Here is a 288,358-nt window from a genome sequence, read left to right as displayed (position 1 = left end):
GCAGAGCGGGGGTGCAGCGCTTGGTCTGAAGTGGCTCTCGTGTGGCTGCTCCAGGAGTGCGGGGTTTGGGCGCGGTGGGAGCGGGCTCCTGAGGGCCCCTGTGTGTGTGCCACGAGACCTCATTAAGCGTGGCGTCTCCATGGCAGCTCGGGAGCGGGGAGAGAGAGGCGCTCTCACCGAGGCCCACGCTCTGTCCTGGAGCAGGAGGCTCTCTGAGCGCTGATTGGATGCGGAGGCTTGTGGGCGTAAACCGATGAGCCAGCTCATAGGTCCTGAGGGTCATCAGTATGCAAATGAACCCTGGGACTCTTACCCCCGCACCAGCGGATAGTAATGAGCAAATGCTTTGAATAACAAGTATTACACTGTGTGCTCATTTTCAAGTAGAGTGTTAATAACTGGGCATTTGGAACCATTATTATCTAATATACCCAGTTATGAACATTCTACACAAAAGTGCTATACAGATCAACTAGAGGTTGGTGGAATGATTTTAACACCGGGGGAAGTAACATCTGTCCTTACCAGTAAATATTATGTTTTCTGACTCTCTAAGATTCTCATTGTGGAGCAAATGTTGTGTGTGTGCGTGTGTGTGCATGTCTAACCTCTGCCGATGCATGGGATGCGTGCGTGAAGCGCGGGCGCGGCGTGTGCACGCGGGGGTTTTTAACACGCGCCGGTGTAGCGCATGCCTGCTAAAGTGTCCGTGTGGCGTGTGTCCCTCTCTGCTCAGAACGTGCTGTCTCGGTCCTATAACCCCTATTACGCCGCGGCTAGCGGCTCGCGCTACGGCAGCTGTAGGGACGTGCATGCCAGCCACGGCTCCCTGGCCTTTAGTGCCGGGGACGGGAGGCCTCACGGAGCCCGCTACCTCTGTGTGAGTACAGCTCCTCCCACTAGGCTAGCCCCCTGAGCCCCTCCCACTGCCTGACCACACCCCTCTGCTCCACTGTGTGTAATTCCAAACTTCTACTGATTATGCTGATTCTACGCAATAATTTAATACTGTCGCAGCTTTTATTTATGTTATTTTTTTAAATATACCTAACAGGAACTAGCAGACCCCTAAAGATTTTTGACAGCACAATTGTTTGTCATTTTAGCTGGTTAGGGGGAGTCAGTATATTGGTATAGTCATTAGATATATAACAATGGCAATCATGAAAATGGCATTTGTCTTATTTTCCAACAGCCAAGAGCTAAACATGCTCAATAAATGTAGTTGCCAAATTGGCTGTGCATTTTTCTATTGTGAATTTCAAATCGCCCAATCTGACCTGATTGCCAGAGTGAAGATGAAAGCAGCATGTTTAGATTTGCTGTGTGCAGCCAGGGGAGCACTGACCAGCCTGAGGGATTAGGGATGTGGCACACCAGACAGAGAGCGTCAGGGCGGAAGAGGGTTGGAGGAAGTGTCCTTCTTTAAACAGGCTGTCCGTCCTTTTAAGAGAGATTCCAGTCTCCCTGCTTTCCCCTTCCCTCTGCTCTTCCAAGCTCAGGATTGAGTGCACGCTTGGCCACTAAAGTTCCGCTCAACGCAACGAAATCACCTCCCCTCTCTGCGGTGTCTTCAGTACTAATGGGGCTTTCTCAAAGGGGCTTTCTCTCTCATCTCACTGCCAATCACACTAACTTCTAACTCTGCATTCAGACGCATACGGTCTGTGTGCCAGCGGTAAGTATTAGAGTAGGTGAGCGCATCTTTATGACATGTACATAACCTACTCATGAGGACTACACAAGAGCAGCATAACCGCTTCAGTAAAAACCTCTCACGCTCTATGAATTGCTTCAAAGATCGCGTAAATTGTTTGTTAAACATACCATATTAAATACTAATTACGATGCTCTGTACAATGAACAATTTTGTAGAGCTGTGTCGTGCTCACGTAGCATGTATGAACAGGTTATGCATGTTGTGAAGGTGCGTTTGGTGTGAAATGCCACCCGAATGTCTGGCGGCTTGTGTGGAGCTGATGAGGTAGGTTCGTATCAGCTGAAGCAGGGGAGATGCAGGCTGCAGGACTGACAGGCTGTGCGCACACAGTGTGCTTGTGTAAATTATACTGTGTTTACTCAGCGTCTGACCTCTGCGTGTGAGCCAAGTGCAGCTCAGCCAGTGAGAAGCAGGCCGGGGAATTAGAGAACGAGCAGCGGAGCGGCAGAAGGGCTGCGAACGGCACGTGATCCGTAGCGTAGCGCTGCTCCTCAGGATAACGAAACGCTCCCCCTCAACACGGCACGGCCTTCACACGCCCCCACTTAACTGCGCTTTGTTGCCTGTGCAAGCTGATAGAATTGCGTATTTTAATGAGTGTGGATGTTGCCTTGTGGAGATGTTAGTCATTGGAAGCGCCGTGTGGGGGTTGGATGTGTGTTCTGAGGGGGAGGGTCAAAATGGCTATCAGAGCTTTCTGCTTTAGGCCAGCGCTAAGACACCTGATTCTACTTATCAAGGTCATGACTGAAGGTCATGATTAGTTAATTAGCCGAATCGGGTGTCGTCGCGCTGGGCTAGAACCAAAAACCTGCACCCGCACCAGCTCAGGTAGGATTGAGCACGTCTGGTTTGGAGTTCGCCTCCTGTCACATTGATGACCCTCCTCTCCTTTCCCTCTCCCTCCTGATCCAGGACGAGGTTTTCGGGCCCCCCGGACCACAGGGCTACCCCATGGACTCCCTGAGAAAAGTAAGTCAACGTGAACGGCGTTCAGTGGTGCGATTCTTAGGGTAGTGTTTGCACACATTATATCAACGTGAATTCAATTCGGTTTAAATGCAGAGCGATTTCCGTCGCTTCCTTTATTCTTTAATAAAGAAGCGTTTCATTCTGGGCCCCATGTCGCCCTCGGCGTTTCCGTGGTTACGGCCCACGCAGCCATTAGCCGGCTCTTGCGGGTCACGTTCGAGCTCCCTGCCCTGTGCTCCGAGCCGATTTGGCGGTGGGCTTGGGGGGTCTGTTTTACTGGGAAATAAGGAAACGTTGCGATGATGAGCTTTAGCGCTAGCCCTGTTAGCGGCGCTCTCCCGCGTCCGGAGAGCGGAGGACCGGGGCCTCGCGCGCCGAGCCGCTCTGAAGCTGATTAATTCTTCCTCGTTAACGAGCGGCGCTCTCTCGGGGGCGGGGCTTTTGAGGCAGGCCCGCTGTGTTCTGCCGTCGTTTGAAGGTCGGCGCAGCTCACCCCACTAACGGCCCTCGTTCTCTTGTGAAGTCCTAATTCCCCGAAAGCCCAGAGCATTTTCATCAGTTGTGTTAGATATGCAGCGGTGTCATTCCCCTCTGTGGTACAAAAACACAATCCAGCAGCTCTATAACAAAAATGTCACATTGGTATTTCATTGAGCAGCCTACAGATCCAGCAACGTGTGAGTGCTGTTCTAGAATGTTCTGTTTGTCAGTTCTTGCCGATATGGTACAAAATGCCTTAGTGAAGAAAAAAGCATTTGGGTGCGTAGCGAAGGTGGGGGAGATAGGGGAGTAAGCGTTGGGCGTGTGAAGGAGCTCGTGTCTGGCTGTGTAATGGAGGCACAGGTTTTGCTCGTGGAGGTCCATAGTGGAGACACACCGGTGGAGTAAGAGAACAGCCCTCCCAGGAGGCCACTCTCGAAGGCAGCCCAAGCCGTCGTCGGTCTCCTCAGCGTCTGACTCCTGCTTTAGCCGTGGGCCCGTGCCGGGAAGCCGTTTTTGTGTAAACCAGGCTGGCTGTTTCGGACATCTCCCAAAGCTTCTTCAGCTGACGGACATCTTCTGACACGTCCTTTTGACATTGCTCTCCGTGGACGCCGTTTTGCTTCCTCCTGTCCAATAAATTCTGGCTGCCCGCCCGCACCGGCGCGTTAGCGCGCGATGACCCTCAGACGCCTGGGGACTGCTCCTGCCGCACCGCGCAGAGCGACTGCGCGCCAGAGCGACCGCGCCGGAGCGACCACGCCGCGCCTCGCCCCGTAACACCGCCCGCCGCGAACGCTCGCGCGGAGCCGCCAGCGCCAGGGCGCCCCGACGAGCGCAGAGCGAATACTGATGAAGGAGGGGGGAAACGGGCTCGGGGGAGGGGCCCGGGTTACCATGGCGATGGCCCCCCTCCCCCCTCGCCGGCGGCCTGGCTTTCAGGGATCCGGATCTCAGGCTCCGTACAGCGCCCCCCCCCCCCCCATCGCCGCCTCGCTGCATTTGAGATCTATTCAACCAAAAATGAATGAAATGTGTATGTTTTATTTTCTTACAACAGCCATGCTGGAAATGTTTACATACTGTGAGCCTGTACATGCAGGGATGTACCGGTGTAATGCAGTCAGGGGCTGTTCTGGTGAGCTGTTGCCCTCTCGCCCATTTAGGGCTGATACAGAGAGCACGCCAGGCGTGGGCGTGCGCCTTGGAGGACTGACCAATGGCAAAGGAGGCCTCCGAGTAGTTCAGCCTCTCATCTTTTTCTGTCAGTTTTCTCTCCCCATACAAGCATTTCAAAACTAATTGATTTCTGAAGGTGCGTTTCCATGTGAGCGCAGGGGCGGAATTTTAAAATGTGATCTTGTTTTCGGTTGTATGTGGAACGTTATTTTTTTGGTTGTTTTTACGAGGAGTTTGCACACCCCCTGGTGCTAACTGTGTGTAACAGCAGATCGGTTGTTTCAATGCATTGATGGTGCCACAGCCTAATAACTAGTCAACCCTGCTTGAGCTGGCTTAGAGTGTGAGGACAGCACTTGTGTGTTTTAATTGACGGCTGGTAAGGTCACACTCACGCACGCACACACATGCACATACACTCAGAGATGCACACACGCGTTCACACAGGAGCTGCATTGTTGTGGTAAAATGCCTTAGTCATGTGGTGGATGATGACGAGGCAGGGCCCAGTGCCAGCGTTTTTGCATAATTAAACAGAGCTGCCAATAACACCCCAGTCTAATGAAGTAATACAGTTATCCGCTGAGTTTATCCTGCGTTCACAGCAGCTTGTTTTCACGACACTGCGTCTTGCTGAGTGAGTCAGAGACGGGACGTGCCCCCCCCCCCCGTAAATCTGGAGCCTGCACTCAAAGGAGAACACTGCATTCCTCTTCCTGTTTTTTGGCCAGCCTGTCTTCCTGCAGATGAAGATGCCGTTGATCCTTGTTTTGATTTATTGTGGAGTTTTGAGTGACTTCACTCTGCTTTTCTGGAAGCAGGCATATTTCCCTTCACACTCGGTCACAATGCCGATCGATCGTTTCATTTGCGTTTCACTTGTTTACTTTACAAATGAGCAGGAGTAGCATCCCCTCTCTCACCTCAGCGTCAGTGATCAGGCCCCAGCGGCAGGCTGAGTCACAGGCTGCTGCAGAAGCGCTGACCCCGCCCCCGTGTTCTTAATCCCGCCCCTGTCAGGTGCCTTTGTCCAATGGCCAGATGTGTCCCGTGAGCCGCGGCCCGGCCCCCATGGCCCGCCACCCGTCCAGAGAGCAGCTGATCGACTACCTGATGCTGAAGGTGTCCCAGCAGCCCCAGGGCCCGCCACGCCCGCCACACGAGGTCCTGCAAGAGGTAGGTCCTGTAGCAGGAGGTGGGTCCTGTTGGTCCTCTAGCAGGACCAGCAGGGTAGCTTCTGTGGGTTCTGTAGCAGAAGTAAGAAGTACTCACGTGCACTTAGGTCACACATTTTCAAGCATTTTCCCCAATATTAGCATTAGGCCCATCTGATACGAGTAGCACAGCTGTGTTCATGCGTTGTGTCTGGAATGTTGAGTGTCATCCATTTAGAGCATCTAACAGTGTCTGCTTGAATTTGAATGAAACCCCAGTCCCCACAATAAAAGACTGAGTGGTTGTGTTAGCCGGGTCATCACTGAAAACATTTATAGTCGGAGCGGTTTATCAGACGGGCCAGTTGTATCCATTAGACTGCAGGAAGCGCTGATGCTGTGCTCCCCATTGCTGAGTAAGTTGGGTGGGGGAAAAGGCAGCAACAGAAGCCCCACTCAATTGACCCAGGAACTTTGGAGCAGTTAAGAACAGCATCTTAGCTGGCTTTGGTCATGTGACCTCCCCTGACTCACACTGGAGGGGAGAAAGCTCTCAGCAGGCTGGGGCTCACGCAGGTGCAGCCGCAGGTGTGTGGGTGCGTGTGGGGCGAGATGACTGACGTGCCTGCTCTCCTGCAGCTCCGGGTGAAGATCGAGAAGAACCCCGAGCTGGGCTTCAGCATATCCGGAGGACTGGGCGGCAGGGGAAATCCTTTTCGTCCAGAAGACAACGTACGTCTGTTTGTTTTTTCCTCTCTTTGTCTTTCTCAGACTCCTTCCGTTCCTCTCTACAGGTTCTCTGTGCGATGCCGGACGCGCTTCGCGATTCAGCCGTTTCCATTTTTGAGCCGTTTCTGCTCTGTTCATTTCACTGATTGTGGATGTGACCGTGCGCTGTAAGCTGCTGTTACTGTGTAATGAAATGGCTGGCCATGTGATTGGGTTATGGAGCGGTGGTCTGATCAGTAAGGTTATTTATTGTTTTAATGTTCCTCCAGGGTATATTTGTGACCAGGGTCCAGCCCGAGGGACCTGCCTCAAAGCTCCTGCAGCCGGGAGATAAGATCCTCAAGGTAAAGAGGCGAGCGTTTGAATCATTACCTCGCTGCTGCTTCCTCCTCACGCAGTACCGTTAAAGCAGTGATGTAACTAATGATGATTAATGACATCTTTCCCTTGTGCGTCTCTGTTGTTATGTTGTGTCTTGGCAGGCAAACGGACACAACTTTGTTAACATTGACCACGGATACGCGGTATCTCTGCTGAAGATGTTCCCCAGCACAGTGGACCTGGTCATCGTCAGAGAAGTGTCCGCTTAGAGGAAGAGGACTTCTCAGGACGCGGGGAGACACAAAACTGAATGTTCACTTCGTTATTTTTCTACACAGAGGAGCCAGTTCTACGATTATACCTTTGAACTGAATATGGTGAAGGACATCAGAGATTTGTCAAACGGGACAGAACCACTGTACCGAGTGGTGCGGGTGGGGGGGGTGGGGGGAGGGGGTTAGGGTGTTGTGGGAACTGTCTGAAAGCAAGCACCTGAAACGGTCTTCACTGTGGGATCCCCTGGTATTTTTTTACTCTGAACGGAGAAGAGATGGTGTATTCCTGCTCAAAACAACCTGTGTGCTTTCTGTACAGACTTTTAGGTTTTAATGTGTTTTATTTTTTTTGTTTTGTTCTGTTTAATTTTAAATGGTTCAACCACATCACTGAGTAACAGACTTCTGGTAGTTGCGCATACATTGTAGCTGGCCAGTAGGGGGCAGGGCTCCTTGTTTGCCGAAAGATCCATATGCCTTTATTTTAAATCATTTTTTAACTTATAAAGATGATGAAACCACTTGATAGATGTACAGGCGATGAGATGAAGAGGACAACGTTATGTGCATATTGTTGAGACGAATGTAGTGCTGGATTGAGCTTACAGGGCGGTCTTTCGCGTAGCCAACGTGTTCCGAATCGGCCGCGTCTAATTGGAATGGCCATTTTCCCTGTTACCAGCAGGGGGCACGCTTGAGTCTTTCAGACACACTGGCATTTTTGCGGCACAGTAAATGGAAAAGGGGGGGGGAAATGTGTCGCGGTTTAATTTCCGCCACAGGCGTCCTGCCAGGTTGGGTGCTGTGTAAATGTTGCTACCGTACACCCTCCAAAGCATCTTCACAAAAAAAAATTTTTGAATTGTATTTTTTTTTTTTAGTTAAATCCATCACAAGGCCTTCTGTTTGGAATTCCACATCGTGGAATGAGCAAGCGCTGCCTGCACTGATTCAGGCCCCTGCCTGGAGCCCATCGCAGCCACAAGGCCCTGTTCCAGCCCCGTGTTTGTGCCCCCTGTGAAACCCACGCCCCACTCACAGCAACCCACAGCCTTAACGGGCTTTCACCTCCACTGACCAGACTGCCTCTGTTCACAGCCTGCAGGATGCAGTAAATGCTCTCTGTATGTGAAAGTTGTAAGGATCGGAACATGCGAAGGAAGATACTGGGGGCAATTATGGGAGAAAACGAGTAATTTGCTTGGCCTTAATTAGCCTTGCCGGGAGTTTGCGAAGAGGAAGTTGGGCATGCTAGGTAACCAAAGCAAGTGTCTATAAAACTGTGGTAAGGTATTTGAAACTGCAGAAGAGATTGGGGGTGTGTCAGGGCAGTTTTGCCCACCCCTGTGACTCCTCCCACTGCTGTTTGGCATGTTATAAAGGGCTTCACCATCAGGCAGCCATAGCCAACTAAAACCTTTGAAAGGGCAGAGGTTTTAAAGGGTTTTGGATGCCATTCTTCATCTGGGTGAAAAGACCACTTTGCCTTTCTATAGAGAGAACATCATTTTGGAAATCATGCTCAGATTTTGACTTTATTTTATGCGTTTCATGTTTGTATCTTTATTTTACGGTACATGATATGAATAAGACAGAACCATATTGAAATGTGCCATAGACCTGGAACTGTTTGAAACGGGGCAGACCAGTCTCCACCCCGTTACCCTAGCAATATTCTCTGGTGAACACTGCGAACAAGATGTCCTAGTGAGAATAAGTGAGTAGTACATTGGTCAGATAGCAATAGCCAGAGGTTGTGTTCTTGTGCAAAATATCAGATTCCTTCTTTTTTAAATCGAAAGGAAACCCTTTAAGTACTCCCTTGTTGTTATACAGGATTTTATATTATTAAAACTTTTTTAATGAAAACTTAGAAGATGAAATTTCTGAATTGTTTATTTGAAAACATTTAAAAAGACTTCATAGCGTGACATTTGGCTGAGATTTTTATAAATACCCATGCTACAGGTGTTCTGCAGCTCTGTCTTCAGTGTTCCCCTGGTGTGTCTCTCTTGTGCTTAGAGTCTGAATGGAAATTTCAAAGGCCTCACTTGCTGGCCTACTAATGGTGTCCACACAGAGCAGTCTGTGATTTGCCCTGGTGCAAATGCAGAGTTGGCACAAAGCATTCAAAAGTGAATTTGATGAAGGCCACAAATCTTTAAAACTGACCATTTTGATGTGTAGTTTATTTTTATTTTTTTAAAGCTATGTTTACGTACAACTAGTTTAATCACACATGACAGGCACCAATGTATTGTTGGCACGAAAACATTTTAAAAATGTCATTGTTTTTGCGAAAGTGCATTATATGTTTAAGTGCGTTAACTGTATGGAGTCAGGGCTGACTGTTTCACGGTTATGTAATGAATTTAACAAGGTGAATTACATTTTAGCCACAGTACCCTGGAAATTGTGTCCAGAGCAGATATTTCATGAAAATATAGCTAAGTGTGCCTGTTCTTGTTTAAAATATAAGTACAAAATTATGCCAATACTTCTGATAACTGGGATAGATTTAAGTGAAAGTCTTGGAGGTCTTTTACCTTCCAAATGTAATTTGATGCTTACCTGCTTGTTCATGGTTGGGTCAAGTTTGTATTGTGCACACAACAGATAATGGTACTGCCCTTCTCTTGTTAAATTACCTTTAAAACTACTTTTTGTCTCCTATTTGTGGATTAGCATCAAGTGAAAAATATTCTCTGTATTATGACTTCACCACTTGTTTTTTAATTATTCAATATTTTGATTGGAGATATCCCAAATTTAATTGTAGCTTTATTAGAATACTTGAACAATCAACTTAGAATGGTCATATCATGGGGTCAATTTGGCTTCTCTCTGTAAAAGCTGTAACCTTTGGCTTAAATATGTGACCCATGCATAGACTTACATTCATTCAATTAAAAAAAAAAAAACCAATGAAAACCAGAACACTTTCATATTGTAGGCTATTGTGCTGTATGCTCTATGCTTTCTGTCTCTCACTAGGAATATTCAGATGAAGTTCCCGGGGTGAAAGTGGTCTGTTTTATATTGATAGTAAAAGGAGCTATTCAGCATACAGTGTAGACAATCTTGGAACGGAGTCTGGGGTCGCATCTCTCTTACCATATCGTTAAAGAACATTTTAATATTTCCCTGATGTCCCCACACATATTTTTTTATTTATTTAGCACATTCTGTTTCTATGATTTTAGATTACTAATCAAAATGTAAATACTTTTAAAATGTTAAAAAATGAAATAATCATGGCATTAGTTTATAAAAACCAGCAATAAATTGCAATGCTGAAAACAGCCCTTTTAATGTATAACAATTTCAAAGGTTTATTTGGAAGTGGTTACAATGAGAGATGATTGATATGCATTTATTCAACATTCCAGATTTTGTACATATTTACTGTTTCTGAGGTAACCTGTGGAAAATAAACAGACTAATGCTCTTTAAAGTTTTGTGAATTTTTATTCTTTGTCTTACAGGAATATTACATATGATTTTTTGTGAAATAAATTCATTTGCCTGAATTTATATGTCCTGTAAGTTGGGTGTCCACCATGGGTTCATGAATCAGGCTGACTGTTTGATCATGAAGATTTTCTGTCCATTTCACACACATGAATTATAACTAGCCTAAATAACATTAATATTCCACATACACAATACTGCACATGAAAGGTAGTATGAGGCCAACCAAATACTGTAAATACAGGATGGAGAGATTCAAGACTGTACATTTCGTGATGCAATGCCACATTTCACACGGGTAGAAAAAGTGCCATTGCTTTTGTCGTTGCGGATTTTACTCTGAATTCCTGGATTTTTACCCATTTTTCAATCAATTCATTCCATTCTGTGAGTTTTACAATAGAGGCCTGTTAATAGGCCTGTCAATAGCGGAAGTATCATTTTAATCTACAGGAATGGCCTTTACATCACAGGCGGCGCGGTATCCATTGTCATAAGGAATTAAAGACATGCATTCAATGTCTTATTTTCCAAGACATGAGTGTATTATCATGATATGTTCGTCACTCTAATGAGCATCAATTTTATCTTCGCTCAACTAAATTCGTGACTTAATGGCGTCATATGGGTATAGGACTTCCTTCTCGAAAGGTGGCGCTGTGGTTCTAGGTAGGGAATGCGGCATCATGGCCTGTCGTCGTTGAACTGGTGTCAGTGGCATAATTTTGAACACGAAAAGTGAAAAGAATCTGGATAAACAAACGCCGTACCGGTGTTAAAGTTTATATTTTACACGTTTCTTCCTTTAGAGACGATTATGATGAGTGGAATTCCGGGCACCGCCGTGATTCAGATTACAAATCTGTCCTCGGCGGTGAGCAGCGAACAGATGCGGACTCTCTTCGGTTTTCTCGGTGATATCGAGGAGCTACGGCTCTACCCGCCTGAGTAAGTACAGTAAAGGCCCCCCTAAAACAAAGGAAAACACCGAGGATGTTAGTGGGCCTTACTGGTTTGTGAGCTGAAGGGGACAGTTTTTTTCCAGGAAAGGTCATTTGCGTGTGCAGAAAGTTTGCTTACGCATTTGCACCCCCTGTATTACGGAAAACGTGGTCTTGTTAAACGTAGTTTACTGGAAAATGTCGCCTAGCTTCGCTAGTTGTCGAACTAGCAGCAGTTGCTGCGGCCTTAATGTGAATTAGATAGCTAGTACCTAGCATCACAGTAATGCCTTTTTATTTTGGCCACTGCATAATTATCACCCATTGCTGCAGCTAAATAAGTTGTCGAAGGTGCTAGTTAACCACTGTGGCAAGGCTAGCTAGTTACCGAACAACTAACCTAGAACATTTGCCCAAGAATATTAACGTAAACGCATGCTAACTAGCTGGCTTTAGACTGTGGAGTAGCTTGCTAATATCCGACCTATCCATTGCCCATTCTCTCGCGCGCTTCGGTACGTTGCGAATAACTAGCGAAATTGGGAGAACGGAAAGTGGTTTTCTGGCAATGCATCTACCTTCTGACAAGTTCATGGCGTAATGAGCATGTTTTATGAATGCTATCGATACGTTATTATTTGACCGAACTCCCTTGACTTAAACCGACCCAACATTGGCTAAATGGATAGTAGATTTAGCTATCATCGTAACGGGTTACTTGGCTATCTAGCTAATTGTAGTAGGCTACTATTACTTGGAAATATATTTGCACGATGCATGTTCACAGGGCACTTAATGCTGCGTTCTAATGAACTTTTCTGTTCTTTCAGCAATGCTCCACTGTCCTTCTCATCAAAAGTATGCTACATAAAATATCGAGAACCTTCCAGTGTTGGGGTGGCGCAACATTTAACCAACACAGTATTTATTGACAGAGCTTTGATAGTTGTACCATGCGCTGAGGGTGAGTATGGCTGTCGCTTGTGATCAAGTGCTCATCTGACAGATATTCATGTTAGCCAGGCTAATCCTTGTGAAGTCACCGTCTGTCTCTGAAAATATTCTAATTTTGAAAACCCTTTCTCAGAACCACAGGTGTTTCATGAACAAATAGACACCTAATACCCATCATGATGTTTATATCCGTTGTTTGTATTTTGTCATTTTTGATACATTGTAAGGTACACTCGGAGAACGAGGAGTTGATTTAAACCATCAGCGTCATATCACTATGTCTAATATATTCGTTAGCACAGGAATCCATGCTAAGTTAGCCACCCTAGATAGTATAAATGTTACCTTTCTCAAGAAAAAAGTGTTTGGAATTGGAGGGGATGTATATGAAATTAAATGTAACATATAGTCAGCAGTCAAACATAAAGGATATTGTGTGATTGTCTTCCAGAATTTTACTGTAGAAATGTTGCATTTCATTTGACTTGAAAGACAGATACAGCATCACTGTAGTTGCTTAGATGATATGACCAAAAAAGGCAAGGGAACTGCTTGTTTTCAAGGGAAATTTGAAAATGGCAAACGTCTTTTCATTTATCAGTTTAACTGATGGCTGTATGCAGGGCAAAATAGTCAGAAAAGTTAACAAGCAATAAAGATAAATTTTCCACTGCACAAAGTGTACACTATCACACTGGACTTTTACTTATGTCCAGCACTCATACACTAGCATGCCATAGTGCTTGACATTTTCTGGTCCAGGAATGTATTAAATCAATGATGGAGTAGGCAGAGACACAATGTGAAGTATAATTTGGTGTTAAAGGCTATAGTAGAAATGACATAGTACATACCTGTAGCTAACTTCGTCTCTTTCTCTCTTTTTTATTTTTTATTTCTTTTTATTTTTTTATTTCCCTCTCTCCTGGAACAGCTGTTCCATTTTTCCTTAAAAGAGTGGTGTTCTTGCATCCCCTCTTCCTTTTGATTTCTCATTTCTGAAAATGCTTGTCCTGGTGACTTGGTGCTGGATGGATACTGAGTTTATTAATTTGGTTTTGTATGTTTTTTTCTGTGTGATTATGTGTGCATATCAGATGACTAGACTGGCCCAGCTGGTACACTACACTAGCCTGAGTAAGGCATTGTTTGCCAACCCACTTTTCCCGCTGGGGCCGCAGACTTCAATGGGGGAATGTGACCAGGAGAATAGCAGCTGAATCCTTCCAAGATGGACACCTTGTCTCTTTTTATTTTGTTTTCATTTCTTTTCTTATTTTATTTGTTGTCCCTTGTTTTCCTCTAGAGAAAAACAATATTGCATTTTCATAGCATTGTTTTATATTTTAATTTAGTTTTTTAAAAAAATATATTTTTTTTTATCCGAAGTTTCATTACTCCAATAATTGGTTCCTCACGTGTTTGTCTTGAGTATTGTCCAGGTTTACATGACCGCCAGTATTCAAGGGGAGGGGAGGGTGCTGTTTATTCTGTGTGGGCTGCAATGAAGGGAACTAACATTTTTCTCTCTCTTCCCCTTCACTCGTTTTTTATTAATATGATCAGGGTTTCACCTGTGTTAACTTTAGTAATGGGGAGTTATATCCCAACATTGCTCTATAATTAACATTTTTAATCTTTCCTAGTGGGGAAAAATATCTTTTTCTGTACACCTTCCTTTAACAAAAGTTAAACCCTAGTTAAACCCTGATCAGCTTTAGGTAAGGAGTTGGAAATTCCCAGATCATCACATTTTAAGGAACGTGTTGAAGTGGTGGCACCTATTAGAGTTAGTTTGCTTGCATGACTCTATGCTGCTAGTTCTTCATTGAGGCTCATTGAATTGGATAAACAAGTGTATTCATTCTTAAGTATGAGCCATTTCCACCGTGTGATTAAGAACAGCACACATTGGGTCTAGACAGGCTTTTAGTAGCAAATCATTTAGTTTTAAATACATTTTTGTAGCTCAGGCTTTAATTCTTAAACCTCACTGATCCTTTACCTTAGGCCAATCTTGTTGCCTTTCTAAGATTTTCAGCTCAGAATGCATAAAGTGGCTTGCATGTGTTTGGGGGTTTGGCTCTGACTGCACGGACCAGACATAACGCAAACTCTATTCTTCCATCCCCACTCCCCTACCCCCAAACTGCAGGAGGGCAGTAAACCACACAACCTGTGAAGAAAGTTCCATATTTTTTTATTTTTCATTTGGTTTTTTTGTTTGTTTTGGTTTACATATGGGGGTATTTCAACGATTCTTAAAAAATGTTCTTCTTTTCTGTATCCGATGTTCTGTGTGCTATTAGTGATGCAGCCAACATGAACGCTTGTCTTGTGTTGCACACCTTTCCAACACTGCGAAACGATCGCCCCACGGAAAAAGCGCCCATGCTTGATATCGTATGGTTCATGACCAATATGTTTCCAGTACAGGTGACCCATACCTCAAAGCGTTAACTCATTCTCTGCATTACTTTGATCTTTAGAAGAGGAAAAAAAAACAATCTGATTCTCTGTGCAAAAAAAAAAAAAACATGTTTAGCTATTTTTTTTGTTTGTTTTCTTTTTATTTATTTATTTTTTTTAGCTTGATAACTCTTTTCAGAAAGTGCTAGAAATGTAAAGTTGCGTGTAGCATTGAGAGCACTTCGGCGAAGGAGTCTCGGCTTTTTCGTAGAAGCAGCTCTTTTCTCCTGCCGTTCCTCAGAAGGTAGAATGCTAGGGATTTATGTGGATTTTTTTCTTTTCTAGAGTACTGGGCTATTTGTGAGATCATAGTGGAGGATTGATAGTATCCCTCCATTGCCAGCACTAAAACCTGGGCTCTACCCTGCAGGCAAAATCCCTGAGGAGGCCAAGGCCTTGTCGCTCTTGGCTCCGGCCGCTCCTGTTGCCAATTTGATGCCTGGAGGGGGGCTCTTGCCCATCCCCACCCCGGCTCCACTCCCGAATGTGAGTACCAGCGTTTGCTCCTGAAAATGGATGTGTCCTTAGTGGGGGAAAAAAAAAATTTAGGAACACATCTACTAATTGCTCCTAAATTTTTAAACTTGGGTACACATGTGCTTCTTGGAAAAAATGTTAGCCTAGAGCCCAGAGAGCACAAATATAGAAAAGACATTTTGCACAAAATGATTTGAAAAAATTATGTTTGGGGTTATCTTGGTTTTATCAGTGTGTTTTTTAGTGTGTCCGATCTGTCAGAAATATACAAATAAAGATAACCTGCATTAAATGGGTTCGTGGGTTATCCTATTCTCATGTTTTTATCAGTGCTGCATTTCAATTCTTGGTATGCGATATTAGTTCCAGAAAGGAATAGCCAAGCACACAAGATTTGTTCGCCATGTTCTTCTGAGCCATAGTGTGCTGATAGTGGGCTGCTGTGCAATTAGCCGGAACCTGGCTGCCTGAGAGCTCTGGCAGTTGGATTGGTTTGTGTGGCGTGAGGTCATTAATCAGTTGGCTTTTGGGAAATGTAGTGTTTGTTGCATCTACAGATCCACAGCAGGTCTCCTCAGTTTGAATGGCTCCATTCTGTTTCAGCTGAATATCCCGATCAACAACCTGACGCCAATATCGGCAAGCATCGACCCCGCTGCGACAGCCCTGGGGGGGGTTTCTGCTCAGCCCCCACTCATGGGCAATGTGGACCCCTCTAAAATCGATGAAATCAGAAGGACCGTTTACGTTGGCAACTTGAATTCACAGGTAATCTACAAGGCTTTCTGAAGCGCATGGATTTGTCCATGCGTCATACTGCAAGTAATATAAAAACGGCAGTGAATGCACAAAGTTAAAGTATTCCTCAAGTCTTACGTTTTAAGAGTAAAGTAAGCATCCTCAAAATTGTTTACCAGAAGTAGTATTTTTTTAATTTATTTTTTTATTTGTTTAATAGTAGTATTTTAATAATTTGCCGGAATGTCTTGCCTTGTGCAGACCACCACGGCGGAGCAGCTGCTGGAGTACTTCAAGCAGGTGGGGGACGTGAAGTTTGTGCGCATGGCGGGGGACGAGACGCAGCCCACGCGCTTCGCCTTCGTGGAGTTCGCCGACCAGGAGTCCGTGGCGCGGGCCCTGACCTTCAACGGGGTCATGTTCGGAGACAGGCCCCTAAAGTAAGCGCGCCAATCGCTGCTGACCGCTCGCCCGCCCAGCTCCTTCCCCTTCGCGTGCGTCCGTTACTGACCCCCGCCATTCCTTTTTCCGGGTGTCATGTCGGTTTTCCTGACACGCCAGGGCCATTTTATTTGCGCACGTTTTCTGTTAAAGATGTAAACGAGAGCGTTACTCCTGCGGTTTGGCTGCAGCTTCAGCGCGAGTGTGGGAGGGTAAAACGCGCTGCAGCTCGGGGCGCTGCAGGTGACATGTCCCACGCTGCAGCTGGGTGGTGAGCGAGTCTGAGGGGAAGGGAAACCGCTCTGGTCTCCCACAGAGAGACCGCTCGGCAGAGCCAGGGTCGGTAGTACACCGCAGCATAGTGGCGCTGGATCGGGTTCGTGGTTCACACTTCCCATTCTGCCTGTACTTCTGCAGGGAAGGCTGTCGGGGGCTCTACGTAGCGTGTGATTAATGACACAGAGAAGTGTCGCGAGGCCTGGCAGGCGTATCTGTGAGACGTGTTTTGTGGCTGATGGATTAGTGTGAGGGCCAGAGTGATCGCGGTGCCGTGTTTTAAAAAGCTGAGAGTCGCTCTGCTCCCCCTGGCTGCAGGATTAATCATTCCAACAACGCCATCGTCAAGCCGCCGGAGCTGACGCCGCAGGCCGCCGCCAAAGAGCTGGAGGACGTGATGAAGAGGGTCCGGGAGGCGCAGTCCACCATCGCCGCCGCCATCGAGCCGGGTACCGTCACACCTCCTGAACGGACGCACTTCTGCCACGATCCCATATGACCATGCTGCCCCCCACCTCCTGTCTGACCCACCATCTTCTGGTGGTAGAAGCCCAGGCCGTGACACACAGATGTGTGGCCTCACTTTCTGAACTGCATGTTGAAATACATTTGTATTTTACCAGCTAGTTTAATTCCTCAGGCTATAATCTGCCCTACCAGTAGGATTATTTGCTCCAAAAATTCATGCTCTTCTGTTGTTTGTGGTCCATGATTGCTGTCCTGATGCGGTATTGTGTTATTCGCAGTGATTCTGTCGCTGAACCGGTCTGTTCCTGTTGCAGAAGACGTTGCACCGAAGCGTTCCATGAGCAGTTCCAGGAGGAGTCGGCGGTCCCGCTCCCGGTCCCGGTCCCGCTCGCGCTCACGGCGAAAGCGCTCGCACTCCAGACACAGGTACGAGTCCAGTGGGCCCAGAGTCCGAGGACGCGCAGGACGCTTGGGCTGACCTGCCCCAGCCCTGTGTGTGCTGTGCTCTGCTAGCACAGTCCAGCGCGATGGCTTCACATTACAGCCGCCAGAGCCGCCAAGTAATGGTCACATCAGCTGTCAGCCTGGATCAGTTTGCTCTGGCTCTCCCGCGGCGCTGTGGAGCTGCCTGCTGTCAACGCCGCTGCCAAACTGGGAATAACAACCCAGCAGGGAGGGGGCTTGTTTGTCAGAACGTGATCTTTGTCATTTAATTATGTGGACTGTATCTTTCTTAAAAGGAAAACGTTCTTAAAGTTTCACTTCCTGGGAAGGAGCAGAATGGAAGTGTAGCCATGAGAAGCGTTTCCGCGGTAGTCGGGAGGCACAGTGTTGGGGTTTTTCGTTGGGTGGGGATTCAGCCCCACACTCTTACGGAAGCCCCCCTCTCTTTTGTGGCCCTCAGGAGCCGGCCGACTCGGCCGAAAGCCAGCGACTCCCACGGCTCCCGGAGCTCTCACAAGAAACGGTCCCGCTCCAGAGAGCGCAGGCACTCCCGCAGCCGCTCCAGGTACCCCTGCCCCCCCCCGCTCCTTACACACTGCCCTACTGGGGCCACACACTGAGGGGACCCCTCCACACTGCCCTACTGGGGCCACACACTGAGGGGACCCCTCCACACTGCCCTACTGGGGCCACACACTGAGGGGACCCCTCCACACTGCCCTACTGGGGCCACACACTGAGGGGACCCCTCCACACTGCCCTCCTGGGGCCACACACTGAGGGGACCCCTCCACACTGCCCTACTGGGGCCACACACTGAGGGGACCCCTCCACACTGCCCTACTGGGGCCACACACTGAGGGGACCCCTCCACACTGCCCTACTGGGGCCACACACTGAGGGGACCCCTCCACACTGCCCTACTGGGGTCACACACTGAGGGGGACCCCTCCACACTGCCCTACTGGGGCCACACACTGAGGGGGACCCCTCCACACTGCCCTACTGGGGCCACACACTGAGGGGACCCCTCCACACTGCCCTACTGGGGCCACACACTGAGGGGACCCCTCCACACTGCCCTACTGGGGTCACACACTGAGGGGACCCCTCCACACTCCCCTACTGGGGCCACACACTGAGGGGACCCCTCCACACTGCCCTACTGGGGCCACACACTGAGGGGACCCCTCCACACTGCCCTACTGGGGCCACACACTGAGGGGGACCTCTCCACACTCCCCTACTGGGGCCACACACTGAGGGGACCCCTCCACACTCCCTTACCGGGGCCACACACTGAGGGAGACCCCTCCACACTCCCTTACCGGGGCCACACACTGAGGGAGACCCCTCCACACTGCCCTACCGGGGTCACACACTGAGGGGACCCCTCCACACTGCCCTACCGGGGTCACACACTGAGGGGGACCCCTCCACACTGCCCTGCTGGGGTCACACACTGAGGGGGACCCCTCCACACTGCCCTCCTGGGGCCACACACTGAGGGGACCCCTCCACACTCCCCTACTGGGGCCACACACTGAGGGGACCCCTCCACACTGCCCTACTGGGGCCACACACTGAGGGGACCCCTCCACACTGCCCTACTGGGGCCACACACTGAGGGGACCCCTCCACACTGCCCTACTGGGGCCACACACTGAGGGGACCCCTCCACACTGCCCTACTGGGGCCACACACTGAGGGGACCCCTCCACACTGCCCTACTGGGGCCACACACTGAGGGAACCCCTCCACACTGCCCTACTGGGGCCACACACTGAGGGGACCCCTCCACACTGCCCTACTGGGGCCACACACTGAGGGGACCCCTCCACACTGCCCTACTGGGGCCACACACTGAGGGGACCCCTCCACACTGCCCTACTGGGGCCACACACTGAGGGGGACCTCTCCACACTCCCCTACTGGGGCCACACACTGAGGGGACCCCTCCACACTCCCTTACCGGGGCCACACACTGAGGGAGACCCCTCCACACTGCCCTACTGGGGTCACACACTGAGGGGACCCCTCCACACTGCCCTACTGGGGTCACACACTGAGGGGATCCCTCCACACTGGCCTGCTGGGGTCACACACTGAGGGGACCCCTCCACACTGCCCTACTGGGGCCACACACTGAGGGGGACCCCTCCACACTGCCCTGCTGGGGCCACACACTGAGGGGACCCCTCCACACTCCCCTACTGGGGCCACACACTGAGGGGACCCCTCCACACTGCCCTACTGGGGCCACACACTGAGGGGACCCCTCCACACTGCCCTACTGGGGCCACACACTGAGGGGACCCCTCCACACTGCCCTACTGGGGCCACACACTGAGGGGGACCCCTCCACACTGCCCTACTGGGGCCACACACTGAGGGGGACCCCTCCACACTGCCCTACTGGGGCCACACACTGAGGGGGACCCCTCCACACTGCCCTCCTGGGGCCACACACTGAGGGGACCCCTCCACACTGCCCTCCTGGGGCCACACACTGAGGGGGACCCCTCCACACTGCCCTCCTGGGGCCACACACTGAGGGGGACCCCTCCACACTGCCCTACTGGGGCCACACACTGAGGGGACCCCTCCACACTGCCCTACTGGGGCCACACACTGAGGGGACCCCTCCACACTGCCCTACTGGGGCCACACACTGAGGGGACCCCTCCACACTGCCCTACTGGGGCCACACACTGAGGGGGACCCCTCCACACTGCCCTACTGGGGCCACACACTGACCCAGCAGTTCTGAGGGAGTTGCGTTACACACGCGTTTTCTCCTGTGGCTGGCAGGGACAGGCGGAAAGATAAGGACGTAAAGGCGAGGGGAAAGGAGGAGAGCTCCAGGGACAAGGAGGAGAGGAGGCCGAGGGACAAGAGGGGCAGGACCCCGCCGAAGAGCTACAGCTCGTCCCGCCGGTCCCACAGCCCCGGCAGGTCAGAGCGCGTCCCCGCTCGGCGCCGCCCGTGTTCGTGTGCGCAGCTCCGCAGGCCGCGGCAGCCTCAGCTCAGAGCCGAATGTCCTTCTCTCTCCGCAGAGCGCATAAGAAGAGGAGCAGAACTCGGTCCAGGTCTCCCAGGAGGAAAGTGAGGTCTCCTTCCCCGAGGAGGTGAGGCCTCATCACGGTCCCTGCCAGCCCTGCCCTGCCAGCCCTGCCTGGGGTCTTTTGGCTCGTGGTGTTGCCTGTGCTCTGCCTGAGCTGTCCTTTGAGTGAAAGGAGAAGGGCAGGTTTTGAGCACTCAGCATGTCATGGATGTGGGGGCCTGTCCACACAGACTGTGCTACATGAGCAGCAGTGTTGTATAATGGGGTCTCATGCTCACACGTGAAGCATGAAGGAAGTGAGGGTTGGCATATGCACAGGAGACATGGTGGTGGTGCTCCTTCACCGTCTCTTCCTCTCTTCCAGGGGGAAGAAGGACAAGAAGCGGGAGAAGACCAGGGGCAGTAGTCGGGACAGGTCAGAAAGGGAGCGCTCCACGTCCAAGAAGACCAACAGAGACAAGGACAAGCAGGACAGGAAAGCCAAACTCATGAAGGTGAGGCCTGCCATGAATGTTCCTCAGGTTCTTCTCCCATTCCCCTTAGTGATACTACCACACGTTGTCATAGGGACCTACATTACCCACCTTAAGCACTGCATAGCACATTGTCAGGGTTCTACATTAACCAGTTTAAGCATTGCATGATCAGTTGCCGTCGGTAACACTATCGCATTCCTGTTAGTGATACCGCGGCACGTTGTCATAGGGACCTACGTTAACCACCTTAAGCACTGCATGGCGGTTTCCATTTCACTCAGATATTGCCCTGCTGAAAATGCTCTAGCATTTTTCAGAGATTCATCAGGGCATCCATGACAACGGTTGCCGTATCATAAGGATGCAGGACGGACACGTTTTCCCATTGCCCTCGGCATGCTGTGAACTGCTTCCCTGTGACCGCCCTGTAGGGCTTTCGCTGTGATGTGGTTATGGAAGCACGTCTTCGTGTCCATGTCCCCTGGCAGCGTACAGACCCCATCTGTCACCTTGGCCCCAGGCTCCATTAATGCTGAACTTGCCCCCAAAGGACCACCATTTACAGGGGCTAGAAAAGAAGGTGGCCTAGTTTGTAACCTTGTACTTGGAAAAATGATTGTACCAGTTGCATGCGATTTAAGATGGAACATGACACATTTCAGTTTAAGATGGTATCTTCACTGACCTTGTTCCTTTACCGTCTGTTCGGCATATGGCATAAATATTTACTGTCTAGGCGCGATAAAATCACAATTGAGTGAGCCTTGGTGCACATATGGTTGTGGTTTTAAGCAGATGTCCTACATTCCCTGCCAGTAAATGACTTGCGGTATCCCTTGTGGTATTGCGGGAGGTTGTAGAAAAACAGGCGTTGCTGTGCGAAAAGATTGTGAAGAGCGAGTTTTCTGGCCAAAGTGCGGGGCGGTCGGCTGAAAGAGACGGCAGTGGAACTGCGGCAAACCGCGACGGCTCCTCTTCCCCGCAGGTGGAGAGGGACTACGACAGGGAGGAGAAGGAGTACGAGAGCGAGCGGGGGGACTCGGCCAGCGCCGGGGAGGAGCCCGAGCCCACGGCCCGGCACAACGGCAACTACAGCAGGCACGGGGAGGACGCGCCCGTCACCTCCGTGGCGGCCGAGTGACAGGGCGGCGAGCCCCGCCCACTCCAGCCCCCGCCATGGGGGAGGGGCAACCCTTGCCCTCGTCTGTACAAGCTGACATTCAAAGAAGAAGAAATGCAGAACCGTAGAGAAAGCCAACTGAATTTTCTTTTTTAAACTACTGTGAAACGGCTGGCCATATGATATTCATATGGTGAAACGGGCATAAACGTACACAGGCTTTTTTTGTCAATCGATAGAACATGCGAGCTTATCTCAGTAAGAGCTGTACTGACTACTTAAAAAAAAAAAAAAAAAAAAAACATGCTTGTACTGCTTCGTTGTTTTTGGTATTTGTGCTACCTTTGTCCATGAAACCTTTTTTTTTTTTTTTGTCATTTTCTTTTTGCCGTGCTGGGACTGCTCTTTTGTGTTGTTTTTGTTTTAAGGTCGCCCATTTTATTCAGGCGTAACGCTTGTCCCTTTCTGCCACTCCAGGTTATCAGAACTGGGATGGTTTTACTCTTTTTAATCAGAATTTGAGAAGCTACTTCTAGGGAGAGACTTGTGGTTTCATTTTTACCCCTCACTCAAAATACAAGTTCTTTCCAGCTTTGGTGTTGGAGAAAAAAATACCTTCTGCCCTGTTGTTCCCTGTGCATTTATTGTACCACCTACCAAATATTTATTATAAAACAATCAAGAAAGTTTGGGGAACTGTACACGCGTGTGCGCGCACACCACATGCGCACACGCACACACCACACACGCGCACACCACACACACACAGGAATGAGTCGTTGGAACTGCTTGCAAGCACATGAAACACAAGTGCCTAGACGGAGATTGTACACAAATCTACTGTAATGAAATACACTTGGTAATCTATTACATAAATAAAGCAAAACAATATTGTACAGTAAAGCTGGGCGAGGGTGAAAGAACTGTGCTCTAACAATCTTTAAACGTAAGTGATGAGTGCTCTGTTCTGTGCGTAGAACAGTGTGGTCAGGGTCTGTGTACAGGTGGTTGGTGTACAGACGCTGTTCTGGTTTTTTTACCCTATGTATTTATGCTATAGGAGGTCATTCATTGTAAATCAGGGTTTTAAAATGACTCATTCAGTCTTGTAATTTTTTTCATTTTTAACCGACTTCAGTGTTTTGTTTCTTCCGGTGGCCACTCAAAACGCCCATAGTGAGCACCATCAGTGGTGAACCCCCCCTTAACCCAAGTTGCGTTTATCTTGCGTCTGATTGACGTTTTCCCTGGATTACTGAAACACTGCTCTAAGCCTCAGTGAACTCTCTAAGGCTCTCTGGTCGCGTCCTGTGTGAATCCCTCTCTCTCGGCTTTGAGAACGCGAGCCGCTCACTGTCTGAAGCGTGTTAGACAACACTACGTTTGTACAATACAAGTAGCTCACTTCTGTTGTCATCCAAAAACCCCTCCCCCGCCCTCCTATCAATATGTTTGAAGCTGTCTGAAATATCAGCCGGGGCGTTGTGTTGGCTTACATAATTCATAATTCATAATTATGTGCTCGTGAAGTGTGGGTTAGACGTAGGGAGGCATATGTGTGGCGGCAGTGTGAGATGAGAAGGGATGACTTAGACGCTGTGCTGAAGAGTCCTCTCTGACTCATGTATTTGGTTTTGTAGTGAATGAAAGTGTTGGGTATCAGTAGTTTGTGCACCTCCTAACCTGTAATTTTGACATAAGTGTCTATCTTTGGTTGCAATATGGATTTTCCTAACTGAAATGTACATTAAAGAAGCTTTGCTTCACGGTTCTAGTGTGTTGGTGTCATTTTTAAAGCATTACCCCCACCCATTGCCCCCCACTCTTTTGAAAAAATTTTATAGACTGCATAATAGAAATTAGATCATGATTAATATTTTTCATTTACATTTTTAAAAATGTCTAAATGCAATATGCCTAGTTCATTAGAAGACAATGAGGATGCTCACCATTTTGATAAAAAGATAAAACATTAAAAAATAAAATACATTAACACTTGACACTGAATGGTATTGCTTTAAGTAGGTAGGTAAGGTGGCTTTTACATTACATTACATTACAGGCATTTGGCAGACGCTCTTATCCAGAGCGATGTACAGCAAAGTGTATAACCATAACCAGGAACAAGTATGACGAAAACCCTAGAGAGAAGTATCGGTCCAAGTGCAGGGAACAACCGCATAGTTCAACCTGGACCCTGAAGGTTAAACTGATTAAAACTAACACAACGAGAACAGCAACAACGCAGTCTATGAAAAAAATACAAGCAGTAGTTAAGATAGGTGCATTAACTAAGTCACCTACGAAACAGCTACCTAGTTACAACCCTAAGCTTACAATCATTTAAGAGATTATAAGGAGGGATGGGGAGAGGTGCAGCCTGAAGAGGTGAGTCTTCAGTCGTCGCTTGAAATTGGTCAGTGTCTCAGCTGTTCTGACCTCCACGGGGAGGTCATTCCACCATCGTGGGGCCAGAACAGACAGGAGACGTGTTCTGGAAGTGCAGGTGCAAAGAGGGGGAGGTGCCAGGCATCCTGAGGTAGCAGAACGGAGGGATCTGGCTGGCATGTAGGGTTTGAATATCTTGTGGAGGTATGCTGGGGCTGACCCTTTGACTGCCTGGTAAGCTAGGACCAATGTTTTAAATTTTATGCGAGCTATAACAGGCAGCCAGTGGAGGGTAGTGAGCAGGGGAGTGACGTGGGAGTGTCTGGGGAGGTTGAAGACCAGACGAGCTGCAGCATTCTGAATGAGTTGCAGGGGTCTGGTGGCAGATGCCGGTAGTCCAGCCAGCAGAGAGTTGCAGTAGTCCAGGCGGGAGAGAACCATTGCTTGGACCAGGAGCTGGGTTGAGTAGGTGGTGAGAAAGGGGCAGATTCTCTGGATGTTATACAGGAAAAATCTCCATGCCCGGCTTACTGCTGCGATGTTCTTGGAGTGGGACAACCTGTTGTCTATCACCACTCCGAGATTCTTGGCACAGGCTTTGAGTAGGCATTGTCCTTTAACCAATTAAAACAACTTCCTGTCTGTCAGCAGTAAACACACCCGGCGAATGAATACTGCAGTAATTTCATACAGTAACCTGGAGGACAGGGTGTGGCTCAGAGAGCAGAGGAACACCGCTTGCCGGTTAGCCCGTCGCTGCTGCTGAGATGGGGAGGCACATGCACTGCCTGATGTAGTCCTGCTCAGGCCTGACCAGAGTGCTGCTGGCCAGCTGGGCCTGCACGGCCTGCACCACGAGGCCCGGTGCCTGGGGCTGCGCCATGGTCTGCTGGGTCTGCTGGGCCTGCATCCCGGGGCCTGGTGCCTGGGGCTGAGCCATGGTCTGCTGGGCCTGCACCCCAGGGCCCAGTGCCTGGGGCTGAGCCGTGGTCTGCTGGGTCTGCTGGGCCTGCACCCCGGGGCCTGGTGCCTGGGGCTGAGCCATGGTCTGCTGGGCCTGCATCCCAGGGCCCGGTGCCTGGGGCTGAGCCATGGTCTGCTGGGCCTGCATCCCGGGGCCCGGTGCCTGGGGCTGAGCCATGGTCTGCTAGGCCTGCACCTCGGGGCCCGGTGCCTGGGGCTGAGCCGTGGTCTGCTGGGCCTGCACCCCAGGGTCTGGTGCCTGGGGCTGAGCCATGGTCTGCTGGGCCTGCACCCCAGGGCCCGGTGCCTGGGGCTGAGCCATAGTCTGCTGGGCCTGCATCCCAGGGCCCGGTGCCTGGGGCTGAGCCATGGTCTGCTAGGCCTGCACCTCGGGGCCCGGTGCCTGGGGCTGAGCCGTGGTCTGCTGGGTCTGCTGGGCCTGCACCCCAGGGCCCGGTGCCTGGGGCTGAGCCATGGTCTGCTGGGCCTGCATCCCGGGGCCCGGTGCCTGGGGCTGAGCCATGGTCTGCTGGGCCTGCATCCCGGGGCCCAGTGCCTGGGGCTGAGCCATGGTCTGCTGGAAGAGCTCCATGGTGGTGTAATCGCTCACTGCTGCCGGCGGTGCTGCCCGCCTCTCGGCGGTCTCTGTGGGAGTGGGAGAGGGTTCCCGCCACTGGCTGGGAGACGGGCTCTCCTGGTCCGCCGCGGAGCTGGCCGGAGACGGCTCGTCCGGGTCCGGGACGCTCAGGTGGCTGGCGGGGGCCGGGAGCGTTTCGGCTATTCCCTCAATGATGAGCAGGCTGCTGGTGTCACTCTCCTCTAACGGGGCCAGCATCTCCCTGCTGAGGGGCTGCAGTACTTCCTGAGGAAACGCGTGAGTGAATTACATACCAGCTCAGTCTTGTATGTACTGTGGGATTCATAAACAGTACTTTTTTCATTTGCACTGTACTGTATTATGCTACAGACATAGTATCATTTTCTTCTATTGTACTTACCAGCTCAAAGACAACATCTATTTTTTGGATGGCATTGCTGTTGCCTGGGTTTGGTATGTTTGGCCAGAACACTTTCTTGGCCCTGAAATCACAGGCACATGAATTAACAAACATTTCATGAAAACAGAATATGGGACAGGGCCTGACACATTGAACCACAAATTAACTTGGATTAATGCCATTTAAAGATGACTAATACGCTATTTGTGTACAAAGTATAGATGTTAAAATCATAAGAATGCCTTGATGTATATCAGCATACTGTTTTCCAGCCAATGGTCCTTCAGATCTGAATACTAGGACCAATGAGAAGCAAGTCCATTGAGGAAAGCGTTGAAGTACCTTTGACACAACAGGAAGGAGAGATTGGCCATCAATATGAGAAGCACCACTCCTCCAACAATCCCTGCTGCAGCACCCTCTACAGCCTTGTACCCTGCAGAGGTAAAGGACAATGGAATTCAGCACAGACTATTGGTTAATAATGTGGTGATATGCTCCTGAGGCTGCTAACTGATGCACTATTGGTGAATTCCTCTTTAATGCAGTGATTAGCATAGCCACCTCTCCCCCTGGAGACCCTAGGTTAAGCATTGTCAGATGCTCATTATTTCAGCATCACATAATCAATCTTGATCTCAATGCATGTTAAAGACTATGCAGCTCCCTGCATTGCAATCCTAATCGCAATTGCTTTTATCAGTTCACTGCTGCTTTCAAAGCGTTCAGCGTTCATGAATTCGATGCAGCTTTCAACACCACTTCAATCAATTTCAAATCTTAAATCTTTCACCAGGTATTTAGGAGTGGTTTGTAAACTGTGGTTATTCAGTTGAAAATCGAGTGTTTTGGTGTACACCAAGGTATCTGGTGATGTATTTTAACTCGGTCTCCCTACATGACCAAGTCTTTCGTCCTGCAAAGATAACAGGTTCCTCATCATAGTTCACTTGAAACAGTTCATATGTAGCTTCTGCCACTAAGCAATTCACCTTAGGGTTTGTTGATAAAAGCTCCACCACAAGATCACTGTCTGTGGTTGTGTGGGCCATTAGTAGAGATTGAGATGGTGATTATCCAGCTAGCTAATTGCTGCACATATGACAGACCTAAGTGTCAGACTCAAGTGCACTCAATCTTTAAGTGCACAGATGTAGGCTCCGTCAGTGGGCGGGACAATTTGATTGACATATGGTGATACTGTCAAACTTCCCTTGCATTGATAAAAGTGGTGATGAAAGCAGCAGTGAACTGATAAATGCAGAATTACATTGCATCAAATTGGTTTAACTGCCAATGAATAAACAAATGTCAAGACGATTAAATGCAATGATGAAATTATTTGTAAATAATTTTATCACCGAGGGATTCGTTTAGTAGCGCTTTAACACTTCAATATTTAATTGCATTTTATTTGATGCAATAATTAATTTGATTGCAATTTAATTGATTCAGTCTTTTGTCATTTTCCTACTTCAGATCCTCATACATTTCACAGTATACACAATTGAGTATAATATTCTTGCATTCTCAACTTTAGTTGTCACGTTGGGATTGTGTTGGTGTATGTTGACTGCACTGAACTGAGTAAGAATTTTTTGCAGGGATTATTGTGCTTCCTCCCTCCCAGAATTACCGGGATTTGCGGTTTCGAAGTAGAAGGAGGCGCTCCGCGCACCCTCCCCCGCTGCAGTGAAAGCTGACAGCTGGACCTCGTAGGCAGTTTGACTTTTCAGGTCAGACAAAGTGTAGCCATTTGCACCAGCGTCGTCTATAACCACTGTTAACACAGGAACACAAAAACACGCCCGCACACGCTCAGTTTTGTGTTCATTCCTGAGCGATTTTAGAGAATTCACTATGGTGTAATGAAGACTCAGAACAGACGTGCTTGAATGCACCTTCAGTACACCTTTAAAGACACCTGCCAATTGTCTCAGCAGTTTCATTTTGGTCCGTTTGTGGATAAGCCACTACACACTTTAATGAAAATTATGAAAAGAGATCACTGCGCAATGAAAAGAGATTATGGAAAACATACAAATATACCACTATGTATAAGAACACATTTACACCCCAGTGAGCACATGCCTGTTTTGCTAGATTTGGCTAGATTTGGTTGAAATGTGAAAATTTTCTAGCTGGCTAGGACATAGCCAGGCTATACTCAGGTAAATTAGGGCTAAATTGAGAACCCTAGTTTGCTTATGTCAAAACATCTCTCAGCCTAGATTTACACCCCTCTAGACGTCTAAATTCTGTCCATATTCAGTCGTGTGCTCACTGGGACAGAATGACATTACCAAGAACTCAAACCTTGTTTATTGTAAAGCCTTGGAAAGTTATACATGCAGTGATAACTCATACATATGTGCCTTTGTGTTTAAAATCATTGTATTCACTGATCTTACCCTACCGCTGGTCTAAAGGGAGGCAAAAGCACATTCACCATAAACAAGCATTTCAGTCAAATCAATGATAGACAAGATAGGGGCCCATTTAAATTTAAATTCCATTTGAATTCATGAAATTATTTGAAATTAATTTTATCAGTTAAAGATTCTGAAAGCGCTGGCATTTTCAATGAATTAACTGAATTCTAATTCAATTTTAACTGACTTAAAATGGAATTAACACAAACTCTGCTGACAACAGCTGGGTTTTTTGTTGTTGTTGTGGACAGTTACAGGGCATATTCAAGAGCACCAAAATGGTACATGAACATTTTAAAACAGAAATCGTTGTACTTACATTGTGCAACTCCTTACAATATGTTAACCCACCAACATACTAACAGAGCCAAAGATCTTGCCCCACAATGATCTCAAATCATCTCCTGTCAGACACCCTGCCAGTGGGCCAGTTTACACACTGGCACCCCTAGTGGCGAAACACTAGGATTGCTGTACCTGAGGAATTCTGCCCTTTGCCATTCTCCGCGTAGTATAAGTTGTAGCCTAAAATGAATCCACAGGCATCCTCCTCTGGGACAGGCTCCCATGCTAATGCTAATGAGGTGCTGCTCACCAAGCAGGTGATGTTTCCAGGGGAGCTAGCTGGAGCTGAAAGGGTTGATGGGAAATTTGTTAAAAACATGGAAGCAAACTTTCATGCCTTATCACTGTCAGCTGACACAACTTACAGTTGTCTGTTAGTCAGTCTGCCAAGCATGTAACACTAATTCAGAAAAGCAGAAAGTAGAGCAGTTTTAGCTATATTAGTTAGGCACATTTTCTTCTATGCCTTTGAGATTTGTAGATTTGTAGTTCTGCATGGAACTTTTGGTTGGTACTGCACCTGTTTTGGTGAAGAAAAGTTTTGCAGAAAAATTGATCTTATTTAAATTTGCCATGACCGGCTATACAACAAAGTGACTGTAATCAGCAAACCACAGCATTTACTCTTGAAGTAGCATAATATATCAATGAGCCAATGAAGTAAAATGATAATACACAAAAAACGAATTGCAGCAAAATGTCAGGGAAGGTCAAAAACCACAGAAACCATGTAATGATTCCTATTTGCACAACAAGCTGTCCATAAAATCAAGCCCCACCCTCTACCCTGCGTCATTGCCATCAACCCTGTGGTCAGACTCACTTCCTTCCTTGGCGTAGGCCTCGGTCCTGCCGTTGGTGCTCTCACTGTTGTTGATACTCTTGAGATTACAGGTGTCTTTGTCAGGTCTTGTGTGTAAAAGGAACACATACCTTTTGTAGGGCTGCAGTGGGGCTAAAATATAAGATGACCGGCTGAGGTGAAATGGTAAATAAGTATTGTGTCCATGTTAGAACAGGGAGGGAGCACCTTCATACCTTTCAGAGAGATAACATCGCGGTTGCTGCTTTTTCGATGTAGTGGGCGGGATGACATCTTCTCTCCCTTCAGACCCCACTCCACAGAGTAACACCAGTAAGTTCTAGTCAAAGTGTGGTTCCAGGAAATCTCAAACGTGTTGTTGCTTCTGAAGGTGATGTTCAGATTCCCATTCAAACCTGAGGAGAAACAGTAGTTACATAACTCAAAAGATGAAAAATGAGTCCACGCTCTGATTGATTCATACATCATATTACATTCTTTGTGAATCATAATGAATTGCGATACTGTATATGTGTACACAAGGTTTCATAAACGCACATCGACAGTAATCAGATTCTAGAAATTGATGCGTCACATTGTTTTACACCAAGTGCCTTTGTTCAGACAAATGCACATAGCTCAACATTTTATGTTTTTGCAGTTGGATATTTAACAATCAAGAGAAAGGTTATTTGTAACTATGAGGGTGTGTTATAACTGCTGAACGAGCAAAATCATAGATCAGATCCATGTTATCTCGTCTCCCCCCGTGATATTGCATAACATTAGGTAATAGCTGGAGATGAACTTACCCCAGTCCTGTGCATTGGTAATAGCAGGTACCACTCTGTGAGCTGAGGGTGAGGTCCCAGCACTATTAAAGGCTGAAATGTTGATGTAATAGGCCGACCCCGAGAGGATCAGACTCAACATAGGTTTGGTGACACTTAGTGTCTGACTGAACTCCCCAGATTCCTTCCCCACCTCCACGTCGTAGCCAGACACAGCCTCACTGTTTGCGAGCTGAAATACAGACAAAAAAATGACCATCCAGCTTTCACAACATGTGTTTCTTCAACTGACAGGCTCTACATGCAGCGAGTTCAAAAGAAACACTTCAGCACATTTTCATGCATACGTTTCAGTTTTTAAGTTATGCTGTTTGCATGGTCACCTTCCAGTGTGCGACTATCAATCTCTTCCCCATTTTCTGTGAAATGACATCAAATTTTTCTATAACAGGTGTACTGGTTAGCTCTGTGGAAAAGAAAAAAAGACACACACTAATCACAACATGATACTTAGTCCTTGCGTGTCTGGACTTGGTCCAAGCTGCCGCAGACATTGACAAGTATGTCGCATTTTATGGAAACAAGACTTGCTATAGGTCTATATTGGTTTACATTTTTTTTTTGTCACGCTTTGTATTACATTCACCATACACTACTGTAACAATAAACTTGTAACAAAACACATGCAATAAGAAGCAAGGGAAAGAGCTGTGTGGTATGTATAATTTTGCAGATTCATTTTAAGAGCATTAATGGGTGGATTCCAGGGACATTTCAGTGGGCCAGGGTTAATGATAATTAAGCTTCAGTGAAGTGATAACTGAACTCACCAGGTGGAACGATGGCAACATTGCTCCAGGGGCACTGGTGGCATTTCAAGTTTATGACACACTGCACTTTAACTTCATAAGACAGTGACGAGGTCAGATTATCCACAATGCACTCCTTTTTCTCACAGGAGTCCACCTGTGGTTTGATTACACGGGAGCAGAGAACGCACAGGGAAAATATTTGGTTAAATTTCAGTTTGTTGATTTCAGGAGTGCAGAAGAACATTTTCCATGAAAAAAACAGATGTTTCATATCTGTCTTCAACTGTGTGTATTCATCAGCTGATAAAGGCGTAAGGTTTATGTGTTTTGTGTTATAATTGTATTGATTTACTCAATATATTCAGTGGGTGCTATCAATTTCTCCACAATCTCAACAGTTTGGATTAGCCTTAGTCTTAAAGCATCTGTATAAATGGAAAGTTCAGTTGAAGTTGAACATTCAGCATTTTTAATTTCTACAACTGCACCTTTAAAAGCACCCACAGGACAGAAGCGGGCATTTAAACAGTAATATGAGCTAAGTTTGAGCTGAAAGTGCTTACTTACAAACTCATTGATTGTCTTCCAAATAAAAGCATTCGTAACATGACGTGTTCTCTCATCATTTGTAGCTACGTGTTTTTAATGTGCACCCTACCTCTTTCCAAGGGAGGCTGTTCAACTCTCGGTATTTAACAAGGAATTTCTTTACATTTTTGTCCATCCAAAAGACCTGTATCACCAATTGTCTTGAGTTTCGTTTAAAGGTAGTCCGTACTGGGGGCCCACATCGCACTGAAATGTTTAAGAAATATCATGTGCTATTCAGCATGTCAGGAAATAAACCCGAATTGTAGTATCAGCCATTAACTAATATCCCAGGTTATTCAAAATCATAATGATAACTGATACACTTGTTTGAAAAGAATAATGTGTTACATATGTTAGTTGCTTAACAGATGCTCTTCTCCAGAGTGAATAACATGACTTACATCTTTTAAATACCCCCTTACACTTTCCGTTTACTACACAGGGAGTTTCCCTTGTCTCTGTCAAAGCGGCTTTGAGACAATGCCCTCGTATAGTGTCAAAAGCACTATACAAATAAAATTGAATTTAATTGAATAAGCATGTTTTTAATAAGTAACATACCAAGATATTTTGGTGTCCCATTGAACATTGCCATCGTGCAATTCGTCTCATCACTGCTAGCATCGACAACGTATGCAGTCATTTCATGATCTGTGTATGGCTCGAACAGATGTGTCGTCTTGGATATATTTTCATACCCTTCGCAGAAATCTCTCTCTTTCCTGGTCGAACGCGGAACCATAGATAGTTAATAAATCACTTCCATTATTTGTTGAAATTTGAATTAGAAACATTAACACCTGGATTGACCTACACCTAGTGTTTTAAGCATCTAAAAATATATAATAAATATATTTGCCTCTAGTTCACACACAGCAGTTTATATCACGGCACTGGACATTAAAATGATGATGAAAGACCAGTGAATAGTTCTGACACTTACTGTTCTATGACGAGACTGTAGGTTGTTTTATTTGAGGACCGTTGTCCCGGTTTCCACACACACCGTGTCTTTTTCTCTGGTCGCCGTTGATAACAATCTAAATCATGAACACCTTCTGCAAGACAGACACGTCTATTTGTAAAGGATGCAACATAACAACAAGCTAAACTTAAAATGTAATATTTGGAAAATGTTCTTTCATGAAACGTTAATACATAAAGTGCCTTTATACGGTGTTGATATCACATTTTTAAACACTATTGATTTCACTACTGACCCAAGCGGTCAATAATAATGTTCTAATCTTGATCTTTTTTTATTTTTATTTTTATTACTATTTTCTCACCCCATTTTGAAAAAGGCCAATTGTTTCCATGGTCTGTAGTCCACCTGGCACAGACAGCCAAGCCCACTATCAACCAGGAGGAGTCAGTCTCGCATGAAGGCACAGAGTGAAACCTGACCACCTGAAACCCTCCCTCCTGGACAACACTATGGGCGAAGTAGTCAAACCTCACCTGGGGTTAAGTGACAGTGGTCATAATTAAAACTCTTGAGGCAGCTGCTTATTACTGAAAGGAGAAAATAGGGCTTCAGTATATATCTGCATGGTCATGGACAGTTTGGATGCATGGACACAATTTTATGCCAGTAATCTTGTAGAAAGAAAGCCGTTGCTAAATGTTCTTGAAATTGGGGAACCATGTGATGAATCCCTTCTTATATAGAAACATGATATAACTACTTTAAAACAACATTAAAAACAAATTGTGTTAGCTTCTGGCAATGAATTACAATTATGTTTTCATCATCCTAACCTTTTACCCAACAATTGCTGAAATCCCCAGATCACAATTCTGTCCTGTAGCATGCCAAGGAATTCATCACATGACCTTAAGGTGTACATAACAGTAAGGTATTGCAGTGCATTATTAGTGAAATTCTACTGTTTATGAGGTAAGATCTATAGTAAAAATACGTAAAGTCAGAGATACTCCAGGGCTCAAATTATTATTAATATTATTATTATTTAGATGCTGAATCATAGAAATGAAACAAAATGGAACATGAGCAGCCTTAACACATTTCTCATTAGCTCACACTGGATCTTAATAGTGTCCTAAATAATGTTAATTAACAATAATGCATTGGTTCATTTTTTGTCTTTTGATCGGGTCTTCCAGAGATGTTGCACACAGATAGCGGTACAGTATGTGCTGATAATGGAATAAACTGCCATTTCATTTGTAAACTGTATACTGTTGTACACCATGTACAGTGCCTTGAAAAATAATTCAGCCCCCAAAACTATTTTCACACTTTACTGTCTCAGATGCTAAATTTCAAATATATTAAAGTAGCTGATCTACAAATTTGATTGGGAATTTTTATTTGTGAATTACTCTTTTTCACTGTGCAGCCAAAAAGAAAGAAAATTGCAAACCATTAAAAAAATAAAAAGACTGAAATGTCAACAGTTCATAAGCATTCATCCCGCTTGTTTAGTACTTGAACCACCTCTCTCAGCTATTACAGCCAGTAATCTTTTTGGATTACTTTCAATGAATTTTCCACAACGTGATGGTGGAATTCCTCCTTGCAAAATTGCTCAAGCTGTGTCAGGTTAGCTGGGGAATGGGGGTAGACAGCAATTTTGAGTCTTGCCACAGGGGTTAAGATCAGTACTCTGCCTGGCCCACTTAAGGACATCAGTCTTGCTTAGTGTTGCTCTGGCAGTGCGCTTTGTCTTGTTGCCCTTCTGAAAGATGAACTTCCTCCCCACTTCAACTTTTGTGTGGGAGCAGAGGGGTTTTTATCTAAGATCTCTCTGGATTGTGCACCGTTCCTCTTCCCATGAACCCTGACCAGACACCAGTCGTTGGCACTGAAACGCCACCCCCATAACATAATGCTACAGCACCACCACCTCACTGTACAGTGGGGATGGTGTTACCTGGCTCATGTGTAGTGTTAAACCGCTTGGTGTTTAAGCCAAAATATTCCACTCTCATCAGATCACAAGACTATCTGCCAAATCTTCCAAGCGATGTTTTGATAATTCTTTACAGGCAAGGATCTATTTTTTTTTCTTTTTGTTTTTGTTTTTTCAGCCATGGTTTCTTCCTGGACACTCTTTCATAAAGGCTGTTTCTGCGCAATGCTGCGGAGATTGTTGATCCATGAACATTATCTTCAAACATAGCAACTCTGCAAAAGTGACAGATGTCTCAATAGCCTCTCTAGCCAAGGCCATTCTTGTTTGGCAACAAAGGGGGGGGTGGCCTGACCTTGTGGATGGCAGTGTGGCTGTAGTTTCATAATTTTTTGCCACTTCTGCATGATGGACTGCACTGAGCTCAGTTACGTTTAATGCCTACGTTTAAGTTATGTTCAGTGCCTTTGAAATGTCTTGTGCCCTTCCCCAGATCTGTGGTTATCTATAAATTATATATCCCTGATGGTCAAATTGGATTAGTTGGGAAGATAATACCTTTACTCCAGAGCAAACCGAGCCTTATAATTAAAAAGGGTATGAATGCTTTTTAAATCTCACTTTCGGGTTTTCATTTTTAGTAAATTGTTGAAAGGCTTTGTACATGATATACAATGTTTTGCAGATCAGCTGAAAAAAATGCTACTTCAATGTATTTGAAATATAGTATCTGAGACTATAGAATGTGAAAAAGTTTGGGTGCTGAAAACATTTTCAAGACTCTTGAACTATACATAACATTTAATACCGGGCTATTACTATTATTAGTTCAATTCTACAAAATATTTGAGTGCAAAGAGCTTTTTTAAGTAATTGAAAAAACTTTGATTACCTGAAGATTTCTCAGGATGGCTCCAACAATTGCCAGAGAGAGCGCCTAAAAAGAGAAACAGGGATTGTGGGAATTATTTCTCAATGTGAGAATGGTTAAATAAATAAATAAATAAATAAATAATGGTTAGCCATGGTTTCTAAAAAGAACATGACCCAATCCAGTTAAACAGATGAAGCGAGGCCACTGCAATTACCCTGGGAAAAAAGCGCATGCTGCGAACGCTGTCAAGATCACTATCGAGAATAATGAGCGTAAATAAATAAATAAATGAACCGCGATGATTGGCATAACGTTACTTTCATTCTTCAGTAAACGAAATGCAATCTTCATAAACCTACCGATGATAAACAGAGCAACGCGAGCCAATTGCCACATTATTTTATTCTGCCTTCATCGAGCCAAAGTCGCAACTGCGCGAGCCATAGTTGTCTTGCACGGGCACCTTCTGGAAAGAGTTTGAACTGGAAAGTGCGTCTTGAACTGTGTTCCGCGCTCTACATGTAGTAAATTAGCATACTGAGAGCTGCGAGGAAAACGTGGGCTTTCGTTCACTAGTTAGATGACTTGGGTTACACTCGTCATGTCCTTCCTCAATCCCTTCCCCCATCACATATGTATAAATGCATCACACGTATACAAGAATGCATCTGCTAAATACTCCTGCCAGTGTGCATGTCCTTCAAAAAACAAGTACACACCACACACACATACACACACCATTTAGTTGTCAATCACTCACTCACTGAAATTCTCATACAGTCACAGATGTGTGCTTAGACAAAAAACATTCTTCCTGGTGTACAATACATGTTTACGAACAGGATATACATCGTAGCCAGAGAAACAAAGTTTCACTTCTCTTATCTAAAAATAGTTGATTATATGCGCTGCAATTTCTATGTATTTTTACCCTGAAAATTTAAGTATGAAGGCAATATAAGTTCCTGTTAATTCACAGATAGTCATCCATTTTCTCTAAAGCTCTTAAAAGCTTTTGATTATAATCTGAAACGATACCAATATTCTGTGGTGCTTAAACTGGTGCATAATTTGATGTGCTCAGAAAAACACAAACATGAAAAATTGCACATTTATTCCCAGCACTTAATTGTTAAAAGGGGAAAAACGTGTACGGAAACCTTCTCTGTGAGTTGCTGGCTATTTCAGGCCTAAATTGCTCTTGAAGTACTGCAGCATTTTCTAGAAATTACAAAAGAATCTAGAGAGCTGACACATTTCAGAACATGTATATATGTTTGCATGTTCACTTTCAGGCCAACCTGTCTGGTTTCTGTGCTTTCAAGGAAGTCATTGCTCAGAATGAAATTCTCTTTCCAATTCAAGTTCAAATGATCTGAAAAGTTAACATTTTTAAAGATTATTATACTGGCTTGTCTTTATGTTGAATTTACACTGTTCTAAAGCATTTACAAGATTAGAAAGTGTACCTATTTGAACTACAATTTTAGGAAACCATGAATAATCTTCTGGCCAGCAGCCAACAGATTCCATGTCAAATCATTGCAGTATTCATTTTGAAACCTTCCCACGGAAGACAAAATAGGTTAAATACCCACTGCTCATTGATGACTGCATTACAAAATTACACATCATGTTAAAGTGAGCGCTGGAAGCTTTGGTTAAAAAGTAAACTAGCGCAGTTACAAAGACGAGTTGTGCCAGCAAGTCTGGCTCATAACAATGCAACAGGCATTAAAAGGTGTGAAGGCTACTATGCGAATACCAAAAAAAAAAACACAATGGCACTTTCATTGCTCTCCTGTAAAGTATGTCATAGGGATGACATTATCATTTTTACTGAAACAATTACATTAATGGCCACCATTATGTATATATTGAGCAAATTAATTTGACCGTGATCGATTGACTGCCATTTCCTTTGTCGCTTAAGCTTTGTGTGACGAGGAACGGATGTTTCAGCTGGGCCAGCTGATATGCACTGTGGTTTACTGTAGTATGTATATATTCCTCTGGGGTAGAGTGGCCTCATACAGAGGAGCTGTAGACAGGAAGAGCTATTTTCACACCTCACTGACTGCAATGAGAGCAAAGAGGCCCTTTGCAGTTAAAGTGTAAAACAATAAAATCTTTATTCTCCTAATTCACTCCTATGAAGTGTTAAAAATGAAGACTATGTAAGCCTCCAAATACAGGTTTTAAAATGCAACAAATATTTATGAATTGTTATTATTAAAAGACCAGTGGTTGCAGTATTTATTGTAACCGTTGATTTCAGTATGTTTGTACGGTACTGTATGTTTTGGTATATCTGTGTCTGTTTGCAAAATTCTTGTTTGTTTTTGTTGGCTGTCTAACTACATAATTCCATTTCTGTATATTTAAATGTAAAGATGAGCATCTGAGATAAGAAATACATTTTTATTTGTCATTGTTTTAAAACACTTTCCAGGAATTCTGTGACAGCAACATTGTGTCTCCAAATTCCGAATTCTGAACTCATAGGGTTCAGAGGTTCAGAGGATTTGAGGTCATGTCCTATGTGGAAACCTCATCATGATTTATATTGCATGACCAGGCATACAAATAGTTCTCATAGGTTTTGGGGCAATCAGTTAAAGATTTGTATAATCTGAATTCATTCATGATTGTGACAAAATATTTTTTCTCCTAATCTGCAATGTCATTCGCAGATTAGATCACATTTTTTTCAATAATTGAAAAAGACCAACAAATATGAGCACACAATTCAGTACACATGGCTTGCATACACATGCCTTTTTGGCAACTTGTATTGGTCCTAATATTGTAGCTTGTTCTTCTGCCTAGTTGGCTTGGCAGAGGTTAGGTCAGAATAATGTTCACTGTGTGAACTAAACTGTGTTCTTGGCTAGAAATAGCTGTACAAAATAAATACTGTATCTTATTGAACCTGTGTTTTGTAGTTGTCCATGACCATGAAATGCACTTTTGTATGTTGCTTTGGATAAAAGCATCTGCCAAATAAATGTAATATAATGTAATGTAATGCATATATGAATGAACAGAATTAATCTTGATAAGTAGCTCTCTGCTTCCAAAAAGGTTTTTGCTACATGTTTTGCAGTCAAGACTTTCTGTGATTCAAAATAATTTTTCTTGTGTCTCTGAGTAGAGATTCTGATGGAGATAAGATTCTGAGAAGAACAGTCATGTTCTTTTGATACCTTCCTGTGTGGGGTACACTCTATTCTCTTTGGAAACATGTTCACCGAAAATAACAGGTTTCTACTTGCATGGGTGTTATATTATAACGTGTATTATAAGTCAAAATGGCTTATTTTTTATCACTGACTCATCAACGAGCTATTGCTGAAACCGTCACAGAGTTACAAAATGTTGAAAGTCAACAAAACATGCAAACTGTCAGAGTGCTGGGAACCCAGAAGACCACACATAATTTATTATTGACCAAAGTGTTACTGTTCTAAGCAGTGCAGAATTTCCCCACCCAGGCTGACGTTAACTCCGCAGTTATCTTTTGTGATCTGCAACATGGACTTCTTCTACGTGGGTTCTTACGGAACTGACAAAATAAGACTTGTAGTATATTCTGTGTACGCGTGTTTTATATGAAGTTGTTTGAAGCCAATCTTTTGATGCGTTTGCCTGTTCCGACTGGGGAATCCACAAAGCCAGTGTGTTAATGTACGTGCCACTGCTTCAAACATAATTTCCCTATGGGGAGACAAAAACAACAACGCCTGTGTTTCAAAACCTGAAAAGACAGTCCGACACACTAGTTCTGTACATTTTAAGGTCCGTACATTCTGTGCATGCTTTCCAATATCCACTTCTGGACACCTGTTTCAGGCTTATTCAGTTGATTATGCATGTGAATCTTTATACAGAAGTCAATGAATCATCTGGAAAAGTGTCAGTATTTCTTGTATTTTCTTTAATCCCTGCTTGTACATTCAATGGCATCATGAAAATATTCACGGTGTGATGCATGCTCATATTGTCTTGTTAAATCTCATTTTTACAATACGCCAAAGAATCTTTTGAGATCAGAACTGAACATGTCATTTGAACGTTTGCTCAATGTTTCACAATGGGAAGAAAATTTAAGATGAGTAATTTAATGCATAACTAATTGTCTCCATGATCGATTCTGGTAACTTACTGGATTTCCATATTGTTTCTCTTTGAAATGAGGGATCAAATATTAAAGGCCTTAAAGATCTTTGTTTATATTCATATGTAGAGTTTTATGGGAGACAGCTGCAGATGTGAGGGTCTGCAAACAGACATCCTATAAAATTAAGAGCCACCCATTTCTCCAAAGCTGACTAGTATTTCCCTCTAGTGGAGAAACATATATTGCAGGTGTCTACGCTTATTTGGTGATTGAAAAAGTACAGGTAGTCAGCAAAAAGGAAATTACACTATTTCAACAGCGAAAGGGTACGATGTTTCTGTGATGGCATGGGTAAAGTTCCTGGCAGGGTTTGGGTACAACCATTACAGTGATCTAGGTATTGATTAGGGATCCAAGCAACTATTTTTGTTATTTTAATGCTTCTTTATGTACTATTTTTTCTTTTTAATAATTGCTATTACTTCGAAATTATACCATAAGAAAATAAATGGCTAGTACTTTAGAAATAGCAAGCTAAATGAATATGCCACAATTTAGACACATGATGGCGTTAAACAACCAAATTAATTTATGAACTTTTAGCAACAACGGTTAGCCACTGCATCCTCCTTGAAATGTGGTACACGCGTTTTTCTCACAAAGAGCAAATTTGCTTCAAGTATTCATAATCTCCATGTTTTTACTTAAAACTATTCGTATCCGGACCCATGCATGATATTGACATGAATTGTGATGTATCCAACATTCCCCATAGACTCTCGCTAAATTGCAAATAAGTCCAACATCAACAAATATTATTTTATCGTCTATAGTGAAAATACTGATAATTTAAATCGCAATAAATCTGTTTTGTTGATATGAGTTGTGAGTCATGTATAAATAGTTAAACAAGTAAGCTTGTAATGCCTCTATCTGTGTCATTTATTTTCAGTGCTGTTTGTAAACTTAGAATCTGTTCCTCAACCATTATTATCTCTCTGGATTCCTTGGCTTATTTAGTAAATCTCCCTGTTGTGTGACAAGCAACAGAAAGTCGCTGTGCCAGTAATCACATGGTTGTGGTCTGGGTTCTAGACATGGTACACTGTGTCAAGTCAAAGTGTGAACATGATCAGATAACATCATAGTCTACAATTTAAAGCATGAACGTACAGTTTATTAATTGGGACTACAGCAGTGACGGATGGCATCTCAGGAATCGCTGAAATGCATATATACTGACTTTGCTTTTCTTTATGAAGAATGTTCATGGAATTAGATTTCATTCATTGCCCTGATTTGTTTGAAAAATGTCCTATGCGATTTACATTATGTCCTCAAACTTATTTTAACACAATCTGCTAATTGCTCTGCACTGAACTCAAATTTCCTCAAATGGCCCAGTTTCAGTGACCAAGTGTCCATATTTCAGAAATGAAGACCCTACTGACTTCACTTACCAGTCTCTCATTGACTGAAAGTTATGATAAAGTAGTAACAATATAGGTTATTAATAGATACATTATGTAAAATGTTGCTCTAACACATGGAATGCTCTTGCCAATAAATGATTAGTGCTAATCTCAAAGACTTCTATCTACTTTCTATCTAATAACAGGCAATTGTAATCATGCTCAGCTCAATAAATTTTAACCCAGTCAAAATAACTGTTGATTTTACTGCTGAAGCCTGTGGTGGACTTCAGACCTTCTTTAGCCAATGAATTTCAGATAAACACGCGTGTGATTCTTTACTCAGAGTTCCAGTGGCTATTCATTACATTCAACTCTGCTTTTATGCATTTTCCCCTAAGGGTCTCTGTTATTCAGCCCTTTTTTCTCATTTGGTCTAACATGGCACATAAAAAATGAAGAAAAAAAAAATCTTTTTATGCAGACTGATTTTATATGAGTCATAACTCTGACTGCTCTGTAATTAGACTGTTGAATTTATTTGGATCCAGTAGCAAATCTGCCTAAAAATGAAAAAACTTTATGGCCAAGTTTCCATGGCATATTCTGCAACAGAAGAAAAGCAAATCCATGTGCAAATTCCTTGAGAATACATTGTGGCACAGTGAGATTCTAAATATGACTAAGGAAAAAATCTTTAGAGTATCAGATAATTAATAGAAGATAAATATTGGTGAGGCACAGTTCTAAACAATAGTGATTGGTGATACATTGGTGAACACTCTATTCTGTGGCTTTCATTGTGTTTAATATTTCTGCAGATAGAATCAGAATGCACCTTTGCTACACTCATTGCTGAAAGATCCATCAAATGTCTTAATTTACTTCCTTTAGTGCAAAATGTGAATGAACACCAAAGGAAATGCTAATGTATTAAATCTTTGAAAATGCTTTTTATAGTTATTCTTCTGAGTTTACCAATTAATTTTGGAGAAGAGCATGTGGTTGTTTGTGCTCTCCTGAATCAACAACAAAGGCTGTGATGAATCTTGAAACGTGAGCATAATTGGGCATTCCAAATTAGAGACAAAAGGAGGAAAGTGCTATAGAACTGCAATGCAATATAAGCTGTTTTGGTGTTGGCTAGCCATTCTGTGGTGCACAGCGGCTGACCTTGGGACAGGCGTAGCATGTCAGTATCTTAAGCACTTACTGCATAATGACAATAAAAATGACCCCACAATGAACAAATACTAAGCTAATCATAATATGCATAATGCATTTTAGTCAAGACATATGACAAATGGACAAATGAAACATCACATGGACAGAGGAGGTGTATAACTGATGTGGTACTGATACAGGTTGTTGGCGGCAATGTATTATAATGGATAAGGAACTGTGCGTGTAACCTAAATGTTGCAGATTTGATTCCCGGTTCATTTGTATCCATACGCAGGCTACTTAATTTGAATTTCTTCAGTATATATCTAGCTGTAAAAATGGACTAGTATGTTAAAAATGCAAAAGTTGCGCAGATTGCGCTGGAAGACAGTGTCTGTTAAAATGCCTGTAATATACTGTAATGTAATGTACATGCAAGTTCACCCCTGTGTGTGCCATGAAAGAGCCATCCATGCACTGTGCCTTCTGAATGAGCCCCAGATCTCACGACTACAATGATAATGTCCCGAAACAAGTGTGTGTGTTGCTGGCAGCCGAGCAGAGGATACTGAACTGGATGACAGTAAAAGGCTAACAGAAAGCAAACACATGGGGACTCGATGGGAGGCCGCGCGAGGCTTACGCGGGGGTGAAGGGCCAGCTGGAGCCTCATGTTTACGCACAGAAAAAAAAAAAACAGGAGCCAGGCCAACTCAGTCAGACAGTCAGAGATTTACTCATATTGCTTTCTTTGCAAAGATCATGTATCTCATCATGCGATGAGAAATAAATGATGGAACGAATCTGATGCTTAAAGTTGATTGGTTAGCATTATGAGGCTGCCCGGCTGCATTTTCAAATTATTTGATTTGTGATTTGTGCAGATGGGTCACACCATATTAAAGACACAAAGCCAGTGATTCATACATAGGATAAATATATAGGAAGGGAAAGCAAAGCTCTAATATAGATATTTCCACAAGCAAACAAATAGTTTTGAACAGCACAAAATTTCACAAGAAATACTAGCTTCTCATGTGAAGCCATGAAATGTCCTCAGACCTATGGTTGTGTAAACTGATCTGAGCCATCACTGGAGCTGAAAGGAGCTTCGTCAATGCCAAGCTACTTACCTGGAGGGTTTGTGAGAATGGGAGTGGGAGGTGTGCATACTTTGTCACAGGAAATATTGGACAGTTTGTCCTCAAAGGTGGTTTTACAGCCTCCATGCTGCACCAAATGAACTTAAGTGGGGCTCATTAAACATCTGAAGATTTGAAGCCCGGATTGCCTTCCAGCATATTACCTCCTCTTTTGGGATTTTACTAAACTCAATAACAAGCTACAACTCCCCCCCTCCCCCCCCCCCCAATTTCATGCTGTGCTAACATTTTAAAATCTGCGTTTTAAAATGACCGTGCAGTCAGTCTTGCTCAGATACTTTAGTATTATTCAGCTAAGGATGACATGGTCAAGACAGTAATAATGCTGTTTATTTGGTTAATGTCACCATTATCAGTGTCGGTCAGCCTTTGAGGAGCCTGGGTTACTGTGGAAATCATTCCCTCTGTGCAGGATTCCGTGTCTCTTGCATAATCACCATGCTACACACATTAGCCACTTTTTCTTAAACAAAAATAAAACAAACATAAATCCAAATGGGATAAATTTGCCAGCCATTAAATAATGAGTCCATTAACCAATGGACAACGGGGGGAAAAAAAAACAAAAACAAAAAAACAAAAACATATTATACTTTATTATAGATACATTACGGTTTCATTTTAATGTTTATATTTTTTAATATATTAAAATGTATATTCAATATTTATGTTTGTTAATACATTCTAATTTAATATTTATCATAGTGAGAACACTTACGCATGAAACCATGAATATAATTTTCCTGGTCAGATAAGAATGAGGTGGGGCTGAAAAATCCTATGAATATTTTAACAGACCTGGAACTCTTCTTTATCAGAGATTGTATTGTGACCTAGCCCTCTAAGCACTCGCATCAATTCTCTTGCAATACAGAATTACAAGCAGTACATAACATACACAGTGGACATACAACCTTGCGCTTTGACTTAATCTTGCTAAATATGTTCCTTTAGTTTAGCTTTACATTGTGACAGAGTGATGAAACTGCCAGTTAAGTTCTTATGTTTCCAAGTATTCACCAATATTTGAAATTCCTTGAGCTGTTGGTGGCTTTTAGCACAATTCTCACTTCCTCAAATCTTGGATTTGTAAGTAGCCTATGTATACACATAATCACTTTGATTCCAGTCTATCCCCTGTCAGAAAAAAAGGAATTGTTGAAATGTTAATTTAAAGGTATGCTACAATAAATAGCCTACTGCAGTCCTGCAGCTACTGCATACTACTGCATAAATGGTATGCACGTATTGTACGTCGCTTTGGATAAAAATATCTGCCAAATAAATGTAATAATTTGTAACAGTCCACACTACATTACCCTGCCACTTCTTTCTTCTCTTTTGCCTTGAGGGAGCAACAGGAAGTGTTATGTTATGCATAGGGAAGATGAACACCAGACCTCGAAGTTCTTGCGTTATTTTTTTATTAACCGCCAACCATTTCAAAGGAGAGACAACCACTAGCACACCGCAGGATAATGTATTAGACAACACCATTCATAAATACAGTGTTTTCAACTCCTAGAAGAGTCAAGCAAATTTTTACGACAATGTTTTCGATTTGCCGTTGTATAGTGTTGCCATCCCCTTACCTGACACCCAAAGCACCAACACAGTTTGTGGAAGTGGGAGAGCAGGCTAAGCTACCTAAGAGGGCTGGCCGCTAAACAGCACTGGCTGACCGTAAAAACAAGGAAGCAACACTGTCACCGCAACACTGTCACGTTCACGATTCTGCGGCGCCTTAAAAAGACACTTTCGTCACCACACAGCTGTTTTGAGCGCAGTTTAAAACTCAAGTTTGTGCTGTGGATCACCTCTCATGTTTTTAAGTGGGCGGAGTCTCAAGTGAAGCTCGCCGTACGGACCATTAGCTGCAGCATTTCATCCAATGCATAAGTGGGATTGTGTCACTCTGCCTTGCTGGAACTACGCTTGGTTTGAATTGCACTTTGCGGTTCTTCCCGGGGCATACTGTCGCACATTGTTATAAAATGATTTCAGAATACGACGAAGTGTGTCGATGTATCTCAATGGACACGTTTTGACAATATTGCCATTGCACTTTCAGTGGAGCTAGCAATCAGCAGCCTATAAGTGAACTGGATAGAAGTAGCCTAGTCGACGTGCATGCTACATTTAACAAGAATGGAGAGTAAAGTTCCTAGTAGATTTGGAAATGATAGCTGCAAGAGCTCGTCGGGGTCCGAAACATTATCTGAAGGGGAAATTAAGGCTATTGGGAACCCTTCGGTATGTGGACATATCGACGATTTTAGTCAAAACTCTTCAGACAGCGAAACGCAAACGGAAAGAAAGAGAGAGGGAAAGAGCGAGACGGAGGACAGCACGGAGGAAGGGGAAGCAGGGAGTGAAGAACATCGAGATTATGCTGAGGAAGACGAGGACGAACTGGTAAAACCCCTGCAACTATTAATCTTTCATGTATGATTTCAACGCCACACCAGATTCCCTTGAATCCGGGTGCAGTTGGACAGGTGTGCGCCGTTGTTTTCCCCGCTGCGACGTTCAACATTCATTCATAACAATCTAGTGAGACGCTGAGATCTTACTTTTGTAATTAAAAGCGAAATCGTAGATATGCATTGTGACATTTCTCCCATCTGCTCAGCCGTTCACTTAAATGTGGGGTTTTATGCTGTTGTTTTGCCGGAGAGCTTACTACCGCAGTGTTATCACCTGTGAATTAGACACGTGAGGTTGTCCTGTTGGAGTTTACAAGTCTGTGATTGCCTATTGCCTACCTTATGCATTGCAGTGTGTGCGGATAAGATTTTTTAAATACAGATTTGAAATACAATGCGGCTCGAAGAAAAAAATAATTACTGAGACAATTGGTTTCGGTTTAAGTAGAATGCACAAACACGGTCACATTTTACTGGCTACCGCGACAATTTAGTATTTTCACAGATTATCGCCTGGGCTCTAATTCGGATTAAATTATTGTGGTAATTTTGGTTATTCTGAATTGGTGAATCAGAATCGTGATATATTATTGTTAATCCTACGAATAAGTAGGCTAGCCTAATCGAATATGAACCCTGTGCATTTTGAATAGTGACGCTATTTGTTTTGCAACCTAGAGCAAATATCGCCCTTCATAAACTCTCAACTTTAATAGCAGGAAAACGTTTTATTATCCTCTCAAATTAATTGGGATAGTTGTGGTTTCTCTAGCGAATTCGCCTCAGACAGTGCACATTAACTGCCCGGGAGGTAGCCTTCATAGAAGGTGACGCACGTGTAAATCCATCTGTCAGCGTCTGAATAGTAGGCTATTCCCTGGACAGCCCTGGCAATATGCTGTAATATTTTTCAACATCGTAGCAAACGTTTATAAATACAATTCAGTGCCTAATTTTAAACTGCAACATCTAATTGACCAAATTAAATCTACGACAATAAACAAGGCTTTAGCTACTCTAATACCGTTGAGTTTGCAGTAGGTCTATTAATGATTTGTCTTGAACATTTTTTGTCTGAAATTGTAACCCATACAAGAGCACGGGATTAATATTCTTGCGTTTTGGGAAAAAGACATCATGTCGGTCAACATATTTTCAGTTTTTCATGTCTTTGTTCGAGTGGATCCTTGTCTTTGTGGGCCATCTCAAATAATACTGAAGAAGTGTACTGAAGGTGTGGCTACATATGAGTTCACCTGTGTCATACACGACCTAATTACTTAGGCCTACTTGTTCATTTGAGTAATGGAACTTATTGTACTACGGTATCGATTTACATTAAAGCAAAGAAAACAAAAGACGGTGCTCCGGAGAACCTGAACGGTAATACAGTGAAACATACACTGACTGCTGACTGAATAACTTGCATCTTTCTAGTCCAGTTGTCTGGTTCTCTGAGGTTGATATATTAGACTGGATCCTCTTCATGGTAAACCTTGTCAGATCAGATTTACACGTTCAGGCTGATTGGGACAAAGTGTCAATTACCCTACTTTAAGGCAAAAGGCCTAATCTTAGACTACCCTAGCACGGTGTTAATCCCTGTCTTTCAAACCATCAGGCTCCTAGTCGGCATATTTTTGATTGACTGCTTGCCAAATGTAGCTGCCAGACCTGATCTTCCGGTCATAATTGCTGCACCCCACCCCATGTCTGGTGGCTGGGAATAGAAGTCACCCAAGCCTATAAAAATAAAGAAGTGCAGCCCTGGTCTAAGGGTTAAGTCATTGGCCCACTTTAATTAGAGGAAGAAGAGGCACTGGCAGTGGCACCTTATCAGAGTGTTTATTTATATAATGTATTTACGCACACAAATCTTTACCGCCTTACAGTAGGACTTCACCTTGTAGTCTTACAGAACTGTATTAGCTTGCTGTAATTAAGATCACAGACCATAGCTGGATCACAGATACTTGTTTTTCTTTTTCTAGCTATGTCAGTTAAGTTAGGAATGCACCTTCTCCATGTCACGGAGGGATAGGTCCCTTCAGTTCATCATTGATATATTTTTGGTAGTATTGGCTTTGATGCCTAACAATATGTTATGTCTGGCAGTGTGCACATGCTGTGGGATCTCCATCCACTGTCTTCACCTGACAATATAGCCCAAGCATGCAAATGGTATTACAGTAGCTTTTTGTGTATGTGGTGGTGGGTGTATGAAATAAAATAATATTTTATGAGAATAATTTTGTACCTTGGAAGAAATGGTTTTGTACTGTGCTAATTAGCCTGAAGAACTGAAAATCCATTGCCAAAGGTGGTACTGGAGGTTTTTGGGTACAGGCCTGCTAGAAATTACCTTTTTAAAACTGATTTGTCTCATAACAGCAAGCATACAATTTTGCTATTTAGTAATTTAGCAGATGCCTTCAGTGAAAGCGGGTTACAAAAGTTTATTTCACATGGTAAGCAAGCACCATAATCATAAGGGACCACAGCTTTTCTTACTTTGGACCATGCAGTATTATATGCAGATGGAACTTAGCCATACATTTTGGAGTTATGAAATGGACAGTCAAAGGTTTTAGTCTTTGTTGCCTACTGTGGTTGCACCTCAGTAAAGTGGTCAATGTTAGTTTAACTCTAAAATAGCTTATGAGACCAACAAGGATAAAATGCTCTCTGTCTGGGTAAATTCTACTGTTGATTTAATACTGAGCATTGTACAATCAGTCCTTGGTATTTTGGAGACATGCAAAGAAGTGAAGCCAGCTCAAGCCTACTTACAGTGGCATTGTGGGTTCCTGCAAAGTAGCAAGATGATTCTCCCCGGGCATTCTGGTGCCATCTATGGGACTTGAACATTTAATCTGTGATCTACCAATATTCCTCATGTTGCTTATAAGGTTTTTCCAGGTCATCGCTCAGACCTCTTTGTTTGCATATGTAAAGCATTGCGGATTTAGTTTTGCATGGCTTTAAGTCAGTTTGAGACTGTATAAAAGGAGAAGGCCACATATCATCTCATGGTTAAATTCAGGCGGATATATGTTTGTTTTAGCGTTTGTGGCAGCAGAACCTCTATGAGAAAATGGGGCTTTCCAAATGCAGACTGGATCCTTTGAGTCTCGGCTGTTTCATGCTTTGGCTGTGACTGGGAGTGTACATTGGGTGGGAACAGTTTTCTGTGTTCCATCAGAGGTAGAGTTGGTTGGAGATGGTCTGCTGTCATCTGGGAGAGATGCTTCTTTCTACCAATCAGAATTTCCTCTCTCCTGTTTGCTGTATAGAGTGTAGTATAAAGATTTAAGACAAGAAGTGGAAAGTCCAGGGGTCAGGAAGTAAAAGTCCTGCCATGTGTTTTTTCCACCTATGAACTCAGCCAGCTGATTTCCCAAATTAGTTCTACCTACTGGCTGAAGAATTGTACTAATGAGAAAATCCAGGTGATTGTGATAAAATACTGGGCATGACTTTCACTTACTGAACTTGGATTTTTCACCTCTGCTTACAACAGTTCAGGCTACAGCAAAAGGAGACATAGGAATTTATTTTTTAGGTTTTCAAATTCATAAAAGATAGATAATCTTTAGATTGTAGACAATCTAAGAAAAACCTAGATGGGCTGAATAGCCTGTGCTCATCTTATGTTCTTGCATGTTGTGTGTCCTGTAGTGATTAAATTAGTAGCTGGCCCACAGGTGAGTGTATTGTCTTTTGTCTTAATTCTAAAGGAGAAGAACCATAATGGTGAAAAATATGACATTTAGAGTTTCTGAACAAAGCCTCTGTGACTTGATTCCGTATGTGTTTTGTGCTCTCTGTTGCCTGTTCAAAGATTCAGCACCTGTCTGATCATTAAAACAGATCTTGGCTGCCCCTTTTGGGTACTGGCCTGTTTTTCCTCTGTATGGTATACTTGCTATGTTTATTTGATGAGGTGTACATTGGTCAGCTCTGCATGACTCTGTGCGCTCACATTCAGAAAGTCCCTGACTGACACTGAGATAAGCTACTTAGCCTACCAGGCTGCTGCAAATGCACAAGGGGACAGAGCTCTTGGAATGCGCCACCCATTTTAATTGGTCTGTGGTGTATTAATTAGGAACCTGTTCTATATTGTTTTATGCATAAAATAGGAAAAAACTCATTTCAGCTTTAAATTCCCTTGCGGTATGCACAATTGTTCTGAAAAATCCATGCTTTGCATTAGCAAAAGCTTAAAAATTCCCATCCACAAAAACATCACATTAGGCTACATTTAGCGGTCTTATCCAGAGCAACTTTTGCATCTTAAATTGGCCAACAGTGTGATATAATGGTTAGGGAACTGGGCTTGCAACTACATCATTGGTGCATATGATCCTTTCTTTAATTCGATTGCTGAGGCATTTTCTTAATGAGAGCAGAGTGAAGGCTATGGCATAGGAAAAGGAAATGGCTAAATCTTAAATGTCGGCAGTGTTGTGTAGGTCACAAACCTGTGAGTGCTGTCGCCAATGTCCTTGAATATGGAGGTGCGATTGTGTGGTTTCTGAGTAGAAAAGAGTAGATAGAATGAGATTAAGACAAATGACTATGGTTTCTGTTGTCACATCATCTTAGATGTTAGTTGAAAGTTGGGATGAAAACTGTTTGCATGGTCACAAATACTTTCTAAATCTTAATCTCAGTCCTCTTTGCCCTCATTTTATTGGTGGTTTTGCACCTGTATTATTTTATTCTGCCCACATTTCTTTCTTGCCTACGGGATTTTCCACATTCTTTGTGGGAACCTTTGGCTGTTTTCCAGCTGTCAGTAGTTTGTCTTACAGTTTTAATTTAATGTTCACATCTAGTCATAACCTTACATTCATTTTAAGTTGTCTGGATAAAAGTTAAGTGCTTAACACAATGAATATAGGAAACATGTTTTACTGAACCTGTCAGTCACACACGTCTCTTTTTAATAAAATAATCTTTCTGTTTTGTACACCCTTGTGCACTTATTTAATATTCCCTTGCCTGGATGCCCACATACTAAGTACAAATCAAGTAATGAACAAAGCCAACAAAAAGTACACAATAAGTGTCTAAATGGTTCCAGCTAAATATTTATTTTCTGAATTGCATGGGTATCTTATCTCATAGAACAGCTAAAGGTGTTGTTCTAAAACCCTTAAAGAAGAAATTCCAGGCCTTGATTTGTTCTGTGAGCTGTCAGATCACAGATTCACCATGTGCTGTACAGGTGAACTTGGTTAATCACCCTTGCTTATAGTTTTAAGTTGGCTTTAAAGCATGCCACATAAAAGCACACTTGACCAAGGTCCCTGCGCTAACCTAGCTGTGCTATTATCATAACATTCTGAAAGGGCATTAGGATTTTTGTTGTCTGAAGACAGTGAAACTAGTCACATTTGTTTCTTAGATAATCGTAATGCTGCCTCAGTCACCATTACAAGAGCCAGTTATGGTACTTTTTGAGTTTTGGCACAGCCACCTACACCCTAGGATCTTAACTTTCAGAACCTTACCTACTCTTCCCACTGAAGTAAAAAATGAACCCAGATATCCACTAGGATTTTTACTTTGGAGGACACTCATTTTCTTCAGCAGACAATCCAAGGTTGTCTTTAATCTTCTTGAATTTACTTTCGTACATGCAGAGATGTTGATGCACTTCATCTGTTGTTTTTCTGAATGTTTTATAACACTTTGGCAAGCCAATCCATATCTCATTGTTACAGTAGAACATCTTACTCAGTTCTATCCTCTCACTCTCACAGGAAAAGCAGCCAATTGCTGACAATTTCAACTGTTTTTTTTTCTGCAGCCAAAAATCTTTCTTTTTTATTGTAGATCAATGACCTCACTCTGTTTTTGCTTCAAACGCCCAACCCACCCCCCCCCTCCTTACTGTGGCCAATCAGAACTGTAAAAGACCACTATATAAATAACCAGCCATGTATTTTAACTGGGCGTCCGGGCTAGCAAAGGGGATGTCCCGTGTTAGTGAATGGCTTATTCGTTAAGAAGATTAACTTCTAATCTGATTGAAACTCCTCTTACTTCAGTGGTGGGCGATGTCATCAGAGGATTGTTTAATTTCTACCAATTTTCCATTCCTGCACAGTTCTCTTTTGTCTTTGAGGGTCGTAGAAAGCTTATTTATGATAGTGGGGGCCACCTGAGACAGGTAGCCATGCCACTTCACCGGAATACTACTGTCCCTGTATGTGGGCCTGCTGATGGCCACAAGGTAAGAAATGGTTTCCAGAGCAGGCAGGGTGATTGATTCTTGGTGCAACGTGACATAAGTCTCATCAAGGCATCAGGCAAAGAACAGTCTGCTTTTTGTTTCTGTTTTCATAACAATGATGGGATGATAATTTTTAGTTTAAATAAAAAAAAAAAATAACGATACGTGAAGATGTTGTTAATTAACGACATGTAATCTAATCTCAGTTTTGACATCACCTGTTTTCGGTTTTTGACATTAGCTGTGTGCGGTTTCTAATTTCTGTATGAAAACAGTAGGAACATGGAAACAATATTTTTGAAATGTTTTTATCTGGCGCCATTACAGAACAGAATTACGCAATGGTGCACTTTACAAAGCGGTTGCATGAATGGAAATCTGAGTTTGAGTGCTAGAGCCTAATGTGTGCTTATGAATTGAGAACTGAGACTCATAACAATTCAATCATTTTGACTGTTATCTAAAAGCTTTGCATTAATGTTTCCAGCCGCCCCTGTTAAATGGTAAGGGATGAGTAATTACCTGATGTAGATCTTATATTTGATGTTGAACTTGGGGTGCTGATTGCGCCTATTTTTGTTTTGTTTTTTGCAAATGGTGTTTAAGCAGTGCATTGATTTTTGCGTTACAGTACTTCTGTGCTGCATTTTTTGTAATCTTGATGTGCAGTAACCCAATACTATTTTACAACTTTTAAAATTTTTTTTACAATTTATATTACTGAATATCAATCTCTAATTTGATCTTGCGCCTACCTCTTTGTGGCTTACGTGTGAAAGGCAGAGTGGAGGTGACAGTGACTTCTCTGAAATGAAGCAGCACTCACAGGAACCTGCCTTGTAGGTTGAAAATGGAAAATAAATTCTAGTTGTGTAAACCCAGAGAGGCGGTAGAAAGCTGTTTTGCCAGCACCACGGCTGTCAGCATGACTTTGCTCAGGTAACTCCGCCTTCCCTGCGGTGGCAAAGATAGACAAGTCAACGAGAGAAAACCTGTGGCCTAATGAGCATTCCTTTCATTTTCTTTTTTATTTCTTCACAGGTTCAAAGTGAAAAACTGTAGACTTCATTCCGCAGCCTAGTGGTAGTATTCACTGGGGCTGCAGCAGTCCTGTTAATGTTGGAGATTAGCAGAGGCAGACGAAGGTGAAACTCTTAAGTGCGGTGAACATCCTGGCAGATGCATGTCCTGGTTGTCCAGGGAAATGTGTCCTGGCCTCCCAGCCCTGAATTAAGGCACCATGCCAAATCACAAATACCAAGCTTTCTGCATTGCTGCTCATCTCAGATTAATAAATCTCTTTATGGTCCCGAGGGCAATGGACTGTTTATAATGAGGTAAAGGTCTCAGAATGGCAGACAGGGAAAGTATTTCAGAAGTTTAAACACTCTTTTTATTAGTTTACATTGGCTTTCCTTGGTTCTTTCCCCTGTTATTTACAGTCCTTAGATGGCTTTGATGCCATGCACTAAAATTATGCTTCACATGGAATACAGTTGGATGCTGTTCATTTGACCCATGTGTATATGAGAAACAGTAACAGCTTGTTATTTTTTTGTGAATATGAAGCATAAGTAAACCTTAGATAAGGGTAAAAATGTACTTTCATTTTTCTGGACCAAACTCCAGGCTTTGATTGTTTTCCACTACAAACAAACCGGTTTTCCTAACAACAAATTTGGTTTTGAACTGTGAAGAAATATGGCAGTTTATATCCAAAAACATTTTGCATTAACACAGGAAGCTTTGTCACCCCGTAGAGAATATCAGAGCAGAGGGTTCAGAGCCTGCTGTGGACCTTATGGCCAGAATATCTATTCCCTTCTGTCTCTTCAATGTGCTAGCCTGTACTTACAGTGAACACAAAGCTAACAGCTAAGGCCAAGGTTGCTTCTGTTATGAGTTCAGAAGGCTGAGGGATATTAGCTGGAGAATTTGTGCCTTATTTTTGTTGTGTGCCTGAACTCTGCTGTTTGGGTTCACGGTAAACATCCCAGTTCTCTTAGGAGCCTTGCTGGATTTTGGTGGGAAGAGGGTGTTTGAGGGCGTCAAGTCAAACAGATGTTGGATAATGAAGTCATGGGGAACTCGAGCGCATCACTTGAAGGACCCTATGAGAAGCGAGTGCTCTAGCATTCCACAGCATCTGCAGGGAACTGAGCAGGCCCAAGTCTGTCAGAGGTGGATTCTGTTCCCATGTCTGCCCCCCCCCCTCCCCACAGCATTATTAATGGGCTCTTTTTGCCTTGCCATTTTGTACAGTTCTCATCGAAGAGGCTCTCGTTGATATAATATCATCTCTCTGCCTCATGCCAAAGGTCATTATGGGTGCATTTTTATTTTATTCTGATGCTTCGCAAGCCAGATTTTCATCTCAGTTCACCAGTTTTCTTTTTCCACTATTTGTCGTACCTATCATCTATTGTAGACCCTATGCAGTTCCGTTCTTTCAGCATTGACAACTCAGGCATGTTTGCTATTCAGGCTTTCAGGAAAGTACATATTCAAGTATAAGTTCATAAACCTATAGATGGATAGACTTGGGCTTATGAAGGTATTGTTTCCAATTTTCCATGCATGCCGTGTTCTGCTGTTTCATGAAAGACCCATGCAAGTCATCACTGAAATATTGGGTCTTGTTATGTATTTCTAATTCATCCGGCTGTGGCTCCCTCCTGGTGTGACCTATTCTGACAGCTCTAAGAAAAGAACACGGTGGCGCTCATCTCTTGCTCTAACCTTGAACCTTTCTGACCCTCTGACCCAGCTTTTACACACTGTACCACTGTGTCTGCTAAACCGTGTGATCTGTGTCCTAAATGCAGTGAGCTGTAAGCTGTTTAACCTTTTAAGGTGTAAGATCACAAATATTCTTAGCTGAACATTCTAATGTTGATGTAATAATTACTACCGGTCATCGAAAGCAATGGAGTTCTAGAACACTGACTTCGAATCTAGCAAAACCATTCCAAAAACCTTGTCTTCAAAGGGTTATTATGGCCATTGATTCATTTTCCATTCCGGGTTGTACTGCTTTACATGAACGATGTCATACCTGTTATGTCATAATAAGTTTGTGTGTCAATAAATGTAAATAAGAGTGTATCCTTACATTGTGAATGGTTTAGAAATAATAAAGGATTTATGTTGTGCAATATCTGGTTGGAAAAGGAATAAATATGTTTAAATCTCTTTGCGGTTTTCAACCTGTCGTCAGTACTAGAAATCAACTGGAAGTGTAGCCTACTACTATTTCCTACCAATATATAATCTCTGTATATAGTAAAACTATAGGCCTAATAAGGGTCAGGTTTTTGAATTTTCATTTATATACAGTTTTGGCTGTTCTGATTCTAAATCCTCTATAAAATTCATTTGTTTACAAGCAGTATATCAGAAATAATTTTTCTTTAATAACGAAGGGGATGAGCTTAAATCCTATGTTTTTCTGGTTGATTTCATATGGAATGACCTAGCTACCTACGTGCTTTTGGGTTTCATTTTTTTGCAGTATAACCTAATCAGGTGTCTTCCGACAGAAGAACAGACTAACACTGAGGGGAAAAATGCATCTCCCTTGACCGACATACTCAAAGATTTCCATTTCAAGGTTCACACCATCTTTCATCTTATCTACCCGGTTAGAAGTGAAGGTCTATGTAGGAAGGTTTCATTTATTTTTGGTCTCTAGCAAACATTTCTTCACATGAAGAAATTCATAGCCAGTGAATTTGAAGCCTACCACATTGAACTATCCAGGAGGGTATTTGCTTTCAGGAAACCAGGGATGGGATTCAGTTCAATAGCACTGCGTACTAAATATGTATTACGAGAAAGCTGTAGTATACACAAAGCTGTAGTATACACAAAGAGCCACTCTGGAGAGCACAGGCCTGAGCCACCCCAGCTGCCCAAAAATCTAGTATTAAAAATGTAAAATCTAATCTAATATTTCTTCCTTGTCCCAGAAGTCATTTATTTTGGGACTTTCATTCTCAAATTATTTTTATATGATTGAATAAAAAAAGTTCAGTTTGACGTTATCAATTGCTTTACATGAAAGCCACGCATAGTTTCAGGTAATTGTTTAATGTATTTCTCAGAGTACCATTGTGGATTATTTGGATTATAGACCTATATGATCATACATGTTGAAAACGTATCTATTTGCCTGCTTGTATGTAGGTATTCTTTAGCTGGGCATCATGTTTAATCTCATCATAATGCACAAGAATATATTTATAAGCTGGTTTCCTCTGACAAACCCACCTCTGACCTCTATTTCTCCTTTCACGTACTGTTTGTTCTGCATGCCGGTCAGTATCTTGCATCCCACACAAGCTCTGTTTCAATCACCGGGCACACTGTACTGGGTTTCATTTTCCACAAGCGCAAAGGCCCCTGGGTAAATTTATAAATCGACACTGTCATGCCCCGCTCTGGTCTTCCTCTGCCACAACTGGTTATGCCTGTGTTGGGTTTTATCTCATTTTAAGTAGTATAGGGGCTCCCCAATGGCTCGGGTTGTAAAGGTGCTTCATGCAGGAGTATACTGTAGCCTATACTTTAGACTTGAGTTTGGGATCATTAGCTGACTATCACAGGAAGTCTGTTGTGTGGGAGTGGGGACGGTGTGGGCATGGGCACAGTTGGCTTTGTTTCATCAGGTGTAGGCTGGCCGTGGGGTATAAGTCAGCCAGGTATCCTTGGGTTACTACTCGATTTGTTTATCCTAATGAGTTGCCTTGAACCCGCAGGCTCTGTGTTGTTACTGTTAATGAGAGATTTGCCTGTCCTCTGATTGGTGCTACAGTAGTACAGTTTGCTGGAGAATAGTCACATGTCTCATCTGCAGGTCTGTTTGGACAACAAGATGGAACTGAAACTAAATTTAGTGACAATAAAGAGAAAGAAAAGAGAAACAGTCTGATTATGGTGATGTCAGGGAAAATAAAAAACAAATGAAGAACCAGCCCAAATAGAGTTTGTTATCTGGATGGTAAGGCCATACAGTAGTGTTTCTGGCCAGTTTTGGCATTCCCTACCCTTCTCCACCACTGACCTTAACTGCATGGGGCTATTTTTAGCCAAGGTGAATCTGCCTTCATGGTCAGTGTAATGAATATCTACAGTGCTGTTCGTGGTCTGGCGTCGCTGATTTCTGCAAGGTAACCGTCCCTCCGGCAGGGGTGTGGCCAGTTATGTGCCAGGTGATTTGAGTTCATCAAGGGCTGGTTCTCTGCTCTGGATCTCATTCTGCTGTCAAGTCCTGGGGTGGTGACCCATTTCAAAACCCGTGTGTAACCCCGACTCCTCTCATTCTGCAGTAGTTCAGTCGGTTGTTGTGCGTCACGCTTGCTATACGAGGAATTTCAAGAACCCTTTAGTGTTTGCTCGGCTAGAAGTAGGCACTAGAGGGTTCTTGGTGTAAATGTATTGTGTTGATGTACAGATTCTGTTATCTGATTCTGCTCTTATTGAGGTAATATTTTCTATGTTAATGTGTTGTGTGTGTGTGTAATCACTGTGGATCAGCAGTACTGAGAGTCCAAGACAAGGTTCTTCATGGAGACAAATATAGTTGATTGTATCATATTGAGCATTTTTATAGTTTGTTTTGGAAATCTCTGATTCTGCATGGAGGCGGCCACATTGGCTTGCACATGCATGCGGACATTGCTTCTTGCGCCGTGTTGGTGTTCTACTGATGGTAGCAGAAACCTGCGGTTAACTGTCTGCTGGGGGTTTCAGGGGAGTTCACTGTAGCGAGTTGTCCTGGTCTCTCACCCCATTGCTCGGCCAAACCTGAAAGCCGACCATTGCGCCGGCGAGGCAATTTGGCGAGGGGCTAATTAAGCCAAGTTTGTCTCTGCCGCTGCATTGTGCTTTTGGACCACGTGCGATGCGCACCGGGGAGTTATTATTGAAGAATCATAAGTCTTCCAAAACGTTGCATTGAGTGTGGACGATGCCCATGAAAGGAATTTTTCTGACAAAAGAACAGTTGCTATGGCTTCGTGTAATTTAAGAGTTTGCTTTTTTACTTTTAGCGGCCTGTGTTTTGGTGAGCCTTCCCTGAGTGAAAAGGATTTTTGGGACTGTTCATTGCATCCTTATACTTGTTTAGATTTGTGATCGCCTTTGTACCCATTTTCAATGGTAATTGTTTATTGGGCTTTTACACGCATTTCCATTTTTATTGTACTAGTATAGAGTGCCTGGAGGTGGACGTGGTAAATGATTTCCTGTGTTCCCAATTGTATTTCCATTATATAAAATTGAGATGACGAACATGCTGCAAGTACAAACCAGTATAAAATAATGTTCAGTCCATTTTGAACTGCCTTGAGATCAGTGTTAAATGTTGCAAAGTCTTTAAAATGTGAATGAATTGTAGAGCAACTTGAAGGCTTTGTTTGCAAATATGATTTAGGCCTAATACTAATACAGAGGTTTACATTCTGTGTCACACAGCAGCAATGATGTAATAGTCAGTTTAAATGGAGGAGGCTGGACACCCTCTTCTAAAGTTATTCAGATCCCAGAGGCAAAGTCCAAGTTAAGATGTAAAAAATGGTGATATGAAAAGCCCTTTGTTGATGATTTTAATGTAAAAAAATAAATAAAAGGTGCACTGTTGGCATTGTTTAGATTCTTTCGAAGTGTCAACCAGCTTAAGAGAAATTGACTCATATAAAGACAACCCTGGTTGGTATTGTCTGATCTTAAGCTGTTTATGTCGCCAGTTTTGATGAGCGCTTACTTATGGCCCCTGTGTTAATTTGAGAGACAGTCACAGCCTGTGACCTCAGCCTGGTCGTGTGACGGTCCAAACTTAAATAAAGCATTTTGAATGCGGTTGGACATTGGACGATAACATGCGTAACCGTATGAGTCATACCTTTGAAATACTCTGTTGTATGTAGGTTAGTTTTTATGGCTGTTCAGTTCTTTTATATAATGAAGATGGTCATCTTTTCTCCTCCACCTTTTCCTTTGTTGTCACACACTCAACTCAAGCTCTCAGTTGTACAGCAAACAATACATCTGTCAGTTCTGTCATGGTGTTGTATAATGGTTTATTCATACAGTACATGGCTGATATTTGCTGTGGCTCATTTCAGATGGCTCATCCCAATGATCTGGAACAGAAATCCAGTTAAGTCCGAATGTTAATAGATGGAACACAGAATTGTTTTTTCTCCCGTTTTTCTATTTGTATTGTATTTTTCCTCACGTAGCTTTCTCTAAGTCCTATTTCTTGAAGAAGAAATCCAGTGGTATCCAGCGGCGTAAATAGCATGAAAATGGATGCTTGCGTCATTCTATTTTGTTCTTTAAATTATGGCTTTTATCATTGAGGCCCAGGTGGTATGACAGTCTGTGTGCAGTCGTGTTGAACACAGATGGTGTTTGTCTTGGATAGGGGGTGGCCCATTGATAGCTCAGAGAGCCTAATGTGCTCTAATTTTCACTGAAATATTGTGTGCGTGACCGCTTCGACAGCATCGACGATGCTATGCAGCTAAAGCTTACCAGTAGTAAATTGAAACGAACCCGCAAAGCAAAGTCACTTGGGCTGGTGTCCTAGTGTACCAATGTTTGTAATTGTGCCAGACGAGGACCAACTCATGCTTAGTTGATTATTAGTTTGAAGTGTAAATTCTTCTAGTATGTTCCTTAAGTGCGTGATTGGGCTATGTCATGTGAATGACGTTGGTGTCGTGCTCCTCAGCCCATTGGACAACTACTCGTACTATACAGATGAGATGAGGGAATTGCCATCTTGAAAGCATGGAGTGACCTGGACCTGTCCTTCTAAGAGTACACCCAAACCAGGCCAGCTAAGTGTGCCCCGCGCAGTTACTTAACAACCAAATCTCTCGCCACTGAACACTGTTGTCATCCTGATCATTCTCATTATTACCAGAAAGCCTATTTACAAATTTTGCGTCAGAACTTCGTTACAAGTGCAGATGAAAAACGGATATCCTCAGATCAGGCCAGCTGTGTTATTTTATTTTTTATTTAACCTTTATTTTACCAGGAGAGTGCCATTGAGACAGAATCTCTTTTACAAGGGAGATCTGGCCAAGAAGGCAGCTCAGTTGAAAGATATTACAAGGAGAAACGGCACAATGTTATCCGATGCACTTGTACAGGGAATTTATTCCAGGGGCACAGGAGCTTGTGGTCCTGAAGCTTGCCCGCTGTTTTTGCTGTGTGGTGTCCTGGTGGGATGGGGGGCTTGTCAGCACCCTCTCTCATGTTACCGCAGCGAGTGTTATTTTTGGGGAAGGAAGGGTGAGAGGGGACGACGGGTCCCTGGATCCCCGAGCTCGTGTGGGGTCGGCATCACCCCTCCCCTTGGGGATGGAGTGTCGGGGTCCAGATGTATCGGGTGGTGGCTCTCCGTCAGAGAAAAAGGAGAAGGGTTCAGGGAGCTGCTGAGGTCGGCACCAGCTAACGCAGTGAACTGCACGAAGGTTACTAGAGGAGTTGTATACGTTGGGTGTTTTATCGCTCCCTTCTGTAGCGGAAGCATGGAAACAAGGGCGACCGGAAGCAAGGGCATCCTAACAGAGCTTTTATGCTCCTCATTATGAGTCCTGGGTTGTATATTGGTGCCAGCATGGAGAATGTGCAGGAAATGTGAATAATGCTGTGCTCTGAATATACTTCTGAATCCTGAGGAAGTGATCCTTTTTGCTGCGTTTTGTTCTGAAGTCAAAAATCTAATTGATTAGATTCTAATGGCAAATACATTTTTATTCATAACTGGGTGACAAACTGTAATTATGTGATATGGATATGTTTTTGCAAAGGAATTAAAGGTTATTGTAAGGAGGTATCATGTAATGTTGCCTCACTTGTGCAAGGTCACACTATAAATCAGCTTCAAAATGAATGCTGATTGTTTTAGAGTTGACAAATTGATCAGTTGTTTTGGTTTGGCCATTAGCCTGGGCTAATTCAGTTGCCATTTGCTCAGTCTTCTGTCATAGCTAGTACAAAGTCAGGCAAAACCAACTTCTGTTCCCAAAAGGTTGTTCTTTTCTTGCCTGTGAATAAAGAGACACACACGTGAATGGTAAATGGATTGCATTTATATAGCGCTTTTATCCAAAGCGCTTTACAATTGATGCCTCTCATTCACCAGAGCAGTTAGGGGTTAGGTGTCTTGCTCAGGGACACTTCGACACGCCCAGGGCGGGGATCGAACCGGCAACCCTCCAACTGCCAGACAACTGAGCTATGTCGCCCCATACACGTGCAATAATCGCTTTCGCATACAATGAAGTGGCAGTGTTTCTCTGAGGCTACTGCTGTGTGTGGGTGCTACATAAGCTGCTAATTGCCAGTGACAGTGTAGTATAATGATTATGTAACAGTTTTAGGGATTATTTAGAGATTTATGTGAAGTGAAGCGCATTTCTCAGGATCTGTTTAGTTCAGTAGGCTGTTTAAAGCAATTACTGATGACCTGCAGCAATGGAAACCTGTGCTGAGCAAGGCTTCCTGATCTGAAATGCACAACTCCCTGGAAGTGTTTTCTTTATTAGTGTCAGGTAGGATTACTGCAGTTCTGGGACTAACGGGACAAGGACACATTAGCCAGTGATTATTTTGTGGAGGGAGGAAGTTGGGCTTTGAGTTGGTTGTTGCAGCAGCCTGACTTTCTGAGAACGTTTGGGATGAGTGGTATCCAAGCTGGACCTGAGGGAGATGTGAACCTCTGTGAACTGTGTGGGATGCTGAGCTGTTAGAACGCCTCCAGACCGCCCACTGCACAGACCAGCAGTACAGCACGCAGCAGTCTCTTAGCTATGCATGATCAATATGCTATTCAATTATTCCTGCATCGGTGTCAAACTGTATCATAATCAACCTTCGCGTGGTCAAGAAATGATCATGATCGATTGACACAAATGCTGTTCCACAGAATCAATATCTATAACTCAATCATGAGGGGAAAACCTTACGGTAATGTAATGTTTTCTGTCCAGTTAATAAGTAGTATTATGTAAGATGGAGGCAGGAGACTAGGTGCGGTGCTAATCTTGTTGTCACTTGTCTCCTCTTCGTGATTTGTATGCTCAAATTCTTTACATTAATCCAGCTGTCACCTCAACTGCTGTTCTGTTCCTGACAAAGATACAAGTCCCCCATATGTTTGAGCCTAAAATATGACACTTATATGTGTCCATAATTTTTTACAGCCATTTTCATGAAGGGTGCCATTAATTCTGTTGTTCAGTGTATTGCATTTTTACTGCATTTTTTCACTTCAGAGCTACACAGTCACACTTAAACTGCCGATCTTTCCCCTATAAACTCAGCATTTAACATTGCATCATTTAATGAGAACAAGCTGTTACGGGATTGTGTAAAACCAACACAAAAGAACGGCTGCCAGCCTGATAAGGGGCAGTGACTAGCATTTACCCTTCAGCACTGTGAAATGGGAAAAGTCTCAGTCTGGAGTGCTGTGGTATAACAGTTCCTTCATTTTTAGAACAATTTTTGCACTTTTGCACTCGCTTTCATTTAAAAACGAGCGTTTATTAAATGAATCTGAAAATCATAATTGGAAAAATTCGATGTTGTTCATACCAAATACTTTGGCGTTCATCAGAATGAATTTGTTGTGAAACGGTGTACGTTGCGTAACTAGCCGGCTGATCACTGAAAATGCACACACGCTCGCTTGCACACTTGCAGGCCCATAGATTGCGACAGTAGCATTGTTTGGGTAGGTAATTTGTCACATTCACAATTTTATTGATGATATTCAATTTAAGCCGTTTATATTTTTGCTTTTCCTTTCTCCCTCTAGCTGGTTGTTATATTCGCAACCCATTGCAGAGGGTAATGGAAAGGAAAAATGTACCATAGATTTAGATGGCTGCGGATGAAGACTTGAACTTGGAGATCATTTTGAGTCTTCATTCTATACCGGAGGCTAGGAGGAGTCTTCATCTGGGGGTGTCTTCATTTTTTATTGCACAGAATTTCATTTATATTCGATACTCGCCTTGTTTGGTCCTCATTTATGGTAGCCGCCATCTGTTTTGAATGATGTACTTATTGAAAGGAGTCGTGTATCATATTTGCATGCCTGAACTCATTGTAGCTCGAAAGACTGTAAAGGAAAATGCGAAGCCTCCAAAAAACACAAAGAAATAAAAGAACAAAAACAACATTTAAAATTTTTATATAACAAAAATCCTCTTTATATATATATATATATATATATGCTATAGCACCATGTTTGAAAAGCTATTTTGTAGTCAGTGTAATCCTGCATTGATGAACAATTTAATGCCTCTCTCATAATCTCAAGATCTCAGTATTATTGTTGTGAGAGTCGTCCATTTAAAAAATATCTAGAAATGCAATATGTTACCAACACTACTGTCCACAGTTTGATTTGTTGTTTAAATCCCTTTCATATCACATGCGATGGAGGTGGATTCACAATGTCTGGAATATTTGAAAAAGATGCAGCATAATGTACTGCATGTGCAGTATATATTGGTTTTCCCACGTCACAGATGTAAACGAGTTTCCTTCCCTATTATTTACTGTCCACTGTATGTGTGTGGAGTCAGGTATTTCCCAATGAGGTTGTACAACATATTAAAGAAGGCATTACCATATTTTAATGTTTTTACTTATGTCACCTTTTCAGAAATTTCCTCTTTTTTGTACAGTGTGTTTGAACACCTGCATCAATGAACATAACATAAAACATGTATGATCCCTCTGAAGTTCTGTCTTCATGTGGGTCAGGCTTTCTAGGAGGCAAGATTTACAGTGGAGGGTGTATAGTACACAATTACAGGAGGAGCTGGCTGTGGAAGTGCAAGAGTTCAATAAGTTCTGGTGGAACTGTTTTTGTGCTGGACCATGGCAATTTACACTTTACCGCGAGATCATATGATGTTTGGTAGGTTGTGGGCCAGTGCTTCCTTTGTGATCAGACATCACCATCAAATAAATTGGTTTTCACATAAACGTTTTCAGCTGCAGACCTGCGGTTTTCAATCTTTTTGGGTTTAAGGCACACCAAATATAATAACCACAACCTCAAGGCTCACCAACCATCGTAATCTATTATGAAGAATGTCCAGAATGTCAAATGATTATTAAACAGACATAGGCTCATTTAAATCAGAAACACAATCTCATCATTTATCAAAAAATATGCATTGACATGGACTGGAGCAAGAACTCAACATGGAACCAGCATCAGTGTTAACATATCTGCAACTAAAACAAAACATTACTTCATTAATAGCACAATAACATAAGTCTTTTCACAGGGAACAGGTATACGCACACACACACACACACACAAGCACAACATTTATGATATACTGAAATGGATTGTAGCACAAAATTGCTGTCCTTTGAAGTAAAACTTTAAAATGTAAAACTATGTTGAATATTATGCTAGTATCGTCGTTGTTACTATGTTTTTTGGTTACGATGCTATCGATGGAATTGTTTCCACATTGTAAGCATTGCTAAGAAGCAACTTAGAAATGTTAAATTGTTGTAATTTTCTGCTTTGTTTGATGGTCTCATTTTAAGTTTATTATTACAGACAGCTATCAAATTCATGCTTGCATTCTGGAACAGACTCGTCTCCCTAGCTTATTTCTCCCTGCTTTTTGAGTAAAATAGAGACCGAAAACTTCAGACGACAGTGTGGCAGATTGTGCTTCAGCCAAAGCAAAACAAAGGCACAGGTTGCACCTTGGTTCTTGTCAGGTGTCACATCAAAGTATCCATCCAGCCATCTCCTCTCTTTATTTATCAGCCTCATTGGTATACACCATCTAGTTGCTTAGCTTGCCATGGCAATTATGGTGCGGCACCTGTAGCTAAGTAACCACTTTGTCTGTTCTGCATGGTCTTGTGATGATGCTAGTCTCCTTTTTTGGTGTGCCTGTCTGATTATGTCCCCCTGTTTGCTTGCTTATTCAGCTGATGTCAGAGGTAGAGGTAAACGGAATCATTGCTTACACTTGGATGGAAAGCTCAAGGAACAGTTGTGTGCAGCAAAATTTTAGCCCAGCTTGCCTTCAGATTTGGAACTAGTTATCACCCATGCTAAAAATATGCCATAGATTTGGGGTAAGTAGCCACATTATAAATGAATGAATTCATCTCAAGATGGTTTAAGTGTTCTCTTAATGTTTATCTTCTACAGGTCCATCTAACCTGTCTCTGCGATCTTTTCATTTCCCATGAGAATGAGGTCATATGGAGGTCATTGTAATTTTGTTGGCAGTAAATTCTCATAATCGTTATGAGAGAGAGGGGCTTGGTTCAGTGAATGAAAGTGCCCTTTGAAAAGACATTATTCATGCCTGTGCCACGCTTTATGGTTGTTTCTGAAGCGATGCATAAAGCGGTCTATTTTCCAAGTCATTTCTGATGGTAAATGCTTTTTGGTTGCAAAGAAAAGAGAGAGCTTGCGAGCTATAAGCTGAATGTTCATATTTCATGGTTGAGGCGTTCTGCTTGAGCCGTTCTGGCTGAGGCACTGTTTTTGCTGTTCCACTTGCAGGAACCAAATTTTCAGTCTGGCTCCTTGCTGTGCCTTTGTAGTCAAGCATTTTCTGTCTTCACCATGAAGACACTGATCGAAAATATATACAATATTTGAGTTTTGCCCTGACCCTCACACAGATTTTCCAGAAAAAAAGTTGCATTGAAAAAGTTTTGCTTAAAATTCAGATTCTGTGCCCCTTGTATGTTTGTGTATTCTAGGATTATTCTGAATAGTAACAGTGGGTGCATAATTTCTCATAATTATTAAAGTGACCACAGTATTGAAGCGTGATATAATGAAGAGACATCACCTCTAATTTTGTTTGATACAGTGAACACTTGAGCAGTCCTATTAACAGGGCATGTGTTTCTGTTTTGTGTTTCTGTTTTGTGCATGGCTGTCACAGATGAGGAATACATTTCCACCATCTACAGGTGGTGTTTCTTTTTCTTGTTTTGAAAAATGAACATGTCTTCTTTCATTGTGGCTTAGCAACCACCAGGAGTGGCTGATAATGATTAATACCTGCTTTTGAATAGATTGTTTTTTATCATTTGCCTCTATTCAACTGCAGCAACAAACAACCTTTGTGCCAAACAGAGAAATGGAAAGTAATTATGTTCCCTGAAAAAAATTCAATATTTAATAGACTGTTGTTTGTCGCTCTTTGTATTTGACCACTTACAAAGATCCTTAAAATTATAATGAGAATGCTATTATTTATTACCTACTATTATTTGGTGCTGTTTGTCATTCACTGAGGAATAGCACATTGTAGTGGACGGCAAGACACACAACATAATTTTTACTTGAATTAGGTTTTATGTTTGAAAGGGCCTAATAAAATGCAACAAAAGTCTGGACACATGTCTGTTGACTAGATGATGTGGTATTGACCAGGAGTACATACAGAGTGGAGATTTCTTGGAGAAATGTTTGAAGGTAAGTCAGATGTGGAGTGGCACACACTGGCAAGGTCCCAATAGTTGGAACTGGTTATCAAAGATACCTAAATGTCAAATACAGGCCCCGTTGGTCCATGGGAAGAGTATGAGAGACGTCTGTCCGACAGAAGCCGCTCATGCGCTTTCATTCAACGTTTAAGCTGTGCAAACACTTGGAAATGCACCAATAGGCTCTCCATCACTCAGGGTCAACAGCTGGACACCACCACCCCCACCCCCTTCTGTTTGCTCTGCCTTCTGCGGCACCGCCGTTGTTTACCTTACCGGCACATTCTGCGACCAATCAGCCGTTAACTGATTCACGATACCCTCATCCCTCTCTCCCGATAGCCTTCCTCTTTCAATCATGCCACATTTGGTTATCTCTGTCTCCCCCTTTTATCCCTTTCAATCATGCCACATTTGGTTATCTCCGTCTCCCCCTTTTATTGTTGGATTTATCGCTCCCAGTGTGTTTTTGCCCCCCGGCACCATTCCTTTAACAAGGTTTACCTTTTTCTCACTTAGTCATGCCCGGAGGCTGTTTTTGTTTTTTCTTTCTGATCGTGACCATCATCTCTGCCTTGGCTCAGTTACTATGAATCAGCTTTCCCTTTCTCAGTGAGCACACGAGGGGCTGCATGCCTAACTCGTGACTCCCTTCCATCTCCTCTGTGCTTCCAGCATATGTTTGCTGAGCTGTGTAGGCCCGCTTCACAGATCAAGCTTTCCTCCTGCAACAGTAGCTGTGTAAAATTCATTATGAATTCAAATATAGCTTCTTGTGCGGGACTGACAGCTTAACGGCTGTAGTTGTTTCCGGACATCTGTAAACGATGCAGGGCACTGGTTTATTGCCGGGTGACCTCGTGAGCAATGGCACAAAGTGTTCTAGTTCAAGGCTGCGCTCCATTGTTGGTGTTTGTGATCAGCTGGCAGTCTGCTGGGACAGGGAGTGTAAATAGGACGTTGGTTCTGGTTCCTCCACTGTACCTTTGATGAAGGTGCTTAGTGCAAATAGCCTCAGTGCAATATCCAGCTGTACAGATGAGTCACGTGTAGAGAATGACCTCTGTTAGAGTTATTGGTTAAGGGTGTCTGCTAACCAAATAAATCCTGGAATTATGCTCTTTCGCTTTTGTTTTTGCTGTATTCTGCAACTTCGAGGCCACGGGACCACCCAGAGAGAAGAAAGAAGGCCTTTCTACTGCTCTGGTCTTCAGAGTGAGAGGGGCTCTCAAAGCAGAAGTGCACTTGTTTTCTCTGATTGAGGTTGAAGGTCTGAAATTTATCAGTCTGCTATCGAGAGCTTCTGAGAGCAGAACGCAAATAGTCCCCCCCCCCCTTTTATGATGGTAGGATGGTACAAAGGTCATTAGTGTCAAGATTGTGAAATTTCACACTGATCAACGTTTATGTGAATGCCTGCTTTCAGTATGCCCACGCAGTGATCACAGCAACTAATAGAACAGCTGTTCAATCTGTCAAAAGGCTATGAGAATATTTTTAATATATTTTTTATTAAAAAAAAAAAATTATTAAAACACTATCCTTTCAAGTAGAAATTTGTGGTGTAAATGCCTATATAAATATACATTTTCTTCATTAAAAAAAAAAAAAATTAATACATTTGCATGATTGCAATGGGCCCCTTCCACAAGAGTGGTCTGCTATCCAAAGTTTGCCTTGCCTCACCATCAGGCTTGCAGACCACCTCCAGATTGTCAAAAACATACAGTGTGTCTAAAACAGTTAATGTACAAATGATCTTGGGGTTTTGGTGGAGTTCTGCCTCTTTTCTCAGCGGATGGTTGAACAGGGCTCATGGGTGGGCCTCTGGGAATTAATGTAAGCCAGGAACCCTGGAGAGGAATCACACTATGTAAATGTGCCTCCTGCTTGTCGGTGAAAATGAAACCATCTTCTTCTTACATGCTCTCACATAAAGGTACAGTTGCGGTTCAAAGAGCTGCATGCAGCACCTTTATATTTTGAAGAACAAGCAATTGGAGACTTGCCATGCCCTTTCTGAGAGGAGTTAGTTATGTGGTCTCTAGAATTTCTGTTGAACCTTCAAATAGCTGATCTTTTTTTAGTGTGATGTGTTGTAGTTGTTGATATAATAATTGCAGCCCTGGTCTAAAGTGCTTCCGTTCGGTTTTCCTGAAAGAGATAACAGGTCAGCTCGTTTCTCTCTTGCATGTGAAGACATGGTTTCCCAGACACCTCCTTGGAGATTACCAATGCATCAAGACAAACATCAAAAAGCAGTGCATGTTTACTTATCGATAATGTATTTACAGTGGGAAACGGACGCCTGAATTGGCCACCTGCTCCAGAAGCAAGCTTTATTTTCAGATATCCCTGGCATGTTCCCTCACAACTTTTTTTTATTTTAGAAAAACCAAATGCTATTACTTTTTTTCTATAGATTTCAGCTAAATAATGTGATTTTCTTTACCATTTGAGCTTGTTTAGCTAAAAATTTTCATTGCAATTTATGATGCATGATAAAAGCACCACATTAGAAATGGGGTTAGATTTCTTTATTGAAAATTTCAACAATACACAGAGTAATCGTTTGAATATTCAAGCATTCTTCTTTTACTTTAGCTTTCACTCTGTAGTTGTGATGGGCCCCTGTTTTCCATAACATTTTCAACTTGAGTTGGATGTCCATACGTCTCCCTGGAGACGTGCACGTGCACATGCTGTACCGCTATGGAAACTCTGCCAAAGTCTACTGTTCTCCTGGCTTTTCCTGTAGGGCAATGGATTGAAACAATGGAACAGTGAACCAACTGTCACTTTTGGAGAAATATGCCAGGGAATGTCCTTCACTGTTCCTGATCCACAGAAAAGTTAGTGCCACAGAGTCAACATGACTGGAAGGCGATGCTGTGTGTGCAAAGAATGTGTTCTTTGGACTGTATGTCTCTCAAGAATGCAGCTCTGAGTAGAACTAACGCAAGGAATAAAAGACTGCCTATCAGTCGATGGAGTTTGGATAACACATTGCCATGTTGTGAAAAAAGTGCCATTTATGTTCTCTCTGAACCCTTCTGAGGGCATGCGGCTTCCTCAGTGTAAACATGTTGAAATCTATTTTAATCCCGTGCACCTCATCCTCAGTCATCCACTGTTCTCTGTCACAACGGAAGCAATGTCTAATTGCTCAGAAACTGTTCCATGTCTCTGGCTGTTATAGATCTGCTCATCTGTCCTGCACAGTGAGTGTGTGTTCGGGGGTCACAGGCCCATTAAGGAATGCTGGCAAGGCAGAGCTCAGTACAGCAGTCGGGCACAGGCGGCGAAGGAATTATGTGGGACGGATGTCGCATGCTTGTGTAAGGGCCGGCCCGGAACCCTGCACTTTTGAAAGCATCCACATGTGTGCTCCTCTGGGATTTGAGAGGCCATTTATCTGACTGATAGCGTGTACGAGTTGTTTATGGAAGACCTACTGAGCTTGCGATCATAGTGGCCATGGGTAGAGTTCAATTACCCACATCAATACAACAACAACAACAACAACAAAAGCAATGCAGTTTGCCTCAAATGAGGAAGTAAACAGGAAGTAAAAGCAGAGCGAAGTTAATCATTTAAATATACAAAACGCTTTGTTTAAAGACTGCTTGTCCTCCCAGTGCAACACAAAAGGTGTTTTGTAATATGTGTGGCTCCTATGGAAGCTTCCAGGTGTGAAGCACCAGAGGTTCCATTCAGGAGGGACTAGTTGAAAGAGCTTCAATGTAGGAGCTGGAGGACTTTAACGGAGATGATTTTTTGGTGGACACTCGCTTAGCTTTTTGCACTGGGGTCATCGTCTGTGTCATTATCCTTGTTATGCAACCCATTGTGCCATTGTTGTTTAGTCTCAGTACGGTGGCTAGCTACTTTAGCGCATAGGCTTGCATAGACTGCAAACACCTGTGGTCCAGGAAAAATGACAGCTGACTCAGAGAGAACAAAGGCTAGTCTATGTTTAGGAATGCATTGTTTCATGTGTGCTTGATTTGACTGTAGTCCCTTGGGAAGTGTGAAATTAAATGAGAGCTGTTTTGATTCTTGGTTATTTATAAATGCTCGTGTCCCTGCCTACTGCGGTCAAAGTGACACAACAATGCTGTTTCTGAGTGGAGGGGTTGTTTGTTTTAACGTTTGTTGTGGGGAAATGTATCATAGTTCATGCATGACATTTGTTTTTACTATATTCATTTGGTGATAGAGAACTATCATTGAATCCCATCTAAAGTGGATTTGTATCCCCTTTACACTGTCCACTTTCACATTGGACTTGGTGTGTCGTTGCTAATAAACACATTTTTTAACTGGCAAGGAAAGTGTAGAATTATGTGAATTATGCTATTTCTTTTAACAGCTTGGCCCATTGTAGATTGTTAAACAGATTTGCATAAATAATTTTGATAGGACAGATGAGGGATTTCACTTCTGGGAAAATAGTTATGCATTTTTATTTAGGTATAGTCTGTCAAAGGAATGAAAACATGTTGGTTGTGGAAACTCGTGTATCTCTGGGCTTCATCTCCTCTGCTTCCTGGAAGCTTATTGTGTAAATATTTATGACAGTTTGGTTTGAAAACTAAGCATAATTAGAGCATCTGTGCAATAAAGATAATTTATTACTTGATTTGGTTAAATATTATGTGGGAGGAATTGCTGTTAAAAAGGGAAAAAAAACCCTGGCAGAAAGCCAGCCACACACACACACACACACACACACACACACACACAGTGTGTAGCGTAAGTTGTATGCTTACATAATTATGTCTTTTAAAAATGTAACCAAAAAAAGATTTCTGTCACACTTCAATAATATCTAATGCATTGTCAGGCATAGAATGTTGAGAAAGATCCTTGTACTTTTACATCATTAATGTTTCCATTTCATTTACTAATTTAACTGATAATTTTTTCTCACCTTGATAACATGCATCACATACATGTGATGTAGGATTCTTTGATTTAGGCTATACATTGTAAGGTATGAAACAAGCAGTGAATCACTGTCAGATTCTAGACCGTAGCACTGCACTGATTTTCCACACAGATTATGCCTGGAGCCTCTTATACAGTTTTTCTCCCTCCAAAAACTCCACCACTTGTTTATCCTAAATTTGTGTGATCACGCTGGATATTGTGTAAACATAGTACGTCTTGTGAACATATTTATCCTACAGAGGGAATCATTCTTGTAGCTTTTATTTCTATGTATGTTTTTGTTAGTGTCTGTTTTATTGGCACAAATGATTCAAAATATCATAACTGGTCTAGCTTAGATCAAAATAAATAATTGTTTTGGAGTTTGTGGGAGAGCACGTGCAGTGTTGATAACATAAATAGGCATATATGAATAATTTTATTAAGTGACAGTTATCTTCTTTTCTTGTCACACATGGATCCAATTTAGCAGCATGTGGTGGTCTTAGCTGGAGACGGGCTACGTTTTTCTCATGTTACCGGTGAACATGAGCTTGTGTATTCTCACACTTGTAGGCCTATTTGAATCTGCCAGTTCAAAGTCAACAAGAATAACTGTGGGGTCTTTTCTCTTTTTCTCCATCACATTTACTATTAGAAACACATGTTCTGGGAATATCATCAGTTGATGTAATTCTTTGCTCAGTTTCTGTATCAATTGGTGAACCATGTCATATTTTAGAGGCTGTTTTGGATTACGGTTTTCTCTGTGAGCACCACTTTGGGGAGCCAATTTGACTAGCTGGTGTAATAGTGGGTTTGGGATAAAACCAAGCACTAATCCCTCTGCCGTCCTTTCATAAAGCTCCTTGCCAAATGTCTGTGTTTTGTTGGGCTTTGCATTTTGAGAAAAATCCCTCATATTTTTAAGCATATTACATTTCTCTGCATGCTTTGGTCATTTAGAAACCATTGCAGTGTAGGTACTATAATTCATCTCTCATCCTGTGGTCAGAAGCACGCGGCTGAGATGGCTTCCCATTGGTAGTCCTCAAAGCCAAACTTTGCCACTTGTATAGAGAAAATTGTATTGCAACATTTGGAGCCTTCACAGTCTTTACAGTAATGAATCATAAGTGCATCTTGAATAAACAAGACGCACATGGCAATGGAATAGTAGTAAAACTGTAATCAAAGCTTAGTAATTTATGTTTATGCTCAATATGCTTATTACTGGATGTTATTGCTATCCTTTTGAATTAATCATACCCATAGCATTATTGAAGTGTCACAATTTAAATGATTAATTTGAATATTATTTGAATATCTATGAAAACAGATGTACTCTTTAAAAAATGCTTTGAAATGCTGTAGTGTTACATTTCTCTAGTCTAGTGCATATGATATGAGTATTACATCAGACTTGGATTGTTTTGACTATCTGTCCATAATCCCGCATACATATTCATTTGTGCTGTATTATAAGGTGCACAAATCAAGAATGCTTACATCAGGCTTTATGTTATAAACTGCTCTATAGAGGATTTTTTGGGGGAATCTTGTTTCTTTGATAAATTGTTTTTCTTTGGTATGATGCCTCTAGAAAGTTTTAACTATTTGCATCTGTTCATGTACAATACACACATTTGTAGAATGCAGTTCTTTTATACTACAGCTTGTTTAGCCAAGTGATCCTACTAGTAAGTTAATAGACCAACACATTAAAAGACCAAGAGAGCCAGTATAGGGCAAAAGTGTAGTTGAGGATAAGGACTTTTGCCTGGTAGGTTGAGTCCAGTCCTAGGTATGTCGCTGTCATTCTGAGTTTGAGTGGTTGTTGTACTCTAATATGTATATGAGCTGTCTTGGAGCAGACCAAACTAAAGTAATGGGATATAGCCTATTTGTGGATGGTCAGCTATGTCAACCCTATTGTTTTGCACTATCAAGTCAATGTGGCGCATTTTTTCATGGGATTAGCAGAATCATGAAATGATTGCATTCCACTGCAGAGGGTTTATGTAATGTACAGTGTGTTGTAAGTTTGTTGTGACACTGATTTTGGCCTCTTCCAGGTTGTTGAGGCAGCAGCCCGGATGGCTCCAGAGCCAGATGTGGCTCTACTAAAAAAAAAAAGAAAAAAAAAAGACTTTTCTGTGGCATTCTATGCTTCCTAATCTTTTCACCATTGTAAAGTAGGTTTATATAGATGGAGAGTGATAAATCTCTATCCAGGCAGTTGGGCGTTATGTAATAAGCCAGGCTTAGATTTCTAATGCTAGCTATGAGAGACAGACACATCAGAAGTTCTTCTACTGGTATGTTATTTTTTTCTAGAGTCTGTAGCACACAGAGAAGGACACACTTCAGAATTGTTCTTCGTATTGGTTTCTTTTGTGCCAAATGTGGTGCAGTTCGATGCTCGTCCATCTTGCGTTTTGCTGAAAAATATTGCTGGGGTACCAAAATAAAAATAAAAATAAATCTGTCTAATATTTCCCATTACAGAGAAATATTATATTTGAAAGGAATGTGTGAATCTTTGACCTCAGCTAGTGAAAATAAGCAATCTGAAATGTTATATAAAACAAGTGCTAGAACTTATCAAATACAAATTATTTTAAATGCCACTTTCCGCTATTGGTCTAAAGACGCATCTCTTATAGACTGTACCTGGACTAACTATCACTACTCTGCAGGGCACACCCAGTCTAGGATCACTCTTATCACTTGTATCCTTTTATCTTGTTCCTGTAGCACTCATGTTACACTTGTATCTTCATCCAGCACTTATATTGCACTTGTATCGTTATCTTGATGTTATAGCTCATTGTCATGCCTCCTAGTTTGATTGATGTGTTCATGGCTATGGAAAACTGTTACGTAATGAGTATTGTACCTTATCAGACCTGTATATTGTTGTTGTTCCATTGACTTATTGTACGTCACTTTGGATAAAAGCGTCTGCCAAGTGAATGTAATATAATGTAATTGTAATGGAGCTCAATGCCAAGTATCTGGCCACGTTTGAAAGCACTGCTTCTAATTGCGATGCTGATTTTCATGTCTGCCACCCCCACGGGGTAAAGGACAGGGCTAGAATACATGCAGAAATACTGAAGAAGTAGCTTCAGAAACGGTGGTGTCCCTTACTGGTAATCCACTTCACTCACCTGACTAACTGAATTCAGTGTGTTTACAGCTCATACAGACTGGGTACTTTACCACTAGGGGGCTAGCTGGGTCACTATAGCACTGATTGTTGTTTACCTGTGCCTGTTGTGTTCAGACCATGTCCATTGGCATTTGGGTCCAGCAAAGTTAGAATTTTCACTTTTAGTTGACCATTGGTTGATTACAGCTTGAGTGGGAAATTTTAAAGAAACCTAATATTATTAGTAGTATATATTGTTTTAGATTTATCACACAAAATCTCTAATATGTAGATTCTTTGGGCAGGGACTGACCATATCTCAAGGCAGTTATTTCCAGTGCATGTATATCTTTTAAATGTAGATTTATTTGCATAGTGTTGCATAGTGTGCTCCTGGTAGCAGTGACATAGCATTTAGTTCATTTTGGGTGAGTGGTTCAAAATTCTGGACCAAATTGATGAAATGTACTACATTGGAACAGAAGTATTGCGTGGGTTCTTTCTAATTCCGCCCACCCCCCAAATGTACCTGGCTTTTCATATTGGGGTTGGGGGGGGGGGGTTCAAGCACAAACCCCCACTGTCTGCATCTCTGCCAGGTTACACTGGTGCCACTTACACACTTCAATCACACTTTAATTGGCAGCAGTGAAATCCTGCTATGTAACTGAAAGCTTTTCCTGCTTTCTTGAACAATTACTTGGGCACCAAATATTTGCCTAAATCTTAACAGTGAGTCAGATCTCGTCCTCGCACCTGAAAGGCTGCTGACTTGTTAACTTGAAGCCATTAGTTGCCTGATGCACCGTTTGTGCCAGTGGGAAGCTGACAGGGCGTTTGATTATTTCCTTCATTTTATCCGCATGTCGAGCATGCAGTACCTCAGGGAGCCGCCTACAAACGTAGCTTACGCTCTTACTTCTACCATGAACCCAGTGAAAAACAGAGTGCATGGAGGTGTACTAACCTAAGGCCTTCACTGGTACATGAGCTTACAAAGAAGTTTTGAAAACAGCTGAAATCAATGACGCGGAGGCTCTGCTAGCTACAGTGGAAGACACAAGGTCCTGCTAGTGAGCCCGGAGGTCCATGCATGCCTTAATAATTGCTGTCCTGACTTCAAAACCTCTTATGTGGCTTGGAAACGAACGAAAACATCAGCATCGTTATAATGCATAGTAACCTGTAAAATGCATTGGGAGGAACGTCAGAGATTTATTCTTCGGTTGACTTCCATGACTCGTCCTGCACACGTTTGAAGTGGGTACGTTAAGTGCAGTGTGTGGCACTGCTCGGTAGTTTGTGGACGGTAACGAGAATGCGCTGATGAGTAACGGCAGTGCCACAGAGGCAGTGTAGCAGAGGGAGCGGAGACTCACCGCTCGGGGAAAGCGCAGACCTCAGCGCAGTGTGGCGTGGTCTTTCCTCTTTCTCTCAGGGGTCAGTGAATCATCCTGCAGACGAGCACGGAATAATGGAATAAAGAACAAGCGGGGTGTAGTAGTAATGTGGTAGAAATGGTGGTGCAGCTACCGCCCACTGCTCTGGTTTTTGAACTTTCTCCAGCAGAAGGGGAAAGCGCTCTAATGAGGGAATTGTGAACCGAGAGAGATCGGACTGGCTCATGATTTTATCCAGCCTTGGCTCTGTTTCAACAAGTACGGGGCAAAATCTCGCTTCACTTTTTGTCATCAAGTACAAAATTATATTTTTGTCAGTTTTCTCACTTTCAATGTGCTAAACTGTATTTGCGATTTATTTAGTATGTCATTCTATATTTACCCTGGAAGTCACTCTGCATTCTGGTTAAATCAGTAGGCTAAATAAACTGTATAAATAATCTAAACATCTTTCAACTGGTATGGTTATTCTGGTCTGTCTATTTTAACATTCTAATAAGCAGCGAATTTGAATTAATTGTTATTTAAATTTGAATGTTAAACTATGTTTAAAATGTTTTTTTTTTGAACACAGTGTTCACCCACAGCTTCAAAAAAATTTTTTTTTCTTTTTAGGACCAATAGAGTAATACCCAGCTATTTCTATCTTAAAATAATGTGAACGGAGTCGTGTCGTAACCTGGAGTGTTTGGGGACATAATGTGGTGAAATTGGTTTCATTCCATTTTATTTACTTGGCATTCACCACAGAGCAAGGAAAGCACACAGAGTTCTGAGAAAGCCTAAAATCTGAGAGTCATTGTGACTTGATTTGTGTGTGTCAAGCAATGGCAGGCTAGTCCACTTTAAAAAGGCTTGATTAATCTTTATGTCACAGTTATTCAGTTTTAACTCAACTTACAAAGATTTAAGTGTTTGTCAGAAACATGTGGAAAAGGTTTGAAGTATCCTTATGTATTTTATAAATTTACAATGTAGTATTTAATATATACAGAAGATGTTGAAAATCAACGTATTCTGTCTTCAGATACTGTAAAATGAAGATGTAAAAATACTGTTAAACCAATCATTTTTCTTTCATGTTCAATATCATGGAGTCATATAAACAGAACAACGTAAAGTAAGAATTGGCGTGTTCATGCCCTGTTCTCTCCAGTCCTCCTTGATCCACAGTCAGTGGCAGATTTTTGTGTTCATTCTTTTCCAGAACAGCCTCACAAAAACCGTACCTGAAACCAGCATTTATCACACTGTCCACTGTCAACGCCTATCGAAATGGAATATCTTTGCGGTAGAAGGGGAACAATAGATTCAGGCATCTAGGGGGACACCTCCTCCTGTGCCTAGCTCCTGCTCCCCTCTTGTCAGTGGACTCCCCCCATGTCCAGGCAAGAGCTGGACGGCATGGTATAGGCTGTGGATAATGTTCTCTTCATGTGAGACTGGGGAAAGGGCGTTGCCCCCCCCCCCTCCCCCTCCCAGACAGAACATTGTGGGCTCCTTGGAGCCGGGCCCCTCTCGTGCTCTGCTCGTGGAGAGAGGACCTCTTCCTCTTCCCTAATTGTCCTCCAGGGAGGCGTTTCGGCTGAGGTTCTAAACTTTCTCTTGGCCTTTGTTCCCCCGGCCAAAGAGCGGGGCGATCTGAGCTGCAGGAAGGTGTACGGTGGCGCTTTCCGCTCTTCTGGAAACGAACACTGATATCATCCTTACCTTGAGCAGAGGGGATATGAAAAGAGTCATACTGCATCACTAATTTCATTCACATTTATTGTCCCTGAATTGTAAGATACCCCCTCAGACACATCAAACAGGGGGAAGTATCTGAGTGGCGAAGGAATGCGTGTAATCTTACCCGGGGCTACTGGAACAGGATTAATTTAATGTAGTCTCGGATGTCTGACTCCAAAATAATGTTTTAATCTTTCCTCTGCGCTAACAGTTATATAGAATTTCCTCTAGGAGTGCGGCTCTATATGGATCCCTCTCTATCTGTCTGTCTATCTTGGTAGATGGGAACATGCCTCTCGCGTGTGTAGCCTGCAAACATACAACTGTGTATCTTGTGACAGCACTAGTGTATCGGTGAGTGACTCCGGGGTGCAGATATCTGTGTGTATGCAAGGACCTTAAAACCGCTAGCTGTGCAGTGGTAAGAGTCAAAGAGGAATGCTAGGTTAAAGTGAATGCGATTTATTGTACAGTGTGTTAAATAATAGCAATATTCAATGTGCACTGCAAAATGTGAGTGGTGACATGGCTATATGTGAATGTCGCGCGGGAGCTTGTACTGATGAGTCTCCTCAATCCATTCCACTTTTCCCCCTATATACCCAGGTATCACAATGAAACACCAGTTCATCAATGGTCCTGCTTGCGTTATCTGTAAGCCTATCAGACCATGTTAACCTTTGGAGCACAGCTGGGTGCTGACACGTAGGTAACTGGCATTACCCACTGTTCACTTTTGAATGGTGTTCCAAGGTCTTTAGACAGCGCCCACTTTACCACACCGTTAAAGACGCCAAATTGTTCCCCATGATGTCAGCTTTCCAACAACACCTGACATGATTACACTGTATTTTGGAAACCTTACATTGGAAAGGTTTACATTATGCTGATCCAGTAGAACGTTTTGCAGCTGCCATAGCTCCGTCTCTTTATCACGCCCCGTTTGAGTCCCTGTCAGCACTAAACACGGCCTGTTTTCCTTTGGGGGATCCGATAAAAGGTCACACGTCTGTAAACCACCCTACAGAATAATTGCGTTTGGCATAATGTGGTGTGACAAAGTGCTTGGGCTCGGTAAAGTTTGTTGAGGTAGATTTGAGTGTTTCCAAGTTATGTGAAGCCGGGTGGTCGTTTCAGTTCATTCAGGGGGAACTGAGATTGAGTGCACTTTCTGTGAATGTCTAGTAAACAAATGGGAAAATCAGAGGGATTTAGGACGCAATGGTTTTCTAAAGGGTTTATCAGCAAGTGAAGGAGGGGGTTTTACATGGGACAGGAAGCACTGTGCGTCCACAAACACGACTGTTCTCCCTTTCCTTGATCACCCCAATTTATTCTGTTTCCAGGTGTTCATGTGATAGATGGACACCCAGGATGGGGGGTATGGTTTATTTATTTCTTTCCATCTGGCTGAATACATTTTTTTTGCACTATGCCAGCAGCCAGGCTAATAAGTGTATACTGGGCTAATGGGGGAATCAGAATTCTGTACCTTCAGCGGAAGGCATCCTAATCTCTCCAGAGTTATACAGCACGCACATCCTATAAAAAGGGCCGCTCGCAATGGGAAAGAAATAGGATGAGCGTGATTTCATTTTGTGATGCTCCCTTGCACCCGTGGCTGCATTTCATCTTATTTGTTTGCTCGGGCCTTTATGAGAAGCGAATTGTTTTACAGGCGGAAGGATTATTGAGGGAAGAGTAACGGTAATGGAAGTGTGGAAGTATGGATTGTTTTGCACTCAGGTTCACAGCAGTGGGCGGTGAAGCAATCCGATTGGCCAGAATGGAATCAAAGTCCGAAGACATAAAAAAAGGATTTTTAATATGTTCTTTAAACAATGGTGCAATGCAAGCGAGAGTGTCCTGAGTACAGAAATGTAATGGCTATTGAAATGTCAGCCCAGCTACAGAGATATGGATGGTGATTATGTGTTTACTGATAAAAATACACTTAAAACGCCCCCCCCATTGTTACAGATCTGGTAACACTGTGTCAATGCAAAAGTGGATCTATGCGGAGACCCAAGGCCAAATGTAAAAATGAATCCTTCTCAGATTCTGTCACTGCTTTGTGTACAAGTTGTACAAACTTCTGTACAGTGTGTTCCTGTTGACATATTGCTTTTGGAGTAGTGATTGATTCCTGAATAATTTAATGAAGAATTGCTCTCATGCATTGTATGAACATAGCTTATTTTACTTATTTTATTTTAAGTAATTTTGTACATTAAAAAAATTAAGGTGTTTCAGTCTTGCTTTTGTTTTATATTTGTGAAACACAGAGAGTGCACAACTTTAAGTGTGGTTGCTGTAATATGAAGTTTCAATTATTTGTGTGACGGTCAGACATGGAGTTTATTGTCAACAATGTTACCATGGTGCATTCTGTGCTCTTGACTGTCACACGAAGTGGCTGTTGTTTTCAGTTTTAGTCTATTTGGTTCTGTTTCCATGACGTCAGAGTAATGGATGTGGTTATTTGGTTATCAGAGATTGAGTGCCCCCGGCGCTGCGTGTCTCTAGGGCCCTCTCAAATTCATCATTCTCCCCCTCTGAATCTGTATGAGCTATTAAAAAAAACAGACAAAAAACGCTTTCAACTGATACTAATTTATACAAATTACACCACAGCAATTAAGTATATTAGCTTTTATCAGTATTATTCATATAATAAATTTGCATGTAAATATGGACAGAGGAGGTATGGTTTTGAAGTGAGGCAATATTTAAAGAAACTAGTGCGTGAGAGATTAGCGTTTGCAACTATGCACAGCATTACGTTTTCCAAATGTCTAGATATGGAACAGCTAAATGTTACGAATACCTGAAGCTTGCCAAGAGAAATATGTTGAAAAAAACTAAATACATTTGTCCTGAAAACTAAACAAGAGGGAGGAAAGCTTGCAGTTTAATATCTGCGTGCAGTCCTGTTTGACAAAAGAGAACTCTCATAGTTTATTGGGCAGTATAAAGAACATATCCTCATGTTTCCTATGTGTTCTGGAAGATACTTTTTGAAAAGGAATGTTTCTGTTCTCTGTAAGATGTATGGAAGACTTTCATTCTAAAACAGGACCTCTCTCTCTCTCCACACTCTCTCTCTCTCTCTCTCTCTCTCCACACTAAAACTGGTCTCTCTCTCTCTCTCTCTCTCTCTCTCTCTGTTTCCCGCAGATGGATAACATCCTGTACCCTCCCTCCATCCCCTTGCGAAAGTCCAGTAACCCAGAGGTATCATATGGCTCTGGACTCACCATGAAATTCAAGAGGCAGCTCAGCGAGGATGGGAAACACCTGAGGAGGGGGAGTCTGGGGGGTGCTCTTACAGGTAAACTGACACGTGTGTGCATGCATCAAGTCAAAACTACACACAAAGAAACCAGTGCAAGCACACACACACACACACACACACACACACACTCACTCACTCACTCACTCACAGAACACACAGCACAATCTTGACAACCAAAGGTATAAACCCATGAGTGTGTGCAGTCTCACACAGATTCATAGAGATGTCAATAAACACATTGATATTAACACTTCGATCAGAAACACAACACATAACAGAGCAAATTTTAAATGGCTGATTTTAAAAGCTGGATCAGTGCACTGTGGTCAGCATGAGAAGGATTGGCTGTTGAAACAGATGGGCGTGATGTGCTTTAGCCACGATAGCCGCGTCAGGTTTCGGTTTGGGGGGGGGCATGTAGGCCACGGCGGGGCAGGGTGGGGTCCCTCGCAGCACGTGAGAAGGTGCGTGGGGATTTCCTCAGCCCGACTCGGTGATGGACGCCACCGCGGGAGGGGGAGGAGGAGGTTTCTCGCTCCGAAGGGAGGATCTGCATCCTGTTTTCACTCTCTATTCGCCGAGCGACAGGATATCGCCCACTGGGGCGGGCGTGCCGATGTCACTGAGCGGCCTGTGCAGAGAGGAGAGGGAGTGCTGACAGGGCACCTCAGTGAGCTTGAGTAAAAAATGTCAGTATGAGTACAAATATCAGTATGAGCTTAAGTACAAATATCAATACGAGTTTGAGTATAAATGAGTGTAAATGTGAGTTTGAGTATAAATATGAGTATGAGTTTGAGTAATAGGGGCTGGAGTAGAACAGGAGGCGGGCGCTATTGCACCACAGAACCGTCTTTAGGGAAGAATATTTATGGGCATATGAAATGTTTGAATTGGGATATGAAAGATACCAGTTACAGCACACCTTCTTATGTGTTTTTTAATACCCTTTGTTCATGGCTGTTGGAACTGTGTATAAGCTACTGATCACTCACAAGTATTATAATTATGAAGAGCACGTTTGATCTATTGACAAATGTGTCATTGCTATTTTTATAGCATAGTCAAGGCAGGTTTTCTGTTTGTGCAAAATCAAACAATATATGTCTGAGCAGATTTATTTAGAATGGTAGGGATCACTGTAATTTGGAGTCCATGCCCCACAAGGCAGTTTGGTCATTACTTAGGCCTCTGCTTTGCTCCATGAATACATGTGCGAAGACTACTCTTCTCCATTGCGCTAATGGCTCATTTACACATTCTGTCTTCATTGAACGTTCGGTTTCTATACATGGAAACAAATGAAGACGATCACCCATTTCATCAAACAGCTGTGCCCCGTCTTTAATGTATTTTCCAACCTTCTTTATGCGTCATTTGCGTGTTGCGGTCCGCATACGGACGTAGATCGGTGACGCGCTCGCGCTTCTCGTGCGGTGTATTGACGTTGGGCCATTGAATAGCGCTTTTTGAAGTGAGGCTCGTCCTGTTGCCGCGGGAGACGCGAGGGACTCTCGTGCACGTTGAAAGCGGGCCGCGGTCCGGGACAGGTTTCGCCTCAAAAGCCGCGGGGCCCGTCTAGTGTCTGCTTGTTATGTAGAGTGGAGCAAAGAACAGAGGACGCTCTCACAGGTACGATGACGTAGAGGCAATACATCCGTGCATCTTCCTCAGATGAAACGGCAGCCTGCAACAATGGATGCGAACGCCGCTGTCTTATCTACCGAGCAGCTGCGCAGGGAGACATTTCATATGCGTCTCATCTCTGTAGCTTTTCCATTATATTACACAATAATATACCATCTAATATAATGTATCATTGCCGCTCTTAATTAAATATATCATTGTCGCTCTTAATTACCTTAATTACGCTCTTAATAGACCTTATTCCAGTTAACTGACTTGCATGTTGCTGGCAGTTTTTCATTGCTCGAAGCGCAGAGTTCTGAAACGTTTTTCTCACCACAGTTGTTTTATTGGGTTGAGAAGATCTGGGCTATGGTTTAGATCAGACCCACAAAAAAAAAAAAAAAAAAAATGGAAAAACGTTACCTAATGAACTGCAACACGCTAATCGCAAGAAAACACGGGACAGCGGCTGGTGAGAGATGGAGCCCGTAATCGGCTCCGTTTTTCATTTTGAGGATTTAGTTTCCTCTGACCCGGTGGCGATGATTATGGATTTTCTGACCACTCAGAAATCCGTGGCAGCAAGCTATATCATTTTGCCAAGTATCCGTTTAGGCCAAGGTGGAGGATTTATATATATATATATATATATAAATATATATATATTTTCATTGTTCATATTGAGAACCCTATTTCTGTTGCTACTGTGCTGAGGCAATGTGGATCTACAGGTGAATTGCCTTAGAGGGACGGTTCAATCAACAACATGACTCACGCTGAGCAGCCAGCCTCCCCGACTGCGCGGCGTATGAGGAAGAAACTGCCGCAGAGAGAGAGAGACAGCGAGGGGTGCAGATCACAGAACTGTGGTACAGATGGACGGCCCTCCTCTCACTGCCAAAATCAGTAACCCTCTTTGCTTGGCAGCAGGTCCGTGCGCCCTCTTGCCGGTGCTTCCTTAAACAGGAAGTAGAAATATTCACGGCATGTGGAAGCCCAGCTCCACCGCTGAAGAAGAATGGAGGTTTTCTAATCCATAGTTTGCTTTGCTGTCTTGCGCTAATTAATGTTCAGCAGCTGCCGCTTCGTATTTCTGTCCCCTGATTTTAGGGTGCACCGCGCTGTGTTTTTACCCGGCTAAGAATTCCCATTTACTTCTCCCGTCATGTCCCTCTCTCCATCTTTAATTGATTTGGTCACTGAAATCATGAAAGGGTTAGTCATTTTAATTCAGTGAGTATTAGAAACCTACATCGTCTGACACGCTCACACTGTGGAGCGATGGCTGTGCTTGGATCGCCACAAACTTGAAGATTTCCGAAGACGAAGACCCTCCTAGTGAGCTTGTTGCTCAGTAACACGTACAGTGCCGGTGTGGATTAAAATAGTCACTGCGTCACAGGTGTCACGCTAAGTAGATTGAGTGTGCCGTGACCTGGCACCATTCAATCTAATCCTCCCAGACAGTGGAAGTTCCATCTCCACAGTGATTTATTATTGTTGTTTTTTTTTTTTTTTCGGGTTGCCTGTGCTCTGACCCAGCCACCGTGCTCTCATCCTACAGGAAAGTATCTGCTGCCCTACGCCTCTTCCCAGCAGGCCTGGCAGCCGCCCCCGGAGGCCTCCAACCTGGTGCGCATGCGCTCGCAGACCCTCGGAAAGTCCGCCCCGTCCCTCACCGCCAGCCTGGTTAGTGCTCAACTCCGATGTTGTTTTTGTTTTGAATCTTTTTTTGGGAGTATTGGGGTGCCATTAATAACTAGGCTGCGCGTTGCTATTTGCATCAACTTACCAGCATCGCTCTGTTTTGAAAGCAGCACAGTGAAAATATTACCTTATTTTTGTTTTGTTGAATTTAAGGGCCAAGCTCTAGAAATAAATGAAGCGCCTTCACAAAGATTTATGCTTTTAGTGCAATATAGTAAAGTACATTTTGAAAAGAGCTTTAAAACTGTAAACAATCATCTTGAAAATGTGTGGTTTTCATGGTACATGTGTGTGACATGCTTAAGTTCCAGCTTTTGATTGTGTCTTTCTGCAACATTAGTGTGGAAATAGAAAGCCATTGGCCAGTAACCTGCCAGTGTGTGGAATGACATCTTCCAAATATGAGTATATATGACACAGTATTCATGCGGGTCTATCACGATACCCCTTAAATTTCTTGCAAGGACCATCACGTGATGTCACTTCAAGTTTTGCACAGCCTCATCTCTTGTGTACACTGTCACACTCGCACAGTGACACCCACTGGCCAGAAATGTACTGTACAGAAAAATAAATAAAAGTATGAGATCTACAGTTAAACTGTTGAAACCTTAGAAAAGGCATGCCCAAACTTCTCAGCTTAGTGGTACCGAGCAAAGTCTCAGCATTGGCCCATGAGCCAAAATATCTAAATTCTCAGATGCAAAGGTAAGTATGTAATTGAGCAGCATTATGCATGTTTTAGTGGATGTACAATGTGTACCATTACAGCTTGGACATGCATAGGCAGTTATGTATATGTGAACTTCAGACAGTACTTATTACTGGTGCATTAGGATTGCATTGGTACATAAATACCTTTTTTAAAATATGTTATTTATTTAAAAAAAAATATTTTAAATAAGTACCCCAATAGGGGTTCCTTAATATCTGATTAAATCTTTTTTTCATTTTTTCCTAACTTTTAAAAATAATTTATATTTTAATTACCCTTTCATGGGCCGAAACAAAGGCCTTGGTAGGCCAACTTTGGCCTGTGAACCAACGTTTGGGCCCTATTCACTGTAGAATGAGAGCATTACTGGTTTTGGATGGTGTTTTTCCTGCAGAAGGTAAGAGGAACTGTCCAGCATTGATTTGGGAGGAGAAATCCCTTCAGCTGTTCTAGGTGTGATGTGCTTTTACCTGTGGAGTAAATCTAGTTACTTGTTTGTACCCAATAAACCAAACCCTCATATACTCTGCATTTTACAGTAACTGCCGGAGTTTGTTTAATGGATTTATCATACTTGTGGTCCAAGGAGGGGTAATTTGATGTGTGCAGATTAACAGTTTATTCCATGATGTAACTCTTGGCAGATATGTTGAAGAAAGATTACAGGTAAGGGTGATTTGCAACCTTTAGCCTCTGTATGCAAAACAAAGGCGCCCTCTCCTGCTCACTGGCACCAGCAATGCTGTGCTACATCGCTCTCTGAAATTCCTATTAAAGACACCTTCGAGCGCATTCATTCTAATTTCACAAGGGGAGATAATGGAGTTTCATTTTGGTTTTCTGTCAGGTGTAATGGGGGTGTGCTCTTTGTTGCACGATGAAGCGTTTCAGACTGCGTCGTGGTTGTGAGTGAAATGTACCGTCCCTTTTTTTTTTTTTTTAGTTTTTTGGATGGATGACTAACCTCTTTCATAAATGGCTGCATGGTCTGATGAGCCCTCCCCATGCCGTATTAAACACACTTGGGTCGCTAACCATCATTAGCAACATGGCTGGGATTGAACAGACACGGCTTGTGACACGGGAAGCTCAGTGTACCGATGAGCTTTCAAACTCCCGGTCCGTGCGCACGGAATGAAATGTAAAAAGAGAGTGGAAAAGGAAGACAAAGTGGTCATATTATACTGTCCTGAAGTTAATTTAACACCACCTGGCATTTGAAATGCATTTATGTGCCGCAACCTTTTGTGTCATCCAAAGCTGCCCTGAATACTGTTTTATGACTGAAGAACTCTTCCTGTGGTACTTTGCTATTTGTGTCTGTTTGTAGATATAGTTAATTGGATTATATTAGTGAATTGTTATCTTGTGTTTGGCTTGTACAATATCCTGACAAGCCATTGATGGGGTAAAAATACACATCTTTCTGTTGCCCTGTATAATTTTACTTGCAGCTTTTTCAAGAATTTGCATTACAATAAAAAAATAAAAAAACATATAAAAAAAACAGGTTAAATTGTGTGACCCGTGTCAAAGCGAGCATGCTCAGTCTGGAAACAGTTTTGATCGTTTCGCGGTATTTCTGTCTTCCGCGTACGGTTCCTCCGCACAGTGGCAGCGGTTTAGAAGACGGAGCTTGAGGGAAGAGGGGGATGTTGTGACAGGTGTGACAGGCGCCATTGTTTCACCACGTTTAGAGGACGCAGGTGTGTACAGCCTTGGAAATGTGGATGAAAAAGAGTCTTTCGCAGCGATAGACGCTTAGCGGAGATAATGTAGTATCTGAGGTGCAGCATTGTACCCCGTCTGTGGGTTGTGACGGACGCCAGGGGAGACTGCGAAGGCAATTAAAGACAAGGTTGGCGTCACCCCACCGCAGCCGCCGCGACAACCACAATCTTGTCTTTAAGAGAAAGGAAATCATGCCGTCCGTGGCTCTTCTCGGCTAATTACAACGTCTTCATGGAACTCTGTGTTTGACTGACATCGCCAGTAAGCAGTGTGTCAGGTCTATTTTTAATTTTCTCCCCCAGGGGGGCTGGAAAATGCAAAAAAATAAAAACAAATTGAGTCTGTTCAGTGCTGTTTGGGAGCTCTGACAGGGCCAGATAGGGAAGTGTAATGAGAGTTCTGACATGCCATGAATCAAACGGGAGCAGCGACTGTCACTTTTTTTTTCTTCTTCTTCTTTTCCTCTGGCAACCAGCAAGGAGGCGGGGCTCAAATAGGGCTCCATGCCCTTGCTGTACGAGAGCAACTTTTACCCGTTATATTTATGAAATGCAGGGATCTGAACTCAGAACGGTCCCAGGGGTAATACTCCCTAGTTTAAAATCATCGCTTTCACAAGATGCCTTCAAAGGGGCAATTACAGAGATGGCTGTGGTATAGTGTTTAGTGTTCTGGCAGAAAAATCCCTTGAAATTCAGCGGATGGCCATTTCTTTCGGTAATGCAATCATTGATTTTCATAGATGGTTCCGTTTCATGTGGTTTGAAGGCAACAAGAGTACTGTGCGCAAATCTGGTTAGTGAAAAATTGATGCAGTGCTTGTATTTGTGTGAACTAAGTTTATTTATTTTTTTGGTTTAGGACAAAGGGTCGGGGGGATTGGAGGGAATTGTACAGTTTCTTGCAGATCCTGACTATTACACTAGAGGGCGTAAAAGATTTTTCAATAGAAAAAAAGCACAGTGCACACATGATTCATTGGGTCCTCCTGGCTATGTCGATGTGATCGATTAAATCTTATTTTTCTTCTGGCCTTAACATAGATGTTGTCTCTTTGTAGTCATCTGTCCTCATTGTCTAGTCTTAGATTCAATTAAAGAGCCCCTAAAGGACTATCAGCCTTAACTTGACTGACTGATATGGATCAAAAGCATTATACTGGCACTTCCCCTTGTAAACATGTCCCTGTTTCCCTGGGAACACAGTATGGACTGGTTGTGTAGCTGATTTGACAGTGAAGTTGTCCTGTGTGTTTGAGAATAGAGGTTGTTTGCCTTTTTAGAACAAATTTATGAACAATGTTTTGCATAATGGACAACCGTTAAAAACCTTAGTAAGTAAAAGTAAAAATACATACAATAGTTACACAACTAATGACACTACTCAACTCCATATTGCAAGTAAAGAGATTTTTCAAAAATTAATGAGTTATTTTTAACCAGTTTTTTTCTGTCATGGTATCAGGGTGTTCGCTGTGTTCACGTTGGCCAAATAAGTCATCTCTGATAAATTAATTTCCCTTTCTGTTTTTACTAATTTCTTGCATCTTCACTGTTGCGTTGATGCAGGCATGTTCTTTAATTGCACAATTTCATTCCTTCCTTGAGATGTCATTTTTTTTCCCCATCACAGAATTTTTTTTAAACAAATGCCTTCTGAATGCATCTTCATCAGCTGACGAGGGGATCATCGTCAGAATGAAGAAGGGAGCTTCTGATCTCTCTCTCTCTCTCTCTCTCTCTCTCTCTGTTTTGCATACTGTTTTGTGCGAGCGAACACGCTGTGCTGCCTGAGGGAAACGCCCCTGCAGGTGTCCTATCCACCGATGTAGCGCAGCCCCGAGTTTCACTCCTGGTTATCGGCCATTGTTTGCGCTCAGAATGGCTCACACCCGTCTCCACGCTCATGCCAAGCGTTCAGCCCCTCACCGTTTAAAGGGAGTGCTTGGTCTGCGGAAACGAAGCGTCCATAAATGGCGTAAACGCCCTTTGGTTAGCCGCCTCCCTGGGCATCTTGCATTCGTTTTTCTTTTGTAATTATTTTGTACAGCGAGAGGACCCCGATCCGTTTGTAATAAGTTGCACGGTGTACGCGTTCTTTTGATTGAAGGTTGACTTTGAAATCATCCTGTGGCCACGGCTCATTGAATAGACGCACCACGACGCGCGTGTTTTGGGGTTTCTGGCTCGGTGTAAATAAGTGAATCATTTTCAAAGGGCCTGCCCCGCTGCTGGAACTGCAGCCCCACGCTGTTTTCGGTGCAGTGCCGATTTTAAAATTCATTATTTCGCAAATTAGTAGTCTTTACAGAGGTTTTCTGGGCCTCGTCCCCCCCCCAGCCCAAATCGTGCTCTGAAATCCATAATGTCGAGCTCCTTTCCCCTGAGGTCGGGCTGGTGTCGATGAGAAGCCCCCCCTGCCCCCCCCCCCCCGATGCGGCGAGATCTCATTTGATTCCCCCCCTCGGATGGGGCCGACGGGAGCGGGGACCTCATGGAGGCTATCTGATTGAAATTAATGATCGGCGAGGCCGAGGGTCAATGAAGTACAAACACAAAGTCATTACGGCGGGCCCGGATTAGCCTGAAGAGAGCCCCTTTGTGTTTTCCTCGCGTCGTCCTTCCTCCTCCTCCTCCTCCTCCTCCCCTCGGCCTCCTCTTCCTCCCCGGGCGCTGTGCGGCGCCGTTTCCCAGCAGCCCGCGCTGCTGCGGCGGCGGGCGGCGTTTCATCTCTATCCGCCTGTCCCGCGCGCGGCCAGCTGTGAAGGGTTTCGGCGCTGACCGCAGCCGCCCGCGCCGCTGTGAGGGCACGCGGGCGGAATCGCTGATGCGCCCGCCCCCCCGCCCCGCTCCCCACCGCTCCCCCCTCGCAGAACCCCACAGAGTTTAATGTAACTCCGGAAAACAAGAGGAAAGATCCTCCTCACAGCACAGAGGCTGCTGAGCAAACAGGAACCCGTCACCGTTACCGCTACTGACCGTTACTGTTACCCGTCCGAGCAGCGGACCTTCTGCACCGAACCCGACTCGCGCAGGGCAGAGACTGAGCGGCTGTTCTCTGAACTCCGGGCCCTCAGAGTGTCTCCCCTCTCCGGGCCCTCGGTCCGTGATGCGCTGTGCGCGTTCGCGCGGTAAAGCCCATTTGCCTAAGATGAAAGGGAATATTCAGTATCCCAACACCTCTCTCCCGCTGCCTTGTGATGTCATTCACAGAAAGCGCTGCAGAGGGTGGGTGTGTGGAATTGCCAATATAGGAACCTCCCGAGATCTTTAAGGTCAATATGTATCCTGTGGTGGAATCAAAAATAGTGTTTCAAACAGAATGAAAAGAAAGTCGGCCACACATCTTTTATTCTTTTTTTTTTGTTTGTGAGATTTCGTTTGAGGGTCCTGGATTTGTTCATATTGACATTGTGAGGAGAACTGGGATGCTTCAAATAAAGAACTGAAGGAATTGATTTTGCTGTAATTGTGCTTTGGCAGGGGTGTCTTGCTTGGCCCCAGCTGGGGGAGCCTTACAGTCTGGCCACTTGCAAAGCTCTCGATTTAGCGCCTGTGAATGATGGATAATTTTACCTGTCGCTAAGACACTTCATCCATTTTTATAATTATGTCTGTCCATCCATCCATTAATATATCAATAATAAATATTTAATATTATTTTATTATTTTATATTTATTTAATTTAGTTTCTATTTAAAATAGGCTTCTAATATTACAAATATTTATTTAGTACTGCAAACAAAATGGTTGAAGATGCAAAAATATGTTAACTTACTTGAATTCAAAAGTAATTATCTGTATCTGTTTGGAAGTGGATTATACATTAAAATAAAATGATAAGGAAAAAAGTTACTAGGTTTTGCTTTTAAAATTACATAGATATATTTTAGGTGCCAGTGTCACTCATTGATTTGATATGGGCACAGTCTAGCCTGTAGTTCTGTACGAAGACAGTTGAGCTGCCCACCATAATTATCTCCTCGGTACAAGTTAGGAACGCAGCAGGGAATTCTGGAAAAAAATCTCTGTTCACTGGCACTGGGTGTAGAGTGCTCTTTCAGCAGGGAAGGGGCAAAGCACAAAGTGGGTAAAACAAGCAGGGTGCAAGCCTAGAACGAGAGTTGGAATGCATTTATCTGTTTGAGGAAGTGAAAGAATAAAAGGCCAGTTGGCAGCAGTGCACAGAAACATTACGGGACTTTTTTTTAAGGGTCAGTGAGCCAGTGCTACTGGGCGGGCTCGGAAGATGCTTGAGCAGCAGCTAAAGAAATGACCGGCTCGCTACATGAACGGACACGACGCCCTTTTGAACCCTGGTAGTTCCAGTCTTTTTTAAAAATTGTATATCACATAGTGAAATCCTGGCACATTCGATTTCTCCTGTCTGAGGGAAAATTGTCCCCATTTGCGACTTCTGGAATTGATCCAGGGTGCTTCCAAAAAAAATTGGGTCTTAATGTGAAAGCATCCTTACTGATTTTTTTTTCCCCCAAAAGACTTATACAACTATTATTCTGTTGTATTAAATAGTTACAGTTCTGTTACATTTGTGTTGAGTGTGTCTGTTAATCATAAATAATCTTCTATCTTTTGTATTAGAACTTATAAAATCTGCGACCAAGTATATTGTCAAGTAATGATTACTGTGCATGCACCCTGCAACCTCTGCTTCCATTAACTTCAGCTCGCTCTGGGGACCTTGCCAATTCTAACGCGTCAAAGGCGTTCAATAAGAGCACAACTCACTGCCATAGCAGACTGCCCTATTGAGGGCACCTTCGCTTCCCCACCTGTTTAATTGAAAGCTGTACATTGAATAGACTGTCCGGTCGTTTTTTTTTCCCACGTCCGCTTGTCCAGTCAGTATGCTCCCTGAGGTTCTGCGTCTCCCTGTCCAATAGCAGTGCTCCGGGCTGAATACCAGGCCCCGGCCTGTAAACATTGTGCCTGCGGAGTGTGGCGCTGTTGCTCTTGACACTCGGGTGCATTTTTCTCGCCGGAAACGTAACGCACTCTTGTTTATTAAATTTTTCGGTTCACTAACTTTTTGAAATGTCCTCCTGAAATGCACAGAACTGAACCCTAAGCTGCACATTTGCAGCTGGGGTGCATGATGGGAAGCTCCAGCTGTCCTGAGGGGGAGGGGCTAATAAACCTTACTGATGACACGTGTTAAGTGGAAATAGTAGTTAAATGGAGGGGAAAGGACTGGCGGACAGTTTCCCCACATTAAAGAAACAAATGTCCTCCATGCAGATGCAAAGCCTTATTGGCCACAAATTTGGCACTTGGCACTGCTTAAAAGCCGGGGGGAGGGGCGGGGCGGGGCGGGCGGGGGGGGGGGGGTTCAGTGCTTTAAAGGAGGCCCCTGGGGGATCACGGTGTCTGCTGATGTTTGTTGCTGTCAATCTCTTGATCAATTAACGTTATTGAAAACAACAAGGTGTTTTTGTTTATTCAGAATTTTTTTGGACCTTGAACTTATTTGAACACAATACAGTTTTGGCGCATTGATTTGGTTTTAATAACCAGGTGACCCTGTTTATTTCACCTGTGAGTCTATAATGTAGTCAATGAAAAAAAATAGATAATTTGCCATACCGTACATTATAGAAAAGGAAACATTATTTGATCTGACTGATTAAAAGTCCTGGCATGTGAGCATTTATTCATGACACGCATAGCTATTACTGGTCAAATGTGACATTATAGGGTAAAATCCCTCAAGACAATAACAGTGTCTAATAACAATTAAGAGCTTGCAACACTGCTAGGGTGGCAATTGTGGTTGCAGTGAAAGCCAGTACACACAGAGGTCCCCCAGAACTGCTTTTGAAAACACCTGCTTACAGTCATTACTTGGAGGACGTAATCACGGAAAGCTTATGTAACTGTTCTGAACTATTATGTTCATCCTTCATATTTAATCCTCAAATTCACTTCCTTAAAAGGCTTCCTTCTCATTACAGTGCTCATAATCGTGCAATAATTTTTATTTTATGGTTTTTTTTTTTTTTTTTGGACAAATCACTGTGCATGACCATCTGCCTTTGAGTCCTGTGCCATTCGTGACTCGCTGTAGCCTCTTGTGTCCTGTGCTGACTTGCAAAACAGTAGATTTAGTCAGTCCCATCAAATTTAATTTTCTTGCCTGCATCCAATGCTTTACCTTCAGGGGCCATTTAGTTATGCAGTTCATTAAAAACACATTGTCTTTTTAATCCTCTCTTTATTTTAGTGGCTGCTCCTTTCCGGATGAATGGCTATACTTTTTTGGTCTGTTTTGTTCAATCTGAATTGAATTCCTGATCTTTTTTTATATTTATTTGTTTTGATATGCCAGGATGCTTTCAGCCTTGGGGACATTTTGTTTAATGCACTTAGCTACTCCTTTACAGTGGAGCAATGTCCTTTTCAAGTTGTCCTGATTATTGATAATTGCTATGCCTGAGGCAAGTGCTTCATTCAGTAGATGCCGTACACACAGTATACTATCTTAGCCAGTGTTAGATTGAAGGGCACCTTCACAGGGTCAGAATTTGAAGAGCCCTCAGTATAGTAGTAGTCATGTATGTCTTCATAAAAGGACACACATTTTCCTGGGAAGGTCATTGGTTTCACAGGCCAAGCACACACCAGGTAAATGGCTTTTTGAGGAATGCTTAGTATATCTAGTTTCATACTTTGACACTCTGAATGCTTGGTACTTCACACTTTGACAGCATAAAAAAAAAATACATGTATTCGTTTTACCTTGTGTGCAACCACTGTGGGAAAGAACACGCAAAACCAGAGGAAGGACATAGAGTAGAGGAGATAAGAGGGGAGACCAAACTCATTTCCTGTGTTTACGTTATCAGAGAACCAGCTAAAATGGCTGAGAGGTGCGTCACTGCGTGGACTGACTTCTGGGAAGGAGGGCAGTAAGTACTGCCATTTTTAGGTCTGTGAAGCCCACTATTACTGTAACTAGCTTGTTTTGCGATTGGGTGGGGGTGTGTGTGTGGAAATTTAGAGTACTGTCCCCTTTAATGAGCCATCAAGCCATTTCCCTGAATTCAGTTATCATTTAGCACACAGTTAATCACAGAGTAGTTTAAGCTGAACTGATGGTCCAAATGTCTTAGTCTGGCTCACTTGGCTCCTCTGTCTGATTCTCAGTGGGTGGGTTTTGTCATAAAGCACGTTCGGCTTTTTCTAAGCCTGGCACGTCAACCACCCCCGCGGCCAGACCGAGCTGTTTTTGTTAACCTCTGCTCTCCCCCCTGTGGAAGTATTTAAATACCCCCTCCCCTCGAGCTCTCTCCTTATTACTCCTCTCTCTCCCCCCCCCCCCCCCCTCCTCCTCCTCTGCTCTTCAGCTGTGCCCCTGAGTGTGTTTTTCTGTTCAGCCTGCGTCGCTTCACTCTCGACCGTGATAAAGTTTGACAGCAAATCGATACTTTTCTTTTGGCCAGATACGGAGATAAGATTGTCATAATCCCGATGTTGTGTGGCTCTGTGGATTCGCATTCAACTTCATTATTATGGCCAGAGATGTCCTTAACAGATAGTGGTGTTCACCCCTCCCCCCCACCCTGAAAGCGGTTAAACCATGACCTCAGGGTAGAGAATACGGTGCTCATACCAATAGGGATGGGAGACCCCAGAAACGCAACTTACCTCTTTTCAATTGTGTGTTAACGATTCGATACAAATCCGCCGTAAGTCAATCTTTATTTCTATATTGTGCCATTTAAATTCAGACGATTGTCTCACTGTGTGCTACAGTGGCTGTTTCACAGAAGGAATGATAAAACTGCATTCAGGCCAATGCTTGCTAAACTGAAACGTTTTCCTCAGGTGATGGAGTGGAAATACTGGAAAGCAGTGTCAAGATTGGCAAATAATAACACAAGTCGCCGATGATATTATTTTAAAGCCTTTTAAAAACAAAAGGTAAGGAGGGTAATCTCCAGATAGCCTTTGTCACAAGACATGTCTGTTCTAAAAGGCTTCTTTTGGCAGATATTTACTATGCATTTCTGTTTAAATGTAAGTGTATTATGACATAAGCTTAGTTCATCTGATAATTGGCCGTATTAATGGGCAGATGGGAGGTGTTGGGGGTGGGACTGGGGCTGGGGCTGGCAGAGGGGTCTTGCAGGTGGAGCCCCTCTTTCACCGTCTCCCCGGTGTCCTCAGCGTCCGAGTGTCTCACTGCACCCCGGGCTCTCTGTCTTTTTCCTGAGCGTCTAGTCAGCCTCACAGTTTTCGGGCACAAGCTTCTAAATTGGCGTCGGCGCTTTACGGCGTGGGTCCAATTCTGGACTCCTTCCGTTTCGCGGGCGATGTCTGGCCCCGGCGGCTCGTTGAGTTCACTGTGCCGCCTGGCAGAGGCGCCCGCCGTCACCCGTCCTGCCCGCCGCTTCCCAGGCCGAGGCGGGCGATGCGTCGGATTCCGAGCCGTTCCTCGTCGTCGCTGGAGAGCTTTTCCGAGAGAAAGAGCCGGGCGCGCGGCGTCTGCCCGTGGATGCTAACGGACAGAGACAGAGCGCTTTGTCCGTGGAGGGTTCTCCCCCCCCCCCCCCCCCCCCCCCCCGAGGGGGCGGAGGGGTCACCTGAAGGTCTTTGGCGGTGCGGGCCGCGCCTGCGCTGCAGCTGGGGGCGCTGTAACCGGCGCGGGGCGGCCCGGGCCTTCGCGCTCAGCGGGCCGCAGATTGAAAAGCTCCCCGTCGAGGCGACGCTCGTTCATGTGCGGTGCGCTACGGAGCGCTGTCTGCTGGGACACGGAGTCCTCCAAGGTGGACGTGTCAGCGGTCATTTCCACTGCCGGGCCTGCCTGGACTGTTTCGGGACGAAGTCCTCATTCGTCTCTTTGCTGTCAGCTGTTCCGACATCACGTTCTTTATGAGATTTGAAATCCGTCGTCTTGGTGTGGCCCCGCGGCCCCGCGTCCTTGGCACATTAGGGTCGGTCAGCATGTTATTACCGTGTGCTCAGAGGAGAGAAGTCAGACGGAAGCTCTCTGGTGAAGCGGCTACAGTAGAGATGTCAGGCTGCTGGCAGACTGCTCTGCGCTTCTCATTTCCATGTGTTAAATCACAAAGTGACAGTGCTGTGTTTCTGCACAGAGCTGCTTTCCCTATTAGGGGAGAGAACCGATTTGAACCGCAGTCTGGCCATTTTTATAGGGGAAGTAACTGAAAGTATGTATTTTACATCCCTCAATTGTGAGGTATATAAACTGCTGTAGCTGCACTAACAATGGAGCTGAGAGATTGTCTGGAACCTTCCACTTGTTGAATTGGGTTTTTAAGCTTTGGGGATGCCCGAGCTGAACTGTGAATGGGTGCTCTGTATTGCATCAGGCTGTTTAGCATGGTGCTGCATCTGCACTGGATAGATTTTTTCCCTCTCCCCCTGACAGGCTCTGTCACACACACCTCCCCCCCCCCCACCTCCTCTGCTAAATCGGAGGAGAGAAGGGATGTGCAGGGGGCTCAGGGTCCCTCAGTTAATGCTCCTCAGTGTGTTCCTCCAGTTAATGCTCCTCAGTGTGTTCCTCCTCCAGTTCCTTTCACTCCCCCCCCCCCTCCCTCAGCTCAGCCCAGCCCCCCTCCTGTGGAAGGAAACCACTCAGGTGGCCCACCTGCCTGCAGGCAGGAAATGAGGCTCAGAGACCCCCGTGCCCCCCCCCCCGCCCCCAGGGTCCACAAATGTGCCTGGCTACACACCAGAGGCTCGGCGACAGCCCAGAATGCACCACATTTCCCATAAGGGTCCTCTGACTGCTGCCACGGTATTGGTCAAAGGCGGATTGTCCTTGTTTTTTTTTTTTTTTTAATTTTTAAAAAATTGGACGTCTGCTAAAATGAGTCACATAACTGTAAACTGCTCAAGTGCCTTCCACAGGGTCTGCAGGAAATAGGTGTCACTTTTAAGGTCTTGCCTTTGACAATGAAATCACTTCCAGGCAATTACCGGGTTTTGGACCTCACGCTAGCAGGCCGGAACGCTGTTGTTGTTGGAACAATTCTTTAAACGGACAGAGTACAGTTACACCGAATGCTTATTTGAATTTTTGTTTCAGAAGTCCCCCCCCAGCGCCCCTCCAGCTGTTAGAAATACTAGCCTCTGCGTTTGCTTCGGTTTTTCTTTTTTCCTCCTTGATACATTTCTGCAACAATCTCACCCTGTTTTGAGTCTCAAAAGGAATTTGGTCCCTTTAAGTGGCTGAGACGCGGAGCACTCATTGGAGAGTAGTCATGTGAATGTAGCAAGATGTTCCATCCCCTGAATAGTATGTGGTGCCATTGTTCAAACACCGAGAGGTGACGTTTTGTTCGACCTCTTTCACGGCAGAAGTTTCACATTTTAAATGAAACCCTTTTACATGAAATTGTAATTATGTGTGCGCACACATTGTCTTCCTTATCTGGGTGCTGCAAATGAATGGAATCCTGGATTCAGCTGAATAGCAGTGATCGAGGATGGGTGTGTGTGTGTGGGTGTGTGTGTGTGTGCGTGCGTGAGCGTGTGTGTGTATATGGGTGTGCGTGCGTAAGTGAGTGCGTGCGCGTGAGTGTGCGTGTGTGTATATGTTTGTGTGTGTGTGTGTGCGTAAGTGAGTGTGTGTGTGTGTGTGTGCGTGTGCGTGTGCGTGAGTGTGTGTGTGTGTGTGCGTGCGTGCGTGTGCGTGTGTGTATAAGTTTGTGTGTGTGTGTGCGTAAGTGAGTGTGTGTGTGTGTGCGTGCGTGTGCGTGTGTGTATATGTTTGTGTGTGCGTAAGTGAGTGTGTGTGTGTGTGTGTGTGTGCTCGGGGTGGGAGGTGGGAGGTGGGGGTGAGATGTGAAAAAAAGTTTATTTGGCGGGTCTTTTCTCTGACCTTTACTGAATTTGTTCAGCCGAAGGTAGCCGCCACTCTTTTCTGCGTTCGATAACAAAAATCATTTGAGCCTGGCTGGAGAGACGAGGAGAATCGAGGGGGTCCACTTAATATTCACAGAGCAGTCACAACGAATTGAAATGAGAGAGAGAGAGAGAGAGAGTGGGAGTGAGAGTGAGAGTGAGAGAGGGACAGGAAGAGAGAGCGCATGCAGAAAAAACACAGGCTGAAACAGACTGTGAAATTGGCGGATAGAAATGGCGTAATGGAAATCGCGCAATTTATTTTCTCTAAATGCTAATGCTTTGCGCGGGGCCGGCTCGCGGGGAAGCAGCCGCGCCGCGGCGGTGTGTGAGGGAGCCCCGGTCGCTGCGCGGGCGCTATGCTAATCCACCCCGCTCCGCTGCCGCTGCGGCGTGCCAGCGTTCGGCGCAAACACAGCCGCGCCGGATTCCGCCTTTCCAATTTGACAAGAGATTTGTTGTATTATGGAAATGACTGCGCCGGTATAGGACAGGGATGATGGTGTGGAAAGTGGTGGTGGTGGTGGTGGGTGGGGGTGGAGGAGGGGGTTCCTGGTTGTTTGGTTGTTTTGGGATGTTTTTTTCCCATCTTTCCCCACATGCGCTGCGGTGTGGCGGGAAGCGGTCTCCGTGCAGTTGTCGCACTTTGGCCTCCCGGCTGCGTCTCCTGACGCTGTTATTGTTGGCCCGTCTTCCGGCCCGCTTCTCCCCCAGCTGCGGGCCCCTGGCCAGGGTGCCACCGGCGGCTGCCTCAGCACGGCCTAACCTTCAGCCCGGACCTCTTATCTCTCCCGGGACAGAAAAAAAGAAGCAAAGGAGGATTGTGCAGAATTATAAACTGAATGGCAGGAGCCTGTTAGCGGACAGGATGCGGGCAGCATTGTTATTGAGATCAGGACAATCCGGAGTAGGATTTCCTGTCTGTTTCATGGTCACCCAGGGTGCAGAGAAGCATGCCTGCTCCAGGGGAAATGAATCTGTGGCCCCCCACTTGCGGAGTTGAATCAGAGCTGCCACTGTCTGTCCCTCTTTCTCCCTCTCCCTTTCTGTGTGTCAGTCTCTCTCTTTTACACACACACACACGCACGCACGCACGCACACACAGACACACGGACACACGCACACACACACACACACACACCCACAGACACACAGGCACACGGACACACACACACACATACGCTCTCACTCTGTCTTACTCTCATTCACACCCACTTTCCCTCTCTCACTTACACACATATGCACTGTCTCAAACACACACACACACACTCACTCACTCACTCACTCACTCTCTCTCTCTCTGTCTTACTCTCATTCACACCCACTTTCCCTCTCTCACTTACACACATATGCACTGTCTCAAACACACACACACACACTCACTCACTCACTCACTCCTCACTCTCTCTCTCTCTGTCTTACTCTCATTCACACCCACTCTCCCTCTCTCATTTACACACATGCACTGTCTCAAACACACAGACACTCACTTACGCACACACACACACACACCCACATGCACACACACGCGCACACATGCACACACACACACACGAGCACTGTCTCTCCCTTTCTTTCCTCGCTCTACCTCTTTGCCTATACCTTTTTTCTCTTAACCAAACACTGTCTTTCTCTGCTGCCCTCCTCTCCCTCTCCCTCTCCCTCTCCCTGTCTCTCTGTCTCTCTCTCTCTCTCTCTCTCTCTCTCTGTCCTGAAGTTACAGGAGAGGAGAACTGGGGGGGGAGGTGTCAGCTGACTGCCCCCCTCCAATCAGATAAGCCGTGATGTAAGTGTTTAGCAGCTGCTGAGATCAGATTTAGCGTGGCGGAGCGGGCGGGCAGTGCAGCATGGCTATGCGCCGGTAGAGAGGAATGAGCGGCGCCGCGGCGTAGCATGGACGAGTCCAGCATTCTGAGGAGGCGAGGGCTACAGGTAGGGGAAAGAGAGCCGTCTCCGTGGCTACGGCGCGCGCCGCTGCGGTACTGTGTGTGGCTAACGGAGGGCGGATCGTGGGGGTGGCGGGTGGGGAGTGGGGGGGGGGGCTGCCATTAACAGATCTCAGTCAGGAGTTTTATACCTTTGTATTAACACTTTCCTGGGCAAAAGAGGAAGTGTGAAAACACTGTGTGTGTGTGTGTGTGTATACACACATCCTTTTTGATCTGTTGTATTGATTGTTGTGTTTTAGTGTGACTTTCTATCACAGCATTTGGCTACATCATGGCAATATATGTGAAAAGGGAGAAATGTGATTATATGCAGAATTGTTATTATACTTATGATTTCTTTTGGAATTTATTTTCTGTCTCATTTATTTATTGCACACAGTTTTGTGGCAGGCTGAAGACAAATTGTTGCTGGAGGTACTCCTGAAAATGGTGTGATTTTCCTTGTCTGCATACTGTACTGTAAAACAGACACATTGCCGGAATTTGTTCTCTGTACCTTTGACGTAGTTGTGATGTGGTGGAGCTCGTGCTGGAGTTGAGGCTTTTCTTCAGGAGGATCAGAACGCGTCTTATGGTCCCGCTGTTCTCCGGCGACATTGAAAGTGTTAATGTGTACATTTGCACACGCCCCTCTCGTCAGGTTTGCCTGTGGTGCGTTTAGAGAAAAAAAAAAGATCCTCTTCGTTTCCAAGAGGCTTCCTCGACGCAGAGCGGCGTATTGGGCAGTGACAGTAGAGGGGAGGAACTTTTTGGGATTTGTGAATGGGAGGTTTATCTCCGCCTGATCCGCGGAGATAATTCCCGTGCGCTCCCGTACGGATCGGGGCGCACATGTTGTCATCGCCGGCGCTCGGAGAGAGAGCGGACCAGGAGTCAGCTGCTGCCGCGGCAGGGCTAATGGGCAGGAATTAGGAGGCTGCGTCTGCGGGCGGCAGAAAGGAAGGGGATTTAATTGGGGTGAAAACTCGGTAAATAAATCCAGCGGGGTGGGGGTGAGACGGGGCACGGCGGTGGAAGATGAAAGGCGTTTGATGTTACAGTAAACCAGTTGCAGGTTTTTTTTTTTTTTCGAATTTCAAAAGTCTCTGCTTTCTTGTATTAATTTTCATTTGAAAGAAAGCAATGTTCTGAAAATTAATTGGGGAAAAATAATTTTTCAAAAAACATTCAAACATTGATTTCTTATGAAAACGTGGACTCTTTGAGATTATCCTTTTTGGATTGTGCCTTTAATTACGCCAAGTTGTTAATAAAATGCTGTATAAACAGGATAGAATGCCCATTTTGCTTTAAAAGGCGTTTCCTTCCAATTATAGAATGTGGAGGAATTAGAAGGGAGGAATTAACCCTGATAACAGCTGTCAAGTTCTGTTCTTAGACCTCCTGAGCTCATTGTCTCTTCTTTGATAGCATCATTAGAGCACTTTGCCACCCTGGCCATTAGCACTTGGCATAATTACTGCATGCGTTTATTGGGAGGAGTACCAAACAGGCAATTTGTCTCCCAGAACCCCTCAATTAAGGCTGTTTTGGTCGCCTGCATCAACTTTAAAGGAGGCCGCCACCTCTTCTTTTGTTCTGGGGTTTCAGCTGAGCGGTAGCAACCCGAGCACTGTGTGGCTCGAACACTATCGCATCTCAGCGGCTGACTTAACAAACAAACAATCCTGAGGTGTGCTTGGGTGCAAAGTATCATGCAAATGGGTTAAGTGTCCACCTGTGCCAAAGCCAGTAGGAATTAGACTAGGAACAGAGTAGGAATCTAACGTGAATGTTGCCGGTGTGGTGTAGTGGGTGCAGAGCTGGGCTTGGAGGTTGGAGGATTGAATCCAAGACATTACAGACAGTATATTAATTCTGCTGAATAAATTGCTGTTAGATGATCTGCTTTTGTAAATAAGTGTGTAATGTAATGTCCGATTGTATTATTATTATTATTATTATTATTATATTTTTTGGACCCACATCCATTTCCATACAAATTGTATGGGGCTCAGAAGTACCAGTGGCATCACATCACGCTGGATCTGATCTGGATTCCCACAGCACTCTCGTATCATCTGTGCTCAAGACTTGGCTGCAAAGACCGTTTCTGAGATTCAGAAGGTGGCATAAAAAGCCCTTTGAGTCTTATCTGCATCAAATACTGCAGGGCAGTGTGGAAGGCCTTATTGATAAGATACTGGACTGTTTTCATTTCCATTCTAATGCTTCCTTCTGCTCTCTTCGGTGTGCAAAGATTGTTTTTTTTCCCTTTACCACACATGGTATGTAAAACAGCATGACTTCCTCTATTACCATCTATTTATATTTTTGGATGCAGTCCAGCAATGGGCGCATAGCTAAGATTGTTTTATGCCACATCATTTCTCTGTCAGAACCCATCAGATGTTCAAGATCCTGCCGTATTTATTTTTTTATTCGACAAAGCAAAATGCACAAAAAAGACATTTTTTCAAAAAAGCAAAATCTACACAGGTGAAAAATTGATGTGCCTCAAGTTTCTTTCTGAGGCAAGACAGACGCTTACTTCCTTAATCTGTTCTGAGCGCCGCTGTTGCAGATGAAGCCGTTGTACATGGTGTCACTTTGGCTGGGGATTGTGGGTAAAGCACCGCAGAGAATGGGAGAGCCTGGTTATGAGAATGAGTCTTGAGTACACAGTAAGCGGCAGGTCTGTTGAGTAGCTAATGGCGTGTAGAATAGAGGAGGGTGGGGCGCGGTTAACTCTCTTTGGCGTACAGAGAGGTGTGACGCGTGCTGAAGGGGGGGTGGGGGTGGGGTGGGGGGAGCACGGTGAAGGGGGGCTCCTTTGATCCCCTCCTCTCTCTTGTCTTCTAAAAGGGGGGGAGTGTGATGCGGATTCATCCGGCGGTGGAAAAACTCCGCACGACGGCGTTGCGCGCTGCGGCGGTCCTCGCTGCTGAATTTAGGGTGTCTGGCCCACTCCCGGCGCCGCGAGATCAAAGGCGGTTTTTATTGTGCCGATATTTAAATTTTACGGGCCCGGGCCGAGCCGCCCGGGCGTATTTCACATTGATGGTTCCAGCGCGGTCGGGGCGGGGGGTGGGGGGGGGGTGTGTTTGGCGTGCTGCGTTGCTTCTCTGATGGGATGCCGCCTGCGTTTTTTGTGGAAAATGGCGTGAAGGCTCCGTTCCCCGCACGCCCCCTGCTCCCTTGGGTGGCCGGCCGGCCTTGCGCTGAGGCTTTAAAGAGGGCGATCAAATGGCGAAACCGCTGACTGGCAAAACCGGGGTTCCCGCGCTAGGGCCCCCTACGGTGAGCCGCCTGTGGCTGCTGGCCCCTTTACCCAGCACCCACTGCAGGCCGTATTACACACGAGCACATGAAGCCAAGTCTGCCCTCCTGGCAGATTTTATTAATATGTATCACCTGTTGCTTTTTAGCACAATGTAAAAATGTAATACATTATGATAACATTACCAGGGATCTGTAATGCGGGCAAGGTCGACTGTATTTTAAATTTTAAAATTCTGAAATGCTTAGTTAATGCAATATGTAAATTATTATTAACTGGGGATATTTTTTCCATTTTTGCTGAGGACCCTGTGCGACTCCTTCAGGGGCCTTTGGGGCGTTGATGGATGAGGCACTGAGTCCAGACTCTGCGAGGCTCGGGGGGGTGGGGGTGGGGGGGGGGGGGGGTGTTAACGGTGGTATAGACTTGGCGACATCCTGGCATTTCTGCACAGTTTTCTCACGGTCACCATTTCCCAGCCTCTAAATCACACAGCGCGCGCCTGAACAACTGGGAGTATCCATTCACATGAGCATGCCATCACATCTGCACTTTTATTATGAAAAATGGATCGGGTTCTTTCTTTGTGTCCCTTGTTCCTCATTGGATGCGCCCTTTAAAGCTCTAGAGATTGGCTAACGATAAAGCATATTGTTAACATGGCTCATCAGAACAGGTAGCCTACTTGCTGGAATCCTGATTAGAATAGAATAAATGTTTTTTTGTGTATTGTATTAGTTCATAATTAAAGCAGTGGAATTAAACGCTGTTCCATCCTCAAGTGGTTTACCACACTTGTTTATGAAATTCAGCTTTGCTGGTATAGTTAATAAGAGGGGAAAATTGTATAGTCCTCTCACAGTTTGATGAGATGTGCTGAAGTAATTGGTTTTCAGATGCAGACAATGATTCTGCTGGCAAGCGTGCGGTTGTATTTATTTCTCTGTAATTAATTTGCTTGTTTTCAAACCCGTCGCAGACGTATGTGAATGTGAATGAGAAAGGTGAAGCCGAGCTCACGCTGGGGTGAAATTTGGCATGATGCTGTGATGTATCTTTCCATTTCTTTGTGCGCTGAACACGCTCGCACGTCTCCTGCGACCAGTGGAAAACGAGCGGAATACAAAGTCCTTGCACTCGAATGAGCTAACGTTAACGCTGAATAATTCCTCAGACAAATTAATTCAACAACGCAATTAACTTATTTGCACGTGGGGCTATTACTACATGCAGGAGACTTAATTGTGAGGAGTTCTGTAATTGTGAATTGAAAGCAATGTCTTGAAGCCCGCTCTTGCATAATACTGTTGAAGATAAAATGTGGGAATGAGCACCAATGGGACGGTAGGGAGCAGTCGTCCAAGCTCTGGCTGTGATCGGGGACACATTGTCGTAGGAGGTGCTGCCACTGAGGCAAGCTGCTGCAGCATGCTCCTCAACACTCCCTGCGTTCACTGAAGATGCTGTCCTAGTCTTCACCTGAAATGAGGTATATCCCCATTTGTGGATGGAGTGTAGCACAGTGGGTAAGGAACTGGGCTTGTAACCGAAAGGTCGCAGGTTCGATTCCCGGGTAGGACACTGCCATTGTACCCTTGAGCAAGGTACTTAACCGAAATTGCTTCAGTATATATCCAGCTGTATAAATGGATACAATGTAAAATGCTATGTAAAAGTTGTGTAAGTCGCTCTGGATAAGAGCGTCTGCTAAATGCCTGTAATGTAATGTAATGTAATTTATTACATGAGCCAAATATAGAGCTCCTGTAGTGGTGTGAGGAGAGCAAATCATTCCATGGTTTAGGGATGTGACTCCGTGATTCTATATTTTAATATATGAATAGTGGAATTGCTCTACTTGCTCGAATTCCTGGATTTTTATGTTCCTTGTGTATTTAGTATGCTTTATGTGTTTTCTTATTGTTTTCTAGGTAGTCCACTGCTGACTTTTTGGCCTTTGCTAGAAACTATAGAAATGTCAGCCTGTATCATTTGGCAGCTTAACTCTGAGCTCAAAGAGAAATCACCCACTGAAGTAAAGACACTCTCCACAGGGTGCATAATCCCTTGGGATTCTTTTTTTTTTTGAAAGGCTGTACTGTTCTACGCTATCATATTAGGATTTCATGAGCACAGCCTAGTGTAACAAATTGATTTTAGATGATAAATGGCTGTTCTGTGCTGACCCATGGTTGATATTGTTTGTTTTCTGTTGATAATTATGTATTTGGTCCACTGTGTCCCCACTGTAGCTCAAATGAACAGCGTTGGGAGAGGAGATCTGTAAAGAGTTAGAAGTTGTCTTGCGCAATATCGAGGGGCAGATATTGTTTTAATAGTGTGAATCTCATGCTGCTCTGGTTCAAGAAATTGGTTGTTGGCTGAAAAGTTCTGGTTTCGATTTCAAGAAGATGTTCAAAAAGATACGTACTGTAAAATGCACGCTGTTTAAGGAACGCTTTCCATGGATGTTTACTACTTTATTAAACGTATGCAAATATATGGGTGTCTCTCCGGGGAGAACCTGTGAAAGTTGTCTTTGGGAAATGAGTGCATCCAGCTGTCTTTGCCGACCGCGCATTCCTAAGCTTTTAGAAAGCCTCAAATCTACGTCTTGCACACGGAAATGACACAGTGCTCTTTCATCTTCTGCGAATACCTGCCATGTGCATGCGTGTGTGTGTGCATGCGTGGCTGCGTGCATGTGCATGTGTGTGCGCGTGTGCATGTGCATGTGTGTACGTGCCCACCCACTGAAATGAACTCTGATTCAGGTTGGGTATCAAGCCATCTCCTTATTGAACGGGACGTTATCAGATCGTGTTTATTTGTATTCGTTCGCTACGCGGCGCGCGCCGACGGTCTCTCTGGCGCGCGGCACTGATAACCCGCCATTGTGAGTGCCGCTCTCAGCAAATACCGCCGCCGCTTCTTATCTTTATTCTGTTCTGCCGGGCCGGGCGGAGGAGGCTGAGCATGTAAATGGGAGCTGACTGATGGCAGACGATGTGGACGTTATCACACGTGTGCTGCCGCTGCTCTTCGGAGCTTTGGCGCTGATGTCATGCTGCCCTATTTTGGCTTCATGATTTAAGCCCGGCTAGGAAGTTCACGTCAGATTTGTCCCCAAAAGGTACGGCACAAAAATGATGTTGGATAAAGGTTAACGGTTAATGGGATTTCTGAAGGTTGCAGCAGTTTACATACCTCAAAGATGCTTTGTTTGCAGAACAGTTGCAGTAAATCGCACTGGTGAGTGTACAGTGAGTTCATGTAGTTTTAAATCAAGTTCATTTTAGTTGAATTGTGTCCCCGGCAGTAAAAGAGCAGTAAAATGAAACTCTTTTGATGCGTATCTTTAAGTGCTGCTCTTTGTGTTTGGGTTGTGCGTCTGCGAATCAGACCTGGGTCAAGTACGGATTTGTTTTGGATTCAAATACTTTTCTGTGCTCTGTTGATTTTGCCTGGTGTAATTGAGCCTGCCAACATGACCAGAAGGTGGGGTTGGCACTTTTTGAGAGTATTTAATTGGTTCCAATGCACCAGACAAGATCAGTGAAGCGTAGAAAAGTATTTGAATCCAAAACGCATACGTGTTTGACCCAGGTCTGCTGTGAGTTAGAGTGAAATGCATGTGTTTGGGATTTTTGAGCAGACGTGCTCTAATCCTGCGGGTGCAGCGTGGTTTTGGCCGCCCCGGCCCCCCAGGCCACTGAGCGCGGCTGCGCTCTGGTGAAGCAGGAGCACTCGCTCGCCTCTGCTCAAAAATCCGCCAGATTAGGGTGGCGCGTGTCGTCATCTGTCCCTTTCATGAGTCAGACCAGCGGGCAAAATGCACGGGAGGGGAGCGGATGAGGAATCTCCGCTCTCGTGCTGTATCGATATTTGAGGACCGTCATGTCACCTAGGCTGATTGTGTTTACTGTGAGCAAAGGGTGATAATGCTTAACTGATCCTCTCAGTAATGGGGTTTTCTTTTCCTTTGCTTATTGCATCTCATTTGTCATTTTTATTATTCGTCATTGAATTAAAAAAAAAAAAAAAAAACGAAACCTTTGGGCTTAACAGTATGAATGTGAATGGGTGTATCAGGATTTGCATTGTGTAAATGGTTTTTGGCTGACAAGTGAACACATAAAAGATCTCTCTATAGTTTTGAGATTTCTTATTTCTTGTTCACTTACCTGTGCTGGTTTCTGATTCATGCTGCTGCCCTATTTTTGCTCTGAGTAGGATAAATGACCTGCTGGCAAATGGAATCACTACGTTTACCTCCATTGTTTGAAATGTGGAGCACAGAAGGTGGGAGGAATCAAATCTTCTCCCAGAATTCCATTGTTGTGATGAAAAAATCTGGTTTCATTGCTCAGGGATTCAGTGAGTGACCATTTGATAAATATGTGACAGTCCACGCCTTGTATGTGAAGTCTTGGAATGTAGGCAAACGGATCAGAGAAGTATCCTCACAGTAACGGGTTGCTTTGCCATAGAGATTGCATTCTTCTCCGTCGATGAGACAAAAATCAATAAGGGAGAGATTGTGGCCAACGTGTTGGAAAGGCGGCATAGTATTTTTATTGCGAGTATGAACAATGTTTGGTGTTGTTTAGTATGCATCGCAGAAGCCTGTTTGTTAAATCTCTGTCTAGCCTCCCTGCCCCTTCCCCATCCCAGAAAACTCCATTTCAATTTCATGGCTGATGTAGGTTTGACTGCTTGCTTGTATTCATTGTGTTTCTGGTGGTAAGAATGCATTAAGTTCACCCTCTTTTGTAGCTGAAAATGGTGCCTCTGCAGAATACATTGCATTGATTCAGAGCCAGGGCACGTCCAGCAGAAAGTCTCATTTGACTGCTCCCTGCTCTGTGTATTCAATGCTGGATGACGGGGGCCCGATGTGGTGTCACTGTGCTGCTCCAGACCACAAACAGGAAAGAGCCTGTTATACACAGAGATGTTATTGTAGCCCAGGGTACGGGAGGGTTGGGTCTGTCAGGTCCGCATTGCATCACTATCTAGCGACCCCTGATCGGGTGCCTGTGGACTGCAGGCTGAAGATGCGTATGAAAGGTCCTCCTCCGACTCCCCTCTGCGAGCTCAGCTGTAGACACCATATGTTTCGGAGGAGAACTGTGGATGTCTGCACTCACCCGAATCGGCAGCGGGGTTTAGCACGTGAACGTGGCTACGGTTGCAGATGAGTTGACATTCTAAATAAGGGTGGGAATTGGATATATACGGCCACATGTTGGGTGCTAAAATTTTAACAGATATTTTAAAATAAAAAAGCAATAGAGTAATTGTAAGTGGGTCTGTGAATCCTTTTGTACTGTAAGTCCGGGAGGAGTGTGACTCCACTCTCCTGTACCTTCTTACATACGAAGTTGCCTATAAGAACTTTTGTTTCTGTTGTTTAAAGGACAAAAAGGTACATTTTTAGCACCTCTGGGTAAAACTCTCATTTGCATCACAGAACACAGGTAAGCAGTTTTGAGTGAAACTTTACCTCTACAGTGAATAAAAACAAAAATAAGAAGTGAAATGGGAGAATCTTACTCCTTACACCGCACGTTCTTCCCCATTTGGTTACTTGCTGTATGTAAAAGATCTGTAACAGTTTCTCTTTGTATAGTGTACTTGCGTTCTATACTGGGGTGTTTTTTGCTTGACAGTGTAGGTGGTGCTTTCTCAATTTTTTTCCTCAAGAATTGTTCATGAAATAAATAGTAAATATATGTAATGCAATATACCAGGTGAAACATGTATTATTATTGTTGATATTTAGGTACCAAGCAACTGAGGTGTGTAGTGGTAGTTTATTCATGATGCCCTTTATTGACTTTGAAAACATTTAAAAGTTTGAAAATGCATAAATACAATATGTGGATTTTTGTGAGTGTGGCTTGAAGCAGGCTGATTGTAGCATGGTAGCTTGGGAGTTAGGCAATCGTGGGTGTTGAAGAACATGTGTCTTCGATATATGCTGCTTATTTGTTGCATCAATATGGAATGATGACCCACCAGCCTTTTGCCAACATTTTCATGAATTTGGTGTGTAACTCCTGAAGCGAGTTGCTCAGATTGTATGAAGGCCAGGGTGTTCAAGGCCAGCAAACCTCTTATTTTCCCCACCTTTTCATGACAGGCAAGTTCCGACCAAGTCAGAGAAGCCCAATGATGGCGTGTTAATTATTTCCCCAGACTGCACCTTTACACGCTCATTGAGGAACATAAAGCATCCTTTACGGCAGATGGAATTGAGATTTCTCCACGGGACAACTGATAACGAACTCATTGTGTGGGTTCCATTGCATGCGCGAATGGGGAAAATGTTATTCTGACTTTTACACTAATGTGCGTAGCAATGCGACAACTTTGAACTGAGATGGCTGCTCTAAAGCCATTTGTTTCAGCCATTTAGCAAACCCTGCACGCTGCCACGTCTCAGTTTCATTCAGAAAGAAGCCAGCTAGCTGTGGGCTGGGAGGGCTGGGAGTGTTGACCGAGTGGTTGAAATCCCCACAGCGCATGCAAGAAGTCGATGGTTCCCTGGCACGATTTCTAACAGAAAATATAACACCTCCCCATAGCCTTTTGAAATCCAGCATGATTTTTGGTTTGGCACGTAAAGTTTCACCCCGCAGTACATACGGGCTGTACGCTATAGCTTTTTCTGAAGGCTGAAGTCTCACTTTTGTGTAGCAGAACACCCCCTGTTCACACGGTAATTGAGTGCTGGAAGCCTGCCGGGTGTTGAGTCCAAGATGTTGTCAATCACCTTGCAAGCCAGACTATCGACGACTTCTCCTCTGTGAAAATAGGGTGACCTATTTTTTTTGGGCATGACTGGTCAGATAATCACAAAGTGGAAGAGATTAAGATTTATGCCTGTGATCATTGCTTCTCTTTTTATGTTATTATGTAATATATTTCAAAGCCAATTTGGTCTTTTTATCAGCTCGTTGAATAGAAGTTCTGAGGACCCAGTTGTCTGGTGACACTGCAGCAAGGTGGCCAATGATTGTAGGAACAGAGTAGTCATATGATGTCTTCAGCCTTGGACCTTTTTATGTTGTGGGAACAGCGAACAGCATTTTTCTTTGGGTACACAAGATTATATGTTTGTGTTTTATATATGAATGTGTTTTTCCCCTTTGGTTAATCATTCTGAGCCATGAAGGGAATGGAAGGAGGTTGACGTGTTGGACCCTCCCACCAACATTTTTATTGGTGCACGTGTTGGACCCGCCCACCGACGTTTTTATTGTTGCCCGTATTGGACCCGCCCACCGACGTATTTATTGGGGCACGTGTTGGACCCGCCCACCGATGTTTTTATTGTTGCCTGTATTGGACCCGCCCACCGACGTATTTATTGGTGCACGTATTGGACCCGCCCACCAACGTATTTATTGGTGCACTTGTTGGAACCGCCCACCCACAGACATAATTAATGCCCTGCTTTTCTACAAACCTTTGTCCAGGTATTAAAACCAAAAAATTAAATTCTGTAAACCAAACGCATTAAATTAATGACAAAAAGAAGCACTGACTCATGATCAATCACTTTAATCGCCTCTCCCAGGTGGGTCTTTCTTGAAGTTTTGATTAAAATGAAAACTTTTCTCTAAAACGTGATTGATGAAAAAGAATGAAAAAAGAATGAAAGTAATGAAAAACAAAATAATGCTGCTTCACGATCGATCACTCGGATTTGTATCTGCTGATTGGATCTTTTTCTGAAGTCTTAATTAAAGTCAGAAATTTACCTCACTGATTTAAATTCAAAGTTGGGTCGAAAGTTAATGTCATTAATCTCAGCAATAGAGCGTGGGTCACGCCGGGGCAAATGGGCTGTCTACATTAAACACTGTGTTTCAAAATATTTCAAAGGGGGAGTCATACCAGTGCCCTACAAAATGTTTGATGGTTAATCTTTTACAAGGTCCAGTAATCATAATTTCATTCCTTTAAAAATCACACTCAGGGATTAGCAGAAAAGGAACCCTTTAAAATGCTAAGCTTCTCTCCATTCCCCCTTGGTCTATAACATGTTTTATTCTGTAAAAATTTAAACTTATTTCCGTGTATTCCTCATTGTAGAAATGAGAATGTATGGAAAATTGTGAAATCGATGGTATTTACTTCTTTGATCACTTTTGTCTTTTAATTAACCTGTTGCAAAGCAACTTTTATCTGAAGTGTAATTCATTTGTAACATAAGCACACACTTTGACAGGTTGCTTGATGGTCTATCAAGCGTTAGGTAATACCAGATACTACATTAAAAATATTTTATTTATGAGTAGGTGGGAGTAAGTAAATAAATAAATAAATAAATAAATAAATAGGTGTTCGTACTTCATCCGTCCTGGTAATTGTTGAAATGACTGTTGGGTGGCGGGCGGGGGGGGGTTGGGGGGTGGGGGGGGGGGGTGTGACTCACAACGCAGCGAGGAGCTGGAGCGATTCTACTGAGAAACACATCTGGAGCACCGAGGGAATAGAGTCTCTCTACTTTGATGTTCGCTGCGTTGCCTGAGCAGTTTTTATTTAAAGACACGTTTTGTATTCACCAAGAAGCACCCTTTCAGATTCATGTCATTATTGGCTGACGTGCTCGACTGTGAGCAGGTGAATTCACTCCTCGGTTCGTTTTGTTCAGCACGTTGTCATTTGATTTTGGGAATCTCAGAACTCTCATCTGGCAGAGCCCGTTTGAGGGAAATTCTCTCCAGTGTCTTAGTGTAAAATTTTTGTAATTGTAAATATTTGTAATTGACCGTTTTTATATTTGTAATACACTGTTTGTTTTTTAATAATTGAGATCAGTACCTTGAACATTACCCATATGTATTTCCCTATGCAATCTGTAATACTGAATCACATCACGTTATAGTGCATCCTTTATTTAAAAGAATATAATGTGGATTTGCTAAATTAGAACTTTCCAGTATTCACTTGATATGTTTATTCTACTTAATGCATCATTAATTCTTGTTTGTGGGTGGTAGTAGAACACTTTATAAACACTACTTATTTTGGACAATTTGAAAGAGAACAGAATATGCATGGATTATTATTATTGAAAGGGTGGCACTAAGCAGAAGTACTGTATTACACTAAGTTCAGCATTTTTGTTGTTCTCGTGCAGTCTTCAAAATTGTGAAGGGCAGATTATGTACATACTGACCAGATATTCAGCACAACATCACTTAACACTGAAAGCTCTTTCTCTGTCATTGTTTAAACTCAAAGTGACAGGACATCATACGCTAGCAAGCACGGCAATGCGAACAGCTGCAAGAGATCCCATTACCAGTCGGCACGGCGGGTGCCAGGGATGCCATAGTTGAGCATCTGCCCAGTGTGTAGAATATCTGTGGGTGATTTGTCTGGGGGACATGAAAGGGAATTATTAATAAGACCTTGCGTGAAGGCCGTTTCAGACATCGCCGCGGCTTTGATGTTCTGTCTTACACTCGAGGAGTTCCTGGTAGCGGTAATCCAGTGACATCGACGGCACTGGAAGGCTGCAGCGTTAAGGCACAGAGTGGCCGGCGACGGCGGAAAGAGGAAGCGATTCACTACGCAGACAGTCGACTCCCATTTGGAGGGCTTCCAGTAGTGAGCGGCGCAGACCTGAATCTGAAAGCAGTCCTCCAGCACCACCCCCCCCCCCCCCTAAATCTCTGCATTTTTCCTGGCAGATCAGTAGAAAAGGAAGAGTGAGGGGGAAAAACACTTCTAAAAAGTTTTATTATTTAGATAGTACTGTAACTTCAGTGTACATTTTGAGAGGATTTCTTCAAAGCCCCAGACAGGTTTTTTTTGAAGACTTCTGTCAATACCTGCAAGCATCTCACACGAGAGGGTGCTCCTAATCTCTTTGTAATTATCTCTGCAATGAATCCTGCTGAGGTTTGACAATTCCACGCTATAGCTAGCGGTCTTTTTGTGTGAATGAGTAAATACAAAAGGTTCTTTTTTTCTTTCTTTTTTGCAAAGGTAAATCTGGAGATAAATTGGATCTATTAGACTCATGTAGCTGATGCCTTATAATGGAAGGTGTAATATCGCACAGGGAAAGATTGTAAATCCCTCCCATTCTTCTGTAGATTTAAAAAGAAATACTAAAGAACATCCACTTTGCTCTAAAATTACTTGGCTGCAAGGCAATGCCTGTTAATGTATTGGATTTCACTGTAATATTCTTTATTCATAATGACTGAATGAATAAAAATGAATGCATACATGGCTCGCCTATGTTATGTTAATTCCTTTTTTGTACATTGAAAATTTTTTTTCGAGACTTTTTTTCAGGAATATGTATCAGGTGACAAATTGACAATGTGTAATCAGTATGCAGACGGTCCCTTACCCAGGTGCACTGGGCGTCCTCTTCCTGTCTTTGTTGGAGCCGGGAGAAATACACAATGATCTCGCGTTCTCTTCAGGATTTTCGTCCCTTCCCCCACCACTCCAACCGCTCCAAATGTCTGTATGTGCGCTGGTGAAATGGCCCCCTCCTATGTTCTCCCAAAGCAGAGATTGCAGGTACCTTGTGCTTAGTTCACACCTGTGGGCTTTCCCCCCCAGCGTGCTGATCTCTCTATGGGTGTGCTGTCTCTTCTATTTTTGATCTAGCACAATCTAGTCTAATAGGCACACTGGGGAAATTTATGGGTACGGACCACGACTGAAACCTGATAATGATGATAATAAAATAGACTGCGGAAAGACCACTGTGCACGTTGCGCTGTTGAACCTGAAGACGTTTGCGTGTTTTTCAGTCTTGTTAAAGCAAAGATTTACGGCATTTACTGTCACTGTGTTCCTGTCACCTTTTCCTGTCGTTGAATGTCAGTAAAAGGTCAGTACTGAAGGAAAACACCAGACCGGCTTAAGACATTTCGCATTCGCAATACAAATGGCTGATTGAGTGAAGAAAGAGCTGTTTTTGTGTTTAAATCGGAAATCAGAAATCCTGCAGGCTATAATTCGAGAATTCCCACACCCTCTCGGAACCTGTTACCCCGGGACGCTCTTGCGCGCGAGGCCTGGGTACCGCGGGCCGGTCGGCTCCGCCGGCGCGCGTTTCGGCAGGTCCCGGAGCGCGCGCCTCATCCTCCTGCATCGTTACTCATCGGGCAGGAGCCAGATGAAGCGCCGCGTGACCCCTCGTCCATCTGCTGGACCCCCCACCGCTGCCTCCCCTCCTCCTCCCCCCCCAACCTCTGCAGGTCATGCAGCGTGACCCCCACCGCTGCCTCCCCCCCCACCCCCCCACAGGTCATTCGGCGTGACCCTCAGCCCCACGGGGGGGGGGAGAGTGAGGCCGGAGGGCGGCGGTGATGGACGCGCGACTCCGGTGACTCATTAAAGGCGTCCGCGTTTTACGGCTTAATTAAAACACAGGGAGTGTAAAGCGAGTCGCTCCTCTCACGCTGGGCAATTTGTCTTCCCCCTAATGTGGATGTTATACGTGCTGTCAGCCTGTCCTTATATCGGGGGCACGCGTGATGGTGTAACGTGCTCTCCCTCCTTATGTTCACATTTAATTATTCTGAAAGTACTCCGCCGTAGAATATTGCAGATGTTATTCCGCTCCGGTCTTATGTAAATGTTGTATTTGTGCTTCAGTGGTATTACTTTCAGGAGTTCGCATTTTCAGTTTGGGAGGCCCAGAGGGAGTGTGTTGTCATGGCCACGCTGTTTTTGTGATGATGATCTCGGATCAGTTGCCGAAGCACAGTTCCTCTGTAGGATGATGTTTTATTCTCACTTTCACAGATATTGTGCCGCTCTCTCAGAAAGCTCCCCCCCGTCAAATCGCGAAATAAAGCACCGCGACATCAGGTTGGGTGCTCTTTGATGTCACTTGATACCATTTCTAATGGAGCTGCGCGCTAGCAAAAAAAAAAATATAACCTAGAAGTCAAACTGTGGCATGCTGCTAGAAAGTGATGTATCTTGAATCTCCTTTTTCCCCCAATAGGTTTATTTGACAGCAGTGTCGTATTACTTTTTTGTTAGTTAGTTAGTTACAGTAGTTGACCTAATCAAGCATTGTGTACAAGAAGATAGCTTATTAATGCCCAAGATCTGTGAAATTACTTTGTGCTATATGATTCTAGATTACATAGATTTATCACGAGTGTTTCAATTATAGGAAACCGTTTCAGAGCCCATTTGGTTATCATCAGCAATTATTTCTAAATTCATGTATGACCAAACTTGAGTAAGTTCATGAACTACCTAATACGGGATTCACTAATGTGTTTGCTGCAGGATTTGACAGCTTGGTTTTGTATCTAGGGAGACTGGCTCTGGCAGGATTTACATTAGTATAAATCAACCTACCCGAGTAATTAGCCATGTGAACTGTGGTTCCAGTTTCTAATGACATGGTGCCCCTGTTCCAATTAAAACCAGCAGGGGGGTTCAAACATTAAGCTTTTACAGATGACTGTGGGGAGGGGTCCAAATCTAGTTTCTGTTGATGTCTGTATATTTTAGTGCGCTGAATGATTTTTGCCTGAAACATGTACAGATGTGTACTTAATTGAAAATGGGTATAAATCTCTATTTCATTATTTTGCTTTTGATTAAAAGTTGCCACAATGACTCTTTATATCCTCTAGTATGACGTACTTCATTTCATTTATATTATAATTTATGTATAAAAACAAGCTATACGCGTTGATTTTTCGCCTCATTCATTTAATGATGTAAGTGTAGTCCTAATCGCTTTGTGTTTGACTTCATTTAGAAGTGCAGTGTAAATGTACTATACCTATGACCCACACATTCCCGGTTTTAAAAGTGTAATTGTCTCCCTCTAGTGGTAATGCAAAAATAATGCATGCCTAAAAAAGTAGTGCTACTGTAATATTTTATCTCAGCAAAATTGCTGAGTTACTCACGCATAGAAAGCACTGTATATAAGTCATTAATTATAGCTTGCAAAATGTAGGCATGCTGTTAAAATATTAATATCGTATTAAGGAAACGTTACCACAAAATATCTTGCACAAATTAAACAAGCTTTGTTCCAAAGCAATGCTACCCAGTGTTTCCTAAATTATTTCATGTTGCTTGGCCCTGTGTTTTTCCATCTTACTATATGAAGACAATATGGAAAACAGAAAGGAAAGAAAATGCAAAATAACCCAAGCTTGGGGCTTTACTGTGTGGACATGTGAAGTTGTAGCTGAATTCTGTGCGTTTACAAAATGTCAGAAGGTACAGAAGTGAATTTTCTGAGAGTCTGTGCTCATTGTGGTTATTTCTGTAGGAAACCTACAGAACCTACCTCTATAGATATACCTACTATCCCAATTTTTCATTCATTTGCAGTTGCAGTTTTAGACAAAGAAAGCCATATTTTCTACTAAATTATAATGTCAAATTGTATAAGCATTGAATTGTCATTTAGCTGCGTACTGTTTTTGGTACTGTGTACTGTAAAACAGTGAATTACAGAGAGCAATGCATCTGGACCTACTAGTGATACAACTCTTGTAAGGGATCAAATTATGACTTGATTTCCTGGGTTATAACTTCAAAACGATGCATTAGAAGGAATTAGTTTTTTTGTAGCTCACTCATTCAGTGGCTGAAGTACGATCGGCCCATGTGCTGTAATGTCCTATAGGCTTGCTGCTTGTGCTTGACAATACAGCAGTTTATATTTTGCATTTGGTCCTAGCTTTATTATACCTCAAGGAGCACTCACATGGGCCTTCCAATTATGTAGGAAATTGGCTCTATGAAAATATCCAAATAGTATAAGAATCATCTCTTTATTGCCCAGTAAACATTACGAGTCTGATTGATTGCTTTGAGCCATACTCAGTGTGGGGCTGGGCAGTAAAGGCCCGTGTCGATATAAGTCTGCCGCCAATCAATAACCATAACCTACTGCCATAGAAGCCCAGTCATAACACGGTATCCATTTTGTTTCAGGGTGCAGTGTAGTGCCTAGTCAATGTTTATGTAGTGCACTTTTGGGCTGATGGAATTTTTCATGAGGTGGAAAATACACTTTTTGCCCTCTCAGCTTTTTGAAAGTCCTCTTTGTTATGCCTGCCAGAAAATGGCAGTCTTTTCTTGAAACACTGTGTGTGAAACCATGGTGTGTGTCATAGTGACACTTAACAGGCACATTGTGCGCTTGCCTCCTTGACATTGCGGATCCTTTTTAGCCTGTGGTGCGCTAAATTGGGCAAAGTGAGTAACTTAGTCTTGCAGAATTGTTAGCCGGGCCACTCAGCGTCTGTACTGGAGGGGACGGGAATCTGGGTCGATCTTCATGAGTGACTGCAGGCAGCGCTTCTGGGAGGCGAGGTTGAGGGTTAACTGTGCTGGGGACCGGGGGACAGGCTGGGGGGAGGGGAGGGGTGCAGTCTGAGGTTAACACGGTGCGGTGTCGTTCTTTGATTCTGGTTGCGGGCTGGTCTGACTGGGCAGTATTGACTAGGGACAGATTTGGGCTTATGTCAAGGGCGTCTACCTGACCACAGTGGTTCCTTTATAACCCAGAAGTAACACAACACTGTGCCTTCAAATAATCAATGTCACACCTATGTCTAATTTTGGGTTTGCTTTGTATTCTGTGGTATTTTGTTTACACATGGGAGAGTGAGTCTTCGTGAACCCATGGGTAGGCTGGTATGAACCATTCCAAAGACCTTATCTCTACATACATCACTGTTACTGGTGCAGTGTGTCCATCATTTCTGAAACTATATGAACACCTGATCTGATCTGGAGCCTCCATATTTGCTTGTTTTTATTCTTTTGACTTAAGCTTATCCTTTTTTTCTTTTTACAGAAGGAACTGAGCCTACCCAGAAGAGGAAGCTTGTAAGTAAAAGCTGTTTTATACACATTTACTCTGTATTTCGGATAATGTACTTGTCAGCAGGGAACTGAAATCTATTTTAATAGATTTTTTTTTTTTTTTGCCATTGGGTTTATGTATGAGCTGCCAAAATCTCTCCTGCCAGTAATTACAGATTAGTGCAAACCCCCTATTACCTTAAAATTTCCTGGTCCATAACGTTTAGCGGATGAGTTATTTTTAATTGGAGAACTGGGACTGTTCTAAGTCTCAACAGTTGCTTTTGTGTGCAAGTTCCCTGCTATTTGAAGGTAGAACAGCTAATGGATTAGCTGTAAAAGAGAAATGTGTGGCCTGCATGCATGTAAACTGTGAAACCTGGAGAAGCGCTTGGCTGTTCGGATGTGACTGCATGGTATGCTTTTTTATGACCAAGTCGTTTGATTTGTGCTGTTAGTTTTATTAGCTTGGCTCCAGCGGTGCACTCAATGAAAGGAGCTCTTACTTCGCTATGACTGCTGTTAACAATAATAAAGTGGATTCATGAAAGAAATCCCTTTAACCTCTCTATGTCCAGATAGGGAAACATATCTCTGTTTAAGTGGCTTAAGCTCTGCAGCCTCACAGTGGAGGTCCTTATATGGGTTATTAGTGCAATATGTGGTGATTAAAGCGTCTCTCTTGTTCTGCTGCTTGTTGTGAGTTAATATTACATCTGTGGGCCTAGAATTTCCTCTCGAGGTGCAGTCTGATTTTGCTGGGTGAAATGCCAACCGTGCGGTCCGCCAGAGACACTGGTCTCCCCCAAGGCCTGTCTACAGATGGAACGGCAGGCCTTCTGGTCCATATGCGACTCTGGTGCACCCGGGTACCCATCAAGTCACCTGTTCCTCGCATTGCGTCCACCACCCCTGGTCCAGACGGGGCTTTTTAATGTTGGTGTCCTCTGGGCGAGAGGAACCTGTCCTTTTCTCTCCGGGTCACGCCAGGTCGTGAAACACAGTGTGTATAACGGGACGTCATGTTTTCTGACTGAGTGTTGACCGCCCTCCAGTGATTGGTCGCTGGGGTTCCGGTGACAGCAGGGGGAACCGCACTGATCTCAGTACAGTGGAGTTTCAGCAAAGAGAGAGTGGTGGACACTAGGTCTCGGCACCTGCTGTGAATGATCCAGCAGCCCTTAGTCAGGGCTTCTGAAGAAGCTGGGCCGAAGTAGTACTGATTGGGCGCCCTTGAAACATGCTTGCCATTGTAGCTTCCATAAGTGGTGAGCGAAGTGATATGTGGGAAGGCGTAGGTTACCTAGGGTCGCTGTAATAGGCCTCACTGAACTATGAAGCAAGAGGGATGTTGTTCTTATGGCTGGCTAATACACCGATCAGCCACAACATTCAAACCACCTGCTTAGTATTGTGTAGGTCCCCCTCGTGCTGCCAAAACAGCTCTGACCTGTCGACAGTTTTTAAAATCATGTGGAAAAAATTCACCCTCTAACAATATCTTAGCTTTTTATAACCCTGTAGCAACTAGTAATGTAATAAACTACACAATATTAGGCAGGTGGTTTTAATGTTGTGACTGATCGGTGTATATGTGTGTGGAGTGATTTTAACAGCGATGCCTAGTAATTGGTATCTTTCCTTGGATAGAGGGAATAATGTTTTGAGATATCAGCAGGGTCTGGCCTTCCAGCATCGCAGTTTATTTTCCTAGTTCCAAACTTTCACCCTGTGCTTTTGCTTTGTTTACCACGTACTGTGTCTATGAAAGCTGCGGTGTTCTGACATTTAATATTGTTCTTATTAAGAGAAGCAAATCAAAAAAGCTTTTCTTTCATTTATTTAGTCAGGGATGGCTCCCTGCCTCCCCTGGCCTCCTGCCGGTGCTGCTGAGGGAGGTAATAAAATCTTTTAATGACCGCTCGTGGCTCGACGCGGCGGGGACGCCGCACGGGCGCGAATGCGGCCCGCGTTTACGCCCTCGCCGCCACAAACCGTCCGCTACCTTCGCCTAGCCTCTGCAACGCGACAGCTGCCCGGGGCGTCCCTGTCACTGCTAGCGCACAGTTAGCCCCATGAAACGGTGGATTTAGCAACGGGAGGTTGAGGAAAAGATAATGACCCAGCATCGTTTGCCACAAACCTACAAATGTTAACAAAAGTGTCTGGGGAGTTTCTGTGAGGTCGGTCGGCAGCGCAGGTGAGCGATTTAATTCACGGGGAATAGCCTCGTGTCGGCGGGCGTGCTGGTCAGTGGTAGCTGGCTGATCTGATGGCGTCGTTTTTAAAAGCTGCTCACCTGGACAGAAAGCTTACGGAGCTGAAGGAGTGAGACGGGCGGAATGAGGGTCCGCTTGGCGGTGAATCCCCTCAGGCTGCGGCCGCCGAACAGGCCGGGTCGTTCCTCAGACACCTCTCATCGCTCCGGACCGAATCAGGCGTCTGGCCTCTCCCATGTTTTACGCGCCATGGACAGCCGAGGCGGAGGGGATCAGCTGGCCATTGTGCCGGCCAGCTCCCCCTGAAAGATTGACAGCTCGTCCGTCGCACTCACTCCCCCGAGCGGCGGCGCGAAGCCCGCGTGCGATTGGCCGGGCTCCAGCCGCACGCCTCTCTCTCTCCGGCCGCGGCTGAGCTGTCGAGCCGCAGGAGGGTGACGCGGCCGCTTAAGAGCCTGCTTTTGGGGTTTGGGCCTCGGCCGCGATGCCCCGCCTCCCTCTCGGGTTTGTCTCCACCCACCGCCGCCGCTCGCGGGCGCTGACAGACAGGTCGTCACCCTGGAGCGAGGCGGTCCCTCCGGCACCGTCCTCGAATGGCCCGGGCTTTGAAGTGTGCCTGGGGGGGGGGGGGGGGGGCTCTCTGATCCTCCGGTTCCCATGGAGATGGCACAGTTGCATATTGCCCTTGTTTGCGTCTCGATTCTGCTAGGAGCCAACTTCATGGTGTGTGTGGGAGAGAAGGCAGCATTCACCAATCGTTTTATTTAAATGTTGATGTTAAATTTTCTTATTGGCATATGAATAGCCACATACATACTTAGAAAATAACACAAATACATATAGAACTGCATACACATCTGCATGAAAGCAGCATTCTGGGTGTATCTTCCCTGAACATTTTATCCCTTCTAGGATTACATCAGCATGAGTCATTCCACCCCAAATCACCCTAAGTAGCAGAGACCGTTTTGCATTAATCTGTATCCACACTCTCATGCCTCCTTCCCCGAGACCTCAGGGGACAGGACATGCTTTGCCACCTCCATAAGCACAAGTGCAGCTTTCAGACTCCTGTAAGAGCCACCTGAGTCATCACTGAATTCTTAGTACATCAAGCTAACTGGCTGAATCTCAATGGTCTGTCAGTGTTTTCTTCGGTAAATTAGCATTTTAATATCCAATGGGATGGACATGTTGTGTCTACCCGCACAGTTCCAGTTGCCCCTGAGGTCAGAATGACTCCCTTTAATTTTTTGTTATGAGACAAAGATGTACTTAATATCACAGAATTAATAATGAAAGTAATAGAATTATCACTAGCTAGTATCTCTTACCAGGCACTGGGATTTGTGCCGTCCAAATAGCTTTTTTATGTAGTAGAACTGAAGGCTTTCCTTGATGCTCATCTTTCATCTAGTTGTCTGTAAACCAATGTCCAAAAAAACCCCCCAAAGTCTGACTAGTTTGAATGGCACTCTCCACCCCCCAATATATGTGTCATTGACTCCACTTGTCATTCACATTTCTGATTGGCTCATAATCCCCAACCAGTGTACAGGATTCCAAATGTGGAATCTAGTCATGACTGGCCCCGTCATCTCCTATTCACCTCTATCTGCCCTAGTGTATTCAACAAACAGTACCCAAAATCCCTGACGCTGGGCAGCTTTCAACTGGCTGTAGTGTGCTTTTGTTCTAAAATAGTAAAATCATGTAAGTTTAATAATGTAAGATAAGGGTGTCCTGAAGAATTGTGTTGTATATGTACATTTTACATTGTTTGTGTGTGTGTATGTGTGTGTGTAGGTGTATGTGTGTGTGTGTGTGTGCTAATAATAGGCCAGTTACAATGGAATTTGTAAAGTTCATATTTTGTCTCCTCTTTTATTTAAACTCACTGACATTGTGACTTTGTGCCATTCCTGTAGCTGGAGCAGACAGGCTTAGGATACGCGACCGGTTTCTTTACCTAGAAACCCAGCAACACAATTAACGTTCTGTTGCCATGGTTTCAGTTTCCCTGCCCTGCCACTCACCTCGTGTGACCACGTTGTAAGCAGCAGTCATGGTGTTGTTCACTAGTGGAAAACCAAATGAAGTCCGTGCGAGAGAAGTCAGCACAGAAGCAATGGCTGCTCAAGGAAACGATTCAAATTGGACTATGCCAAAAATTCTGTTAAATTTTAGTAGATGTAAGCAGCCCTTGATCTGTTCCAGCGCTATCATTGGTCAGCTATCCCTCACTCCATCTCTAGAGGCCAGTTTACAGTACAACGAAATGAGTTCCAAATATGCTAAAGTTTGGAATAGGTTCCCATTTAGTTAAATCATAACGTTTCAGCATAAACATGGAATGTTTGATCAGCCTGACAGCAAACAGAGCTGGGTCCAGTGTGCTCCTGCTTGATTCAAATGACCATTAAGGTTATTATAATCATGCCTTTCCATTAGTTTTTTTTCTGCACAAATTTCAATTCAGTTCAATATGCGTTTCATTTGAAGTTCTCTTCTCTGTTAGTTTTTATTTTATTCGTGTTTTGGAGAGTGATAACTTGTTTTTATTTTATTTGGGTTTGGTTTTAGATTCAGAGGGAGAACCTATGTTTTACTTGAAGGGCTGTAAGAATGAATCGAATACCTTTGCCTTTACAGAAAGAGAATGGAATCCACAGAAAACTGACTCAAACGGCATTTACTGAAATTTGAATTTGCTCAAGTGAAAATCATATAAAAAAATGTCTGGTGTGTTTTACAGAATAAAATGAACCTCAATGTTTAACTGAGGTATGATTAAGTAAAACAAATATTTTCTGCCACAAAAGGCAACGTTGAAAGCATCTAACAATCAAGTTAAACAATAAAGTTAGGCAACCGCATATCTAACAAAAAACATGTACAAAAGAAAACACTTAAAACTTCAAATCAGGCACTCAAATGCATAGGTAGAGTACACTGTTAATAATGTATTCAGAGTGATCCCAGGCTGAACTCTGTCTCTCTTGACTAACTCTAAGCTCCAATGTGTGGGCCTTCACCATGACAGTTAGTGATGTTTGACCACCATTTTGTTGAAACTCGATAGTTAGAGCGATGATAATGCACAAGGTAGCATGCCACCATCTAGTGGCCTGGAATACCTAGAAACCAAGCAGGCAGGAAAAAACCACTTGATTTTCATAATCATAGAACAAATAGACTTCAATGTTTCTTATTTAATTTCAGTTTGATGCTTTTTGTCATGGGTCATTGTTTTAGTTTCAGTTTTAGTTTACAGTAATAACCTTGACAACCATTAATGTAAATGGACACTGAACCTAGCTTTAGCATAACTAAGGTAGTTAAGACACATGACACATGGGGTTAGTATGTTGCAAATTGGCATTCATTTTTAGTCTTTATTACCAAGATATGGTACATTATTTTAGGTTTGCCATATTTTATTCGTGAATTATCTAAATATTTTTCTGGGGGTCATTGAATCATTTTCATCATGTTGTGGTCATTGCTAATTAATAAAAACTATTCTTTGATGAGTATGTTTGTGAACCTGCTGATACAACATTTGAGATCTGCAGTTATTTAAAGCTGGAGGAAATGGCTTAAAAACGACAGCACTCTGCCAATTCAGGTAGGTTCTAAAGGAGAACTATCCCTCTGTTAATTGCTACCAGTGCTAGCTACGTTAGACATTTTTGTATTTTTGTTCTGTGAAGCGGGTAGAGACGGAAAACATTTTCGGTCCCCTTGTGTGAACACAAACACCCTTGCTGATCATTTGAGCAGGAAAGTACTTTCCCCGTGCCCTTTCAGTTCAGAAAAGTGGCACAAATTTAATTCCCAGTGGTTGAAAAGAAGAAAGAATCGAATTGGGTCTGATTCATTTATCGCCTTCATTGCTCCTTTAAAACAGGTAGGGAAAAGAAAGGGAGGAGGGGTCGGGGGTCAAATGTGCATTGCTTGTCGTGCATCACCTTCTTCCTCCTGGAATGTGAGACCGTCTGTACCATCGCTCGAGCACGCAGGAGCTCGGTGGCTAAACTAGCCACCTCACAGGTGAATGAAAAAGAGCAGAATGCCCGTGTGTCTGTGACAGCTGTTTCCAATGACAGATCAGCATCCCTGCTATATCGAAGGGGTTGCTTATACCATGCATTTTAAGCGGGCTTTAATTTTTAAAACTCCAAACCGTGTTCTGAATGATATGTGTGGAATATAGGCCAACAGGACCTATTCTTAGGAGGGGCAATAATAGCAAAATAGAATGTGACAAAGTGTTGACTGGAGGGCAAGTTGATTAATTGTTTCATATATAGGTGGACTATTGTGGTACCTTATATTGTGTGAGTGCCTAGTTTTCTAGCCTTTTTAATATTCTTTATTGTATTTGATAGATCTCCATTTTATGAATGTGTATCCCCAAGGTAGAAAACTTAATTGGGGATGAGATTGTTAGTAAATGAATCTTGTTGGTCTCAGACCTTTTTGTTTATGATTTATGGCCTGTCTAATATGACAGACACTGGGATGACATGATTAATGTGGGTCTGGCTAGGATTGATTTTTGATGCCTGTCTGCTTACATGGAGTAACTTTGGTGTGAACTGGTTGGAAAAAGTCAATGTGATTATGCGGTCAGACAGAGCAGCCATTGCCCCAATGGTCAGACTGTAGCACATCTGTGCAACGTCTCCTTTTCAGGCTGGCTGGAGGAACATGCCTGAAGGCAGCCACGCCACCTTGCTTCTCTTAATGCTATTAGTCGCTTTCCCTGGGCCGCCTTGCCCAACGGTGCTCACAGGTGAGTCATGCACTAATTCAATTGCCTGCACTCTGCCTCAGGCATCGGAGAGCTGATCCAATTGCAGAGTACAAAGCGGAAGCACAGATTGTGCAAGGGGGCTCGGCAGATCGTTATATATATATATATATATATGTATATATATATGGGCCAATGATGTGACCTTTACATTTTGTGTCCGAATGCAATATTTTCTGGAACAATAGATGCATATACATATCATGCTATGAAATTATAATCCTCCTCCTTTACAGTACCACAGAAATGTTTATGGGGTGGCTCATGGTGGCTCATGGCTGAATATGCGTGTTTGCTTGTGTGTGTTGGGGGTGGGTGGGTATGGATGTGTGTCCATTATCTGCATATCCAGGCATAACTGGTTTTGAAAGAAGCTTCACAATGTTACCAAATTATTTACTATTTAGGCCAACTCAGTTTTACAGTTTTTATGAATTTTGGTTCTTATATAAGAGCTTTTTTGAAAATTTGAAGGTTAGGCAGTCTTTCACAGGCATAGATTTGCTTTTATCTTGGACTTGGATAATGTTTTTGGAGGGGGTGTGGGATGAGATTTGTAATATAGGGCAGGACTCTTGAATTACTTCCACATGTTTGTCCTTATACAAAGGTCAGAAAAAAGGCTTGTACCTTGGCTCAGAAGCCACAACCTTCTTTTGTTGGACACGAACATAATTGAGATGATATCAAACAGCACTGACAATACGATTTTTTTCCATAATCAAATATGAAAATTCTGCATGCAGGATATCTGTGTATAATCCATCCCGAGCCAGCATATCTGTTGGTGACTGTCCAAGCATCAAAGCACTATTGGCTTCTGAAGTCTAGTAATTACCTTTTGTCTTTCCTAATAGATCTGGGCTTCTATAAAACACACACATATATATATATATATATATATATATGAGGCATGGCCACTGATTTTTCTTGCATGTGCTCTTGTTTGTAGTGGTACTTATGCATTTATGAATGTCCCATAATACCTTTGTATTGTTTAGGTAAGAACAGAAAAAACATTAGCTATAGTACTTTGCAGGAAGGTGAGACCAATATGGTGTAATAAATTATCATTTGTATATATGACGTATGATAACTGTTTATATCCAGCTTGACATTGGCAAGTTGCAACACAAACAGTAAAATAGATATGTGTGGTGGGTGTTAGGCATGGGGCATTCCAAAGGCCTAAATGCATTACATACACTGTCTCCAAAGGGACAAGCCAACTGCAGATCATGTCACTTAGCTATTAATAGGGTTAGAGACTTCTGTCACTATTTTGTTTTAAGTATCATAGTTCAAGTAAATGTTGTTTACAGGGATTGCTTTCATTGTGAAACACTCTTGTTGCATGATTGGCTGCTTTCAACCTGGTGAACTCTGTGAGGTTGACTGCTTTTGGCAAAATTAACTGGGCACGCATTTTTTTGTTAAAAAAGAATCCTTTAAACTGTTCCAGTGTTGAAATATGTATTGCCAGTAATAAACTCCTGCACCACACGACCCTCTGCATATGCCAACCCCAACCTCCCCTCCACACGCAGACACACACACACACACACACACATAGTGCTGGTGGCTTAATTTTAATGTTGATGCTGCATTCAACCTAATTTACCAACCAAAACCACCTGGTTAAACATAGTATGCAACTGATGCCCTGAAAGGGACCAGGTGGTCTGACATGGGATAGTGGAAAAGAGGCAGGCCCAATCAAAGCAGTTGGCCTAGATCTGCTGGAGTTGCTGGCTAAACTGGGCTTTTTCCTACAGCTCCAGTTACGGTTCCCTGCAACTGCACTGGTTTACTTTCAGGCTTAGTGTACTGTAGCTGTACTGTCTGTAATTGCGGCATCTGGGAACCTTCTGTTTTTCTTACTAAACAGTTTATGCCTTTATTTTTACAAACCTTGTGCAACACAAATAACAGTCACCATCTTTTTTGTTTGCCTTTGAGTCACTCATTATATGGCTTCTAAACCTCATTCAGAAAGAAACTTTTATTTCAAAGACCTTCAGTTTGGAAGAAGCATTGCCCAATGTCAGTTTCCATTTGTAAGCAGGGAACAGATGGTTTCTATAAAGGTTTTATCTAATTAGCCTGCTAGCAGTAACTGCACATAACCACAGTACCTTGTGTTTTTGTAACTACTATAGCCATTTTATAATGACTCTTCTAAGAAGTAGACAACTCGGCTGCCTTCAGTGTCTTAAGATGTGCGTTTTATATCTTAGTGTGGATCTTATGCTCTTCCTCCTTGTTTCTTTTCTGTTCGGAAATTTTGGACCCTCTCTGTGTGATGAGACACAGCAATCCCAGCCACAATAGAAACCCTCTCATTCCTGGGTGATTCCTCAAACTGCTTTTGGCACTGGCTCTGGCAAGGTCCGGATTAACATGATGAGCCTACCAGAAGCTAATTGTGACAATAATGTTTAGTGTCTTTTGTATGCAGGTTCTTGTGTTACCAGTGCTATGCAACCATATCTATGGAAGCCATTTTGTTTTGGAGAACCACTGTTGTAACTGAACAAACTCTTGGTGTCACAACTGTCACTGGTGCTTTGACTTCTCTGGCAGCTGCAGTTCAGTAGAGGCTTCACATCCATCCATATATACTACTATGAGTTGTGTATTTGCATTTGTAGTCCATTTTGCTTTTTTGAATAGCCTGCATAAAAGGTTAAAACAAAGTGACACAAATAAGAATGGTGTCCTCTTCTGAACTCTGCATCACCGAAGCATCATTTAAGCACCATGAATGGAATGAGGAATAAGAGACAGACTTTTGAAATGTTTTTGTTTTTGTTTTATGATGATTTAAGGATGAAGCTGAAGTAGGCCTACCCTCTGCTAAAATAAAAAGCGAGGAGGAGTTGCTGTTTATTACTTTATCTAACCACAAGTTATTGTTTTTATGTATTATGACAGGTTCTGTGTTTTGAAGTACAAAATATTCTGCTTGCTTAAGTTAGTGGCTGCCTTATGACGCACCTGTAGGAAAGCCAGCTGAATGTCTTGGTGCCATTTCATTCATATTTCAGTAATTAAATTGGATTATGTATGATGCATATGACGCCATATCTACTGTTAATTTACCTGTTGTTAGCATGCTAATAATTATTACAGCAAAGTATTAGCTTGCAGGTTTTCTGACATTAAGATTAACATTAAGTTGTGAGACAACTGTTAATTACCTTTATTAGTGACTGCCTATTATATCTATTTAACAGCAGTCTAGTGGGCGAATAATGGTGATTGATTTGTGTTGTAGTAACCGAAAGGACTGAAATAATTCACTGCTCTTATGGTGCTTGAAACACTGCTCTCTGCATCTTTCATAATTAAGAATATAAAATACGTACCTAGTCTCATGGCCTAGGGATCAGAGATGCTGGGAGAACCTGAGGAGATCCGGTTGTTCTTGCCTTGTGGAGTCATGCTGTTTTGGCACAGAATGCTTCTGCTGTAGCTGAGAATGACTAAGGGAAACACTGCATAAGGAGAAAGCCAACCTTAGCCCGCTGCAGAAGAATGTCAACACTGCCGCATGTCGTTTAGCACCACCGGGCACTGTTCATTCCTCGACTCCTGAACCCAGTTTGGTTCATTTAAATATTCGCTCAAATTGCTGTCATTATTGTATTTGCTGTGCTTTGATCATGGTCATTGTTTCTCCATTTTCCTATTTGTCCATAATCTGAGCGATAATTATCCCTTATTTAGTGTTTTTTTTTCCTCTCAAAAAATAACAGTTTTATTATATTTTAATATATATTGTATATATTGTTTTTTTATTTTTTGAGAATTCTGTGTCGTAGTATATTTTTGATGCCGCAAGTAAAATGTCCCCACTGGGATAAAACATCATTCATCTTGAACTCTTTCCCAGGATACTCCCCACGTGTTGAGTACTATATATACGAGCTCAATAATGTTTGGGATGACATCATCTTTTTTTTTTGATTTGGCTCTGTACTCCACACCACCATGTAACACTAAAAGCTAACTGAATATGGCTTAACTTAGCCTATTCACTTAAAGTATCTTGTTATTTTTTTTAACGTTTCTTCTAGTTTCACGTGTTTAGTAGTGACTGATACTTAACGATTTCATTTGTTTCTATGATAGACATGAAACTTCTCCAGAAAAAACTTTGCTGTCCTCGGGGTCCTCCTCGAGTGACACAGTTTACCTGCCGGTAGTTTTTGATGCATTTCATATTTATTTATTTATTTATTTTTTACTGAACAGGATATTGTTTTAAGGAGGTTTATTCTAGTTTTAGATCTATGTGTTTAGTCGTGGTGACTTAATGCATCTGACGCAAACAAAAACTACAGGATCTGAACATTTTTATATTGCGCTATTTGAATACATTTGCAATTAAAATAATAATAGAAATGATGATATTTCTTGATAATTTTGTCCCCGATGTATCGATTCCCTAAAAGTTGTGAATCTAAAATTAACAATCTATATTGAGAAAAACAAGGCTGCCATCCCTAAACGAAAATGCGCCAATGCTAGCTAGCCAGGTAGCAAACGTTAGCTACTAACTTAAAAATGCAGTTTAGCTAAGGTTAGCGTGCTTGCCATTTTCACATTTTGCTACATTGAACTTACTAAATAAAAAAAATGTATTGATCTAAGAATGTATTTCGGTACACGAGACAAAAAATGTTGAATGAAATAGTACAAATTAGAAAAATTTAACCCGGGGGTTACTGCTTGTTATCTCCGTTGCATTCAAAACTCGCTTCACTATTACTGATTTCTCGATTTAGTTGACAATGCTGTTAATTTCACTATACTTCTTCGCATGACATGTTATTTTTGGAAACAATGATTGGGGTAAAGCACTGCTGCCTCCCCTTATGTTACTTTTCATAATTAAAATGACCACTGCACTTTTACATATGCCTTGATACATATGTACACTGGATGACCTGCTCCTTGGTAGCAAGGTATTTTACAGTATTTTCATTTTCGGCCAATAGATGTCATTGTTACTGCCTCAATTTATTTTACAATGTGACCCCCCTTTCTCTTGCGTGTTTATATTTGTATTTGTTTATTAATTTGATTGATGACATTTAATTCACATAAGGAGTTTTTAAAAATTTATTTTTTATTTTGTGGAGCCTCCAAGGAAAATGGCATATTATATATATATATATATATATATATATATATATATATATGCGATTTTGCAATTTTTTAAATGAAGCTTTTTTTTTCTTCTGAAAACACACCAGACCATAAAAGTGCCTATGGAAATGGTTAGGGTATTTCTTGGAAGGAACCAACTGAGCAGCAACAGTGGTGCAGAGACGGGGGCCGTGTTTGAGCTGGATAGGGAGAAAGGAGGACGAGCAGCGGGATCCTGAATCAGCTATTCTGCCGCTGGCCCCTGAGGACGGCGAGGTCTTTGGTCTGCGAGCGCTGGCGTGCACATCGTGACTGGGGGGGTATCCCGACGTACGTGGCAAACATATCAATTTTTCAGACGAGCGTTTACCGAGAAGGCTTTTGAGTGCTGCTCAGAGCCAGGCTGTGTTGACGCACCGAGTCACCGTCCGCGGAGAGGGGAGGGGAAGAGAGAAGAGAGGAGAAGAGAGGGGAGAGGGAGGGGGTGAGCGTGAGAGGTGCATATGGGAGGGAGGGGGGAGTTTGCATCGTTCAGCCTTCCTGCCCTCCACAGGCAGCTGACATTCTTATCTGACAAACACGGGCTGGAAGTGGAAGGACCAAAAACTGCACTCCCCCCACCTGTCCCCCTCACCCCTCCCCCCTGAGAGATTGTTAGTCCATTCCTTTATAGTAGTTCGTTTAGGCTCTTTGTCAGTGCAATGGGGATGCTGGCGGTATGAATATATCATGTTCACAATAGAGCGAGCCAGTGCAGTGCAGCCATGAAAGCACAGCGGGAAAGACTGAGAATTCCTGGGCTGACATTGGAGTGAGTATTTTTTTCTCTTTCCTCTCTGTCGTACTGATAGTGACAGCTCTGCTAGAGGTCCTTATTCGTTTCCTGTGCCTTTGTTTTGGTTTTCCTTTGCGTCTGTGCGCAGCATTACCGCTGACTGTGAGAGCATAGCGGCAGCAGCAGCATCTGCAGGAAGTGCTATTTAACATACACTGCAGCTAGCTTGCTAGTTAGCCAGCAGCGTCTCAAGCCTGTGTGCGTATGTGCGTATGTGCGTCTGTGTGTGTGTGTGTGTGTGCGTGCGTGCCTGCCTGCATGCGTGTGTGTGTGTGTGTGTGTGTGTGTGTGTGTGTGTGTGTGTGTGTATGTGCGTATGAGTGTGTGTCTCTTCCAGCCCTAAGCCGGGGGACTGCTGCAGCTGCACGACACTGACCCATGTTTTCTTGCGGTGACACGCAGGCACACTGCATAATCGTCTTGACAGCACAGTGTTAAACTGATTCGTTTAGCTAGCTACGATCAATGAGCTGTCTCTGAAGTACCTTCACAAAAGGCCTTCTGTTGTCAGTGAATAGCGTGAACTAGGTTACCACAATAGAAGAAATGTCTGAGGGAGAAGCCAGACAATTTTCCATTGTCCACATTTGCATTTGCTATCCCCTTTTACACCAAAATATTGGCGCAGCACATGCTAAAATCCTGCGCGGAAGCTGTTGGTCGTGTCCACTGGCCACGACGGCGCATGTTTACATTTGTGTAGCATGTGGACACTGCATCAGTGCTAGTACTGCCAAAGAGTCAGAACCTTGCATGCCTATTTGAGCACGACGCACATTTATGTTGCTATCACTGAGCATTTATCCAACACGTGAGCTCACTACCAATACAGCAGACGGCGAAATGCAATTATGGGATTCTGATGCTGCGTGCTGCCGTAGAGGACGTTTAGGGTCATTCTGTGAATTATAGATGGCGTTTTACCAAAATCATTGTCAATGAATGTGTGCCATATATCTAATTTGTATAAGGATGTATTTCACATTCTCCACAGATCAGTAATTGTTTCCTAAGCTTATTGTTTTTATAGAACATAAAACAAAATCAGCTGAACACGTCCTTTTCCCTTGGGAGCTCCTAATTCAAATGAGGTTTTTTTTGTTTCGGAAGGTGGTGCAGTACAGTTGGGCTTAACCCCTTGCACAAACCTTGAAATCTTATCTCAAGTGCAATTTGTAAATAGTGCAAGCTATGCAATGCCTCTGTGTTCTGTGTGCGCTCTCATGACAGAGAAGGGGTCCTGGTATTGATCTTCAAACTCCGTCTGTGGAGATAATTTGTAAGCTCTCCATTGCCCTAAGTATGTCCCTCCTGCAAGGTTAGCTCATTACCAAGGGGTAATGCTTAAAACCCTGGGGGAATCTAATTACATTGCCTCAACAAGCACCGTCTATCAGAATCCCACACATCAAAAAAATACCTCCAATGTTAAGAAAACGTGAATATACATTTTTATGGTGTTATTTAATGTCAGACATGATTGCAGTCTGCGTGAGTAGCTGAGCGAATGAGAGTACTGTGCTGTTGGAGGCTTATCCTCCCTCTGCCTGTCAGCCTTTCTACTGGTCATTGTAACGGTCATGCTGAAGAGCCACTGTTTATGAAATTCAATTTAACTTGCAGCCTCACACCGAGAAGCTTGAGTCCAACTCCCACAAGCCCTTGCAGTCCATGTAGCCCGCTGCACGCATTTCATTTTTGGAGGTAAGAGCAAGCTCTAACATATGGACATTTTTCTATTGAGCAGATACAGTCTGTATGCCCAGCTGTTGAATGTTGAAGAAGGTGAACTGAACTGGTATCAGAAAATGGTTTACAAGACTAATAATACAACAAAATAATTCCTTTTGTTTCAGTGGCTTTTTTTTCATTTAAATAAATGAATAGTGTTTGTGTCCAGCATGATGAACGAGGACACAGTGGTTGTGTGCTTACGTAATGTTCTTAGTGTCATCCCTCCCCCCCCTGTTTTTTTTGTAATCCATTTTTTTTTTCTCCGGAGTTGAATGTGCAAAGTAGGATTTGTAGCATTAGCCAATGGTACAGACATCTGGTTCTGCTTGAAAAGAATTTCACGGTTTCAGATTCGGTCCTCGGTGAATGGGACTAGACTCTTTCCTGCGTATTAAGGAGTAGGGAGAAGGTCACTTTGATTACAGGTTGCGTGATGAGCTCATCTTTGAGTAATGCTAAATGTTTTTGGTGGGAGCATGTTGGGTCTCCATTGAAATAAATTGAATTTATTGAGGTTCAAATATGTATTTTATAATGGGAGAAGCAAAACAAAAAAAGAAAAAAGGAAAGTTTCTCCATGATCCCTAAATGTACGGTAGCATTATAGACCGCAAACTAACTGCATGCAGATTGTTTTTGCAATGGTGGTAGTATGATTGATGAACATTGGGTTACTGAAGAAGCTGTTTGTTTGTTCCTCTGGGAATGACTCTTGAATGACCCAAAATCCCAGAATGCTCCTCTCGTGTCTGCTAATCGAGTTTGAGACACCGGCCCGGCTGGCCTAGCTCAGAGGCCCTGGCTTTGCTGTGAATCGGGCTTTGTTCCTGTCATCTGGACTCTGGCTCCTGTGAATGAAGTGGGTCACTGAGGCAGAGCTTTCTGTTCTTTACCGAGTTGATTGGTTCATGTTTACACAACAACATTCCGCTGACGTTCGGCACTGATGTGTTGGGGAAAGTCCAGTGGAGAAGATGACCCCCAACCGCCTCTCCCCTACCCCCAGACCACTTCCCCCAAAATATGCACTTAGCCATAATTTATGAAATGAGCCTTTATGAAAAGGAGTAATGGGGACTCATTAAAATTTAATTGTGCACATGAGTAGGTTTTGTTCAGGAAATAATTGAAATTTAAGGAGTGTAATTAATATTTTCTAGGTTTAATTGCACATCTGTTAACGTATGATGAATTTATATGAGTAGGCTTTTGGGGGGCAGTTTTTTTCAACATTACGGATATTTCTGTTTTGTACCACAAAAGACATGGTTTTGAAGATGCATTTACCGTCCCTTGATTATTTGGAAAAGGAAGGAATTGTTTATTTAAAGCAAAAGATATCTTTGTTATTATTTAGTTGTAACATTGGTGTACTTACACCCCTCTGCTAACAATGCAGTAATAACCTGAAATGTTTTCAGTACACTTTGTGTTTCTCCTTCTGCTGATAACCATATCCAGTAAACCTTCCTGTAAGTAATGAGCAGACACCCACTCCACTGTCAAAGTTCAACTCATCAACTTCAATTTAGTGGAAGTATTGTAACCGAGCCATAGTGTCTTGTTCCCTTTGAAATTTGAGTGTGTGCTTGTTAACGACTATTTGTTTTATTTGTTCAATTGGTGACTCGTCGGAAGAGTCACCAATTAGTCTACCCTTTTTATTGGACAGTTATTAAACCGTTTTAGATGTAAAGATCTCCAGAAAACTCCATGGTGCTGCCCACGGTTGATTATTTGTCACAGTGCATCAAATAAATTGCAAAGGATGCATCGACCACAATTGATGGATCTTGTAAATGGCCTGACACTTGGTGCCATCACAAAAATAATTTTGTAGTAAACTGCAGGTCTCAACATGCAAATTACCACTGCCCTCAACCTCTGAAGACGCATTTTCCATTTTATGCATGGATTTTTGTTTTATTTCAGTGGAGGATTCTCAATAGAAATCAAATCGGCTCATGCCCATTTGAGTAACTTTAATTTTGAGAACATCCTGTCCCATAATCACCGCCTTTTAATTTTCCGCTTGAAAGAGGGTGGGATTGACTTGAAAAGGAATTGCTTTTGCACGTACGGCTCGAACAGACTGATCTCCTTTTCAGGATCTTGGGTTAGAACAATTAAATATTTCTGAATGTGACTTGTGTACAGATGCGCGACCAAGCCATGCGCAAGTCAAATTATGACTGTCACCAGGTGATGATGAGTCTGGTAAAAAGTACTGCCTTTTTCGCTCAAAACATAATTGAAATTTACAGTTCACTAGCACCCAATCTGTGAAGAGAAGGCCTGAACATGAAATCCAGTACAGTGGTCCTGAGGAACAGTTCATGCTGTACAAGGGGTGGAAGAGCAAGGCCATAGGTGGGAATTGGAGCACTACAGGCAGTTATGAGTTTGGGGTTTCTACAGTAATCTCTGTGGGTATCTGTTTCAGGAAAACAAACCTACCTACCTATTTTGAGTGGCCTTCCTTCATTAGAGTTCCTTCATTGCTGTATCCCTTCTACTTTGGTTTTCATTTTTTGTTTTTCTATGCGGGGCATATAGATGAGTGTGATAAAGAGGGATGAGTCTGCCTGTCTTCCCTATCCGCTGTGTAAGCTGTGCTACATGACGGCCTCGCTAGCAGCTTGTTGCTACCTGCTTGTTCCGCTTGACATGACTTGCTCAACCGCTTGATCAGACCCGTTGAATTATTAATAGCCCGTGTTTAAACGTCTTATTGAGACGTTGTTTCCTCTTTGTGTTGTCTGGCTTTCCCTCTTTCCCTATTGTGATTGCCTCTCAGTGTGATGTGGATACGCCGAGTTGGACTTTGTGCTGCTTCCTCTGACATGATAAAGGCTTTCTTGGGTGTTTTTATTGGCTAAAATGCATACGCTGCCCACGCAGGTTTTCTTTTAATATGCAGTCATGTCTTTGAATTATGAATACATTGGTTCTTTCACTTTGAATTTATTTTAAATACAACAGTCTTGAAAAAGAGAATGTTTTCTGAAGAAATTCTACATTTGTATGTATCCTGATCGTATGACTAACAGAACCAAAGACCCTTTTTGTGTTTTGCATGTCTTTGCTTGTCTTTTTGTGCGTGAAAGAATTTGTTGACGTGTTGATTTATTTCACTTAAAGATTTGGCTCTAGAAAACCACCAGAATTGCACAAGTGTGGCTGTTCACTCCCATCCAGTATATTGCAATTGTGATAAAACATCAAAACAGAATTCTAATTCAACTAAGTAGCTTCACTGGCTGCTGTTGCCTTGGGGATTGGTGGGGTGGGTAATTGGCTGATTGGCCGCTGGTTGCTCTTACCCTATTGGAATTTTTAACTTTCATTGGCTAACCTCATGCCACAGTATGCCCATCTTAACACTCTCAAAATATCTGTTCACAGAGCAACCTTGGAGTGCTTTTTTATATATGCAGTTGTATTTGCATTGCATGCTTTACATGTGGGACTACATTTTTACATCCTTGCACTTTTCACAAAAACTCCAGAAGCTGCACCCGCCACCCACCCATTTGAAGCTTGTGGGTGAACAGTATGAGCTGCCCGTGTTAATATCACTTCAGGACCTTCACTCTTGTGGTCTTTGGTCCAACAGAAGCAGTGGTGCATGCCTACTGGAGTCAAGGGAAACTCTCACTCTTATGCTCGGATATGTTCCTTTTCAAAAGCTGAAATTGAGAGATTTTCATCCATTTCTTTAAAAAAAACACACACAAAAAAAAAACCCAAATATCAAGACTTCTTTTGGTCTTTACATTCAGAAGGCACAAGCAATTTAATTAGTTTTTCCTTCTCATGGAAAGTGTATGGCTGATGTCTTGTGGATAGAATCTAGGAGCAGTGGAGAAGTCTTTCACTCTTAATGTCAACACTTGTCAAATTTGCCAATTTGCAAATTGGTAACAATTTTCTTTTTCAATGTGAAATTGTTGATCTCCTTACAATGAAAAGAGTAGTTTAAATGACTGATTTTGCAGTTAATTTCATCTGTCTTTACTTAGCTATGTGTGTCTTATGGTAGTGTGCCTGTTGGTAGAATACTTAACACCTCCTGGTCATTTCTGGAAAACTCATCCCTCCATTATTCATGCTAGACAACTAGCTGGCTTGGAGTGACTTCTTGCATGTTTATGTTAACATGCCAGCCAGGTTAGCACAACAGTTATACAGTAAATCTGTATTTGTTTAATTCTGCTAGGTTTACTAGTGGTATTTCATCTCAAAGTTGTGTTTTATTCCGTTTAGAATGGTTTGATAGTTTTAATCTTGTGTTTAATCTTACAAATAACAGGTGGCGAAATAAAATTCCATCATACGTTTTCTATTATTGGGAGTATAATTAGATGTTGGGCACAGTTCAAACTATGAATCCTCCCCCAGTGAACTCAGTTGCAAATTGCATGCTACATTTATGACAAAAGGAAGTACTGTCCATTCTGGAAGTTGTGAGTTGCTATACAAACACACAGATTATGACTATGTCTGGTATAGAAATGAATGAATGATTGCACCTTGTGCAATAACATAGTGGATGTTATGTCTCTCCCTTCTTCTGTTGACGGCTTTAGCATAGTCAGAGTTTGTAACTGCTCTTTCTGTCAGCAGCGAGTGGTTTGTATCACCAGCTGATGCCAAACATTGAAATAATTTTAAAATTTGGGGGGTGCATTAATTTTGACACGGTACTATCAGAGTGATGTATTTTCATATAAACTTGAAGATTGCTTTTGTTTTTGATATTAACTTTGTCCTTATTGCAAACATAAATTAAATGACAACTTTGAATTTCAGTTCGTTCTCTTCGACAGTACCATCAATATTTGCCATTTGATGTTCTGCTTTTTCAAACGGAGAACTGCAGAATTTCATCATTTATCATTCTTCAAACTGGTGATATTTTGTTATATGATAAAGATATCATAATTTTATATAATTGTTATATTAAATACTGCTATATTGCTAATGTATTTAAATAGAAGCACTACCAAAAACTGTCACTAAACAGGTTTTTATTGTGAAAGGGCTGTTGACATTCAAACTCCTGATATTCATGTACTGTAGCCATGTTTGGGCATGACTGCAGATGTGCTGATATGGACTGTTCATTGCCCTGAGCAACAGTCTGCCCCATTTCCAGAGGGGGAAAAAAAGCTTATTTTCAAATCCACGTTGGTCTCAGAAAACAGATGCAACTTGCATGTAACGGTGCGGGTTTGACGTGCATGTGAGTGCGTCTCTGTGTTGAACTACAGTGAAACAAAGTCTCCTTAGTTCACTGTGCTCCAGACTGAGTCAGCTCTGCGGCCGTGTCTTTGAATCACCCTTTCTTAACGGGGACAGAGAAAGAGAGCACCTCACTAATCAGGGCACGGCCCGCCGCACGGGTCCTCCGGGATGCGAGGGGACGCAGATAAAGGGAGGGGAAGAACGGGAGCCTGACGTCAGCGGGCTCGGGTTCTGCAGGTAATCCACGCAGCCGCGGAGACACAAAGAGCAGCGGGGAAAGCACAAACGGGCTGTAATCTTCTGCCTTTAGTCACGCTGCGGGGCCACACGCAGGGAGCTTTACTGTAAGCAGTACCTCTCCTTCGTTGTGCTCACCGCTTCTGTCCTCTTGCGCTTAAAGTGTGCCTCTGATTGAGTGGTATCGCCAGGTGAGGACGTGGGCTGCAGTAAAGATCCCTTGTTGTTTATTCTTCGCCGTGCCATCAGTACAGAGGCAGGTTGTTGCATGCTTCCTCACCTGTCCACTGTTCTGATTGTTCCCTTCATACAGACACAGATAGAGCGGTGTGTGTGTGTACGTATATACATATACAGAGAGGGAGAGAGAGAAGGAGAGAGAATGCAAGAGATTACAATAATGAACAGCTGCCAAGTTGAATAAAGGCTGTGCGAACTTTCTTACCCCCCTTCTGTTCCATATAGTCCCACTCAGGGCACCCACTGTGTTATGGTTATCTGCTGGCAGGGCTGGGGGGGGGGAGGGAGGCAGATCAAAGGTGCGTGAGTGACTGCGAGGCACTCCTGAAACAGAATGGGACCCGCTCACTGTGTCTGAGTGCGGGGGAGGCTGGAGGTTTCTAAGCAGAAGACTCCTTGGAAAAGCACAGCATTTACATTTCAAACAGGTCTCGAAAATGCATCCCGAGGCGGGCTGTAAGGGAGCCAGACTGCGAAAGCTGTGAAATATGTTGCTATGTTGAGTAATAATGCGGTAGCACTACCAGCCGGTGACACCTCCTCCCCCCCCCTCTCAGAATGTGAAATGGTACGTGCCTGTTAGATGATATGAAGCATGTTTAGCCGAGGCAGTGCATGGGATACACAGCACTCAGAGAAACAACAAAAAGACAGAAGCCAGCAGTTAAAGATGCTTGCCGTCCCCGTGGCAGAGGTGTCCGGAGCCTGATCTGGAGAGGAAAAAGGGAGTGCGTTTTCGGCAGGTTCCCCCGGAGCAGAGCTCTCCGCGGTCAGGACACGGGAAAGGGCACGGTGTCCCCTCCGGCAGACTGCGCGCATGCTGCAGCTGGCTGCAGATGCGTCTGGACGGATCAGACCCGGCTCTCAGCACTTTGCGGAGAACGCCGGCGCCGGCCCTCCCGCGGACGCCGGACGCGTTTCGTCTCCCGGCCCTTTGAGCCCCCCCAGCGCGCTCGCCCCGGGCCGCTGGCATGACTTTGAGATCATGTCCGACTCCAGCTTCTGGACCGTCCTCTCCAACTTCAGCTTGCCTCACTTCCTGACCGGAGCCAGACTTCGCCGCTCCAAAAGGTAACTGGGGCCAAAAGCGACACGCCGTTACCATGACATCTGGGTGGCTTGTTTCTTAACCGCTCCACGCGAGTCTCGTCTGGCTGTACTTCAGCTGTGTTTATGTGTGCTTGAGAAAAATAAACAAAGGTGGAAACCAACAGCAACACACATCTGGTTGTTGCTTTCTCCATTGTCTTTGGTTTTTTTTCTGTGCGCTGACTAGTCGTAAGGCATACTGTACCTTTGTTATCCAGCCTGTATTGTTAGGCATCAGCACAGAAAGGGTGTTTACAAGGAAGGTATAATCATGTAGTTTCCGTTAACTTGGCATGTTGGCAGGCATGTTTTGTTTAAGAAAGACCGGTTGCATCCACTGCAAATTTCTTAAAGTACAGTCTCCCTTCCTTCTGTAAGGTGCTGGTGCTGTCGGGTGCACCTTTGTAGAAGGAAAAACTGTTTTATAATACATGTACCTGGTGAATTTCACAAGTGTTGAAAATGGTGCTTATGTTTCTTACTAGGAAAATAAAGCCTAGAATTCCCTTTTCCTTCTTTTTTCCCAACTAATTTTTTCTGAAAAGTTGCGTTTTATGACAGAAGGAAGGTTGACAGTGAGGTGGAATAGCTCTCATTTCAGGACCATAAACCCGAGACTGTTTTTTCCTAATTAGATTTAGGACAGGGTAGGGCCAGTTTGCTTCCTGTTCCTGTTGTCTTGCATACTGTATAATGGTTTGTCCGTGCCAGTCCTACGCATATTTTAATCCACCGTGTGACCTATTTTATGGTCAAGAAGAGCTTAATAACAGATGGATGTAATATTTGCATCAGTGCATAATGTGCAAACTCAGCCTGGGTTTTTCATCTGGATATTAAGCATTGGGCTGTTGGTAACGCTCAGCATTTCAATTTAAATATATTACAACAGGTGGATAAGACCCAAAATCTATTGGATATTGAACGAGAGGTTGTACATAAGGTTAGGTCTTTCTGAAATGAAATTGTATGGAAATGTGTTTTTTTTTTGCTGTTTGCTGGAAGGATGAGCAGAAAATGGAGTCCTGGGGATGCATGTTGTGTCACGTGTGGCTGTGGGATTAGCAGATTACGTGCAGTGGAATAGTGGAATAGCTTTCTTGTGGACACTGGTTCCCTCTCTTAATCCTGGACTCAGTCATGTGCAGTCCTCAGTTATGGACATGGAATTATGCGAAAGCCTGCCTTATGTAAACACTTGTTGCAGTCTGAGCTGGAAATGGTTGGTTTAAATTTTTTAATCTCAAAAGGTATATTAATTAATTCATAATTCTATTTGTAATTCTGAATTGTGGCCACTATTTTGAATGTATTTTTGCCTGGCATGTTTGTTTTCCGGTACTGCAATCTGTTGTTCAGACACACTTCTAGTAGCACATTCCGGCTTGCTTAACAGTATGAAGGAAGCAGGAAAAGGCATAATAATCATGTTCATCACGATGAAATATCAAAAGGTTATGTGGGTTTCTATGGGCATCCTCACCGTTCCATTTTCAGTCTTGGTGACAGAGGTGTCTCGATTGGCCCTCGACTGTGTGTCATAGTTCTCGGGATCCCAGAATGCACCGGGCCCAACGACAGCCCTAATAATAACCGCCTGGAACAGCAAAGAGGGGGTGCGTAATCCCCAGCGTGAGTGCGTCCGCATGCCTGTGCAACATGCACACAGAGCAGAGGAACTCGCGGAATGGTCTGACGTCAGGACTCTCCACTTCACACTGCCCTGACGCGCACAAGATGGCCAGGAGAAAAGCAATTAGGCTCCCGTGATATTTCTTTTCTTTTTTTTGTTTTTTTGTTTTTGGAATTGTTTTTTGGTAATGGTGGTAATAAGAATAGAAACTTCAGACATACTCTCCAGGTAAAAAAACACCAGAATAAAAGGAATGGGCTAGAAAGTTTAATTTAGGTACGACAAAGGCGGAATGTGAAAGATCTAAAACTGAGTGCAGATAAGAAAAGGGTTACAATAAACTAAGAATAAAACAGGCCTTTGTGCAAAGAAAGTTGTTGTGAATTCTCTATTTAGTTTATAGAAACAAGTGATAAGTTTGGGTGTGTCTTTTATGGTGTGTTGCTGTAGTCCATATTACAACTTGTTGTATCACCAGACAGCTGCTGTAGACAATATGACATAGCTTGTATTGCCTGGAAAGTAGAAATGGTCATGTAAATACCTTTGAGGATCTAATTTGTGTCTGAAATACTGATGTGTTCAAATAATTTACCTGCTTTAGATACAAATGCACCATATATATATATATATATATATATATATATATATAGCCTAGACTCAACTCATCCTCTTGGATGAACACCTCTTTTTCTGAGATATTACTACTATTACTCTTGAACTGATGTAAAACTTTAATCACCAGATGTATATCAGAATACAGTAGTATCCCTATTTTGTAATAAGGCTTAGTCTATTACTATGATTACTATGGCTCCAAATCCAACATCAGTTCCCACATAATAGATACTATTCTAGTATATTCTAATATGTGAACTGCTGCTGGGGGGGGGATATAATATATTAAATTATATCCAGCCTGGCACATAGGACACATTATCCCGTTTTGAATTTGTATTCTAAAGTTAGCACAGTCAGAACTTATGTTGCTTTGCATGCCACTGTAAGCATGTTTCATTGTTTCAAATTAGCTGTGGGCTACATGTCTACATCATTACTGCTTGTGTGTGCATCTTCGTGTGAGGGGTTAATAAAGGACTAAAATTTTAGTTATTTATATGCAGTATGTTGGCAAGATATACCTGTATTCTATTTTCAATTCATCCTTGCTAATTTTAAAACTTTTACGCATTATTCAATTTTCATTGTAATGAAATGAGTTGACAGATGATTTTAAAAAAATAGAATCATGTCACGAACACAAAACAAGTCACATAACACAGTAGAGTCTTCTGATGTTATTAGTGTTTTATCATAGTGGGCCTTTCACAGACTCTTCCTGACAACCATGGCCTACTTTTGCTAATTTAGCTCAGCATGGTTTCTTTGTTGTGCAGGATGTTTGCCAGTTATAGTACTGTCAATAGCAGCAAAGGCCAGAAATGCATATATCTGTCAAATATCTGTCTGTTATTAGAGAAAACTTTCCACGTGCCACATTTGAAGATATGACTGCCCAAGATGATTTGTCACACAAACTGTTCTTTGCATCTGACAAAAATGTAAAAAAATGCCGAAAATCTCCACATATAGAACTCATTCCCATGATTTCATTACAACAGAACCCCGCAGCAAAACAAAAGTCAACTGGCATGGTACTCTAGCTATGATTTGGATTGGCTGCTACCGATGGTGTTTCGTTTTTTGTTAGCGAACTAGCTAATATTAGCCCGCGATATCGCCATTTTAGATTATATAACAAAGCATCAGCTAACACAATTTAATGTTACCCTTTTGCGCAAGCCCCCTATTGGCTAGGATGCCGGCATCCTGAGATTGCTCAACTCAGACATTCAGTGCGCCTGCAACCAAACTATGTGTGGGAAAAAAAAACTGTGTTCCAGCTTTATTAGTAGATACATGACAACTAGCCTATGCCATATATGGAGTTTAGAAGTGCCACCATTGTTGCACAGGACGTAGGACATTGTGCACATCCTGTTACTGTGCAGTCACTGCTTTGTGAAAAGTTCTTTGTCAAAGATGTTGTACATGTGACAGTTCTACGCTTCATGAATACTGCTTTTTCAGCACAGTAAAATTTTTGCCCCTGAATATTAGTTTGCTTGTATTTTTATGGCAGAATTATTTGTGATTAGATTTCATGACAATTTCCGTGTAAGGCTGGCAATTTTCTTCCTCTTTCTAATCCCTCTTTTTATCACTCTCTTTCTTGCTCTCTCCCTCTCACCCTCTCTCTCAAATCCTTTTAACTCAGTGACTTGAACTGTACATGTTGTGGAGAGAATTATAAATGGATTTGATCTGAAAAGATTAAACTCATAATGTCTGAAGTATCCCTGCTGTTACTGTGTGGGGCAGGGGGGTGTTTCAGTTGTGTAACTTCTCATATGCCTAAATGAGGACTTGCTTCTCATCAAGGTGCTGTAGGTTAAGCTGCAGAGGGGGGAGCATCGAGGAGATGCAGTAGTGACTGTAAGGAATTAAAAACCTCTATCAAGGCCGTAACATTGATCTGGATGGGCAGTAGTGTATTATGTAGGTTGATGCATTTCATAACACAACTAAGATTTTAGACAACCGTGTTGTGTTTTCCAAAATCTGTGTGCATACGTAATTCATCCTCATAACAAGTAATGACATTGCTCAGAATTGTTGTTTGTGTTTTTACAAAGGGAACAGTAGGGCAAGAAGGAAGGCAAAATGTAACATTATGACCCATTGAGCCCAAAATGTCCTCCTCAAAGTGAACGCATGTGAACATTGATGACGCCGTGGAGGCGTTGCTTTCAGTAATGAATCAAAATGAAGGTAATTACTCCCTTTGAGTCATGATGGGATTTTGGACATAACCACAGTTCAATTTGATTTTTTTTCTTTTATAATAAATCTTTAAAGGTACTGTCTTCTTTCTGTAGTTTCAATCCAGAATGCTGTTTGTTTTTTTTTTCTTTTGACTTACTTTTGCATTATGGTCATTTATTACTATGTAGGGGTTAAGGCAAGGTGACTGGTTAAATCCATGTGATAACCAGGCTGGCAGTCTTCTCTCTGCTAAAGTCCCCTTTTATTCTGCAGAAGACCTTACAGGGGAGAGGGAGGGAGGGACTGAGGGACAGAGAGGGTGAGAAAGAGAAAGAAAGAGACAGATTCCTCTCTCCTCAGTGTGAGTCACAGGCCCTTCCTTGAGGACGTGCACAGGGAGCTGTGATCATCCTGCTCTCGCTGTGCTGGGAGGGGGGGGGGGGTTCGCTCACTGCCCACTTTCCTCTCTCTCTGCACTGCTCGCCTGTCCCTGGTCTGGCTGCTGGTAAAGTTAGTATCTGATACACAGTGAAAAACAATGGCAAGTTTTTAAAACTTTTTGACTGTGCCAGTACATAGTATCTTTGGAAATCATATTGAAGGGGGAAAATTTTGTGTGTACGGGGTGTATGGGTGACCCAGCGTATGACTGAGTTGGGTGGAGGTTTGAATGTGGTAATGTCCACAGTATGGAACTGAAGAATGGAAATCAAATGTACCCTGGATCAGCAGCACTGGCACCTGCAGTTTTATGATTTGTGCTTTGTATTGTACGAACCAAACATACCACGCAGCATACTTAAAAAGTTTATTCTTATATCTTTAACGATAAGTCTGTAATGCAAGCTCCTTTTGCAATCTGTTAGCCTTTAGCCCTCTATTAGCGATTTTGTGGTAATGTTTTAACAGATCAAGAATTTAAAATGTTTTTCTTTGAACTGAATTGCAAACATAAAGTAGCTGTTTTGACAGTTGTAGCAAGACCAATTTGAAATATTTCTACTGTATGTATGCTTGTAATTATAGTGAATTATAATCAATTTTAGTTTTCTGGGATAATTTTAAAGTCATATGAACCATTAAGAGATGATTTATATTGCATGATGATTTTGCGTGAGTGTTGAGTACACTGGGGAGAGACTGCCAGGGCTGGAACGAATGATGCTTCACTAGCAGTAACATTTATGCAAATGGAGGCAACGCATGAAATTCAAATGACCAGGAATATTGAAATCAGGATCTGACTTTTGTGATTCAAATGTTTATTTTTGGTTAGCCAAAGCACCTTGGAAGTCAGGTTTCTCATGTATTTTTTTTGTAGTTTGCTGTACTTAGAAAGCTGGATTAATCATATACAAACTTGACCAAGGTGGACTTAGAAAAAAGAAAAACAGAAGAAGAAGACGCACCGGATAATATTCTTCTTATTGTTCCAAAGCCTCTGCCTGGAAATATTTGCTCCACTGAATGGCACCTTTAGTGCTCCATCACATTAAAATTCGAGTTGCTCCATGGGGTCTTTGTTCCTCCTTTTGAAAAGATGACATGATTGCGTGTTTCCCTCTGTGTAGAGATGCATACGTGATGTCATCGCTCATGGCGGGAGCTCAGGGGATAATGCTTTTTGACAGGGACACGCATCACAGCCCTCAGTGTGGCTCATGCGAATGCCAGCGTATTGCTGCATGACAATCGATCTTCATTGTAGGTGGGACGTTTAAGATGGGGATCTCAAGGGCTCCGCAATGTCACCCGCGGTGGCTTCCAGGCCAGGCGAGGGACAGCTGCTGCGGGACCCTGGGACGGGTGATCGATTGGCTCGGTGCTCAGGCGCGGAGGCGGCACCGGGTCTGTGCCCCGTGCGCTGCCTCCCGTCTGCAGTCAGCCTGACATTGAGAAATAAGATCATCGGGCATTGATGCAACATCCCTCATTTCCTTCTGTCATGTCTTCCTTCAATGGTCAGCGCGGCAGATGAATTTGGAGTTGGAAAGGGACTCCTCTGGCACCAACTTTTCGTGATTGAATTTAAATTGGTGTTTGGCGGTTTCATCCGACAGACCATAGGGCCTTCAGTACTGCTGAAGGGGGAAATGCATCTGGGAGAAGGGGGATTTGTTTAGGGAGTAGGTAAAACATGTTGATATGATCTGAAGCATGATCTAGCCGGGATATGCTGTTGATTGAAGGTTGGAATAATGCATCAGGCTTTCATGGTCAGAGGGAAAGCTGGCACATTTAATTCCTTATTTGTCTATGCCTGTTTGAATATAAATATATATAACAGAGTGCATACTGTGCTGTAAATCAAGCTGATGTTTATGATTCCATCACATTCTTACAGTTCTATTGTAAAGATTATTGATATAATTAATATTGCCATAAAGTGCAGTGAACATCAGTCAGTTTTGGGTTAATAGATTTCAGCATATTTAGATGGCAGTGGAAGTTGGTTGTGGTGTGTGGAGGTAATATCTATAAGGTGCGGTGTAGATGCATGATGCCATGGATGATGCGTCTTTTAGAAGCTTGTTTGCCTTTACCAGTGGAAACCAGCTGCAGAAACTGCAAATCAGATGCATTGGCTGGGCCAGGGGCTTGCAGCTTTTGAACTTTATTATACGTTGCTACTTGTCCAGAATGCTTGGACTATTCCTTGAGTCAGATTTACAAACTTCAGTGTTTAGCATTTTAATGCAATGCAGACCAAGTGAGACCACAAGGATGTCATCTGTAGAAATCAAGGTTGCCTTTCAAGCCTAGTCACTGCAATATGGTAGCTGTTCACAGCTTATCTGTGATGACTCTGGAATTCAGTGAGGTTGCTCAATTTCCCCTATGTGAATAAAAAAAAAAAAACATACAACCAAGGATTGAGAGACGGTGTTCATTCATGTTGGTGCCATTTTGTTTGCCTGTGATAAGTGATCTTGTGAAAATGGATTTAATTCAGGATTGAAAACAATATTTATTTGTTCCCAACACCTTCTTTCCTTGTTTTCTTGATCTGTTCAGTTTTAATTGTCACACATGCTGTAGATAATTTGAAGTCATTGTGTCTTGGAAAAAAATGATTCCCATGTTCATGTGTAATAGTAAGACTCCATTAATTTTGCAGTATTCCTTCAGTGCAAACAAGGCAGGCTTGTTTGTACATAGCCTGTGCATGTGTGTACATTTAGAATGTGTGTGTGCTATTATGATTTCTTAGTAAAACTATGTGCTTCTTTCTTAATTTCTTAGCATGTTACTCATCTCCAGAAAAAGAGTGATATATGTTAGACAAGTGGTGACCAAGCCCCTGTTTATCTATGGCAGTTGAAAGCAGTCCAGTCCTTGCGTGCTGTCCTGCGAGCTCGTCGACTTCTGTCTGCATGTTCATCAGGAGCAGTGAGTCTGGTAGCTAAGAGGATCTGTTTTTGTGAGCGCTAAGCATGCTATTAAGTGTGCCACGTGGTACCTGTCAGTGCAGATGAGCACAGTCTCAGAGCCTTAGATTTGCTCTTCACTCAGAAATGCTTGGGCTGGCCTGAAAGTTCTAGAGGGCTATACTTTGGTTCTGCAGTTCTGTTGATGGGTTCCAGTGTAGACGGTTCTTGAGATATATAATGCAGTACTTTAGCAACAACAAGTGCTACAGATGGTGGAAAAGATCTGGCAGACGGTAAGGACTGGATTCGATTCATCACAATGCCTCAGTTGTAGTACCTCACCGTCTGCAGTGCGTTGCATTGTTGCTGCATGGTCCACTTTTTAATTTACAATATATTTGCTTCATTATGGAATGAGGGATCTCAAGCATGCTTTAAGACTCACTTCATTTCTGGTCCTAACCCACAGCTATGTGCAAAAGGTTTCCTCCTTTTATTACATTTTAGTGTTGAAATGTGTTGAGTGTTGAAACGTGTGATGATAACGAGGGCACTTCTTTATTTTAGGTTGACACAGCTCCAGATTTCAGTCAGCCTGGGAAATACTAGATTGTATCATATCGGGTAAATTCCGGCCGTGTATGACGTTGACTGTCTTTGTTCCATACCCATTTGATCTGTAAGTTAGTCTTGTGTTACCCACAAATAAATTATCAATAAAAAGTTTACCATTTCATGTATATTTTGAATCAGGTCATTTGAATCATGGGACTGAGGATGAAGCATTCCTAAATCTATGATCCTCTTTGGAATGGCTTTGAGATGAACATAAATTGACCCTAGCATATATCGATGTTGCAGAGCAATTATGTCATTACATAAAATGTAGGCCTAGAACATGAACTGTGAATGGTTCATTTAAAAAGTATTGTAGCCACTGGCTGTGATAATTAACGTCATTTTATCCTTTCTGCATGCACCAAAGATGTGCAGTTATAGTGGTGAACTACTTTCTTATCAAGCTATGTTGATAAACTCAATCGGTAATAATGTTCAAGGCTGACTATAATAATATTTTTTTATTTAATTTTAGTGCAAGAGAAACATGCTCTATGGCTGGTTGTATTGCAGTACTCTTCAGTCGTCTGTGTTGAATTTCATTAGTGTGTTCATTAGAGTGTTCTATTGGCTCAACTTGCATTCAGTCAATTTGACCTTAACAGTCTAGGTTCTTGAAGTGTGTAATTTTATTTTCAGGAGTCTTGTAGTCTTGTTTTTTTTTTTTTTATAATTTGGGAATTGTAACTTAGTTATTTCCTGATTTTCAAGTCTTCTGGGAACTGCTAATCGGAGAGATTTTCACCACTTAGGCTACATTTACTTACGCAGCTTACGTTCAGTGTTTGTATGGAGTACCTGTTTGAATAACTTGCCTATTGTTTGGTCTGATAAATGGTTTGATGGCTTGTTAAAGGTGAAAGGGTCACCAGCAGAGTCTGTAAAGTTTGTTGGAATGAAAGCATGAAGCCATCAAGCCTTTCAAACCCTCTAGGGTGTATTATGTACACTAATGAGGACAGACAGGAATTGGGTCATTCTTCATCATCAAAAGGAAGTAAACACAAGTGGATCTATAAACATGGAACTCTGTGTACACAAGTACATTTTATGTTAAATGTTATGGAAAAGCACAAAACACATGTTTGTCACACATTTTCTAATGTTAAAGTTTGTCAATATCAATGCCTACATTTAGTGTTATGCATTTTTACTGTCATTATCAAAATGAAAACCAAATTAATCTGGTTATTGTTATTTTCTTTGCTCGTATTACCTTATCCAGGGGTGCTCACTGAGCATTATCCATTTATACAATTATGGAAGCCGCTCAGAGCAGGCTTCTTGCTGGAGGTAAAAAAATGTATGTTTGAGATTTACAGACCCATTGGCATCTACCAGGTCTCTGCAATATGATTTTGTACTCAAGTTAATGTATGTGTGTCAACATTTCAGTTTTCGAATGTGACCTCATTGTGCGTATTGCCTCTTTTCAGAAATAATTATGGGTCTAACATTGAAGGCTTAGATCACTCTCTTGAGTTTTTGTGAATATTATTTCAGTTTTATTGTATATGTTTGATTGGTCCAGGCAGTTTTTGTGTGAGGTGAAGGATGTTTTACATAATTGCAGAAGTTTCTGATGACCATACACGTATTCAGGTATGATTATGCACTTTAAATACATCTCAAGAACACACAATAAAACTGAAATGACATTAGAAAACTCCAGAATGTAAACTATCCCTTTAAATCTGAATGTCACACTAGCTTGTTTTTTCATTTAGCAACAAATATTTCATACATCTTTAGCCTGAATGTGTATACAGCACTTTTTTTTAGAGGACTTGGTTCTCTAATTTAACTTGTTTCCCTTCAGAAGTCTTATTGATAATTGGTAAGCGCAAGCAGAATTTGTCTTCAGTTAGTCTGCTTTTTTTTTGTTGAAGGGATCTAACTACTTTGCAATTGCATTGCTTGCACAACGCACAGGTGTTTAATACAAAAGTTCTTCACATTAGGTTTTTGAAAGCTGCTCCAAATTGCAGGTAATTGTTAATCTGTTGACCTGTGGTGATGTGCTGAATAAAGCAGGGTATTTTAAATTATATGTACTGTAGCCAAATTGTGCCAGCTTTATGGTTCACTCCCTTTCAGAATTAGGCTAGCTGCAGAACACTAATGGTCATTTAACATTGGGTAAAGAGGCAGAGACGACGTAGGGAGGCAGGGAGAAAAAGAAGATTAACGGTAGTCAAGGTGATGAAAATCACAAACACGGAGCTGGTGTGGAACGGGAAAGAAAGGAGCACGGTTTCATCGAGGAGAAGTGTTGGGAGAACAATGAGGGAGGCCTCCGGTGGTCCTTGCGGTCGACAGAAAGGGGGAAGGCTGAAGGCGAGCGCTGGGCTTTCGGTAGAAAAAGAAAGAGCGGGAATAAATCAGACAAAGGGAAGGGCAGACGAAGGGAAGGTTACATTTACAATGGTGGGAATTCCCCAAGTTGTGTGGCAGGCATGCTGAAATGTGAGAGGAAACTGGAGGAGTCAGCATTTGTTATTGTTAGTGTTCTTACAACCTTTCATAATCCCCCACCTGTATGACTCATGCGAGCCGTTCCATTCCCCAACCCGTCAGGGGACCTTGAACCTCTATGCAGCCGTGAACAGTTAGCCTGCTTTTGAACCGCAATGGCTAATGGAAGCACTGTGTGAAATGCAATGTAACTGATGCTAGCGAAACAAAATGCTGTAAATCTGTGATGAGTGTTGGTATAGCGGTATAATAAATAGGCATAGGCAGAAAATAGTCTTCACTCAAATAATTGATTTTTATAAACAGTGTTACTACATGCACTTTTATCAGAAATTTGTCTGCCGTTTGCTTTTCAGACGAAAATTTTATTCTGTTTTTGTTTTCTTAGCTGCAGGACAAGCAACAGGAAAAGTTTGATTGGTAGTGGACAGTCTTCAGCGCTTCCTCGACCGCACTCCCCCCTCTCTGCGCACACAGGTAAGTGTGTGTCTGTGTCTGTGTCTGTGTGTGTGTTTTTGTGTATACCCATCCTTTTCTGTGTATCTGTTTTTCCCAGGTGGTGCTTCGTTTAGTAGGACGCATGCGCAGGTGGTACGGCACAACATTTTTAAGCAAAGCTTTATCGCCTAACGTTACTTTACCTAACCCTAACATGTTCGCGTTTCGCCTACTTTAGCTAACCTAGTTAGCTTGTACGGATCGCCATTAGTAACTATTAGTGGAGTATATCCTGCAGCTGGTAGGAGCAGACACACAACCACCGATACAGATGTATGAACACACGGAGGAAAACAGATAATGTTACAGAGGTGAGGAAGTGCCATAGCTAGCTAGCTATACAGTACAAAGGGAAAAATGGAGCTTTATTATGTCGCCAGCAGTGTATGTGCGTGAGCTCGACAACACATTTCTCATAGAAAAGGTAGTTTGTAGCCTTTTTTTAGTTCATTACAGTGGTGGTACAAGTGACAAGACGTAAGTGGTACTGTGCTGTTAACCTTTATTGATCGCTGTACAAGGTTCATGTAAAGTAGCTAGCACAATCTGACAGCACTAACCCATAAAAATGTACTGTGAATGGTACTTGCTCAATCGAACGGTGAATGTGAAAAACATTCGATTACAGTCAGCGGCACTGAAATTTTCTGTCACACCCTCAATAAATGGCAAAACTCCCAGTAGAAGATTGAATTAAATCTTTTAACGTTATATATTTTCTGAAACTATATATTTTTCTGTTATCGATTTCGCTTGGCCACAGTGAGTGAAACTAGGTGATCTGAGCGTATAGTTTCCATGTAAATTACGTCAAAAGGATTCAGCCTTGTTGTTTGCCACCTAAACTTCACAGCACAGTCATTGCCATTATCATGATTGGAGCATGGAGTGTATTTTCAACCAACTGCCGTATATGAGCGCATAAAATCAACCAAAAACTATAGTTTGCAAAGTTTCGCCGTGGGTCAGGGGACGGTTTTGTGCTTGTTGTTTTGTGTGTGCGTGCTGGTGTGCCTGCCTGGAAACGTCTACATATGTCTGTCAGTGACATATTGAGTGTTGTATGGTACTTGCGTGCAGAGAGAGGATTGGTAAGTCTGCATCCACTTCACTGAATGGATTCCATTGTTCATTGTAAATGAAGAAGCCGTTTGGTAACCCAATGGCTGAAACAGAATCTGTGTCTGACTCATTAGTGGCCCGCTAGATCCTCCTCTGGCTCCTTTTCTAGACATTTCACCTCAGAAGAACCACAGCAGTTTTGACAAGGTTGTGTTTAGTGCAAGGATGCAGTACATTACTATAAGTTATGTTCATGACCTGTCATGAACTGTTTTTTTCAGGTCTCAATTAAAGTAAATATGCTTTCAAAGCTAAATGGCTCTTAATCTCATAAAGATTTTAACAGGCTTTTAGTGCCTAGTCTTAACAAAGCATTTTTCCTTTATTCATTTATTTATCTGATGTCACCTGAATAAAAGCTTTTTCAGATTTGTTTTCTGTAGATGAATAACCAATGATGATGAGAAATATTAGCATTGAAATTAGCCATAAATGAAAGTTATGCAATAGTTTCAGCACAGAACTCACCATTTGAACTCAGAACAAATGGCCTGTTTAATTCTTGTGATTTAAAAATTATAATTTAAATCCAGCAATGACAAGGCCTTATACTCATCAATATCTATTTATAGTTGTACATATGAAAAATCAATGTTATAGCTTTTATTCTCAATAGTAAACACAAATGTCTGTTTTTATATCATGCCAGTATTTCTTTCTTTGGGCACAGCAGTCACAGGTTGCATGTGCAATTGCAAATGGTTCCAAAATAAAATGAGATTAGATGTCAATTTCTGAAAAATAATCAGCTAATAAACATACGTACAACCTCTGGATTCATGACGTCACTGTATATACTTCTTTGGAGTTACTTGAAGTGTATTTTCTTGCTTATAGCCAAAAACATGCTAAAGCCCCCAATTCAAGCCATTATTAATCTGGCAGGTCATCAGAAAATTCTGTAAGTATCTAAAAGAGCCTTGACTGGACACAAAAACAGGTTGGGCCAATCAAAAACATACATTAAAACTGAAATAACATAAAAATAACTCCAGAAAGTGAACTTGAATTATGTGAAAAGAGTTTTATAGTGAAGTCCCCAATCCCCCAAAGGCGTCCCCCATTGCCATACCATTAGGGTACAGGTTTTCTGGATTGTCATACTATCTACGAAAAATTAAAGTGTCTTGCCATTTGCTGCAAGGCTGTGCCAATGATGCAGTGTCGCGCTCAGCAATTGTGTTCTGCACAGGAGGAGTTTGAGCCTGCAGGAAGCCAGGCCTTCATAGAACAGGGAGGGGTCGACCTCACTTACAAAGAGAGTTCCTTCCTGCTCCTGTGAAACGGACAGAGAGGGCTGCCGTTCAGTGGTCCCATTGTGTCCATGTACCCGAGTGCGTGTGGACCTGCTGATCAGCTGATAACTTAAGGTGTATTCTGAAAAATTAAGAATCATGAGGTAAATGGTACATGAAGCTGGAGTGAGACAGTACTGCCATGGGATTAGGTAAGTGTGTTACTTCAGGCGCCGCGGTGCTGTATAACCATGTAATGAGAAGGGATACATTATGCATTATATTTCTCAGCTGATGAAGTGGTGAAGCTCAAATAGCCTCATGAGCTTGCTTGTAGATTACTTAAGGCTGCGTTAAAATCAATAGTGTGCACATAGGCAGTCATGTTGTGGTTAGCTTTCTTTTCCTTCCAAAACAAAAATACTTCCAATCCCCTCTTGACTTCTAAATGTTTAATCAATATCATGTAAAATGGCATTGTGGGATTTACCCCTTTTAAAAAAATGCATTAAAAAATAAATGCTGAAAAGCTTGCTGGTGTCCGATGCACACAGCTAGTGGGGGTTTCTGTTTAATCATCGACTAAAATCATGCTGGCTGCTTTGATCATCTTGTGGTTGACTGCGTACCGTACCTACTGTAGGCAGCTCCAGGGCTTACATAAAAACTCGGACGACCTGCAAAACCACTAATGCGTTTGTGTTAAGGCTACTGTGCTAAGTCTATCTACACACGTGCCTATTATATTTGGGGATATAGTCACTGCACCTGTAAAGAGCAATATCGGTGATCCCAAAACAAAATGAAAGGGGAAAAAAAGCATTAATTAAGTATTGTCTCTCCACTTTTGGTACACCATGAGGTGTAACAGCATGGGGTCCATTATTAGGTCCATTATGGTGATTTCAATGCAGCATTTCAATGTGAGATGTACTGCGCCTACCTGTAATCATCATCACTAATCAGCAAAGGGCACTGCTGGCATCGCTCCAGATCTAGTCAATAGTACGGCCTCAGGTGTACTGTCATGCTTTGAGCCAGTGATGGCTTATATGTCATTATAAGCGGCACGTAAATTACAGCACAATTAAAAGGCTGGCATTAATCACAGTCTAATGTGCCCCTCTACGATTGCTACCACCGCAAATTGTGAGGAACCCCTCTTTATTGTCAGAGGGGCGCTATTGTTTTCCTATGCTAATTAACTGTTTACTCTCTCTGCTGCAATCCAGTTAATTACGTCCTTAATGTTGGACCCAGGGTTTTGCTTACTTTATCAGGCAGCAAGCACACATCCTAATCGCTGTCAGATGGGACGTAGCCCAAGTCTTGTATGTTAAACTGCCAAACAAAATCCCCCAAAGCTGTTGGGCTCTGGTAATAAGCCGATCTTGCACATATGGACAGGGAAATGGATGTTTTGTTGTTTTTTTTTTTTCTTCTTCCCTCTTCCTTTTTGAGGTCTCCCAGGCATTAGCTCACAGATGGGTGAATGCAGGAAGGCTCTTGGCTTTGCCAGCGGTGCTGAAGGTCACCCGCCGCATTAGCACAACGCACCTTGACAATTACTCACCGTTTACTCACGGGCAAGCAGCTTGTGGCGCTTATATCTCCCCCCCCCCCCCCCCATCTTAAACCTGGTTCGCTTCCCGTCTCCCTTCAGTTATCTTCACGCCATATTTCACAGCTTTGTTGCGAGGTGCTACAGGCTGAGTTACTGACTGGTGCGAGGAGGTGGGCTTATTATGGGTTAAAATCCACACACTATGGCTTGCCATGCCATTTTCTGGAAAAAAAAAAAAAAAAAAAGTGCAGATTTTATTTGCGATGAACAGTGGGTACAGTGACCACTTCCTGTTCAGTCACAAGAACACCGACTGTTATTCTTCTTCAGTGTAATGCACTGTATACATTTTCCACGTTTGCTATTCTTATTCTTGTATGTGCTCGTGTGTATCCGTTTTTGTGTATGCGGAAACCTGCGGTAACAGTGGCAGCACCTGCTGTTTTCAAGGGATGATTATTTGTCATGCTGAAGGGATTCTTTGTCCCTACAGTCCTTTTTTCTTTTCGTTCTGAAGGCTGGATGAAAGTCAAAGAAAAAAGCAGAGATCTGTGGTGATCGGTAGGATATTAAAAACCATTGGTGGTCTTTTTGGGTATTTAAACATTCCATCTCTCTCGTCTCAGTGCTGGCACTTTGTTTCGGTTGTCACGCGTATCTGGACACAAGCGCCAGCAGGAGTCTTGGCTTCATTTTGTTTGTGCGAAGAGATTTCAAGATGGTCTTGTGCTTCCGACTGTGATTCTCTCCCCACTGCAAAGGAAATGGATATCACATTTCGCATGCTGTCTTTCAGCCAAAAAGTGAACTCAATCGCCAGATAAACCTCCTTAAATTCATTTTGTTTTGACAAATGGAAGAAAGGCCAAGATAATGGTGCTTTTCACTCTGGATAGTCCAAACAAACTTATGTTGCCTAATACTGGGCTGCACAACATATTACTGGAACAAAAGACGCTTTCTATGGTAGCCTGTAGTGCCAAAAATCTTTTGTTAGCATTATTCATTGTCTTTGCGTTTTAATGTGTGGTGAAACAGTGCAAAGTTGAGAAAAGAAAATGGCAAATTATTAGCCTAGATAAAGATGGAAAAACAGGCCTGTTGATCTTTTTTTAATTACCTGAAAATAAGTGATCTCTCATGTTGATGTGTGTTGTCATTATGCTTTTTTCTGCTTCACACGTGGTAGAGATTGGTTTGAACTCCAGTTTTTGCCATTTTGCCATTGGCCTTTCTCAGACCCAAGGTCACTTGAAGGGGGTGGGGGGAATAAGACAATACCAAAATTGTCCACAGGAATATCAAGCCTCAAACTTGAACAAAAGCTTTATTTAGTTGTGATAAATGAAGGTTGGAAAATAGACAGGAGCCATTGAGAGATAAAATGGACTTCTCCTCTTTATGAAGTGTCAAAGGGCCCAGAGCATTGGAGTGATGAATTTCAGTAGAAATTGGTCTGGGAAGGCCATGAGAATACTAATGAAGGTTTATTACATGCTACTGTATGCGGTCCGCTTTCAATATGCTGCATTGTATGTGCTTTGAGTTTTGCCAGTGTACTTAAAACCACACAAATTCATTGAGCCACGAATGAGCTTAGACCGATGAGCAATCGCTCGAGGAACTAGAGGAGGGTCTCCTGACTACATTTCCTGCATTTAGAATAGCAAGTTTAACTTTTGTTACAGATATTTCATGTTTTATCAAGGTGTCTCAGTGTTTAACAGACAGTTAAAGAATCAGTAGTTCTGTCCTTCATATCTATCTATACCTATCTATGGTTTGCTTTGTAACCTAAAGATAATATTCAATATTAGAAAATACAGATATTGTATATATTCAAAATGGAATTTAACAATGATTACAGGTATATGCCCTCATGTTGTCAGTTAAGTCTGTTATTTTATGGGAGAAATGACTAGTTCCTAGTCTCTAAGGGAGAGAGTAATTAAGAGGATAATTATAGTAGATACCCCTCGATGACATTTGAACGCGACATATTTTCACTGGAGAATGGGGAAGGAGGAGCCTGTTTTGCATTACGTCTGGTTCACTTGAACGTACATGAAGTTTTCGGAGTCACCTCGTATGACCTTATTGCCAGAGGGCTGTAAGATGGAGGGTGGGATAACACAACGGAACTTTCTTGCTTATTTTGGAGCAGGCGGCCTGCCGTCCTTATTTTTCTCTCTGTTCAGCTGGGAAGACAGAGAGGGATGCAGGTAGATGGGATCGCAGTGCAGAAAATCCCTGGTCGCACTGGGGGATTTGTGCAGGGGTTGAGTGCCGACCGCCCTGCAGACTGCAACACATTGTCCATAAATAATAAAAAAATAGTCAAGTTTACATACTTTGTATGCTTTTATGGAGCAAAAGATCCCAAGTCCCATTACTGACCTTACCAAAGTTTGGTGTATTTATCCCTATTAAAGAATCACTCATTTGTAAGGAATTTGCTGGAATATGGTGGATAGTGATAATGCTTACCAGCTGTGTGTGTTAATCCAATGCTGGCTAATTGTGTGTGCTTTTTGCAGCCAGAAAAATCCTTTGACATTTTGTGGAACTGAGAAATCCTAAGAGGGTGATTTTGCATTGTGACATTTACAGACATAATTGTTGTTTTTACAATACCATTGCACTGTTGCAGTGGAGCAGGGGTGTCAAACTTCAGACCTGGAGGGCTGCAGTGTCTGCTGATTTCTGGTGTATTTCAGCACAAGTAATTAAATTGAGTTATTGTTGGTGCCGGCAGTTGTATAGCTGCGTTCCTACTATATAAGTACCGTGTATTGAAAAAAGAAATTATTTTGGCTGGAAGTTTTTGGAGTGCTGGGAGTGTATCTTCTTTGTTGTAGGTCTGGTAATAATTGGATTCTTGGCCAAGGTGCTTGACCAGGACTGTGTAATTGGACTGTGTACATTTTTGTATCGCTAAACAATAATAGGATGCCGTGGATGAGGGTGTTTGCTAAGCGAGTAAATGAATAAATAATAAGGCGATGTAATTTGATCCCATGTTGTTTTTGAACCACGCAGGAACGAGTCCTCAAGACAGTCCAAGAAATTTCTCTCCGAGTGCCTCTGCCCATTTCTCCTTTGCCCGAAGGTAAGTGAAATTGCACGGCTGTATTGTGTAGTTCCCCTTGTAGCACACTCCGTTTCTGCCAGATACAGCCTGTAGTAAAGTACAGTACTCTTGGGGTAAGGGGAAGGCTCCAGCTTTCCTTCATCACTAAACCTTGCCAAGGTACATATTGTGTGTATTCTACACAATATTGTGAACATGGGATGGGACTCAGTGAGTCCACAATGGTTGTACTGTATATGTGAATATTTCTTGCTCACATGCTCATTCAAGCTAAAAATGATTGCATTTTTGCTTACTTCTGTCCTGCGTCGGCAATGGCAAACAAATGAATGTACTGGCATTATAGTACATCACCTTAGGGACGGCTTGCATCATTTCTGTCAGCACAATTGCAGATTGATATTTACCATCATTCATGTATTGCATGTCAAGTCAAATTTATAATCACCCTCGGAGTGCTAGTCCTTACTGAAAAGATGCATCGATGTTCTGTGCAGTATCTTCAGTGCCTGAATGAGAAACTGTTAGTGTGTGTTCTCTTTAGTGTCCTGCCTATACTACTATATAAGCACTACAGTATATGCAGCATATAGAGTAGCTTCTGTGCAGATCCTGATTTTCCATTGAAGTGTCTTGGAGCAGAATAATCAGTAGCTGCAGCTTCATGAAGTTTCATCTTTTGGTCTAAACCTCTCAGCTCAGGAAATGACAAAAGAGTCTTTAAATGAAACACCCTCTGATGGAATGTTCTCAGCTGCTGCTGTTGTCTAAAGCACAGAATAAAATGCATTGAAAGGCTTTGAAAACCAAGAAGGGGGACAGCATGTGAAATGTTTTGACTTGATCCAGTATGTTTTGATTTGAAAACAAAGAAAATCAGGGTCAAGAGTTCTCTTTCATTCTGTCAGAAGTTTGGTGATAAAGAAGGCGAGAATATTGAAAGCCATGCGCCTCTTTTTTTGAATTCTGTGGTTTGTGTGGACTCTCTCCCAGTTTCTTAAGCAGCTTGGAATGAAGTTTTCTTTTTCTGTCTTCCCTCTTTTACTCCCCCTTGTTCAATTCCTATTTCTATTGTGACTCTTTGGTGCTATTCCTCAGTAATGGCCACAAGTCTGACAGGTAAATTTGGACTGGCCCTTTTAACATTTGTTGTGTCCTTTCGGCTTCAAATTACTCTGAAACCCATGTTTCCTAAGTATGTACATGCATGTCCATGTACACTACACTATATAGTTTGTGCCTCTGTTAGCACTAAATGCTATGCCCCTCCAAGAACTAATACTTGTCATTGTGTTTCATAATCCTCTTTGCTGACAGATTAATGCCACCTGTGAATATTTGTGTTCCTTCCTGTATTATCGTTTGTTAGTCTTGTCGAACATGCAGCTAAGTGTGTCAATAAGGCACAGATTAGAGAACATAAACTCTTTGTCAAAGCTAATGTGAGGATGTTGAAGTGATCCTGTCAGATGTTAGATATCCATTTTGAAATCCTCAGGGAAGCAATCACCTATATGGATCTGAGTTATGGGAATACCATGATGGTAGTATAATTAGTAGCCACAGATTGAGCACTCACAGAAAATTGTTTAGAGCTCTGTGTTCCAACATATTTTTAACCTCTGCTCCCCACCACTGTTTTTACTTCTACTATCTTCTTGCCTTAAACTGCGTTTTTATCTCTTGTGTCTATGCCGTATGGGTTATATTTGTTTTTATCTTCGCAGTTGAATTGTGAGCAGGGAGAAAAGTGCCCTCTGAACAGAATAAACTGTTATCACTGATTAGTCAGTATTACAACACTGTTTTTTTTTTTGCATTGTTGTACTGTGGCAGAGCCTTTTGAACACACTGCCATTTTTATTCTCTGTGTGCAGGACTGATGGGCGACGCTGGTCTCTGGCCTCTCTACCCTCCTCGGGCTATGGGACCAATACACCCAGCTCCACTGTCTCTGTAAGTAACCGCCTTTCGTCCAGTTCGTCCGCAGACCTAGTGAGCAGAAACAAAGGCTAGAGCTTGTAGCAGATGCTGTAGAGGCCTGAATCATTGTACAGTAAGACTTTAGTTTCCACAGTCCGCTGTGGTTCATTAAGCACTGTATATTTTTGCTGATTATCAGGCTTGAGTCATCAGATTTTATCAGTAATTTGACAGTGAGGTCTTTGCAGTTGCAAGTCTTCTCAATAATGGTCCCAAAATGTTTCTGTGTGCAGTGAAACTTGAAGTGCTCTTTTTTGCATTTACTGTATAGTTTAAAACAATGATAGAACCCGCAAGAAATTGTTTATGAAATACTATTACAGGGATTGCCTCCAGAAGAGTTGCTGTTTGTCATCTGAGTGGCAGTTAAAATTTTGACTCTACAGAAGAGTAAATCACACACACAGCTATCACAAATGTTTATTTTTTCCCAATAGTTTTTTTGGCGGTATTATCTGAAGTGAAACATTTGCAAGAGAGTCGCTGAATTCCCAGGCCCCCTACCTAACTGCTCTTGCCACAGCGCCGTCTGTCACGTGAAGTAACACCGAATTAAACGTTGATCAGAAAGCGTGTTTTGGGTGGTGAGCCGTTTCGGTTGGTCACGTCTGTAGATTGCATGGCAGCGACCCCCCCTTCGTCTTTAGGAACAGACACTCGTGTGAATATCTGGCTCACGCCGCCAGAAGCGGTGTCGCGGGATGACACATTTTGTTTTTTTTGGAGCCGGGCACCCGATTCGCAGCCAGTCAGCCCACTTCTCACCCATCCCTGCTGATCTGTTTGCTGTCAGAGTGAATCTCGCGCGGAGGAAACGGCAAACAGTCTGACAGAGAGGCGCGGGCAAATCGGCACACGTCCCTGGCCAGGACTCCGGCAAACAAATATGTTATCGGCAGCCTTGTGTACATTGGCACTTCTGATCACGAGAGACTGTTGCCGGCACTGGCAAAACTGTGACGATGTTTTTTTCCCTGTTTTATTTGCACGAGAACTGAATTTCAACTAAGTAATAATATGTAATATCATTATAATCAGTCAACTAAAAGTGACCCCTTTCGCTTTTGAATGAATATTTTGCTTTGAGCGCTTTGATATTGTCAGTTTTATATTTGCTCACTATGTAGTGCTGTGTGCCTCCTAACTGAATCACATTTTTATAGGACAGATTTTATTAGGGGTGCTCCACATGTAGATCAGCCCTCAGCCCTATCCATGTTCAAAATGCTGTGATCGGCTTATGGGAAGCAGCAGTGTTACTAAAGCTAGGGAGGTTCAAACCTGTTTGGCGATTTTTCAGAAAGCATATTTGGACATTTTTTTTCGTGCATAACATTATAAATGCTACAATATATAATCAAATAACTACGTATAAATCGCTAACTTTTTTTTGGTGCCATTTCGCTTCTGAAATGGCTGTAGAATTCTAAGTACTTTAGGATGCTTGCAGCTGTAATGTTTTTAGGAAACCTAAATATATATATGTATGAATAAATAATAACCGATTAACATCTAGATAACTGCGCAGTGAGTTTTTCTTGTTATAAAATGTGTAGTAATTCCTTCAATGTGGTTAGATTTTTATAATGACCCCATTCATTTTGGTGAAGTGTTAAGTGCAGGCACCAATGCTTGTAAACAAAGTCAAATTAACTTAATAATTTATGACTTCTAAAGTTAAAAAGTGACATCACTGTCAGTGCACTTTTGAAAATATTTAATAGCTTCATCTACTCTAATTTAGTGTATTTCCTTGTTAAATGACCTGTTAAAGTGAGCCCAGATGCCAGTCGTATGCCCATTGTGATTGCATTGCAGGCAGAATATTTTCTGCTCCCTGTGACAGCAAAGGGGTTCGTCTTCATTGTGCTTGCACACAACTGCTCTCACGTTACGCCAGAGCTAAATTTGATTCAGAAAGCCTAGTACAGTAGTGCAGTGCGTGGAACGTTTGAAAGAGGTTGCGGAGTAATGGAGAGAAAGAAGTGGACATGTATTGAGTGTGAGTTGTTCAGATAATGGTTCAAACCACATAAGACACTAACAGTATGTTGGAAAACCATTAGCACCTCGGCTCGTGAAATGAATGATTTCATATGAATTTGGAGTAGAATGGTTATGGCTAGAATGTGTAAAAAATAATCAGACAGAACGGCTTCATTTTTGTGAGCCTTATTTTACTTCCCTGGCTAGTAAATGGAGCGCGGTCAGTTAGAGGTTTTATGACACATTACATATTGTAAATTGCACTTCACCCCAGTGAAAATCCACACTGGTTGATTACACATTGACTAATTTGCATTTTTCCCCTGGCCATGCGTTTTCCATGATATTGGACAAACGATATAATCGTCAGTCTCTTTCTCTTTTTTTTCTTTTCTCGTTCAATGTATTTTCATTTCATTTCCAGTCGTCCTGTTCATCACAGGAGAAGCTGCACCAGCTGCCGTACCAGCCCACTGCTGACGAGCTGCACTTCCTGTCCAAACACTTCTGCACTGAGAGCATCGCCGGGGAAGACAGGAGGAGGGCCACGCCCATGCGCCCTCGCTCCCGCAGTCTTAGGTATCACCGCGACAACAATATTTATAGTTATTTGATCGTTAGATTGGTTCATTCCTGAGGAAAATTACACTGGACAGGTGTACCATAAAAAGGGACATTATGTGAGGTTTTGAAATGGCCAAATATGACTGAAATCTCTCAGGAAATTTGGCAGAGATCCTCTTACAGCCAGGATGATGTCTGACCTCCTAATTGCTGCATTAGTCAGCTGCTATGATTTTTATTGGAGTTCTTTTGTGCTATCATATTAATTAACTATATTAATAATTGTATTAATTATAGGCTTCAAGGGTGCAAATGCTAGCTCTAACAAAAGGCACTGGCACCAAGCTTAAGTGCAAATGCGGTGCAGTTGTGAAAGAGGCTGGTTCGATAGGAAAAATGAACTGTTGGTGTGATGGAGGATTGGTTTCATTATGGCCAATCGGATCACTCCGTTTCCCTTTTAAAACCCCGCCTTAGCGCAACAACTAACTGTTATTATTGTCATGGCGAAGCGCAGAGAACAAGAAGCTCTGTTAAGAGCGTCTCTACGAATCATTTCTTGTGATATCAAAATAAAGGTGAATATTTGTCATTTTCATATTTATTTCACCCTCATACAAAATATATATTCCATTTATATGCCAGTGGTCGTTTCTGTTTTTTTTTTTGCTGTCAATATTTGTTTAATATCACTGTTTGAAATAAACAAACAAAAATATCACCACTTCAATTAAGTTTACGTTCAGATAAGCACTTGATGAGGTGAAAGTACACTCACTCATGCATTTTTTTTTACATGCATTTATATACAAATTTAGCATTTTTTTACACCCATTTAGAGCTGTTATATACAGAAGCAATTCAGGTTAAGTATCTTGGTCAAGGGTGCAATGATCCTAACTAGGAATTGGTCTGGATTTATACTGCTACTGCTATATCATGTAGAATGCAGCACACTACAAAGAGTACACAGACTTTCTGAGGGCTATTTTGTAATGTACCACCTGACCAGTCTTCTGAAATGCATTTTAAACTTTCTAAAGGTTAGCTCAGTCATTGACCTAGCCCTGTCAAATGCACAAATAAAAGCAAGTTGTAGACGTTTTCTCAACTCAATGTCTGGTGTAAGCAAATGGAGTAACTCATACAACGTACCATTATGTACTCCATTTGACTGTAGTGTCAGTAGAAAAAATGAACATAACAAGAACCAATGCACCTACATGTATTTAACAAACATGTATCTAACCGTATTTGAGGCATGTAGAGCTGGTCTCCCACATTCCTTGTGTCTGTCATTCAAATAGCTTACATTGAATAACTCCATACAGGTGCAATGCCTAAATAGCTGACATTTGAGAACATAATGCACCTTATTGCGACGCCCAGCCCATGATGATGCAAATGGGTATACCTGCAACCTACGAAACTACCAAACCCAGCACAAGCAACAGTATTCCGTTTGAGAGAAAACCCTATAAGGGGCCCTATAAGTCTTAAAAGAGACAGAAGTATTTCCTATATACGCACCTGCAAAATAGACTTTGCCAGATGGACAATCTAAACCAGGGGTCTCAAACTCCAGTCCCAGAGGGCCGCAGTCTCTGTTGGTTTTTGTGATTTCCTTTCAATCAGCAGCCAATCATGGCCTTGGGAACAAGGTGTGCAGACTCTTTAGCCAATCAATGACTTAAACTAAGCACTTAAGTGCAGGAACACATCAAAAACCGGCAGACACAGCGGCCCTCCAGGATTTGAGTTTGAGATCGCTGATATAAACGGTGGCAATGCGTAATATACACTCTCCCTCTGACAGACTGTTATGCCTGGATCACGCTATAGCTGTTTCACTTTTTAATTCCGCTTCCTGCAGGATGAGTAACACCTCTGCCCCAATTTTCCCTCTCCTGTGATTTTTCAGTCCTGGAAGGTCTCCGTCGTGCTGCGATAATGAGATTATTATGATGAATCATGTCTACAAAGAGAGATTTCCGAAGGTAAGCAACTTCAGCGTTCAGACTGCTTCCTGCCGTGTTCTTGTTCAGTTGGAATGGCAGGCACAGTATGCCGTCCACCAGCTCATTGGTTGGTCGGGTGAACCCTATGCCTGTACAGGACGTTTCATATGAAATACCTGTTTTTGATTTTGTGTGTGCAAACTGTTCCTGAAAAGTGGTGCACAGATGTGTGATAGTCTTTGCCCCATTTCCAACTTCCAGATATATATGGGGCCGTTGGTCAGTCCAGTATTTGTCTTTGCACAGAAGCAGCGAGTCTTTAGGCCCTGTGCCCCAGTGCTTGCTTATGTGTATTGTACACTGCATGGCTATACATGTATGTTTATGGACGCATGGACATTTAGAGAACTGGGCAAACTAGGTTAGGGAACTGGCTTTTTAACTCAAAGGCTATTGGTTCAATTTGCTGGTGGGGCATTGCTGTTATACCCTGTGCAAAGTTCTTAAACCAGATTTCTTTAGCAAACATCAAGCTGTTTAAATTGATTATATGTAAAGAATCTAAGCTGTGTGAGTCACTCTGGATAAGAGCATTTGCTAATGCCCAAAATGTATGAGTTACCTTTCTGTACTATGGCCTCCTGTCTGAGTAATGAGTAATGGTTTTTCTCTGTGTCACTCTGTTTCACTCTCTCTCTCTCTCTCTCTCTCTCTCTCTCTCTCTCTCTCTCTCTTTCTCTTTCTCTCTCTTTCTCTTTCTCCCCCTCTCCCTCTCTCTCGTTTTTGCTGACCAGGCCACGGCTCAGATGGAGGAGAGGATCCAGGAGATCATCCGCACGCATGCCCCGGACAGCGTGCTCCCGCTGGCCGATGGGGTGCTCAGCTTCGCCCATCACCAGATCATCGAGCTGGCCCGGGACTGCCTGGAGAAGTCCCGCCACGGCCTCATCACCTCCCGCTACTTCTGCGAGCTCACCGACAAGCTGGAGCGGCTCTACCAGGAGGTACTGTCCTTTAGCTTCAGCTAGGCTGGGGGCTGCCCCAGTCCTAAATAAAAAAAAGGATAAAAACTAAGGTTCAGAGATTCATTTTTGTGATATACACCCTTACCTGTCATGATCAGACTGTAACAGGGCTGCCAAATCAAAAACCCCTCCTGGGACATGCCAGACATGGCGTGTTTCCATCCCAAAGCAGGATTCTGTACAGCATCCAAATTTGGTGGGGCTCATGTGTGTCATCTTTGGGGCTAACAACACTGAGGTTATCATTATGGTGAAGACCATAAGGCACAGCAGCAGCAGTTTTGACTTGGTGAAGGTGGGGTTCATGTAGGCAACAGGGTATATAATAGGTGGCCTTTTGTAAGGTTGGAATGGGGCTATGGGGTGGGGGAAGGGTATCATGAGCAGCACTCAGACCTGCTATCTCGTGTTGCGGTGTTTTTCTTTACTCAGTTACACTATCAGTAGTAGTAGACAAGGATTAGAAAAGTCATTAACAGACTGAAGGTCATTCCAAGAGGGTAGACTGTCTGAATGACATCATTCAGATCTACTGAAGATGTCTGAGTTTATCTCTCAGACTGGGGCGAAAGCTGAGTTGTTGTTGAGCATCACAAAGGGATCAGTTCCGTCTGAGCTGACAGACAGCTTCAGGAGTGTTTGCAAAACTCTTTGGATATGGAACATGCAGTTATGAGCATTCTCATTTTTTGGCTAGCAATTTTATAGTTTTTTCAGATTTGCACGTTGTGATGAAAGAACATCTAGCATGTTGGGGTTTATGTTTTTAATGTAGTGAATTCAAATCAAAGGTCTCAATGTTTGGAGGATGCAGAGAATGTTTATGTGAACTCTGCATAGGTGGGTGCAAATATTTAGTGGTTAATATTTGTAGATTTTTATATGCCAAGGCTATTGACTGTCATGACATTTCAAGTTAATTTCTGCTCATTTATATCCCAAAGATGATGGAACAAGATAAATTATTACCTTCTTATATTTTTATCTGTCTTCCGGGATGCATGAAATGACTTGCAATTGGATTTATAAAATCATATTATCTGTATAATTGTTCATCAGAATTGAGTAATTCCATGAGATTGGGACGGTTGCAGCACCCAGGGTAAAGACAGACGGGCAGACTGACACACGCACCCACACACACGCACCCACACGCACACACCCACACACACACGCACCCACACACACTCACACACGCACCCACACGCACACACACGCACGCACGCACCCACGCCCGCACGCACGCATGCACCCACACACGCACGCATGCACGCACGCACCCACACTCACATACACACACAGACACACACACACACTCCCACCACTCAAGTACACCGAACACAGGTAGAAAGTTACAGCTGTGCAGTTTAACCCTCCATATTTCATCTTCTGTTGTTGTCTTGATTTATGTGCAGTTTTAGGAGAACCTATGACCACCTGACTAAGCTCCATTATAAATCATTAAAGCACACAATGTCCGGGATGTGTTGCAGGGAGGGAGACATGCTATTTTGTACATGTATCTGTGATCTTAATATACTTCCTGGCCTCGGTTACAGAATGTCAGTGCAGAACCTATTGAAAGCTAGCCTGCCCTTGCGACTGCTAAAAACGACCCAGGAACAATAAAGGAATGCAGAAAGCCCCTCTGTATGTAGTGACAGACGACTGGAGGGCGCAGATTGCTTTTCATATGAGAGTCAAGAGGGCAACATGCATTGGGTGCTTATCTTGGATCTGCTATGAGGCCATCAGGATCCCCTGATACCCCCCCCCCCCCCACGTCAGGCGCTGACAGCTTGTGTCTGTTGTTGTTGCGTCACGGTCTCGTGGTGGACTCCCTGTTGCCGTCCATCTGACTGCTGTAACTAGACCCGCCTTCAGACTGGCACCCCGGAGGAACTGGGTGACATCACACTGGGTCATGTTAACTTCTCACTTCGAAGTGCATCTTGCCACATTGACACCTGAAACGGGCAGAGAAGCTAGCAGGGTGCCTATTTTTGAGCGGCATCAAGTTTGAAGCTTTCATTTCAAAACCCCCGCTAACCCCCTGAAACAGGAAGAATTTTCCTGTCTGGAGTCTTTACCGTCTAAATCCAGTGTTTTCTGTGGTGTTAGGTCCCCTTTGTGAAGGTTCAGTGTTCTTCCCCTCAAAAAAACAAAATTAGAGAAATATCGATCCTCATGGGGTCTGTACTTCTGAAATGCAGCTCATTCTGTGTTTGTAAGCCCCTGATGTGTCCTGAGATAGGTCAGCCCCAAAGGAAACTGTGAAAAATGCGGAAAGTTTTCAGAGCTGCTCTTTCCTTTCTCTGCAGTCCACCGAGCGGTCAGAGAGTGCGGAGGTGACCTTCATCAAGGAGCTGGTGAAGAAGATCCTCATCGTCATCGCCAGGCCCGCACGGCTGCTCGAGTGCCTGGTGAGTCCGCCCTTCCCTCTCTGCGCCTGCGTGAGTACACGCAGCGCGCGTTACTGCTGCTCGAGTGGCTCGTTGGCTTTCTGTCAGCGCGCCTTTCTGACAGCACCTAACGAACACAGACATCTGCCTGCTCCGACCGTGACACGCTGATCGCTTGGGATCAGCAGCGTGAAAATCCTCAAGCTTCCACAGTGAGGGGGGGGTTGATGCAACCACTACAGAAATATGAGATGAGCAACAAGCACGGCTTTAGTAGTCCATGAGTGTGCTCCAACGGAGACCCCTTTTCCTCCCCCCCCCGCAGGAGTTTGATCCTGAGGAGTTCTATCACCTCCTGGAGGCAGCGGAGGGTCACGCCAAGGAGGGGCAGGGCATCAAGACGGACATCCCGCGTTACATCATCAGCCAGCTGGGACTGACCAGAGACCCTCTGGAAGGTACAGTGTGCATGTGCCTTGTCATGGAAATGCGCTACAAAGCATTTTCACTTACAGTGGCGACAAAAACGATTTCTCGCACAGTGATGACAGGAATACAAAAAGCCACAGCTGCGTCTGTGTGCACCTGGCTGTGTGTATCTATTATGGTATCATCAGGATTACTCAACCCTGTTCCTGGAGATCTGCCATCCTGTAAGTTTTCATTTGTAGTAGTAGTTTCCCTACTTTGGCACACCAGTTTCTGCTAATTAGCAGCTCAACAAGTTCACTACCTGTTGAAGAAGGTGTGCTTTGTTGGAGTTGGGGTGAACATGCAGGATTGTAGATCTCCAGGAGCAGTGCTGGGCAGCCTTGGTATCATCCTGTGTGCTTATGTCAGAGTAAGTCAGCATATAGATATTATGTTTTTATGTGCTCTGCTTGAGAGCCCAAATGAAAGCACTTCACTATATGACATCCTTTTCTTAGTCTTTTTAAAAATGTGTTTCTTTTTTATGGCGGACTCACTGGTCTACCGATAAACCCTTCAGGGTTTTTTCAACAGCCTGTGCATGTACATTTCTCATTTTTCTGACTTGTCTTTGAGTTTTATAAACTTATGAATGACCAAAAAAAACAAAACTGAAACTGAACTTAATAGCTAACAATGTGGAGAAGACGTGTATACCTTCTGGTAAAATCACACAATTACATTATTGTTCTCTTACTGTCTTGCCTATGGGCTGTTAAAGTCTGAATTAAGTCTGTCTTGCCATGTTTGCCTGTTATGAAATCACCAGAGTTACAGTAATGGATTGAGGTGGAGTTGATTAAGAGGAAGGTGTTGCTGAAGAATCTTATTTTGAATGTATTATTTGACCTCTTATTTCTAAATCTGTTCCTGGTTCCCGACTCAGGGGCAGGAGAACAGCACCAGCAATCATTTATCACATTTTAATTAACTTCTGACACTTTTGTCTGTCTGTAAAACTCCCATTGTAATAACCTCCAAAACCTGTCAAAATTGACTCTGCTAATTAAAAAAAGCTAATTATACAGTCTTGGCAATTGTCCCCTCTACTATCTTGAAATTCACTTAATGAATGCCATTATCACCTCTCAGTTTGGAGGCTGTGAAGCTGTCTCTTCATCAGTGCCGTTCTATTTCTTTGGTGCTTACATTCGGTATACTGTACTCTTAAAATGGGATGGTGGATTCAGAAAAAAGTCCGGGAATCCATTTTCTATACAATGCACTGAGCTTTTTTTCTCAGTCAGACTACTGCTGGCAAGAGGAATAGCATTTTCTGCGTTGATCGGAAAACCAATGTTCATTACGGCTAATTTTAAATTATCGTGGTCCCCTTAACCCTCCCCTCCCCCCACCAGCCCTGCATTTGGTTAGCCCATTTGTCCTTATAAAGCTTGCCTCCCAGTAGGGCCGTTTCCGTGCGTTATCCCCAGGAGTCGAGCCTGTGTTTTCCTTGCCCAGCTCCTGGAATGGTTTCAGATCTGTGGAATTAAAAAGGGGGGCAGCTGTTTAACAGCGCTAATGCGTCAGAAGGTCTCCTTGGGAATGGCGCAATGGCCTCTTTAAGGCAGCCCTGCTCTGCTCCCTCCTGCTGCTCATCCATTGCTAATGTGGTGGGGGGTGGGGGGTGGGGCTCTGGGCTCATCCATAATGCCCGTTCGTTCTGCGCTTTTGCTTTCCTCAGGAACATCTGACATGTGTCTCCGTTTCCACCCCATTTCTCCCATTTTTGGGATAATACGGCGTCAGCTGCTTCTCGCTTATGAGATGGATAAAGCGAAAACGCAGCTCTTTTTCTCTAATGGCCATGTCACGCGGCACTGGCGCAAGGATGCATTTCTGCGAGCTTTCTGAAGGTCGTCTTGCGCGAGTGTGTGCAGCCCGTGCCAACATTTGGGTTCGACTTCGCCCTGTGAGACCAATACTTGTCATTAATGATCAATGCAGTTGCTACAGGCTTGAAACATTGACCAGCCACCAAACAAAACTAACCAAGAATAAAGTCTTGGTACACTGTTTTTTTTTTTTTCATACAATACACCAAAACCTGTGACCCCAGAATCCCCCCCGAAGGTTCCTAATAAGTTTCTCTCAAACTATTCCAGTGGTGCGATGTGAGATGCTTATCAGTGAACTAGAACAGTTTGTTCCCACTTCTTACACTAATAACGCTTGTGTCTGTCTTGTAGAAATAGCACAGCTGGCCAGCTATGACAGTGGGATAGCAGAAACTCCGGAGACGGACGACTCTGTGAGTACAAGTGCGGCGTCTGAGGGTCACGTGTGGAATAAACAGGCAGAGCAATAATGAGAGCCTCTGCTGTTTATCAGTCTGTCGTTTGTATAGAACAATTTACGAACAAGTTATCCCGCAGTCCTTCTCAGTGGACCTTTTCAGTAGTTTTCAGGCTGTAGCTTTAAGAGACAGCATGACTCAGGTAGGTTGTAGATTTGGATTGTAAGAGGTTTTGAGGCTCAAAAGATTTTTTTGATGAACTTTGATGTCAAACCAGACAGCATTGATTCTGTCACAAGCCCCTTCTCCCTCTCTTACCTCCCTGTGTGCAATGATGGTTGTGATGGCCAAATCAGTGCTCAGTGACATCACTGTGTTGGCTGCAGCGCTGATGGGCCTTGAAAGTTGTTGCATGTAAGAGTAATCTGGATCTAATGTGTTCTGTTGGCGGCCTACTCTCAGTTGTAACACCAAAATCTACCAGAAGTGGTTGGGTGAACATACATGGGAGCCATTTGCATTTCACTGCTTGTGTTGCAGTGATATGCAAATGGCTTCCAGGAACTCTTTCAGAGCTGAAACAGGCCATAATGGATCCATTAAAATGTAAGCGGGTCACATGAGCTGTGATAGTGAAGAGGAAGTGAACATGGTCTGTATGCGTGTCTCTCTAGTCACAGAGTCTCAGCGCCGCCCTGCGATCCCGACGCAAGCCCTGCGAATCAGACTTTGAGATGATGAAACTGATCAGCAATGGTGCTTATGGGTAAGGAGGCTGTTGTATTAACCTAATCTGTTTTCGGAGGACAAATTGTTGAATGCTGATTATGCTGGCCGGTGCTTTTGGTACTATATGTCCCAATGTGCACTTGCTGTAAACCCATCCACCCATTCAATTTACATTCACTCACTTCCGTAAACAAACACACGCACACAAACACATAAAACCAAGATGTAATGTTATAAAAAGTGACTAGTACAGTGGTCATTGTCACCTAACCGTCTAATCTACTACCTTGCCCTGAAAGCATTGTGAGGATGCTGTCCCCCCTGCTAATTCAAACTTGAAAAATTGTCCCATTTAAGGACTTGCATACCATCTCTATTTATTTGTTTGTTCTATCAGCTTCTTGTTTTTCTCTTTTTTTTTTAGCTCTCAAATAAAAAATTATGGTTCATGCTTAACGTGTATTCATGAAAACTGTTCCAGAACACTGGAATTTTCCACTGCCCTTGTTACAGTTCATCCATATGACCACTGGCTGCATGCCTGTGGATGTGCTCAGTAAGTAACTGTCGCAGCGCGCACCTGGTGACACGGTGTCCTCCCCCCTCAGGGCGGTCTACCTGGTGCGGCACAAGGAGACCAAGCAGCGCTTCGCCATGAAGAAGATCAACAAGCAGAACCTGATCCTGAGGAACCAGATCCAGCAGGCCTTCGTGGAGCGCGACATCCTCACCTTCGCCGAGAACCCCTTCGTGGTCAGCATGTACTGCTCCTTCGAGACCCGCAGGCACCTCTGCATGGTGATGGAGTATGTGGAAGGTTTGTGGGCTTTTCCCAGTAACGCCCCGTGGCTCACGCACAATGGCACGAGTTGCATGGTATGTGTAATGGTGTAGTGTAATGATTTAAGGCATGTGTGCTCTGTTCTTGGCACTGTTAGTAACTGTTGGTATAACAGCTATGGCTGCAGTGGTTAAGGAAGCCATGCCATGCGGCTCAAATACTTTGGAGGTGAATAAAATGTATTGTTGCTGGAATTTTTTTATGAAGTTAAAGTTCCAGTACGGGTGACAGGTTTCAGTTTAGCCTTTTTTCTTTCTTTTTATTGTTGTGTATCCCAGGCACTTGCATTTAATTAAGCGCATTGCCAAATTCTCAGAGTAGCAACAGTGTTTCAGATCTGATTTCTGTCTTTTGGAGTGTGACATGCCAGCCTCCATGATAATCTCTCTTTCTCTGCGTCCATCTCTGTCTCTGTTGCTTTCTCTTCCCTCTCTTTCAATCCGTCTCTATCCCTCACTTTCCCTTTCTCCTCTCTGTCCTCCCTACATCACTGTCTTTCTCTTTCTGCCTTTTTTCTTTCTCTCTCTGTATTTCTCTCTCTCTCCTGTGTTTATCCCAGGCGGGGACTGTGCCACCCTGCTGAAGAACATGGGGCCTCTGCCGGTTGACATGGCCAGGATGTATTTCGCTGAGACCGTCTTGGCTCTGGAATACCTCCATAATTATGGGATTGTCCACCGGGACCTGAAACCAGACAAGTGAGTAAACGCTCCATCCATTCACATTACTGACAGGAGGGATGCTCCAATCGCAATATCGCAGGAGAAAGAGGAGAAATGGGGGCTCTGTCAAAATCCCATCCGTCTTCTTCTTCCTGACGTGGGCATCTTGGGACAGCCTAGTGTTTATCTCTGGAACAGTACAGGGCTTCATTATGAATGCAATTGCATTACAAATGCTGTGGCTTGTGCATTTGTATGATTCTCTCATGGAACCTCTGGTTTCCAAATGCAAATGTTTTTATGCTTAATTGACTTCTCGTCCCATTTTCTTCCTCTTGAAATTTCCCAGAACATTTTTAGATTGAGTTATCACTGCCTTCTCTTGCAATTTCTTGCTAAATTGCAGATGTGATAAATAGTCAATAAGCCAGCATTACCTTGTTAGGGTAACAGAACAGTCAATAAACCAGTATTGCCCTAGCTGCAGTAACAGAATAGATGATAAACCAGCAATACCCTGGCTAGAGTAAAAGAATGGTCAATAAACCAATATTACCCTGGCTAGGGTAACGGAACAGTTGGTAAACCAGCATTACCCTGGCTAGGGTAACAGAATAATCTTCAGTTTCATCTCATTGTCCCTCATGGGGTCTGACTTTTGTTGCTGCACCCTTCTCATCCGCAGTTTGCTGGTCACCTCAATGGGGCACATCAAGCTGACAGATTTCGGACTGTCCAAAGTGGGCCTGATGAACATGACCACTAACCTTTATGAGGGGCACATCGAGAAAGATGCCAGGGAGTTTTTAGACAAGCAGGTATGTCCTCCCCTTCTCTCTTTCTCTCCTTCTTAGAAATGGACCAAGCTCTAGTGGTATTTGCTTACCATGTTAAATGCACGTTTTATGTAAGTTCTGTAAGAGGAACGTTGACTGGACAATTTCATGCACACACATTTGAATCTTGCTTTTGAGGATTGACTTTTAGGGTTCTGAATGGGGAAATACCACCTTTGTAGCCATGTTAAATTGTTATATTGAACACCCACTTTATAAGGTCCCTCTATTATGGAGAAATTAATGGCACTGAGGTGCTGTTTCTGGCCACAATAGAATTTTAGCTCATTTACTTGGAAAAAATAGGAGCCCCCACAAATGATATTAAGATAACAACTTTTAAACTGAGAAATTATTCATAGGTTTACTGCTAAAGCAACATTTATTGAGGGCTACTTCATTATTCAAACCCAGCAGGACTACTATATAAACAAAAGCCTGTTTCGGTTTCACGGTGTGGGCATCCCCATTTTAGTTTTTACTGGCTTTAATAATGGATGAGCTGGTCTAAATCACAACAGTGAATCTTCTGACATTACTGTTTACAAGGAATGTAAAAGAGGTTGATGGCTTACTGTCTCTTAACCACTGAGTGCAGGCCTTTTTGTGGAGAGGTCCATTAGAATTATTGACAGTAAATGACTGGTGAAAGTGACAAATAAACTGGCCGTATTTTAAAACGTTGTAAATTATGGGGTAATGGTGTGCCTATGCTCTCCAGTCTCTTACAGCTGCACCATCTGCTTGTTGCTGTTGTGTCCCCTTATTTCCACATTTGTTTTCCCAGTACGGCCCCGTATTGAATCGGGTTGAGGTTAACTGCTGAAAGTGATAATATGGACGCGCCTGAGTTACAGTGTCCTTGACTTACGACCGCAGCTGTCTTCTTCTCACATTATGTTTGTTTTAAAAAAAAAAAATTTTAATCTCAAGTTTTCGATTTGCACTGTGCCACGCCGTACTGTACGTCCTGACAAAAAGGTCTCCCCTGCGCTCTAGGTGTGTGGGACCCCTGAGTACATCGCCCCCGAGGTGATCCTGCGGCAGGGCTACGGGAAGCCGGTGGACTGGTGGGCCATGGGCATCATCCTGTACGAGTTCCTGGTGGGCTGCGTGCCCTTCTTCGGAGACACGCCCGAGGAGCTGTTTGGGCAGGTCATCAGCGGTCAGTTCCCTTTCTTTCTCTGTAATTCAGGGGCCGGTCAGGAGGAGAATACTGTTCTTAATTTAAAGTTAATGCAATGCAAAAGAACTGCAGCCATTTTCATGAATAAATGCAGACAAGATTTGGGAAGCATACTAAGATGTTATCTAACCTGTGACAACAAGGTGCACCGTGGACTGTTCTATATAATAGCCCTGAGTAAGTCTTTTGCTTGACACAATAAATGACCCAAAAATGCGCCATCGTATTTTCTTGGAAAAGTATATCCGGCTAAATTATTTCTCTGGGGTTCATTTGCGGATATGCATTGACTTTCTAAAAAAAAAAAAAAATTATATTGAGCTCCAATATGTTTACATGTTTAATTTAGAACGTATGTTTCAGTCATAGTCTGTTGATTATCTTTTATTTTGTTCTAGAGAACTGACATAGGTAACATTATGAGTGATATTTTCTGACTTCAATTAATGAAGTTATTAATAACTTGTTATTAAGGCAAAATAATGGGATAACCTTTTGTGTCCTGTGCCTTGCCAGCTCTTCTCTTGTATTAATAAATTTAGGAACAGTAAAAAGCATAGTTCCAAATATTATTTTAAAATAAATATCACTACCTAATCTAATGGCCTTTCGCCTTACCACTTATCGGTGGAGCAAAAAAAAGATCTCCTCACTGATTTTGTTTGAATATCATTGTATTAAAAATGCTTGCTACAATGAGTTTTAATCACAGAGCGCTATAACAAAGGAATATTGAATGGCAAGGATTGCATTTGAGGGTTTGTATGTTGTATGTTTATGTTTCTTCGTAGTTTTCTTCAGCTTGTTCAGTGGGTGGTGGAAGAGGGGCAAGAGGCTACTCCCCTGCAGCATTGGGATCAATTCCATTTCAATTCAGTCAGCTCTGGATTTGATTTGAAAGTAAATTCAGTAACTGAAAAATGGCCATCATTTATGTGAGGCTTTTTATGAAATTTTAATTTCCTGAATTGAAATGGGGTTGACTCAAACTGTGTTGCGCGTTGTTAGCTGTATGCCTTTGTCTGAAAGACCAGCTCCTGTGAGTTTAGCGCTGCGCTCGGCTCCTGTAAAATGCGTAGGGAAGCGTTCAGTGCTGGTGTTCAAGGCAGCCCAAACTATTTCCAAACGTTAGTGCGAGACGGAGAGCCGGAGGTGATCTCACCATTTCCCTCACCTGCTGTCGCCTCACGGATTCCGGAAACCTCCGGTGACTTCCGTGTGTCACGTGAACAGTCCCAGTTATCTTCCTGATAATGATACGTATCGCGCCTGTGGTTCGCTTCCAGTGGTCTTCTCAGTGTGGAAAGTGAGCCTCCCTCCCCAGTAGGACGCTTGGCTCGTCTCATCAATCTCCCAAGTCACACAAACACAGCTCATTAGGAAGAGAACTCCGCACCAGCCGAGGCCGGGGGGCTTGGCCCTGTCATTATTCCTAACCGTGGAAATTAACGGAGGGATATTAAATTTTTGTTTGCGCTTCTATTTTAACGAGCTGGGGAGTTGAGTGTTAATTAAAGGGATCTGAAAGCGCTGGGAGAGGTTGCCGCGGCCTCGGGGTTTAGATGCATATTCATGTTTCACTTCCAAGTTTGATTAAATCGCATGGCACGCACTGCTGGGGAAGACGGTCGTGGAAATGACTCCATTTTCTGACTGGTTTGTCAGAAAATGCTCATCCTTTGGCCTTTTATATTAATGTGAGGAAGCAAATAATTCCTTTATAAAATAATTTTTATCCCAGTGAAACTGTCAGATTGACAAAATCAAACCCACTCCCCCCCCCCCCCCTCAGTCTGTAAACTGCATATTTTATTTGTGTGGTTGTTGTTTTTGAGGTGTGTGAAGACCTGAGTGACAGTACGATAAATATTCAGCAGCCGTGGCCTTGTGTACTTGCTCTTTTCGGAAGCATGAAATGGTGACCTTTGTCATCGAGGAGAGAACGACCCATGTAGCCCCTTCTATTGTACGGAAATTAAAAATTAATTGGCAGTGCGCCTTTTGTTTTTGAAGCAAAAAATGACGAGCGTCTCCCGAATAATAATCATCAGCCTTTTGACCTTTTTAAACCTTTGTGTCCACAAAATTTATATTCTTTTCATGAACCCACTCAGAAGGCCACTCTGCCCTGCTCACCCTCTTATGAGAAATACAACCTGAAATATTAACCTGCTTAGTGAAGGCACCTACTGTAAAAATAAGTGTGTGTCTGTACACGTGTGTGTGTACGTGTGCATGTGTGTGTTGCAATTTACAATAATGCCACATGTGCTTGGGACAGGGCAACACATGTATTTACAAAGTAATATCACTGATGATATTGTGTTATTATAGCATACATACATACATAAATGTAATATACATGGTAAAGCTGTGAAGTAGTCTGACCATTGCCATCGCATTGGGACTGACAACCTAATCTCTGTTTTCATGCACCAGATGAGATCAATTGGCCAGAGGGAGAAGACGCCCCGCCCTCTGACTCCCAGGACCTCATCACCCTGCTGCTGCGACAGAACCCTCTGGAGAGAATGGGCACAGGTCAGCCACGCCCTTTGTGTTTGGAATGTTCTGCACACTCCTGCCCTGACGCGGCCCCTGACAGCCCATGGAAGCACAGGGACGAAGGAGAAACGAGTGAAACCACTGTCTGCGTGTCGCCCTATTTTGCCAGTGCCAAATGATGTGATGGGATTAGATAGATTTGAAAGTTTGTACAATTTATTCCCCATACATCTCTGCACTCTGTTCAGTTTTTCATGAAAGGAGATCTCATTTGAATGCACGTTTCGCTGCAGAACAGTTCACCCCCTCTGATTTGGCATTGCAGTTTCAGATCAAGCTGGGATTCTTGCTACCGCTTGCTTCCCACACCCAAGATTTATGAGATTAATTACCCGGTCTGATGTACATTTCACTCTCGCTGCGACTCTTAATCTTGCACGGAGATCTGAATGCGGCACGCTTAGAAAGACGTAACCGCTTAGAAAATAAAGACCCCGATTACGAGACAGGATGTCTGGCTATATGAAGGCCTGAGAAAGCGCAAAGGCTGGCCAATTAAAAATCAGTGCTGTGCGTTGGCCTTGAGTAGGGAAAGGCTCTGCTGCTTGTAAAGTCAAGTCAAAGTTTATTTATATAGCACATTTACAACAATCACAGTTGACCAAAGTGCTTGAACAGACTTTAAATACCAAAAATGAATATAAAAGTAATAAAAATAAGAATAAAAGGAAACAATAAACATGGTAATAAAAGAATTATGTCGAATTATATAGAAGATAAAAACAAGGTGACAAGCTCAACTCGAATTGAATGCCAACGAGAAGAGGTGGGTCTTCAGCAGCGACTCAAAAGACTCTAGGGTCGGAGCGGTTCTTATGTGGAAAGGTAGGCTGTTCCAGAGATTCGGGGCAGCTACCGCAAAAAGGCTCGGTCAGAGCGCGAGGAGGGGTATCTGATGAGGAGCTCAGGCCCGTAGAGAGCACGCTCTGCATTCTGAGCGGCCGCTACGCTGCTACGGGTCCGTGAAAAGAACAGCCTCTGCCTCCTCAGCCAAACTTATGATTAAAGGGCCGAGACCAGGGCGTGGGATCGGGCCAGATAAGGAAAGCGCTCATCGACTCGCTGCACGACTCGCTGCATTTTTTTTCCTTGTTTGTCGGTTATGGTAATTGTCCACGGGGGGGTTACACCATGAAGTCACGCCATGCCATTTTGCGTGCCAGGCGCTGCGTGCTTTTAAAGCTGACCGGCGGCCCCCAAAAAGAAATAAAAAAAATTAAAATCAAGAATGTTGCTAGTTTGCTTTAGAGCAGATTAAAGTTATATAAAAAAAAAAAAGAGCGACTGGACTTGCCCTTTGAAATTACTCCCGACCGGATCTGCATTCAAAGGAAAGTCCTTTCTTCCTGAAAGGTCACTCACAGGAAATTGGTGTGCATAATTTATGGCGGTGATATCACCACTGGGCGCGGGCCAGCAGGATACGGGGCGGGCGGGGGAGGAGCACGGAGTCGGCACTTAGCCCGGCGCTGTTCGATCTCGACCTCGCCGGTTGAGGTAACGGCCGCGTGTTTTCGTCCGCAGGTGGGGCCTACGAAGTGAAGCACCACCAGTTCTTCCACAACCTGGACTGGAACAGCTTGCTGCGGCAGAAGGCCGAGTTCATCCCCCAGCTGGAGTCGGAGGACGACACCAGCTACTTCGACAGTGAGTCCCGCGCGTGCTCATTACAGATCCGGGCTTTAATGTTAAAACATCTGTGTTCATCAGACGCAAGTGGTAAAAATGGCCCCTGCCGTTTACCACACCTGGGTCAAATCATTTGGAAATTTTAGTCTTTAGACCAGTAAAACTCCTGCAGATTACCGACAACTCTCACCGATATTGTGAAACATAATTATTCTTTCATGATTGTACCTTTTGGGTAGTAACACATTTTGTTGGAAGTTCTCAAGGCTCCACATGGTTTTCTTTTGTGTTTGGACCAACATCTGAAGAGCATTTAAAATATATAGTTGACCAATTTAATCTAGCCCCAGCCTCAATAATGCATTAGTGTCTTTTCAGTTTGGTTCAATTTCTATTCGGTTTTGTAAATTAATCACGGTTTACGCTTTGGTTTTGTTACATTTTTTAAATATGAATGTACTATGAAATAATGACATTTGAAATTCTTTTATTGAAATGTGAAACTTTGTAAACACTGAATGACAATTTAAATAATCGAACCAACGTCGATCGATTCATTATTTAAACATCAAAAAAAACACTGAAACGTCAGGCCATAGTGACCTGGGAGCGGTGTTTCTGTCGAAAGGTTGCCTTGTGGGCAGCAGAGTAGAGTGAGATCTAATGAGGGATCTGATTCCACCCTCTTAGCTCGATCTGAGCGGTATCACCACCTGGAGACGGAGGAGGAGGACACCAACGACGAAGACTTCAACGCTGAGCTGCGCCAGTTCTCCTCATGCTCTCACAGGTTCTCCAAAGTGAGTCTTTGTTCAGCTGCGAACGCATTTACTGCGGCTCTGCCGCTCAGGCATGTAAGCTTATGCATTTATGTATTTATGCATAGTGTGTAATATTTATGTATGATGTACTTATGTGTTTATGTATGAAGTTAGACTTATGTATGTATGAGCTTGCGATTTTGCCTGGCTTGGCATTGTGGACCTGTACAGTGAAACCTATTAAACTGTGTGCAGTTTACATTAAAGTCGCGCATGTTACTGTGGTCCATTGTAAATGTATTGTCCCTCAGAGAATATTCAGTGAAATATTTGCCTCCTTTCTATTTTCTGTTATGTTGATGCTGCAAAACTTCGCACCTGCCTGCCAGTTAAATTTTCTTGGAACATTTTTGTCCCTTAAAGGGCAGATTTAACAGAAACTGAAAAAAAACAGTCAAGGTTGTGTTTATTCCACAGGCCAATAGTAGGTGTACAGTCATCTGTCTCTGTTATCAGGAAAATGTGCATGTTTGTGAAAACAAAACAAATTATACCACTTAAAAATGTTTGGAGTGATCAACATCTGTTTAACATTCTTCTCTAGGCCCTCATGCTGATGAGAATTAGGCGCCAGTGTGCAATCTCTTCTTGATCGTGGTGTGCTTTTGGGCTGGAGTGGTGGTTGTGACCTGCATGTGTAGTCTGTCCCCATTGTCCCTGATGGGGCTCTGTTTTTTGGGTATAACAGGTGTACAGCAGCCTGGACCTGTCCCGTGGGCAACTGGAGGAGAAGGGCGAGCAGGAGGAAAAGAGCAAGAGTGGCAGCCCCCTCACGGTGGACTCCCTCAGCTGGACCCCAGAGTTCACCGAAATGTAGGTCACACAAAAAAAAAAGTCTTACTTCTGACAGACTGAATATTGGCCTGGCTGTGAACAATCGATCATTTTATCTCACTTAAAAGGAAGCGGCTTTAGTCACGCCTTTCCGCTTATATTGCAGTGTAGTGCAATATTTAAGTTGAGGTGATGTACAAAGGACATGTGATAGGTGATCCTCAGGGTGTGACCTCTTAATACCGGATGTTAAACAGGATGTTACTCTTTAAATGAGCACACCTTTGGATATTTTGATGGTGACATCATGTGTACTGCTAAAGGGATAGTTCCCTTTCTGAGGTTGTTTGACATTGATACACAGTTTTATGATACGCTTGTTTTCAATTAGCCTAGGCAATCTTTGTTTGCGATGAAGGATATGTTAGATATTTACAGATGTTTCTGATGACTGGCTGGCTCTACATTTCCAGGTATAGGGAATTCAGGGGTTTGTGGAAAAATATACACTTAAGTCAAAAGCAGCTTTTATGGTGTTGTTATGCCTCCAGAATGTTTTCTTTAGTATATTACCCAATTATTTTACAAGAATGAAATTTGATATTATTTTGGTGAAACTATTTCCTCTGGCAATCTTCTGTGCAACCTGAAACCGCAAGAAAAGAAGATCTGGCATAAAAAAGGATATTTATCATTGGGAAGAAAGGCTATGAAATGTATCTGTTCATATGTTCCACCTCTGTTGCTGTACAAGCTGCTTTTGGGTGTATTTTCCTGCTGTGGAACACGCATCCCACAATACCTGTGGCAGTGTATGGACTTTTCTGTGTAATCATTTTGTCCTTTTGACCTGTGTTCACTGTTTTGCCACCCCTCCCCCCACAGGCCCTCCCTGTCCCACTCGTCGGAGGTGGAGAGCGCCAGTCTGAGCCGCCGCTCCGGGCTGCTCCCAAAATTCGCCATCTCGGCTGAAGTGGAGGAGGTGGACGGGTCACTGGGCGGGGTGGACTCTGGCAAAGTGGCCTTCACCATTGGGGAGACGCCTCAGGACGAGCCCGAGGCCACCACGCCCGGCAGCACCCTGAGCGGCTCCACGCTCTCGGGTACGATGGACACGTGCCGTAGGAGCCGCTAATGCTACATGGTCCTAGAGTAGAACTGAGCATTATGGAGAAGGTTAAATGAATGACACTGAGAGGCTAAATTACCCTATGAACAGATGCAAGCTTTGCATTGTGGTCAGATAGGCAGACTTGTAAACAGTAGCTTGCCGGTTCAGAGCCTTTAGCAAAGCACTGAAATGAAATTGTTTCTGTAAATAACCAGATTTATGAATGGGCTTCATGTGAAAATGTAAGCTATATACACAAAATCACCAAGAACCTCATATAGTACCTTGGATTATTCTTATAATTCACTCCTGACCTCAGAGCAGCCAGTTGCTACTTGAATGGAGTTAGTTTCAAAAATGCTCAATGGGCAAACTTTGTTACAGAAAGAAAGAATCATTGCTTTCAATGGATAGAAATATATGCAGCCGCAATATGGCACTAGAAAATGGAGGCGTTCCGAAATCATGTAAAATAGAAATCTTTGGAGATCTGCATGTTAAATACTTATAATAAGTAATTTTAAGTGTTTGTAAATCAATTTCAAAATTGTATCCTTGTGGTTTTTAATGCATATTTTGGCACTCTTCACCCTTCTCTCCACTCTCTTCATCCCAGTAGGCAGTTTCTCGGAGCACCTGGACCAGCTGCACTCGAGGGGCGAGGGCGTGGAAAGCCCCGACGCCTCCTCCAAGACTTCGGGGGACCTGGGGGCCCCCACCGCCGGCGCCCGATCCGACGGGGCCGACAAGCAGAGGATCACCAGCAAAGTGCCCAAATCCGTGTCGGCCAGCGCCCTCTCCCTCATGATCCCGGGAGGTGAGCGAGGAGAGGGACGGCTTGGGTTGGGTCAGAATTTGGAGAAAAGAGAGAGAGAGAGAGGGAAGGAGGGGGAATGAAAGAGATAGAGAGGACGGCATGAAATTGCATTTTCGCAGTGTGAGGCTCCCGTGGGGCAGTGCTTCGCTGAAGCGTGGCGCGATGATGCCCTTTGGGATTCGAGACTGGCAGGAGTCGCCCCCTGCTGGACACCTCGTGCTGAATGCATGCACCTTCACGCTGCGGGTTTGAAATCCCATCAGTCTCGGCCACAGCAGGGGAGCTGGCCCAGAAACAGCGTCTGTTTGCTGCTGCTGAACCACTTAGAGGAAAGCTGTTGCCTTCACGGCCAAATGAAATTCTGTTTGTTCAGCTCCCTGGGTCTGATAATAGAGATGGCGTTCCGTGCTTGGCACTCAAATAGCAGCTGCACACACATTTTCAGTGCATTTTGGGAAGATGATCCAGCTCTTTGTCAGTTCCGAAAACATGCTGTAACTCTCTTTCTGCTAACAGTTGCCAAATTATATTGTCTCATTGCAAGATATGAAAGCTTTCAGTAACATTTACACATACCTTCTCTCCTTCCTGCAGATGTGTTTGGGGTGTCCCCTCTGGGCAGCCCAATGTCCCCCTATTCTTTGTCCTCGGACCCCTCCTCCAGAGACTCCTCGCCCAGCCGAGACTCCTCCCTGTGCGCGGTCAGCCCCCGGCAGCCCGTCATCATCCACAGCTCAGGGAAGAAGTTTGGCTTCACGCTGCGGGCCATCAGGGTCTATGCCTGCGACAGCGATGTCTACACCGTCTACCACATGGTCTGGGTAAGGAACAGCAATACTCTGGCCCTCGCACATGTATTTTATGCTTTTCCCCTTTTTCCTCCATGGTTTGGAATGCCGTGTGTGTGTGTGTGTGTGTGTGTGTGTGTGTGTGCGTGCGCGCACGTGCATGTGTGTATTAGCACTCATTGCTGTAACCCCCACTATCGCTTCAGGAGAGTCCAAAGAGGCACGTACTTTCCTCCAAGCATGTGAAGTTGCCGCTGGTCCTCACCGCACTGCAGTTCACAAATTCAGGGAAAGAGTGCTAAAATGCTGTAATCCTGGCCAATTTAACCCTCCGATGCCTGGCCAGCACAAGAGCCAATTGTGAATTGTTCTGTGGAGCTGTTGGCTGCAGTCAGCACTGGCGTCGTCCAGAATTGGTACCAAACAGGGAGGCCCATCCATGCACTAGAACGGTTCCTTAACAGGCCTGACAAACTGACAGCGTTGTTTAAATGGAAACTTTCTGAAGCAAAGACACACATTTATTTTTAGATCAGAAGAGTTTCCTGTCCTTTGTAGTTCAGTGCTGAACTGAACTGTCTGACAGTGAGTGAACTGACAGCAGATCTGCAGTGACTGACAGCCGGCTCCTCGGTTTGCCTTTCAGAATGTGGAGGAGGGCGGGCCTGCGCACACAGCTGGGCTGAAGGCTGGTGACCTCATCACGCACGTTAACGGGGAGCCGGTGCACGGGCTGGTGCACACTGAGGTGGTGGAGCTGCTGCTGAAGGTGAGAATGCTGTACCCTGTCACCTCTGCTGACGGGTACAGCATACACACAGACATGCACACGCGCATATGCCAAGAGATATGCAAGCTGATGCAAACAAACACCAACACACAGACAGACTAACAACCATAAACACACGTTTGGACCATACTTGAAGGGGTCACTCATCCCTACTGTTGCTGGTCTCACACGATTTCAGAGCGGCAGCAAGGTGGCCATCTCCACCACACCCTTTGAGAACACCTCCATTAAAACTGGGCCAGCCCGAAGGAACAGCTACAGGAGCAAAATGGTGCGAAGGACAAAGAAACCCAAGAAGGAGAAGACACAGGAAAGGTTAGTAGGCTTTCCACTGCTCACATAAAACATTCTCATAAAAAAAAAACTGTATAGGCCTAACGACTGACAAAGATATAATTACAAAAAGGTTTGATGGTTTCTAGTGTTGACATTTTGAGGCCAAACCTTTCTGTGTAGGTATTTGAGCAATTTTCATCTGCTGTCTCTGCTGCCACCTGGGAGTTTGTGTCAAGATGTTATGGCAGGGGAACTTCCTCTCTTTTTTGTGATGAATGGCAAAGATACTTAGCATGTTATTTTAGTACTGGAGACAGCACATGGTCTACTGGTTTTCACTATTATTGATCAATAACTCCAGGACCAGGGTTAAGGACCACTGTGGTGACCACTGCTTTTTGGTATTGTCTAGGTTGTGCAGTTATATTGAGTCTGATCCTCTCTCCATGGTGTCTCTGATTTGGGTGCTCTGTCTTTGTAAGCCATGCAGATGGGACTATGAGGGGAAACGGTTAGCGGCTACAGTATTGGGGTGACTCATATCCCCTCCTCTGTCTCACAGGCGGAGGTCCCTATTTCGACGTTTCGCCATGCAGCCCTCTCCTCTGCTCCACACCAGCCGCAGTTTCTCCTCCCTCAACCGCTCCCTGTCATCAGGGGAGTCACTCCCAGGGTCGCCCACCCATAGTCTGTCACCACGCTCTCCCACTGCTGCCTTCCGTTCAACCCCCGACTTCAACCAATCAGGTTAGCCGGCTATGTCCTGGCCCCGCACATGCAGAGCAATTCTTTTATTTTGCATTCTGTCTAAATATTCTGTCATAAAAGTTGCATTGACATACATTTTTAACTTCTAACTTAAATATAAATGTTAATATTTTCTGTTTTATACTTTTTTCCTCGTATATTAATTCCAGGTGGGACCTCTTCTCAAAGCAGCTCTCCTAGCTCCAGTGCTCCGAATTCCCCTGCTGGCTCAGGCCACATCCGTCCCAGCACCCTCCACGGCCTGGGCCCTAAGCTCACGGGACAGAGGCTGAGACAGGGGCGCCGTAAATCAGCAGGAAGTATCCCGCTGTCCCCACTGGCTCGCACACCCTCCCCGACCCCCCAGCCTACCTCTCCACAGCGCTCACCCTCCCCGCTCTTGAGCCACAATGTGGGCAGCTCTAAAACCACCCAGGCCTTCCCAGCCAAAATGCACTCTCCACCCACCATTGTGAGGCACATGGTACGACCCAAGAGCGCCGAGCCACCCCGCTCGCCCCTCCTCAAGAGGGTTCAGTCCGAGGAGAAGCTCTCGCCCTCCTACCCGGGGGACAAGAAGCACCTGTGTGCCCGCAAGCACAGCCTGGAGGTGACACAGGAGGAGGCCCAGGGAGCGCCCACCCCCAAGGATCACGCCCTGCAGAGTGTGGAGGAGACGTCCTGCGATGCCCCTACCACCACCCGGGTGCGCCCAGCGGAACAGGGCTGCCTTAAGCGGCCTGTCACCCGGAAGATCGGTCGGCAGGAGTCCATCGATGAACTGGACAAAGAGAAGCTGAAGGCCAAGGTGGTGGTGAAGAAACAGGACTGGACGGAAAGGCGAGAGCCCCTCCAGAAACTGGAGGCCCTTCAGGAGCCTGGGAGCCCTGAAGCAGGCCCCTTAGATGGAAAGTCTGGCAGCTCCACACTGAAGGATGCCCTGTACAAGAAGCTGAACACCCGGGCATGCGAGGGCATCTTGGAGCCGCCGTGCAGGGGTGGTGACTCTGGGTCCATGGTAAACGAGGGAGTCAAGACACCGTCCAGTTCAGGCCTGCTGGATTGGGGCCCACAGAAGGGGGATAGGCCACTGCCCAGGCAGGGGAAGGAGGCAGGCAAGCCCGAGAGGATAGATTTCAAGGCCTCCAATGTGGAGTTTGCCAGGAAGAGGCAGTCTTTTGAGGAGCGGGAGGACTGCATGTGCAGGATCTCCCCTACCATCCATGAGGGCCTCCACCTCAGTGCAACAAGGTCTAAGAGCCTTCAGCTGGACTCTGCTCTAGTCATGGACCATGTAAAGGGGACAATGGGTGGAGTCCACACCCCACCCGTCATTAGCACGGAGGCTCTGGCCCCCAAGCTGCTCAGCAGCAGAGGGGAGAGCGCTGTAGAGAAGCTCCAGATGATCTCCTCCAGCGAGGGGCCAATCAGGAAGACCTCCTCAGAGTACAAGCTGGAGGGGCGGCTCGTCTCCTCCCTGAAACCCCTGGAGGGCACCCTGGATATCGGCATGCTGTCTGGGCCAAGGACCTCCAAAACTGACACGTGCTTGTCCAAGATGATCATTAGCCACCCCGACCAGGGCTTGGGAGCTCAGGGGCGCCAACAAAGCCAAACCGAAAAGCAGTTGCCAGTCCAGCAGCCGAAGGGTACCTCTGTAGGGAGCCATGGACCACTCAGCTGTAGGAGCCCAATCAAAGAGGAGCCCACCACTGGAAAAGATAGTCCCACACTCACAAGCAATCAGTGCAGTAGCAGTGCTGACAAAGGCCTCTTTAGAATGGATCTCTCTGGTGAAGCAACAAAGGGGCTGGCTAAGTTGGACACTGTAGACGTGTGTGGGAAGGTTGAGTCCAGGCCTGGCGCGAAAGCCAGCTTGAGCCTAGTGCACGATCTGAGAGCCTCTCGCCCAAGTATCCACTCCTCCTGTGGCAGAACCCCGTCCATCCGAGAGGCCAGCAATGAGGACCAGGAGGACGAACCAGAACAGCCTCAGGAAATGGCTCCTCCACCTAAACCTGACAATGTGGGTGAGGTCTCCAGCCAGCCCTCTGCAGCTAAGAGAACAGAGCTGGGAAGCCCTAATGTGACACTGCCTGTGCAACAGACAACCCCTGAGGTCCAGTGTGGGGGTCAAAATGCAGCTCCCCAGCCATCAGAAATGGTCAAGGAAAGTGCTGGCTCACAATCGGAGCCAAGCTCCAGGAAACAGGGTACACTCACGTCTTCTACGTTACATGGCAGTGTTGACGTAGAGCAGGGACTCCCTTCAAAACATACAGCCGACCAACCAAAACAAAAACTGGGAAGCAGCACCACTGACGCTAAACCGAACACGCTGCAAAATCCATCGTCAAATGTCCTGGCTTCCAGCTCAACAGACACTCCACAAACGCAGGGTGCGAATGTGATGGCTGCAAATGTGGCTGTTGTGAAAGCGGACAGCAGCCTTGCTGGGGTGCCTGATGGGAAGAAGTTCAGCACCTCCAAAAGCCCTGGAGACAAGGTGGAGACAGCCAGAGAGTCATGTGCAAAGGGGGAGACAAAAGGCGATAAGTCAGAGGAGAGCACTGTGCCAGCTAAGACAGAGGGACTGTTTAGGTGTGATAAAAAGGCCAGTAATCAGGCAGCCTCCAGTAATGTGTCGAAGCAGAATGCTGGTCCCACATCACCAAAGATAAAGGGCGTCTGCCCCACAGCTTCGGAAACTGAGCAGGAGCTGCTGAAAAATAGGCCTGTGGAAACAATTCAGACCAAGCAATCCAACAATAAAATGGTCACTCCCAATAATGAAAACCAAAACCAGAAAAAGTTAACAGACTCAAAAACAAGTTTGCCTTCCAATCCAGTGCAAGCTGTCAAACTGTCACAATCAAGTATAGAGACTATAAATCAGCCACGGTCTGGCACGAAGGATTCTTTACCGACTGCAGAGCTAGTAAAGCAGGTACAGCCTGGTATTAAAGAGTTCTCAAGTTCTGCACGGACAGTCAAACAAGTGCAGTCTGATGTTAAAGAGACCTCAAGCCCTGTGCAGACAGTCAAGCAGGTACAACCTGCGAGTAAAGAGTCCTCAAGCCCTGTGCAGACAGTCAAGCAGGTACAACCTGCGAGTAAAGAGTCCTCAAGCCCTGTGCAGACAGTCAAGCAGGTACAACCTGCGAGTAAAGAGTCCTCAAGCCCTGTACAGACAGTTAAACTGGTGCAGTCTGGTATTAAAGAGACCTCAAGTCCTGTACAGACAGTCAAGCAGGTACAATCTGCTAGTAAAGAGTCCTCAAGTCCTACACAGACAGTTAAACAGGTGCTGTCTGGCATTAAAGAGTCTTCAAGTCCTGCACAGACAGTTGAGCAGGTGCAGTCTAGCATTAAAGAGTCCTCAAGCCCTGTACAGACAATAAAACAGTCACAGTCTTTCAGTAAAGAGACCTCAAGCCCTGTACAGACAGTCAAGCAGGTACAACCTGCTATTAAACAGGTGCTGTCTGGCATTAAAGAGTCTTCAACTCCTGCACAGACAGTCAAGCAGGTGCAGTCTGGCATTAAAGAGTCCTCAAGCCCTGTACAGACAATAAAACAGTCACAGTCTTTCAGTAAAGAGACCTCAAGCCCTGTACAGACAGTCAAGCAGGTACAACCTGCTATTAAACAGGTGCTGTCTGGCATTAAAGAGTCTTCAAGTTCTGCACAGACAGTCAAGCAGGTGCAGTCTGGCATTAAAGAGTCCTCAAGCCCTGTACAGACAATAAAACAGTCACAGTCTTTCAGTAAAGAAACCTCAAGCCCTGTACAGACAGTCAAGCAGGTACAGCCTGCTATTAAAGAGTCCTCAAGCCCTGTACAGACAATGAAACTGGTACAGCCTGACATTAAAGAGTCTTCGTGCTCTGTTCAGATGATCAAGCCAGTACAATCTGACATTAAAGAGTCATCAAGCCCTGAACAGACAGTCAAACAGGTACAGCCTGTTGTTAAAGAGTCTTCAAGACCTTTGCAGACCATCAAGCCGATACAGTCTGGCGTTAAAGAGTTCTCAAGCCCTGAACAGACAATGAAACAATCACAATCTTTAAGTAGAGAGTTCTCAAGCCCTGTACAGACAGCCAAACAGGTACAGTCTGCCATTAAAGAGACCTCAAGCCCTGTTCAGACAGTCAAACAAGTACAGTCTGATATTAAAGAGTGCTCAAGTGCTACATTGACTGTCGAACAGATACAGTCTGGTATGAAAGAGTCCTCAAGCCCTTTACAGACAATTAATCTGTCACAATCTTTCAGTAAAGAGTCCTCAAGCCCTGTACTGACATTGAAACAGGTACAGCCTGGCATTAAAGAGTCTTCAAGACCTTTACAGACCATCAAGCCAGTGCAGTCTGGCGTTAAAGAGTTCTCAAGCCCTGCACAGACAATAAAACAATCACAATCTTTAAGTAAAGAGACCTCAAGCCCTGTACAGACACTGAAACAGATACAGCCTGGCATTAAAGAGTCTTCAAGCCCTGTACAGATAGTCAAACAGGTACAGTCTGACATTAAAGAGTCCTCAAACCCCATGCAAACAGGAAAGCAGTCACAGTGTGGCATGAAAGATTCCGGAAGCTCCACACAGAACGTAAAACTGCCGCAGTCTGGCACGAAGCAATCTTTAACTCCTGCAGAAATGGTAAAACAGACACAGTCTTGTATTAAAGAGTCCTCAAGTACTACACAGATAAAGCAGTCTGGCTTGATTTCAGGAAAACAAGCCCCTCTGTCCCAAGTAAATCCCAAAATCAAGCCTAGAGGAGAAACATCTCCTGTTTCACACCCTGCTTGTAAAGCAGAAGAGGACTCTGGGAGAGGCAGGGCTAAAGTTCTGGAGCAGCCAATAGTTAAAGATGGCCTCAGTGCAAGACAAAAAGAGCCAACATCCCAACACACCTCAGGCAGGCAGCAGACTCCCAGGGAGCAGGCGAAACCCAGCAGCAGTCAGACTGCGCCTCCCAGTGGTGCTTCACCGCCAATGCAACCAGCACCAGCAGAGAGGAGAAAAGAAGCACACAAGCACAATGAAGCACTTTCAGGCAGGCTCCACGTCGATGCGGCAGAAGAGGGCGTTTCGCATGCAGCCAAGGAGTGCCGCTCAAGGCAGCAGGCTGAAGGCCCCGGAGCGGATTCTTATAAGCAGACGGGGTTCGGAGGCGCAGCCCGAACTGAACTGAAACCAAGCGTGGGTGAAGCAAAGGCTGGAACCTCCGAGAAGCTGGTGTCTGGCGGCAAGAAAGAGCAGGGCGAAAAGAAAAGGAAAGAATGTGAGCAGACAAATTCCCTGACAAAGAACACTCGCAAAGACGCTTCAAAAACAGCCTCGGCAAATGACACCACTGCTTTGGAAAAAGACTTTGTCCGTAGCAAACCAGCCAAGGAATTGGCACGTGGCTCCACACTCAAAAAAACGTAAGAGGTACCTGAGCAGTAGCTGCCAGTTGTATCGCACTGTGCTGTGTCTGAAAGAAGGCGGCCATTTTGTTTTTTGGTTGTTTTTGGTGTGCAGTATCATTTTTGAGTTCTTTTGGAAAAATCATGTCTTTGTCGTTTCACATGCCTTCTATTTTTGAGAACCGGTGAAGCTGTTACCACAGTGTTTGTACAGCATGAGAAAAGGTATGTTTGTGTGTGTGTGTTTGTGTGTGAGAGAGCAGATGTATGGTAAAGGAGACTGCTTTATAAATATCTGTCAATAAGAATTATCAAATCTAAGACTGAATGTAGACATAATTTGCTGCTGATTTGAATCTTTCACCAAAATGTTTTATTTATGATGTTTCGACTATATTCCTGTCACAGTTCTTTTTTGACAAGTGTCAAATCAGCATTTTGGGATGAAGGGTTATATTTTTATTGACAGCAGAAGTTTGTGCAATCATTGTGATATCGTAGCGGCATTTTGGAGAGGCCATTTTAAAGGGTCAGTAGATGAGTGTCAATTTGGGTTTGTTTGGAATTGCCCCCAGCACCAAACTATAAAGCCATCAGAAATTGAAAAAAAAAAACAAATGAAAAAACAGAATGGTATTCATCGGCAGTCTTGGGATTGACCATGTGCGTACGGTTGTAAGCAAATAAGTACATTTCACCCTTGGAATGGAAAGGTAGTCTAGCATGTAAATCAAAAGCGCTTAGCATGTCATTGAATCAACCATTTGAAGAGAACATCATCTTAGTGCTGAACACGCGCTAAGGACACTTCATGCAGATTACAGAAAATGAATGTCACCAAAATGTTTATTTTATTATTTGTTAGTGTTGTTTTTGTTTTTGGATAGAGAGGGCGTGTGTTTTTGTTTTGGGTAGTGGTGCACAGATGGAATGCACTGAGTGCTGTGCTTCTCACCTAGAACTATTTAATATGGAATCATCTTATGGTTCTGGAATTTCATTGAGTCATATCTAGTGGAAGGGGCCTTACTGTTTGTGGGAATTATACTTGCTGTTTTTAGCAGGTTTTGGTGAAATTCACATTCCTTTCACATACATCTCTTTACATTTCTAAAAATTTCATTTTTATGCAAACTACTGTAAATATGATAAAACTAACTGTAAAAAGGGGATTAATGGGCTTAATCGTGAGTATTGTTTGTTTTATATGTATATATTTTGTTAGGTTGTATGTTTGTATACTCCAGAATCTGTAACTAGTTAGGAGTCATTTCCTCTGCTTGGCAGTGAGCTAATGTAATGTCTGTACATGTTAAAAAAAGGCATAGGGCAAGACAAGTATCATTTCTCTCAAGCTCAGTCTTTTTAACAATTTATAATATGTTGTGTTTTTACTTGAACTAATGCAAGCTAGTGCACACAAACTTAGATCAAAAGGGAAAACCTTCTTTAAAAATGTAGCTTTGGAACATAAGTCTAAGGGTAAATGCTTGCCAGGATGGTCTGATGCCTCGGCTATTCATCCGTACATTGGGATGCCCCTATTGTGGCCATTGCCAGTTTAGCTGTGACGTTCAAATTCCCAGTGAGAAATTCTTGTTCCTTGTGACAGTGTGGGCAAAAACAGACTTTATCAATGGGAAAGGACTGCAAAATAAAGTTCCATAAGCTACATGTTGGCAAAGGTTCATAGGAGGCTCTTTTTAAATCAGTCTATTTTGGGGGGAATGTTTCTCCCCTATTTAAAAATGTGTTTGTTTAGATATACAAAATAGGAAAACACATTTCTGTTCATAGATGCAAAGTTTAAAAAAAGGCTCATTTAAAATTCAGGAATAACCTTCTATCAATATAGATTCAACAGTGTTTTCATCATATAGAATTTACTGTCTTATCTCATGTGATTCCGTACATGACAGGCAGTACTTAAAAATACAAAAACAAATGTAGTAAGATGAAAAGAGAAAAACTGATAATCATCATATCTGGACAGTGCAAACTCATTTTATTTACACAAGTATTTAAAGTTTAAAAAGGATATGCATGTTTAATGTAAAACACTTCCTGCTGTAAACCTGCAGTGTTAGTCAGATTCACTTTCTGGACGTGCAATACAAAACTTATTTTGTTTGGACATTGCGACTGAAAATGCTGCCATATTTTATCCCAATCACATTTAAGAAAGGGTACTGAGTACATGCATAAGGCCATACAAATCATGCTGTTTCCACATTTTTAGAATTGCCAGCATGATCAGATGTGGTAGGATATGTCATTTAAACAAACGTGAAAGGATGCGATTGTGAATCTCTAATTTGATGGGCTTGTCAAACAACTATCTTCCATCTTCTTTTCAATTCTGTCTCTTGAAAACATCTATGATAAAGATGCGCCCATTCTTAATCCATTCTTCTTTGGCCTTTCTTAACCAATGGCATCACATCATCTTTTCAAACACTGTGTTTTTGTGAGATTCTACTGCCAGGTTTCAGCAGGCAGTGTCAAACCTCTATACACTGCATACCCCTAATTTGAGAAAATGATACTTAAATTATACTTACACTGTTGATACCTGTAATGTTGACTATGCTGAATCTTATAGATACTGCATCGAAAAAAATACTTTATAAATGTATGCCTATAATTGGGATAAAATCTGTAGAAATAGGAAATAGAATATGTTAGGAATTAACTACATTAGTGAAATAATGCTCAGACACTGAAGTGTTTAAAAAAAAAAAATTAAAATGCATTTTTACTAATTATTTCATAGTATTACCATCATGTATTTTGTGATGACAGGGAAGACCTTATTTAATGCACCTTAAGTAAAGTGAGATTCCACCCACCCCTTTAATGAAATATATGGAAAGAGCAAAATAGCATTGTTGAAATGAGGGGGACAAGTGTAGTATCTTGTGCTGTTTTATTGTGTATACTCATTCATGAATAACTAAAATTATGTTCTAAAAAAAAAAAAGAATAAAATAAAAATCACATGACTTGGAGCGATGGAGCACCTGTCTGACCCCATGCCTTTTCTCTGTTTTCTTCTGAAGGTCGACCCATTTGAATCCTTAAAGCACATTCAATGTTTGTTTACAGATACTTCATGGATGTATATTTTGTATATTGTACTATTAATTTGCCAAATCTATGTGCTGCATCACACAAAGTAATATGGTGAATAGTATATGTAGCTTGTGCCTCATCCTCCCAGCCAGGGCGTGCTGTAAATGACTGTAAAGTCTATGTGGTTGCCAGTTCAAATCTGTGTAAATTACCTGTCCGGTTCTGTATGGTCTCTCGCTGTTTTTTTTTTTTTTTGTTTTTGTTTTTTCCTTCCATTTTTTTGTTGTGTTTCATTTGATTTTCATTTTATGTGTGTGAACTAGTATTAGATGAATTTGCTTATTTACAGTGTGTCTTTTAGGATCTGTGCAATAAAGAAGTGTTTGCATTTTGTATTTTGCCCAAGGAAAGCTCTATGGATGTCATAGATGTTGTATATTAAACAGATATTTATACTTCTAAAGTTGCATAACACTAAAAATAAAAAGCATGACAAAATTCCTGACTAGTCTTTGGTCATTTATTGATGGATGGACTGTGTGTGCTGAGAATTTGTTTAGATCATAGTATTTTGAATTTCTTTTTATAATAAGTTGTCATATTTTCCCTATTGGTTTTTCTTGATTGTTTGAGATCATATGATGAAAGAATCTTTGTTAGTTATCTCCACAGTTTATCCCCATGGTCCGACCTTCCACAATCAAACTGCACCAATCAAACTGCACTGATCTCAGCTGAAAAGATCTCATTCTTTGAGGCAGCAACAGACTGACAGTAACAGCACAAAACCTTCAGAACACCAATGCAAAAGGAATAAATTCAATATATTTGAATGAGCAAATGATCTTTTGAGAATTGTGGCTACATTCTAAATGAAATCCATCCATCCATTCTCTAACCGCTTGGTGCAGGTCAGGGTCGCGGTGGCAAAGGGGCCACCAGAGCAACCCAGACGTCCCACAACGACTTCCGCCAACTCATCCCGGTGGATCCCCATACGATCCCAGGCCAGCCTTTGGATATAATTCCTAAATTAAAATCTAAATTAAATGTTCCAATAAATCCCACCAGGTGGCTCCTACCAGCCTCATTTTCCGATGGATTCAGTATTCTCGAATGTGCAGTAGTGACTCCTCTATCATAGTTGGCGCTGCCAAATTCCCCCATGTGAGCAACACTGGGCGCACTATTTTTATTTCTTTTTTTTTTTACTTCATTGCACGCTGCTGTCCACTAGCTGAGCTGAACAATCATTGGATAGGTGTTGCTGTAATAGTACTGGTAAATTGCAGGCACCAAATCGACCAGAGAAGTCACTATTATGTATTGTGTTAGAGAATCTGCTATAGAATGAAACCATTCTTGCAACGTGGAACATTGAACATTACTGTTTCTTTCAGCATTGTGTCAGAGCACCCACCTGGATAGACCCCAGTAGATGAGGCTTTTGAGCCTGGTAAGAGGGCTGTTGTTCATGGAGGCCATGCAGTTGAAGCTTAAATCAGATTTTCTATTTTGCCCTAAAAAAATGTTTTGTTCAGGAAACAATTCAGTTTACAAGTTTCGGTTTTAGAGTGGTCCTAGCTGAGTCCTCTCAATGTAAATTCTAAAAATTCTGTCAACTAATTTTTCAAGAGATAGATAGAATGTCTTGTAAATAAATGTTTTACTATAATAAACAATTGGCAATTAACTTATTTTTCTACTGTTTTTAAGAACTAATTACATTTGAGATTATGAAAATGAATTTAGTGAACCTTACATACTAATTTCTATGTTGCTGTTTTTTTTCACAGAAGAATACTGCATTTACCTATTGCTTAGATCAGTTGTGTCTGACACATCAAACTTACTGAGCTGTTTCAGTGATAAGACAATAATAGCATCTGTCCCTCCATAATGGAGACAGTGTTAGCACCATGAGTGCCTCTCGCTTTTCAAAAGAACCAAGGAAAGGCACAACTTAAAACCTGAAACTTAAAAGAATAATGGGGAAGTAGAAGTGTATAATCTAAACCTCATCTTCCTCAGGTGATGTGAATGCACTGTGGAAGCATTGTTATTCTTCTAGGGATAGCCTAAAAACATTCAGGGGCATTGCACTGGACACAGTGTATAAAGGGCATTTAACATGGTAACAAAATGACCACTATAGCTAGATAGGAAAAGTTACAATAAAATCAGTGCCCTCGTAGAAATTAGTGATACAACACCTGCTAAATGAAATGCAGGTCAAAATGCAGGACAATCTCTTGACTGAATCTTGAATTCAAGAATGCATTCATTAATAACCATGAGACCCAATATCTGGGCATGTACTTCATAGATTTATTTAAACAAGGATTTACTGTGGGCTTTATTGTATGTAAAACATGTGGGGTCAAAATCCTGTGTGAACTGAACTTTACACTGGAAAATTATTCTGCTAGAACTATTTCCATCTTAACTCTAATCCAAGTGTGCTGCATGCATTTTGTTGTATTTCTTATATAATTTTTGTATGACATTCATATAATTACTGTAATGTGTTTGATGCATATATTGTGTATAATGCAAACTACTACAGCTGATGTGCCCAGGAGGCACAAAAATAAATATGTTTATGAATTTGGAAAAAATAAAAAATGTGACATGTTATGGACGAAACCAACAATTCTATGCAAAAACCTGGCTGCGTGACAGGAGAGCGTCTTTGCTCGATCCACTGTTGTCTTGGTTATGTTTTTCTACAGGGACGCATCATCATATCATCAGGTATGACAGATTTATTACGGGGACCTGATGAGCTCAAGCCTGTGAAAGAAATGGCCTTCTGGAACAATGCTGGGACCCCGGGGTTGTGCTATCCCATCTGCAGGTCATTACGCACTGGTGAGCTGATCTCAGAGACACAGGCCTTCTCGCCGCCTGTCATCAATCAATCAAGGACATCAATCATCATACAAATATCAAAATAAAGGTCATTCAAATTTCTACCAGGCCGACGTAAGACAATTTATTCAAGACATCCGATGCACATTTTCTGGTCATTATGGTTGTCACTGTGACAGATGTGAATGTGAATGGCCGTGATTATAGTGTCAGAGAACCCACTTGTATTGTCACCGGCAATGTATTCTGATCTGCTTTAAAGCAAAATTCAAACTATGTCCAGCATTGGCCAAAGGCTTCTCCTGCACTCTCCAAGAATGTGCTGATATACAGAAAAAACAAATTTAGAAATATCGTGGCATTTCTTCATAAAAATAGGTAACGTCTCAGTTGTTGTTTTTTTCTTCATTTTTTTAAATGTGTGACAGCCAGAGTCAGGAATTGCATGACTGCATTGTTCTGTTTGTACTACACATCCTGGCCAGCAGGTGGCAATGTGATCCCACTGGTGTTATGAATTATTTATTTATTTATTTATTTATTTAACATTTTGACTATTACACAACCTCCATCTCTGAGAGCGGTAAATAAACACACATTATATAAATAGAAATGATTCCGAGAAAATTAGGGTACCTTCAATGGGGACAAAGCTAATCATTAATAAAAATGAAATGTGAATACACTAAAAAATTTTTCAGATTGTCTGGAATTTTTACATACGCATTTTTAATAGTTGAATGATTAAAATGAAAATTATAAAGGAAAATATAAAACCAGGAGACTTTGCCGGCATTCATATGTAAATTTGTAATGTGAGAAAACGCCACTGAACATGCAGTTTCTCAAAATACCACATGAACATAACAATCAAGCAGTGAGACCATTGCACACGATCTGCTGCATCCCAACCCACATCGGCCATTTAACCGGAGTCGTGATAGAGTAGGTTTTACACTGCCCACGCTTAGATATTACTAAGCAAAAAAAAAAAAAAAAACTAATCCTCTTATTTTAAAAATGGTCCAATTAAATGGGGCAGAAAACTGTATTTGCTATTGAGGACAGTGCAGCAACTGCCAGTCCAGCCTTAGTACTGCCAAAGGTCTTGCATGACAGAGCTTAACACAAAGACCAGACAGCAGGGCTCTTCTGACCTAAATCGCTCAATTAGACATCAATGAGCGAGCCGCTCGCAGGGGCCGACAAGGCAGTAGGAGCCCTTAATCTTCCCGAAATTTAAATAATCTTGACAACCTACAGTGAAATCCTCCAAAAGGGGGATGCGTGGTGCGTTCTGACCATCACAAAGTGCCACACTTGGCTTCTGTACTTGGGCGGAGGCCCCCACCTTGAATAAGGAGGATTCACTGGGGAGCATGGCCTTCTGGGGTGGGTAAACAAGCAAAATATAATAATAGGCTCTGTGCTGGACCATCGTCGTTAGCTGCTGCCAAGAAGGACAATTTCCCACAGCCCTGAACGTTTGTTTGGGTTTGTGTTATCACCAAGGCTGGAATGATGAATGTGCGATCAGTCCCTTTCGAGAAAGAATTTTTACTTTTTGTTGTATTTGTGAAATTGTGACAAAATTCTCCTCTGCTGAATGTTTGTTTATTACTGTTCTGAGCTCCTTTTGTGCTCAAAGTAGTTCTACTCTCAAGCAATCAACTCATCATTCCATTACTCCTGTTGTTTATTTGATCTGTTGCAATACATATGGACCTTGTTCATTTTCCCAGTTGCTTTACAGTTTATCACATTAATCTAATAGAGAAATGGGCTGAATTGTGACAAAAATATGACAAAAAATTATTTGTATATAAATGAACAATCAACATAGTTTCCTGCACTGACAAGTTTGAGTCACGCATTGTTGTGTGAATAGCAAGCATGCTCTGTTGAAAGACCTCGGTAAACCAGTGTTTGCCTTCATTATTTGGCCACCTTAAATACACAGTTCCCACATGACCCTGTACTGTTCTTAGAAGACTCTTCTGTCTTCTTTCCTAAACTACTCGGAGTGAAAGATGGAAGCAAAAGAAATGGGGTTTATATGTCAGGGCCTATTGATACGTCTGGTGAAAGAGTCCCTCCGTTATTATAGGCTTCAGTTTACTCCTGCCATCAATAACACTCGCCATTATGGAACGGACAGTTTTAAATTAAAGCCCCGTCACCCCACCCCACCCCAATCCCCTCCCCTCCCTCGCACACCCAACCCCCACCCCCACGGCCATTACTCATTATAGTGCAGTGCCTAACACTGGCACAGCTGCAGACTGTTTTACATATCGGTCCTTTAAGCTCACCTTGTCCATCACCCTGACAAACCTTTCTATGGCTTCCATCATAATTTTTATATTAAAATAAAACAGTTATGAATAATAAATTTGGAGGTTAATAAAACAAGGGCAAACAAATCTGCGGTGGCAGGGTGAAATATTGTAAAGTCTGGACTATAAATCAACGTGATGGACAGTCTATGCTTCACTGGACATATCACTGATGCCATTCAACACACTTTGCGGCAGTGTTTGATCAGTGCATTGTCAGCAGAGTTTCTTCAAGGCCTAAGAAAGTGAGCCAGTATATTCTAATTAATGTGATCCATGCTTTCAGATTAAACCCAAAAATGTAATTAATAAGTCTTGTTAAACAGCTTGTGAGTTCCTGTTTCATATACATGCATGACCATTATATAGGTATGTATGGAGTAAATTTGTTCCGGCTGTTCTGGATTCTGACAGCGAGGTGTCCTGATGTCCTTTTAATTATCGAAATGTACATTTTTGGGAGAATATACCTGAAAACATTTCCCCCATTTAAGTGTAATTTGCCGTCAACTCAAACAAAGGTCAATATTTACAGAGGCAAAATGAATTATAAATATAAAATGTTTGCACATATATTAATTTGGCATTTTTAAAATAAAATGCTTCATTAGCAGCTTTTGTGTGTGTGTTGTGCGGTGCAGTTCTCACCAGCTATCTACTAGTCGTATCTTTTCCCACCAACAGACCTGCTGCCTGTCAATGGAGGAGAATGATCTCAGCTTTCTAATTTCAACTGTCATTGCATCTGAAATGGTCTACTGCCACACTCATTTTTAGTTTTAGATGCAGTTTTATTCTGGATACTGTCATCTACTTCTTAAAATACCAAAACAGGGCTTCAAATGGTAAAAATGAGAGTAGGGAAACCAAGCACCATAGGTGTTGGAAATATTACTAAAATAGTTTGATATTATAATTTGGGGGCCAAACAAGTCATGTATTCGGGCTCCAGTAAATGTCTGCTGCATGTTTTTAGCTACTTTAACAATACTAATATTTAGGTTTATGTTTTCAACCACCAAAAGCTGAGGACCCCATGCCATGGTGGTAATGTTGATAATGCATAAAAAAACATTATCTTATTCTTTTGTAAATTTCTATCTTTTTAATCACAAGAATTCCAGCCAACACAACTGGTCAGTAAAAACCAGTAAATGGTACAGGGTGAAGACGCACGATGTATTTTGTTAGAATTCGTATTGACATTTGAATGGAAGCGTAGCCAAGTCCTAGCCCAGAGAAGCCTTTGCGTGTGTTGTGTCCGTTATGGTGTTGCAAATATGCGGCATGGAGAAGGGGCCCACGCAGGAGGCTTAACAACGTTGTGACTGACACTGTTCTTCTGTGAGCAGGGGAATGCGAGGGGCCGATAAAAGCGCGCTGCCCTGGAGTTAACTTCTGCTGGAATACGTTCAAGTACATTCTGTATCTTGGGGAAACGCCAAGCTCCGCTCACAAGTCCCATTCCGCAGCGAGCGCGAGCTCTGCCCCAGTGCTCCCCGTCCGCGCGGGCAGGCCAGGAGCAGCAAGGCAGCAGGGCCGCGATGTGTGTTTAATGCGGCGATAAACAGCGGCGTTCCGCGCCAGGGAAATGTTAATAAACCCCCTGAACGCGGGTCCCGGGCCGGTTTGGGAATGCGCTGCGTCCTGTGCGTGCGGGCCGAGGGCTCTGAGCCCTCCCCCCGGTGATCAAAAACACGTTCCAGATGTTCTCTCCACAGCCGTATAGAGGGGATTTAAAGGTTACAGGTCATAGCCTGTCCGTTAATTCTACATGTACTGCGTAGCCAGGGAATTTTCCTATTTAAAAAAAAAAAAAAAATTTTTTTTTTTTTTTTTTACATCTTTGTTTGTTGCCACCAAAAAAGTATGCCCTGCAACAAACTATATTATTATTATTATTATTATTATTATTCAGTGTAACTTTGTGTAATTATACAAATGGCTGGAATAAGCATTCAGAAATCATTCAGTGTTCATTCAGAAATCAAATCTGTAGCCCTGGTTACAGACCGCCTGGTTGTAGACAAACTGCTAAACTGCTACACCATGCCAATTCCTGATTTCTTATTGGTGTAGCAGATGCCAATCCCTAAGGTTCTCATTTGAGCCAATTCATTTTTGTATTTTATTTGACACATTTCTCATTCACATTGAATTTGATAGATCACATAGGTACTTTAAAAAGTAGCAGTTATTTTCTTATTCGCACCACTGACTTATCGTTGTCAAACTATCGAAGTGCAGTACTTTTTCTTGTTTGGTTTCCAATTTTGGAGACTTCATTTGTATAATTTTCACATCGAGTAAAGAGAAATGGTGTCAAAGCGACGCCGCGTCAGTTATCACATTGTGTTCTGGAGCCGTCATGGAACACTGACAGCCAAACGGGTCCAGACGCCAATCTCAGTGCCTCAGATGTTGCATAAAAAGCAGAGAATCACTCCTTAGCCTCTGGAACTAACTAGCCCTAACTGGCTCTGTCACGCTGGGACCACAGCCAATGGGAACATTTGTTTTATCAAAGGCACGTCTGTTTACTTACTTTTTTAAAAAAAATATCAATGTAGCCAAAATTATGCCATGTCCATTAACCACAGGTTACATGTTTATGTGGAAGTAATTGGCACTCAAAACAGCTCTTCTTTAATGTTGGACTTTTTTTTTTACATTTCATGCCAAAGAATGCTACTGTTGTGATGGAAAAGTGTGAAACTAGCTTGAAGACCAGGAGCGGTTTCCTGTGGTCACACTTTCTCACAAAAAATCCCTTGCAGTCAGGGTGGCAAAGACAACGTCAAATGATCAAATCTTCCTGAGGAACCAGGCTCATGCAGTGCTTATGAAATGCCTGTGATTGCGACATACTGTAACTCTTTGTAAAGAATGAAAAAGTTTCATTTTCACAAGGGAGACTCTAAGGTGTGTTGATTAAAACATGTTTAATTTAAAAAAAAATTCACTGAGAACTTGGATCATTCTGAGATTGGGCTCCAGTCTATTTTCTCCTGCATTTATAAAAATAAGGTTTAAAGAGAAGTGTTCAGTGCTATGTGTCTTGTTATGTACCTAGGTTTTTTGGAGTAGTTTCTCATCCTGGCTTTGAAATTAGTTCTCTGGGGAAGAGTCAAGGGAAAGTGTTTGTCCAGACATACCTAGTACATACCTAGAAAACCATTCCATCAGTGTCAGCTCCCTTCAGTTAAATTAAACATTTTTGTATTTAGCAGGTGCTCTTATCCAGAGGGACTGAAATTGTTTATTTTATTTATTTATTTGAAATAGTATCCATTTATACTGCTAGATACACTACATGGCCAAAAGTATGTGAGCACCTGAACATCATATTGAACATCTCATTCCAAAACCATGGGCACTAATATGGAGTACGACAGTCTTAATATGGAGTTCACCAGTCCAAACAGCCTTTTCGTGATTAATTCTGTAATCCATTTCTGTGGAAATGCATGGCAGATAAAGTCTTGAGCTACCGTATGGATTTGTGAAAAGGTATGAAGATGACAGAAGTTAATTTAAATGGCATAGACTTGAGCCACGGGTATCATCATTGAGGCATCCATTGAACTTCTAATTCAGGTGCTTTTGTTTATTTTTTACATTTAGTAACTCATAATCATAGAATGTAATGCTCTTGTAATACTCTTATTTAAATGTGGCAGAGAGCACAATTCATGAGTGTACTGTGCAGTACACAAACAAAACAATTACCGCCCACTGTAATACCCATCTTTATGCTGATATTATTACTGTGTGACCATTTCTGCCTTGGCTAACAACTACCAATCAGCACAGTGTGCACTGTAAAGGAAATATTAGTACTGTATACACATATTTTCTTCCAGTAGAGATCACATCATCGTATGTCTGAAAAGAAGGCCTTCGGTACATTAGAACTACCTCATAATATACTGAAAGCACCTCATTTCCTCCTTTGGGGTGTCCTTTACAGCAAAAATCAATTTCTATCACAACAAAGTGTGAATTAATTCATTATGTCACATATGAGAAGCAGTTACCTGTCTTCATGCATTAGCTGTCAAAAAGATTACCATGTTTGCTTTTCCCTTTTTGAAAATGGTTATCCTGCCTTATGGTATGACTATATGTCAAGGCTTTGTACTGGATAGTTTTAGTTAACCAAGGGTGTATAATACAGTAAATTGGAAGCTTGCCTTGCCAAGAGTGATTCTTCATTTTTCCATGGGCAAAGTCTGTTTCTGTGTGAGCTGTGATCAGTGTCATGTTGTTCAATGTCAACAGCTATCAGTCATTGTTTGGTGTGGGATTTCTAATGTTTGTCTTTCTTTCAGACAAATCATCTTGACAATTTTTGTTTCTATAAAATCTGAAAGATATCTAGAAAGATTAATTTTACCAGCATTGTTGACTAAGAACATGCTGTCTTGAACATGCTGTCTAAGAACAAGCTGTCTTGGAATCAGGTTTGTTATTAACACATTAATGTTGGTAATTTTACATTTACTTAGCAGTCTTAATTTGATACACCATTTTTAATTGGATACCCTTACTCTTGTCAGTACTCCTGCCGACAACATAATTAAGGCTTGGTCCCAGGTGGGTTTGCAAAACATTGGCACTAATGCCAGATGGCAAACTTACACAACCAGGGCCACAGTGTGCCTCATTACTTGTTTTTGGAAATACAGGTCATGTTACATCAACTCAAGGACTTGATGTTGCAGGAAGCTATGCGAGATTGCACAGATATATGAGTTTGTTCCGGGTCCCGTCTTGGGTTACAAGGCACGGGCAGGAGGGGCGGGATGTCCTTACACTGCATTAGCATCAGATGCTTCCCACTGGGTGAGACGCAGACGTGTGGGATGCCTCAGGATGTAAGAATACAGAGTGTGATCTGGGTCAGTACCTATGAGAACGGGCCAGTCATTTAGGACAGAATGACTGATGGGATCGGCAAGCCAGACTTACTTAATACAGGAAGGTTACGGGACTTCTGACTGCTTCCATAGACTGAGCAAGTTTCCCAACCACATCAAAACCTGTGATCGGATTTCCTGAAAATATGAAGTTTTTTTGAGGAAGAGGTTTTACATCTAGACTCCTGTACATAAAATAAAAAGGCCAGACCAGCAAAGTAAACCGTTGAACATTAAACTCTCCATTTTGGTCATAAAGAGATCAAAGTGGCGGTCAAGGTGTAGGGTTGAAAGTCACCCAGAAAATTCTGTATACTCAACAGGCTAAGGTTTCCAAGCCCTATTTTATCACTGACCTTTACTACCTCAGGCTGCTGGACACATTAAGACCCAACCTCACAAGGGCAGCATGAGATGACTCAGTTAGTGCTGTTGGGGCTGGACAAACTTAATCTCAGAAAGCTTGTCCTATCTAACAAGGATCACCAAACTCTGTCATTGTGTAATTCTAAGATGGTTTTCACTGAAATGTGCTTAACATTTATAATGGGATTTTTTTTAAGTGTCAAGGATGTCTGTGATGCTAACTCTACTGAAAGAAATAAGAATTTTCTTCCAAAGCTAAGCTCTTTAAATACAGTTACGAGCATGTCTTACACTATTGTCTATTGTGCAAAACATGCAAGCTGATGCTTATTTTAAACAGAAAACATCAAATGTATTGTTTCAGGTGTCCTCTGTATTCAAAGTTTGTAACTCAACTAAAGCGACTAATTAAATGAATAAAGCATATTTACTGCTTAGGAACCAATGAGACAGAGTGAAAAAAGTGATTATTTTCATATATGCATCTCAGATTAAATGGGACAGAGGACTGCTCTCAAATCTGTGCCATAATGTACTGTATGGGAACATAAAACCACAGTTTTAGTGAATATAGAGATATCTACATTTTTTTTTGTTTTAAAGGGTATTTTTCCTATTGAAGATCTCAGCAACACACACATGCAAGCACTACCCTTAACTCTGGACAAAGTCAGTTGCTGTAAATAAAATCCTTGACTGCAAGTGGCTCAGGAACGTTAGTTAAGAACTAGCACATTGCGAATCCACTAATCTTTATATAATGTTCGCATGATAATCTAATCATCCATGTCATACCATCCTGTAAATATAAAGATTGGTTGGGCCTGCACAGAACAGATGGCAGTTGACAAGGAACCTGTATTGTCAGTTTGAACAACAGTCACTAAAAAGCAAACAACAGGAAGAGTCTGCATTTGTGGTAGAGCAGTGTGCAGCATTAGAGCCTGGATTGCTCCTTGAGATTTACACAAAAGAAAATCTAAAATGTGGGCTTGGTATCATGGTACAAAACTAAGAGTATTTCTGGTAGCCTTAGCATATGACTATGTGAGCGGGCTTTGTGCTCATTCCTGACCAAAAGCTGTGACCTTCACACTCTTCCTCTCAATGTGTACGCAAACAGCAGCATTTGGACTGAACGTGGTTATGCTGGTTTTCATGGAAAATTTGAGGCAAGAATAGGCATTTGCCAAACAGAAAACCTCCTATGTGTTAAAATCACAATTAAATTAGAAAAATCTGCTTTGGAGGAGAGAATGAACAGAATGCAAAATGATTTGTGAGTTGTTCATCGTTCATCTTAATCCGTTATTTTTTCTGTTCTTTCATATGAAAAGTTGAGGGTTGTATCTAAGCACTGGTGTTTGAGTTATGCACTCCCATATAGTTTACCCATGTTTATTCATGAAACCAGGAAGCTCATTTTGAGTAACTGCTACCTCTGTGAGACTGTGCCAGGCTACAGAGCAAAAAGAGGCTAAAGCTGGCCCAAGATGAATCCAGGGCGAAGTGGAAACTCTCTGTACGGCCAGGTAGAGCTGCAGGCCTGCCCGCCCCATCCACAGCTGCCACAAGAAGAGGAGTACGACACAGTCCGTGCCCTTGTGGGAACCACAGAATGGATTACAAATCTTTATCCTGGCCAAGCTCTTGAAAACTGTCACAAGAACAGCTGCAAATATACTTTTTTAGGAGTTCAGGGCTGCTGGGGCCAAGCATAACAATAATAAAGTTTGTTTGTTTTAGCCTTGGATCCCATACAGCAACCCAGAGCTGACCTGTTCCTTTCTGGGAAGAAAGAGAAATTTGAAGAAGCTGTGGTTCATTTATCTGGCTCAAAACTGTGGGCAAAGCATCACTTAGTCATGTTAAAGTTCCCTTAAAAGTACAGATTACCAATTCAAAATACATAGACAGGAAAAGAAAGGGAACAAAATCAAATGGGAGATAAGCAACTATAAGCTAAGCATAGATAAGTGGCAGTGACCTGGCATATGGCCTGGAGAGCGCAAACTACCCCTTTTTTAAATTACTTGAGATTTAGAGTGTCCCTCAGAATTGAACTTGTAACCTTGAACACAATACTAATGAAGAAATATAGAGCTTTTACACAATGAAATATTAAATGCAGGCATGTGCACTTTTATGACTATCTAAAGCAAAATGGCTTATCCCAGACTTTAGACAGCCATACATTTACCCTTTCAGCAGTTTATTATATATAAGATGTTCTTATAGCATTGATATTGGCTAAATTGGCAAACTTTAATATTTGTATAATGCTATAAATACATACTATAGCCAGTCAGCTCTTCTCTGCCTAGAAAAAATGTTGTGAACAGCAAAATCACAAGAGGCCATTGCAACCTCAGATGTAAGAAAGTAAGGAAATATGAATCAAGAACAACAGTTAAGGCTGAAGAGAGATTAGACTAAGCCAGTTGATTTATGCAGCTTGCACAGCAAGAACAGTCAAACGTACTAGAGGAGAACGTCTGCTGACCGGAGGAGAGGCATGGCTTTGAGTGATGAAAACCACCCGTCCATACGCAGCTTGTCTCCGGTTGTGTTGTTGGTAGGTGGTAATGGTGCTAATACACCATGATGACCAAGGCACTTTCAGCGCTGCTCAGGGATTAAACTAAACACAGGTCAGGAGAAAAAAGGGTGTATTTATCTGCACTTGCAATAGCAACATCTGCACAACGTGCACGTCACTGCCAGTGTCGAGGAGTCAGTGAACTGTTGTAGCCATTTATATAAACACCCAAAGGATGCAAAACACAACTCCCCTGTCGACTTTATATAGTGTCTACATATGGAAATCCCATCAGTATGACATGTGTAGAAAATGTATCTGGGGGGTATATTGACTCATCCAAGTTTATAAAGGAGATTTAAAACATCGTACATCAATAGTAAAGTCTATTATGGGAATGAATCACCAAGGTTGCGCTGTTAACATTGAGCAATTATATTATATTATTTTGTTCACAGTTTGTGATTTATCTTAGCTTAAACCAGAATGTGTATGAAAATTTGAAAATATTATTTGCTAATGCTTTATCCATCCATCTTCTAACCCACTTGTTCCTAGTCAGGGTCAATGTAGACTTTTCAATTAACCTAACCTGCATGTCTCTGGACTGCAGGAAACCCAAATGGACACGGGGAGAACATGCAAACTCACACCGAAGGGTCCCATCCAGGATTCCAGGACCCTCTTGCTGTGAGGCAACAGTGCTACCCAGTGCACCTCCATGTCCATAATGCAATAATCAGACTGAATTAAAAATTTAAAAATGGTTTCTCTATTTTCTTTTTTTTTAAATGAAGTGGACAATGCATTTGTGTTCAGAAATGGCAATTTTGTTGTAATTATATCCAGTGTGCCCAGAAAGAATCTTATTATTCGATTTGACATTGACTGCATGTTCTAGAGGCAAGTCATTTTACCATGTGTGCACTGTACTTTGTGCTTACTGTCCAGCAGCATAATCACTTGGTGTACACTATAGATTCACTATTGTGTCCTCTGGGAAGCATCTAGACACCCATCACCAGTGCTCAATACTGAGTCAATACCAGGCGGTTGTTCTAACCAAATGATCAGACAGGACTTTCAACATGAGCCTGCTGGTCTGTATATAATCTCAATCATGATGACGGTAAAGGAGATTATGTGAAAACAAAATCCTCATTTTTTCCACAGTCTGATTAAAGAATCATAAAGCTGTTGCATGACATAATATTTAATACTCTTGGCTCATAAGACGGAAGGCAGTGTCTTTATGAATCATGTATACACACAATTTACTTACTGGTTGTACGATGATAAAATTGAGGAAAAATCCAAGCAAATTCTATGCATGAGGCCTCTGGCGCTTGCTGATTGAGTAATGCTTACTTCCCTTGTCCCTAGTGCCATTCCACTATGAATTCCAATTTCAAGAAAACTACAGGCTGAATAGAAAGATTAGATTAATTGGATGAATTTGGATGGGATGGAATTGGAGGGATTCCTCCAACTGTATAAGCAGCACAATCCTTAAATGCCTTTAATTGTATTCTGGTTGAATTGTAAAAAAGGATGAACAAAATTACCTCACCGTGAAACACTAAAATGCTGTAGGAATGATATTATTACAGTAAATTAATACAGAAATTCAAAGTTAAAGAGATATTCAGCTTTGAAGGAGACTGTATTAACCTGCATGAATTATTACATCAATTACTGTATTAAAGAAAAAAAATGTCTTTGTTCTCCACATTGTCTGCCTGCTCAAAAGATTTTTATTTATTTATTTATTTATTTATTTATTTATTTATTTATTTATTTATTCATTTTTTCCCAGCAGTGCACAGTAGAAAGTGGCCGGAACATTGCTCACGTAATAGAAAATTCTGGCAGCAAGCACAGGGAAGCACGATGAAATCCCCTTTCAGACATGGTGCTATGGTCTGGGATCAGCGGAGTGACATGATTCCCAGTGCAGACCCACACCAGGCATTAGCGAGCAGTCTGAGCGGGATTTAAAAATGAGGCTTAGAGAGGATCAGGCATCAATTCTCCAGCCTGTGAAAGAGGTCTGATGATAGAGGAGGTGGACTGAAGACAGCATTAGGGACAATCAAGACCGGGACATTATTGCCTTAAAACCCTGTCCGAATACACTGCAGCAGAGATAAACAGAATACATTTCTAACTGAGACACTTACATCTGGACACCACAGTGAGGCCTAGTAGGAGATGCACTTTGTCAGTAACTTGCATTGTGAGAAATTCTGCAGCTATTGTGCTTATTTTAAGAGGACCCTGAATATGTCTTTGCATTATGTAGGTTCACAGATTTATTCTATTCAGCATAATAGCACTGCAGTTATCGGAAGGCATACTTGCATGCCAGAACCAATCTTCAAAGGCCCTTTGCAACAACATTTGAGCTTCTGAACCCTGTTCATTTGTTGCCTGTAATCCAAATGTTCCCCGCTCCATAAATATGAATATGGGTAATTCATGAACACACCAGAACAAGTTCTGGATAAAGGGAATTATTGTCAGGAATGGTAACAATCAACCCTTAATGGCATGGTTCTTTATACTTCTTAATTGTGAATTAAATAACCTTACTCAACCTTCATACAGAATCTATTATGTTGATGCTAATCGTATCTGAAGATTATACTTTTATGTGCTTATACACACAAGCAAAAACTAGTGCTAAATGCAATCATCCACACTATTGTCTATATTTTATACTTCCTCTGTAGATACCTCTTTGATTATATTTTAAAGGTGCAGTATGTAAGTTTGGAGAAACAAGCAAAAGGGAGCTAAATGTGGAAAAAAGAAGTTCTACTCTGTACCACCCCCTTCCACCGCCTTTCCTCTGCTCTCCCTCCGAAGCCACGCCCTCCAAACACATGCACACAGGCTGCCTGGCATCCGAGCACTGAGAGAACAAGAGTGCTGAAAAGGAGGGAGAGGAGTCCAGCGCATCATGTCTGATTCACAGGCAGTAAGAAAAAAAAAAGTTAGCTGTATCAGAGCATATTTGCATAATTATGAGATGCTCCAGGATTTTTTTTCCCAATAAAATGAACCACGTGTCTTATACTAATTCAGAATACTAAGTCAATACTAATTTATTTAATGTCATTCATAGAGCTATTTAGCAATAAGCAAAAAGTAAACCTTGTTCTGTAATTACAGCATGCTCTTCTCATCTTTATTATGGTTTGTACCTTTAAGCCACTCGTGGAACAACCTATGATGAAAATCCATAATTTTCAAAGTAACACAAAGTCTTTAACCTTTATTGTTGCAAGTACATTCAAAATCGTGTCATTCCATGCTTACAGTGTATTGAGTATTATTGTAATATGTAATCGCTCTAGCAAGTAAATAGCACGCCATCGGCCTGGTATGTAAACAAATTGCATGCACTGCATACAGCTTGTATAAGCATACAGTCTTGTATAAGAGACCATGCGTTTCATACAGATTGAGTAATCACATGCAATCCTTTGGAAGTTCAGCACCCATTCGAAGTATTACATGGCACTATTACAAAAATAGAGATTAAGCGTGATTGAGGTCATTGCTGTAAATTTAGAAAGTTTTACAGATATAGGTCGGCTTTCACAGAATTTCTATGAAATGCCTATCGTTGTACTGGTGCTGCAAAGACCCAGTGAAGGATCTTAAATGCTTTAGCTAAATCTACTGTACCTTTGTCATTGCATCAATCCTGGTACTCCTTTTCTTAGTTATTAGTTTATTTTATTGAATCTGTTGCAAATATGTATTCATTTAAAAAAAGAATTTTACCATACAAAAGGGTCAATTTATGTCTATAAAACATGATATGTATTTTTCATCAGGATTTGGCATGTAGCTACTGCCTTCGGTTCCATATTCAGCACACTAGATATTACCAGTCCTTCATATTAACAAAAGTAGTAAATTCCTAAATAAACGGACATATGGAACATCATAGATGTCATGTCACAGTAATGTCATTTGCATAAGCAATATGCTCATAAAGGACATTGGTATGAGAAAATGCCTGTACTGGGCTACCTGGAACTAATGATAAACAAAGAGAAAAACTGCAAGGATACAGTATGCCTGAGCGCAAAATCATCTATGAACACCTGTATACATATGTGAGTCTGTCTGCTTTCATTCCATCAGAATGGCCATATTCACACCCTGAAGGCAATCCCTGCTGCCTCGTTAATTTTCTTTGTTGGTGGAGCATAGCCATGATTTGCATATCAAATTGATGCCTGGAGGTGAGCCAGTTGCCTTCTCTACTGCCACTCAAAGTGGGAAATCAGTTGTGCCCTTTCTTAACCTAGCCTTTCTCCTGTTGTTTGTGTGTCTGAAAGCAGGTAGCTTAAAGCTATTTCTACTAATCTTGGACCCATGGAAAAATAAGGCATGTTCAGGAACTTCTTTTTGTCGCCAAGAGCCAATATTGCTTTTTATATTTTAACCTATTTGATTTAATCAATTATACCATATGCAATATTCAAACAAGCACATTTTCATGTAAGAAACACTAAGCCCAATTATTGCTTCACACAGTAGGACATCTACATGTTTAATTAAACTCAATAGGGTCCTGTAATGTCAAGACAATAGATACTTCACTATACGCATTTCTAGTGGGGACTGGTTTTTATTTGCATGTAAATAGTAGTGAATTCACATGTTTTGTATGCCGAGAATGTTGAATTACAGACCTAGATAAGTTAATTTAAGTCTGCCCATATATCCTTCAAGAAATGGGATTTCCTTAAGGCGTGCGCGAGAAGCAGCTCCACGGAAATGTCGAGAAATCGGCAGTGACCTTCCCACCGCTATCTTTCGCTCTCGTCTCCGTCGGTACATGACCTTGTGCCTTTGTTCTCTTTGTCTCTGCATGTCTACCCATGTGACATGCATGTTCTCGTCCTCCTCTAAGTTCAGTGTAATTAATTTGATTTGTCTCCTTTTAACTGGGATCTGACAGTTCCCTCTCATTTGTCCTTCTCGGTATCGTTCTTTTTTCCTGTGGAAACAGTGGAAGAAAAATCAGCTTTCAACTATAAGCCTTGTGGTGCTGACATTTTCAAATTACCATTATGGGTTTTTAAAATAAATGCATACAAGTACGTATTTAAAAAGCCTTTTAAATCCATGACATTCCATTTAGCCGTACACCCTTCATCCTCATCAGAGAGAATTCAGTCGGAAAGGTATTCTTTTGATATAGCAAATCAAAGTGCTTTCTCCATGGCTGAGTGCAAAGGTTTCTCTATTACAAGCCATCGTAGATGGAGGCAGCTCCTGTACTGTAAGAGTAAAAGAGCCACTGCCCTTATAAATCTGACAAGTGCATGCACACACACAATTGTTATTTATTCTTTCTGGAAACATTTTAATACACACTTTGAAGGGTTTCCAAGCTAAAGAACTACTCCTCTGTTGGGATGGGTATCATTAAAATTTTACAGATACTGGTGCTAAAAGTGATACTTTAAAAACTTATTTAAAAGAAAGAGTAAACTACCACCCCCCCCCCCCCCCCACACCCACAAACCCCTCACCCCAAGGAAATTGAGCAGGAAATTCCCCTACTAATTGTGCAAGACCGACCGTTGGTCCAGCGGGTGCCTGCAGTCTGCCTGTGCCGGATGCGTAAGGAATGTGCACAGCTCAGATATGGCGGTCTGCAGAACGAACAGAAGCAGTGGCTGGCAGCACACATGATGGAGGATGCTTGTGATTGATCGCGCTCTCCAGCAAAGGATGTGGCAGAAATGTTTATTACTGTGATTGAGCATTCCTAATTGGGATGGTGGGCAAAAGACAGTCCATAAAACAATCTGTAGAACAGGGGTGCCCAGTATGTTGATCGCGATCGACCAGTCAACCGCAGAGGCCATTCTGGTAGATTGCCCAGCATTTAAAAAAAAAAAATGCATGGGTTGGAATTCTAATTCTTCCTGTTTTCATCTTTCTTCCCTATGGCCTGACAGACAGGTGCACTTGATTGACATGAAATGTCGATCTGCTGCCATTGAGAACTTTGTTAGCGAGCCTTACGTGATAGTAACACAAAACCTTTGCCGATGCATTTTATATGTGGCAGAGCAGTACTGGTGATGACACACTAAATCTGGTCCATTTTAGGTAGGGAATTTCACTTTCAATATCCGATGGATAATAGTGATTGAAATTTAAAGCTGGGTTCCTTTTGTCCAGATGTGATACTAGTCTCACAATTTAAATTTTTTGCCAATACAGCTACAATTCGACTTGATTTTGCAAATAGTTAAACTGCACACACAGTAGCCTACGAGGAAATGTAGCTACATAGCTCCAAACAACACCAATTATAACTATACTCCACCCCCCCCCAAAAAAAATAAAATAAAAATTATGGACAGTGGTCGCTCGCAATTATGTATATGTGACTTCAACTCATATATCAACTTGATCTGTTTGTCTCAGCCTACATACTAATATATTGTGTGGAATCACTGTCCAAAGATACATTTTTTGAGTAGATACTACATAGTGAAGAGCTATGTTCAGTTTGTATTTATCTGCGCTAATTTAGTTACCAAGCTATGGGCATGTAAAGAATTTGCATGGAAGGAGTTCTCGAGCCCAGGGCTGCCACACTTTTTCCAGCTCTCTCATTTGTGGGCCACTGTGGGCCGAGAACCGGTGATAAATTCTTATCAGATTACCCCCATAAAGGTTTGTATCTTGGTGGAGGGAAAAAACAACCATCGTAAAATTCTGCTTGCTGTCTGCCAGGTGAATTCTGAAGCGGCCACAGCCATCCATATCGTCCATCCGCTGCTGTCACTTGAATGTTACTTAATGTGAAGCTATCGCCAAGCTCTATCCCATGCATGCTCGATATAGCCTCCCCCTCCCTTGCGCTCCACAGTGCGTTAAGGCATATTTTTCGCGTGTTGCCGATGTGCTCGCTGCAGGAAGCTTGTTTGTCAGAACGAAGCCTTTGGAAATGAATGTGCTTTTCCAATCTCGGTACACATCTTTGATGCGTGTCGAATGAGAGTAATAGGTGCGGCAGAATGAAAGCCATTTCACTGACCCAGCTGACTCTTGATCCTTTGGGAAGGGTGAGATTGTCTCATGCGCTGTAGCAAATGCTTAACCAATTAAGGCACGCTAAATGTTTTGCTGGAAAATGTAGTCCTCGCCAGAAAGTACACAATCTGACAAAAGCATGCGGTTTTCACAGTAGTTAGCGGTGCAATCAACACAAACATGCAAAGTGAATGTTACAGTGTATCTTTTAAAAAATGCTTACAAAACCTCATCTACTCCTTTGTTTAAAACAGTCTTTAGTTACAGTGTTAGAAATGTGCCTGTTAGGGCAGCATAGCTCTTGAGAACACCACGGCTATTTTTCCCTCACAGGCAACTGTTATAAATTGCAGATGCACTGCAGAAGATATTTTTATTGCTCAGATTTGGACATTTCCCAAACATTTATGCAGTCATATCTTTGGATAGTGTAGATCATATTTCCAAATACCCAGAACATATTACTGTTCTGGGTATTTGGATCTGCGAGAAGTCGCAGCAGCAAGGTGAAGGCTTGTCTTGGTGTGAAATACAATACTGACACGAGTGTGTTTTCATTTCTGCTAGTAGCTACTGGGTTTAGACACGAAAAGCACATGCAGTATAAGTATAAGAATACAATAAACACTGCGTGTATCGTGAGTCTCATGGGAAGTGAAGCCGCGAGATCAGGAGTGAACTTAGCAAACGTGCCAAGCAGGAGGACGCGTTCTTCTCTCCGCTCAGACAGATCCAGGCTCATCCCGTAGGATTTGGAAGGGACTTGGTCGCCCCTCCCGTAGACACAGGATCAGGGTGTCTCTTTAGCAGGTCGTGCCCCGTAAAGCCCCCCAGAGATCTCCAGCAGAACGCGCTCGCCCAGCCGCACCCGATTATCCACAATGAAGAGGAGATGGCCCCTTTGCATCAGTCCACAGGAGATTGCTTTTTTTTTTTCCTCTTCATTTTCATGAAATTCAACTTGCCACTTGTCAGGCGAGTTTTGATGAGGTCACATAATCCTGATCATCCATCCTGGGATGTCACTTTATTGTCAGATAATGTGACACCACTGCCATTATCAATCTATGCCAAGCTCAATTTTATCCCTGTTCTCTATCTATTTGCATCTATAATGCAGAAAGTGACAAGTAACTAATATTCTTGGGGAAACACTGATGTATACCTGTGCATTTAGAGTATCTACAGTATGGACAGCTATTTATCTAGCATGTTATAATGGCCACACAACATGTCTCTATTTTCCTATTTTTCGTTATTTATATGTACACAAACAGCTATCAATTGCTATCTTTTGACCGTTCACTTTCCTTAATCCCCCCTCTCCATGAGTGTAATATATATTATAGTTCTCTATTTTTAAATGAAATGATAACTAATGGATTTAATAGAATTTTTCTTCCCTCTACTGTTTCTTTTTATTACCACGCAATGTCTTCACAGTTTAGTCTATCCTAATAACCATGTCCATCATCAAATGTGGAAAACCCACAGTGTAATTGATTGGCACTGTCACCAGTGAACTCCCATTAAATGTGTCAGATATGCATTAACCTTTGCCTCGTGGAATGTCTTGGGAATCAACTCTCCAGTCAGTAAGACCAAGATTGTTAACCCACTGAATAATATGATAGATATTATGGTACTGTAAGGATGGTAATATCTAAAAAACTAACATAACTAACTAAATAAATAAATAGATAAAGCAGAAACTATACATTGGGTCTTCTTTACATATATGATCAAAAAGAGAAGTGGAATAGATAACATTTAGTAAAAAATAATACAAATTTGAGTATAAAAATATATAAATATATATTGCTTATTTTATGAGCCCTTTAGTGAAGGCAAATCTTAATGCGAAAGCATACAATAACATTCTAGACAGTTCTGTGCTTCCCCAACAGTTTGGGGAAGGCACTTTCCTGTTTCAGAATGACAATGCCCTTGGGCACACAGTGAACTCCATATAGAAATAGTTTTGTCAAGAACGATGTGGAAGAACTTGACTGGCCTGCACAGGGCCCTGACCTCAACCCATTCCAATACATTTGGGACCAATTGGAAAGCCAACAGTGCCTGTTCTCACTAATGCTGTTCTGGCTGAACAGAAGAAAATTCTGGAAGCAATGCTCCACACAGTCTAATGGCTAATTGCTTCATCATATTCAGTTCATCATTACCACTTGATGTTGTGCATTTAAATTCTGCAACTGATACATCCCCAAGTCAGACTTAATTGAGTACAGACTGCCCAGATAGACCGCATCAAGTTATGTCTGACATTTTAGAAAATCCTCCTGGGTAAACAGGTGCAACTAAGCCATGTACTTTTCAATTTCAGCGAAGCACAGCAGGGTGTTCCTTGAAAATATGCGCTGACATGTCTATGTGAACTCCTGGGTCACCACGGCCACTTCAGATTGTAACAAAATTAATATCAATATTACACCGGACTGGTAAAAACATTTTAGACCTTTGAAACTGACATAAGCTATCATGTGAATTGACACATATCTACTGTAACCTATACAGAAATGGACTACCATGATACAATATGGAACTTGCATTTACAAGCCTTGCTGTTCTCTGTGATTTGATTGCTTTTATTTGGTTGAAAAATAAAAACCAGCATCAGTGCTTTTTAATGCTGGAATATGGCAGCAATTCGGCCTCATATTCCACATCTAAAAGTAAAAAGGAATAATGGAAAAACAGGTGGAGCGGTCACCATTAATCATATTTTATCATTATACATTATTCTATGTCTATGGAGCCCTCGTCACTCTCATCTTTGTATTACAACACAAGGTCACGAGGCATGTCCAAACATTAATATCCCAATCTCCTTCAGAGGTTCAACCCTTCAGACACAATATACCAACCACACTGAAAATAATCACGGGAATTTGGGGGGGGGGTTATTATTTTGAGAGTATTCTAATATTAGTTATGTGATTTTGTCTTCCGCATACATAACTTTCTTGAGACCCAAACAATCCGGTTATTTCTGTTATAATCTGCTTTGTGTTGCCAGCAGGGAAGAGACAAAATTTCCTTTTAGGTGCTCAAGATCATGCTGAGGCACAACTTAATGAGATTGTTGTCGTTTGGGTCAGGGTCACCTTGCTGGTGCTGTGGGTCATGTCATCTTCCCAGCAGCTGGAGTTGTATTACTGTGTACTGATTGGGTAAGCTGTATTTGATTTTTTTTGCCACACGACTGTGTCTGCTTTTTGTCCAATGGTGTCACAGGATGTTATTATCTTAGCATACCAACACACAGACAATATCAATCTTCGGGTCAAAGATGGAGGATACAGTGAAAACTTGCGATTTGGTGAAAAGCTCATGACTGTAACTACTGGTAGAGGCACTTCATTATCATTGTCCCTTAACACAAAGAATTAGATTAGATTAGATTCATCTATGCAAAAATCTAGTTTTTCTCCTTCAATTTGAAATGAAATACTGAAAGATAATGTATAGGTAACAGGTAATCCTGAATCATAAACTCCTAGACCACAAGTGTGAAAAATCTGAGGGTGGTATGCAGAACTACTGAAGATCGATGAAGCAAAACGTAAGCAGTGTATCCTAGTGTCCCTAAGTGTCTTGTATTTGGAGTCTCAGTTATCTATGGGTCCAAAAACGATAAATTTGGTCCTTATGATGGTTTAAGACGAAACATTGATATCACAATGAAAAATAATGCAAAAATATTGTGACACTGTGGTACATATACCTGAATATGTAATCTCTAATCTCTAAATCTCAAATATTTCTGTACACTCTACAGTGTGTAGTCTTTTATTGCATGGGTATGGGATGAGATTTTACAAATGTTACTATTTGTTCAAGACAATAAATGACCACTGAATCTTGAAAGGGACATGTTTACATGTAAAACCAATGGTAAAGATTGTATATTTATTCCATATTTAATTGCAGATATTAATAGTAGAATGACATGGTATAATTCCACAAAGATTCCCCCAGTTCATTTAGCTATTTAGTTAATTTTTCACTGCTGTATTTGGGCTTGTTGGGTTTATCTTGTTGCTACGACAGAATACAAATTTTTGGTGGTGAAAGAGTATTTTTATTAACTACCAGAGAGACATTATTGTCCAGTGTGTCATGATTGGTGGGTGTACTTGCAATGAGGCTGCAGGGAGTGGGTGCTTGTTAAATGGATGACCTATGCGACAATGGTGAAACTCTGTGTTTGACATAGTTGTCACGTATCATCTTTTAAAAAAGTTAGAACACAGAGTTTGTTGTTTCCACTCATAGTTTGTTACAGGAGCACTGCATTTCTGAATTGAGCAACCTCAGGATGCCGGGGGCTTGTGCGAAGGGGTTGAAGCACTGGAGAGAACAGAACTGATATGTGAAATGTTTCAGAACAGAACACGGAAAATAATTGCAGCATTTTTGGTTCATAAGTTAACCTTAGTGGGGATATTTGGATCAAATGTTACATATAACTTTTACTTGTGAAATCAATAGCTGTTAGCCAAGAGAAGAACCTTAAGAATCCTCTTTTTGGAATATGTTTGGCATTTAACTAAATATTTACCCAAATGAGTATGTTTTGTGTCTGACTTTTAAGTATATCAAATGTCACATTTGGTTCTCAATGTAGAGCATTATCGCTCAAAAACGAAAGTCTGCTTATATTGAAAAGTCCTCAGCTTGGACAGAAACAGAAATCAGACTGGGGAACAGGTGAGCATGAGTATTAATATCTCACATTAGAAATATAATATCCATTAATCACTGCAGTCACAGCCACATGGGAACTAAATCAGCTGTGCTCCACTGGGTTTGTTTTCAGTTTCAGGGAAACCCTGGAGGCACCCATGGATGGCATTTGTCCCAGAGAATGACAGGGAGTTGCCATAGTTATAATGGTGTGTTGGAAAGTTTAGGCTCTACCAGCATAGGACATTTCCAGTTTAAATCCAGTGCTGCTGCTGCCTGCCTGTCGGGGTCATGTTCTGGTGTCTCTCACCTCTGAAGATATCCCTGGCTCCACAGCGTCAAATGTATTTGACTGAACATTAGCAAATGGGACAGAAGCAAGCGTAATATAGTGAGCCAAATTAAATTCTCTGCCTGCTTTCTGGGTACCTAGTGTCCTGTCACTATAATGTCCTCAAAAGGTTTCCCCCCCCCCCCCAAAAGCCATAGGAAACAACTTCAATACAGGGCTTCCACACTGCAGGCGACGCCTTATTAATATGGGCTGAAATACTGTAACAGTAAATAGGAAAAAGAGAAGGAATCATTTACAAATACAAAGTTGGCTTCCCAAAGACAAGAAGTTTTAATACATCACAAAAGGTATCTGCTTTGACTTGTTTCAGCTGGCTTGACAATATACTTTAGGATTGAAGATTACACATAGTATACCCCTGAGCAAAATAAGAGTCACTGTAGATTAGTTTTTTTCACCAGTATGAGATTCAGTAGTCTTTAGATAACAGTGTTTTAGATACTGTCACTGCTAAAACCACCTCTTAGGCACATCCATTGCCAAGACATCTTGATCAATCTCTGCTGCAATACTGCTGAAACTCCTGTACGATCCTGTAATAAACTCAGACTCACCCTAGAGAGAACTAGCCTGACCTGCTGTAATGACATACAGTATCAGTTAAATCAATGCCCTGATGCCTGGAAGGAAAAATATCCCCCTCTCTTATCCAAAAGCCTCTTTGGTCACCTTGTGTCAGTGATAACTCTCCAGCCCTCAACTTGAAAGGTTAGTAGTGCTTGCTCTTTGGCATGTGTAGTACACAGTGCAGTTGGCACAATATTGTGGAGAGGATGTGTGTAAGTTTAATTACAGTAATTCCCTGGAGTTAGGAAATGCAGGCTAATCCCCTTCTGGGGTATTCTGAGGCCCAGCCGCTTTCGAACCCAAGGAGGCCTGGTGCTGAAGGGAAGCCCGTGGACTGCAGATGTTCTCAGCCAGCACAGGCTGATTATAGGCTTGTGTGCTAATCAGCTTGCCGAATGCTGCTTTTGCCCTCTTGCCTCCACAGACTTGCCCTATGTGTCAGACAGCTTCACTTAGAAGAAATTCCAAAGGACTTTTTTCTTTCTCTCCTTGAGAGCCAAGAGAACACCATGTTCTTCTCGCTACGTTTGGATTAACAGTCAAAAACCCATTTAAAATACATGGTTTAGAGCCAGAAACTTCCCAGTCTGGTTGCGATGTTAGAGTGTCTCATTACAGTGGTTTTATTAATTTTGCTCCTTTGTGTTCATACTGTAACACCTGTTTCCTTTTCTCTGCCACTTTCTCAGAGCATAGGCTGTTGTCTAACAATGCAACATTTTTTTCTGCTGGAGGAACCTGCTTGAGGATCAATAGCGTCACTCATTGACTACTCCTGAATCTTCAACAAGCATGTCATTTGCACTCTGCTCTAGATGGAATATAAACAAAATTGAATATAAACAAAAGACGCAATTTATGCTGTAGTCTGCCAATGTCTAAATAAATAATACGGTACTCTGCACGCAGCACACAGGTAGCAAGGATGGCGAGTTGATATTTTGTTTTTTTGCTACTAAAAGTTTGTTAGTAAAAGCTTTTTGAGAGGATGAATAATTACTTTTCTTTGGCATGGATCCATTTGAGGACAATATCGGATGAGTTTGTTTAGTCTTTGAATCCGTCATTATACAGAGAAATAGCTAAACCGTTTTATTGATAGTATTTGAGTTTCTCTGCAAACGCACGGAAACATGCTGGTATAATAAAACAATGACGGTAAATATATATATATATATATATATATAGTCCACTCCGTTGCTACCATAATATACCAAACTTTCTTCTGTCTGCAGCTGCAGTTTCTTGCTGAAATGACTAATATTGCATATAAACAAAAGACACAATTTATGCTGTAGTCTTCCTATGCCTAAATAAATACTATGGTTACACCATTGGTCGGCCAGATGACGTGTGTTAGGTCCAGCCATATACTAGGTTTTTTATACAGTCTATAGTTTTGACATGGTATTGTTTTTACTGTCTAGCTAGTTGTCTAGTTGTTGCAGGTAGCCACTCAGGTAAACAGCTCGATAGCTAGCAAATATAAAGTAGTTACTTAGTTAGCTAGCTGACTCTAATTCAAGGTCTTGGTAGCTAATTTTCTAGCTAACATTTTCATAAGTAACTAGCTAATGTAATGTTACAGTCAAATGTTGCCGAATGCTTTTATAACTTGCAGAAACATGAGAAAATATATTAGAAATGTCATTGTCCCAATGAGTCACTTGTTTTCTTCCATAAAATCCTGTAGCTACCTAGCTGCTAGATGCTACTGAATTAGTCAACTCGACTTGGAAGCTTTGGCTCCCAGTTCTCACGGCACGGCCCCTTGGTGCTTGGTGGTTCACATCACTGCTCTGTGTTCTCCATTGTACCGTGCTCCTTCATGTTTAGGTGCCCAGGATGTATGCTCTGATGCCAAAAAGCCCCATATTCAAGCCTCCAGGAATTGGCTTCATATGCCATTGAACAGCTCCTACAGGAATCCATGGGACTGGTAAGAGGAAGCTATCTCCAGTTCTTGTATATGTTGATGGAAGAAACCCTTCCACACTTTATTGTCCATTTCCTTGTGCATTATTTAGCAATGGTGCATGCTCAAACCATATGTAGCATTGGGATCATTTGTGTGATTTGTAAATTTATATAATAAAGACATTTACTAAGAAATTTCTGACTTCATTTATTGCATTTGAAAAAATGTAATAGTGACTAAAAGATGGTCCTGCGGGTTCGATGTTTTTCGTAGTCTTCAGAGATGTTTTCACTGTCTACTGCCAGGGGCGCACTGGGAGCCACAGAAGAATAATCACATTTAGTGTAAATTCATGGCAAGCGACTGACCCCAGTATCTTGGCAAGGAAAAGAAATACCGTATTTTGCCACTATGCCAGCAAAGTATTCATAGTTCCTGATAATGTGCATTATTAAAGATGAGGTCAGCTGTCAGGAACACATCTAAATGGACCACATAGAACCCCACTGTGTTTTTTTTTCTTCTAGAGTGGAGTATCATACATCTTACGTATATTATTAAAAACCGTACACTTCCTTGCCCAAGCCTAAAACTCAAATATTCATGTCATGAATTAAGTGCTGAGCTTACTCTGTGCTAAGCCATCCACGAGGGTCTTATATGATGTGATGTATGCTCCATAACGCTTGCATAACTTAATTGTGATGTAATTAACAGCGCTACACTAACTGAAAAGGGACTGACTGAACCTGGCTCTGACTTTACGGTGCAGTCATTGGTTAAGGGAGTTTCCCCGAACGAAACCTCAAAAAAGAATTAGGCAATGAAGTCAACCCAGGGAAGAGATGGATCATTATGGCCTGTGTTCTGAGCACATGTCGAGTGTATCATCAACTTTATGCTCAACTCTCATGTAGTGTGCCCACGCTCTGAAATTATACATGTCGGAAAAGCTGACTAGACATTTAAATGCAGATGTTTCCATCTGAAACCTCCCATTACGATACATTGTTGATGTGAAAGTTGCAGATTCAGTACTTGCTGTTCGTTGCATTTGGTTTTTCAAGGAGTCAAAACGTACAATTTCCTTCTTAACATGGGAAGTTTGATCACTGGAGTTCTCCTATGGTTTAATCAATCAGTATCTTATATTTCTTAAAGTTAATGCCTGTAGATAAAATTCATACAAATGACTATTTGTATAGTATAGTGTACTGTATTTCACTAATGCAGCCATTTTATGCTTTATTGCTATTACGTTATATGTTGGATTTATAATCAGATCCTTTTGAGTCCAGATTGATGGCCGCAATATTCATTCAATAAGACGGGGCTAAAAAAATAAATAAAGGGTTGCTTGTTCCAGCTTCCTGCTAAAGGAGTGCACTCACTTGTTCTCTGATAGGCCTGGAGAAAAAACAGCAGCAGAAGCAGGAAACCATGAATCAGACAGCAGAAGAAACATTAGGGAATTTTGAGACAACACTGATTCTCGATTGAGTTTTTCCGGGTTGAATATATCTAATATAATATACCCCCAATTGTGTCACACAACTATCTGCAAGCTAATCCCGTTTGATTTACAATAATCTTTTTGAAAAAATGAACACAGAAAAATCCCTTTACAGCTGATATTAAATACATTGCAGTTGCTGTGTGAATAAAAAAAAAACCTGAGAAACCATGATTAGTGTCACAGAAAAATCCCATTATGCATTTTGACAGAAAAAGTAAAAGTAAATCTTCATATTACACATCTTTGAAATCTTAACACAATTGAAATAATACCCGTGAAAAATCCACATTTGTTCACAGTGTATCCCGGCAGGTTTTGTGATTCATGGTGCTCCTGTAGAATGTTGATTTCTGGCAGAGCTGCGACTCTCTAACCACCCTTAAGGGCCCAGACTACAGCCATTCTGGTCACACACGCATGGAGATGCTGCCAGTAAACGATTCGTCGGAGTGTTCCGGTGCTTTCCGGCAGCGTGGCAGTTCTCGCTGCTGCTCTCCTGTGGGGCCTGGATTGGAGCTATTCCTGTCGCACAGCGGGACGCCCCCCGCGGCGGGACGGGGGGAGTGCCGGAGTGTGACTCGCTACTCCGGGGTCTTGCGTGCGAGGCTCAGGCTGAGCCCCGTCTGGCTGTGAGGGGGTTTGCGTGTCTCCTCAGAGCGCTCAGGTTTCTCACACTATCCCAGAGACGTGCCGCCGGCCCGCAACTGTGCGTCCCAGCGCGTCCGTGCGGCAGGGGCCCACGCCAGGGGCTGCCGAACATGTGGCCGTGACTCATGCGCAGCCACTCATATCAGGAGAGCAATCACTCAGCCGTTGGGCTGGTCTGACTTACCGATGGTGATGATCATAGCCCCATCGTGTGTACTACGGTCGGCTGAAATGAAGGATTAAATGGCGCAGTTTTTATAAGCTGCTTCTGTGAATTTCATAATTGTCTATTTCGGTCTTAGGGCTGGCCTCTGTGCAGTTTTACAGTTGTGGTGCGCACATACATGTATGGTTCTCTTTCACTTTTGAGACTCGTTTGATTGCCACTTTATGTGCTGTGTATCCACTGTGCAAAGGATTTTTATTTTACATCTAGCTTTAAAATAAAAAATGAAAAATTCCATGCTAAGAATATTGAGTTTAATATTCTTATAAAATGCAGCTACATTACAAGAACTTGCCTGAAAAGTAACTTTCAGAAGATCAAAGATAGTTTAGTGACACTGAAATATTAGCAATATATTCTGCGTCTGCACATTATGTAAATACTTATGAATATTCACATCGGATGAACGTATTCTGGAAAAAAACAGAATGTATTAAATTCCCCAAGAGATGAACCATGTACAGTAATTATCAATATTAGACTGTGCCATTGGAGTCAATAATGATCAAAATCTTCAAACGCAGGTGGATCGAGCATGCTAGATACCGGACTTAATTAACGTCAGGCGAAACAGATGGTGTTTAAATAATACATTTGTGTTGTGCATTGGAGAATCTCTGCAGACAGCTATCAAAGAATAAAGCAGGGCAGTTCATTCAGGGTTCAGTGTTTCCCTTCTGACTCCAGAAAGACGTCTTGGACGAAGGCTATGATGCCATGCATTAACCCATTCGTGGACCTTTGGTGGATGGGGACCCTCCACAAGTTGTGTTCAGAGCATTTCTTCACTCACTTCACAATGCGGTGCAGGCAGGTACAATATGGCACTCGTGGGTTCTGTGGAACTCATTGCTTGTGTTAATAGGGCTCTTGCATCAAAGCTAGATGTATCAGATGGGAACCCAAGGTATATTGCAGCACATGCACATGATGTCCATAACACCTTCCATTGCTTACTGGATCATGTACAGTGCTGCATATATTTAATGACATACTTTGTGCTCTTTCAGTCATTCTTATAGGCATGTGACCTGCACCGGTCATTCCAGAGTGTTGTGATATTTTTGGTCTGTTCTGATTTTGGTCTGTTCTGACCCCTGTCTAAAATGAGCACGTTGTGAACTATAAGCATGTTTTCCCTTGGGGCTTGCCTCCTTTTCTCTGTGCTCTGCTTGATTTCATTTCAGATTCCATACATGCACGAGACTTAGCAACTATTTATGAAGGTTTATGTAGTTCATGTAATATTAAAAAACCACCTGAAACTGCACGAAGCTGTTAAAACTCTAACATCCAGGACTCAATACATATTAGATTCCATACAATACCATCACCAGAGTGTACAATATATTTGCTGTGTTTCAGGCTATTTAATATTGGGACTAGATGAATATTACAAATGTGATGTCCAGTAGCTAACCCTCTATTGGCACCTGCTATATAAAGGGCATCAACAAAAAAATAAATCTCATTAATAAAAAATTAACTTTACACAGAGATGTGTTCTATCCATCTTTCCTCTGAAGCTGAACATGTATGAACCGGCTGCAAGTATATATTTTTTTCCAAAGGGTAAGAATTCATGGCTTAAGATGGACTGATAAATAGGAACAGGCAGAGCCTTAAATCTTCAAAAAAGGAGAAAAAACATTTTTCAAATCTCTGACACTCCATTCCCATTGAAACCTCTAACAAAATGTCAGGAAAAAGATTATTTTGAAGTTTAGAAAATTTTGATGTTTTATTGCACTGCTGGGACATTGCTGTTTTGCAAAAGCAGCAAGTTCTCAATGTTGTTAGTGCTTTTAACATCACACTGTAATGCTCTCTTTTGCTTAAAATATTGAACTTGTGTCATGACCTCCCATATGTCAATTGGTACTAAAACGTATATGGCTACTAGTACATGGTTGCTAAGTGGGATACTCATTTAAGGTCTAATCTTCTGTTTCTTGTTGTTTTTACATTAAGGAACATGCAAGCAATGTTATCAATGTGAACTGTTTCTTGCTTATTAGCTTATTCGGCAAACACTGATTTGGAATGACTTGCATCATTGTAATATATTCTCAATATGTATTGCAGAACCAAACAGAACAAGAATCGCAGTAATAGTGATGGAGCAGTAACCTTTGAACCACAACAGCCTGATATTGGCCATGTAATAAGAAAACACATAGTGGCAGTGCAATTGTTTTTCTGCTGTTAGCTCGACACAGCTGTTACCCAAAATGGCATCGATATTGTGTTCCTGATCAGTCTAGTCCTGTGGTTGGATGAGGGTGTTCATTAATGTAACTTTGTTTTTCACAGGACCCATGCAGGAGAAGAACTAATCCTTTCTTCTTTCAGTTTGTCTGTCTGTCAATGCTGCCTGCTTTCTGACTCACCCATCCTCAGTGCTGGATGCAAAAATACCATCCAAATGCTTTCTTTGTTCTCAGCCTTTTTTTTGGCCCCACCACATCAAGTCTCTTTTTTACAACTGATTTGAGGAAAATGTCTATGGAAGACTCAGCGCTTTCTCTGACCTCTTGCTTTTGCAGTCTCTGCTGCAACGTATTAGTGTTTCAGAGACCAAAAGCTTACACAGTTGTGGAATTGGGTTTATCGGAGACTGTAGATGTAATTGGACTTGTGGTGCACAAATGCATGCCACTCAAAGATGGATCTCTCTAATTGACAGGGGAGGAAGAAACACTCTTGGTTCATAAATGGTGGAAGGAAGCATCAAAACCTTTAGGGGTTATATTGGAAAACAGAGTTGACATATTACAGGTGTATAGCATAAAAATATCATTTTTCTGGTTGTGCATAGCGATTAATATTTCAGCTTGAACTATAGAAATAACACAATGGGATGACTGATGGGCTTTCAGGGCACTTCGGTTTATGCATAGCAGGTTTACATACCAAAATGGGAAGAGGATAATGATGCCACTAAAATTAATTCCAAATATCCCCTTTAAAATGTCACTTGGGCTTTACTGTTCAAATGCACGACCCATTATTCATGGAAACTCACCTAATTAAGTATTAATGAGTCACATTTGCAGGTTTTAGTTGTTAAACCTTTACAAATAATGCCCCATCTGCTGAAATGTCAAATATATGGATATCAATGTAGAATGACAGAGGGGAAAGGGCATTATAAACTGCTGTAATACTGTGAGATGCCATGACATCTCAAAAAATAAAAGGGTTTTTATGTGTGTTAGAGGAACTGCACTATTTAATCTGACCTATTAGTGCCGTTCCATGACAGACACCCCAATTTTCCCATCTCATTATAGCGGAACATCTTTTTAACATGCAGAGGACAACCTGATTAACATTTCCATATATAGCCCACCATGCAATCCAGAAATATTAAAAGGACCACAACCAACATGTTCAATGAAATAATAATAATAATAATAATAATAATAATAATAATAATAATAATAATAATAATACGGATTTGGTTACAGGATCCCAAAGCAAGAAGTCAATCTTGAAAAAAAATAAGAAAGCTTAAGGAAATGCAAACCATGGAATCCATCTAGTACATGATCAAGAGGGAAATGATAGGCTACATCTATTATTACCACAATAATAGGCAAAGAAAGATCAAACAGGGTGGATTTGTTTGTTCATTTCTTTGTCCCTGTAAAAATGATTCTCTCTTCAAGATCAAGGGAAGACCACCAAACATCTTGAGCACTATATACCCCCATACTAGCTCTTGTTCAAATTTCTTTTCTTTTCTCCCATTTCTCTCCATTTATTTTTCTGTGTTTGTGCCTGGGGCACTGATGTTTGGAAGGAGAAAGTCCTAAGAAATGTGCACTCCTATGATTGGACACAAAATGACTGATACTGTATGTGTCTCTGAACCTCACACTGAAAAGACTGATTAACTGGAGTCTGATGAAAGGTAGAAGAGTATCGTTTTTGAGACGTTTCGCAATTTTTCAGTGTCCATGTCTTCTTTGTGTGTTTCTAGTACACATTGCCCGTGTTTTAGCCTGCACCAAATTTGTTGGAAATTAAAATTTTACACCCAATTAATTTTTTGAGTCCATTCTGAAAATAGACATTGTGCATCACACTGGATTTTGCAGTTACACAAACATAAGTGCCCACTGGTCAGGCACAGTTTCCATGGTGAAATCCCTGTCATATGACACATCTGGCCAACAGAGTCAGATCAATTTCATGCTGGATTGTAAATGCTGGATGTAAACACAGGGCCTGCAAAATAAGTCTGATTGCGAAGAAGAGTTTTTTAATGTAGATAGATGAGCTAATGAACATACTACCATATTTGTTTTAAGTATTTCAGGGAACTAGAATATGAATTACTTGCATTTACACTAAATGTTTGTACACTTAGTTTGGCAAGATATATATATATATATATATATACATTAAATATATTTTAAATTTTTTTTTTAATTTGGCTCTGCAATTCAGCTTGTACCAAATGATTAAACAAAAAGAATATACAAACCTTTTTGTATTTTGTTAAAAAATATTACATATGAATACTATTTTTCATGCCTTGTTATATTGTTGATATGTTTTCATTAATTACAATAATTTATTTTTTTTGATTACAAAGAATAAAATGGATCAGTATGATAAAATTCAAATGTTTCAGTATGTATGCTATTTTTATAATCCTATAAATTTATGAAGGAGTACGTGATCCAAGGAGTGCAAAAACTGCATTTAGGGAAATCCCAGGAGCACATAGCCACAGAATGTTGGAGATATTTCAATTTGAAATCCTTCTGTGTTCACTGTGTTAAACAAGTGGGTTATATGCGCAATGTAAGACAGTTTGGCATTTGCACTTAAAAACAAAATCATTTGGGAATATGGTTTTAGGGTCTCTTGATTATGGAGCCAAAGGCTTAAATGAAGTAGCATATGCTAGTGTGATATGGGAAGCCTGTCCTTCCACGGATACACAGAACACATTCTGTGTTCTCTAAATGCACTATATGAACTGATTTAGGGCATTAAAAAAAACTGCTACTAAAATGGATTTCATTCCCATGATTCTTTCAGTTGTTTTAACAGCTTCTTTTTTGGTTTGTTTTTCTGAAGAAACAAGAGAATGTCCTCAAAAAATGTTGAAAGTCCTCAAAAAGCTGACTGTCCCATTTCCCCTTTTAAGTGTAACATAACTAAGAGAGGTTGCTGGAGATCAGCATGCACAGAACATAACCACCACTCTGTGCTCAGTGTCATGGAATGAGACCAGGCTCAGGCTTTCATAAATAGATGATGGAGTGGTTAAAACAGAAGCCAGGATGAAAGCAGAAGATGGCAGAAAGTGCTCTCAGGATGAATAGCAAAGATCGGCCTGTGAAAAAGTGCAGACATGCTTCCAGTTTCCCTCAGGAAGAGTTCCTGCAAAAGTAACAGCGTGGCAAGTATCTTTGAGGGGGGAATGCCTCGCTCTCTGAAAGGAAACAAAATCTTGCTGTGTTCTCCTGCAAGACTTTACATCTCTATATAAAACATGGCACGGTCTAGAATTAATGCAAGGGACATTCCATGTGGCGCTGCTTACACTGTAATCAGGGCTGCAGCTATTGAATCAGTAAAACTTGATATTAGCCATTGACATTCTATATAAAAAAAATTGATGTACTGTTTAAGACTCAAAAATAACTGTCCTTTGTTCTGGTTTGAGAGCCGTGGTCCATGACAGCTGTATTTTTTTGATGACGCCTGAATGCTATGCAAATGAGGGAAGAGGAACTTCACAGTGTGGTCGCCGTTCTCCGTGATGACGAAACTGCGGCTGTTTGTCCTGATTCTGGGGCATTTGCAAAAATTCCTCTGGGGTGTTCACTTTATTTGTGGGCCCGCCTTTTTTCTCTGAGAAGAAAATGACATCATTTGCACGTGATCCTTTTTGACAAAAGCATTTGATTGGAACAATTTTAATTTTGACAAGATTGAATATTGAAAGCTAACAGAATGCTCTTCGCATTCACATGTGCACTCTCAAAGCCTACAGCCAATACGTTCGGGAGGAAATAGGCTACGGCAAGCGACAGTGTAACAGAAACCCGTACCTTGAAGCAGCACATGCATGTTTTAGTAACCCCTTCGAATGATAAATATTTGGCCCCGCTCACATGGCCTGGCAGTGTGACGGGACCCGGAGGCCTTTTCCTTACATGGAGATCTGAGGGAATCGGGGAAACTGCAGCCAAGCCTCGCAACTGGTGACCTCTGCACAGGTCGCGCGGAGCTCTGGTAATTCAGCGAGTGCACGCATGGGGAACTCCGAGAGGTTATTTAGAGTTCTTCCTTCAGAGAATATTTATTGCTCTCCCCCACTGCTGCCATCGGTTCTGTGAATCCGGTAGATTAAATTCCCCCCAAACTTCCACCCCCCCACCCCCCATAACCCTGCCCCAACACCACCCCCCCCCCCCCACACACACACACCCCTAAACCACTCTTGTTGAAGTAAGCAGGGAAGGTTTCATATTTTTGATTTACACTGTATTGGCATGCCCATGCACATGCTCATACGAGCTCTGAAGAAAGACATATCCCCATTTAAAATAGACCTCAGTCAGAAACATACCTGTCGCGCTTGGAAAATATTTTGGTGCCTAATATCTCTTTACGTTGTCATTTTCTAATTTGTCTCATGCTGATCTGAGAACCGGAGCAGATTATAAATGGACATGAGTAAGATTTTTTAATCTTAAATTTCTGTACAGTGAAAGGGCATTTGAAGTGGAATTACTGATTTAATCTGGAGAAATTCTATATGATGATACTTTGTACATATGAATTAAGTGTAAAGCTGACAATATGCAGGAATACTGGATTTTCAATATCTTCCTCTCAAAAATGTATTAAATAGAACTGAATGTACCAATGATTTCATTATGTAGGCTAAGACAGTTCTGTTGAATAAGCATACAGTTGCTATAGTTACAATATTTTTAGTCCCTGTAAGACTCACTGACAGAATACCTGCATAGAAATCTGAAGGTAAAATCTTTATTATTTACATAATAGTACCCTGTCAACTTGGTCATCTGAGAGAAAAAGAGAGCAGGAGAAAGAAGGAACACGAGACAGTGATCTTTCATTGGCCACACACAAAAGCCATTTCAGGTGTGATTCCTCTTCATTATACTGTACGTATATTGATTTATTCAGTTACAGTCCTTGGCCTTGTGCACCATGAAGGTCTAATAGGGTATTGCACAAGCAGGCAGTCATGTAGACCACAGGTAGACCACAGGAATTGCTACAGATACTTGATCAACAAGAAGAGGTACTAACTGGTTTCTAGAGTTTGAGTGATGGTTGATACTGTCAATAAAAAGACTGTATATATTTTTATTGACAACATGGTATATATGAAACATTATGTTTTCCAAATTAGCCTGGATGGTATCAGACTAGGTCAGGGCTATCTAGCCATCTAAAAACTGATTTATTCTTCGTCCCACGACCCTTTTGACAAGTGCCATATGACAAAAATGATGTATTTTTAACCGAATAAAGTTTTTCTCAGTGTCGTGCACCTCTAGATTTTTATGTCGCAGACAACGTCATAGCCTAATTTGTCACGCAGTGTTGATTGGACAACCAGATGGAACACCTAAATTCATTGTCGCGGAAATGCACGAGAGTGCAACGCTCATTTTTGTTGCGGAACACTTGTCAAAAGAGTTGTGCAAGGAAGTATAAACCAGGCTTTAATACCCTGCTGAATAGGCCTATAACCCACCCCTGTGAGACTCCAATTATGTCACTCCACTGGGCTCCATGTATAAGAAAGAAAACAAGTTATTTCTTTTCTTTTAATTGTTAGTCATTTGTAAACAACTGTCCTATGATTTAAGAAGTTTCAGTTCTCAGTATATTGCTCCAGTCAGCATCCATTATTGTATGCCTCTATATGTGGGATTTTGGCATGTTGAGTAGAAAGCACACACACACACAGGCACACACTCAGGTACACGCGTACACACACACACACGTACATCGCACACACACACACATACACACAGCCGTATATGTACAGAACATTCTCACAGTCCTTCTGGTAGGAAGTCCAACCTGTGCCAAATAAGACACAGCCTAAGCACAAGCTCAGGTGCCCTACACAAATACATAATTTAGAGATAAAGCCCGTTTTGGGAGTGGCATGCATTCGTTTGGAAGAGAACACCCATTAAACACATTGAAAGAATGAAATCCAACAGGTATACACTTTGCACGAAAATGGAAATAAGACCAATACACTGTCATTTCGCAGGTTCATCTCGGGCGACAGCAAAGGAGCCTAGCTACCTTGACAGCCCAGTGCACAATGGTCCACACACATACACCGTTATCACTTCTTGTCAGAGCCCAGATTAACAATTGACTCAACTCGAGGGCTCATTTGGCAGCCGGAGAGCCAGCTCGTTGGGCAACGCGAGGTTGCAGACTCTCTTACATGCGCGTAACTGACACGCAAAGGCACACAAGCATAATTCATAGGAGACAGAGTGCCAACTAGGCAACACTGTTAAAAGTTTCCAACCATAAAAATAACATGGCATGCTAAAACTGGGAGCATGGGATTCTTGCCCCTGTGTCAACCACAACAGTCTGTGCCTGCATTCCCTAACTGTGCAGATACTGAATTTACTTTTGTAGTCAGTTATATACCCTCAAGGGGAAATAAACCACGCATTTGCACACACTGACACACACACACGCACGCACACACAAAGGTCTATATGTCAGAAAAGATTACATTAACTCAATGGTCCTTCAATAAAAGCTTAATTGTTCTCATCCCCAAAAGCATGCTGAATTCAAGTAAGGTTAGCTAAGAATAATAGCACTGTTTGAGAGAACTTCAGCTCCTCAACGAAAGGTCATAGATGATTTGTATGATGCACTCAAACATAATTGGGAAGCGGTGCAAGTCGATGGCCATATTGATAAGCTGCCCTTACACATTCCCTCCTCCCCTAACCTCCCTTGAATTCTTCTGTGCCTTCTGGAGGGTGGCGTAATAGGTGCTGATAATGAACTCTGATTTAGTGCTGCATTGTGGGTCTCGTTCAAGTCTTCCACCTCACTCTGACCTCAGGACATTGCTGGCAAGCCAGATTCCCCCTAATCAATCTCAGCATCTTGGGGGATGAAGGTCAGCGAATGACACATATCAAAAAAAGGGCAAAACATTTACACAACTGTTGTAACTGTTAATCGTTACATAAATGCCATGCCGCGAAATGCACCGCCCACAGATTGGCTACATAGGCAGGCTCTTTCTGGCACTAGATGAGGACCCCACACGGGAAAGAGAAAACCAAGCGTGGAGAAAATGATGCAGAGGATTTATTGGTCAACGAGGAGGAATACTGTTCTCATCTCGGCTGAAAATTAATTTAACTGCCAGGAACTCAGTGGCATTACTGGGGGATCACTGTGGATAAAAGGAGTCTTAATGAAAATACACAACACACAGTGAGGTAAATGCCAAGAGACACCATTATTATGATAAATTAATGGTGGAAGGGGACGCTTGAGGTCTGGGAAATTCACAAGCTCCTCTCTGTTGTGCTGTATTAACAGCTGGCATGCAGTGCCAGAATGAGGGGAGGCTGACCCCTGACTGCTGGAAGGAATCCAAGTTTCTGGGTTAACTATGGAAATTCAAAGAAAAGAGAAGATAGGTGGGCAATCTGAGCATATATGTAACAGGTACACATTCCTTGAAAACCATAGGGCATGAGGAGTTTATGATGTGTATACAGTACATACATACAATCAGCTCAATAATGTTTGGGACAAAGATGTGAATTGTTTCTTTAACCCCCCAAAAATATACAGAAATCGTTACAGTATTTATAGTTCTGCTGAGAGCAAGCAAGGATGCATCACATGCCTGTGAGCCCAATCACTTGCAAGGCATTAAATATAATTGCCTTATCCCCAGTGAACAGGAAGGGGCGCTCAAAAATTCAACAGCGTGACAGATGCATGTACCATTATTATGACATGCGTGCGCAGTAACTTACACATGGCAAACGGATGCACTTCAGTCAACTGCATGTCATAAGAAGATGATTTAGTATGAGAATCTTTCAAGAAAGATTCCAATAGATGCTCCAATAGACTGCCTGTCTTTTACTTTTCATTAACAAATGAAACTCTCCTTCTCATTCCCTGCCATAATAAACTCGGTGGAGATGGCCATTATCCTTGTGTTGGCAGCTTGTCCAAAGCCCACAAACTCTCCTGTTCTGATTAGCAAGGAGCAGATGGGATCATTGAAAGTGTGCATTGAGACTCTTTTGAAAAGTGGGAACCATAAAGGCATTCTGAAAAAAAAAAAAAAAAACTTCACTTCACCTGTGGTTTTTCAAGACTTGGTGTCGAACTCTGAGGCAGATAGAAAAAGGTTTTTGGGAGTAGTTCAACTAGTCTACCTTTCAAGACCATATGAAATGACTCAATAAATTAGCACTTAAAGATAAGGCTAGGTCTGTTTGCAATTTTGTAAAAAAAGGAAATCCCCAGCAATATCCAGTACTGGGCATGAATGCCTTTCATGGTATCGTCCCCTCTAATTAACATTTTGAGGTCCCCCATGATCTAGACTATCTGTAATAATGGCTAAATGTGAACATGATTCAGCAAATGTATCGAAGAACAGAAATGTCAAAAAAATTTGCCAGCAAGCTGTTTGCAATCAGATGCATATTGCACTATATTAAACATTTGGGGTTCAAAAAAGGGTAGCTGCCAATGGGTTTTGTACTGGTGTATTATTTGTGGAGAAGGGGGAAGGCCGCCTCCATGACCTTACACGTAAGCTATGTAATGTTCATCTTTATCATAAATAACTATGAGCATAAAGTGAGCCATTATTATGGAAACCCTAAAAGGCTATGGATTCATACATTTTATTTAGTTTTCTCGAGATCTCAAGTTATTTATGTAATTCTCTTGAAATAAATGTTATTTTCCTGAGATAATGGCATTCATTTTCTCTGTACATTATAACCTATAAAAACATGAAAAAACACAAAACAAAGCACATACAAGCTGCCACTGTTTACACTTTTCCATAATGCCAGAACTGCTGCTTATATTGAGTGGTTCCAGCACTTATGTGGAGATTGATTAGTGTAAAATGTTTTCCAAGCAAGTAAGATATCCCCCACTCATATCGCTGATTTACCCTGAAGGCAAATTGTTGTGAGTGATGGATGCTGGTGGGAGGTTGGCCCTATTCCATGGACTCCCTGCTGAAAGCGTTGCTGTATCTGATTGTGGTGCAGAAGGGATGGTGGGGAGCTGCAGAGTGCAACATGAGCAGGCCAGTCGCATGGAGGCTGTCCTGAGGGTAAACGGGCTGGAGGCAGCGCAGACCACAGGGATCCCAAAGAAAGGGTGACCATGTGAAAGCACCTGCGTGTTTGTGTGCATGCATATGGATGTTTGTGTGTGTGTGAGTGTGAGAGAGAGAGAGAGAGGGAGAGGAAGTAGGTGAATGTGGGTTGAAGCGCAGAAAATAGGAGCTATATTGCAAGCAACACGTGAATTTAATTAAATTGAGGCATCAAAGTCATTGTTTTGGGAGGTTCAAACAGTCAGAAAGCAGTTTCCTGAGAACAAGAGGTCCTGTTTACTTATTTTCCTATCAACTCCTTTTAGGTGTGTACTATAATTGAGTCTGTGAGCCAAAGACAGATTTCCACTTTTAACCGGTGGACAATGAAGTTTAAATTGATTTGAATTAAACTGAACCAGAGTGGAGGAAGAATGAGGGCACATTCAGGATTAGTCAGGTTGTCATGACGACCATTTACGCCACAAGGACGAATCGGTGGTGTGTCATCTACCTGGAGTTGAGAACGAGGGCAAAGCCAGCTCATTTAAGTGAGTTAATGTGTACTTAAAGTATGCCTTGATGACGTCAAATGAACAATGATGTGCTTTGGGAAGCAATGTGGATAGCATCGATTCATAAAAAACATAGCTTGAGGGAAAAGAGATAGTGGGATAGAAAAAATAGGGAGAGGGAGAGAACTGTGTCAACACCATGCCCATAGAGGTACAGGAAATGGGGGCCATATATGGTCATCCAGGAGTTTGGGAAAGAAAGCCACCAGAGTACACATTTTAGATGCACATTGTGCCATGTAGTTGGTGAAAACTGCCTAACTTTGAAGTTATGTGGCTGTATTATACTATGACGCAGAGGAAGTCATACAGTTGCAAGAGCGGACAGAAATAGGCATTGTTGTTAGAAAACGGGTGTTAGTACGAGATACATCCTGACCTGAGCTGCTGATGGAGGTACTGGTACAGTCTTTGTATAGTACATGACCCTAATCCTTACTCAGTGGACTTCCGTAGATCAGCGCCCTTATCTTCGTGGATTAGAGCTGTCCATAATATACCCCCCTGTGACACTCCTAGCACCTGATCGTAGTCAAGCATTCTCAGCGCTTTTCCTCTCAAGAGAGATCTGTTTTTCCAGGCGATTTTTCTTCACATGCAAACGCGAGAGGGCCTCAGCTTTTCCATGGAAACACTAGCCAAAAGCAAAAAAAGTATGAAATACAGCAAACAACCTCCGGTACCTTTACGAGCACAATTCCTGCTGAAGCTGCATATGTGATCTGATTACTTTGCTAAATGATGCTATCATAGCATAGTGTGCTAGGGTACCAGTGCAAAAATGGCTAAAATTATCTCTTCCGAAAAACTAGTATCACAAGGAAGTTGATGTTAATTGACGATAACATCTAACGAGCCGTAAATCCTCCAGTATTATGATTTGGCTTACCAGAGAAGTGGCTCCTCATTTTATTTTGTTTATTTATGCATTTATTGTTTCAAGACTGTACACCGACTACAGCAGGTACACAGGCTTTATTAATGGGAAAAATATTTTACAATTATTAGTGTGCTTGCATTCATGCAAATGCACACTATTGTTGTTCCAAGGGCTTTCTATTATTATTCTGGCCACTTTTGGTACGCTTATCTCCTCATACAGTTTTCTTACTAAATACACTTATCATACATCAGCGTGTTCAGCTTTTTTGTGCTTTAAGTTGCTATATCTTTTGGTATTCATACTGTTTATTCTTTGAGATATTTCAGCTATTTAGCGAAAAAAATTCCCATTGAAATTTATGGCGGAATGTTGACCCTTGTGCTGTCTCAAGGCCCTCTGCCTTCTAGCAGCTGAATTCCTGCCTCGGCAGCCGATGATGTCTCTATGCACTCTAGCAGAATGGTATACTTTCATTGCACCAAATGCCATGCATTATGCCAGAGATACTTTGATAATGAGGGGATATGTCAACAGGAGCTGATACAATGGAAGACAGCATAATGCTAACTGATCGAATAATAAAACAGCATAATGATCGAACTAAGTTTGAACTAATCTTGTTTGTTTTCCAAGGTCTGGGATGATTGTGGAAAAATAATAGCTCTTGCTGTACTACATTATGGAGTGTTGGGTTTGCCCATTCCCCCCACCCCCCCAAATAGACACTGAAAAATTCAGGAGAGGATGTGTTGGCCCTGACTGCCATGCAGAGTGGTAATTAGTGCCTGAGATTCACCAGTCTGGGCTCGTTGGGGAGCACTGGATTGGTGCTTAGAGGCCTTTACTTTCTCAGACATGTACTAATCTAAGATGTAGTGATCCCGATAGTCAGATTTAGCACAGCCTTATAATTTGCTCCTCCTCAGCACTAGTGATCATGTCTGTTTCTGTGGCTCCATGGAGGAGACAGCTCTCTAATAGTTTGCAGGGCAGTTCTAGGCATGTCTTGAGTGTCACTGTAAGAAAGGAGCCTTCCAGATGTCTAATCATATATTCTAGCATGATTTTTTGTCTGCAGTTATGTTGTGTATTTAATAACTGTGTCCATATATCCAAGGTTGTCCACAAGACCCAGAGGCTGTATGCTAAACTGCTCGCTTATCTATATTTTATATATTTATGCACTGATACTTTAAAATGCAAAATAAACATAGATTTCATACCCTGTTACAATTCTTTTACCCCTTTCCACACTATTTTGTTTCCCAATATTAAATTCCCAATTGAAACTGTGGGCTGGTCTCATTGCTAAAACATGTCTGGTCAATTCAGGAGGGCATGTAATAGCACACTGATCCTCCATAAGCCATGAACTTCGCTGGCTGATATTTTTCCACACATCAATCAGCCTGTTCAGTTGCCATAACTACTGTGCTGGAGGACTGTTCATTCTGGGTGCAGTTGCCTTAAGGACCAGAGGATTTGCTATTGAGCGATTATCCAAATGTTTCATGTTCAAATACCATTCTGTTCGAATACCATTATTTACATTCTGCACATGCCATTAGTGGTGAACCTGGGCCTGAAACTTACAATTTTCTATCGATTTAGGAATTGTAGCACTGAATATGCATTAAAAAGATAATGGGCCTGATTTACTAAGACCTATAGCATGTGCAAAACCTTTTAGAACATGCAAAAATAATAACATGACAAACAATTGGTCATGGTATTTGTTTTGAACCAATCATTGGCTGTGTTACAAGTTTAGTGTGTGCTACAAGGTTTTGCACATGCTAAAGGTCTTAAAAAATCAGGCCCACTATATATTGAGGTGAATACTTAGGTAATGTGTATGAGTTAATAGGGGGTAATTTCTGTTCTTTGCAATAACGTTTCTGTCCTTTGTTTATTTTTTTGCACTTGAAATGCAAAAAAAAAACAAAAACATAAGCATGATTAATTTAGACGACTGAAAATTAATCTTGTGTAACTGTCTGCACTCTGGAGCGAATGGTGGAAATATCCATCCATCAGTTTTAAAAGCAATCAAAACACAGGACCAAAGTTACAGGCAGTTTAACTCCTAATTGCTTTAATGATACTTCCAAATTCCAGTCAGCTTCTGGTCTGTGTTTACGGCACAATGCTTTTTATGTCGGTCCCCAAAGTAGTCTAATTAGCTGATTCATTCAGCCCTTGTGGGCAAAGCTCCCCCTTTTTGCCTCACTGTAACTTAATTCTATTCCGAGAAACGGCAAAGTGTGTGAAGCAAAGCACCGAATCCCGAAAAGAAAGACAGCTTTGAATGTCCTGTTGCGGTCGTGTCTACAATAGTGTCATGTGTAAAACACAAACCCTTAGTTAAATGACAAACTCTTAGACTTTACAATTACCGAAATAAATGCTAGCCGTAATACCAAAGCTAAATTTAAAGGGTTTTTTCGTGCATTCATATATAGAAGTCCATAGTTGACGTGGAAAAACACCCAAGAAATAACATATTTAAAAATATAATTTCTTCACATGGCTTCGACAAAATGGTGTCCCCATCCCAGACTGTCAAAACAACATCTGCATAATGTGTCCTTTCCTTATAACATGTGCTAGCTCTTTATTTAGGCCCTAGTGCTGTCTCGACTGGACTACTGCAGCAAGAACAACAGCACTGTCTTATCAAACCTTCCACTTCTGCCTGGTCACACCACTCCGTGTCTGCTGGTCGCCTTACTGTCCCTTCCTTAAAGGGGTCCATTTCTAGGTCATGTGTCTTGTCTATTGTCTATTGTCTATACAGAGTGAGTCAACATGCTTGCTTAACGATCTGTGAGATAACGAAGGGAGCGAAGAGCTGTTTTTTAAAAAGATAACATTAATGTTAAGTTGAACATAAACATTGAGGTGTAATCTGAAAAGATTTTTGAAATATTTGACTGTCAGTGGCCGATATAGGGAAGGTCTTTCTAATTTGGTATTTAAACTAAATATCTTTTAAACCTTTTTTCTGTTTTATATTTACTGTATAATATGTTGTAGGCTATACTGCACCACTCATGCCATCTATCATACAATAAATAGTGCCCAGTATTTATTACTTGATATTAAATTAGTTTTCTCTCCTAACTGGACTGCTACATGTGCCCAGCAGATGATTACTTTGCCTTGCCACTCCTTCATGAAGAAATACTGTGACCATATGTTCTCTGGGGTCCTTGTTTTCCTTTTTGACAAAACTCCCACACAGTGCATCTGCAGTCTGAAGCTCCATTATAGTGAAAAGAGGAAAACAGGAGAGAGAGAGAGAGAGAGAGAGGGAGAGAGAGAGAGCAAGAGAGAGAGAGATAGGGAGAGAGAGAGAGAGCAAGAGAGAGAGAGAGAGAGAGAGAGAGAGAGAGTTTGTTTATAGGAAATTAAGTACAGCCTCATCAGCTCTCAAAGCTATTCAGGGCTGTGTTAATCGCATCAGCCCAACCAGCGTCACTCGCCATCACAGGGAGCAAGGCTTATTTGATTTTATCACTAATAACATTTCCTGTTAGTTCCAAGACAGGGCATGTGAGAAAAGCGAGAAAAAAGAAGGGTTCCTGCTGTTACATATTGACTCCAAACCTTTGGTGAGAATAAACTGTATGGTACATGCCTCCTTCTGATGTGGCTCGTGCAAACCACAGAGATTGTGTTACTCATCCGTCTATCAGTACACTCCTTTCCCTTTGAACTATAAAAAGGAAAATCAAGGAATTGCGAAACAGTTATGAAGAGTGTTGTCTTCTGATGTGCTATATAGGCCAACTTACACATGCGTAGTCTATATAAACATATTTATGTATAAGACAGTTAACCTCCCAACATTACAATAAAAATTTAATAAGATTTTTTTCTATCTAAGACACTTGTATTATTTAATTTGTATGGACAAATGGCATTGTTTATTCAAAATTTTTAATTATTTTTTTCCTGCCGGGTTTCAGGATGTTATGCACACACAGATGAATGTGTGGTAGGCTGCGTGAGCTGGTTGCTGTGTGTAAAGTGCTTATCAGCGTCGGACGGCAGTAAAATGAAAGGGTTCGAATGGACGAGATGTGCACGTCTCAGTGACCGAGCTCTAAATCACTTCTGGGAGCTGTGTGATTAATGGGACAGGAGCTTAGAGCAGAACAGTCATGGTTTTTTTTTCCTGAGCAGGTAATGCTTCATGCCCAGAATAGTCCACTGACCACTCCCTCTAGCAACCGCACCGCTGTGAACACGGCATTATTCTCTTAAGCGGACCGACGGTGAAAACAAAATGATTGCTTCCCTCATTTGGGAGCTGCAAAAAAAAAAGCAAGTCCTAAAAGCACTTATTATGTGGACTAGGATCTGTCATTATTCATCCTTCGCCACACTGAGAGGTTGCTCAGTCCAGTAGTCCAGTGAGTGGTAGCATTTCATTGGCTGTTTGGACGTGCATGGGGATGCGTTAAATTATATTCAGCAATTGGCTTTCATAGATGTTGTTCACCTGTGAGCCAGTGCAGCAGAGACTAAATGGCACTGTGTGACTGATAGCCCATCAACAGCGTGTCGCTAGATAGCCAATGTAATGTATTTCATGCAACTTAATCCCCAATTTCCCAGCCATTCGATATGGGAGATGAATTTTCAAAATGCTATTTGGGAACATCTGCAGTAAACAAAAGTCTAACCCTGCTGCTATTGCTGTTCATTGATGAGATATGGTAAATATAGCATAAGAATGCAAAACTGAAGGTTGCCAAAAGGAAACTGAATGGTAAAAATATCACCAGAAATCTTTCAAAAACTGACACACACACACACACTTCATTCTAACATTTCATGCAATATCAGAGAATTACTGTAAATAAAATATTTGCAATTCTTTGGCAGTGTGTAGTGTGGCACTGTTGACACAGAACAAGAAGGTCCTTGGTTCAAGTCCCAGCTGGGGCTTTAATGTGGAGTAGACTGATGATCTGTCCAGGGTGTGTTCCTGCCTCTTGCCCAGTGCATGCTGGGATAGGCTCTACCAGCCCCTTGCAACCCTGACTGGGAGTAAGTGAGTTAGCTGATGGATGGATGGATGGCTCCATTCAAGGGCCATAATCTTTAGAGTTGGGCCACAATGATTAAATGAATAAAATCCATAGCAATATAAATTTCATGGATCATCTGGATTGTGCGTGAGAATTATTCTCATGGTTCACAATCATTAAACATGAAAAACATTCCATAAAATCAACAGAGGGTACATACGGATATGAAAGTGAGGTAGTAATTATGTGATTATTATGTGAATGGAATGCAGAGGAGGCTATTCTCTATGTTGTTTTGTACATTATTAAGATGCAGGTGGACAGTGCATTATGTATTATATATTTCTACATGCTTGGCGTGAGCGGTGAGCGTGGGATTCTCTATACTTATACTCTACCTGTGCATGGGTTGGCAGGCAGACATGATTAAAGTAGGGAGTGACCTGATATTAATTAAATCACTGAACTGGAGGACATAGCGATCCCTGAATACAGGAGTTTCCAGAGATTGAAGAAAAAGCTCATTGACAGAACATACTGCACATTCAGAGAACGAGTGGCCTCAATCAATCTACTAGGAAAAACAAAATGTATTGTAGTGCATTTCATTTTTATTCCTTAACTGGCATTCTTATGTTATATATTTCCTCCTTCAACAATTAAATTCAAGGTAAGATATTGAATACATCTGCCATTTAGACAATTTGCTTTGCTGACAGTTATCCATTTACTACACACCTTAATTGACCACCAGTTTTAACTTCTTTTCTTGGCTGTTAACAATTTTTGTCCAAGAGTTGGTCCTGTCCTGATTCCAGGTAACTGATCTGTGCAAGTGCTTACCAAACAGAAGGGCAACCACAAGGCTGTAACAAAGAGCAATGTTGCTGTCATAGTGACAAAGAATGTACCACTCTAGCTTTATGATTGTAGAATTACTGTGTTGGTGACAGAATTTACTCAAAAGCTGGTTAGCTACTGTAGCTTAGTTTCCAGTTTTCCAGCTCTCTGTAGTTATTTCTGCTATGATTAGAGAGGACGGTTTGCGCTGGATGTTACTACATGTAGCTTACTCCTGTAGCACAGACCTCTGGCCATCTGTCATGGCTGTCCACCTGTGGGGCCCATGGGCACTAAGTACCAAGACCAAATCCCTCCTGGTGGGTTGAGGGAACTGTCAGCCTGGTACAGATTTTTACTGAAGCAGTTCAGATTAAGTGCTTTGTTCAAGGATGCAATGCCAGTGCCCCAGCTGGCAATCAAACCCACAACCTGTGGACACTGCCACCCAAACTGTCTGCTACCTTACCCTACTGTGTATAGGTGAGTTCAGGATTGCCGAAAGTGAATAAGTGAACCTTAAATTATATTTTGTCTAATTTTGTTAAGATGGAATAGAGTTTAGTAAATAAAAGGAAAATAATGTAATTGAATGTGTCAATTAGGAGACCAAAGTCATCAGACTTACAGATGTGAAATTTACTTTAATTATATAGTATCTATTGACATCTTTTCATGTTAGGCTAAACATGACCAGTGAACTTGTAACTTATTTTTTATGGCTATTTTGACATACTATTAAGCATTTATAAACACAATATATGCAAGTATTAGATATTATGTAGGTGATAATGAATGATTCAAATGACCTACATTTAATTCATATGTATAAAGGTGCCATACACCCGTATATGTAGACTACAATCAGGGTTGGAGCTAAGGATGTAGGCATCATATGGAAAGCTTTTCCCGGGCACTAGTAGATCTATGGGGCCCCTAGAGGTATGTGAGTGTGTACATGCATGTGTGTGAGTGCAGAGGGGGGCCTGTTGTCATATTTATTTCTTCCTGCACAAATAATTTCTCGAGCCGTCCATGGCTACAATTAATCTGTAAAATTAACCTGGTGTGTCCACACACTTACCATTATCTTTTTTATAGTGATAATCACTGAGTTAAAACTGGTGGATGAGACAAAATTATCTTCACTTTCAATTTATATTCATTTAGAAATGTTTTTTTATGTGAATACCTACTTCTTGAGATAGGCAAAACCATTTAAAATGAAAGCAATTTGACTGGACTGGGCAAGACAAAGCCTGGGATTACTTAGCAATCAGACGATGATATGTTGAGAAGATGGCATAACGGTGAGAAGCGGTATATTTTAATGGAATCATACTGCCCACAAGCCATTACAGTGGGAGATAACCCTTGGATGTCTACATTGACATTGGCAAAGCAGGTGTGTTTATAAGATAATACACATGAGATGTTCATGAAAAGATTTTAACTTTCTATTCCCTAATGATTTAAAGTCTGTATGAAATAGATAAACAAATTTAATTTCCTTCTGCATTCCTTTGTTTTTGGAATTAGGCTTGTGAAACAAGGAAATTGAGTCCACATGCACAGACATATACCATATGTGTGTATATGCATAGGGTGGGTTGTCAGGCTTTTCATTCAGCCAACGACAGATAGAGAGTTTAATGCCTTCTTTATCTGAATAAAACAAAACTATACACTAATGGAACTGTTCTGCTGAATTTAAGTGTTGATTGAAGCCCTGGCCCAGAAACAGTCAGCCTATAATGTACATAAATGTTTTTCTTCTGGGTATGGAATTTAACGTGCACAATTCATTGCTAAAACTCAAAACAACTTACAGAAATCAGCTGGGTGAGAAAAAAAAAAAACTTAATGCTACTTTGTGCTCCATGAATATACTATTATTTAAAATTATAGGGTTTTTAAAAGATTGTTTATTTATCAACAACAGTTCTTATTTTCCCTTATGCAGTATTTGTTCTTATCTGTCAATTGGATTGGCAGCAAAAAAATACATAAATAAATAAATAAATAAATAAATAAATAAATAAATAAAAATACCTGACAATCTGAATGGAAATAAAACATAATTGAGAATTTGGGGATCACAGGACAGTTTCTGAGTTCTCAGTCAGCTAATGCTGATGTTGGAAACATTGCAGTTGAGATAAAAGTGTGATTTCTGGAAGACCCACATGCTATCTGTCTCACTTTTTAAAGCTCACAATAAGATAGCATCAGCAAGCCATTTCTCAAGAGCAGAAAATGAGAAATAGGAGACAATGAAAAATGCCTCGATTTAAACTTTAAATTGCCTTGTTTGGGTCTAGGAGATGGACAGCAGAAGAGAGAATAGCATTTTCTTATCCTGTGGGCTCTTACAAATGTGAAGAAGCCCTAAGACCTCTTCTGGAAAAAAACAAACAAACCATGTGTTAAGCCAAATGACTGGAATTATTTAAGACAGGTCAGTGCTGCCTTAATTTCTCTCCATTGGGTACAAGAGTAGCCAGCAGCACTGAAAATAACACGTTCGGGCAATGCTACAACTGAGTGCAAGGGTAATTTGGAGGCTCAGACCACTTCAGCTACAGAGCCATCTTTGTCAGGCCCTCTTTTCTCTCTTCCCACAATTTCAAGAGATAATTTGTCATGGTTTTCACCAGCCTGTCCCCATGACAACGTGGCTTTTACCCCCAGCAAGTTTCTTTGGAGCCTAAGCTCAGGCACACAAGCTTACGGTAAGCAGGTCAGCGGAGCTTATGATGTTCTATTACATGAACCAGGAAAGGAATAATATGCAAAAATTCGCATCTCACAGAAAAGTATATCCCTCTTCTTGACCCTCCTATTTAATTACATTTTCAGAAAAATTCTCATCTTCCCCAGACCAACATTACAATGGCAGATTCCCCAGGATACAGTAAGTCTGAGTGAATTACTGCACAACACAAACTGCTCAGTTCTCTCTTCAGTGGATCCCATATAGTGCTGCTCCTTCACTAGTTGATATACTGTACCAGAGACAACTTTAAACTGGGAGAATGGGAAAATGACCACTGACTTTTGAGATTACGTAGAAATTACCATATCCCTTATAGCTGGTACATTCACTAAACTTAAAACAATTATTGGGATGTAAGGTTGTCTTTCTGACCATGGTTTTGTTACAATGCAAACATTTTTTGATGGCAGAAAGAAATGAAAGGAGATTTTAGCATAACGTAACGTAACATAACATAATGACGAGAACAGGCCATTCAGCCAAACAATGTTTGCCATTTTCCTACCACTAAAGTGTACTTTGGTTGGCCTACTACTAGATAGTGTCTAGCACTGAATCAAGCTTGGTCAGGAAACCCCTAGAGTTTCTGCCTCTACTACATGACCTGGCAAGCTATTCCACACAATGACTACTCTTTGTGTGAAAAAATGCTTCCTAACGTCTGTGCGGAATTTACCTTTGGCTGATTTTCTTTCCACATAACTTTTATCTTTCATGCCAGGAACCAATTTGGTTGCCCCTCTTTGAACCTATTCCAGAGCCTCTAAATCTTTCTTGTAGTACAGTCCCCAGAACTGGACACAATACTCAAAGTGTGGATTGACAAAGGTATTACTCAATATTTTTGACTATATATCTGGCATCTTGCTGGCCTTTTTTCTGCTACAGCACAGTGCCTAGAATCTGACAGGCTTTGATTAACCATTACTCCCAAATCTTTTTCAAACTGCGCACATTTCAATTTTGTTCCTCCCATAAAGTAGTTCTGACTTACAGTAGCGTATGTTTTTATTTTCCACATTGTGAAAATTTACATTCAGCTATATTGAATTTCATTTGTCAGGTTTCCACCCACTTCTGGATTCTGTTTAAATATTCTTGGATTAATTTAATAGATTCCAAACTGTTAGCTGAACCTCCCAGGTTTGTATCATCTGCAAATTTAACTAATGCATTTTCAGTGTCAATTTGTGGGACTCCACTTCCCACAGTACCCTGCTTTTCAAGCATACACACACACACACACACGCAAATACTCACATACACACACAAACACACTCTCACGTTCTACCCATATTTGCCCTGCGCCTGCCACTACATGCCTTTGTTCCCCCGGCAACATGTAAATCAGCAAGGCGCCCTTCAATAATCTGCAGTTTATCACGACGACAAATCGACACAAACAAAAACGTCAAGCTCGTTCACAGCTATGATCTGCGTAAGCACGGGTGTGAGGGAATTGGGGCTGGGGAGGATCCAATTAAAACCCCTTTATTTCCCTTCTTGCGGAATCTCCAGCCGATACCACATTGGGCCCCTCGGTCGGGAGCCCAAGTCATCCTCCACTTCCTGTTCCACTCACGAATCTCACGCCGACCATACCTGCTGCTCCTGCCGTTCCTGTGGCGCTACTAGGACATGTTTGACATCCCGCCCCTATGCTGTGCGGGCTGTTCTCTCCAGCAGCACTCTCCTTTCCTTCCCTCACTCCATCTCTCTCTCCCTCTCTCTCTCTCTCTCTGCACCTGGGTGAGGTTTTAAGCACGGGACTGCCATGTGCCTGCAAACCTGCTGACGCCAGCAATTATATACACACGCACAGACTCTCGGAGTAAGGAGAGAGAGAACAGGTGTGTCTCCCAACTGATCCCTGTTGCTAGCGTGCTTGCATGTTAGCGTCAAACTCTCCCATTTCACCCGCCAACTCCCACCCACCCCGCCCCCAGCACACTCCACCGTCAGGACCCTGACAAGTTTATGGGAATCCACCCTGGATTGATGTCTGCAAGTATGTCGGCACCTGTATATCACAGCAGCATTGTGCTTTTATTTAAACGTGCTGTGAATGGCACGTGCTGGCTTCGTGAGAATCACTGCTGTATTTCATCCCTCAACCACAGCAACATCATTATCCGTCACTTACCGATACGTGCGTATCTTTTGCACGGGTTGGTGGAAAAAAAGGCTAATTGGATCCATTTTTTTGTGCACAATGGACAAGAAGGGGCACTTAGAATAATCATGCATGCAGGGTTTTTAATGGCTTCAGCGTGCAGACTGATCATATTGTTTCTTTCACACTGCCATGCACTGTATTTGTACTGAAATGACACGTATGCGAATGCACCACCAACTTCACTGAAGTTTTTTTCTCCACCATCCCTTATTGTATTATTTCAGAAAGCATGACTTTTTTTTTGCTTGATGAAACACAGCAAACCCGTTTGAAGCACACTGATGTTACTTAGTCTGGCATTGTTACCCAGGTGACAATGCCAGACTATGATACCCCAGTCATACCAGAGCTTTCCCAGCATTTGAATAACTGAAATATGCAAATTCACAGTTATTGGCATCACACTGTCCAGTTTTCCCATAAATAGGCTTCATACCTATATTTATTTTAGCAGAGGCAGTTATCATCTGCTCGAAATAATGAAAAAAACATTTAACATTTACATACACTGCCCTTGGAAATGCATTTTAAATATAGTGGTATGGAGAATAGCATTGTAGCAAAGGAGTGTTGTAATTGTTTGGAGTTTTATTCCATCTACTCATGTATCTAAAAATATAACTGCAGAACAATAATTCTAGGCACTCCTGTCATTAATTATACTACAAAGTGCATGTTATTCATTCAGCATTTTTCTCTGGTGAGTGTTCTGGCTCGGAAATGAAAGGGGGAAGGAGATAGAACATTCTGTTTCACTTCTCATTTTTATAACTTCACAGCAGATTATCATCTCTATTTTCATCACACCCTGCCTGTATGCCCGCCCCCCCCACCCCATTTTTTTTTAGAAAAACACTCCCACTACTTAACAGATGATTTATTTAGCAGAGAAATTCTAAAATACCTGTTTTCATTCATCTAGAAACCTGCATGTCTCTATGATTTACACACTGTTGTCTTCCAGGTTTTAACAATTAAGTGTTAAGTTATGTACTGACACTGAGGGTGGCATTGAGAATACGACTTTTCTCTGTGCACACAATGCACATGTACTCATAATTGGTCAATATCCCATTTGTCACGTATTTACACCTACCGTAGATAGGTATGTTGTGTGTGTACAGAGAAGAACAGCCTATGAATGGATTCAACGTCTCTTATGTCCATCTAGCTTTATAGTCAGCCTTTGTGATTTTAGGGATTTTGAGATTAAATGTAATTTTTTTAATCAACTGCATCTGCAATTGGAGAATCCTTTCCCTACTGATATTCTTAGTAAATTCTATCATTAGTCAAAGTCAATTAATTGCAAATGGTAAAGAACGGTAAAGACGTTACTGGGTCAGTGTAGATTCTCATATTTATGGCTATACAATATTCTTAATTTGCATAATAGAGTATACAATTGTGGTTAATGGATGTTCCACAGATTGGGGATATTTCTGATTACCATGACAAATTGCTTATGGATTATATTACTAACATATTTATATATTAATTTAGCATTAGCCTGCCCACCCACAAAATGTAAGCTTCCAGGGGATTTATGGACACATAGCTATTGAATCCACAGTCTGTTCCCATAGAAGGATGGTGAATAAAAACACTCAGTTACAATTGTGCTTTTTCAATGTAAGTCTATTAACATAGAACCATCACTAAATAAAATCAAAAGTACTTGGTTATTTTACAAAATGACCAGATGGCCTCTAGATACGTGTAACCATCCGTATGCTGTTTATAAATATTATGTGTGGAATTATATGGTTCTAGATACATCTTTATCTTATTTCATTTTATCAGTCATTGTTACTTTTTTTATTTATTTGGCAAATACCCTTATGCAATTGTTTCTATGAAAACAACTGGATATGTGCTGAAGAAATCCAGGCTCATTGAAAACAAGAGTAACAACATATCTGATAATTTGGCCAGTAGTCTTCTTGTTAGAAGCTCAGGGTCTTGATCACATATTTGACTGTGTGAACGCATTTGAAGTTGTCCTTAATGGCTGAAGGTGACCCGTTACTGTATTGGTGTTTTGGCAACAATGCTGACCACCATTAAAGGAAATGGTGAAATATGAAGCACAGGTAACTTAAACTATACGCTTTGGTGATGGTGATGAAGCCTGACCCGTTATAATGTGCAGGATCCCTGGGCAAGGGAAGTTATAAACCTTTCCTCCTTACTGCAATCAGATAGATCAGTCTCACATCTGTAAACCGCATGCACCGCTGATGTGGAAGGGTATGCAAGGATATCAAAGCTTTGGCCATTCAAATGGATGGCTTAAAATTTACGCAAGCCTGCTACACTCTGTGGTATGAGAGATTTACCTTGCTCGATGCCTAGAGGGCTTTGCGAAAGTAGCATGCAGGGAGTGTGTCATCACACGCTCGGGTCTGAATATCCTCAGGGAGACATGGAATTAGCAGGGCGCCTGCTTGGAAGGGCAGGCTGCAGTCGAAGGTAATCGGCTTGATGCTGCCTGTCTTTGGCAGATGCAGTCCACATGAAATATTCAGACCTAATTCACAATTGTGAAGCATTTGGATGCAGGACGTTGTTGGCCTTCAACAAGAAGTAACTGGGGACAACCGATCATGAATGGGTGGGGTGGGCTTTGGCGTAAGCAATCGCAGTGGGTGGGGTTGGGAATAGAATTTGTGGGCGATCACAAACTGGGTAACCAGTGCAAGAACAATAACACCAAGAAAGCTATTTGTACCCTCTGAATAAAAGACTTTTAAAACCTGGATTGTGTGGTCCATCTGTAGGTGTGGCCCTAAACGGTTGTGGCCACATGGACTGTTCGTGCCAACAGCCGGCTCTGTTCAGAGGATGTGTATTTATTTACTTATTTAATTTATTTAAAGCTTTACTAAATTATGAATGTCTACACTAATAAGTTAGCTGCATGTTATGATGTTCACCAGGGAAAGCAAGGTAGAGAATGTAAGTGACTGTGTGGGCAATCAACTGAAGGGGACCTAGGTGACCAAGTAGCCACAGTTTGGGATTTAATCAGAACTCAGTGGTGCACAGTGTAGCCTGAGCAGTGGCATCAAATAGGGGGAGAAAAAAAAACTTTCTCTGAAATAGGGCCATAGGTCATGATCTCCTTCAACTGAAAGATTACCTAAAGCCATTTTGGCGAGCTTTCTTTGAATAAAACAAGCTGATTGTGCTTATTTGGCATGCCGTTTTGAAAATGTTTCATCGTCTTAATTCAATGCCATGAATAGGAGTGGTGATTTATGGAACTAGCTAAAATTTTGATCTGACAGAATTGCACATATTTTCCAATGTAACAAGAAACACTCTAAACATATTCACTCAAACAGAGCGCAGTCAAAATAGATACAAATAAAAATAATGAAGTACTGACATATGGAAAAATGTCCTGAAGGACAGTAACAAATAATTTTTATTCTGTTATACAACAGCTTGGCTGAATAGTCAGTTCTGATTGCTGTGAGATGGTCTGTTTCACATAAATGCCCAGCTATGAAGTAGCTCTGGGAAATGATCCCTTTCATACTTCATACCACTGCTCACTCTGAGGTTGACATCACTTTTTGGTAAGTATCATAGAATAATGACCGCAATGTTGGAGCCTTGGAGTCTCATCCAAAAGGCAGTTCTATCACATAGCAAGAAGTCTTTCTTTTCTTTAACGGAAGATGAACAATAGCACAGAATTATAAACATGTTGTCAACATTTTACCTGCATTTTATTCTGAACTAGGCAAACGTATTGCCATGTACAGCATATGGGATTTAGTCAGCAGAGACCTGTATACCTTCAAAGCATCCTTTTTGTTTGCACGCAAGATTGTTCATTTCCCCCATTTACACATTTAAGATTGACACATTTTATGGGCCCAGTGGTTCCGTGGCGCACGGTCGCAGTCCTCGTGGAGCCCTCTCTTTCCAGGCTTTAAAAATTCAAGGCTTCTGACTGCATTCCCTTGGCTGCTATCCCGGCACATTCCACATTTGAAAAGGATTAAGATATCTCACAACGCTGACATTTCTTCTCTGTGCAGATAGAGACATTTGATCCTGATGTTAAGAAAACATGAAAGTGGTGTCTCTTCGAGTTTTCAGAACCGCAAAAGCACTCTGCATTATTTATCTTTCAGTGCCTGTGGTTATTATTTTTTTCCACTGATAAAAAAAAACCATGCAGTGGAATGTCTACAGTTGTCAATCATTCTGTGATAAAAAAATAAATAAAAAAAACACTTCAGGTTGTTATGGGTATTTAATATGCTGGACTGCTTTCCTCTCCATGATCTTTTGAGTGTGATTGGTTCAGATGTATCACACAGATTGTCGGGGCCTATCAGGAATAGGTTAGATTTCCCTATTGTGTAGATTAAACGTCATGAATGTAGAACAAATCGGTTGTTTTAATACCATGTCTATGCTGATGAGTTATTGTGCTTTAGAAATTTATTTCCGTGTAATTAAGCATTGAAGTCATGCTTACTTGTCCCTTTTTCTCTGACACTGAACAAAATGCAATTAAAAGTTACATGGTATACCATGTCAAAGATGGAGAACAATGGAGAACTTCTTGCTTTCTGGCAATTGATGGACGAGTTTCTGGAGCATGTGGAATGCTATTTTAATTAACATTTTTGGTCTTTAAAAAGCAAATACAGCTTCACGAGTTCTAATATTTGAATAATAACATGCTCAGATATCAAAAATTATATTGTGAAATATGTGCATTTCATTATAAGCGACTAAAGGCCTAATGTATAAAACCTCTATTAAAGACTAAACAACAACAACAAAAACCCAATATAGAATGGCTTATGCAAGCTACAGTCTCATTTAGCTACAGTTATATGTCATGTAGATGTGATTCCTACAGTTAAAGTGAAATGGTCAAGGTGACACCCTACAGTCAGTGCGTGCCTTATAAAGTTATGTAGGGGGAAATGGACAGTAATGCTTCCTACTGCTCCAATGTCTGTGAAAAGTATCTGTTTGCATGTTTTCAAACTATAGAATTGTTCTTATTGTTACTGATAAACAGGAAAATAGGGAAGACCTGGAAACAAAAAAGAACTGAACCAATGAGTACTGAATGAACCGAAAATCTGTCTTTGTCCATTTCTTGCCCTACTAAAGCATGCATCTCATTATTTATGTGGGGTGGGATGTGGGGGTACTGGCAGATCAGCAGCAGTCACCAGTAAGTTTACCTTGCCGAGAGGTTTTAGTCAATTCCAAGTAACGACACTTGAATGTCACAAACACGCAGGCAATTTGCGGGTAGTTAATTCCCTGATGCTGATTAAATACCCTACAGCATCATGAAATTTGCATAATTTTGAATATGTGGCAGTAAAATGTGTAATTGTGCCCTGCATGTAAATAAGGATGTTACTGAATGAATATCTGTGCTTTGCTTTAGGGCATTCTATTCCGTTTATCTAAATCGCTGAATTCAGCAAATTTCAACAGCACCTAAAACTTCCAACTGAAAAAAGATCAGCATCGATACATGAGATGTATAAATCTAGATATAACAAAATCAATTACACAGCAATTAAAATAATTATATGTATATGTGCTGTTATCAGTTTCCACAATAAAGTTGCTCCGTATTTTAAGCTGTGTCTATCACATGGATCACTCCGTTCTCACAAAAAAAAATACTTCTCAAAGGTTATGCAAGATTGTGTGATTTTCCAACCCAAACCTTGTTTATGTATTTATTTTTTACTTATTTCGAGTTGACATCGAGTTGATTTCACAATGTTAAGAACATGTTAAGAATATTACATTAATTTGTCATGTTTTTATGAATGGTAATGATAATTGTCTAGGCTCATCATTTTGGTTTGTCCATAAATAAAGAGAGCCAATACCCAAGTCTCCCATTTTATAATTATCTCATATTAACTGTCAATGCAGTTTGACTAGAGAACCAATTATACAACCGTGAAGTCAGCCATGGAGGCCATTGAAGTTTAATAAATGCTTCTGTGAGTAGACAACAAAGGGGCGACTTTCTTCTCAGATGTGCCTTTGCTTTAATCTCAAATTATAACAGCGTGTTGCACAAAACAGTTATTCAGCTGTGCGTAAATTGAAGTCTTGATGTCAGCCTGATCCTTTTGTAACACAGACCTGCAATTAAAACATTTGGGTTTCACTTTGCAATGGCAAAAATGTAGTTCTGACAGGAGACAATAATATGATCAGGATTTTGTGGTAGGTCTTTTATATACGTCATGTTAAAATACAGTACTACTACTTCTTCTTCTTCTTCTTCTTCTTCTTCTTATTATTATTAACTATTTGCAAAATTCAAGTTAGAATTCTATATATTTTGATAATATACCATTTGCACTATATACGCGAATGACCAAAAGTAATGATTACAGAAACATTTACATGATATACTGTAATATTTCAAACAAAACCATAGCATGACTCCTGCATCTGGAAACTCTGAATGGATATCAAGCTGGTTTGTATTTTAAAGTTACGCAAGTTATGTTCAAACAGTAGAAGTTTCAGTATTGGTATTGTCAAATTGATATCGATATTCCCTTAAGAAAAAAATAGAACCTCAAAATGATATTTTTGTATTAGAAATTAGAAAGATTACTAGTTCCATGTACAATATTGTGCATGTATTGTTAAACACACATTGAAGTAAGGCTATTTATTTCAGAAATTCATATTTTAGTAGGAGATCAACAGGGCTAACAGAGTACCTCCACCCTTGTCTATTGTTTCAAATAAATGTAGGCACTCAAGGTGAGCTTCCATTTCAGTCTTATGTGTAAATGAGGTTCTGACTGGGAAGGATTTACCATGTCCAACCCTTAACTAGAATCTTCCTGTGATCTGGATTATTGGAGATAACCTTTATCATGAAGGCAGTCACATGATATAATGTGTCTCCCTTGAATGAATGGAATCAGGGGAGATGAGATGGAGCAAGAGTGAAAGCAGAAATCTGTGTACACTGCTACAGTATGTGTGCACTAAAGGGATGGCTATTGAGCAGGAAATACCTTCATTACATTATGAAAGCAATGATTTTATTATTTCCATGAACTGGCAAAATGAATGGGGCCGTTTCACTAATCAGTATCACCGAATAGTCACTGTCAAATTGAATCTGTATCTGTAACCAAAATCTGTATTGATTTTGCAATGTTTAGTATGTCAGAGCTCAAGGTCTCAAATGGTCTTCATAGGTTTGTCAATTTCTTAGTGTCAGTGATTTTGCTCATGGATTTGTCACTTTTTTAATTATTCAAGTATCTAAGAATCTTACTTTCCATGCCTCTTGTACATTTTCCATTGCACATTCTTGCAACTTCTTGACAGTCAGTAAATGTATGTTGTCCACTACTGTGCAGTACCTCAAACCTGGTAAATACACAAGTACGTCACTAAAAATGTTAATTCCTCTGTACTAAACAAATACAATATTTATATAATGTTTTTCCACCCTTTCATAGTCCTGGAACTTTGTCTGTGCTTTTCATATGGATATGTATCCACATACCCATGAAGGGCTACCTCATACTGAATAGTTTGGTCTCTATTTGCGGGAACAAATGACGTAAACCTGCAGAAAATCAAGATTGGCTGAAAAAGATTTCTTTACTCTTTCCTATTGACATGACTACATAGACAAAATATGTGAATTTAAAACATGATGAAACCACAACTCCTCCAATCCCGCATATGTACCGTTTTAAGCAATAAACAAAAAAACATGACCTTCCTGATTGCTACCGGGTTTAAACATCCATGTTCGGTATGCTCTTTTGAACCAACAGTGTTTTGTCCTAAAATATTGTAAATATTAATGACTTATGCAGTTATTTTTCATTTTTACATTTGTACCGCATCTCTGTTACAACTGTCCTGCACATTCTTTGCAGTTATAACATCGGTCTACGTTAACATTTGTTTAAACTGTACAAGAACCATCTATGATCACCTAAAACTTAATGTGACTTATTGCAGCAGACAAAATTAACACTCTTTGTAATTAACTTTCACAGCTTTTCATCACATTACTTCTACTTCTTGACATTCTTCTCATTATAGATGGTTGTAAGAATAACAAACCTTCTGTAAGAAATTACAAAATACAGTACCCGAAGGACCACAATGCAGTAAAAGAACAGCCATAAACAATAAAAAATAGAAATAAATACAGGAATTAAAATGATTAAAAAATAAAAAAGACTATGAACAATAAATGCAAAGTATGCATTTTTGTATATTCAACAATATCAACAGCATTTTTTAAATGCATATCCACAAAAATCAGGGATTGGTTTAACACATTGCATGGGAAAGCCCTGAATTTAGCAATCCATCATATGCTGGGCTGCAATTTGCACTGTGGACCTGGTCTGAGCAGGCGGCTAGCAAGAGTAGCCAGTCAGACTAGACTGACATGAAAATTGCAATGAGCTGCACAAACACTGCAATCCGCTGCTCAGTCTTGTCTGATACACCCCCAACAGTGGCTTTACTCCCACTTTGGTCCACTGCAAGTCACAAAATCCCTGAAGGGCTCGGACATGTCAAAGTCTATGGCGAAAATACCACTTCACCAGTGCGACAGCTTGTTAAGCACCATGCACCGGCTGGAAAATAGAGCTCCAAGAGACTTTTTGGTATGGTATTACACTTTGTACCATATCCTGATTTTAGAGATTCAATAACATAGAGCTGCAACACTATAAGAAGCTTAGTGATTAACACCAAAGCAAATATACAATACAGAATGTGGAAGACCTACAGATTAGCTGAATGAAGTATCCTGATTTCCAATAAAAATCTTTAGAATACAAAGGAATACTGTACATGCCATACATATCTGTGCTTATAAACAAAACATAATGCTGGGTGCATTTTAAAGCAATTAAACTATGTGCACAGGAAAAATATTTAAATTAAGTCAGTACAGGAGCAAATAGCTCAATTGCAGGCAATTTATCTAAATTACAAATAAGCTAAAAGACCACTACTGGTAATTATTTATCAATCCTCCCAGAAGTGTAATACACAATTTGGCCATTCATGTGTCCGTTTGACAGTAACTCAAAAGGCCTCACTGTTCCGGGATTTTTTTTTTTTTATGAGGCCAGATGGCCAACCTCTTGCTCCCATTCAGGAGTGCATGTCCTTTAAATCATGCAGTACAAGACCAAGAAGGGTGGTGTTCACTGGAAACCTGGCAAAAGCCTGTTGAAACATCTTTACAGCAGTTTGTAGGACTCTCTTAATTTGTCTCAGCAACAGAAATCTTTTTTTTTATTTTTTAAAAGCTAATAAGAATTTATGTTTGATCGTATTATTATTCCTTCTTTCCTTATTATTTGTCCTTCTTTTCTTATTATTTGTCCTTTCCATTTCTTAAAAAGTCTGTTTATTTCCCCCTGCCATCTGCTCCTCGAAGCTCTGCCAGCATTTATTAATGGTGCTGAACCGCTTGCTTGTTTTTCTTAGCAGTAATGATCAGGAAGCCAAAGTGAGAGCTGGCTGTACCACTTTTGGGACTATAACAATCAAAATATCTTTGAGGAGTTCCCGGATGTTAACATAACATTAATAAAACAGACATTCTGACAAGCTTCTTTCATCTCAGGAGATTTAGCCTACAGTGTCTTTGTGACATCACATTATTTCCTTCTCCTTCTTGGCCAGCCAAAGCAGGACAAAAGATTAGCCCTCTTGGGCTTTATGACGTCTTTGCCGCTGTAATGACCCTAGCCTTGGCTCCTGACCCCGGTCAGTCCATAATAATAGACTTTGTACTGCGGGGAACCTGATCCACTACAGTAACACTAGCTATCTGATTTGGAGAAACTATTTCATGGCTGCAGCTTCACACATACTAAACAGAGGAGAAACATGGCCCCCTGCTCACCCCATCCCTCACTCAGTCACCAGCTCTGCCATTTGTTCCATGGGAAATTCAATCCCTCTACAGTAACGCTAACATCAAACAGAATTGGCTCTAACGCAGGGAAATAACTAAACAAAGACATAGATGTGAAGCTACGGTGAAGAAAAAAATCGGATATTCTTGCAAGGGTTTTGTTCCCCACAAAATAATGGACTATACACCAGTGGACTATACACTTAGTGTGAACTACACACACCCTAGGCTATAGTTTTCAATAGAGGTAGTAAAGCCATATTTTTTACTGATGTAAGCATCGGTGTATGGTACTACGACTAACAACATATAGTAGTATTCCTTTATTACCTTTATGTAACCATGCAGAACCCATTGAGGCCATGGTCTTTTTTTTCAAGGGGCCCTGCAATACGATAGGCAGTTACGTGTAAGTTGCTTGGTGGCAGTTCCTGTTTTCAGTGTTGCTTGTGTCTATGGTCCAATGCATCAGACTTGCTTTGACCCCCGAAAAAGGTATCCCAAATTATATAAAATCATATTACAATCATCAGTGTGTGTATGTGTGTGTGTGTGTGTGTGCTTGTGGGTGTGAGGGAGGGTCACAATAAGATAATTAGCAGAACTATACTTCACATGTTAGACACAACAAATGGATTGTACGGTGTTTGATGAGCATTAGTAATTAACTACCAATTGTAAATGGCAAGTTTTCTGCCTGATATCCATAGTAGATACTAAAAACATATGGTTGCTTTGTTCAACTATTATGTTTTACATTATGAATTTTTAATTAAAATATTTCATTTGCCCACAGATGTATTAATTAACGGAATATATCAAATAGATGCAAAATTATGTTCCTGAGTAAAATAAGGCATCAAAGAGCTTAAAACTGTGGTTGTCTTTTGATGAGTATTTTTTCAGATGTACTATGACATAATAGTGGCTTGTGATTCCTAAGATTGTTGTGTTTCTAAAGTTTCATTTAAGCATAAATAAAACTATTAGCTTTACCTGCTTTTATACCGCATGCTGTATGAATTGTATTGTTTATTATGCAGTGTAAAACAATTGTTATATAAAAGTTATTTTGGCCTTTACTTAGCCAAACTAGCTGTATCACTTGCAGGTTCACTATCTAGTAGAACTGAACTCTGTTTGAATAATATTCCTTATTGAATATGGTAACAAGTAATATAATAACATGAAATTCACATACAGTGATGAATATTAAATATAGCAAAGTAGTTATGCAAGAACATTTGCTTTTTTTTTTTTACATTCACCGTGACCCACAACTTAAACCATACATAATAGGTGTGAGGAAACAAGGGACTGTCTTATTTTGTTATTTTCTCGGAGAACTCACTGACCTTCCCCGTCTAGCCCAAACCGCCCATCTGAAATTTCACTCCCAGCAGCCTGAGTGTGTCATTATGAAACTCTATGCATGTAAAAAAAAAAACCCAAGCTGTTTGGGGTGACTGAAAGCCAGAAGCTAAGTACTGCATGCTACAGCGAGGTGAGTGAATAATAAATTCTGGGATGCCTCTGGAGCCAGGCTTGACTTCAGAGTGATTCAAAAGCAATGGGCAGTGTCCTTGTGTGACAGGGTTAAATATAGGTACAGGAGTGCCTTAAAGTGCATTCCACCTATGAATAGGTTGATGACAGATATTTTGATAGCATTCGCAGAAACGTATATTAGTAAATTAACTGGAAAAAAGTGCAACTGAAATGCATTTTAAATAGGTCTGAGTGTTTATGCAAGTTGTTTTGCAGGCATTCTTCATTTTAACAGTCCCTGAACGTTGGAATGCATGGGCTCTAGGGTACAATAGGACTGAGGCAGAATGCCAGAGGCCCCAATCTGTGTCTTTAATGAATCTAATGAATTATGGGGTTTTATATTTGGGTTCTGTTATTTGCTTTGGAATGCATTTAATATTATGGGGCTATTGGTGTGCTTACACAGTAAACAAGACATATTACTGTTAAACCCACAACTGCAATACTTCTGTTAAAGTGATCATTTGTCCCAAATTTGAAACCCAAAAGAAATCTGAGGAGTTGCACGAAAAGATATAGTGAACAGAACTGGTATTCTGCCCTTGGTCATGTTTCATGTACAATTCAAACTAAGTCACTATCAATAAAATCAATTGTGCATATTTGTTGCACAATTCTATCCCCTGACTTCAATATTTAGATGTTGACACAGTACATCTAGTCCAGTATGATATTATGTCCATGGTTGTATAAAGCAAATACAAACTCCCCACAGAAATAGAAATGATAGGAATTTCTTTTATGAAACATCATATTGAAATCCTGGTCCTTACAGGAAGAACTTTGTCTTTGAACTTCGATTAAGTCAACGTTTGTCCTAAACTTTGATGTTCAAATAAATGCGAATGCTCCTTTATTTACAATGAAAGCGCAAGCACAAATTTTCCCCATTTTTTTCGGTGAACTGGCAAACTTCTGATCGAAAAACAAAATGAAACAAATATTTCTATTTATTTCTGAGTCCATGTTAATGGCAAATGATTGATCGTGTGTATGTGTTGCCTTCCTGTTGATATTGCTGAATACGCACTGTGCATCTGTGACCATTTCCTGCCAGGATATCCTGAGTGTTATGCAGCTTTGTTGTAGCGGTACATTTTCAACTGGACAGTACATTTCTCTGTACCTCTTTTCAAGCATTTCAGTTCTGATCCTGCCGCACGTTCTGTATGACCACAAGCCCAATTGGCACAGAATAATTCCACTTGACCTTTTACACATCTGTCACCATGGCAACAGGTACATCTTGCACTGGGGGGTTTTTAGACAGCTTGAGGCTGTCGATGTTTTTGAACTCCGAACAAAGGAGGCAATTAACATTTAGGATATGAACAGAAATCATCCTTACATTGCATTTTAAAAATAAAAACAATAAAAATAATATTGTATGATGTTGCCAATATGAAATTAGTAAACACTAAATTTTCCTTTGCGACCTCATTAGTTGATGTAATTTTGTTTAACAAAAAATGAATACATATGACGGAATCATGTTTAAACCCACAAAAACCATTCCCCAAGGATCCTGACCTTTTGAGGCAATGCTGATAAACATGACGGCTATGTAAATAACCCCAGTAATGAACTGAAAGGTCTGGTAAATTTAACTGTTTTGCAATATGTGTGCCGAACGTCCAATATGCAATTAAATTGAGTAATGGTTCCTTTCTGTTGGAGGCGTCCCCAGGTTCATAAAACACTTCATATAATTCAGCATTCAACTGGAAGTAAGAAGAAAGATGATAAAGAAATAAAAGATGAAAATAAACAGCATCAGTTTATCCAAGTGTATCTGAAGAGGCTAGTTTCAAAGAAATTGTTTGTCCACCTCTCTTTCATGTTGACACACTGTTGTTGGGTCAGCACTCCCATGGTTCTTGGGCTACTACGCTTCAGTTATACCATTGCATTACATACACCACTCCATCAGTCCATCACATTCCTTGGCTTTTTATGCATGTATTCTTGAACTGAATGTGCATCCTGGGTATTTTTTAATGTTACATCACCAAGGGATGACCGTTGTCAGTGCCTAAACAATTCCAGAAAATCACAGAGAATATCTCTGTGTGTATATAGAAATGAACCCTCATATCCTTTAATGTGATACAGGAAGCCAGCTAAGATGAACATCAGATGCCACATAAAGATTTTTCTATTTTATTTATTACTGGCCCGTATTCGGGTTGGAGTGGGTTTATTTGCATTCATTGTTTTTTTTTATGGTGGAATTTTCAATCAGTCTGGTCACACAATACCTGATTTGAAAGCGTAAAAACTCTATCTCTATAAATTGTTTTACAATGCCAGTGTTTTAGCGACAACTGCTTTTTTTTTTTTTTTCAACATGTAAGGTGGCACAACAACCTTGGTGGTCCTAACCTTCTTTGCGTTTTGAAACTCCACAGATGACACAAATTACAATAAAGTCGATGTGCTCGTTGTGGCAAGAATCTGGTGAACAAAATCCGTAGTCATTTTAGTCCCAAAAGCATCCTAACTCTGAGAAACCTTTATAGAATGTAAATTGTTTACTTAGAAATTATTCTGAGGAATTATCATTGTTGTCCGTTATGCCGGAAGTGTCGTACAAAATGATGTTATTATCTCCAGTTTATATAGATTCCCAGGAACTAAAAAGCCCACCTATAACTTTCTGTGGCCAGGACTGCCCAAGCAGTTCCTCAGTATAGCCAATGTGACCCACAACAACTCAACACGGAAAGTATTATAGTGACGACCAAGAAGAATTTTAGATGATGAAATTACGTTTCTAATGGTGTAGTGGTAATTAGACTTGCATAAAAGGACATATGTTATTTCTCCTGCGTCAACAAACCATAAACCTTGCTGAAAATGTTGCACATGAGCCTCAATGTTCCGGAGACTTTATGCCTACAAGGGTTGTATTACAACAAATATTTATTTTGCAATGTGTAAGTCTAAACAGAACACTCAGTATCAGGAAGTCTTGGAAGAAATCACTTGTCTGAGTGAATATTTCTGAAAAATTTAAGGATTTGCAACCAAGTACAAATATTATGAGTTTATTTAAGATCATGTAATTGTATCCAATTAATTGGTCTCCTAAAAAGAGGGATATCGACATAAATACAATTAAATTAAAGCTGACAGTCTGCCCTTTAGTCCAGTGAGCTGGAGTAGATAGACAAATATGAATAAACAAAATAGAAAATAGGGAAATCAAACATGCTGTTTCCTATGATTATGCAACTGATTAACCTATATATTGGTGAAACATATTTTACATTTAAAAGATGATTTATTTGACTTCATACTATCATTGTTTCTTATTCAGGCCGCTGTAGTCCTACAGATGAAAGTGAAAGTGTTGCTACTGTAGTGTGTCTCAGTGAGAACACCAAACACACACAGCTTCAGTTCCAGCTGTAGCTCCCAACAAAGATTTTATTGTTTGGTTGGGAGCCTCCTCTCGGTTCCTTATAAAAGGCATCATATTTGCATGTCTTTGTCCAGAATCATGAGAGGCCTCAGACCGTGGCATCTATGCTAGTCACTGCTCTGAGCGGGATGCATAATTATAAGCACTATACACAGCCTAGCAAGACAAATTAACAATGAACACATAAAACCGCAGTCATTAACTCACATCCTGCCAGCATGCTGCAATATACCAATTGTGTAGGTGTGACATCACTGCATAAAACATTGCTTGCAAGATGCACTTGTCACCATTGATCAATAAATGCTATTTTTAGTGTCTTCCATCATTCCACCTTTGCTTCCTGAATCACCTTAATAAAATGCAAATAGAGGGGAAACTGGCAGTTTCCAGCCTTATCAATAATGTGAAAAGCTCCTGGGTAAATTGGTGTAGGAGTATCTGGTAGTAGGACAATAGTGTCTGCAATACCTGTCCACATGAAAAAATCAAAATAGAATAATTGTACATTTTATTATTTTATATATATACCCTTCCAATACGTTATATGATTGACAGCCACTGCTTTTCAGAGGGCACAGTGTAAATAACCCGTAGCATCTGACATGATCTCACCAATAAACTTTCAGCTGATGCGCGGTTGTTAGAGCCAGTGGAGCTGGCAGCTTGTAGATATCTGTATTATCTTGGACCCTTTGTGGCTGCACACAGCTAGCTCAGCTGTCATCACAGACTGAAATAGGCTTTTGGAGAGTGTGTGATTGAGGTATGAGAAGCCGTAGCTCTCCGACTGGCATAAAAATTTCTGAGCCTGAGAAAATGGAGAATATACATCTGACAGACTTTCTGCTTCACCTTTGAACTAGCCTGTCAAACAAAATGTCATCGTGAAACCCCTCGATGAACTGCTTCCACGCAGTGTGTGCCTTTTTGAGCACCCAATGAATTATGAATGAAAGAGCTTATACTGTACATGTTTGGCAATGCCACCACGCTAACATGAATGTCATATCATGGATTTAATCTGTTTTTAGGAGTCATTACAACAGAAGCATTTCTTTGAAAAATAATAGTTAATTCAATTTTAATTAATTCAACAGTACTGTAACCTAGAGAAACTACTGTACGTACTACTGTAAAATAAATTTTCCCTGTTTTAATAGGAGTCTCATTGTGTGGTACACATTTACTTTAGCATTAAGTAAATTAGTATTATTCTGAATGGTTATCATAGTGTACAGTGTAATTATCTTTATTGATTAAATAACAGAGCTCTTTGCAATTTTATTACACACAGTAGCCAAGCGGGTGTCTTGATTACAGTACATGATGGCTTTGCTGAAAGTTAAATGGTGTGTTGAATCTATCATCTATCAAGGGTAAGCAGCACATAACAGCATCCCCCAAAGATATTAGACCAATTCATTTTAGTCTAGAGGTGTTTCATTTGGTGTTAGTGTGGCTTCAAATTTGACAATTGGTCATTCCTGACAAAACACCTAGTCACGCCAGAAAATTACTTATGTGATGCGTGATGCAATAGGTGGAAGACAAACAGCTATGCTATTATACCTTTTGTTTGGAAAGATGACAGAAAAGGACAGCATTTGGTTGAAAAGATGACAAATAGTCAGCATTGAAATATTTATTCTAAATCAGACACTATCAGTGACTCAGATTATTTTTTTTAGGAGGATTCTTCCTAAAGCCAACAATGAGAGCACTTCCTGCTTTTTAATCTTATAATCTTGCCCAGATTCATACAAGAAGACTGATAGCAATTGTATGCATCCCTGTGCATCCATAACAAGGATATTAGACAATACGGGCAGCATGAAAACAGTATTAGCTCTATCAATGGCTGCAGATGGGTGGCACTAGCAAGCTTAGCTCCTACCTTATGACCTCTACTCTAACCCACCTCTAGCAAGCAAATTAGTCTCACATCATATGTTGATTAAACTCACTTTTCCTTAGCGTTGTTGCAATAGCAATGCTAATAATTACTATTGGCAAATTCATGAAATGGGGCTAGGTATAGCTGATTTGACAGTATCTCACTTCCTCATTCTATCACATCACAATATATGATGAAGATGATCATTCTGAATATTGTTGAAAAAGGGCGGTGGGGAAAGAGTAACCGATTTGATTATTTCGGGCGTATTTCTTGTCTTTATTTCAACAATTATGTTTTTTAATGTTAATGTGAATCATAAAATAGGACAATGTCTTCCATCTGGCTGGTGTATTTCGTTTTTTATAATATCCGATGCTTACCCTATAAGGATTTTTACCTTTCTCTTGGTCTTGCATACTGTGCTTTAAGGACTGCGCTCCTCAGACCATGTCACATGCTACTTTATAGCATTTTGTATGTTGGCATACAAAAAGAATTTCATCATATAGGATGTCTTTGCATTTCTATACATATTGTACAACGTTTTGTATGTATTCTTGTTTCCTCCATATATTACACTATATATGGTGTAATGGCGGTGTAATGGCGGCATAATGGCGGCTTCAGACACTGCTGTCAGAAATAGACCAGATTAGCCAGAACCCATGATCTATTGATTGTTTGTCTGACTGTCTATCTCTTTTGACAGTTGTCCGTGCAGTGTTTTGTAAATTACCACTGTGAATTCTTGTCTAATATGGTTCACAGAATGTCATCAGAGTGCATACACACAATATACTGAATGGCAGAACAGGACCACTGTAGCTAATGCCATGAACAAAGCGTTTTGTGCACAAGCCTGTTTTTTTTCTTTCTCATACTGTATATTTACTTGTCTTTTCATTTTAAAAACATTGTTCTGTTATTTTATTTTACCAGTGTATTTTAGAGCTATACAGGCATATGTTCAACCACAAGACATGTTGGCTTTCTTTTTGCATGCCAGTCATGTTGCGAGACGTAACCGAATCTGACAGGTTTTCCTCTTTATTTGACAAGGCCACAGCCATGTGCAAATCCCTCTCAGTGGGAATCCAACACAGCAGTAAGCCTGAGAGAAGGTATGACCGAAAGCTTCAGTGTGGATCACCAGCTGGGCTGCATGACCTCGCTTTAATGAATTGTGTCAAGATTAGGGAAAGCCTTCAAGTCCAGGTTTGATGGATCACTGCTGATATTAATATAAGCCCTCTCTCATGCGCAGAGCCATCTTTATGAGAAACAAAATAAAGAGGGCATCCAGGGACCGTATATTCAATTAAATGTACAGCCAAATAGCATAATATGCTTACATTTAAAAGATGCCTTGAGACTTGTTCTGAGAAAGGCACTTCAACTGAATAAATCATGATCATTTTTTCCTCTCTGCAGTTCATCTGCTTCTTTGTACTTGGAGCCGTCTTAGCGGGTGTGTGGTTGCATGTGGAAATCCGTGCACACTGAATATGTGTGTCAGGGTGACCGGAGATCATCTTTGAAGGTGATCACCATAAGCTCATTGGGTTAGGGAGGTGAAGGAAGGATTATCAGAGATGGTTACATGCCATTTAGAGGTGCTCACTCATAAATGCACCACATGCGGGCACGCAGCACTTGCTCAGGAGACACCCAGCACTTCACCACAACCTCAGGTGGACTGCTCTTTCTCCACTAACTCAGGCCTGCAATTTAAAAAAGAAAAAGCTCCCCCCCCCCCTCCCTGCCCCCACTTGGGATAACAGTAACGCTGTTCAGATGGTGGTGTGAGGTATGCGGCTGCATCTCAACCTCTGCGTCTAGCGGAATGGTGTAGTATGCGGGTCCCGCCCCCCACCCCCGCCCTCCGAGCCCAGTCGCCCGTCTACTGAGGCCTCCACTTTGGCATTTTGACCCAGGCTGCAACCTGCTTGTTGGCAGGCCGGGTCAGAATTCTGGTGAGCCAGAAAGCCTACCTGCGTCATAGGAAGGGGCTGGAAGGATACACTCCAGGAGGTGGCTTAACCACAGGCAGACATTAGCCGGGGGAAAATGACTGTGTGCAAAGCACTCAGAGACACGTCTGTCAATAGAGATTCGGAAGAGTGCCAGGGCTCTGCATAGACTCAGCCCAAATAAGAGGGCACACAGGGGAAAATAAAGGGGGGAAAAGAAACTGCTCACATCTTATCGTTCTGGAATTGCTTGTTTAATATAGTAAAAGTTTCAATGTAATAACTTGCAATGTAATGTCAACTCTGATGCAATAAGACTAATAGAACACATGTTGTCTTTACTGGACAGAATGCTGCTGAAGTTGATTTGACACTCTTAGAGTTATATTTTGCTATGTATGCCGTCGCTCTTTTGTCAAACATGCCACCTGCAACTCGTGCTCTTCTACCTCTGATAAAAGTCAGCCATGTTAAGTTGAGCAGAAGAAATATTTACCAGTTTAGACCTGATTTGAGGTAAATTAAAAAATGAGAACCTAAATGATTAAACATTAAAATTGACCCTGTTCATAAGACTGCTTTAAGGTTAGCTAGTCTCTTTGGAGTGGCTAAAACAATATGTTACCTAACAGGCATGGAATCAAGGCATGCATACCATACAAAGCCCTGTGCGTGAGACCCACTCCAGGTCCTAGGTCCCATGTCCCAGTTCCATGATCAGGGGCCATTGCCTCAAAGTAAAGGTGACATGTGCTTTATCTTCACAGGCTATAAACTGTTCCTCCTCCCCAAAGCATCCCGTCTGTTTCACTCACTGTGTGAGAGTGCGCCATTTAGAGTGAGTGGGGGAGTGGGGGGGGGTCTCATGACCTGCTTACGATATTGCACCGATGTCACAGCTTTCGGGCAAAGGAACGACACAAGATGCATGCATGAGCTGGAACGGTTCAACACTGTTCCTCATTAAAGCACGAGAAACGGAATCTCATGAGAACCGCAATCAATTTTTCAGTGGAACAACTTTCAGTTCTGCAAAGAGAGAGAGAGAGAGAAAGACAGGGAGAGAGAGAAAGAGAGAGAGAGAGTGTGCAAACAGTTAACAAATGTTTCCTCCCAGCAAGGCTCCTGTGATTTCTGTTTAATATGGTATTAGCAGTTATCCCTCTTTGAGCTGGTCTTCCTGCTGAGACCTGTGAATTTCCACATCCAATATTCTTTGGCGCATACTGCCAACCTTCTGTTTGCACATCGTCTTCCATAGTGGAATTGCATAGCAGCTGAGAAATTTCACCTCATCTCTCCCTCATCTGCTTAAAGTGGCTTTACATACATTTTGCCGGTGACATTGCAAACATATCTGTATGTAGCCCTGATGGCTTGATTCCCCTTGATTCTGTGTGTTGCGACATAATAAAGTGACTGCTCAATTCTTGATTCACACTGTAATTCGGCTTCATATCGCAATAAAATGAGCCTATATGGTTATGCAGCTGCATTAAGAGCTCCTGTGATTGCACTTTCTCCAGCAGAATAATTTTAATTTAATAGAATAATTTTGCACAGGATCCATGCTCCAGGAAGCACTTAAAGGTAAATGTCAAGCTTTGAATTTTAAAAGCAGGTTAAATGCAGGAGAGATGGGGTGGTAGCCTATATCTCCTCATTATCATAGGCCACTATTGCAGTGAAAATAATTTTGATAAGAAAAGGAAGTCAATTATAACCACTGGGAACCAGACTGTAACCCGGCTGACCTCATATCTGCCTTAATTCCATGCCAGTGCTGTTTAAAACAATGAATTACATTTTTGGCCATAAAAATATCACCATATTTACTTCATAGGGTCACCATTTTCAGGTCCATCATTTCTTTTTATAAGACCGTATATAAATATGGCTTGTTTCCCAAGACCACAGTATTGTGCTGTCAGAAATCTAGTGTTTAAATTATGGCCTTAGAGAGAGAACCAGTGAATTGTATACAATATTATATTGTTTCTAAGAATGTGGCCTGCCCACCCCTCCACAAGTATCAAAGCAAATGTGATTGGGGCAATTTAAAATCCGCTGATACCCTAATTTAGGTTGGCAAACTATGGGTCTCACCTCTTGCAGAGTTTGTCATGGAAGAGACAAACCAGAAGACACATGACACCATATCAGGAGTCAGAGACCCTGCATGCCTACAAGCCTAACATTTCCCTTTATGTTCGAATGCAAAGAGTGAGTGAAAATCTTAATGTCTGTGCAGATAATGGTGTTGAGACCTGATAATCTCCATTTTTCTCCAAACCTCCATTTTCAGAAGCAGTTCCAGTTTCAAATGAAAACCAACGTGGTACGATTTGGTTTTGTTATATGGAAAATATTTTGAGTGAAGGTGGAGGTTACCTGCTTACATATTCATGTTTGATCTTGTTAGAAAGAGAGTTAATTCAAGAAGCTTTTGATAATGATAGCGTAGTGCTCAGCCCTGCTTCCAATAACATAAGTTCACTTTTATCAATAAGTACACAATCAGCTTTTAGGTAGGCCAATCGTTGTTATAAATGAGCCTGACCCCCCTTATCTTCCCTCCTACACCTTAACTCGGCATCACCCAACCATGACAAACATCCTCAAGCCATGCTGGGTAAGGTATTTAAGATGGCCATAGGAAAAAGTTGTGTTGTGTTGCGGTTGGTTTTGGAGCCTTGGAGAAGAAGAGTTTTTCTCTTTTTATTTTGGTGGTGGTTCCTTTGTTGTGTTTTCAGCTGGTTTCCGTTCATCCTGTGGCACTCAAACGGGAAGTGGGTAATACTTTGGGAAGGTCTAGCTTATTTCTCTCTCTCTCTTCTGGTATTTCCAAATTAATTGTTTAATGTTTTGTATAATGTCTTCTGTTTTGTAATTTAGAAGTAGTGAACCTTCATGTAGGTTAAGTGAGGGGTTCTAGCTGAACATTTGAGTGCTGAAAATTTTAACAAGGGCATTGACTGTTGGAACCGCTGGATTCAGAAGATAAACATTTTTAATGAATCCTTGCTTGTCTGACAGTGCACATCCTATGAAATAAATGTCATGGTAGTCAGATGATTTATTCTTCATAAAATGGAGCCTAGAAGGTGAAGCACTTTATTTGCATGTCAAGACTGAGTAGGAAACAAACCCATCCAGTTAATAAAGTTACCATAGCAATAAATGCGCAATAATCCCTTTTAAGTGATCTATTCCATTGAAATAACATGCTGCACTTTACTCTGCAGAAAATAAAGCAGGATACATTTGTTTTTACAATTACAGACGTTTTGTTTGGATAACATGGGCTTTTATAAATATTTGCAATTACAAATGTTTTACTGTGCAAACAGAAAGAAGAAATGTGCATAGACCTGAAGGAAATAAATGCCCATAAATAACCAATTGATGCACATTATTGTGTTATTTTCTGTATACTTGCTGAGAAGCAGTGAATAAATTGAAGTGAAAGTCAAAACATGGCATGGACCTACATGCTATTTGAGCTTAGTAAGGTGTAACTGACTCTGACCAACTGTCCTTGCTTCCAAATATGATCTGCAACTGAGTGTGAAAATATACTCTTTCAGATAATGCCTTGCAGATTCTAATAACAAAAGACACTTGGTTGAGTGCTAACTATGCTTATTTTTGGTGATTGAATGGGGACTGTGTTTCTCTACAGCCTGCTATAAAAAGAAAAAAGAATCAAAGTCATGTAACATTAACTGAATAGAAGGAATTTATAGTTTATATCGTTTACAGTTTTAAATTAATTTATTTTTACTGAGAAAAATAATAAATTCTTATTTATTTATCAATGAATAATAAATTCATTGATAAATAAATAAGAGTAAATTGCACATTCAGACACTGGCTTCAGAATTAACCTTGAAAGAAATAGCCTCAATGTAATGTTTCAACTGCAAAGTACATCAGACAATGTATATTTGATAACTAAAGTACAGAGAGAACATGTCTGTATGTGACTGTGCTTTATATTTAGAACAGTCAGGGCAGCAGCTCGCCAGGCCAAGATATACACCTAACTGGGTGTATGAGAACAATGATACATTTATATAAGTGCTCGGTCCCTGTGGACAACTCTCTGCATGACTGAAAACGGCCTCACTGACTTTTAATTCCCCAGATCTGGGCTCACTCAATTAGGCACATCGGCTCCTGGTGCACGTACTTGTCCACGCATGGAAAAATCCTCCAGCTCAAAACAGTATTGCGGTCTCCCCATCCTCCAGTTGCTTTGTTTATAGTTCAATATGTGGAAACACATACATTCCAACTTCTTATCCTATTCCGATTGAGTTTCTTCTAATGACCTAAGAGATGACCAAACTGCCAGAGGTGCATTTTATCAGGAGGCTCTGGCTATCTCAATTTTTGAAAATTATTGTTTGTTATCGCCTTTATCATGTCATATTGTTACAATATACATCACAGCGTAGTGTTCTATAAAAATGTCTGAGGAGAAAAACATGACTGGATAGTGTTTTTAAAAAAGCTCATGTTGTTTACAGTGCCGGGTAGTGCTTGCCTGGCTGTTGACATTCTAATGGGCAGCACTGGAAGAGTGGTTTAGGAGCTGGGCATGCAACCAAAGGCTACAGGTTCAAATATAATTAAAAATGCACAGCTGTTGAATTCATAAGCTAAGTACTTAAGTTGAATTACTTCAAGAAGTATCCAAATATACAACAGACAAACGCGTAATGTGACAGAAGCAATGTTATTCACCCTTGCCATGCAAAGTGAACAAACAACAAATGCTGGCACCGGTGGCTCAACAGGCCTCATGTTTCCTTTTTAGAGCTGTGTGCAGAGAGGTCTGGGTTTTACGAGGCTACGGTACATTTCCATGAAAATAGCAGGCTGTGTGGTGAACCCTCAGCGGTGGGTTCTTATGAATGCGTCACGCAGACATGGCCCGGAAAAGCGTGCTTTTACAAACGCAGTTTCCTCCACTTGGCCCTCCCTTGGCTCCTGAGAGAAAGAGAGGGGCTCCTTCCTCCTGGCCATAGCTAATATGCCAGCTATACTTCAGTGACTCACAGAGCGTGCACCCTCTGCCAAGGCTCTCTGGAGGAGTCTTCCGAGGCACTGAGCCAAGTGCTGTAAGCAATATCCAGGCAGCTTAAGAATTAATTCAGCAAATGCCAATGAAATGCTCCCTTGGAGTTTACACTTATTCCTCGGTGACCTTTAGAATGAGTCTGATGTACAGCCATGCTTTCTCACCCTACCGACCACATACACATGGCAAAGAACCACACACGCAGACACATTATGCACGCACGCATGCACGCACGCACGCACGCACACACACAAACACTCACATGTTTCATGTTAAAGGAAAAAGGATATCAATGCATCAAAGGATGACATCTATGTCATGCTTGCAGGCTGTTGCTCGAAATGTATCTGTAATTGACAGCTTTGACAGTTGAGTGTCATTGATACTCGGAGATATCTAACCTTGAAGCTCAAAGTCTTGCAGTCAATCCCCTGATGCTTTCTGCGAGCAGAGATTCCTGTGTGGTTCTAAGTGAATGAAGAATCAAAATGTAGAAAAAATGTTGAGCAGTAGATGTGTTTCTTTGACTTTGGCCATTCATCATCCATCCATCCAATTATTTGTTCAAACAGGATGTGCTACTGATATAAACCTGCCAAGGATTACCCATAAGCACAAGGGCTTCATTTATTCATATTGTGGATACTTAGTTTTTGGTTCCTTGCGTTACATAAGTACAAAATGAATAGCTTCCAAGCCCCATATAATTACAGGAAAAACTCTTTCACAGGGTTTAATCTCAGAAAAAGGATAAAATAAGGGATTTTCCATGCTGGTTGCAAACTTTTCATAAAACAATTTTGTATATTTACACCAAATTTTTGCACCTTTTTACATTTGTTATACAATTATACAAAAGTCCAATATGCCTAGTCACAAGTATATTATCAGCACTCTACTTCATTATTTAGGTATGTAAGCATATTAAATATTCCTCCTTGCCGCAAAATGTACACAGTTGTGCCTTATAGTGTTTTATTGATATATATGACTGCACATTTTTAGGTCACTTGAGACTATTGTCAAAAATTAGCTACAATTATATTAGTATGTTGCATGAACAAACCTACATAAGAAATGTGCTTTTCAAAAATAGTTATCTAACATGACTTTCTATGCAAACAATTACTGTAGACGTGAAGATTAACTGCTTCTTGATTCCCCGGTGTGGCTTCTGAAGTTCCTGCTTGGCCACTTGGATGAGGATGTACCTTAAGGGGATAAAAGTTGTACTTCCAAACTACTCTTCACTATGTATGTCTGTTAAAAAGTAGCCTAGCTGAACTTCAGACATAAAGAGCACAGAGAGCACAGTGATCTGAAGCAAGGGCAATTAACAGGAACTTGTGTAGAATTTAATCCCTATCTGGAATTCAATTCTGAGGGCACTCTGCTACAGGCACAGTTATTCTAAATTTATACAAATAGAACAGACGACACATAGCCTGTTTTGCTATGACTGAATTTGAATAACGTACCTAAGTACACTTCAAAGGAGGTCAGGTATTTGGAATAGTAAAATATTCCCCCACACACCACTCCAAGTCCCTGCTGAAACAGACAGTGGCCCACCTCATAGAAGTCGTGGAGGAGAGGACCCTTTTAGCAGCTATGCAATAAAACCCTGGAATATTCATAAGGAAGTTGACAAGATAAAAAAGTGATGAAAGCAGTATCTGGTACATACAACATGGAAAAAGCTTTAAAACTTTGGTGTACAATATTTTACTGTATTAAATATATTCATGAATCTTTAATAATACATTGTTGTAGGTTCTTCAAATATTAATGCATTTTGTGAATGTGTAATTAAGAAGGCCGTGGTTTGAAAAATTGGAATTGTGGAATTTCTGAGTTCTTAACATTTTATTCACTGTAATGCATTAATGTCGGATTTAAAAGATTTTTATGGAGTCTAATGAAACAATTATGGCTTTATTAAGCATTAATATCTTTACCCTATTTTATAGTGCTATGAAATAAGCCAATAGGATTAGGACAGTGGAGATGCAATGAGAGCGTTATTATTGCTATTATACTGCAATTATTTAATATTTGGCAGATGCTCTTATCCAAAGTGACATGCAAGGCTATCATGACATGATGCATTAAACACACATGGTAGGAATAACAAGACCGGGAATAACAGACATAAGGAAGTGCATGGATTACACTGAACAGACACCTGGCTAAAATAAAAATATATTATAGTACACAGTGTTTCCTGACAGTTATCCTAAGGAGCAACATAATAATAGTACATCATACCAGAGTGAACAAAGAACCATGGGAAATGATGGAAAGTAACATTATCTTAAATCACTTTAACTACAGGCTTGGCACTTTAAATCTGCATGGTCGTCACTGTTTTTTCCTGTGTGGTGTCTCTGCCTGATCTGGTTTATGAGGATCTATAGAGCAGCTTAGCACCACTAAGACAAAAAAAAGTAAGCAGTGAAGTATGTTCTGTGATCAAGAAAAGATGTCACCAGCACCAGCACGAGTAAGCAAAGATCTGATAACATTAACTTAGACAGCTACGTAGGAAAGGGCGAATGATTGTTTTTCTAAGAGGATGAAAGGATGCTTGTCATTCCTGTATCGAGCACGAACATGGATTTGGTCACGGTAAATCAGACGCGAAATGGGAGTCACACCTCCTGCTGGAACAATAAATTGCCATTGACCTGGTCTGCCATGAAGCACCGAGCGCAAACTTGGCTTTATGAACCAGATTAGCAGACACCCGCCAGGCAGCCCTTTTAGGCAAGCCCATCTGCGTGAACCCATGTCGTGTGAGAGGCAACAGGTGGCGTGGCGCTGCGTGGAGGAAGCTGGGCTAAATAGAAAGCACGGTTGTCATGGATACAGACAATTATCGACACGTCCAGGTGCCACAGGAAGTGGTAAGGGATACGCATGCTGTGCCGAGCGTAATTGAGTCATTTTCAGCGACATGAACAGGATCAAACCGGTGAGATTAGCGGTGCGCCGCGAGCCGTTCAGCTGTACTGCGGGGATGAGAGAAGATGGTGCCTGGGAGAGGCGGGTGGTTTTTCGACAAATAAATAAGACAAAAGCCTGTTTTTGGGTCATGTGGACCTGCCTCCAGATGTGCAGATGTGGCTGAAGAACACTGTGGCGGCATAACAGGTAGCCCGCTGTACTGTAGCCCGAGAAGGACAATGGGAAGAAGTGTCATGGCAGAGGCACACGCGTGCAAATGCCTGCAAAGGACCCACTGGAGCACAGGAGAAATGAAACAACTACAATAACAATAACAATAACAATAATAATCATAATAATCATAATAATAATAATAGATGTATTCCTTTATTATGTCTTTATCATCCTGATATTGACAGTGCAGGGAGAAACTGAGTAATAGATGGCAGCCATTTTGTGCCAAAACGCTCACCAACTATACAGGGCCCTAGATCTCCAGCCCTGCTGATAGGGGTACATGAAGGGCAAGTGCTAAGAACAGACCTTATTAAAGTTGCATCTCAACGCACTAGGAAAAAGCAGGCACACGTTTCCATCTTCGTACTATTGTACTATTGTGAGAGGGAACAGTTTTCATATAAAATAGAAACAGGAAAACTGAAAACATGAACATCAAGCATTTTCAAGGTAAGAGGCCACACACTAAATGATGATTTATGGGGTGGAATTCTCTTTGAACTTTCACAAAGCCTAACTTTTTTCTCTTCTTCCTCTGCTCAGAGATTTTGCCATATCTGCATTACATAAAGCTTGTGCAAGTATGTCGGTGCATGTGTGTGTGTGTGTGTGTGGTTCTTTTCCATACTGCATTCCCCTCAAAGACAATGGGCCCAGTGAATGTTTTTGAGGGTAAATTTATGAAGTAAAACCAGTTTAGCCGTCACAAGAGGGCTGGAGGCCCCTCTAGGGTGAGAAAGAAAGCCTTTGCTCCCACAACCCCAGAATACCATTGCAAATATGTTAGGCATTATGTGCAAAGCCCTCTCCCACAGAGAAGACAACTTGAGCAAAAAATCTGAACATTTAGATATGGTATGATTTAAAGCTAGATTTACATAACTAAATTATAAAATGTAATACTCTTACTGAGGCAGAAAATGAGTTGTTAATCTGTTTTGATAAAAATTCAGAAATTGAAATAATCATGTGACCTGTTGAAGCTTTAGACTTGTGCAGAGGTAAAGGCTTTCACATTCACTGCTTAGATGTATATCTGATGTATTGCTTATTTTTAAACAAGTATACCACATATACAGTCATTTCCAAAATTGTTGGAATCTGTTAAAAAAAAAGATGAGCAAAAAATTACATGTACAATATACAATGCAGATAAAGAGCTATTTTTCATGGTCAGAGATTTTTTTTTTTTTTTTTGCAAGGCATAGGCCAACTTTATTTACCAAAAAGATAGGCATTAACAATACAAGGGCAGTGTATAAACACAGACTGAAGGATCCTGATATATTCTGAATGTTAGAATGTATAGAATGTTCACCAATTTAATAAAACTATAGAAGGTGACTCAGGAGTGCTATTCTTGTGAATTGAGATTTCACATTGAAAACAGTACTGAAAACAGCCGTGCCAATCATTTTGACTCTTTTTGCGAAATAAAATGAGTACTCGTTAAAAACTTTATAGTAATTATAATTTGAATGTATAATTAGAAAATAAAATATAGCTTGTTACCTGTGTTTAATTTAATACAGCCTTTTTTGGTTATTTTCAACAGGAGTGCCAATATTTTCAGAGTGATTGATATGCAGTGTGATAACCTAAACCACTTCATTAGGTAAATCAGGACATTGAACTCCCAACTAAACAATTTGGGAGAAAATATTCCTTTGTCTCCAGTAGCATTCACAATAGAAAGCCTATTTGAGCTAAGCAGTGGCAATTGTCCAAATCTGTGCAGAACGCCTGCAATGCCCGAATAATCGTTCATGCCCAACTGACCATACTAATCAATATATGTGAAAAAGAATGATGTGATGCCTCTTAATTATGGAGTGCAAACATCTCAACCAGATGTTGCCTTGTATTGGCATATGGATCTCTTCTAGTCAGTGACCCACATTTACCAGCAAGGTATATTCATATTTAGCACCAAGATGTACTATGGTTTCAGGACCATGCTACTGCTGCTGATCTATCAGAGATGTTCCCTGAAGTCTTCTATTCCCCTCTGCCCTCTGCACCCCAGCAAACAGTACAGAGGGAAAAAATGAGATTAACTGCTAATATTTTAGCTCTCTGTGGCTCACTATTCATTGGCCAGGAAAGACATGGTGAATAGCTTCAAAATAAACTAGCAATTTCCCCAGAGGATTCTCCCTCCTTATCGGTTACCCCAGTAATTTTGAAACCTTTAATTTCTCCAACTGCAGAGACCACAGAGCAGACAATGCAGACGACTGCAGGGTAAATTGGGCACTGCAGAGGGAGCGAGAGGGGGAGGGGGGTGAGGAGGTTGGCTGGATTCTCCTATCAGGCATTGTGCTTTTCATCTCCAAGAACAGTCTTCAGTGGGGGGTGGGAACTAAAATGGGGGCCTAGAGCAAGGCTGCTATTTCTGCTGTAGAAAACGCTGAACTGTGCTCACCGACCATAAACATGTCATGGGAAAGTAGGTCAGCAGTCCCCTGCAGATCAACCAGATTGTATGCTGCAGTCTTCCCCTGCACCTCTCTCCCGCCCCACCTCTCCTTTTTTCTCCCCTCATAGCCCTGATTCCGAGTCACGCAAGCACTTTGGGTCTTTAATGCCCTCAGGACAAAGATTTGAGGAGGAAGAAGGTGGATGCGCATTCTCGTCCATGCTGTCCTTACTTAATGTGCTTTCGCTATTCAGCCGGGTGCCGAGTGACCGGAGAACCTTTTGTCCTTCTGACACCGTGGGCCGCCTAAGCTTGAAATGTGCAGGGATGTGCATTTTTGCAATTTGGGCGCTCCATGTGTGACCGAGATCTCTGCAGCAGGGCATGTTCTCACATACAGACAACCATTGCCAACCCCCACCCCCCAGACAGACAGCTATCCATGACTCACGTGTCTAGGGAACGCGCTACGTTTCATCGCTTCAGAACGTTGTATCATCACAAACGGGGCATGCACCAACCGCCTCAAATATTATCATAAACTTACAGCCTATCATAAAAGAGTAACCTAAAATCTGCAGTCATCAAACCATAGAATTAAATAAAATAAAAATATGGCTACTGAGATATCAAGATTTTCACGGAAGAGTAATTTAAGTTTTTGAGAACTAACTGCAGAAAAGGACTGACAAGACTGTCAACCAATAATAATTGCACAAGATGAATACCATGAGTCATTCATTTGCGTTACACCCACCACAGACCCCAGACAGCACTCCAGAGTGCGGACCCATAGATCTTGTTTATTGGCTATTGGAAAGCCATGCCAGATGATGCAATGATGTGAAGATGATTTGTGAGCAGGCTGACAGGAGAGGATGGACACTGCATGGCCCTGGGCAGGGAGAGTGGAGGGACAGGGAAGAGTGGTCTTGATAGAAAAGTAATCCCACAGATATAATCCATCACTCGGAATCCACTTGCATGAAACCCCTGTCACTCTCCACTTTGCAGATGCACCTTGAATCCCATAAACAATCTGAAGCAAGCAGCAGGCGCTACAGTGCAGTCTTCCAAATGTGAAATGGGCTTCCAGGCAAGTAAGAGCAGGGCTTTAAAGCTGGATGGTGCCATCATTTTCCCATTACCCACCATTCAGTGAGCTGTGGACATGTCTCCTGTAAAAGCTTTCTTTATTTGGAGGCTTGCATCAGACAGAAAAGCATCACTTCATATATTTCAGACATTAGTGAGCTGAAGATGGCACTTAGCAGAGCAAGCAGGGATTTAGCCAGTCATGGTGCTTATGAAAATGAATTCATGTTTTTGAGTAGGGCCATTGATTATGTCACAGAGTGGGTTGAGCCATGCATAAATGCTAATGTTTTAATTAATATCAGTCTGAATTTAAAAAAAAATGTTATTAAAATGTGTTGTTTTTTGAATCCTTAATTGTATTTATTTGCTACAGCCTCCCACATCAATTTGAGAGGGTACAGCCAAGCGTGCACCCTCCACCATAAACACACTTGTCAGCTGCTGCTTCATTTCACCCACACTTCACTAGGAGCGCTTATTGCTGTATAACAAGAAGTATTATTTAAAGCAAATGTATAACAAAATGTACTTTTTTACAACGCTGAGCATGTTAATATAATATAAACAATAAGGCCTATGTACAGCACTCTTCTAGGAATATTTTATTAAGCCAAGGGAAAAATAAAAACTGATGTGTTTTGGACCAACTGAAGTCACAATCTCCAATCAAATTTGTATTGGACTTGTTTGATTTATATTTCAGTTACAGTACCCTTTGTATCAACCAGTGCAATTGCCACAGTTATGACTCCAGAGGCACAAGCGGTAACTACAAACCAGTAAAAAGCAGAGAAGGGGGGGTGGAGTGAGAGAGAGAGAGAGAGAGAGAGTTTTGAGCATTGTTTTCTAGTATCCATTAGCAAACTGACATGCACAAACTTAACATATTTGTATTGCATAATTTAAAAAATAATCTTTGGCAATTATTATGCAATCATGTTTATTTATAAAACAGGTGGTAAAAAATAACTGTTAAAATAATTTATATGGAAAAAAGGAATGACACTAAACTTACGAAACAGAACATTTATATAGATGGTTTTCCATATCAAAGAACATGATTCAACTTGTCCAGCAGCCATTATTCCTTAGTTTCTATATTGCTTCTGCTGTCAAACGTACCCTACCCAGGAACCTGGGGATAAAACATGGGACTCAAGTATGAAATCCATTATAGTCTAATAATCATACTCAACAAGCAAGTGAATCAAAGTTCATCTTACGAATGTATTTCTACAAATCTTTAACTACTGTATCACCAGTTTATTATTGTGGAACATTCTTTCTTGTGATTTAGCTATCCATATGTTTTGAGGGGGAATCTTTTCCACTGGGGACACATGGCATCTAGCCGTTCTATTCTGTCCTTTTGAAATGAGACAGCCCAACATGCAATGCCACTTTTATTTACAGTGCCTCAAAGAAACCAGAGCATTCTGACTTTCTAACTGCAGCCCTTTCACACTCAGCTGCTTTGGTTAAATGCTTTCCCGGCAAGCTCCACGCCAATTCATTACCGTAATCCATAAATTATTTTGAGGGTCTTTGTTCAAGATGGCCATAAATCTGCAGCAGGAGTTAGAAGCAGCAGAATCTTCTAGAAGGCAGCCACATCTGGTACAGTGAAAACCACAAACATGTTTTCATGCTCTGCCAGTACAAAAGAGCACTTTTTATCCTTGCATATTTGATGAAAGAAAGATAAACTTTTACAGCATTTAACATTTTGGGTTACTTTTATCATGTGGCATTCTTGCAAAAGGGATCTCATAAGAATGGGCTGGTTGTCACACATTAATGTGAACTTCTCTTAAAGGTGAATTTAATCTAACCAATATGGCACTCTCTCCATAACTTATCAATCTCAGCAATTTACATTTTAACAAAATTTGTGCCTTTTCAGTGACTGCCAACACAGTGAAGACCTTCAAAAAACTGAAAAGAATTTGAGGCTTGTTTGAACATGCTACTGAAAGGTAAGGACAAAGCCCTTTAGCGGAGAACCACAGCAGTTCGAAATAAGGCCTCCCACAGAGGTATACAACACAAGTGAAGCAAAAAGCATATTTAGATAATCTTGGTGTAAATACAGTGGCTGAAATGCCTACTTCCACCACCACATATGGAGGCTCAAACACTACCCCTATGATGAAAAAAAAAAACAACCCATTGAAATCTTTCATTAAAACAGCTCTCCTTTAGTGGTTCTGGGCCAGATTTCACACAGGTCTGAAACGTGAAGGAAAGAAAAAAAGCATCAATTACAGACAAGTAGTCTGAGCAATGGTAGATGGTAGAGCTATTGAGGATAAATGCCTCCAATTCCAGAGGTGATGGCTAACGATGGAGTGCCCTCACGGTCAGCATTTGACAGTTACGTCTATAACTGGATCACAGAACCAAAGCAGAGCTCTTCAGAGCTTTCATTTTTTTCTCATTTGCAAAGTGGAGTGTGTGATTATGTTCAAATGAGCAGTTGCTAATTGCAGTGAATTATCTTGGCTAAATTCATTCTGCATTCAATTATCCTTTTTTCGCTGCAGACGTGGCTGATGGCTCGGCTCAAATAGAGTCTAAATGGTTGCCTTGATGAAGGAAAAAAGGGAACAATGGAGAGGTGCCAATCAACAGAATGAACAAGAGGGAAGAAGGCCAGTATTGGTTATTTGACGTGTGGAACATATCTGAGCAGCTCAAGAAATTTGTTTTGTGCGTGTGTGTCTGTGGTGTGTGCGTGTGCGTGTGTGTGTGTGTGTGTGTGTGTGTCTGTGAGAGAGACAGAGTTATAGCTGACTTGGTATCCAGATTCTGAGCCATACATCTAGGGAGCTAGCAATGACTAAAGTCAGTTTATCTTGTTGGTTTTGTCAAACAATTTATGATGCTGACATTAGCAGTTTGCCCTAGTCCACGAGAGGTCTCACTCTATATGCATGCCTGACTTTTGGCCAAATATTGAAATTAAGATTAATTCATCGAGAATTAAAAAGAGCTTCCTAAATTGAATCCCTTGAATACCACTGTATTGTAATAATCAGTGCCTACATCACACTCAGCCAACATGTTTTTAAACATGATAATTTATCACAGCGTGCAAACATTCTATAACAAAAAGTAAACCCATTAGCTGCTGACTACCTAAACTTGTGTTTTATGAGTGAACGAATGGGCATTACCCCAGGCTACGGAACGAAATGGACAATAATCACAATTCTTTCAGGGCTTGAGAATAACAACTCTGTTGAGTTCTTCTAATTGGGTACATTATCTAGTTGTGTTTGCTATCTATGCATTGTAATGGTTTAGCACTCATAGGCCAAGTTAATCTATCATGCCAAAGAATGGCTATCTTCACTCCACTGAATGAACAAGATGTGCCTGAATGAATCATTCGCAAATGATAAAGCTGGCTGAATGAGAGTCACAACATTTTCGAGTCTTTGTTGCTTGTAGGGGGTTCCTATGGGGATTACTGAATCAAGTGAACAAATCGAAAGATTCATTCTTTTCACTGAACGAACCGTTCATGAACGAGTCAGGAAAAAGAATCAAACTTCCCATCACGGTTGACAGTGCACTTGTGGGTCTTTGTATCATCATCGATCATTATCATCATCTTTTATCAATGAACCAAATGAATTACATGTGTTCCCAAGGTTATCATCACAAGCTAAAACTAAGACAAAAATTAGACAAGAAAGAACAATATTGTGAACTGAAATAATCAAATCAATCAATCAAATTTTATTTGTATAGCGTACTTTACAGCAGTTGTCACAATACGCTTTACAGACAACCCTGGCCTAAACCCCCACAGGAGCAAGCCTAAGGCAACAGTGGCAAGGAAAAATTCCCTGTTTACAAAGTTTTTGAAAATATGAAAACTAAAAGTAAACTACACAACCTGCTCAAAAAATGAACTAAAACTAAACTGAAATTTAAATCAAAAGTGAACACTATATCGACCCCATCTCTGTAGGCTACTTGCATTGCCACTTGAATTTTGATTTACAGCTAACCACAAGATGCATAGCATGGATATGACATAGTTTGTCACCATATGTTCATCATATCTAATATACCTTCATATGATTTCTTATACGGGTTGGGTAGTCCCACGCTACTTTGGTCTACAAAAATGAATCGCATAGCTTCCAACCTTCTGCTGACTTCATAGTAGGCAAATATCTAAGCATCAGAGAACAACCTTAAAAAATGTGGTATTATATTGCATCAGCCAATTTAAATGGAACACAATGGGAAAAACATATCAAGAGTTTTTCAGAACTACGATGAGATCCAAATCTTGTCAGAAAACAATATCGATGTTCCATTGCCACATGCGTTGGAAAGATATGGGTGGGTTAGTGGTGTCTGTGTATGGACTGAAACATTACCCTGCCTTTGATTGTGTTCCAATACCTGAAATGCCCACGGCGATAAATTGCTGAAATATAATATTATATCAATGTATGTCAGTGCGTTACTGGCCATGTATTTACTAAATGAAGACTGTTGCAATTTAACCCTGAGCCACTGTCAATAGCTGCTGGGCTGTTAATATCAGATGACCTTTATTTCTGATAGGCTAAAGACCGTCATAACCCTCTTATCTGCTTAATTCCTATTTGTATCATTAGCTCATTCAGTACTTATGTAAGCTCTTCACTGGCATGGTGAACACATTACCTACAATGTAATACAAGGCTGAAGGCACACTGAGAGTATTGCACAGAATGTATTTTTTTAATGGCAAGCTTTCAGAACAAGACCTTCGTCAGGCCCTGACCTTGTACCGAAAGCTTGCCATTAAAAAAACACCTTCTGTGCAATACTCTCAGTGTGCCCTCAGCTTTTTATTACATTGTACAGTATTATCTTTGGTTGCACCTGAGCAGTTGTCGGATGTGCGGACGATTCTTCTACTATGAACACATTACCTACACAATATAACTGTTTATGCAGTAAATAAATCATATATTGCAGTTGGTTAAATCAGAAATATTAGATGAAGTCTTCTGGAAATCACTGCGTAGTTCTTCAAATTCAAAGTCACACTTGCGATAGTGAAGAGTTCAGCCATTCTGAGAGTACAACGGTTTAAAGCGTTCACATCAGCTGATAACATCTCACAGAGTTCAAAGGTCAAAGGTCTTTCATTTTGGCACTCTTGAAATGCAATTGTCCACTTACACTTTAACTAAGCCTTACTCAAGTGCATGACTATGTCAAGACTTTTTGTGTTAAACGTGGATCCTTACACATACTGTACTTTAGTCAGCGTACACCAAATAAGTTTTGGTAGCCTACATACATTGTAAGCAGACAATGCAGGCTTAATAAAGCAAAAGGGGATTTATGGTATTTAGTTTTTCTACTGCAAGCTTATAGAAATCCTTTAAGACGTCAGGGGACTGCTCCATTGGTTGCTACTTTAGTACAGGCTTTGGTATGCTGTGATAGCTTTCAGTTGTTAACATCCCATGTTCATAGCCCCTGGGCACGTACAGTGACTATAATATAATAGACTTACATTACTGAGATATATTTTTCTGTTATGCTATTTGGTTGAGATCTTGTTAAAATGTTCTGATTGTTATTTGGTTAGAGCAGCCAGTAAAAGCCAGATTTCTGTCGTAATTTTCACAATGAGATACTCTTTAATGATTACAATATGTATTATTTTGATTCACAGGTCACTTTATCACGCTATCTCTGTAACTTGATAAAACAAGTGCACAGCTTTTAGGTTAAAGAGACATGAACCAGTTGGGTTTCAAATCGGTTACGTCTACTATAAATCAAAATGTTTTCTCAATTATCCTTATTTGAGATCCCTTTAATAAGCTCTTGACAGATGAAGCAATCCCACTGCAGCATTTGAAGACTGCCAAAAGATGAAGATTATCCTGTTAGTAGGTAATTAAGCCAATCATATGACATCAAGCAGCTATCTGTATGGTAAGAGTTCAAGTTCAAGAGGCTGCTGACATTTTTCTTATCATTATACAGTACCAGAGTGTGTTTTTGGTCAGCGGTGTAAAATAATTGTTTCACTGTCACATGTAAACACTGAAAATGACATAATTAACCACCTCACCTTCCAAACCAGGCCTTAATCCCAACCACATTGGCTGCACATTTCCTTTACTCTGACAACATAAAACATTCAATCACTCTAATTACATGAGAGAACAATTTTAATTACCAGCGTTCAAAGGGATATGTTAATGAATCCAAACGCACGCATGCATACAGTGGCATTATGCATGGCCGTGACAGCCATTTTAATTAATCACACAACAATGTCGGCCGGACGCACATCCATTTAGCTGATTTGAAAATATTTGCGGTCAACCTGTCGAACAAAAGACTGGGGTAGCATGGAACATCTGCCATTGGAATGAACGAACCCCGTCCTCGACTGTGTGCTGCCCTATCAAGTTTTCTACATATCGTATCCTCCACAGTTTCATCCCACACTGTATATTTAGTCGGCTATAGTTTATAGTGTGTATGTGGGTGTGTGAGTGTGTGTGTGTGTGTGCGTGCGTGTGTGGGTGTGTGCGTGTGTGCATGCTTTTTTAATGACCCAAATCGAATTGTTGTTGTCATCGGGTTTCCTTGAGGGTTATGAGTTGAGTTTCCTGTGCAAGCATGACCTCATACAAATGCATACCCTCCCAGGCCTGGATCAGCTTGCAACGCTCATAATGTTTCATCCAGAGCTAACTCAGTTTTATTGATCTGATGTAATAATGTGCACAGCCTGAACAGTGAACTCCATTGATACCTATCTGAGGGGAGGGTTTTACATTGCAGTGGTAGGAAACTCATATTGTTGTGTGTTTTGGTTTTGCTTGAATGCACTGGGAATCATATTTAACATTTATGGCAGTTGATTCAGTCAGTTGGTTCCAACAAAGGTGCCAAAAAGCATTTTAGAGCAGGTGGAAGCATCTTTTAATTGGAAGCATCTTTATTTTATAAACTATAGTTTATCATTTTATTTTATTATGCTTTACTTTTAGCTAATCAGACAATATCATAGTAACACAGCATTCCAAACTGTTCATATATATATATATATATATATGCTTATTTTGTTACAGAATGAATGTGTAATGGGACAAGTCTATAAAAGACATATAGTGTTTCACATATTGAATGAACCCCTGATTAGATGAAAGTTCACTTAGCTTTAGGAGCTAACATCCTCTTTAATTCACAAATGCACACAATAACATGCATACTCACAAGCTCACCCTGCTTTAGAGGTTCCACTATATGCATAAATATATTGGAAAGCATATCATCTTTTGGGTTAGCATTTGCATTATTAATGAATTGTAATTGCCAAATTGTGTGATCTTTTCCAACAATAGCCTTTATCATTTGTGCAATGCTGTAGTGCCTGAAAGAGTTTTAGAAGACTTAGAGCTCAGTTTCTATGATCAAAGTGCAGAAATGCAATGAAATATATATATATATATATATAAAAAAGTGTCTTCACTGTAAACCAACCAGGGAAAGTATTTAATTGAGAACATTCTATTTAGGCACTTTGGACACTTTCTAAAGTCAATTTGATACAGTCATATATTGTGGAATATTTTGTTCAAAGCCACTACCAGCAAACTGGGTGGCCCTATTATGACGTTGCACTAATTATGCTTAAATACCAAGACCTGTGAGGAACCAAAATCTACCCTTCATGTTCACTTCAATTCCAAATGACAGATGGTATTAGATTCACCAATACAATTAGTACTGTGTGTACAGAAATTCACACACCAGCGAGTGTAAGAACTTAAGACTTGCAGTACGTAGAATTAAAAATCCACTCGCATAGATAGGCAGACAGTCAAGATCAATATAGCAGGGCTTTGTAAAGTGATATTAAATTTGGCTTAATGGCCAACAATATATCCACCTCTGACCTGACCCTGCTCAGATATTTGAATTTATGTATCCTGCTGGGTCATCTAAGTACTGTAAATGTTGCTCCTTGGCAGCCAAGAGCCTTTTATAGAAGATAAACATTGATTCACTTGCTTTCATTTAAAGTCATACCCAGGCATGGCAATTCTTCAACCCTCCTCATGCTAGATAAGTTCTCACGATCACTCATAGCAACCTCTGTCTCATGTAGAGTCTCTCCAAGGCAATCTTTGCCTCAGTGAGAAGCCATGAGCACCATTACATGTGCGGCATCGAAGCGCAGGACAGTGGAAACTTGAATTTTTCCCTATCTTTTCCGCACAGGGACACTAACGTGCCCTACTGTACTGTATCAACTTTCTTATGAGATCATTCGCCCACAGTTGACAAAATGTAAACGCAAACATTATCGACTGGCTACGCAGTTTGCCAACACTTTGGTTGTTTAAGTCAATCGATATGGTGAAGCCTATCCCTTTCTTTGCCTGTCAGGGATCTCTGCTGGGTACCGCACCAGGCACTGGGAGATTAATCAGCTCCAGCCAGTCTGTCTCCACTCAAAGAATCCTTTCAAGTTGGGAGTGAGGCACAATTTATAGCCCTGTGTCTATTGTGCACCCCTTTACAGGGAAGCGAGAACTCTATACTTTTGCTTTTCAGCGCCATTGATATGCGGGGGGGGGGGGTTCCATCCATGGCCTATATTAATTCCTCTCTGTGGATGTCAACAACACCAAGCAACCTTCCGAGAACTCTTGAGAACGCTGTCAGTCATGCACTGAGGACCTTGAGGCAGCTGCAACCTGCGAGCAGCTTAATTAAAATTCACCATTATAACGTTTTGTGCCTGTCCAGATAAATAATTTCAAAGGTGACCAAAATGATTTAGCTTTTCTTTACATACATTTGCGCGTTTTGTTTATTTTGCTTTTCATCTAAGGACTGAAAGTGAAAGTACCACAGAAGAGAGGACGTTTTGTTGAGCTGACCAGTACAATGCCGCTAGAGTTCATTTGAAATGCAACCTTTTTAATTTTGAGAAAGATAAAAAAATTGTGAACCGTCTTTGTTTAGACATTATTGCATTATATACATGTGTGGGGCTTCCAGTTACATATTTGTGAAGTGTACTACTGCAAAGACACAGCTGTACACAATTTCTAATTATCCAAATGGTTGCTTGCTTTTATCAGCCACAAGCAGCTTTGTGGCTGAATGCAAGCACACTGAATGTCTTCCTCTATATGCTGCAGATGGACTGAGGTGAAGCTTTCACCCAATGTAAATGCCCATTATGGGGCCCTGAGCTTAGCAGAGGTGAATGAGTTTATCCGCACAGGGGAAGGTGTCCTGTGGCAGAAAATCAGAAGCATGAGAGGAACTTTTTTCTTTCTCTCATTTTTTTTTTTTTTTTTTGGTTTTGTTTGAGTAAGCACTTGCGGGTGATGCATTTCACACATTCCCCTTATGTCACTGGGCATTATGGGATAGTCAGTGTGAGAATTCTCAGCTTGTTCACAAAAAAAGTAAAAGAATCGGTGAATGGGGGAAAATGAAAAGACGCAGCCTGAAAGCCCCTTGCAGGCACCGAAGGATAGTCATTATGAAAACTCTGAAAAACATTGAACAGATTAATGGTTTAAGGGGCCCGGTTCAATACAGAGAGAATACTAAAAAGGTAGTTTAAACATTTACTGCACTGCCAAAGAGGGGCCCACTCTCACCGTACCTGCAGATTTCATTCTGTTTCTGAGAAACACAAAAATACTGCTACTGCCCTGCCTGCCAGCAAGCTCTGTACACTGTTCACATTGCATTGCCATGGACAGGTTTTTAAACAGCACACTGCAACTATATCAAGCAGGACATAGTGGTAAATAGAAAAATATGTCTGTCCAAGATTTCTTGCCAAAAGTCATTAGTATTGCAACTGAATATAATTTATTGGAGAATATATACAGTAACGGCAAGGTATATCTCATGCTTTTACAGCAAATCAATTGCCTCCAGGGAGTCAGTTTGCAGTTAAACCATGGTCATATCTGAGTGCAAGTCTAAAAGCCAAGTGAAGCCTATAGGGCCTTATCATCTGGGTGCAAGTGTGTTTCTCTCTGATAAAAACATA

The 288,358-nt window shown here is 42.0% G+C and overlaps 4 protein-coding genes across 23 annotated transcripts in view; 3 read left to right on the top strand and 1 right to left on the bottom strand.

Annotated features, from left to right (window-relative positions):
* erbin (erbb2 interacting protein) overlaps positions 1–10,284 on the top strand; it is a 94,823-nt gene extending 84,539 nt beyond the window's left edge. For 4 of the 5 annotated variants that reach the window (XM_064307355.1, XM_064307354.1, XM_064307356.1 and 1 more), the window contains 6 exons: positions 737–880; positions 2,636–2,692; positions 5,372–5,527; positions 6,145–6,237; positions 6,504–6,578; positions 6,717–10,284. In XM_064307355.1, coding sequence (XP_064163425.1) covers positions 737–880; positions 2,636–2,692; positions 5,372–5,527; positions 6,145–6,237; positions 6,504–6,578; positions 6,717–6,824 — 633 coding nt within the window. In that variant the 3' untranslated portion in view covers positions 6,825–10,284. The remainder of the gene's footprint in view (positions 1–736; positions 881–2,635; positions 2,693–5,371; positions 5,528–6,144; positions 6,238–6,503; positions 6,579–6,716) is intronic. The other variant, XM_064307358.1, reaches the window with a different exon arrangement.
* Positions 10,285–10,962: 678 nt separating this feature from the next.
* On the top strand, positions 10,963–23,940 carry srek1 (splicing regulatory glutamine/lysine-rich protein 1). Of its 4 annotated transcripts, none has more exons than XM_064307360.1 (12): positions 10,963–11,249; positions 12,073–12,206; positions 15,036–15,151; positions 15,746–15,910; positions 16,142–16,320; positions 16,916–17,046; positions 17,344–17,491; positions 17,970–18,074; positions 20,321–20,464; positions 20,566–20,637; positions 20,938–21,067; positions 22,035–23,940. In XM_064307360.1, exons 1-12 carry the CDS (start codon positions 11,119–11,121, stop codon positions 22,188–22,190), a joined length of 1,611 nt encoding a protein of 536 aa, XP_064163430.1. In that variant the 5' UTR covers positions 10,963–11,118; the 3' UTR covers positions 22,191–23,940. The 4 variants fall into 4 exon arrangements, with proteins under 4 accessions (XP_064163430.1, XP_064163431.1, XP_064163432.1 ...); XM_064307361.1 differs by having other exon boundaries at positions 10,964–11,249; positions 17,380–17,491; XM_064307362.1 differs by lacking the exon at positions 10,963–11,249 and adding an exon at positions 13,294–14,632 and having other exon boundaries at positions 12,072–12,206.
* A 225-nt stretch (positions 23,941–24,165) lies between these two features.
* On the bottom strand, positions 24,166–36,757 carry LOC135239027 (interleukin-31 receptor subunit alpha). The gene is made up of 16 exons (XM_064307359.1): positions 36,401–36,757; positions 36,060–36,104; positions 33,753–33,806; positions 33,235–33,349; positions 32,853–33,013; positions 32,359–32,495; positions 31,719–31,854; positions 31,272–31,354; positions 30,910–31,120; positions 30,334–30,513; positions 30,119–30,250; positions 29,428–29,580; positions 28,155–28,298; positions 26,861–26,954; positions 26,519–26,600; positions 24,166–26,382 (listed from the first exon to the last, which is right to left on the bottom strand). The coding sequence occupies exons 1-16, from the start codon at positions 36,435–36,437 to the stop codon at positions 25,897–25,899; spliced, it is 2,250 nt and encodes a 749-aa protein (XP_064163429.1). The 5' UTR covers positions 36,438–36,757; the 3' UTR covers positions 24,166–25,896.
* An 8,990-nt stretch (positions 36,758–45,747) lies between these two features.
* Positions 45,748–194,514, top strand: mast4 (microtubule associated serine/threonine kinase family member 4). 13 transcript variants are annotated; one of them, XM_064308658.1, is made up of 31 exons: positions 45,748–46,315; positions 81,479–81,632; positions 84,790–84,914; positions 118,315–118,346; positions 132,970–133,050; positions 151,205–151,293; positions 158,275–158,344; positions 160,204–160,282; positions 162,720–162,874; positions 164,781–164,856; positions 165,612–165,821; positions 168,164–168,265; positions 168,570–168,702; positions 170,905–170,966; positions 171,626–171,717; positions 172,289–172,497; positions 173,081–173,219; positions 173,869–174,001; positions 175,019–175,184; positions 177,645–177,746; positions 179,295–179,417; positions 180,090–180,199; positions 180,909–181,033; positions 181,880–182,097; positions 182,722–182,922; positions 183,517–183,743; positions 184,357–184,479; positions 184,679–184,815; positions 185,339–185,523; positions 185,694–188,776; positions 190,196–194,514. In XM_064308658.1, exons 1-31 carry the CDS (start codon positions 46,031–46,033, stop codon positions 190,961–190,963), a joined length of 7,794 nt encoding a protein of 2,597 aa, XP_064164728.1. In that variant the 5' UTR covers positions 45,748–46,030; the 3' UTR covers positions 190,964–194,514. The 13 variants fall into 13 exon arrangements, with proteins under 13 accessions (XP_064164728.1, XP_064164727.1, XP_064164719.1 ...); XM_064308657.1 differs by having other exon boundaries at positions 45,749–46,315; positions 185,694–189,328; XM_064308649.1 differs by having other exon boundaries at positions 45,750–46,315; positions 162,738–162,874; positions 185,694–194,514.
* Positions 194,515–288,358: the final 93,844 nt, after the last annotated feature.

Source organism: Anguilla rostrata, chromosome 14 (assembly GCF_018555375.3).
Source record: "Anguilla rostrata isolate EN2019 chromosome 14, ASM1855537v3, whole genome shotgun sequence".
Classification (NCBI taxonomy): domain Eukaryota; kingdom Metazoa; phylum Chordata; class Actinopteri; order Anguilliformes; family Anguillidae; genus Anguilla; species Anguilla rostrata.
The sequence above is the reverse complement of the archived record's forward strand: the minus strand, read 5'-3'. Positions and strand labels throughout refer to the sequence as shown.

What these genes read in the sequence shown, in the direction of transcription:
- mast4 (XM_064308647.1), top strand. Translation starts at nt 46,031, where the DNA reads ATGCTACATTTAACAAGAATGGAGAGTAAAGTTCCTAGTAGATTTGGA. An exon ending in TGGAGCGGCTCTACCAGGAG is followed by an intron (nt 165,822 to 168,163) that starts GTACTGTCCTTT and finishes CTTTCTCTGCAG; the next exon opens with TCCACCGAGCGGTCAGAGAG. An exon ending in CGACACCAGCTACTTCGACA is followed by an intron (nt 179,418 to 180,089) that starts GTGAGTCCCGCG and finishes CCACCCTCTTAG; the next exon opens with CTCGATCTGAGCGGTATCAC.
- LOC135239027 (XM_064307359.1), bottom strand. Translation starts at nt 36,437, where the DNA reads ATGTGGCAATTGGCTCGCGTTGCTCTGTTTATCATCG. An exon ending in CTTCGAAACCGCAAATCCCG is followed by an intron (nt 26,955 to 28,154) that starts GTAATTCTGGGA and finishes TTACCTCTGCAG; the next exon opens with GGTACAAGGCTGTAGAGGGT. An exon ending in TAGATGTTGTCTTTGAGCTG is followed by an intron (nt 26,383 to 26,518) that starts GTAAGTACAATA and finishes GCGTTTCCTCAG; the next exon opens with GAAGTACTGCAGCCCCTCAG.
- srek1 (XM_064307360.1), top strand. Translation starts at nt 11,119, where the DNA reads ATGATGAGTGGAATTCCGGGCACCGCCGTGATTCAGATTACAAATCTG. An exon ending in CTACGGCTCTACCCGCCTGA is followed by an intron (nt 11,250 to 12,072) that starts GTAAGTACAGTA and finishes CTGTTCTTTCAG; the next exon opens with CAATGCTCCACTGTCCTTCT. An exon ending in CCCCGGCTCCACTCCCGAAT is followed by an intron (nt 15,152 to 15,745) that starts GTGAGTACCAGC and finishes ATTCTGTTTCAG; the next exon opens with CTGAATATCCCGATCAACAA.